The sequence below is a fragment of the Pelecanus crispus genome, chromosome 3, assembly GCF_030463565.1.
Source record: "Pelecanus crispus isolate bPelCri1 chromosome 3, bPelCri1.pri, whole genome shotgun sequence".
NCBI lineage: Eukaryota > Metazoa > Chordata > Aves > Pelecaniformes > Pelecanidae > Pelecanus > Pelecanus crispus.
The window spans coordinates 106,013,441-106,301,798 of record NC_134645.1 but is presented as its reverse complement, the minus strand read 5'-3'; the positions used below and the strand labels follow the sequence as shown (position 1 = coordinate 106,301,798).

The 288,358-nt window shown below is 38.3% G+C and overlaps 3 protein-coding genes across 5 annotated transcripts; 2 read left to right on the top strand and 1 right to left on the bottom strand.

The window, feature by feature from the left end:
• The first annotated feature begins 63,614 nt into the window (after positions 1-63,614).
• Positions 63,615-195,987, top strand: MCPH1 (microcephalin 1). Its single transcript, XM_075708006.1, has 14 exons — positions 63,615-63,633; positions 66,023-66,114; positions 68,515-68,633; positions 74,086-74,170; positions 74,835-74,955; positions 75,244-75,384; positions 76,628-76,723; positions 77,670-77,871; positions 85,018-85,135; positions 99,393-99,430; positions 102,536-102,698; positions 108,353-108,430; positions 193,726-193,963; positions 195,932-195,987. Exons 1-14 carry the CDS (start codon positions 63,615-63,617, stop codon positions 195,985-195,987), a joined length of 1,566 nt encoding a protein of 521 aa, XP_075564121.1.
• Positions 112,876-159,876, bottom strand: ANGPT2 (angiopoietin 2). 3 transcript variants are annotated; one of them, XM_075707497.1, is made up of 9 exons: positions 159,592-159,876; positions 133,991-134,146; positions 131,752-131,873; positions 129,742-129,974; positions 127,073-127,203; positions 119,246-119,347; positions 118,556-118,722; positions 114,467-114,597; positions 112,876-113,036 (listed from the first exon to the last, which is right to left on the bottom strand). In XM_075707497.1, exons 1-9 carry the CDS (start codon positions 159,874-159,876, stop codon positions 112,876-112,878), a joined length of 1,488 nt encoding a protein of 495 aa, XP_075563612.1. The 3 variants fall into 3 exon arrangements, with proteins under 3 accessions (XP_075563612.1, XP_075563613.1, XP_075563614.1); XM_075707498.1 differs by having other exon boundaries at positions 127,073-127,200; XM_075707499.1 differs by lacking the exon at positions 133,991-134,146.
• Positions 195,988-228,237: 32,250 nt separating the features above from the next.
• Positions 228,238-286,568, top strand: AGPAT5 (1-acylglycerol-3-phosphate O-acyltransferase 5). The gene is made up of 8 exons (XM_075707849.1): positions 228,238-228,456; positions 245,527-245,596; positions 245,808-245,923; positions 251,530-251,619; positions 258,848-258,938; positions 268,256-268,417; positions 283,871-283,994; positions 285,659-286,568. Exons 1-8 carry the CDS (start codon positions 228,238-228,240, stop codon positions 285,882-285,884), a joined length of 1,098 nt encoding a protein of 365 aa, XP_075563964.1. The 3' UTR covers positions 285,885-286,568.
• Positions 286,569-288,358: the final 1,790 nt, after the last annotated feature.

The window sequence follows — 288,358 nt, the reverse complement described above, 5'->3', positions numbered from 1 at the left end:
GACAGCAATGAAATCAAAGTACATCTTTAAACATATTTGATCAATTAAGTTTTTTTATGAGAACAGTAGTAACAGTAGTGGTTTTTTTGTTTTTTAATATGTATATAATTTCACAGACCATTGCTCTGTTCTAACAAACAGTAAGTCATAAACTTCTGTAAACTCATAGAAAGGAATTTGCATTTTATCATTGGAGTTGTGAATATTTTCTGTGGGATCTGATTCTGACTTCATACTAGCCACTACTGCTGTACTTAAACTAAGTTCAATGGTATTGCTCTTGATATTTTTCAGTGTGTTAACAAAATCTGCTCCTAAACAGTTGCATTCATGGTGCTCCATTAGTTAAATCTGAGAGCCAGATTCCACTGACCATTTATTTCAAAGGTAAAAATCTTTCTGAGGCAACTGGTTTAACATTTACTCCAGCTTAACCCCTGAAGATAATTTTGATCATTGTGGGTAGAATTCATCCACTTCATTTTAGATGTCTGAGAAGTAATCCAGGTGTCTAAACATGGGTGCCTAGAGCCATTTTAGATCTTCTAGGATACTAAGCTAAGGATACATGGAGTTAGCAGAAATGACATAGAACCTACTGGGGATCTGTATCGTTCTTTACTATCAACTGGAGACGGGAATATCTGGGACCCTTGAGATGACATTCAACACCTAAGTTTTGGCAAAAGAATTCCATTTTGAAAAATATTTATTAGTATCAGTATTAGCATTAGTACTGGTATTATTTAAGTCTGAACTTGTTTCATTAGGGTCCCTTTATAGTCAATGGGAAGAAGTAAACTCTTCAGGATGTAATTCTTATTAATTATTTTGCATATCTACACCTAAGTCAAACAACATACCAGAAGCAGACATTTCGTTGCACTGAGTATAAAGGAAACCCCGGTAATTGCCTGGCCCTCTGTGCTTTCAATCACTTTTACATCTACTGAACATATAACAACTTAAAGCATTATGATATCATATGATTCAAATAACTTGCTCGCTTCTATCTAATCTAAATGGCCTGGCCATTAGTTACTATAGCGCTGCATGGTGAACATAGAGGAAAAGAGTGGAGAGGTAGTTAAGAGGTGTCTGTTTTACACTGATAGCACACTTGAAGAGAAAGAGAGAAGATTCATAACAGCAATGAAGGATGTATTTATTCTTCTTCACCATGTGTTACAGAGACACATAATCACAATGATATTACCAAAATAAAATACATCAACAAATGCACAGTATCTCCCGGTGCAGAGTAAATGTAAGAGTGTGATACATGCGGCAACTGATAGTCTCAAGCGTACATCTCAAAGGGGTTATTTAAGATATTCTGCTCCTCGATGAACCATTTGTGATCACAGGCTGGTTTGTAAATGGTTTACAGTGAAAGATTTGTAGATTAGCATTTTAACACAAGACACTTTTTCCTTCAAAGACCTTCATTCAAATCTTGGTTTAAATAAATTGTGTTTGGTATGTCACCCTAACCCTCTGTGGATACTGACTACATCACATATGCTAGAAAATTGCCACCACTGGCAATCCAAGGGAAGCCAAGCTCTACTGATGAGTCAGGGATGAGGTTTGGTGAGATAAAATGAACAGTACAAGCTCAGCTCAGGACACTGATTCCACTCTACCATCAGATGTGCATTATTGATCTCAGCAGTTTAAAAGAAGAGCAGTATTTGATGTAGCTGGCAGCAGCCTTCCAGTTAAACTGCTCTTCAGCTGATAGACTATTCTGTGAGTTTTGTTACAGAGCAGATCAGTAAATGCACACATTTTTTGTATTTCTCACAGTAGCTAAGACAGTGAGTAATGTGAACAACTATTTAAACATTTTCAGTCACTGCCTTAAACAGGTGTAAATGGAGCCTGCATGTGTGGATCTTGCTGCTTGCCAACGATTGGTCAGGAAGAATTCACTGCATCGAGTGTGGTCTTCCGTTCAGCCCAACCAGATGTGTCGGAGAACATGCTATAGAGAAAATCAGTGAGTCCATCACAGATTTGGGCCTCAAGTGCTTGGGAAAAAAAAGTCTTTGGGGATGGCATATTGTTGATATGTGATATACTTTAGACCAGATGGTTCAGAGATTTCCACTGTTAAAGATGCAGTCTTTTTCCTTTCTTTTTCTTGTCACTCAAGGAAATTAAGGAGAAGAAAAGGGAGAAGACAGAGACAAGAAAGGTTTTCCTAAAAATGTAGAAACATAAAATATTGCCAGAAAAGGATTATGAAAGAGGTATATCTAAAACTTAAAGATACTTCTATGCATCTCTTTGTACCTCCTCCTTACAAAACCACTCCTGCTTCACATGTTCTTAATATAGTATGTGTGAAGAAATTAAAGCATGGGCTTGTATGATATTATCCCATTATTCCCTAAAAGAATTCTCAGCTGAGGTCTGAAGAATGACATCACAAACAGCTAAAATCTGAGGGAAAGCTGAGACAAGAGAAACACAAGGGCTATGCAGAAAAGGTAGTTGTCCAAGGAGAGACAAAGAGGGTGAAGAGGCTCAGAAGAAAAGCAGCAGTTAGGAGTAGCCTCTGAGAAGGAAAAGCCCAAAAGACAGAAATAGCTCTTAGAAAAGGGAATGGGAGCCCAGCCAGCAGGAGGAAGAGCACTTGTACAAACTCTCTAATGAGAGCATACTTCAGGTGTCTGTAAGAGATTTTCTTGCAGGAAGAGCTTAATGGATAGAGAAGGAATGCATTGATGGAGACAAATACAGGTGGTGTCAAATGTATCTCCTGGGCATAACGCTACCACCCTTACAAAGAACTTGCTTTGAAGTTGTAGGTACATTCATTAGCATGGTCTATACAGTTATCTGAGCAGAGATCATGTTTTTACTTTGTGTATGTATGACAGCCCACACAGGGGCCCTGATTACTAGGTAGACCCTCTCGGTGTTACCAGTGATAACTAACAGGATCAAATGCAGTCAACAACTGAATGGCAGGAGAAAAGGGCGGACTAGATGGCTGTGCTGACATTCTCCATCCAAGCACACCATAACAAAGAACGACTAAAGGGGAGGAGTTTTACTGTCTCCCTTTACAGCTCCTTCCTGGTCCAGGAAAGCCACATCTAAATAATAGCAAATGTTATTGCAATAGCAGAAGGGTTTTTCCCACCCACTTCACCCGTTGGGTAGGAATTAGCACAATGATGTGCCACATATTTGTAAGTGCTTATAAGATGATTATAAATATAAGAAAGTAAACAGCATGATTATGTCATAAATCACTGTACTTTGCAGAAAAGGAAGCTGAACTCGGATAACTTAGGAGCCAATTTTCATGTATTCTTATCACTGTAAGTACATTGTGCCAAGTCTTTCAATTGTTCCTCTGCAGAAGGCTGAAACCTTCACAAGCAGGGTCTAAAAGTCTGGGCTATTCTGATTATATCATTTCCAAATCTGTTGTGCAGCCACTGCTGTTAACTGGCTGACATGATGCATGACCCCACCAGAGGATAATAGCTCAGCATGCTGCATGAAGCCCACTTGAACTGTTCTGGCAAGAACAAGTGAGTTGTTAATTATCCCACAGCTGAATCTATTGAAGACTTATTAACACTAATTCACAAGAAAGGGGCTTGTTTGATTCCCAGCAGGGATGGAGAAGCTGATTAGACTGTTATTAAAATGCACCTAATATTAAGGCAGTATCTCCCAAAGTAATGCAATTTTAAAGTGATATTAGTAAGATAATCTGAAATATCCTTGACTTCTCTATAAATATTACTATTGTATTACTATGCAATTACTGTTCATTGCCAAACCAAACTTTCCTTAACTATGACATTTAGAATAACCTTTAGAGCACCAAAAATCATCTGAACGTATTCCAGTTATTCACAGCCAAAAGCTAAGTCTGCCTGTTAGGATTTCTTTAATGCTTTTTTTAGATATTCAGACTGATTACCATATAGAAATCTGTCATGAATTAATTCAGAAGGAATTAAAGAACATTTGCAAAGTAATTCAAGGAATAATCAAATACTTTAAAAAATTACTATCACTGGCAATTTAAAAATTGCTGTCATAGGAAACCAGAAAGTAGAACTGATATTAATTATATTGATGATAGTTAAGAATTTTTCTAGACTATGAAAACTGACAGTAAATACAAGCTCCAGGCTGAAACTGGAAATAGAAGCTAGAAATATATTTTGTATTCCTTCAGGAAGTTTGAAAACCCAACAAAACACTACAAAATTAGGTTTATTTGTATACTTGCATTAAAATAGCAGTTTCCAGTCTAGTTGCACCTGTTTTATCTGTGTACACCTACATGTAGGCATTATTTTGGTACAAAAACACCTTTAAATGGTTTTTTTAATCAATAAAAATGAATCAACAAGAATGATATAGCAACTTGGAAGTCTATAATGAGCTACATTTTCAATTTTTTGAAAATACATTTTTAAATATTTAATAATAAAAATACCTTAATTTTACTTTGAAAATTAGTCATTGCTTAAACAAACTTTACACTTCTAACCTAAATTTTCCCTGCCATGATTCTTTAATACAGTCTGGTGCCTGTTGGCATGTTTTGAGAAAAGCTGAACTGTCTAAAATAGAGTTAGCTGAAAGTTGCAGTCCTGAAAACTGCGTGGATGATACACAATCATAAAATTGCAAAATCCTAAATAAATTGCTAGTGCACCTCACTTTTTAATTAAAAGTTTCCCAAATTAATTTTCTGGTCATAATCTTTAGTATTTCATTCAGTCTTATGAACAGCCTGGTACAAGGCTCATCCCTGACAATGAAGCATTCCTTTGCTTATATTGATTAACAAAGTATTCTCAGGGTGTCCTTAAATGTAGTTTAGGAGTAGAGTATCTATCTATATGCAGTGCAGTTTATTTTTCTTTCTCAAAATCCTGAAGTAAAATGGTCCCCAGAAGACAATGGGATTCAGACACTGAAACCCTTTTGGTTTCTCATACTTCTGCTCCTTCAGACAAGCTGGAAGCATTAGCCGAATAAGCACACCATTTCCTGGAATCCTGTCCTGCGACGTCTAACCCCTGACCTGCTCCACTCAGGGAGCCTTCATGCATGACACACAGCTCTGGGGTCCACTTCAGGGAGCAGGCTAAAAGTCAGGCTCTTCGAAACTCACTGACTCAGTTCTTTTTGTTTTTAAGTGAGATCATTTGCCTGACAAAAGAGAAAATGTTCATTGTAGGGTGAAATAACTTTGTCATGTGAATCACAGTTTTCTTTGTATCTAGATAGAAAAGATTTCATAAAGATTTTTATCATACCAAAAATGTGGACAAACACTGCAATTGGCAGCTGGATTGACATAAAACTGTATTATGGTACATGGAGTCAATACCCTGTAACACTCAAAGCACTATTTATGTAGTGGAAGGCTGTGGTTCTTTAAGAGAGACAGAATGATCACTTTTTAAATGTGAATAAATGGTTAGAGAACAACAAAGCTTTCTCTGAGCTGTTAGGAGAGCCTCACAATAAAGTGATTATGTCTGGTTGTCTATTATAAAATCTTCCTGTTACTGAACCACTTAATATCCCATTCTAAAGCTGCATACTCAGGATCTGCAAGCATTTCCAAAAGTGGTCATGAATTTTCAAACTGATTATAGCAACCTGACAGAAACATTTTTAAGAGCTTGACCCAGAAAAGTGCTGAGCAGTTTTCTAAGGTGTTGGGCAGCATCAAACCCAATTGTTTTTAGGGAGACCTGTGGCTACTCACTGAATTTTAGGAATACTCAGCATTTTGCAAGATTTAACTCTGAAGATCCTAATTGAAAGTCAATGAGAGTTAGTTCCCTAAAACTGAGCGTCTCTAAGATATTTCAGTACTTGAAATCAATGGAGTCAGCTCCCTAAGTGCCTTTGAAGCTCAGAGTTTTCACTTTGCAGAGTGCAGTGCCATGATTCCTGGCTCTGGCATAAGTGTCCATAATATCTGAAAGATATACTGATGGATTTGCATCCATCTTCTGCAACATATTTATAATTGCCAAGGACACAATAAGTTGGGGGGGAGAGGGGGAGAGGCGGGGGGAAGGCCCTTAGTAATAAACCCAGACAATTAATCTTTTATGTGTGCCATTTGTAGAAGAGATATTGCAATTTTGCAGTGTTAAAGGAAAGTAGAACGGAAAAAAGAAAATAAAGTTGACACTGGAAGATGACAAAGGAAACCTGGTTTAGCCATCCAGGTGTGTTTGTGCTCTTTATAAAGGCAATAAAGATGCATTCCAGTTATTTCATGTGGAAATACTATGCTACTGTTAAAAATTTCAGCTTTACTTTGGAAAAAAAAAGCATCACTGCAGTACTTTTTCATAGGTAATACCAGAACTGGGCATTCAGCAGATACAGCTCACTGCCCCAAAAAGAGTAAGCATATGAAATCTGTGTACCATTTGGCAGAAGACAATACTAACCAAAAATACTCCACTGCCATGTTTGAAGAGCCTGATAAGGCATTCACTGATGGGCCCAGCTCTGAGTCTCTCATCTTCCATGACTCCCCTATCTTCCATGACCCCCCTCTTCAGCCCTTTGCAAACCAGTCAGAGGGGAAAAAGAGGAGGCCACCATCTGCACAGCAGCCAACACATGGAGAAATTCGAAGTCACTCCAAGATAGTCTCTAAGGGTCTGCTTGGCAGATGGACCAAGCTGTGTCCAGAAGCTTCCTCAAGAACTGCCTCCTCCACTTACACTCCCAGCAGCATAGGCTCCCCGCTACATCTCTCAAACAGGGGAAAAGGAATGCTCACAATCCCAGTATTGGTAACTGTCGTGGTTTAGCCCCAGCCAGCAACTCAGCACCATGCAGCTGCTCGCTCACTCCCCCTACCCCGATGAGATGGGGGAGAGAATCGGAGGAGTAAGAGTGAGAAACACTCCTGGGCTGAGATAAGAACAGTTTAATAATTGAAATAAAGTAAAATAGTAATGATAATAGTAACAGTATAATAAGGATAATAACAATAATAATATACAAAGCAAGTGATGCACAATGCAATTGCTCACCACCCACCGACCGATACCCAGACAGTTCCCGAGCAGCGATCGCTGCTCCCTGGCCAACCCCCCCCCCCCCCCAGTTTCTATACTGAGCATGACGTCATATGGTATGGAATAGCCCTTTGGTCAGTTTGGATCAACTATTCTGGCTGTGCCCCCTCCCAGTTTCTTGTGCACCTGGCAGAGCATGGGAAGCTGAGAAGTCCTTGACTAGCATAAGCAGTACTCAGCAACAACTAAAAACATCAGTGTGTTATCAGCATTCTTCTCCTACTAAATCCAAACCACAGCACTATGCCTGGTGCTAGGAAGAAAATTAACTCTATCCCAGCCGAAACCAGGACAGTAACTCAAACAGTATTGCCCCCAACAAGGTCATTATTTCTCAGAATATTTTACAAAACCTTTGTTTGGATGTGCTAATAATCCATGTTGTACACGTGCCAAGCCTTAGACAAACAGTTTGGGAGTTAGTCTGATCGTCTCTGATTAACTGGCGTGACCCACGCTGAGGCACCAAGGGCACTAGCCTTGCTGGAGCCCCAGCCTGGCAGGGCTGCCCTCCTCAGCTGTGTCCTTGTAGGGAACCTGTTCAGGAACAAGAAGCACACAGAGAAGCTGGCTGAAGTTATGAGTTTGCAATCATTTTTCCTCTTTACAAAAGCAGAGTTTAGCACTACAGTTTTGGATTCATTTGGGGTAGGCATTTTGTCATGCAATTAAAATGCAATTAGACCACTGTCCTCTTGCAATATTGATCTTATTTATAATCTGCTTCTTAAGTCAAATTGTTTTAATATGATCTCTCTCTTGACTCTTTCTCAAAATACTACTATTTATTACCACATGTATTTTAGGAGACATTTAATCTCATTTTAAATAAAAGGAAAAGAGAAAGTGAGTACAATACATATAAAAGTAGACATTAACCATTTATGCAGTAAAACTAATCAAGGTAAAATCAGGATGACCTCAATAGCTATCTTAGGAGCATATCAAGTGTTGTCCTACATGGCTACATGTGGTTTGTTTCTGTCCCCCAAATCTTAGCATCTGGACGAAAATGAACATAGTCTATGTTCTCAGCAAGTAAAACCCAGAGCACTCAAAACCTGCAGAAATGCTCGGACGCCCCAAGCAAAGGAGTGAAGCTATGGTTCCACGTGCTCTACCTCATCAGCCCGCAGAGCATGGTGCTGGCTGTGAAGGGTTGTGGCAGCTGTCATTGCCCTGTTCTTTCCTTCAGGGACACTGCATTTGATTTTGGGTAATGCTTCCATCAGCTGCCACAAGAGTTTCTCTTCACACAATGCATAGCAACCTGGAAAAGTTGTAAAGTTACAATTTATTGCTAAGTATTTGTGAGCTTAGGTCTCAGCTGAAGATGGTGAGTCAAATGAACCCTAATGGGTGAATCTCATCACTTAATAATCCCAGCCTATGACCAATGATAACTAGGTCTGCTACATATGCCTGGGCTTCACCACACTAACCTCACGCTATACCTCATCTTGCAGCCTCATGTGGTTAGAAATTAGGACAGGAAAGAACTCAAAACTTCAGTCTAATTGTCTGATCTTTGACCTCAGCTAACTCCATTTCCCTTTCACTTTTAAAAGCAGGAACAGATACTATTGAGGATTTCTGTTCTCTAGTATAAACAATTCATGGTGGAGCACATAGTTGTGTACTGAAGTAATATTTTTAATATGTTCACTTCTATTTATCTTTTTTCATATGTACTGTTGAAAATATTTATGTAATACAAAGACAATTAAAAAAAAATCCAACTGCATACATTTCCAGTTTACCTCAGTACAAGATAGTTTTTAAATAAGTGTACATACTTGTGTATATACAACTGAGCAAAGCTAAATCTGAAAAGCTTACTGGTTTGGGAAAAACACAGAGTAATTTTTATTTGAATTTATTTTCTCTTTGAAATTATTTGAACAAAGCAGCTCTCTTGCTGGTATTTATTTATACAGTGCCCAAAAGTGTGCTATCTGCTCTTCAGTTTCTTGTCAATATGTTTGTTTATTTAAAAATCAATCTTTTCACCATTAAATCTCCTGTTGATGACAGATTTTGTATACGTAATAGTGTAGGTTTAGTGTTGCTTATATATTTTTCAGGAAAACAACAGCCATCTTGTATTGTTGTAACCACTTTAGTGTCATCTTCCACACAAAGTATTTTTAATAAAACACATTTTAAGGGTGGTTTGAATCATGTGGGATCTGCAGGCAGTTCATTGTGATGCCTGTGAAGAGATACCTAGTACGCATTGATTTTAACTTCTGCAGTAATAAACACAGTAAAGATCTTGATTGTTAAAAGCCAGGATACTACAGAAAAAAAGAAAATAAAGTTTAAAAACCAGTTATGGATTTTTCAAGGCTAGAGCTCCTTGCTCTGGCATCAAACACATTTCACCATCCAAAGAAGTTTCGCTCCTACTTTACCGGTTAGCAAAAATCATATCTAATGGCTTCTACAGACTCAGGGAACAAATGTAAGGGTCTGCGTTCCTAAACAAGCACGGCACATTACAAGGAGTATTATATTATCACAAAGATATTCTGTTTCATTTGGAATAAGTCACTATCCCATATGCCTTGATCAAGCAGTGACTGAGGCTGAGGCAGCTGCAGAGAAACAGAAAGGAAAAAAGCAGAAACCAAGAAACGGGAGTGAAAATTCAAGGAAATAACATGTTCATCCATCTGAGAGTGGAGGTTGGTGTTAAATGAAAGGAGAATATCTTCAGAAATGCCCTTGATAGGTGGATCACCATGCTTTGAATAAAGCCATAAAACATATTATACAGTGAAAAGTGTTGAGGGGGCAGCTGAAGCAGCAAAATATTCCCAGTGATGCTCATGAGAAATATATTTTCAGCATTGAATACAGAAGGCTCAAAATGTCTTACATGCCTTTTTGTATTAGCAAGTGATATCTGGTGTTAGATTTACCCCTAAACTATGTCAAATGATTTCACAGATTTTTGAAGGATTACTTGATAAAATCCTAACTGATAACAAAGACAAATTTTGCAGGGAGCTAGAATTCACATAGCACAACACTCCGAAAACCGGTCTAATAGCATATATTTATCTCAGGCATAATATGAGCTGTGGAAGCCGATAATCAGGCCATCAAATTAGATGCCAGGGTTAGAGCTGCCGAACCCCAGCCGTCAAAGATTGCAAATATTGGCCTTTGTCTGTAGTACCACCTAGTGTCAAAAACTCTTATCTCTGAGCTGAAAAGAACTGGATTGAACTCCATCTATTCTCCTTTATTTCCTTGGTCCAAAGCAACACCAGAGTATGCAGGAAGGGTGCCCGGAGGGCCTCCGTCATGACGGCAAGCCCAGGGAAGTGTCTTTCATGCTTTTGCTTGCTTTATGGAAACAGAATTTTGGGTCTCAAAGGAATTTGGAGTTTTTGGCAGAACAGATGAAAATTCCCCCAATATTATGCACAGTTTTAAGTACGGTTAATTTTTTCCACAGTATAAAGCGGCAGAAATGCTATAGGGCTTCTCTGCACTGGAAGTGAGGGAAACCCACGGGCGAGCTCGGCTGCGGTGGCACAGTCCACGCACTGCTTTGCATTTGTGGGCAAGCCCCAAAGCAGAATCAGAGAACTTGCAAAGAGAGGCGCTCTGCCTGCACACCAAGCAAGCCCCCGCGCACAACAAAACAGAGCCAGCAACACGCTGAAAATTCATCCTCCTGCTCTCGCCTATGTACATTTTCTTTCAAAAACAAAATGTTCTCCCAGAGATCCCAGGTTCCCAGATTGCCTAGGGAGGTCGCCACGCAGGGAGCCTGCCTCCTCCCTGCCCATCTGGCGGGGGAGCCTGCGCAGCACAGGAGCAGGCGATCTGGGCAGCCCAGGAGCCAAAGCGCCTGCCTGCTTGCCAAGACAGGCAAGTTGCCGGCCTGCCAAGGCTGGGCACCCGGCAATACCTTCAGAGCATGGGAGCTCCCAGGCAGCTGGCAGGCTGTGGGAGCAGGGCAGCCCCACGTCCCTGGAGCCCCGGGGTCGGAGGACTGGGAAGCGGAGGTAGCTGAACCTGGTGGCCACCCACTCTGGGGGCTGCCAAGGAGTTGGGCAGCTCCTGAGCCTGGCAGCTGGGAGCCAGCCAGGCAGGCAAGGTGGCAGGTTGCACCTCACCCCACCTACCCCGGGCTTTTTGGATCTCTCCCCTCAAAACCTTTCTAGCTGAAACCAGTTTTGCCCCAGAATTTCTTACCTGCTCTGTTTGGGGTTTCCCAAAACATGGTATCTAGAAGAAAAGATCATAAAGTGACCGTGGGCACAGAAAGCTCACAACATGAATTCAAATTAAGCTAGAACAGATACAGCAAATGTGAAAGGACACACAGCAGACACATTTACTAAACCAGAACGGAGTGTGTCAACTGTGAACTCCCTGGAGATACAGCCAGCCTATGTACATGGGCCTCTAGTTACAATTCCTGTGACTAATGAGTAACTGCCATGACAGTTCCATGTATAGTTTGTAGATTTACTTATCAATTTAATACAAAAGCAGGCCAGAGAAACAAGATAAAGATTAAATGTATAACCAAAATTTGTAGCAACATCAGCTAATTGCATAGCTGAGGTAGGAGGCGTTAATTACAATTATAGACGAGCCAGCTAGTAATTCACATTAGTGAGCATAGAGCAATTATCAACCTGCTGGTTTTCTTGCTACTCATAATATACATGTTTTCCCATTTTTGATGGAACATAATAGTTGTATTGAACAATGTAACTGAACAGTAATGGATATAATGCCTATTTAGGTAACCTACAGCTGTGATATGCAATATTATCACAAAGATAATTCTGTTTCATTTGGAATAAGTCACTATCCCAAAAGCTAAGTATTTCTACTTCTAGACTGGAGTAGAAAAAATGTCATGGGCATTTCACAGATGGACAGACACACTTTGTTTCTTGCATTAGGATTTACAAATACAAATTAACCTTGACTGGACTTGAGGCAAAGGTACAGTTTAAATTATGCACCAGTAAAAAATTAAGTCTAAGAGTATCAACATCAGTACATCTGTTTCTAAGTGATAAATTGGAAGAATTTCACTGACATTTGATCGAAGAAATATAGTCTCCAAGCCTGGCAAATGTATTATTCCTATGAGCTTCCAACTGACTTGGTCAAACACAGCTCACCCAGAAGAAACCATGTCATCATTGTGTTAGCAGCCTTATCATATAAAACTTCATTGTATGGGGTACTAGAAAGAAGGCATTAAAGACAAGGTGACCTTCTCAGGAATAGGTCACAAGAGGGCTTTGGGCTTGCAAGTCATACCCATATTCTTCACCATGCGTCAATTACAGCTGCAAGGCACTGGAGGCACTGTTAGTGCACAGCTTCCCAGGGGAAGGCAGAATGCTGGAATAGCCCAAAAGTCCTGTGGATAGGGGACTGGCAAAATTATCTGTTCTCCATTTACAGAAAGGCAAGGCACTTTACAGCTAGCATGGCTATTTTACTCTGCCAATGGTTTGTGCTTTGCACTGCGTACACACTACAGTGAAAATCCTTTTCAGGCAAAGGGGAGTTACTCCTCTCCAACTAGACTTCTTTGGGATGAACTCTGCGCGTTCATACAGGATGCTCCACTGGTATGTTTGTGGCATTGCCTTGCCCTCGATCACTCAAGCCTTAAACAAATGTTAAAAAACACTATTTACTTCATACTGAAGCAGAACATGAGTCACATTTTCATAGAATCATAGAATCATAGAATCGTTTAGGTTGGAAAAGACCTTTAAGATCATCCAGTCCAACCATTAACCTAACATTACCAAGTCCACCACTAAACCAATTAGGGGTAGAGTAGCAATTTCGTGTTTCCTGGCTTGGTGGCTGGATTATTTTTAATGAAAGTAAAACTAGGAATCATTAAGATTGGAAAGGACCTCTAAGATCATCGGTCCATGATGATCATGTAACACTCATTTCACATGCTTTCCACATATTTATGCCATTAGTTCAGTCACATTGAAATTCAATACAAGGATATCAAGCAACTATGCAATTTTTGTCTGAAAATTAGTATCTTTCTGGACAGATGTTTATCAATTAACAGGTACAACTGGGATATTATAACTAAGCTACACATTTTCTGCTTGTTTAACAATAACTGAAGCTGAATTCAGTATTGTATGGGTATCGAGAGAAAATTAAATCCTTCCCAGGCTAATGTACAAAACAAAACTTCACAACATTAGCAACATTATTTTCTTACTATTCACGGTTTGAAGTATTTGTAAACTTCAATAGAAGGAATAATGGCTAGAACCAACTAAATATTTTGAACAAATTCCATGACTATTTGCTCAAATTTTAAATGAAATTTGTTTTGAGTTGCATCTGCACCACTTCTGTGTTTCATTTCTGGATTACATTCAGCAAAACCACCTGCCCAGCAGAAGATTTGTGTATTAAATAAGTCAACATAGCTGCTATTTTGAGAGCTTAGCTGAGTTATAAAGGGAGCGTGCCCTTCATACTTTCTATGAAGTAATAAATATACCTAGAAATATGATATATCTATGTGTGCTTCTTCCTCCCAGTATATATAGGTTATTACCCTGTCTTAATCTGGGATTTTTTGATCAGCATGATTGAAAGGAACTGATCAAGTTGTTCTGACATTATGTATTGTCCTGGACTTCCTAGGTCCCTGAAGGTCTGACAGTGGAATGAGGATCACATTAGTGCCAAAAGCTGATAAATACTTATGGACAACTGTTGAATACCCAGCAAGATTTTGATACCCAAATTTCCTGTGAACTTGAAAAATGATTGTTTGTAGATACATTGTGTGTTTTTCTCTAAGAAATTTCCAGATGAGGCCCTAGCATTTTCAAACCTTTGAGTCTGAATGTGTTTCAAAGCACATTTCCATCCTCCCTGTGCTGAAATTCTCAGGATCTCCATGATGGTGCCAGGACTCGTGTGATGCCAGAGCAGAGGGGTACAAATGGATTATGATTTTCAGCTCTACCTCTTCCCTCTCTAACACTCAGAATTAGCAATGTTTTTACTTTCTTTGTGGTTGTTGAAAGATAATTTTCTGGACAATAACTATAACTGCATACATCTCAAGCCTTGTAGATACTACACTCTTAATCCAAGGAATAATTTCAAGTGTAACCTCACTCTATCAACCATCATAAATCAAACCCCTCTACATTACATTTCACCTCAGATGAGTGTTCTGTTAGAGACTGTTGAGTGAAATTTAAGTACTATTGTTGGTAGAGGTGGCAAAGGCATGGAGACCCTGGGCTACGAAAACAAAAATTCATTGCTGCCTGAGTACCACTTTCACTGGAGACAGATGAAGACAGAGGAGTTGCCTTACTCTTAGGTAACCCCAAGTAACTCAAGCTTGCAGTAAAGACAAGTCCGAAGTTTAGAGGAACATGAGAAGGCTCCTGGCTGGCCAGAGGAAAAAAAGAGAAAATTTGCCAAGTCTAACAACTCTCTCAGGATAACTAAATAGGTATTCAACACACTTAAATACTGAAGAAGAGGACTTCACAGAGTTTGTATAAAGTGTTCTCCCTATGTGAGTCACTGGAATATTCTTCACTGACTTCAGTAGAAGCAACAGTTTTATCTTTTGTACTCATGCTTGATATAGATGCACCTACATGTTCTACAGAGACTCACGAACAACTAAAATATAAGGAAACTTTCAAATTTAAAATGTAAGTGATACTTTACAGACTCTGAGTGCCTTTCTTCCTGGGATCATAAGAAATCAGCACCTTCTGGTGGAAAACAATACCACACTTTCTTTCTATAGCTTGTGGTTGGAAAGTAGGATTGTTTTTCACTTGTCTAAGTTTTTGGGGCTTCGTTTTGCTTCATTTTCAAACCTCTTAAAATGTATCAGAAGCTAGTTACTGGAATGTCAGGTGTTAAGGGAGACAGTGGTCATCAGTGTTTTCTGAGCATCCAAACTTCAATTTTTCCAGCACTAGGAAATAGAAATGTCATTTTGTTTTAGCTCCTTGGCACTTATGATCACAGCATGTCCAATTGCTGGCAGAAAGACAGGCAACTGAAAAGCCCTGACACACTGTAGTACAGGCATCCATCATTATGTCACCTTTCACTTTCACCTTTTATTAAAAACTAAATTAGAAGACCAACTTAAATGTGATCAAATTTGGTCAAAAGCTAACATTTAGCCACAGATCTTGCATGCAAATTTGGAATTAGAAAGAACAATTTCTAAAGATTTCTTAGGATAAGACATGGAAGGTAGGCTTATAATGAAATCTAGTACCCCTCTTCAGTAAGTGACAGTGGTGTGAAGCATTGTTAACAGCTCTATTTATACTATGGGGAAAAAATAGACCAAAAAAAGAAGATGCAGGAAATTTCAAATAAAAGCTAACAGGAGTTTTGTACCTAGGATAGCTCTCTATTTCACTCCAAAAGTTTAAAAGTTGAAGTTAAAAGTGGCTCCTAAAATAGGCATTCTTTTGATATAAGACAGGGTGAGAGAAAAGATCTAAAGTAAAACATATATTCAGATTTTCTGGAGCTTACCATGGTATCATTTTCCCTATTAATAACTATTCAGAGATGCACAGCACAGACACTGAAGCCCTAAGCACTTGACTGAGTGTGCAGAAGAGCATAAACACCATGTCTCAAGTTCTCTTTCCTTCTCTCCTAGTTCATGGGAGAAAGAAAATTAGATCTACTCTGGACCATCACTAGTAGCAGACTATTAGCCCTTGAGATACTTGCTCAGCTGTTCCAGGTAGGGCTCTGCAGGCAGAGATAATGCTCTGAGTTGTAGGACAGAGTCCCTGCCCCTATCACTGTGCTTACAATACTGAAGTAAAACTCCATGACCCTTACTGTAAGTCCAATAGTTTGGCCCAGGTAGTTTTACAAAGCAGGTCTGAAAGAAATGAAGTTACATTTTTTTATTTATTTCCTTATAGAAAATTCTGACTGTGACATAAAATACTCAGAGAGTTTCAGAAACGGTTTCCATCAATCATTGTATTTGTTGTGGGGTGTTTTTTTCCAGCTCTTTTTTTAATTATTAATTTTTTTAAAAATATTTTAACTATTTTTAATTATTAATAATAATAATATTTTAAAAATAAATAGAAATTTTGCTTTTTTTAAAAAAAAATACAAGCACTAGAAATCAAAACACTTGTGCTCCTGACTCTTTTCTGATGCTCTGCAAAAGCAGTGAGAGAGGTGATGACAGAATGGACATCATTGCATCTCTCTGGGGTGTGCAACATCTAACCAAAGGAAGAACAGAAAATCTGCAGACTGGTTATTTTCCTTGTACTCGTGGTGTATTTAATTGCTTACATGTGGTTAATTGTCGCATTTGACTAACACACTGGTTAGTTAACCACACTTTTACACGCAAAGTTACCTCTATTTTGAAGCAGACTACTGGATCACAGCCTAAGGTTCTGTGCCTTTAAATTAAAGCAGAGTAGGGATCAGGTGTGCCCTGCAGATGACAGCCATTACCCAGTACCAAGAAATCACCTTGATGTGCTAGCAATAAAAGTTAATAATAAAGAACAGAAAAATTATCTTTTCACTGAGATGATCTCCTAAATAATTAAATCCACTTTTTCGAAACAAAAGGAAAAAATTCTATCTACAAAAACTAAGCCAGCATTTGTAGGTCCTTATTAGTTTTCCTCAGTCCCTAGAAGCATACAAAGTTTAATGACCTGTGAAACATTAGGCAACAGGAAAAGCTGAAAGATGAAATCCATGTTGGTCTTCGTTACCCCCATCTCCTTCAGTATAGTGCACACAGTTTATGTAATGTAATTAATAGTGATTACTTCCTCCAAAAATCCTAATGACAGCAAGAGAAAAGGCTTGCTATTGTCAGATCTTACATTGCTATAAGTAACTCTTCAATCTATAAGCAACTGCTCCTAGCATTTAGTAGTAGGTACTATGCATAGGTCCTACCCCTATCTGGAATGCTCCAAATCAGATATGAGGCTAAGAAATGTGGGGGTTTTCTAAATCGAGCACAGAAAGCAACCAAAGTCACTGAAAGCAATCTATATTGTCCTAGTGCTATCACAGAGAGCACTTTCAAAATGACCTATTCAGAAAGCTAATGTTCCCTGTAGTACAGGGAAGAGAAAATATAATGGATTGGAACCCTATAAAACATTCTGATAAATATCTCATTTATTAGACTACTTCAGCAGGATCAATCTTACCAGAAATCAGACTGCTTTCAGAATTGGCTGGTACTGCCATTACCTGGCCACCAAGCAGTGAGAAACAGACTATATTCATTTAAGCATGAAATGCCCATCGGCTTCTCTGTATTTACTATAAATATGACCTGAGCTTTCCAAGAAGGCTTCAACCACTGTTTCACTAAGAAAAGAGCAAACAGAAGACAGGTTCTCATATGGCTGATGATACTACTGAAGGAGCTGTTAATGTGGCTCGCTGCTTGACCTGTAATGTGTGATAAGCAGCTTCTTGTTACAGCAGCAGTGTCTCCAGATTATGTTTTAGGATAGGTTCTTCTTGCTGAAGGCTGCTCTGTTTTACAGACTCTGTACCATCATAGCTACCATCATAGCTATACTGGCACAACTGCATTGGAAACCAATCCCCTTCCAAAGGAGATACAAAAACTATGTCCACATTAGCAACTCTTTAAGACAAGTAGGAGAAGACTTGCAGAGTAAACCCGTTAGGGACTGGATATCCATGGCTTTTTTACATTGGACTTGCCTTAATCTGGTCCCACTGCCCAAATGCTCATTTGCAGCTGGACCTCATCTTCCCATTTTTATTTCACCTAAAATCCAGTTCATGTGTACTAAGGGCACCCCACAGTGTGAACTGAAGCAAGCACTTGGGGCATGTCAGGAGATTCACTTTCAAAGTTCACTCCTGATCTGAACTAAAACACTATTGTCCATAGACTCAGGATGTAAAAACAGAAGAGGTCTTCCTGCTGGTATAAATTTACTTCCTCTCTAAGTGACATAAAGTCCATTATATCCTTTTCTGCTCATACCAGAGCTGAGATTTTTCATGCCCATATTAAAAGCCAACTTGCTTGTACTGGCACAAGTCTATTTCATAAACCTGGTATACAAGTAACAGCCAAGGCAAATCAGCACAAAGTATTTCTAAACATGAGACAAAGATTCCTGCACGTACATCGCTCTTGTAAAAATGATACATTCATCACGCCATAGACAAGCAGAGCTGCTGACACTTAATGCTATTTCTGTATTTTCTGAATTTATTAACATTATGTAAAATGCAGCATCAACCATTCAGTGCATAAAATTTTTATTCGTTGGACATTCAGGAGAAAAAATTAATAGAGAACACAAAGCCTCTATATGTATGTGTATGTACATAATCTTTTAAACTATGGTTTGCACAGCACCTTTCATTAATTTTAGAAGTCATCCAGTCATATTCTTCCACAAAGCTCTGAGAATGTAAGAGTAAGCTCACATGTACATGAGAATGATAAATGTATTCCTCTGCCTTGCAGATATTATTTATATTCACCAGTGCAGTGCCCATCATTTTTATGTAATGCAATGCATTGTAATGACTTCTAAGTAAATAAATACTTTAAAATAAAATAAATCAGAGAACTTCAGGCAAGAGCTTGTTGGAATTTTTCAGTGGAACTTCTATTGTTTGGGAGAGCCCATTTATCAAAGGATTTTGTGGGATTAGCATGAATGACACTTACTGGGAAAGGCTTCTGATATTGATATCTGATATGGACATGCTAGAAATACAGAAAGAAATGCAGGCAACAGAAGCATTTGCAATTGCAGGAGGTCTTTCTATGTACCAGACTCTTATGAGCCCCTGTTTCTCATGATACTTTTTTTCTGTGGGTGGTACATTTCTTATATCTGCAATTAACTGTTTATTAGTCCAGAGAGAAAGAAAGGCTATCACACATATACTAGAGCAGTGGTCTCCAAACTGTTTTGATTGCACATCCCTATCAGTAAAAAATTTTTGAGCACATATACCCAATATATGTTTATTTATTTATTTATAAATTATATACTCCTGTACTAATATAGTACATAATTATAAAACATACACAAAAATAGAAATTAAAAAGGATGAGAGAAAGATAAAATAAATACTTTTTTAAAAAGTATTTTATTTATTAATGGTACAAAAATATTTTCTTTCTGCACCCCAATGGATTGTCTTGAGCACCCCTGAAGTGTTGTGCACACCCTACTTTGGAGACCACTGAGCTAGAGTACCCACCTCGAAGACATGAGTCCAACTCCCTCATCTGAATCTAAAAAAGCAGGGACTTGATTTCCCACCGAAAATTCTTCCAAGGAGTCTTCACTTTGCTATGACAGTTAAGATGCTGGTACCACATTCCTTTTGTCTAAATTCTTCTCTCACACCACTAGAAGGAACATGCATTGTCATTTCAGCTATCATGAGTCTTGATCATTTGCAAGACAACTCATTAGATTTTCAGTATGAAGTAGTAATGACATGTCTATATTCAGTAAAACAGCTGTTACCCAACAGAATGACTCAAAAAGACTTATCTCTCTGTACTTCTGTAAGAGCACAAGAGTTACTCTCAAGTTATTCTTATTACCCAGCCACCTTTTATACATACTCAAATAACTCTCATAGATAATCGTTCTTAATGTTGCACACAAGAGAGCTTATTCAGTCTTGTTTAAGCTCAGACATAATTGCTTAATACCCATTTCAAAGTCCCAAACAGAAAGTCCCCAGAAGCATACCAGTCTTTCTTTACTGGATGCCAGTCTCTGCTTGCCTGATCTCCTAGATGCTCCATTCAAGTCACTGATACATGTGCAGAGTGCCTTTTCCAGGGAGATATGCACCTCTCTTTTCCCTAATGGGCCATTGCTAACCAACTTTAGCACGCAGGAACCCAATCTCTACCCATGCTATGGGAAGCCTGAAAAATTAGTTGCAGTCAGCAATACAACTAATTTCATCTGCTGTGATGGTAGGCTCTACACCATTTGTATAATGACTAGCTGTTAGGGAACTCACCTAATGTTTAGAAAATAGAGCAGCCTGAGCTCATCCCAGGAGATGTGGGATTAACCATCTGGCTTTCAGTTATTGTGAGGTGGAAGATATGCCATCTGCCTTCAAAACTGATCTGCTGAAAACAGAAAACAGTCAGAAGGTAGGCCAGGCTAGGCCTGCTCTCTAATGGCTAGACAATTCATGGAACAAACGTATTTAAAGCTCTGAAAATGGTCTGGAGCCATGACTCAAAAGTCTTTTAATAACAAGTGTTCTCACTGCTACAACCAGACTTACCCCTGCTGGGTCTTCATCTGGTCCTGTGATACTTTTCACTATGTAAGGGTTCCAGATGCAAGAGAAGGCATGGAAAGTTCATTTATTCATATGGGAAAAGAAAATAGTGCTACTTTTAGTCAGTGAATTTTAAGTTACATAATACATGAATATGAAAAACTACTGATGAGAGCATAACTATAGCTACCTTTATAATACATCGTTCTGAAATCCCAGGTATGATGCAAAGTCATAATTTAATCATGGCAGTAATAACATTACTTTTGGTAATCAAGTAACACAGTGAATTTTACACTGCTGACATAAAATCATTAATATGTCTTGTCATTCCAGTGCATCAGCAAGTAGTTCATTTTGCTACAAAGTAGAGTCATCCTACTGCACCAGCTAAGAGGAAGCTTGCTCCAGGGCTGTATTGTTCATACAAGGTTCTTGCTCCCAATGGAGAGACTGGTTCCAGGCAGGTACTGAGTACTCTGTCTCCCTTTTAGGTTTGTAAAATTGTAGAGTTTCAGCCTCAAATACAGAAAAATTGTGCTCTAGAAATTAAATTCTGCTTCACATAAGTTCACATTGCTTTTACAACTGCCTTTTCTGAACATTTGGGTAAGCAAAACTTCATCTATACAAATGCCCACAGAAAGCCATTTCTGCATCCATAAAATCCATGTATTTTAGTTTGGTGCCAAAACAGTAATTGTCTTCAGTGGAAGTAGAAGTGGATACTGGTTATATGCTTCAGAGTGAATCACAATCAGTAAGATAGGGTTTGGCTGACCAGTCATAGCTTGCATATGATTCTAAGCCTACACAAACTGATATGATCACATGCTCTTTGGCCACTCTGAAATGTGAAGAATTATGTTAAAAACCATTGGCATGTACAATGGATAAGTCATGAACAGGTGAACTGTGCCCTGTTTGCCCTCCCAGCACTCCCAATAATAAATAATCCAGAATTCATTCTCTGCCACAGAATCTTGTCTAGAATATTATCAGGCAGAAAACCCTGGAGAAGTATCTTTAGAATAAGGATGACTTTGGATTACATTTCTCCCATACCTGACTTCCTGAGGCCCCATGAAAGTACGAGAAGAGATGGCCAACGGCCAGTTGTATCACACAGCTCTTCCTATCCAAAAGCACTTAGTAAACATAAATTAATCACTTCAGACACCATCAGAGTGTGGCAGTATACAAGCCAAATTTGGGGAAAATATTTGTTTGTATATTGTCTACCTATAATATTGCAATTAACCTCATTATATTCTTATATTTGGATACTTACATGAATTTGCATATGAATCCTGCTTGCATTCATTCTATGTATTTATTCAATGTAACTCATTCTTCATTCACTGAACACTCGGTTTCAATTCATAAAAGCTTTCTTCCACTGACATAATATATATGTATGTTTTCTTGCCACAACTGCCTCCAACCACTTATCCCATTCACTCCACCTCTCCCATCCACATGCTGCTTGCAGCCAGTCCCTGTCTCTGATTTCTTAAGCAGCTAAAGTTCTGATTCCTTCCTCCCAAGGGCTATGGGGCAGGCAGTGAACATGGGATTTACAAATATTGGAGGCAGGGACGAGCAGCAAGAAGGAAATCAAAAACGTGCAAAGGATTCAGAAGACCACAGAAGGGAAGAGAGTGCATCAGGTGAACTGCAAAGTATCAAGGATAATGAGGAGTTTATTTTCTGAGCATAAAAATAAAAAAGTATTAGTTGCTTTCAGAGTAGATCTCAGGCTGTTGTTCAAAATACATATACATATACATATACATATACATATACATATACACATACACATACACATACACTCCTTTCTTCAGGGCAGGAAGCATGTTTCCTTCACATTCTGTGAAGCTCAAAGAAATCCTCAGTGCTGAGAAAACAAAAGTACCTATTGACACAATCATGTCTGGTTGATCTCTAGGCTTGGTCTCACTGACTGCAATATCAGCCTTTATTGAAGAACTGCTAAGAATTCTAAATGTAAGACAACCCCTGGTTTATCAAAAATGAACACAGAGGGAACAGGGGAAAACAAAGAGAGCAGGCACAAGCAGCAGACCACTGCTTTAGCACTCTCCTGAGCACTCAGAAAGACAGCTAATAACCTTGCCAGTACACCTCCAGCCTAGACTTGAAAACATCCATAGCCCCTGTATTATGTCAGTGTAGATACTGGTGATGGTTTTTTGAACATGTTCAGGGATATGTCTCCTAATATGGCCTCCTCAAACTTTCATGGTTAAAATGTCTCATAATACTAAAGTCAGAATATGTTACATGTTTTTTCCATTTGTAATGTTTTAGTTACACAATAAACCAAAATGACATTTTTCTGTTTTAAAGTATTTCTCCAGTAGCAAGCCACAGATCTGCAACAGTAACTGGCATTGTGATTTATTTTTTTTAGACCCATTTGCAGAAAATTAAATATGTGGTTTATATCCACTTTTATGCTTAACATAACAGCAGCTACATCAAAAAGTATAGCTCTGGTCCAAGCTTTCATACATTATTTTCCAGATGACTGAACCAAGTCCCACAGAAATGTTTTCAAATAAACATAAACACTTATTTAATGTAGTTATTCACCAGACAGGGTTTCTTCCCCAGAAATATTACCTGCAGTCTGCTTCTGGAAGCAACATCTTTGCTTTAAGTGGTTTCTGTAGTGTTTGCAAACTCTTCAGACATACAGTCCATTGAGAATATAACTGAAACTGCATGTTGTCTCACCCTACACCAGTTTGTAGTATTGCCTGTAAACAAAAGTAAAAGCCAGACCAATTATGGCTTGAACACTACCAGTGTCACACAAATAACTGACTACCTTTCCTTGTTCTTGTATTTTTCTAACACCTCAAGCACAGGCTGTGCTTCCCTTTCAAGCTCCAGCCCACTCCTGACCTAACAGCTCTCATTCAGTTTGGAAATGATAATTCTCACCTCCATTTGTTCAACGAGGTCAGCCTCCACCGTCCACCTACTCAATTTTCTAACAACATTTTCACCTTGTCCCATGCCAAATTCATGTAGAAATTTCACTAAGCATTTGCAAAGACTTCCTTTCTCCTCCGTCCAGTCACTTGTTGAAACTTTGATTTACAGCTGACTGTCAGTCATGCTAACCAATATTACATTGTGTCTTTATGCTCGCCTGTTCTAAGCATCCTTTCTCCTGTCCCGTGCATAGACTGTAAGCTGCTTAGGAACTATCTTTTTGTTCTGGGTTTGTATGCTACCTGACACACAGATTATGACTAGCATTCCTATGTGCCAATAGGAAGACAATATATGATAAAAAATAGTAATTTTTGTGAGGAACATCAAGAAGAGAGGCATTCATAGGAGAAGAGCAGTACTTCATAATGCCCCACTGAGGCTTTTGGTCAGTATCTACCCAGAAAGAAAATGCCATCCACTAAGCTGGTAATACAAATGAGTCATTAAAAGCATCCAGGAGTCTTTTTATGGTAATCATTTGACTTAAGCCCGGCAAACCTACATAATATGAGGAAAAAAGTTCAAGATAGCAAGGCAGAAGAAACAAAGGGGTGGAGAGTGTTTTTTAAAAAGTATTCTTCTATCTAACATAGAGCTACACCACAAGAACCTGAATTTTTCCACAATGGTTATTCCACATTCACATCAAATGACTTGGAACATAAAGAGCTCATTTAATACAGTCATTGTTTTTTAAGGGGTTTAAAAATTCATGAACTCACTCTATAAGCCCACTTGCTGAGATTCATGCTAAACATTCTTCCCTGAAAAGTGCCACACCTGCATAAAAGAAAATTGGGTATAAATTGGGGAAAAAAGGTGCAAAAAATTATGTGCAGATCCATTTCTGCACAATATTTACCTGTCTCAACTTGCACTGAAGAAAATACTATAATTAAATAACTATGGAGCTTATTGGAGCAATTTATTTTATAACATTTATGTATATCAGACATATGGTGGTAAATAACGAGAAGCAGGATGTGCCACAATGCTTACTTCCCATGAGTCCAAGTTTGCATGTATGTTATACAGATTGTTCTACAGAAATAATAGATTCATTGTTTTGTTTGTTTTTTTCTAAATGGAACACTCTAAATATCAAGCATTCTTTACAGAAAGCATAAAGTTAAAATGAATATAGAGGAATGATCAATGGGAAGAATAACAGGTTTTCTCTTTTATTTATTATGGTAGCATTTGGGGACCCCACACTTGGACCAGAAAACCGTTGTGCTTGGAACTGTGCAAGAATATTAAAAAAAAGAGAAGAAAACATTGCTGATCCTATAACCCCAACTTCATTGTGACTTGATTTTGGTTTTATAACACATAGGTATCCTGAGCTTTGTACTCCGCTCAGAATGCAAAGCACAGATGCGCTTTGTAGTAAAGTGCAATTTTTTTGCTTTATTCAAGCTATAATAGGAAAGGTCTGCTTATATGTACAAGCACTTCCAAAAGGTTTAGATAAAAGCATCTCTCTTAGGTAATTCATAATACTTTTTACACAACAAGATGAAGATGAAAGAAGTTTGCTCCCTAAAACTGGGACAGAACATCAAGAAAGCATGTAGATTTGGTTCTATATGCAACCTGAACAATTTTTCAATATTAAAAGTCATGAAAATCTTGAAAATCTCTGATACATTCAAAACATCAGGGTACATCAGTATTATTTATTTGGAACACGATATTACAAGAAATTCCAGCTGTGGTGGACCTTTAACTTTGTGATGATACAGCAAAAATATTGAAAAAATAATGGTATGGCACCAGCCTCAATGTATTATTGTCTGCGGACATCAAACTTGTTAAATACAACTAAGCCTGGGGTTTGCATGATGGCAGAAATATTTAAGAAAAGAAGAATGTAAACATATGAGGTAATTAATCATTGTGTTAGACTGAAAAAGTCCTCCAGAAGTTTCATCAGGAATGCTGTTTGCTACAACATCTGCCAAAATGAGAGGTTTCATCTCCTTGGAGCTTTGCTTACTCTATGCCTGAATGACTCCGGGAAAACAAGATTCTCTGCTTAACTATCTCAGAAAGCAGAAAGCATGCAAAAAAGTTATTTTAATTAACACTCAATAAAAATTAATATTCAATTTTGTTGCAGTTTTATTCAGCTTGCAATACTCTGACGGCAAATACTGCTCTATCTTACGTAGCAAATGTCTTCTTTTTCTTGTCTGTATAAATATTATTTTCAGTCTGGCCATAAAAAGGAACTGACATTAACTTCAGTAAATAACTTACCACCAATAAAATACTTACTTTCTAGAATTTGGCAGAGCAAAACATTGAAACCATAATCTCTGCAGTGGTCATAACCTGAATCAGAGAAATCACCATATAGATGTAAACAGCCACACTAAATTTATGGCATGTTTATCATTTTATTCACACATTCAGCATAGTAAACTATGCACAGTTGTTTAGTTCCTGTCTTGTACATGATCAGGCAAAACTATAAACCTGAACTTGTGATATTATACATCATTTTAATGATCATGTTAACAGAGTTACGATTAGGACATTATTTAACTCAATATAATCTGTCCACTTGCCTACTCACTAATTAGGGGGGAAAGATAGAAGTAATTGTGGTGAAAAGTATCACAGATAAAAAGGAGAATGCAAAACTACAAAATCTTGGAAGTTCCAATAGTCATGTTATTCCTTCTGAGATACTGATTTCCAAAAGCAGCGTTTGTGATGCATGATGCTGCAATACTGTCTCCTTAAGGGTTAGGAAAATGGAAACTATTTTTCTGGTCAAATCAACCAATCAAGTCTGCAAACAGCAAATCTTTCTTTTTTTCTTGCTGCTGGTCTCCCTTGTCACCTTATCTTGGCACATTTCCCCTTCCCTTCCTAGCCAGCAGCTATTTGAATAGCATACTATTGCAAATGCCAATGAGGGTTGTTTTAAACTTTTCCAAAGGTGTTTCTCATTTTTCTTTTGCTGGCCAGACAAGTTAATTTGCAAATTTGTAATAAACAATTTAAGCAAGATGGAAGAAAAACTGAAAAAGAAATTGAATGCTAATAGTGTGATTAGTTCTGATACACAGTATTCAAAACAAATCAATCTTTTTCTTCACACTCTGCAAGACCGATTGGACATACAGAGGGTTAAGGTACCAATATGGTTGTTTTGGTCAAGACTCTTCCTTTGGAGCTGGTAATGACACTCACTGATACATTCTGAATATCGGCTGGGATGGCTCCCACGGAATCAGCAAAACGGTTGCAACACACTCTCTGCTGGCTTCATTCCACTAACGAATGGGAGTTTCTGTCACATACCTTTCTCCCTAGTATGAAACCCAAGAGAAGCTGTGGTAGCAGTTCTTCTTAGCAAGGTACTTCTCTGGGGAAAAGGCAATTTTTGCCTTATGAATATGCTATAGCATTTTTCCAAACTGAGATCTTTAGGTTTAGTTGAGAATGCCTCCAATGTCTATCCACTGTGCTCCCTTAGGTGCCATGGTCCAAGACAGGGGGAGAAGGCCAGATGCAGGCACAGCAGAACCCTCTTCTTACCCAGAAAGCCCTCTCCGATGGCTCCCCCTTTGCACATGGATAAAGAGAGGCAGAATGGCTGGATCACTTACAGTTGCATACTCTGACAAAATTATCCAGGCAATGAAGTGGAAAAAAAGCCTCTAAGAACTGTGTGAACAGCAGTGGATAAGTTAACCTTTTGGATGAATCAAAGCTGTGCTTTCTCTACAAGTGCTCAGTGAATGAAAGCTGAATGCAGGCTGAATACAAGCTGAATACTCAGTGAATACACCAGTTAGTTAACTGACGTTTCACTTGAAATGCATGTTCCTCAACTGACCTATCAATATCAAAGAATTTTGTGAATAGTTTTCTTAAACCTCTTGTGAAAGTATTGCTTCCTCTTTTGGATTACTTCCCATCTCTGATTTACATCTTCTGTAGCTACTAACCAAAATAACTCCGTGGAGTTTTAAATATTGCAAAGATATTTTTAATTCAGAATTACCAGTGTCTCTCTCTTGCCCCTTTTCCTGTAAGACCCTTTCACTATCATGTAGCAAATATCTGTTGTGATGATTTACGCAAAAGCTGCCTTAGCTATTGCTTTCATTTGCCCTTCATTTCCCTGTACTTCATGAATTTACAAAGAAAGATGTGTTAGGGAGCAGACAAAGGCATATATCTGGCATATCTATTTCTCTTTGGCTCATATTAGGAGTGGAGAGCCAGGAACTCGGTGATAAGCATTAGAAGTACTGCACCTGAAACATTATTTTTGAAAGCAGAAAATTAAAAACTTTGCTTGGAGTTGTGAAGCCTTTGAATGGGTGTCAGAAATCAGACTGTACGGCCCTCACTAGTACTTTTATTTTGTTCTTTTTAAAGATATGCTACTCGATCCATCCTCCCATGCACAATCACACACACACACACAAAAAAAGGCATTCTAGTCCAATGATGGAGTAAATCCCACAGCGAAAAACCCAATATACAGCTGTGAGCAAGTGATAAAGCTACCTGCCAGCTCAGCTGTAAAGGCATGTAGGAGGTTTTTTTTCCTCCCCCTGGAACAATGTGAATAGGGTTGTGATTGCTACCTGTGGAGTTTTATCACATAAAGCAAAATGCCCGTGTTGTGTTGCAACATTTCATCAGTGTCTCATCACTCTTTATTGGATATGTAATGACAGTTCAAAACTGCATGGCAACCTTTTTTTGAAATATGATGATGTCAGGAAGCCTGACACCATGTTAGTTCCCTCCCTCCTTTTAAACTGAAAGCCCAGTCCTGCAGAAGTTTCATGTGAAAAATTCGAATCCAAAGAAAGGGTTTTGTCAAACAATGCTGATTCACTGAAATAAAAATATTTTGTATAAGCATCTTGGTTTCAGCTGTTTAAAAGGATTCCAAAGGAGAGTCTTGCCAGCACACTGTACAATGGCACTATTACTCACCTTCCTCTGCTGGAAGTACTTTACCAGATACATCCTTGGGTTACCTGCCCTTTTCACAGACTTGCCCTAGTCTCATACTCTTGCTGACCAAGATAATTTGCCTTTGTTGTCATTTCCAACTGATCATCTCCCAGCTTCTGGAAGAAATTCTTGTTATTAGTCCCTAAACGCATGATCTGGCACTTTTCATTATTAAATGTAATACTATTCTATTACTGCAGTCCTTGAGGTCATCCAATTTCTTCTTCATATTGATAATACTTCCCAAATTTTGTCATCAGCAAATTTCATTACCACATTCCTACTATTTCTGCCAAGATCATTAAACTATTATATGAGATCAACCTCCAAAACCAATCCTTGAGGAAGTCCAGAGGCAATCTCTTTCTATCACAATTCTTCTATCAACCAACGTGTTGTCATATTGTCTTTAGGCAGTTCTCCTCTCAGCTCCTGTTTTCACTATTCTTCATTTTAACTAATATCTTCCCAAATAGTGGTGTACTGAATGCTCAGATGAAGATCAGATAGAATGTATTGAATTTCCATTACTTTCCAAATCATCTAAGAGTGATAAAGAGCTTTACATTGGCATGGCTTATAGTCAGGAGTCTTAAACTGGTTAGCTGGCAAACCTAGTATGATTTATGTTCATATAACAAACACTAGGACAGTAGAGAAATTTCAGAAAAATAAATATGTGATCATCTCAGGTAATATGTTTAAAGAAATAAATATTTTAGACATCTGAATAACTAGGTTGTTATCAAAACCAAAAGAAATTGTGGAGAAACCCAGAAATGCTGATAAAGGATTTCTCCAAAAAGTTGAGATAGGAATATAATTAATGTCATGGATTTTGATTTTATGGAAAACAGATCTCATCAAACAAAAGTGATTTCATTCTTTCATAAGACTGATGAATGGAATTATATACACTTAATATATAGACTTGGAAAGCACTTGATGTGCACTGAATTGCACTGTGATTAATAAATGAGCATCATACCATATCAATAAAGCACACGGTAAATAGGTTAAAAGCTACCATGGATAGTATACACACTGAATCTTAGGCTGACCTTGGGGTCACCCAAAAGGATGTGCACTGCCCTCTCTGGTCTCTATTATACATTCTACCCCCAGCAAAGCCACCCAGGTTACGGGGCAGCTTTTTTTTTTTTTTATATTTCATGGAGTGGTATCAGAGAGATAAAGAGAGATGAAGTACGGTGCAAAAATGCCAGAAATCATTGTTACTTGGAAACTTTTCATACTCAAAGCCTGTATATACAAGTGAGCTTGAAATACCTTGCATGAACATACCTTGTACGAACTTATTAAGCAAGCAAAGTCAGATTTATCCTGGAAATTCAAGAGAGTCTCTGAAGTAGGGCTGGACCATCCCTGTGATCAAACTAAGAGACTGACAAACAAGGAAGGCTGAGAACTTGGACCCAAGGGCAATCTGGTTAAGATCCAGCATAAGATTCTACCATTCTACCTTACTGAAATACCTTCAAGAACTGTTGTCACTGATAAGTTTTCCATTGACTGGGAGTTTTTTTCAGGCAGTCCCAATGGAACTGGTTCGGGGCCTGATTCTAGTCAACATTTTCATCAGTGAGCTAGTTAAAAATTATTACACATGACCATACAGTCATAGGGTGACAAATAATGATAAGGAAAAGGAATCATGCAGAACAATCTGTCTCACTTGCTAAGTTTGGCCCCTAAATAGCATATAATTTAGTAATGCAAAATGCAAAGTTATATTTGTATAAACCAAGAATAGAGGTAAAACCTACAAGTATGACAGACTGTATCCTGAAAAGCAGTGACTTAAAAGCATCTGAGAATCATAGCAACTAAACATAAACTCCTGGTGCATTGCTATCACTGTGCTGTATACAGTACTGGTGAGAGTAATCCAAGGAGATTACATCTAGGTCTAGGAGTTATGTCTAGGAAAAGTTCTCAAAAATTCAGCAGTATAGAAAAGAACACAGAATAATTTGAGGGTTGTAGAAAATGTCTTTCAGTGAGGGACAAAATATATCCATCCAGTTTTATCAAAAAGATGAAGCTCTGAGATGATTACAGAATGTAAGTGCATTTGCAGGGAGAAAACATGAGGTGCTAAGGCTATTAAATCTAGCAGGAGAGAGCAAAGCAGGAACCAGTGGCTTGAAGTTGAATCTACAGAAATTCATGTGAAAGTTAAGGTGCAAAATTTCAGTGATGAGAATGTGTAACCATTGAATTTTCCCATTACTGAGAAAAAGCTTCAATTACAGATTTGATTTATTTTCAAAAGATGTGCCTTAGAATAACAGTGTGAAATGCAATGACCTGTTATGAGCAACTAGATGATCTAGCAATTTTGGCCTTAAATTTATGCATGCCAAACAAATGACAACATAATCTCTCTATCATCTGTCAGGCATTCTCTGTATTTTGTACACTTTACCAAAAAAGACTATGCAAATATTTTTTGTATTTAAGAAATATTATTAGTGTTACTTTCATCTTTCTCCAGCAGTAAAATAAATCCTCTAATATCAGGAGTATAACTGTGCAGACATCTAAAGAAGAGTGAAACAATCACTAAAACATTGTAGAAATGTAATAATTAAATATAAATTGCTTTTTCACACATAATATGACAAGTGCAAGGTCTGATATTTCAGCAATGACATGATTGATAGAAAGTACTGCACACATTCCATTTGCTCTCCAATGATCTGCCCTGCCAATGGTATACAGCTCCCATTTCTACACTGATGGATCACAAAATACTGGATCTTAATCCTGTCACTGGTACATTACAGAATATTGCCTGTCCTGGGCTTCAGGCCATATTGAAAGAAATTCAGCATTTGTGGTGAAAGCTGAAAGAATGAAATATTTCTCTAGCAAGATTTTTTTTCCCCTGCTTTTCAAAAGAAAAAGTGCATCTTGAAACTCATCAGTAGCTTAGAATGTTAAAAGAAATCCCAGCAGAACTTTATGGGCAAAGTGGAGTAACAGAAATAGGTATCAGATGGGTATTACAACCACATCATCATCTGTGGTATATGGCAGACTTATGAAAGTATGTGTTTAGACCTTAAAAGAAAGCCAGTGGAAACATCTGAAAGTGCAAATGAAGTACAGAATTACTATTGATAGCAACATTTGGAATAGAACAGAACAGAACAGAACAGAATAGAATATTTCTGTTGGAAGGGACCTACAACAATCATCTAGTCCACCTGTCTGACCACTTCAGGGCTGACCAAAAGTTAAAGCAAATTATTAAGGGCATTGTCCAAATGCCTCTTAAACACTGACAGGCTTGGGGCATCGACCACCTCTCTAGGAAGCCTGTTCCGGTGTCTGACCACACTCTCGGTAAAGAAATGCTTCCTCAAGTCCAGTCTAAACCTCCCCTAGTGCAGCTTTGAACCAATTCTAAGCGTCCTGTCACTGGATACCAGCGAGAAGGGACCAGCACCTCCCTCTCCACTTCCCCTCCTCAGGAAGCTGTAGAGAGCAATGAGGTCGCCCCTCAGCCTCCTTTTCTCCAAACTAGACAAGCCCAAAGTCCTTACCTGCTCTGTCACCAGCTTTGTTGCCCTCCTCTGGACACATGCAAGAACCTTCACATCCTTCTTAAATTGTGGGGCCCAGAACTGCACACAGTACTCAAGATGAGGCTGCACCAATGCTAAGTACAGCAGCATAATCACCTCTTTTGACTGTCTGGTTATACTGTGTTTGATGGACCCCATCGTATTTGTTATATGATGCAAAAAATTACATAGATCGGGAGTCCAGATGTGGGATGGATATTCATACAAGTTATTTAGAAAAAATGCAACAGATGTGATGGGATCCACTCCTGAGCAGGATGGCAGGCAAACTTAACACAAAGGACTGCCTTACTAATCTTCTCTCGAAAATCCTTAGGTCAGTCCTCAACACTGTACTTACAAGGACAGATAACGTTTGGAAGCAAATTACATGAATAGTTATTTAGTGAAGTCACTCTAGGAAGCTAGAACTAGTTGTGGAAAGCACTTGCCACTGGTTAGAGGTCTTCAGGACTCATGTTCAAGAAATACTTTATACCAAATATTAATACTCCACAAAAAAGCATGTGTGCCTCGAGCTTGTTTTGGAATGGATTAAAAGACATTAAGACACTGTAAAAACTTATAGATATATGTTTCTCATGAAAATTCCTCTTCAATTAAATGCTTTATAATGGGTAAATGAAAGACTATTTTTGTTTCTTTTTCTAAAGTTAATGTTTGGGTTTTTTTCTGGCAGGTTCACATGCACAAAGATTAGCAGGGTCTGTCTCAAAGGCATATAGCAAACTTAACAGCAAAAGTTACTTTTGAGGAAAAATGAAAACAAAGGAGGGTGGAGGGAGGCAAATGTCCTCCCCCAGGAGGTGTCCAGCATCTTGGTTGAAAGTTTACAGAGCTGCAAGACAAAAGCAGACAGCAGAAATGGAAAGAGAAGGCTCTTAGAACTACAAAGGCTAAGGGACCTAAGGCACTGTGCAACATCACCAATACATGCCAACATTAAATTAGAGGAAAAAAAAAATCTCAGTAATTGTGAGATGCAACAGAATTTGCACTCAAAGATTAAGATTCTTGGTTTTATCAATTAATTCAACAATTCCTGTCGTTCAGGAAAATGTGTCTTTTCATTTGGCTTCTCAGGTGCTAATCAATTCTTAATTATCTTTAACCATATTGACCTGCTCCCACTGTTTGTGCCATATAGATTAATGAATGACATTCTAAGGAACACAGTATCACACTTGGAGAGCAAGGGATTCATGTATTATTCACTCTACATAAATATATACTGTTACCCCTTTTCGACCTAAGCAGTTAGCCAAACATCAGGGCTAACAGGTTGGTTGTGTGAGGAGACGCTGATAATGCAATCTTGTTTATTTACATCAACATTAAAAAAACACAAAATCCTTTTTCTGTGAACACAGAAAGAAATGAGTCTCTTAGTTTACAGCTCTGCCCTGGAGTTCTCAGTCCCAAAAGCTGCTTTTCTCAGGACCACATTCCCAAGACTAGTTCAGGCTATGCCTGGTACTTCCTTGGTAGCTCCTCTCTTTTGTCCTCTGAGTTTTCTGCCTTAATAACAACCCAGAAAACCTCACCAGCCTTTCATCTGTTTTTCTTTCATACCCAGAAATACGTTCCCAGGTTTGGGACTGAGGCTGCAGTCAGTTCTTTGAAGAACTAACTGCTTTTTTTCCCAGTGGTTGTGCTCCTCTCTCTTGATGCAGAAACACCACATTTGGAGGAGGTCAGGGGCTTAAGAGGTCAAAGCACAAATCGTAAGAGGGAAAATGCTGTTATGTAGGCAGAGTAGGGAAGAGGACAGAAGAAGTCACTGTACATAAACAGAGAAACACATGCCTCAGGAAAACCCAGCAAAGAAAGAAAATAGACTTGAAGAGATGAAACCAAAACTGGAGAATTATTTGAGCACTAACCCATGTCCACAAGCCTTTTCCTCCCATGGTGTCCACAGCCAAGTGCAAAAACCTTGTGGAAGACAATCTCTCCCGATATGCTATATTGAAAAAAAATAATCCTAGTTTTGTTTGTAATGCTGAGAAAAAGGGGAGGGATATTCTGGATTTGTACTTTGTTCAGGTGAAGATGGAAGTGCCTTTCAGTTTTCTGCTGTCCTTTTCCTAAGCTAACCTAATTTCTCCTGATCAGAGATTGAGTGATTTACTCTGGCTTCTGCCAAATGTCATGGCAGCCAACAATCTGTCAGAGCCTACCCTCGCCTCTTCCATGCTCTGATATTCCTATGAGGGCAGTTGGAACAGGTGCTTGGAGAAGGGTATTCTGACTTTATGGAAGGGAAAGGTTGAGGTCCTTAGGTCACATTTTTTTTCTGCAGCTTTAATGGTTTCATACCAAACAGGAATCTGGCTTCAAAATTATGATGGATAAGTCCTTTGTCTGACTCGCTGATCTGGACAGGAGTGAGATAAGTGAGAACTGGTCTAGCATTTTAAACCAACGTCTGTAAAACAAAGAAGCATTTTTTTTTCTGCTGAGGTAAATAAAAAAGGTTACATGGAGACAGACCAGATACACAGAAGACTCAGTGATATACCTATAAAAGTGCACAGAATGAAAACAACCCCTGCACCCAGAAGCCAAAAAAGACCCCGTCTGACCCTTATGCTTATTAAAGCCTGTTTTGATAGATGAGGTGGGGTTTGAGTGGGTACTTAAATTCGGTGCATATCCTCTCCTGAGGTCTACTCTAAAAGCGCAGTTACTCTTGTTCTCCTGCACAGAGTACAAGTGCAATAACAGCTTTCAAAGACTTCCAGGTAATAATATCGTGCCAGGAGACATGTCACAAACAAACACTGAATTGAAAGAGCATGTGTAGCACCTCGGTATATCAAGCATTGATCCAAGTACTTCTCACAATTTAGAAGTTTAATTCTGAACTGTATATATTTTCAGAATTTAATACTTTGAAAGGGATAAATCCCTCATCAACTATTGCCTTATTCAAAACCTTGGGCTTTTCCAAGGATAGATACATATCTTTGTGTATGGCGATATGAACAGTGATAGCACAGTTTACAAACCCCTCTCCAAAGCAAAGATTCTGTTCCTCCCTATGGATTTTCCAATGTTTTAAGTATCTTCAGATATTCTGCACCATACAGTCCAATTCTTTACAGGAATATGTGTGCTTATGTAGATGTTGCTGCATCAGGGTCTATATGCTTGCTTTACTGCATGGGAGCACAAATGTGCTATTTTAATTCTCTCTTTACTGCTTTCATCTAAGGAACAACATTTTCCCCTTCTGGTTCATGGCTAAATACATAACTAGAGTTACTATAACCTGAAGAGAAGCGAAAGCCAGGGGGAAGATGAGGATGTGTCCAGGGGAAAACATGAAAGAGGTTCTTGCACTCTGCCGCTAACTGCAGCATGAGTGGAAGCCTGTATCAAGTGCCTCTACACAAACAGATGCAGTGTGGGAAATGTCACGAGGAATTACAAGTTCTTGCATATCTATAGAGAAGTGATATCAGTGGGACAGAGAAATGTGGTGGGACAGCTCACATAACTAAGTGCTGCAATGGCTTTTTGTCCAATTTTTTTACATCAGAGGACAGACCAACACGGGTGACATTGTGGTATGTATCTGTTACGTATCACCTGATCAAGAATACAAGAAGATGAAAGCTTCTTTAGACACATCACTTTCACATGCCCTGGTATGCATGGGGACTTCAGCCACTCTGATATCTGCTGGGAGGACACACAACTGGGTACAAACAATCTGGGAGATTTCTGGAGTGTGTTGACAAGAAGTTGAGTTCCTCCTGAAGAAGGGGATTAACTGACTAGGGAGATGCTCTGCTGGACCCATTACTTTCACATAACTAAGAACTGGCCAAGGATGTGAAGGCCAAGGGCAGCCTTGGCTGCAGTGACCTTAAGATCATGGAGTTTAAAATTCTGAGAAAAGTGAGCAAGACAAATAGTAGAATCACAACCCTAGACCTAAGGAGAGCAAATTTCAGCTTGTTAGGACTCTGCTTGGCAGGATCCCATGGGAGACATTTTCAAACAAAAACTGAAAACTTGGGGAAGCAGCTACTTACTTTTTGAAATATTTACGCATTTATGCAACTTCTACTATGCAATGTCCATACTTTCACTATAGTAATAATAGTACAGAGATATAATCATTAATCACCATCTACTCAGCTCTTCAGAAATATGAGCTGAAATTAGAAGACTATAGAATCATAGAATCATGAATCATAGAATAATTTAGCTTGGAAAAGACCTTTAAGATGATCGAGTCCAACCTAACACGGCTGAGTCCACCGCTAAACCATGTCCCTAAGCACCACATCTACATGTCTTCTAAATACCTCCAGGGATGGGGACTCAACCACTTCCCTGGGCAGCCTGGTCCAATGCCTGACAACCCTTTCGGTGAAGAAATTTTTCCTAATATCCAATCTAAACCTCCCCTGGCACAACTTGAGGCCATTTCCTTGTCCTATCACTTCTTACTTGGAAAAAGAGACCCACACCCACCTTGCTACAACCCCTTTCAGGTAGTTGTAGACAGTGTTAAGGTCTCCCCTCAGCCTCCTTTTCTCCAGGCTAAACAATCGCAGTTCCCTCAGCCACCCCTCATAAGACTTGTGCTCTAGATCCTTCCACCAGCTTTGTTGCTCTCCTTTGGACACGCTCCAGCATCTCAGTGTCCTTCTTGTAGTGAGGGGCCCAAAACTGAACACAGTATTTGAGGTGCAGCCTCACCAGTGCCAAGTGGTGTCATCTGCAAACTTACTGAGGGTGCACTCGATCCCCTCATCCAGATCGTTGATAAAGATATTAAACAGAACTGGCCCCAATACTGAGCCCTGGGAAACACCATTTGTGACCGGCCACCAATGATTTAACTCCATTCACCACAACTCTTTGGGCCCGGCCATCCAGCCAGTTTTTTACCCAGCGAAGAGCACGCCAGTCTAAGCCATGAGCAGCCAGTTTCTCCAGGAGAATGTTGTGGGAAATGGTGTCAAAGGCTTTACTAAAGTCTAGGTAGACAACATCCACAGCCTTTCCCTCATCCACTAAGAAGGTTGCCTTGTCATAGAAGGAGATCATGTTAGTCAAGTAGGACCTGCTAGAGCCTTAATATGAAGACTAAGTGGTGGTTAACATTTGCATAAGATATGTAATACAGGCAATATAGACAATATGGATTATCTAATGTATATAATTATTATAATGAACATCTAATATATATACAACAACTTAAAAAAATCCATGTGACATAGTTGGGCCCTAAATATATATACAATCATGTATACCAAGGCAGGAAGGCTGCTAAGAAGATGTAACACCTGTAAATGTTCATCAAAGTGAATTTGGGGTTTTGAAGATTTTTGAAAGTCTAGCCCTTGTTAAAGTATAGATTAAGAAACCTAACCTCAAATAAGTAAGTATGGACAGAGGGTGAGCCAGGCTATACAGGAGTCACATGACTTTAAGCAAGGAATGTTAATTCTCTAGACTTGTTGTATACAGTAGAGGGAGAACATTTTCTCTAGAAGGCACCTCAGAGCAAACTAAACTAGGCTGTTACTCTGAAGTATTTCATAAAGGGACCTCTACCAAATACTGAGGAAGCCTAGAGAAATTAGCCTCCTGTGCCTGAAGTTAGTCCTTGTAAATACCCCCCGATGTCCTGCTTTATACTATATTTATATAAAAGTAGATCAAATAATTGGACTGACATAAAACCATGGCAAAGGTACTTGTGCAGATAAGGCAGGCTTCTTTGATGTAAATTTGAATTTGAACTTTAGGAGATGCATGATGATCTTAAACTAAATCAGAAAAAATCCCTGTGGTTGGTAAGACAAAGATAAAAGTAGAGTATGGATTTATTCTGTCTCCATTTCTCTCTCTGTGACCATTAGCTGGAATCCTAAACTAATGAGTAAAGGAAAAAAAATGATGTCAGTATTTAAATATTAACCTTTTCTTACTTTAAAAAAGTAGAGTCTTTTTTTCTTAACTTTACCTACCATGTAATCATTCTATTTGTGTAGGGAACATTTAAACATTCTAGGATACTTATGAAGGTAAGAAATACACATTTAAAATTTGCTTGGGTACAAACAGCAGGATCGGATTCTTTGTAAGTCAGAATTTAAAGCAGAAAAAAAAGTTCTGCTAGGCTGTAAGACAAGTTAGCCAAATGTCTAGTGAAACTTGTTTACACAGCACTATAATAAAAATACAGATGTTACGTATGTGCATCCTAAGCACGTCACATCACCAGTCTAAAATATTTTATATCACCCTGAAGGTCCTTTAGACAACAGTTTGAAGCCAGTTTTTTGCTTACCCTGGTGGGTTTTTTTCTTATTTGCATGCCTTGAATATGTACAAGGTTAACTTTGAAAGAGATGATGCATTCCCTCTGTGCTTTCCATATTGGGAAAGACATTTTGGATGTGTATCTGTTTTATCTTTATTTGGAAGGTTTTCACAAATAGATTGTTTTATACTTCTCTTCATGATCAAAAGAGAAAAAGACCTGGATAAGCCATGATCAAAAGAAATTTAAAAACAATCCCATAATAATTCATTTGAACATTAATAAATAAATAAATAAATGCAAGTCAGAAAAGATGAACAGCCAGATGACAAATAAAAATCATAAATAAATAGCAATAAACTTATGACTGTGCATAAGACCTTTTTTGCAGTACAAAGAATCTACACAGACAAAATCAGTAGCAAATAGTGGTTTTACTCTATGTGAAAAAAAAATCTTCTTAGAATTGAAAAGGTGTTTAGTAAAGATACCTTGTTTCTGCAATTTTGCATGGACTATTACATATCTCTTATAGCTTGATATGCAGAACAGTTTTTACAAAGGAAAGCCAGCAGAATAACCAGTACCCATGTGATAGGAATGTCCTTGGATTCAAAAAAGAAAGGCAAAAAAAGAAATGTTGATATGCCAGTATCCTTAGTGCAACATTTGGTATAAAACCACTGAAATTAAAATATTGGTAAATGTTTAAGCTCAGCAATTGATTCAGTACTGAATACTATTTCAAAGGATGTGCCTTCGTCTTTAGGAAATATGACAGCGCAGTAGATTTCAAAGCCGTAAAGATTTAGGGATACATTTTTAGTGAGTAATTGTACTGAATTCCATGGAATTTTCAGGATAGAAAAGTTTATTTTGCTTATTATCCATGCTCTAAGGCAATTACAATACTCTAAATATTCAGTAGTTTATCACTGGGGTAGACCAATAATTAAGTCAATCAACATGAGGTAACAAACTCGTTGTCTGGTATGTACTTGCTATTTTAAATAATCTCTAATATGCCCTAGACAATCACCATATTATGACATGGAATTCACTCAACATCAAATAGGGGATGGCTTACTCATATAAGAGGTGAATTTAAGACCTTTGTGACAAAAGTCTCTAAGGATTCTTTCTAAAATCAATGGAAAAAAGAAAGTTCTCAAGTGAAAAAACAGAGCAGTTTTATTAGGGTCCAATTCTGAACCATCCATAGAAGGAGCCTTTCAATTAGCTCTAAAGAAAGCCTGGGGAAACTAGGGAAAGATAGGTGTTATGAACACCCTCCTCTGTCAGTACAAAATTGGAACCATGGCTGTTGAATGGTTATTACAGGTTAGGGTGCAAAACCTTAATTTAATTATCAGATCTGAAAAAGAGAGGAAAAAAACTCCCGAAGGTTATATCTAAAATGTAGAATGGACAATAAATGGTTACTCACACCTTCTAGTTCTGAACTTCAAAATAATGACTAGGGAACGCGTCTCCTGGGATGTCCCAAGTGATTTAGAGATTTATCATTCTTCTCCAATATTAATATTACCACTGAACCCTGAGGCCACTGTCAGATTGTTCAACAGATAATGTTCAACATCTTCAACAGTTTAAAGACAAAGAAGACAAGAAACATTAGAGTGGGAGATAGAAGCCTAAAGTCATATACATGTATGCTGAATTACTTATCTACATCTGGCAATTTCTTGCATTTTTATAGGTAAGACTTGTGGGACTCCTTGTTATTCAGGTTGGTTGACATTTCCCACTATAGTATTTTGCACTTAGCTGCATATAATCTTGCAAAATCTTATCAGTTTCAACTGAAACTTTTAAATTCAGAGGCCAAACACTTTGGGAAAACCTTTGTCAAGTTGATTCAGCTCCTCCTGAGGGTAAATATAGGGTAAGTTATACTGTAAACTCAAGGAAAAAGTATTCTGAGGGTTATTTGCCCTGTAAAGATCTGGTACTCAAATGCTTTGACTTAAGGCACATTTCTAAAATGTGCCTTATCTAACTTCATCCAAATATATCTAAAATTGTTCAGGTTGGAAAACTCGGGATGTTGCCATTTACACATGCTCTGCAAAAACTTTTGTACTTAGCAGCTTTGGCTTGGTGTAGATGCTTTCTTTGCTGGGTGAGCCTTCAGCCCATGCAGAGTAATACTTTCTACACAGCTGCCAGTTTGGATGGCTGTGGGCCATGAGGAGTCCAAGAGCAAATTCTGTACATAGAGCAGGAGTGCTCTCATTTGTGTTCCCTGAGCACTGAGGAACTGTGGACATTCAAAACTGGAAAAGAAAGAAGCTGAACCTAAATGGGTATGAGAGAGTGAATTAGGGCCAAAAAAATCCACCTGAAGCAAGGCAGTAGAAAATTGGAGGTAGGGGTGCTGTGGGTAACTACAACCACGCAACGGTAGAAACTAGAAAGTGAAACCACAACTGGGTTGGCAAAGACACAGCAAGAGAGAGAGAAAACCAAGAGCCAGGGGAACCGGATGGAAGTAGGTACAAGGAAAGAACCAGAGGGTTTAGTGAGCAAAATTAGCTGGCAAGGCATTGGGGCTGAGATTGGGAAGGGAACTGGAAAGGGCATGTGTGAGGCAGTGGGACAGATCTCAGGAAGAGCTGGAGTACTGGAGGGAACCAGGGCAAGGCACGTACCGTGCCGTGGCAGTAGGAATGCAGGCACAGCAGGAACAGGACGACTAGTTGAGAAGCAAAGACAGACAGATCTGGGACTAACCAAAGAAACTGGGAAGAAGATAGGGTCTGACTGGACTGGAAGATTAAGAGCGGCGTAGAGAATATGGCAGAAGTCTGGAGTGAGGGGAGCAGCTGGATAATGCCCTGCTGCATCCTGTCACCATGGAAAAGGCGGAAGAGTTCTGGGCAAAGCCTACCTGGTCAGTTGAACAGTCTCCCAGTTATTCAATAAATTACTTAATAAAGAATTCATTCGATCACCAGGTACTGTAGTCAAGTAGCCAGAGAAGGAATGCCTGTTCCTTATGTCCTAATTTCAAAGCTCTAAGCATAGTATCTCAGATTCTCAACTTGTAAAAAAATGCTGGACCCCAGTGCCAAGGTAGGAGTCTATAGGATTGGAATTCACTTTATTCTCCACATCTGGCAGTGACAAATGACCAGGAGGGCTAGAAAAACTTAATGTACTACTTAAACACAAATTACTATAAACCATTACTATGGGGTCGCTAAGGAAAAGGTGATGTAAATTTGAGTTTGATCGGTTTATGAACATGATTACTTGACATGGTCAGTGGTAAAAACAGGAAGCAGCCTTAGTAGCAGCTTGAAAAATTCTCTATTTCTATCTTCTGTTTTTAGTAAAATTATACAGCGCTACACTTTTCCTTTGGAAAATAAGACACTTCTCGAGCACATGCAGCAATATAGTAGCATTTTCTCATTTTCCTGTTTTATACTGGGGATGTATTTATCTTTCAGTATGATAAATAACAAGTTCTATACAACTCTGCACATTAAATGATGCCAGAGAATAAAAGTGGCAATGCTGCTTCATATTACAAGAATATAAATAGATAAAATGTAACATACTTCAAAGTATTTTGAGGCATTTAAAATTTTATTATTGATATGTAAATAAGTGGTAAAACATGACAAAGATAAGGCAGTTTTCAGTACTATAATATTTATACAGACTAAATTATTTTCATATATATGTGAGTGAGAGGAGGAAGAGGCAATGCCTCACAGATCACATTACCATAATTTTCTACATACCCTAAGATACCTACAGTGACACAGTAACTTTCATTCACTTGTTCAAAACATTTCAGCTTTCTGACAAAACAGCTTAGAAATGCATTCCAAATTTCTCTTTAAGATTTCCTTTCTAACCCTCCAAAAGACTTTCTTATCTTTCTACTATGTAAAAAATTGGGGGTTGTGCCTTACTAAGACAATAACATGAACCTCTGGCCCTTTCTACTGCCTTCCATCTGTCTGAATATCCCTGCCTATAGGTTTTCATCTTGGCTGTTAACGTTGCCACTAAATACCATACCTAGCAAAATCTGAGGAAGTAAGTACAACCTCTGAAGTCATAACATGAATTTCATATAATCAGAAGCACATAGTAAATGATCAGAAAACAGAAAAAAAACTGTTCTCTCATCTTAAAACAGCCTAGCATTTCAGGAGATACTTGGAGTTAACACAATCTTAAATTGCAGCTGTGACTGTCCAGTTGATGGCATCGTTTTGAATTTGCTATTTCACTTAAAGATAGTTTAAGTTTTGGGCTTCCTTCAGATATTGTCTCTGTTGCAGGATTTTCCCCCTCCTTGTGGCTGTCATTGCAACAAGGATTGCTTTTAAAAATGTCACATAATTAATTTGCTAAAACCTCTTAGAGTAATTCCTTTTAAAAATGTTTTTAAAGTATTTTTAAAAGGAACGCTACAAAGTATTATAGTTATATGTATAATATGTACTATACATATATGTGGGGATGATTTCCCTGCTAAGCACTCAGTTTACTTTAAGAAAAGGCTGTAATGTTTTGCAAAGCAATTGTTCTGTCTTTGCTAAACTACAACCTTAATTGTAACTCAGCAAATGTTTCTAGACATCTGCAACAAACATTATGAACAGGATGATTCTGATTACACATTTTTTTCTAGAGATTATATCTTCCTTCTCTACTTCACCTTTCTTGCAGCCCTGACAAATTCCAAAGCAGAGGAGCACCCTCTAGTTGTTTCTATACCAAAGCTGCTGCCCTTGTTTTAAAAGTATGTACTATTTTTGATAATATTCTTTTCAGACATTGTTATTAACAATAAGATGTTAAACAATCATAATTGCTTTAGGCATATTTAAGCATTAACTCCCTTTGTACTGTTTAATATTTATTTCTACATGAATGCAAGAAGATATTCAAAGAAGGAAGAACTTAGCGTACTAGATTTGCTTGGCTCTATTGTGTGTGTTTGCAAGTAGGATTTTGTGTCTAGACAGAGGACACCTCAGCATCACACATCAGCACAAATGATCTCAGGAATTCCTTTGTCTTGTTCTCAAGAGATGTGAGCGAGACCTGCTAGCACAGTCAGCCTCTGTCAAAGTCCTCAGCAAAGGGGAAAGTAGCAGATGTATGAGATACAGCTTGCTAATGTGGGATACACCCCCATGGCTCTTCAGCCTTTTCTAAAGCAAACACCTATCACTCAGGTGGGTTTAGCTTTTTCACTTTTAAATTCAACTGTAATATTTTTTACAGAGTTCGGGGCAACACAATCAGGATTTTTAGTCCTAATTTTAAAAGCATTCTCCTTACTGAATACAGGATAGGTATTTTACACAGACTGCAGAAAAGTGCGGAGTCAGGATCTGCGTTGTAATCAGCTCACCCACAGACTAATACTGCAGACTATCCACTAAAAAATTAAAACAGATAATTTTACCTATGAAATCTATAGTTTGTGAGCATGCTTCCATGCAATATATGTATTAGTACCAAAGAAAAGAAGTACTTGGCAAAAACACAATAGCTAAAGAGACCTATATAAGTCTGCCTATAAAAGAGTCTGGCAGGAGAACTAAGAAGGTCATTGTATCATTTTTGCAGTTTCCCAAGCGAAAATTATCTTCATCCTGAAAAAATTCCTAAGGCTGCATATCCAAAGGCACCTGGAGACCTACACTATATTGTAGACATTAATTTAAGAAATCCAAAAAGACTGTATACCCAGAAGAAAAACTATCTTGTCATAGGCATATTTCTTTGCCCTTGACTGTTAAAAAAAAAATCTCCAAGTTACAAACAAAGCAGGCTCAGTCGTTGGACTGGGATGAATAGAATCAGCTATCTATTGACCTATTCTCAGAGACAACAGAATGCAAGTAAACCAAAGGCGGAGAATTGTGCACAGGTCTACAGACTTAATGAGGGAGTTGCTATGGGACAGCAAGGAAAAGCACAAAGCACATTTATATATGTCTTCAGTGTTATGGTAGAGCTTGTAAAGAATTATTAATTGACTGAAGAATAAAAGGGACTAAAGAGCTTGAGAAACAACACTCGAAGTCATTCAAGGTAGCAGTTTGTCTTCACCTGTTATATAATTCACTTTATAAAAGTTGGTACCCCAGGAAACAGATGGATGCTACAAATCCAAGAACTGATAGAAGCAGACTTCCATGACTGCTAATGAGGTCAAGGTTTAATATGAAATGAGCTAAAGCATTCTAATATTGGAAAAGAACATTTAAAGTTAAAATCACCAAAATGTATTTTCATGAACTAGTGCTAATAGTAGGAATGTTGCCCTTCTTCGGCTTTGCTTCTCTAGGAACCACTAAGATAGAGAGACTGCAGAGACTGACAGAAAAAAATCTTTTAAAACAGCAGATGCCATCTCATTTCTATTCGGATCCTGGAACCGTGCTGAACTTTCATAATCTGGATCCTGAAAATTATCCTGACCTGTCAGATAAATACAAATAAAAATAAATAAACATATCCAATAATAATAAACACAAATATAGAAGAACTGGTATTTTCACATTTAGGAAAGTTAAAATACTCAATACATTTTTTAGAACTGCATTAAGACCATCGTGCTAACACCTACTATGCTTCTTAAATCAAAGCCTGAACTAGTTAAAAAGAGTCAGAAAAATAAACAGAGGAAATACTTCAATATCTATATAAGTCAGCTACCCCCACTGGAAGTGGAACAGTGTGTCAGAATATTAAAACAAAGTCACTGGCAAATCTCCAGGATAACAGCTGTACCATACCCAGCAAAGTCATACATCATAACAAACAATCTCTGTAGGAACAGAGACCTTCCAAATAAAATCAAAAATGGTTCCGATTCTCTGCTTCTGTGGAAGATCTAGAATGTTAGCCTACACTTTACTAGGTTGCTCTTGATGATCAGCTCAGCCATGGTGCCCCAGATCACTACGTGCTTTCTGCATCCATGCAGCAAGTCCTTTGAACATCTGACTTAAACCCTAAGGAGTGGGGTGTCCTTGTACAAGCAAACTCTTCCACAGATAATCTGTAAGATGCAGAAAGGACTTCCTATTGCTTTGTCAACCCCTTTTTGTCTATACTACACAAATTAGTTGATTCATCTCACTGTCCCAGACGCTGCTGCCTTTCGCCAACCGCACTAACCACATTGTGTCAGTATGTGAAAAAATGAGGTCATTTGTGAGACTGGGGAAAATCAAGAAAGAGTCAGAGCCCCGAGACAGCTCTATCTATGTAGCAGCAAAATCCAGCATGGTAATGTCCCATTTTGTCCCACTCCCAGTCTTTATTCACAGTGGAAGGTAAGAATTGTCCCATGCATCTTCAACGGTATGCTAATCTCATATCTACTGCTGAGTTGAGGAATGCGTATCAACCTTGTTGCAGGCAATAGAAGACTACAGTACAGACATCTCAAGCACTCAGAAATGCCACAGATACTAGAAAAACATTCAAGCATACTCTGTGGGCAGCAGGTTCACACCATGGGTCCAGGCTTGTATTCGTTTTGAGGAGGAGAGCTGTCACTCCAGAAGAACTATGAGAGAGCAGAAACAGGCTCGTGTTGAGCTGTGCCTAGGGCTCCAATTTTCTACCTAAGCCATACATACACTTACCACAAGTGTCTCACTTTTTGTTCTCATGGCGCAGACTGCTGCAAGCCGCTTGTTACTCTTGGGTCCACAGAAGCAGCCTGGGCAAGGTGAATGAATGCTCTAGAACTGACCTCCTCCCTCCCACACCTTCCTCTTCCAGTGCCCCAGCGAGCTGCTGGCCAAGAACCAAGAGGCAGGAATCTGCAGAGGAACTGGTGTTGCTGCAGCTGCTGTTCCTGGTCCAAAATGAAGTTTCCGGGCTTTTTTTTTTTCATTTGTTTTTCAAGAGGGAAAAGGCACGACAATGGCAAGGTCAAAAGAGCAGCAAGGGAGGTGTTATGACAGTGTGTCAAAGGAAAGTACACTCAGCATTCTGGCAATGGGGGATAGTCAGCTCTGCTCTGTTAGGGAGTAATACTAAAAGTTTTGGTTGATTTCTGGGTTTGGGTGGGGAGGGTTTATGGTCTGTACAAATTCTCTATTAGCTTGGCTTACTGCTACAATGTTTGTTTAAGGAAAGATTCAGTTTAGACATATAGTAGCTGCTACAGTGAGCAGAGACTGATCTCCTTCAGGTGAAAGAGAGAGGTGGTGTTGCCAGTGAGCGGGAACCATCAAGGATGTCATTGGTGGTGCCAGGCAATATTAGCACATGCAATTTAACACTTTTCATTTGCAGTACTGAGGAAAGTCCTTTTTTCTCTCCTTTGTGTCATAGGAATTTAGATGAGAACTCATACAGTCAGTAAGTAACGGTTTTGGTTTGTAAATGCAGTTGGCCAATTTGCAAAGTGTACTACATGGCTGATGATTCTAGTAACGTTTTCTTTTTCCCCTGAAGACTTTTCTTTTTGTGAACAAGTGTAGTAGCCAACAGTCTTTGCCAAAGACTTGCTTCCTTATTAACAATCTTACCTGGACCTCAGCCACGTTCCCTCCCTGCTACTCTCTCATTTTTCTGAAACCATCTTGCTCTTTCTGCTTCTTCTCTCTCTGTTGCAAATACTGTTGATGGGAGAGGAAAGCGCGCTCTCCTTAAAGAATATGTACAACTCCATCCTGTTTACTCCACATTCAGACTGACCTCCTGGTCAAAACAGCAGAGCTGCACCATTTTATCACAATAAATTACAGGCTCTTGAAACAATGAAACTTGAGTTGAAATGTTTCTGCTGAGTATAACAGGACATAAGGGCACCTAGAAAAAAAACAATGAAGAAACATTAACTAATTAATTCTCATAGCATTCCTATGCTACAGGGAAGTAGGAATAATTAAATCAGACCGAGAAAACAGATTCATCTCCTGACATCTTGAAAATATATCATTGCAGGTTTCTCACATTAAAAAGCAAAAATGTTTACATGAATTCCCCCCACACTACCTTGCTGGTACCTGTTTATATTCAGAAATGAAACCCTTTGGTCATTATCTATGAATCACTTTTGTTACCCTTGAATTTACTAAATAATGTCTTTATCTCTGTTGGTCAAATGGCCTACTTTCAGAGCAGGAGAGCAAGAGCAATATTCCTATGATGTCAAATAAAACTATTGCAAAAATTGCTAGCTGTTTCCTTTTTAGTTTCTAGGTGACTCACCTGAGATTGAAAAGTTATGTAAGAATAGTTTTAAAAAATGAAGAAACTGCTTTCCCAGCAACATTTCAGATTAATGATGCTCCTGGTTTTCTCTTTGTAACTAGAAGCATTGATTAGCTTTGATTCATGTAAAAAAAATCTTCTGGTGTGTTTCTTTCTTGTGATATGATGGATATAATCTAACTCAATATGCTTGTTTTACTAGCAGAAGTTTTCTTCTTGATTCTTGCTTTCTACCCTCCAAATTATGTACATTTCCTGTCTTCAGCAATCAAACATAACTTTTGCAGCAATACATGCCATATCCTGTCTTCATAGTCTGGGTGTAGTGATCCTGATGTTATGATCACAGACAGGTCTGGAGCAAGGACATGATTTTCCTTTTTCTCTCTAAGGCCAGATATGAATAAAGTGAATTTTTTTCTCATACAACATCGGATCACAGTCTGGAAAAACCAAGGATCACCACTGAATAATGCAATGAAGAGAGGCCATGTATAAAACAGCTGTCAAAAATGAGGCTGTAGTTCATAATATGCTACCTTTAACAACGAAGCACACTTAAAAAGTTTCTCATCCTCAAGACCTCCTTCTGGCCCCTCCTACTTGCTCTGAATCAGATCACTAAAATGAAGTAACATTGTTAAAAAAAAAATGGGTCTTGGAGGAGAAGATATTACCTTTAACCTGAGTGCATCCAACAATGTATCATGAACATCTAACAGCTTACTGCCACTAAGAGGGGACAGCAAACAACAATGGTATTACTGTGTGTGTATGGAAGGGATAATTTCTTAAGCCTGTTTCACCTTCAAAGATATTTTATCATGGATGTACTGCATGAAAATTGTGTGCCCAGCTACTTAAGATCTCTGCATTTAAAACAACAGGAGACAAATATTATCCCTGGTGTTGTCATGAAGTTCAAAATGCCCCTGACATTTATCATACTGAGAATTATAATAAGCCTAATTTGTAGTAGGCTTCTTAAACTGTTGGAAAGCATACATCATCCCAGTAATATTTTCTCCATGCTTCTAGTAAGACATACACATACTGGATCCAAAGTTCTCCCCTTATAGGGAGAGAAAAAGACACAGATGTCACTCAGAAAGACATAGACCTCACTCATCCTATTGTTTCTCCTGAGCTTTGCTGTTCCTGAAGTTTCTCTCTGTAAGAACACTTTGTCTCTTCCTCAGCCTCAAGAGACATTCAAATCCTTTTTACAACCCAATATATTGCCAGTAAAAACTCCTTGTTCCAACAGGAAGGCAAAGCAGATGAATTCCACATCACTGAGTATATTCCTAGAGCATGAATCCTTTTACAATTGCATTTGAGACTTTATATACTACTTTTTATTCGAGCAAGTATAGTGATGCAACTTTTTTCCTAATAATATATTCAATTCCTTTTTGTCTGACACAATTTCCCTGCTATCTGCAAGTCCTACATGAGAGTGTAATGAACTATTTCTTTGCCCCAGTGTTCTGCTAGTTTTGAGAGTTAGGTTTAGGCCTAATTTTTCCAAACCAATTAACAGTTTTAAATGCTCAACCCAAACTTCTCTACATGTCTTGTTTCAGAGGAAGGCAGATGATATTTTCTAAGACTATCAGCAACTTATCAAGATAAAAGAAGTTAATATAAGCCATGAACAGGCAATGAATTTGTCATTCCACTGTAACAATTCATGTACATACTTTGCCTCTTGTAAACATTTTCCCACTAGTCAGTGAGAAAGGGTAATCAATCATTCACTTGCTACTAGGTAAGAGCAGTTACTTTTTGGCAGTTATTGGACAAGCTGTTGTGCTGTAAATTAACAGATGAATTCCATAGTGACTTCTGTATAGGCCTGCACCTTAACAACAAAAATGTTCTATACAGTAGCTACACTGAAATTTAGGCACTCAAAATTATCATAAAAAGTCTAATTGCGAGTCTGGAGCCTACTACTCATGCCCAGACTGCTTTTACTGCCAGCGATATCCTCATGAGTCTCAGGCCTTAATTTCTAGCCAACAAAAAACAATGTGAAAACTTCAACTAGATGAACAGAAACTAGTTTCAGAAATGTTATGTAGCACTGCTGGGCTGCATGGCAGAATAACTTTCTACAATAGGCATATGGAAATGTAACATATGTGTGGCAAATTAACATGATACAGCAAGAACAAGGTAATCTTTTAGTTGTCATGGTGTCTAGCTTTGTGTTACACAACATATCAGAACTGCATTATGTGAAAGAATACAGAAACTAAGGTAGCTAGATAACCACCTCAAAATAATTTCATACTTGGACTTCACCCAAAACAATCTTTGCTTTAAAACTTTGGGATGCCTTACAAAAGTCAAATAACAGTCCTGTTATCAGTCAGTGGCTTTCAGTATTTTCCAATCTGTGGATCTCTACAGTTTTTCCAATAGATCTCTATGTCACTTTAAATTTTCACATCCATTGGATTATTGCATAACAAATACTGTTCATACGGCAAATCCCTAAGAAGTGATCTATGTATCTGTAGCTCACAGGGTAGAAACACTGTCATAATAAAAAGAATTCATGTAAGTGTTCTGCAAGCATTACATAACAACACTGATCACTCTTAACTGGGGAGTACCCTTTTACCTGGTTTTGTTGTTTTCAACAGTCTGACAAAGTTGCTTACCCTTCTGATAGGTTTTGTTGCATTCTGATGATCCCAATATATTCTATCTTTGCCTAGCTGAAAGAGAAATTTGAATCCAATTTCAAAAAGCTGAAAAGCAAATGGGTTAATCTTTAGCACTCCCAAGTCTCCCATCTGCCATTTACCTTCTTCCTCATAATCCATTTCTGACTCTTATTCCATTTAATATTAGATGGGCCATATTCATTACTGGCTTCACTAGAATTGCCTAAAAGATTAGTTTGATCCCTGATGACTAAAAACATATGATGAGCAATAGAAACAACCCTACTTGCTCTACTTGAACATAAATGGACATTTATCTAACATTTGTCATTTATTCTTTTGCTGCTTGTCTCTAGTCTGCTTGCTCATGTAACAGAACTGAGAGTTATACTTAGTTCTGTTGCACTTCTTCCACCCCATTACTGTGATAACAGATCGACTAAGCAGAGCTAGAGGCATGCCAAAAACTTTTTGCAGCTCTTATTCTAGATACTGTTGAAACATATTTGAAGAGGAGGGGTGAAATTGACAAGCAGAATGAAAAAAACCCCAACTTTCCAGATCAATCGTTTTATTAGAATGTACAGAACAAAAAGGCATTAGATAATGAGAACTCCAGTTGACTCTATCAATAATTTTTAGAAATGCTGCACTAAAAACTAAGTGTTCCGTAACATCCTGGAAGACAGCATTCCCAATGTTGAGCTGTTCATAGAATCATAGAATATCTCGAGTTGGAAGGGACCCATAAGGATCATCAATTCCTAATCCCTGCTCCTCACAGGACTACCTATAAGTAAACCATATGACTAAAAGCATCGTCCAGACACTTCTTGAACTCTGACAGGCTTGGTGCTGTGACCACTTCCCTGGGGAGCTTGTTCCAGTGACCAACCAGCCTCTCAGTGAAGAACATTTTCCTAATGTCCAGCCTGAACTTCCCCTGACACAGCTTCATTCCATTTCCTCATGTCCTATCACTGGTCACCAGAGAGTGGAGATCAGCACCTCCCCCTCCGCTGCCCCCCTTGAGGAAGCTGTAGACTGCGATGAGGTCACCCCTCAGCCTTCTCTTCTCCAAGCTGAACAGACTAAGTGACCTCAGCTGCTCCTCCTAAGTCTTGCCCTCGAGACCTTTCACCATCCTGGTCACCCTCCTCTGGACACGCTCTAATGGTTTGATGTCTTTCTTATATTGAGGCACCCAAAACTGCACACAGTACTCAAGGCAGGGCCCCACCAGTGCAGTGTTGAGTGGGACAATCACCTCTCTCAACTGGCTAGCTATGCTGTGCTTGATGCACCCTAGGACATGGTCAGCCCTTTTGGCTGCCAGGGCACACTGTTGACTCATACTCAACTTGCCATCCACCCAAACCCACAGATCTCTTTCCATGGGGCTGCTCTCCAGCCTCTCGTCCCCAATTTGTACGTATAACCAGGATTACCCTGTCCCAGGTGCAGAATCCAGCACTTGCTCTTGTTACATTTCATATGGCTGGTGACTGTCCAGCTCTTTAGTCTATGCAGATCTCTCTATAAGGCCTCTCTACCCTCGAAGGAGTCCACAGTTCCTCCTAGTTTAGTATCGTCGGCAAACTTAATTAAAGTACATTCAATTCCTGCGTCCACATCATTTAGAAAAACATTAAAGAGCACTCGCCCTAAAATTAAGCCCTGGGTAACCCCACTGGTGACTGGCTGCCAGCCTGATGTAACCCCATTTACTATAACACTTTGAGTCTGACCCGTCAGCCAATTGCTCACCCAAGGTATTATGGACTTGTCTATCTGTGTGCTGGACAGTTTATCCAGAAGGATACTGTGAGAGACAGTATCAAAAGCTTTCCTAAAGTCCCAAACCCCCACATGTACTGGCTTCCCTTGGTCAACTAGATGGGTGGCCTTGTCATAAAAGGAAATTAAGTTGGTTAAGCAGGACTTTCCCCTCATGAATCCGTGCTGGCTGTGACCAATGACTGCATTGTCTCTCACGTGTTTTTCAGTAACGCCCAGAATAACCTCCTCCATAATTTTACCAGGCACTGAAGTGAGGTTGACAGGCCTGTAATTGCCAGGCTCTTCCTTCTTTCCCTTCCTGAAAACTGGGACATTTGCCAGCTTCCAGTCGACTGGGACCTCTCCAGACTCCCAAGACCATTGAAAATAATGGAAAGAGGTCCCACGATGACATCAGCCAGCTCTTTCAGTACCCTGGGATGAATCCCATCAAGCCCCACAGATTTATGTGCATCCAGCTGGAGTAGCAAGTCTCAAACAAGTTCAGGGTCGGCTGGGAGTTTATCATCTCCCCAGTCACAGTCTTTCAACACAGGGCTCTGGGGGTCCCAGGGCCCATCATCGGTGTTGAAGACAGAAGCAAAGAAAGCATTAAACACCTCTGCTTCTTCTACGTCCCTATTTGTGAGGTGACCAACCCCATCAAGCAACGGACCAATGTTACCTCTGATCCTTCTTTTGCTATTAACATATTTAAAAAAGCCCTTTTTGTTGTACTTCACAGTGCTGGCCAGCTTGAACCCTAATCAAGCTTTGGCCGTATGAATTTTCTCCTTATAGTGGCAAACAGCATCTCTGTAGTCCTCCCGTGTCACCTGTCCTATCTTCTAATGTCCATACACTTTCCTTTTCTGCCTAAGCTCTAGAAGAAAATCCCTGCTCAGCCAAGCCAGCCTTCTGCGCTGCTTGCTTGACTTCTGACACTTTGGAATTGCCTGCTCCTGCGCTCTTAAGAGATAGCTCTTAAAAAGTGACCAGCATTCACGGACCCCAATACCTTCAAAAGCAGATTCCCAGGTGACCTTAATAACTAGCCTTCAGCCCAAAGTCTGCTCTCCCCATATCCAGGGTCAAAGTTTTGCTGGCAGATCTTCTCCTATCACCAACGATTTGAAACTCAGCTACTTCATGGTCACTGAGACCAAGACAGCCACCAATCACCAGTCCACCCACAAGTCCCTCTCTGTTTACAAACAAATCTAGGATGGCGCTTTCCTAGTCATCTCCCTTAGTACCTGCACCACGAAGTTATCTTTAACATAATTCAGAAATTTCCTGGATCTGTTTGTGTCTGCTGTATGATATTCCCAGTTGATGTCTGGGAAGTTAAAATCACCCATAAGGACAAGGGCAGTTGATCTAGAGACATCCCTTAATTCCTTGTAGAATAATTCATCGGTGTCATTGTCCTGGCTGGGTGGTCAATAGTAGACTCCCACAACAACATCCACTTTATTTGCTTTCCCCTTCATCCTTACCCAGAGGCTCTCAACCATGTCATTGTAAACTGTAAGTGCCATACAGTCCAACCCCTCCCTTACAGCACCACGCCCCTGCCTCACCTGCCCTGCCTATCCCTCCTGAAGAGCCTGTAACCATCCATCATGGCAACCCAGTCACAGGACTCATCCCACCAGGTTTTGCTTATACCAATGATGTCATAGTTCCAGGACTGGGTCAAAGCTTCTAGCTCTTCTTGCTTATTCCTCATGCTGCATGCATTAGTATAAAGACATTTCAAATGCACTCCAGTGTACTGAGCACATCGTGGACCTCACTAGCACACTGTTCATCAAACATTGGTGTGCTGCCCCCAGGCTTATCTCTAGCAAGCCTGATTTTACCCCTTTCCCCCTTCAAATCTAGTTTAAAGCTCTTTCCAGGAGCCCTGCTAACTCCTGCGCAAAGATCCTTTTGCCCTCTTTGAGACAGGTGTACCCCATCTGTTGCCAGCAGGCCTGGTGTTGTGTAAACTGACCCATGATCAAAAACCCCAAAATCCTGCTGGTGCCACCAGTCTTGGAGCCACGTATTGATCTGCTGACTCTTCCTGCTTCTTCCCTCATCATTCCCTGCAACTGGAAGGACAGAGGAGAACACTACTTGTGCTCCTGATCCCTTAAACCAGTCATCCCAAGGGCCTGAAGTCTCTCTTGATTGCCCTTGGACTTCTCATTGCAACTTCATTGCTGCCTATGTGAAAAATCAATAACGGATAATAATCCAAGGGCCATACCAGGATAGGAAGTTTTCTTGTCACATCTTTAATCTGGGCCCCAGGGAGGCAGCAGACCTGTCCCTCTCTAAAAGATCAGGTTGCAGGTGTTTTTGTTCCAAGTGGTTTTGTTCCACCTTTAGAACACTGGCCTGATCGACAGGACAAGATGAAAGATGTCTTGAACTGCTGTGAGGGTGCAGTTCCACAGCAGCTTACGCTGGTCCAAGTCAGGTGTGCTTCAGCCCCTCCCTCAATCACGTGCCCCTGTCCCCTGCTTTGCACAGGCACTGTTGCTCAGAAGTCATGCAGTTCAGGGAGGTGACCTAGCTGAAAGGTCATAGACTTAAAGAATAAATCCAGTTGGAAGGAATCTTGGGAGTTTGTCTAGTCAGGTGCAACACTGAACTGAGACAATGTTTGTTTGGGTCTTCATGCACTCGGCTCTCGAAAACCTCCAAGAACTGATAGTCCACAATCTCTCTGGGCAACCTGCTCCATTGCTTGGCTGCCCAGCTCCCTCAGTCTCTCCTCAAAGGACACATGCTCCAGCCATCCTGATGGCCCTTCACTGAACTTGCTCCAGTTTATCCATGTCTTTCTTGTACAGGAAGAACCCAAACTAGACTGTATTACTGCCAGAAGTCCTTCCTGCCCAGATGTAGGACTTTGGATATATCCTTGTTGAATTTCATGAGGTTCCCATCAGCCCATTCCAGTCCCTCTGAATGGCAGTCTTACACTGAGGAATACTGACCCCACCCCCCAGTGGGAGTCATTCACAAACTTAATGGATTCCTTTCTTACAGCATCAGGGCTCTCACAAATTGGAACTTAAGAAACATAAAAATATGTATTCTGAGCCAGAGTTTACCTAACCCAGTAACCTGCCTCAGATAGAGTCTCAACCTATTTACGGATTCAGGATTTCCTGAACTAGGCATAGTTGTGATATATTTAGTAGCCCCCAGTATATTTTCCTTCCAGCCTCCCTCTGAATTGTGTGACCACTTTTGTCATCCACAACACCTGGCTGCCAGGAGTTCTACAGTTTAAGTTCCTCTTGTGTGGAAAAAACCCCACTTTTTCTGTTTGTTCTGAATCTGCCTTCTGCTACTTTCTTTTGATGCCCCTACTTCTTTGTTGGGAACAAAGAGTGAACAGCCACTCCCCAATTGCCCTCTCCAGGCCACTCATCATTCCACTGTGTTATATCCCCCCCTCAGTTGACTGTTTCCCAGTCCATTTCGAGGTCCATTTAATCATACAGAATCTATTCAATACCTTTGATCACACCAGTCGCACTTCTCTGAACCTCAACTCTACTATATGTTACTTAACTTGGGAGACAAGATCTGCTGACAGGATGTGGGCAAACTATAGTTGCATGTATAGTAGCATTCCTTGTTTTGCTGTCTATTCCTGAAGAGACAGTACCAGAGGGCTCCTTTCCTGTGTGCACCACTACATCCATAAGACATGTCAGAAGCTCTAGTTGGCAAGTAAAGCACTTCAGATGCCTTCAAAAGGGCTTTGGTCATTCATGTCAGGGAGATACAAGAAGTTCACACTTACCAGTGTTCTCTTTGCTATGCGCACTGCTTCAGGAGCTGTCAGCTGCAGCAAATGTTCATCAGCACCTTTCCTGCCACAGTTCACAGCCTGAACTCCAAACTCACCCTACCATTGCTTTTCCCGAGACTCGCATAAACTGTGGACCTCACAGCAGGAGACGGAAACCTCTTAAATTGCTCTCACATGTTATCACCAAGACCTTAACACATCCAACAGCACAGTGCTTTTAAACAGTATCTTTTGGGCTCCTTTGCCAAGTGAGAATAGGATCATGAAGCATTTTGGATACCCTTCCTTACTGCTGTCTTCCATAGTCTGATCATAGTCTGCATCTCCACAAAGAGTTCTATGAAAAGCAAGCAGCCTGTGGTCAGTAGTCCAGTTCTGCATTGCTTGGGAAAATCACAAACCTTCAGCACAGAATTTTAGTACAGAGGTCAGATAAACGGGCTTTCCCACCCCACAACAGCTGCAGTCTGATCTGCAGGCAGTGAGAACTTGAGAGGGCAGATGCATAAGCCTTCTGCACCAGCATGAACAACACAGACACCTGCTTATTAGCATGTTGTTGAGTCATGCTCTCAATTACATGATGGGCTGTTATTTTTCAGCATGGTGCTGTTTTTCTTCCGTGATAGGCCTTTGGGGTCATAGTATGTCAAAGACATTGTCTTACTGAGTGAGTTAAAACTTATAAGGGTAGGTCTTTATCCTATTATCAGCATTTCACAAACTCAAAATAAAGCTGGTGCTGTGTCAGCACATTAGCTGTGGCTCTAAAATGGGTGATTTCTTAAATTACAGGGTAGAAAGAGAAAATTGGTGTCACTGCCTCAGTTGAAAGAAAAAAAATTAACCGCTTTTTCCTTTCCTGAAGAAGGCCTCATACTTAGTAATGTCATTTTCTTGATCATGAACATCAGCATTAGAAAATGAACAGTCATCTCATTGATGAGAACATTCAACAATTTTGTAAGACTACATGATCCATAGTATTACACTTTCCTTGTGACAAGAAATAAATGTCCCTCAGAATTTTTTCCACATTCCATCAAACACAAATAAGGAGTGAGACTATCAGTAAAGGTTTTTGACAATGATAAATACACATCCATCTGACAAGTTTATGCAACTTTTTCCCAGTATTGCTCACAAAGATCCTTTGGTTATTAAAAAAACTCTAATTGTTTTGTTTGTTTGTTTTACTAATATATACTAATACTCTGCATAATATATACGAAAAGAAACAGGGAAAATATGAGATAAGAACTTCCCCCATCTGTTTAGATTGAATTACCCTGCAAAACAGAAAAGCCTTCACTGTTCTGTGAAACAGAAGTGGAAAGCTAAAACATGCCTTTTTAAGCATCAGTCAAAGGAGGAAAACAGGAAAACAAACAAGCCACTGTTGGCAATCTCAGGAGGCATTCTGCTTTTGGCAAAGCAATGAGACTAGAAATGCCTCTGAGACTACTGAGGCATGACTTCTGTATCTTATTTACAACAGTTCAACACAACTACTGCCAGCATGTGTGTCAGATTACTACGTGATACAAAAAATAGCAGCATCAAAGTTTCCTTTCACTAGTATGGCCCTAATTTTGAGCTCTATTAGCACCACTTTCAGCTTGTTTCCTGGTCTGTAATTCCACTGTGTGTCATCAAAATTCAGTTCTAACCAGCTGGAGGTGGCCATTCCTGGACTCAAAGATGTCTTCCTGGTGCTAACTGGTCAGGAACAATTTTGCTGACTTTTATACCAACTAGGATAGCAGAAAGGAAAAGGCATTTAGGGGCAATGTGTGGCATAGGGAAGGGACAGAAATAGTCAGTTGCATATATTAGGATTCCTGAGATCACACTACCATATACCTCTTTTTCATAAGAAAATTGTTTTCTAGACAAAGGTAACAAAGATCTGTTGCTTTAATAAGCCATTTGATACATGTTATTACTTCATATGAAGAAGTAGCGGGTTTGTTCAGGAAGTCCGAAGTGGGGAAGGTAGATAGGGATAAGATGGGTCACAGCAGAGGGAGAACTAAAGAAGATTCTAATGGAGATCCTGAATGAGCAGTTAAGACCCAGCTGTAGCTCCAGTTAAGTCTTACATCCAGTTAAGATCCCATCTTACTTACTATTTTAATTATGAGCTTGGAAATAAAGTGTGTGCTAATGAAATTTGCAGATGGCCTGAACAGAGGCTTTATTAAAACAGAGGCAGGCAAGAATATAGAAACAATTGGATGAGCTCACATATTGGAATGCAGTGAAATTAGGAACTAATAAACAGGCAGCTACAACATCGGAGCTCATCAGCTGGAAATGTTAGTCTATCACAGAATAATTATGTAGCCCTGAGAAAAGGCACATACACTCCTAGGGTGGATTATGTAAAGTATATCCAGAAGTCCAGTAATAACATCATGGTACACAGCAGCTGAAACACTGTACAATTTTGTATGCTACTTAAGAAAGCGACATTCAAACTGAAACAGGCACAGACAAGAACTGTTAGGGTTACTGAGTGTTGTGGTTTAGCCCCCATTGGCAACCAAGCACCACACAGTGGCTCGCTCACCCTCCCTCCCCCTCCGCCCCTGGTGGGATGGGGGAGAGAATCAGAAGAGCAAAATTGAGAAAACTCATGGGTTGAGATAAGAAAAGTTTAATAATTGAAATAAAATAATAATAATAAAAAAATTGTACTGAAAAGGAGAACAACAAGAGAGAAACAAAACCCACGAAAAACAAGTGATGCAATCGCTCACCACCCACCGACCAATGCCCAGCCAGTCCCTGAGCAGCAATCGCTGCCCCCCAACCAACTCCCCCGTTTATATACTCAGCATGACGTCATATGGTATGGAATATCCCTTTGGCCAGTTTGGATCAACTATCCTGGCTGTGCCCCCTCCCAGCTTCTTGTGCACCTGGAAGCTGAAGAAGTCCTTGACTAGCCTAAGCATTACTTAGCAACAACTAAAACATCAGTGTGTTATCAGCATTATTCTCATACTAAATCCAAAGCACAGCACTATGCCAGCTACTAGGAAGAAAACTAACTCCATCCCAGCCAAAACCAGGACACTGAGAAAATGAGGAGTCTACTTTGTCAGAGAAGACTATGATAGTTGATGTGGACAATCAGAGCTGCTTTCTGGGGCTGCCTCCATGAAGGCAACATGCAAGTTTGCACCTTCTCCAAGCATTTCTTCCCACCTCTGCTTCTGTAATGGTCAAGTAGCATTGTAGAGAAGATAACTCCAAACATGTTTTGGTATACAAGCATTCAGGTGTTAAATACACAGATTGACTGACTGGCATTTATGACTTTAGGGGAAGTAATGCACCCCAGATTTTTAAGTTTATCTGGGACTCCTGACTCACACTTGGAAATTTAAGAATGAAGAAAAAAATAGAGAAGGTTAAAACTGTTGTTTGTCCAAATTGGAAACAGGCCCATAAAGCCAACCAACCAATGAAACAAAAAACCAAACACCTCCCAGTAATAAATACACAAAACTAGACTATATTCAATAATAACAAACCTTCTTAATTGTTCTAGGTATCTTTTACACGCTTCATGTCAAGTCTTAGGGAGTAATTCATAGCCCACCATCTGAACTCTGTTTCTGAGAAATTAACCTTGTCTCTGTGTTACAGTCTTACAAAGTACCATCCCAAAGATCCCTTCAAATTTATATAAATCAATTAAGGACTGGCTGAGAGGGAATCTTTTGAATTATCAAAGAAATACTTGAGAATACAGTTCCTTTTTATATTTTACTTAATTTTGGAAAACTACTGCATTGTAGGGTTTTTTTAGTTTTTCAAGATTGTTTGGATGCCTGGGAACACAGTTGTTCATAGGACTATTACTACTTTGGGACTATTACTTGGTTTTGATTAGATCAAGTGAAATGTAACTTTCACTGGTGCTTCCTTTTTCAACATAATATAACCTGTAAAACCCTTTCTTCCCAGTGCAGCATTCTATAACCTGTACAACCTAGTAAGTACTGACTGTAAAGAAACCATGTCAATCTTACAGTTTATGCTACATTCCTAGCTTTATAGACACCACGAAACTGTGTATCATCAAGCCAAACAAGCCTATTAAGAGAGCACTTAGATTAAGTTTACTTCCACCCCATTTGTTGTCATTTTCAGGAGTTCATTATGTCACGAAAGCTAAAACATCCTGATGTATTCAAACTGGTAAAATAGCAGCTGCAAAAATATATTGGTGCTTTCTGTAAGTACTACAGGACAATAAATGCTAAGGACGAACTGACAACAAAACAATACTGGCACAAGAACAGACAGCTATTAACTACCGCGGAATGTTGAAGTTTTGTCACCACCCAAGAATGAAGTTCTTGTAAAGCTTGAAGTAACTGTGAGGTCAAAACTTCAACAGTTTTAAGACAAAACTGTAAATTCATGAGATACTGTCAGCATTGTATGTATTTGTCTCCGTAAAAAAAAACCAAAGTGGGTATACCAAGTGCAGTGTTCCCATGAGTAGTCCTAGGCTGCTCCAATAATGCGTTGCACCAGCTTCTTGCAGCCACTACTCTTCACTGTCTCTACCCGGGTAGAATCAGGGCATACAGGTATAATTGTATATTTCAGCATATTTCCCTTTAGAGTCCATAAAACCTGCTGCTTCTTTTCAATTAAAAGCCCAAACACAGCCTGTGTTTTTTTACTGAAGGTCTTCAATCTTGTATCTTAGGTTAAGTATTATGCCTGGACACATATGTACAGATTGATGGATTTTAATTATGCTGAAATTTCCCTCTCTCTGGATTTTACTTTTATTAGAACCGCTGGCTGTAGGATCCTGTTGTTTGTGCCAGCTTTGGTCATGTGGATTCAGCTGAATTAGTCCACTGACACAGCTGGAAACTATTCACAAAACCATGTGGTTTTCATGGATATGGTGAAGATAGTACCATTTTCTTATAGTGGTACTGTCTCAGCTGTCTCACATTAGACAGTTTCCTATCCCATACGAATCCAAAGAGATTGTGTGGGTGTGTCCAATTTTGAACTAATGTTACTTGCACATGCTTAACAGAATTCGATCTGCTTGCTAATTTCCTGAACACCCGAATTTTATTACATGTGTTTCTAAACTCCAACTGGAAGCTCACAGTTACTCATTCTACCCATAATCACTAATTTAGAAATGGCTCTGAATCTAAGGAAGCAATAACTCAGTGACAAGACTCCCATTAATTTCAGTGGGGCCAGAGTTTCAGAGATTAAGTGCTGCCTCTTCACTGTTATCACTTCTATATCCCCATACACAACAGAGCTCTCACTGAGCAGAAGGTTATCTCCAACCGCGTTGAGAACTGAATCTCTCTGATAGTGTACATTTAAATGTCCCCTACCTCTGCTTCTGGAATTACCTTCAGACCCAATGGTGTTCATAGACACAGCATTAAGACTAGGTTCCCTTTTCCTTGAGCCACGGTTAAGAACCTTTGTAAAAATATTTCATTATTGCCTAGCAAAGAGCTGTGTAACATACTGACAGAAGTACAAATGCTAACTAAATACATACAAACATATATACATACATTGATTGGTCACTTCATTCACACAGCGAATACGTAGGTGAAAGGAAATCTGTCACAGTTTCAGAAAACGGAGCACCCAAGAGCTTGTGCTCAACACGTGCCATAGATCTAGGGTCATATTAACGCCCTGGAAATTAAACAAACTGTATTGATGCTAAAATATTATATATTAGATTAAGGTATCTTAAATAGCATTGGTACAGCCATCTGCTTGGTAGACTCCTAGGAGTCAAAATTTAAGTTTTGAGCTTCACTGTGAAAGTAAGAATCAGCACAATGGACCACAACAAAGCCTTTTTAGGTCAGCATTGTCTCTCCAGTGGGAGATGACTGAAGAAAGAACAAAAGAAAAGAAAAACCCAAAGTGTTCACTGTAAGTTCTCAAGAGTCCACCAATCTGCAATCCAGGGCTTTGCTGACATAAAGGTGGTTTTGTATGTTTTTGATATTCCTAAGATGGATTTCATGAATTTGCTTCTAGAAACCACGTGGTTTGCCAGCACTCTGCACACACTTCCACAGCCTGATGAGGTACAATGTGGTAACGTCTCTTCCGAGAAGACCCCATCTGCTAGTTTCATTTGATGCCTGCTAGTTCTTGTTGGGAATGCACTGCTCCACATTCACCTTCTCCAAGCAGTCATGATTTTAGAGACCTCTAGCACATCCGCCTTCCACCACTGCTTTTCCAGGATAATGAGTCTTTGCTTAAATAGCTATTTCGCATATGGAAATCATGCAGTATCCTTGTTTTGAAGCTCTATTGTTTTTCCTTTTCTGCCACGTTATTTTTCAGATGAAGAAACAAAGACTGCACATTGAAGATTTCAGAAGAATAGCAATTTATACAACCATATAGCAATGCCTGTGCTTTTGCCCTGTGTGAGTTGCATAATAAAGCTGTGCAGCATCATTTTCCTTAAAAAAAGATGTGTTCCTTCTTTCTCATTGTAAATCTCCTTATACTCACTAATTCCATTATTTTATTACAAATTTTATCAGTTTCTCCTGAGGAAGACATCAGGTTTTCCCTCTCTTACTTCCCTTTGGCATCACATTTGCTACACCCCAGCCTTCTAGCATCAAAGCCCTTTCACGTAAGGGTGAGCTTACTATAGTTAATAGCACAGTTGCCCTCAAGTAATTTTGGATGTTTCAGTAAATACTACCTGGCTGTGCCTGTTTGCTAATCCCCGTTTTGTTGGCTGTTAGCTTTTTCACTTCAAACACTACAGTTTGAGCCACCAGAGAGTTCAGAGGATACTGGTAACGCACCTTCCTATAAAGTAACATTCTTCATAGAATCATACAAAGCTTTGTGTTGGAAGGGACCTTTAGTGACCTGCAGTGAGCAGGGACAGCTTTAACTGGATCAGGTTGCTCAGAGCCCAGTCCAACCTTACCGTTTCTAGGGATGGGGCCTCCACTACCTCTCTGGGCAACCTGTTCCAGTGCTTGACCACCCTCATTGTAAAAAATTTCTTCCTTATGTCTAGTCTAAATCTATTCTTCTTTAGTTTAAATCCATTATTCCTTGTTCTGTCACAACAGGCCTTGCTAAAAAGATTGTCCCCATCCTTCCTGTAGGCCCCCTTTAAGTACTGGAAGGCCGCAATAAGGTCTCCTCGCAGCCTTCTCCAGGCTGAACAACCCCAACTCCCTCAGCCTGGCCTCGTAGGAGAGGTGCTCCAGAGATGCTTCAGAGAAGCCTCCTGAGGACTCCTCACAGTGAACACAGACACAGAAAATTCACTTATTGCTCAGCTTTTCAAAACTGTTTTCAGCAGCATTCGCCTGTCCCGAGACTCCCCCAGCGCTACGCTTGGCTGAGCACACGTTTTTCTAAAAGGGACTTCAGAACTGCTTTGTATCCCGGACTTCTGGCAGCCAGGCTCGAACGCTGCCCCCCACCTCCAGCCCGGCCCTGCCCAGGCTCCCCCTCACCCTCCAGGCCCGCTCGGCCGCCACGGAAGGGCCGCGCCCCCCCGCAGCTCCGCCGGCGCGGCCGGGCGCAACGCGCAGGCGCGGGAGGGGGCGGGCGGAGCTCGGCCCGCGCAGGCCCGGCGGCGGTGCGCGGGGGCGGCTTTGAACGGTGGCGGGTACCGGAGCCTCTCGCCGTTGCGCCGCGCCGCTCATGGAGCCCGTCCTGAAAGGTACCGGCTCGTCCGCTGTGCGGGGGCAGGGCCGGCGGCCGGGCCGCGCTTCTCCCGGCGCGGCTGAGGGGAGCCGCCGGGCTGCAGCGGGTCCGTTTTGAAGCGCTGCCCTGGCACCCCGTCTCTTCGCGGCCATTTCCACGGTGCTTCCCGGCGGCGCTGCCGGCGGAGAGCGGCCGGGCCTGGCGGGGCCGAGGCCGCTGTGGGGGCTCGCCTCCTTCCTCGCCCGGCATCTGTCCCGGGGGCGGCCCGGCGCCGAGTCCGGAGGGGGCCCAGCCCTCGGGGCGGGTCGGTCTTCAGCTCGACCGGGTGGCGTGGCCCCCCCCCGCGGGTGGGCAGCCCTCCCGTGGGGTCGGGACGGAGAGGCCTTCGCTGCGGGGCTGCTGTGGCTAAGCGCGAATCCTCCCGAAACCGGCGGCGGGGCCTGGCGGCTGGGCCGTCCCCGGCCTGTCCCGGTGGGGCGCGGATGGTGCCCGGCCGCAGGCCCGGCGGCGGCGGGCAGGGCTGGAAACGTGGAGGCCCCTCGGGCGGGGGGGAGCGACTGCCCCTTGGGGTGGCTGCCGGTACGGCACTGCTCGGCGCCGCCGCCTCTGCCGCGGCGCGTCGGTGTCTGCCCGCTCTTCCTGTCCTGGTCGGTCGTGGCTTGGTCCTGTCTGGTTTCTACACCCGTCCAAATTTCTGCCTCGCTAGGTTGCCCTCCGGTGTTTATTCTCTCCGCTGTCACGGCCTTGTCTGAGATCTTGTAGTATAAGTTGCCCTTTACAAGAACCGAGCTGTTCTCGGAGCTCTTCCAGTTCAAAAAAGCTCCAAACCCTTCCTCATTTTCCTTTCCATCCACTGTACAAAACTTGCAAAGTGCCTTGGCTTTTGTTGGAGTATATTTGATTAGCTAAAATTGGCTAATTATTGTAAAATACACCTTTGATCCTGCTGCAGATGCGTGCAGCTTTGAAGTAATGTTCCTGTAAGTTCCTAGTTTGATCTTCACTGAAATGCTCTAACCTGTTTTTCTAGGAGAATTATAACTATGAAGGTTCTAAAATATTTGATGTAAGAGGAAGGTACTGTTTTTTTCAAATGCGAGTGCAGTATTTTTCACAATAGAGCAATCAAGAAAAAAAGCATCTCTGACAAAAGCTGCCCTGGTCCAGTAGTAGAATGAACACAATTAAAAGCACATTGGAGTAAGACTTGTCTTAAGTTCCCATGTATATCTGAAGTCATAGTACTAATAATAAGATTTTTCCCTGTGGTTTGGCTAAGGAGGTGTTTTATCTTCCATATTTTTCTTGTACATTAAAAGTATTTCTAGCAATTATAAAAATAGGTTAATCTTTATAAAAGTACTTCTACTGTTGGACCATTATTCTGATTTTCATTTAGAAAGAATACAGTACATAATAATGAATCAGAAGGACATATGTAGTAACTGAGATACTTAAGCAATGTTTGCCAAGGATGACCCTTTTAAATTGACACTTTCAGTTTCATTCATGAGTTCTGAGAGTTGTCTGGCCAGCAGTTTGTGTAAAGTTGGTTTTGGTGAACTGGCATTCCTCCAGTTTTCTGGAACTTTCCTGATTCATCATCCAAAATGGGAAATTGGCATGGCCGATGGAGCTGTAGGTCACTTTAGTGCCTGTTGTAAGTAAAATTAATGAAGGGATTGTTACGAGTTTCATTTGCTTATCCCTCCATGTCAATACATCTATCTGTGTGTGTGTGTGTGTGTGTGTTTGTTTAAAGACCTTCTCAACTGAGGCTGACTTCATTCCTTCAAGAGATTATTAATCTGATTGATAAAGGAAGCTACTTAAATGTGATATACCTAAAGTTACGTGAAGCAGCTGACATGAAATTGTATTAGCCCCTGTGATATGTACTTAATTTGGGCTGATTCAATATAAATAAGGTGGAATTTTAAGTCAATTGCAAATTAAGTAATATTTCTGTAGTTTTCTGGGGGTTTGGGGAAGGAATAATTCTATTATGTTTATTTCACTATGTTCTGTAACTTGTGTTACATCAACTTGTCATAAAATTTTTTATTAACCTGAAGATTAGCAGCCATTAATGATAAGGGTAAGTAGTCATGTAAAGGAACTGCATTGCTTGTTAAGCTGGTAGTGTGTTTTAAATAGACCAACTGAAAAGTTGTGTAACTAGTGTCAAACTTCTAAGTTTGTTCCATTACAACTAATTTAAGGGACAGAAATACTCTAAAAAGAATGTTCTGCTGCTAACATCTGATACTCAGATTATTAAAAGCTATACTTGCTACCGAATGCAATACGTACAAAGGCAAAATTTTGTTGGCAAGGAAGCTTAACCAGTATTACCATAGTATATCCTTCATTAGCTCTTTGTTGTTTTCTCTCTTCTGATCCAGGTGTATCTGCATTTGTAGAAGTTTGGTCATCTAACAGAACAGAAAATTACTCGAAAACCTTTGAACAGCAACTTCTTGATATGGGAGCAAGAGTAAGGAAACTATTTTGTTTTAAGTAGAGTAGGAAAGCCACGTACAAACCAGCTTGCTTGTTCTGCTTGTCATGTATATTTCTTTGTAATATGAGTTTTTAAAGTGCAGGAAGGATGATAATCACAGACCTGAGAATAGATGAACGTGCTGTAAAATTCTTATTTGTGACAAATAGGAAATGCGTTTAAAGTCTCACTATATCTCTATCTATAAACCTCTCTGTATATTAATATGATAGCATGCCTTTGTTGTGAAGTATTGGGCTTGCCACATACTGTGGGCAAACTGAATCTAAGTGTTGAAAACCTGTGGTTTACAAGTTATGTACCTTATGTTGTTTTGTTTTCTTTAACTTGTAGGCAGCTGCTCTGTTGTTACTACAATATTTTCTAACTCAAGTACCATGACATTTTATTCTTCCATTCACTCTCCTACAAATGTGGTTCAGCTCCAAAGTGCTAGTAAAAATACATCTAAGAGTCTTTGTATATGTCTCAGTGTTTTTTTTCCATATCAAGTAGGTGCAAAATATATTTAATTTAATTATGTTTAATATGTTTAATTGCCGGCTGTAAAATTTCAATCAAAGACCAAAGTCAAACTGGCATCTTTCCTTTTTGCACATTATCACTGGTTAATGGAGGTTCTTACAGCCCACATCATGCTCTAAATAACACTTGTGTAAACTCCCGTGCTTTTTAAGTGGGTGTGTAGGTGTATCTTACTGTGATTTAGGAAGTTTTGGTAATCTCCCCAAAGCCTTTTTTTTCTGTATGAATTTAGCTGAGATAGCGTGACAGAACAGTAGAATAACTTTTTATGATAAAAGCAAATACAGTGCTCAATAAATAATTTGAGTAAGAAATATTTCTTGTTCTTTTGTGCTGTACCAGCAGATCTGTGGAATCCTGATGATGTTAGGTTTTTCTCACAGAAAATATGACAAAGCATGAGGCTTCAAAATTCCTCAAGTTGATCAAAAAGTAGCTGGATATGGTGAAAGGTGTAGGCAGATGATGCAGATGAGTCTATTTAGCAGATCTCTGTGAGTGAAAAGGGGTGGTCCTGCCCCTTCACTATTCCAGACACTTTCTTCCCTTTTATTGGGCTGAGCACATGATAGTAAACTGACATGGCTCACTCTGTCAGGAAAGAAAATTCTAAATTAGTATGGCACTAGGTTGTTGGTTCAGACATCTCAAGCTAAGGCCAGGTGAGCAGCAGAGGACGTCCAGGGTAAGGGAGGAGACAGGAGAGGTGAGAGGGAGGTGTAAGGTGGTACTCCTCTATAATTTGGAGACAAAGCTATATTAAGCATCTGTCTCCTTAGGACATAGGCTGTGAGCCAGATACTAGCATAAGCAAGTAAGCAATTGTATCTGGAGTCATAGAGAGAGATTCATTGGTCCTGTATACCTAGATACTTAAATATCATGGTTTTTTGTCTTCCGGGAAGCAATAAATCAGTTTGCCACCAGCAATTTTTGGAAAAGCTGAATGGTTTTCTTAAAGCCAAATATAGATCCAACACGCTGGGAGCCAAGTACAGTGATGCAATTGAGAGCACAACAGAAAGCTACACAGCTATTTCCATTTGGCTGTGCTAAGAAGATGCTGCTGTAAAATATGAATTGTACCCATCTCATCGTGTCAACAATCACAACAACTGATCAAACAGTTTTATGCATAGGATGTTTAGTCTCCACAAAAGGAAACTTTGGTTTTGAAGAATGGAGTATCTAGAACTAAAAAGGTTATCACTTAAATAGAGTCCAATAACTGAAGAGTTGATCAGTTGTAGAACACAATGAAAATGTCAGGTATGACGTTAGCTGTACTGACTTAAGTTTTCTGTATTTCTCACTTTTTAAAGTGTTCCCATTTTTTTTGTTTGTTTCTAGTAGCTTCAGTCTTCCCTCAAAACTAAAAGTGATCTTTATTGATGAGAATTAGTTTAAAGGATGAGGTTAGCTGTACTCTTTAAGCCTGTGAGTTCTTTGCTAAATAAAAAATGTAATTTGTCATTTCTTTGGATAGTGGCAACTACTTTTTGTACTGGCTGCTGCATAAGAAATTATGTTGGGCTACATAAATAAAAATGTTGTAAGATTAGTGATACAGCTGGAGTAGGGAGATGAAAATGGTAACCTAGAGAAAACAAGTTTGAAAACAAAAGGCTTCTCTAGCCCTCTAGCATGCATTGCATTGACTTGACTAATGAGACTTGAATATTGATTGCTTGAGGCTTCTTGAGAAGATGAGAAAGATCAAAGGAGTCCTTGACATATTGTTTAGAATAAGTTTTTATGCTAATGGTTTATGCATTAAAACCAGACTACACTAGCTAGTTTCATTAGCATTTTCTGATTATCAGATGTTCTCTCTGTGTACTTCTGCAGGTTTCAAAAACTTTGAACAAGAATGTGACCCATGTAGTCTTCAAAGATGGACGTTGGGCTACATGGAGAAAAGCACAGAAGAGGGGTGTAAAAATAGTTTCTGTACTCTGGGTGGAGAAGTGAGTACTCGTGAATATAATGAATGCTACCCATTCCTGAGATAATGGATTCTAGTATTGTTTTATTTAAAAATTTAAGTATAGTACCTGTTTTCTTAATGTATTTGAAATAGTGATAAATCTATGAGTAGAAGATAACTTTCCTATGACATTATTCCTATTATTAAGCATGTTACTTGCATAAAAAGGTAGAATGTTAACTCTTGAAAAATGAATGTGTTGGAGTAGTTCCATAGTATATTTGTTAACCATTCACTGTTCCACTCCTTGGCTCTCAAATGGCTTGCATAGGCAGTGAAGACCAGATATTTATGTTGAATAGAATTCTTCCATTTTCATATGAAAAAGCACATTTCATCAGGGACATTGTACTGTTTCTCTGCTTAACTCCTGTTGACAGAATATCTCCTAGCAAGAAAGAAAAAGATCCGTATGTAGTCTGGCTTTTAAGACATTTGGCAGGTTCAGAACAGCACTGCTTGAAGATTCTCGACTACCATATGGAAAAAGTTAAATTTAAAAAAAAAAAAAAAAAAAAAAATCAAATTTCAGCTGTGCAGCCAGTCCATGAGAATTTACTAGTCAACAGCTGCTTCTCTGAGTTTACAAAGTGGTTGTGAGGCCTAACTTAGATTTCAGATGAAGTGTAAAAACACTTACAGTGTTTCAGAATATGCATGTGTTATACTCAAACACTCCAATTGATAAATTTCTGTGATGATGGAAATGAGAATTTAAGTCAAGTAAAGAGGCCCTTTCCTGTACCAATTGTAATATGCATGGAGAGATAGAAGTCTGCTAAGTGCAAAAGTAAAAAATTAAAAAAGGGGGGGAGGGGCAAAACTGAGCTCTGCAGCCACTTAAATGTAGGCCAGTACAACCGCACAACTTATGATACAAGTCTGTTGGCCAAAAAAGAAATCCATGCAGTTCTGCAGAAACAGGATTTTTCTTTTTTTTTTCTTTAAGAATATCAGATATAGAAGTTACAGCTGCACAATGCAGCCAGCTTTAACACTGAGGAAGAAATAGCTTAAGTTCTCAAAACTGAGGGTGATGCAAAATTTTTTTATGTGAATATGTCTTTCCATGACCTGGTGCTATCTGGGTGTGTGAGAATGATGATCATTTCAGTTCGAATCTTTGGTTATAAAATTAAGCATATGCTTCAGATGGCTAAATGTATAAATACAGAATTTGAAGCCTTAGTCACAGGAATTGTAAACTATTTGAGGACTTTGGATGTGCTATAGTAAACAGGATCCCGGAAAAGTCCAGGTGAGTAGCATCTGCAATAGAAGAAGGAGAGCGCCTTGCTTGGGAGAGTGTAGGATGTGTCAGAAATGCTGTCTCTGTAATAGCAGTTCCACCCCAAGAGTCTCTTCTGCGATACTGGAAGGTATTGAGTGGATGAATGGTGTAGAAAGCTCAGAGACAGCTGGATATGTGATAGTGTATGGGACAGCATGGAGCTTTGAGATCCAGGTGTAAAAGGTTCAAGAAGCTTTAACTGTTGCTGGATACCAGCAACAAAGGAAGAGACAGGAGAAAGGATCTGGAGGGAAAACTTAACCTGTTTGGTAGGAAAGAGAAGGCTAGCATCTTCCTGGTATTTTTTGAAGTGTTCCAAGTATCATGCTCTAGATAAGGTGCTCTAGATAAGGCAAGGTCTTGCTGTATGGCTTAGAAGATGAAGTTTGTTGGAACTGGGGAGATCATCTGAAAGAGAGAGATGTATTTTACTGTGGGGGGAGGGGACACCCAAGCTATGAATTGTGATTGAACTTCTCTGTAATCTTTTTCTTCTGCCTTTTAGTTTAAAGTTAATGCCAAAAGGTACGCAAGAGCATACAACTTAGATTAATGTATACCCTAGGCAGAATTTATAGGAATATCGTACCCTTGAGCAAAATATAGGTCAGGAGCAGTAGAAGCTTATGTAAGAGATAGTAATGAATAGTCTCACTAGTCATAGTGTTATTCAAATATGAGGCACAGACAATACAAAAATAAAATGAGTCTGTGCTAGCATACATGCTAAATTTTATTGTAATAAGAACTGGAGTGCCTGACTTTAAATTATATGCCTAGTATATCAATATCTCAGAAATTTGGTAGGCAGAAGACAGTTTGTTGAACCCTGGGACAATGTAAACAGGAAGGACTGAATAGTCTGTGCCAGTAACATAGTGGTCCTGTATGAATGGAAGCTTAGTTTGAAACTGGTAACTGTAAGTAAATAACACAGAGTTCATATGAGTTGAAGTTTTAGCGTTACTAAAAAAAAGATGGCTTGATTAACCAGTCGCTATGTTTATTAGCAAGTGAAATGTTCTCAGAATGGTCAGAAATGCTGTGAAATGTCATTTCGGGAAATGTAATAGTACAGAGCAAGTTTCTCACGTAGACTGGGGATTGGGTGACTCCTGTTGGAGTGCAGTGTGAAGACAAATATTTTAAGTATTTCTTGGTCTTAATTGGTTTGTGGATGGTTGTTCAAATTATTTCAAAGAACCTTCTTGTAAGTATGGCCACAGTATAAAATCATGTTTGTACTGGAATAGCAAAACCCAAAAAGTTCTGTGACAGTGCTGAACTTCAAAAAGGAGTCTACTTAAAATGGAATAAGTTCTGTTAAGAAGCCACTAAGATAGTGAAGGGAATAAAACTCTTGCTGGTGTCAAGGAGCCTATTTAAAGTATAAGTCCTCTTAAGTGTATCAGAAGGAGGATGGTCATCACATTGTGTGAGGGGAAAATTAAGATTTTGGGACTTAGAGTAAATGTTTTCATGGCATTACTACCTCAGCAGTAGTCAAAAATCAAATTAAATAGAACATAAAACCTCATGTAGTGGGATGACAGCATTTTATCGTGGAATATTGCGAGAGGATGGCAACAAGCATAACTGAAGTTGTAAGATATTTTTCTCAAAAGATGTGATTGAAGAGACCAGAGTTCTTCAGCCTGGAAAAGAAGTGGGAGTGGAGGGGGAGAGACTCTTATGAACACAAAGGTTGATACGGAGTGGCTGAATAGGGAATGAAGGTACATTTTCCTTTCCAGTAGAAGAATTGGAAAGGATCACATGAATCTGTCTGTAGGCAGATTCATAGAAAACAGTAAATGATGGTTTTTAGCAAAATACGGTTAGGCTGTAGAACTCCTTGTTGCAGAATTATAGTCAGCAAAGATTTACATGGGTTTAAAAAAATGCTGAAGCAATTAAACATTTAGTTTTATCAAAAACCAAATACAGTATTGCATCTGACCATCTTTAAACCAGAAATCTGTGGAACATAGCAAAGCAAACTGGGAATGTTTGCTGTGTTTTCATGTTTTTAGATGCTCTTGGGAATCTTCATATTGGAAACAGGATGCTGCAAGTATATGGTATTTAATCTGGGCACTACTTTTTGATGTTTGAGCTCTGAAAACACCAGACAAGGAAGCAAATCATAAACAATTAACTCCAGCATTTCCTGATTCTTCTGCGTTGTGCCAAATACTCTCCCGCTTAACAGCTAGTGGACCCCTACTTCCAAAGTGTTATGCGTGTACACTACAGTTACCTTCCCTGGAGCAGTGCTTGAGCCTCTTGGAGGACCATGCCCTATAATTTGAAAAATTGCTATAATATTTTCTCCACAAAAAAACAGCACAAATTTAATTAGACTACAAGTGTTTGTGCAGTATTTAGTGAACATTACCTTGCTCAACTCTTATTGGATTTCCAGTGCTCTTTCCAATGATCTGCCTCAAACTTGTATTGGAAGCTTCTGCTTTATAGTATGAGTGTCTATTTGAATTTAAACTGAATGCAGTTCTACAGTTTAATAAGAAGTAATTTGATTGGGAAGAAGGGTCTTTTAAAATAAGATGACAATTGAAATAAAAAAAAATTTGTAACTACAGAGTAAATGTATATTTAATTAAAAAAATGAAGTGTTTTGTTTCCTTTTGTTTTCTAAGAACGGTAGATATGTTTAACTTTAAAAATAGTGTACAAAATCATGGACTTGCTGTAAGATTAATGCAAATAAATGGTAAGCTTAATGCAAAATGAGTGACAGCTTAGGGATCACTGAAAAAAAAAATTTTAGTCTTTCTTCAACTCGAATACCTCAATGAGCAACCTAAAAAAAAAAATCAAAACCCAACAACAAAGAGAACACTACATAAGATAGAATTGCTACAATCTGCGTCCAAATTAAGAACACTTAATACTTCCAAATCAGACCCATAATTGGGAAACTACCTGTGTATTCTTAGTATGGTAACTGACTCATGTCACAAATAAGATAGATAAATCATTTACATTCAGATTTGTCTGCAAAGTAAAAAATTCTTATAAGATATTGAATGGCCAAATTTTCTTCTGTTTAGTTTCTCTGAATCGATGAAATCTCTGAATTAATGTAGATTTTAATGTAGTCCACATCTATGCTGATTATTATCCAGAATTTAATAATAGGCGCTGAAGTCCAACGTGTTGAATATCATCTCTATTAGATGCTCCAGAGAACTCTAAACTCAGTTAGTGTGACAAATATATGTAGTGGTTTGGCTCATCTTTATTCAACACTGAGAAACTAAGCATTAGATTATAATTCTACAGATACAAACTTTATAGCAGTTAGATCACTAGGTGTCACTAGAATCACAGTTTTGGAAGACTTCTGGGGGAATTCTAGTGAAGTCTATTAGGGTTCCATACTCTTTCCCGTAATGGTTTTATTATTTATTGTTTGAGAATAAAACTGTATTTACCTATTTTGATCAAAAGAACTTTAATTTATGTATTAATAAAAGCTTTTGTCTCAATATCATCCTTAGTGTTCACAAATACAGTAGATTGTATCACATTCCAAGATAATATTAGTCCTGTTCTCAAGTCAGTCTTTGAATATGAAAAGACAGGACAAACTTGGAGTATGGTATCAGTTGGGTTTTTGGTTTTTGTAATTTAAAAAAAAGTTTGCATAAATGTAGATTGCTTCTCAGTAACAGGCTGGTTTTAGCATTGCATACACAAAGAGAAGGCAGAAAATTGAGACTAAGGGGTAAGATGTAAAAGCCAGTATCCAATGAAGCCTCCTTCCTCATTTGCCTGAATGGAAAAATTTCCTGCCCCCCACCATGACATCCTGTAGACTGTAGCTGGGAGTTTACTGTCACTGCAGTGACCAAGTTAAGGTTAAGTATGAGTGGGAATCTTCTGAGTTTCAGAACAGCAATTTAGAGGGCATCATTAGGACAAAAAAATATGGTATCCTGTCCTGTATTTGATGTGTAATAGACTTACTTTTTTTTAGCATTACAGTAGTTATGCTAAAGAGGCACACTTAGGAAGGGTTTGTGTTTCATTATTACAGGGCTCAGACAACTCTCTCTGCAATAAAGGTTCTCATTCTTAAAAAAAAAAAAAAAGCCTGCTCTAATTTATTTTACAGGTGTCGAGAAACTGGAGTACATGTTGATGAGTCCTTATTTCCGGCAGTAGATACTAATGAAGGATTACCACTACTAATCAAAAAAGTGAGTATATGACTTTTTTTCTTTTTTTTTTTTTTTTTTTCCTTTTTTTAAACTAGGCCTAGAGTAGTAAACTTTAAAGTTTGAACTTGACTTCCTGACCTCGGGCATTTGAACTGTTTATTTTCAGAACCTTCTGTAAACTGTACCTATCGATCTGAGCAGGTTTTTAAAGGGAGGCTATGGCTGTGATGATGTGACATCTTATCTGAAGAAAGTATAATAAAAGTAGGGGTTTTATATTGGTGAATAAAGAAATGAAGATTTAGATTAGGATGACATAATGATTAACTAATCAAAAAAACATGACTAATGTGGCTTATGTTTCACTGAGTTGTGACAAACCCCAAAATCCTGGTATTTAAAAAAAAGAAATCTTTGAAGCCTTAGCTTTGCTACAAGCAAAAAAGAAAAGATGGTGACTTAGTCTCTTTTTACTAAAATCTAACCTAAAAAAATCTGTTAGGTTCTTTCTTATTTCATATTAAATTTCACTTCGGAAAACGTTAGCTTCTACAATTATCTGTGACTCTTAAGGAGGTGATAATAAGTAGCATAGAGTTAAACACTGATAATAAATATTGTGTTAAAGCGGTAGGCAAATAGGAAGTGTAGTTACTTCTGGCAGTTTTATACCATAAAATTAATAGTTTTGCGTGTCTTGTAGCACAAATGTATGCAGCCAAAAGACTTTATTGAAAAAACTCCAGAAAATGATAGAAAGATGCAGAGAAGACTGGACCAGATGGCTAAAGAATTAGCTGTACAAAAGACAGCAATTAATGCTGGTAAGAACTACTTTGGACTGAGATTCAAATATCTTAAGTTATTTCTTTAAAGCACTTGGTGGGTTTTTGGTTTGGGGTTTTTTTTAATTTTATGCATCTCACCATGAGAAATAAAGTTGACTTGCTACAGAGTTCTTTGCAAATTTGTGATATTAAGGCATTCATAATAATGTTAGGTATAAGGAACCTAATTTTTTCAAGTTTTTTGAAAAAAAAAAAAAAAGAAACTTCACATGAAGCTATTATTGCATGTAAATATTAATATACAAGTGCAATTTCTTTGTGTAGAAACTGATGTACCAGTTTTACTATTTGGAGACAATGGTTCACTTGTATACAGCCCTGTTAATAAGATAAAAGATCAATGCAGTGCAATGGAAAGAAGAATGAAGGAGATGAAGGAAAAAAGAGAAAATCTTTCTCCTACTGGTAAGAAGTTACATTTTACTTACCCTTGAGCATGGACAAATGGCTACCATCTTTACTGCTGAATTTGTGGTGCACTTGTCTTGCTCTGGCCTTCAGAATTTTTTTTCATATCTTAAATCGATTGCATGTCATCTGTTCTTCCCAGGTTTTGAGTAGATGTGAATGCTTTAGCTTTTAGTTTCTTTCTATCAAAGGACACAAGAAGTCATGGAAGAAAATGATTGCAAAACCAATTTCTTAATCACTAGACTGCTCAAGAGGACTAATGTTTAAGCTAGACTTTCTAAACTTGTAAATTGATATTATCACAATTTGGTTAAACTTTACAGCAAGACTCTAAATTTTATTTCCTGTTAAATTTTAATGTGAATGCTGTACTTCACAAAGATTGTAATGTTATTACTCCCCAGCCAACAGTTTTAAAAAGGAGTCCAAAATTGCTGAGACATCTGTCCAGGTACTGAAGAACAGGATTTTAAAAAAATAAACTAGTTTGAATGACATAATTGAATAAATCTAGTTGACTTCAAAATGCAGATCCTGGTGAATTAAATCTAGATTGCAGTTTTCAAATAATTTTTTAGTGTTTGCATTACCTTACTGTGAAAGTATTGAGGTCTAAGTCATTAGGTTTTGTCAGTTGTTATAAAATCTTGAAATGTGGAACATCTTGGGCGGTTTGGGCAGGAATCTGTAGTACTTGAAGTTTTAAGAAGTCTGTGTCAACTAGACTGTCAGTTTATAATTTCAAAAATAATTGTGGGAGGAGAGTAAAGAACCAGTGATACATGGATGAAAAATTAGATTATTTTAGTGTGGCTTGTATTTGTTTTCTCTTTGAGTTTTAAGGTAATACCTTCAAATGTTTTGTAAAGCATTTCTCCTGTATCAAGGCTTTGCTGCTAATTGCAGAATTTGACAGATTCTTTAGTAAAATGCCTCAGCTGGCTTAGAAATGTCCATAATATTTTCTAAATGGTTTGCGTCATTCTTTAGTTTCAGAAGAATGTGGTGCTGAGTTATCTAGAAAAAATTTGCTTAAAATTGTAGAATATCTAATAGCTTTTTTGTTAGTATGTAAATTTGAGATACTGTTGAGTATAATTATTTATATGGTTATAGTTAGTTGGCAAAGCAATGACTTGTCTCCTGTGATTGAGCTGTTTTGAAATCAGAATAGATGGTGTAGAAATCTGTATATTTGCAAATAGGGCTAACTAGTTTATTATTTACAAATTCCTAGCTTCACAAATGTCTCAGAAACCTCCAAGCAGTTCACCAGGAGACTGCCCGCTGTCTACTTGTGTCTTAACTAATTCAGCAGATGCATTGTTACCAGGTAGCTAACACAACTTTATATATTACACAAATTAAGAATAATACATGGCTTGTATATCTTATTTTGGTATACTGAAATGGGAACTGTATATATTTGCTCTATCATTTTTATTTAAAGTTGAATTATTTTAGTTTTTCTTAACTTGCAAAGTATGTAGAAGTAAAAAGTCAAGGAAAAGGGAGCATGAGGAATCCCATTGGGTAAATGCTCTGCCTTACTGCTGCGTTGCTTCCTCACTTCCTTCTCTTTCCTCACACTATTCCCCATTAATGACTTCTATTGCAATAATCAGATTGTAGAACAAGTGGGTTTTTTAAAAAATGTATTCTGAATAATCAAAGATACTAACCTTTTTCAGAGGAATTTGTTGTGAAAAGTTATGAATAGAATCTGCATATCACCTCCCCCAAAATCATTTCATAAGAATAGCTACATGAAATTATATATTTTTCCACATTCTAATTATTTTTAATACATTGTGTTGATGTATGTGGTATGATACTATGACAATGTATTTAATTTCATCTTAGCAGCGAAAACTACAAGGTGATGGTAATGCTGTGGTAGTAAAAATGATTATTGAGTTTCCAGTATTATTATAGCTAGCTTTGTCAGTGTAAAAGCATGCTGGTTTTCTCCACAAATACAAGAGTGAAAGGGAGTTCCTCTGCTGCTTTGTTTCAAGAAAGCAGAACAGGACTTACGGATACTTGTTACCATATAAGAAGATATGATAGCTAAAGCTATTGTAGCTTCTTGTCAACATAGAATGTGCTTTGTTTCTAATAAATTTTTTGGGTTTTGATGACTTGCCATATAATATCCAGAGAAATGGCTAAATCCTTGTTTTCTTCTTTCAGTAATTTTGTATGTATTTTACTAAGAAATTTGGTACTCTTTCTGTTTTGTTAAATACATTTATACTGCCATTTTTCATATTTTGCAGGAGAACAAATGGAAGACTGCTTGAACTCAAGTTACGATTATCTTTGGGGAACTGATAAATTAAAGAGACATAAAACAGAGGTAGTAAAATATGCCGGTGATACTTGGACTGATACTCATGCATCCATGAGTGCATCAGTGAATTCTCCCTCCCATAGCTATGAGCAGAAGAGCTTAACACCAAAACGACATAGCAGAAGAAGCTTAGGAAAAAAACAGATTGTGCAGCACACTTTGCATGATAAATTGTCTTTAGAAAAGAAAGATCTAAAGAAGTTTCCAAGGAAAAATCAGAAGGATGAAAATAGCGTGACTACTTCAGTTGCAAATGAAAGTTCACTTCTCCAAATCAAGGGCTTGGGTCATATTACTCCTTCCAAAAAAATAGTCAAGTTAAATACTGTTCCTGCTTTGATTGGCAGTCTCTCTAATTCACCTATGAACAGTGAAGACTTAAATACATGTTCATTGGATAGAAGCTTCCCTGTTGACAGAAATGATTTTATGCTTGAAGACAAGAAGAGGAAGAAATCACAAACACTATCTAGTGTGAAACTGGCTACCTCAGAACTAGGTGCATCAGGGCCTAAAGAGTTCTTGCAAGCAGTTACTACATACAGCAAGTCTTTTTGCGCTGAAGACTCTTCTTATGAAGACTTCTTTTCATCATCTAATTTGAATGCAAATGAAGTACAGGTACGAGTACCAAAGGAATCGTGGAATCCTCCTGAAGTTTGTTGCAAAGACTCTTTCACAGGCATGGACTCACTTGATGTGAGTTTCTGTAAGCCCCATACTACTCCCAAGAAAAGTAGGGAAAAGTCCATTCCAGCAAATGATGTTTCAGTAAAGAAAAACTTCAAACCAACTGAACATCCTGGAAGTGTGCCATTAAATTATATGTCAGATGGTGAAAAAGCTGACACTGCAGAAGCTCTAGATTCTGATGATGTGAATAGGCTGCCTCAGCATGCTCATGAAAAATCCTACAGAACCAATGTGAATTACTGTACTCGCACTACTGGTAAGTTGCTACATAGAGCCGGAAAATGAAAAGATATCGTACTGCATTAGATATACCCGTGCAACTAAATTGCAAAATGAACTGCTATTCCCAAGGGCAAAAATATTTCAGAATTGCACCAAAAGAAGAAAATGCTGCAGTACTGACTTTATTTTTGAGTAGAATAAGTGAGTGCATAGGATCCAAAAGAATACCCTTTTTTTTCCCCATACATTACAAACACAAAGAAGTCCCTAAGAGATAAGGGAACTGTGCTCACAGAACGCAACAAAAGTATGTGAGCCTTGTTTTCCCCTAATGCTTGGTATTCTGTAAACTTTCTGCTGCTATTCAAAATCTGTTTAAGAAACCAAGGTCTTTCTGTTTTAAATGTTATGGTGCTCTTGTAAATCGTTTATAAGTAACTCCTCATCATAGGGTCCCTTGTTCAAATTGTTTTTATTTCACAAGTTAAAATTGCTACTTTAGATTAATTGCCATTAAAGGCATAAAATCTCTAGTGGAAAAGAAAATATTTGAGTTAGCAATTTCTAACTTGTGCCATGATGAAGACTGAATAAGACATTTGAGGGCATGTGCAAGAGTTGCAATGTAAACATCTTTTTCAACCATGGCTTTTTTATATGGAACTGATCTTAGTTTTTAGTAATAACTTCAAGAGCATTTTTTATATTTGAGTGTTTTCAAGTTGGCTTAGCCTAAGTTATTTCAATGCAAATATATACCAAATACTGAATCTCAGGAACTTCCCTGAAAAATGCTCCTAACTTGCATTGGGGTAATCGCTTTCAGATTTTGATATTTTGAGTTCTGTTTCTCAAGATTTACCAAGGGTTGAATATTTATAATTATAATTGTATACTTTAGTCATTTGTTTTTCCTAGAAGATTCTGCAGCAGTGCATCAATGAATTATATAAAATTAACTATTAACTTAAAGGGCTCAAGAAACTTGTTATCAGACTTATGAAGTCATCCAGTTGAAATGTTGAATGGTGACTGTGCTTGTATCTGTGGGTAATAAGTTGCTGAACTGTGAGCTGCTATTTTGGGTTCACTACATCTGTATTTTGATGCCTGGAGTGCATCATTATAACACAGTTTAAAAAAAAAAGTTGATCCAGGTATATGTTATACAAGTATAAATGTACACCCATAAATGTATGAACCTACTGTATGGGTTTTTTTGCCATGTGGCAACGTACTAGAAGATGATCCTTAAATTACGTATTTCTTAATGTCAAATAACAGTCTATTTTTCATTAAACAATCATGAAAACAAATGGGGAAGGAGAAAATGTTTACTACTTTTAAACTTAGGTATGTCAGTTAATTTTAGAGGTAATACTAACTTTTAAATTGTAGTGATGAAATTATGATCAATGTTCTAACATGTTATGCTTTTATTTTGTCACTGGACAACTTGTTTAAGATAACAAGTTTTGGAGGAGAGGGAAAAGGAACAGTATTCAGCAAACAAAAGTTATCCGATGTTTATACTTTATCCTGTTTGTTAGGAACTTCTGTAAGTCTCAATTTGTGTTTCTAGTGATTTTAATAATATTTGTGATTTATCAGTAATGGCCCTTTTCCCAATATAATGTATTCAGATTCATGCATCTATTGTGTAGTCAAGTAGAACCTCAAGTTTGACAGCTCAAATGAGCTCACTTAAAAATGGAAGGAATCAATAATGAAAGATGAGTTGTATTTTCCCTAATGCAAGTTCTGTGGAAGAAAATTAAAATCTTGTTTTAAACTTACTACTGTGACACTGTGTGATGGAATAATTCATTTTTATTAAATATAGGTTTAATATTTCCTTTTCTTTGCTTGAGTGTAAGTTATTTCTTGTTGGGGTTCATTAGTAAAATAGTGAATTGCTTTTTTCTTCTCCATCTTGTACATGATTTGAAAACTGGTAAATACAGTATATTATTTTTAAAAGCTAAAGAATTATTTTCACTCACATATATACAGTTAGGAGTAATCAAATATCCATATAAAATGTAATTATATCTGTATATATTTTAAATAGCAAACATTTTTCTTGCCCATTTTTTTGCTTGTGTTTTGAGGTAGGTGGTACTCTTACCCAGTGTCTTTAATGACTAGAAGTAAGATTTGATAAGCTTTCTTTCCATAGACTACATGGGATGTTTGATTTTAAAGTAGAATTGTAATATGCAGGCTAATCTGAAACTAACTTTTCAAGTCCTAACACTTACGTTGCAGCAAACTTCACATTCCTTTGTAGGGTGCACTCAAGGCTGTCCAGTTGTTCTGCTGAACAATACAGGCATAAACATGGCTATTTATTTTCATCTTACTCCAAGTCATAAATCAAGTAGAGAACTGTCACAGATACAAGAGTTGAAATTAATTAGGTGTTATAAGAATATTAAAAGATGCTTTCCTATTCAGATCCACTTTTTCTTTCTCAGCTTTGTTTCTGCAGATGAAATAAATTTTCTATCCTTCTGATTAAACCAGCCATACCTGATAAATTTCAGTGCTCTGTAATCAATAAATGCTGTGTAACTGGGTTTTGTGTGTCAGTGCCTAAATCTTTAGCAGTTAAAAAGTGAAGAAAATAGTGGCTTTTCTCTGTCATGAATATAAGTTTATGGAAATGCAATAATACTGCCTTTTGTGAAAGTTAATGATCTATGTTACTAGGAGAGTGTAAGAACTTGTTTGTCATTCGTGTTGTAAATTGCTTTACTTTGAAATCCAGTCTATCTGCTTATAACTTTTTTAGTAGGGCTGATGGTAAGGTAAATTGGCACGTGAATCACATGGTTTAGAATGCCAATACTTGCTCAGATTTGATGAATTCCTATGACTTTTCTTCTGAAAGCTACAACAATAAAAAATACTGGGCAAGGAATGCAAGAGTATGCTCTCAAGTTTTTATCATCCTAAAATCATTCAGAAATTTGAACTGGGACTTAGTATTATTTCCAGTCTTAAAAATAAACTTAAAGCCTTGCTGAGTGATTTCTAGATATTTATGGTGAAAGTGGGAAGCAAATATTATCTTAGTTGGCCAAAAGACATAAACTAAGACCCATTGTAGTGTAATTAATGTAGTTCAATGTTAAGATGGGGAATCTGGAATATCATTCTGTTATTTGGTGCAAAAATGATGACGTTTAATTTAGATGAATGAGTTTTACCTGAGGTTCTAGGCGCTAGATGCTTAAGGCTGCTAAAATACTGTTTAGATATTTAAAAACACACATGTGAAAACTTCCTTAGATTTGATATGCCTTTTTTTTTTCTTTAGTTTTGGAAGAAGACAAGCTCACTAAAAATATTGTATGAAGTCCTCTCTTGACATTTTATTATGTCCTTTTAAAAAACAAATGAGGGTTGAAGAAGAAAGCTTATTTCTTGCTTTATTCCTTGCTTTGTTTATCTTCACAAAAAGTTTGATGGTAACTTAAAATAAAAAAGGACAAATGTTTCTGAATAGAGGGAACAGGTTGAGGATTATTTTGATGTAGTCAAATTTGCAAAGACTGATGACACTTGTCCTAGAGCACATAACAAACTAGACAAAATTGTTTTAAACCATTAACAGGTTCTCTTTGAGAACCTGGTGGGCACATAAGCTTTCAGAAGACTCGAAGAAATTGTGTTCTGAATAGCAAAAACTTGGTATTTGCCCATGCTGGAATAACAACTACAATAATAATAACTCCAGTTATTAAATATGCTGTGCATATGTACCTGAAGGATTACTAATGATGACAAATTCAGACTTACTTTCTTCATAAATGGGGTAAATAATTCTGTGGATAAGTACAAAATAGTAGATATGATACAGCTTAATTTCAGTGACACTTTGTTATCATGTTCTTAAAGTAGAACACTATAAATAAAATTTTTATTAGATAGACATGGTTGATTTGATTGAACAAAAACTAGCTCATTGTGCCTAATGATTACTTTGCTTTTTAACTCCAAGGAAGTATCAAATGGAATTTTGAAGATAATATTCTGGTTCAAAACTTCTCACTGGTGATAAATGATCATGAATGAGTAGAAGCTTAAATTGCAAATTAAATTCACTCTAATTTGTTATAATACTTCATAGGGCTATCAGAGGTGTTGCTTTTGATACCAGTCATTGAGCAATGGTCTAGAAGAGAATTCAGGGGATCTAATGGACCACAGTGGCATGAGTTAGCTGTGTACTTGACCTAAATTCAGTTAACAGTGGGTGGAATTGCTTCAAAAAGTTCCATTGACCTTATCTAAAATACCCTAGGAAAAGCTACTAAAGATGAAAACTCCTTGTGACTTGAGCAACTGCTTTAAAAAGAAGCAATCGGGGAAAAACAGACAATAGACAGTGAAGCTTGAGATCTACAGGATGGAAAAGCTGGAAAGTAATTGAGAAGTCCTGATAGTCAGGAGAGAAGAAGTAGAATCATAGAATCTGGGTTGCAAAGAATAGTCCTTATTTATGTAATGCATAAGCTGATAATCAGAGGAGGTGATGGATCTCATGCCCTGTTCCTGCTTTCCAGTAAATGTGAAGAACCAATGAGAATGAACCATAACTGGAAAGAGGTCCAAGCATACAGGTCTTGAGACTTGAATCCCAAGTGGGACGAGCTGCAGAGCTTGAGCATTCAGGTGAAGAGTGGCAAAAGGAATATTACACCACTTCTCACTGCCCCCTCCCAACCCACCCCTCCAAAAAACCCAAAAGCAGTGGGTCATCCTTTTACAGTCACTGAAATAACTTACTGGAAATTAACAGAGGCATATCTTGCTTTATCCCCATCTGCTTGGGGTAAAGCAGTGGAGTAGATGATCTCCTGGCATCCTTTGAAGTCCTGTGGTTGTTGTGGGGTTGTTTTTTTTTTTAAGATTCAAAATACGTGTTTAAAAATTCTGTTCTCCCCATAATGAGTTAAACTTTAAATTTCTCAGCTCTTCTACTTGCCATTGGCTTGTTCAGTGATTGAAGATGATGGGCCTCAGTGCAATACTAAATAAAATTAACATAGTTAAGTAATTCATTCTCCCTTTTTTAAATAAACTTTGTATTTAAATATTGAGTTTAAATTAACGATTGTACCTGAAAGCCAGGTTTACTTTTATTACACAAAAATTAGTGTAATACTGTGTAAATTCACATGAAACTTGTAACTTTTGTGTGAAGAAGTGATTAAATTTTGACTAGTTTAAAGGTTATAATTTTAAAATAAGTAATCAGTAATGGAAAATGTTTGTCATCATTTTTGGTGTTGTAATTTTGTTGTTCTGTCACCTCAAGGATTAAGAGTTTAAGTAGCTGACAGAGGAAAAACAAATGATTCTTAGTTATATATGCAGTCAGACTAGTAAATATGGATAGTACTCTTCAGTGTTTTCCAAAAGTAATCTGAAGAAGCTTATTTGGGAGGAGCTGAATTTAGGCCACTTTAATCACTAATTATTGAACTATCTTTAACTGGTCTCATGCATTTCTTTGAAATGAAAAATTAACAAATGTCCTAAAGCAGACTCCATTGAATTAAATTTGGGAAAAACGATCTACTTAAATCTTCAGTAGTTAAAAGTTCATTGATCAAAAGATAGATCAAAGTTTTTCATCTTGTACAATCAAGCTCAAATTTCTCAAACCAAATCATTTCTCAAATGATTCAAAAGTTTATTATTTAGTGCTTTTAAAAGTCATTCTGACAGTGTTGAAAAATTACATATATGTTAATTCACAAAACGTGATGAAAAATACTGCTTTTTGGCAGCCACATTAGAATACACTTTTATGGATGGTGCCTTTTTATAAATAATAGGACTGATAAGTCTGCATGCTCACACAATCCTTGCCTGCTAACAGCTTGCTCGATTTGCTTGCAAAGTGTTTGAAAACATGTTTCAGACCTTCAGGTCATTTCAGAGAAACACAGTGTGTACTGAAAGTGACGTTTCAGTAAGAAAGTAAAAATCTAGCTACTGCTGCTTCAAACTCTCAAATATCTGTATTCAGAGAAAGTGCAAATTTTGTAATAAATAGAAAGCAATTTAGCTGATTCTCTACTTGTAGTTAATATATGGTTTGCAAAATATTAGCAACTGGGAGTTTCACAGCTGGTTTATTTACAAGATCAGGTACTGAAAGATTAAGTCAGATGCTTGAGTGTCGTTCTTTTTTCCAAAAATGAAATACAATGGAAAAATAGCTGGTACAAATTCGTAACTTTGGTATCCTAATTGTACATAGCTCTATGTGCTATGATAAAATAATTGGTGGCAGTTTCCTTTCACAAGATTGCATTTTTCATTTCAAGTTTCTAAATTTGGTTTCTAGGTGATGAAAATGAAGTTTCAGAGTGTCATGTTACTGATGGCTCTTGCAAAGTTTTTAATGAACAAAAGAATAAGCACAATGGGGGGTTAAGAAAAATTAGAAGACTCCAAAAGGTCAGTTTAACTGGACATATTGTTTGTTAAGCTCTTTCTTTTTCTTGGAGAATCACTGAGGGCCTTCTTTATACACTATCAATTTAAAAACTTTTCTGAATCTCACTTACCTTGAAATGTTATGCGAATGGTGTTCAAAGACAGTATGTACAACCACGGAGCTCAGCTTTCTGGTACCTTGCGGTAGCAGAGTCTGCGCCAAGTTGACATATAAAGGAGGTTGGTAAGCCAGCTCAAACTGTTTTAGTTGAAAAGCTGCTGAAGTAACCTGAAAAGCTGCCTGTCCTTTTTGGAGAACTTATTAAATGGGGTAGGGGTTTTTGTCTGTTTTGTAGTAGATCATCTCCAGTGGATGTTTCTGCAGGATAAAGATTTATGCAATATTTTCTCCTAGGTTCAGATAAAGCTAAATTTATTAACTTACTATTTGGGTCAGCACTGAATCTTTTTTAGGTGTTCTTCCCTTGTAAAAGTTTTTTTCTAAGTAAATATAAAACCGATCTGGAAAATAAATGGTAGTTCTTTTTAGCAGTGAGTCCTAAAGCACTAACAGATGTCTGAGGTAATTAATTATACAAATGTTGTAGTCTACTTTTTAGGCTAAAGCATCTACCCAGAACAGTTTCATTTCCTGCCACAGAAATCTGACTAAAGCTGTTAAGTGTATATCCACAAACTACAGTAAATGGCTCTTCCTAAGGTTATCTGTGGAAATGGTGTGGAAATCAGAGATTTATCAGATTTGTTGGTACTGATTCCTTCTCCTGTGTAACTGTGCTACAAGAGCATTATACAGTAGTGCTAGTTTTGATTAATTTCTCTTAAGAAATGATCCCAACATAACTATTACGTACTGAAGAGAAACAAAAAGCAACATGAAGTTCTTTTTTATTGTTCCCCTTTTTCAAACCTGGCCTTGCAGTCAAAGGTGGTATCTTTGAATGGTTCTGCTTGGTGTCTGCTTACAAAGCATGCTCTGTGAGGTGTTTAACAGTAGCAAAAGCTAAGTAGTAACTGGAGGAAATATCTGTTTGGTGTTACGAGATGGCTTCTTTCATCCATCCATTTCAGGCAGTTCATAATACAATTTGACTCAAATATCAGTAAAATAGCAGCACATACTTTCTTTCATGTCGCAAATGCTTCTTTAAATAATTTTAAAAGTTCCCAGTTGCAGTTTGACTGTGCAAATTGATATGGAGACACTGTTGGGGTTTTTTTGATTGAAAAGTAAAAAGAACTTCACAGTTCTTTTGGCAAAAGAACCGTTTGGCAGACAGACTGTTGCACTGAAAACTTTTACTTCATATTTTCCCCAAGCAACTGTCAATATATATTAAAATGTTTATTAATATGTCTGTTTAAGATCTATCTTTCATTGTCTGTATGCATGCATGCATGCATACATGCAAAATTTATAAAGCCAATGTTGGAGATCCCTAGGAAATTCGTAGTGAAGCAATTTTAAGAGGATATTGTTTTGAACAAAATTAGACTGAGTGTCTAAATTTTTTAACAGAATTAAGTTGCAAAGCTTCTCTAGTACCAGTCACAATATGTTCTGGAAGCTTTAAAAACAATCAAACATACAAATTTTTAATGAACACTCTTTTCAATGGCTGCAGCTTAAATGTTGCAACATTATGCTAATGTTTGACAATGTGAAAGAGAAGTTAGGTTAGAAAATTTTAGTTTTCTTTGCCCAAAGCAAAAATGTATGAGAGAAATAGCACAAATATTTTTTAAAATATGATTTCATTGCCTCATAGTATGATGAAGAATTTTCTAATGTTTATTTAAATCTTAAAGTCTATGTTAAAAAAACAGTGGAAAATAAATGCCATTTCCTAGCTATTTTAATTGACTAATGTTTCCAGAAATGTGACTATGTGAATCTCCAGACCTTTTATATCTAAAAAAGAAAAAAAAAACCAAACCACAAAAATGAACCACTGTAAATTATAGTCATTGTAGTGTATATGCAGTTTTGTACTGAATAGTTCCAATATGAGGCTTCAGATTGTATTGGTGGTGTTCCAGGAATCTGTTGTAAGTGTAATGTGTTAAATTCGTTACTTAGCTGTAAATCTCTTAATTTGGGAAGCAATGTAAATTGCAGTTAGGTTTTTTTCATAGAAAAAGAGGCTTGAAATCTAATACCTCTTTAAAAACATTTTAGATGTTTGCTGAATGTAATTCCTAGACAATATCTGACCTGAAACTTTTTAGAGTTCTTTAGCTATAACTCATTCACTACAGTGCATACTACAGTGAAAACTACAATTATAACTCATTCGCTTCAGTGAATGCACGTCAGTAGGCATTTGGAGTTCACTATGTGATAGTAAATATTAAAAAAGCCATACAAAAATATCTTTAGGAAATATGACCAGGTGTAAGAGTTAACATTATTTACTTCCATGGTTATTTCAATTTGTCATTTGTAGTTTCTTTAATTTAATATAAATCAAGCTGTAGATTCTGTATTTCTCTGCTGTGCTATGGTGTTATGCTTTTGTTTTCTTCAAAACCTGATGCAGGTTGAGTTCTTGTAGTTTGTTTTAGCTGAACTTAAAATCAAGAATTACTTTGTTCAGGTGCTTTTATATCACAATTTTAGATTACAAGTACTCATATTTTCTTTATCTATACTATTTATATAGGCATGCTTATTGTACTCTTGACATAGAAGACTTCTAATCAAAGTTATCTAAAATTGTACTGTCAACTAACAAAAGCCATGAAGACAGAGCATTTTATAATGGCAGGTGCAGGCATGTTGGGGGAAGATAATTAAGATTTTCAGGAATCCTTAATGGCTTCAGGAGCAGGCTTTTTTGATTCAAAACACCCCCACCCCCCAAAAAAACCCCAGGAGTTTTGGTGTGTTGTACATATTCAAATGCAGCACATCAAGATAGATTTAGAAGTTCAAATCTATGGAGAGTTTTATTAGTTTTGAGACATGACAACCCATAATTGAGGATAGTTCCAGATTCTTCTCATACAGAGTTGGTAAGGGTAAACACTGTGGATTAATGCCTCTGAATGTCAGCAGGTGGCTTCCCTGGTCTAGAAATCTAAGTTGATGATACTGGACTGCAGGGATAAAATAAACCCTTTATGCATTGTGATGCATTTTTCAATTATTCCATGGAATTGAATACATAGTTCTTTGTTGCTTTGCATAGGGAGGACAAAGTGATATAACTAAAAATCATAAAGCAAAAAATGTATTCAAACAAATTAGTTACAGTGGTGTTAATCTGTTGGTATGAGGGTTGACTGCTCATTTCATTGCTTAATGTTACATTTATCACAACACATGCCACAAAGATAAACATTTTGTACATTAAACAGATCAGAGACTCATTATGAATAACCAGGTAACTGCCATTTTTATTCAAATAAAAATTTGTTTCATATTTTTAGAGTGATATAAGAGGTGATATCTTTTAAAGGATCTAACAGTATCACATCACTAGAAATGCAATGGGAATAAATTTTGCACTCAAAAACCCTTAAAATACTGTCTTCTGAGTGAATAGAAGAAACTCTTCAACCACGTGAAAAAAAACAGTTAAGCATCATGAGGGATAATTAAAACCATGTTTTCACAGAGAAGACAGTATTGACTTAACTGAAATTCCGTCGGTTTTGTTTTTAAACAGATTCATCTTGGCTTGTATTTCTGTAGCTCTTGGATTTGGGTGAAGGTAAAGTTATCAACACTGAACTTAAAAGATTTTTGAGAGAAAATTTTTACAAAGAATCCAAGTTCATGCTGTGGAACAATTAATATGAAGCAGGCCATTGTTAGATCCTGTTATCAAAATCCTTTTTGAAAATATTTTATTAATGGTAAAACAAATGTTAATATTCTGAAAAATCTGTAACTATAAACCATGAAGCATCTTAGCAGATATTCAGGAAAGTAACTTCATGTCTGTATTTGATATGTGCATTTGTAGACTGTCTTAAACAGGTTTATCGGTTTAGGGGACAACATCTTTTTATGTTTTCCTTCCAATTTTGATTTTGTAGTTGCTTTAAACACTGATACTTGAAACATTACTGACTTCAAGCCACAAATTAATATTAAACTAGTGTGAATTAAACAAGGCGGAAGCATGCAAACTCTTTCACGGTCAACAGTGAAGAAACTGGAACTACCTACACATTTATGATCTGGGGCGAGTACTTGATGTAATGAGGGTGGTGGACAAGTGGTCATTGAAAATTATTCAAATTGATTGCTTCTGGGTGTAGCAATGAGACGAGTGACTGAAGCTACAAATTATAAGAGTGCTTGCATGGTACCATTGAGAAACTTCTGTGGTATTGACCAAATGTCTGGTGGTGTGATTTTATGCATACCTGATTTGATCCTAGAATGTTTCTTGTTTAAAAGATGTCTCATCTTACATGAAGTAATCCTGAAAGTGTCTGACCAACTGATGATAGCTGAATAGTTGATTATTGTTTGACTCTAGTTATCTAGCTGACTCAACATGAAGTTGAACAACCAAGTTGTTGGGAAACAAGCTTTTGAGCAGACTACATTGTGGGACAAGTAACTTTGAAACTGTCCATGATAAAAGGATCTAATGTTATACATCACTGCAGAAAATCTGCTTCCTTGGAGTGTCTGAAATGTGCCACTGAATGGGACATTGAATTCCAATAAGAAAGTTTATTTTTACTGGCAAGACAGCTTATGCTATTGCTATATCCAAAATATAGCTGTGGTCATTTATTTGTTCCAAATGTCCAGGTTTTGTAATAGTATTAGCATTTGAGAACAAAATGTCGTAACAATAAGTAGTGTTAGTATTTGTTTCATATAAATGGAACATGCAGATACTCATTTGATAAAATACTTCTTTTCTTTCTTTTGGTATAAAGTTAAGTAATGAAAAAAAATCTAAGAACTTCTTATTGGCCTAATGGATTTTAAAAGTATTGAATGCTGTGAGAGTGATGTATAGGAAAAACTAAAATGAGTATCAGCAAGGTCAATATGAGATGGCTAAAATAACCAAAAAATATTCTTAGTAAATATTTGAAAAGTGACTTAGTACTTACTGGTCATGCTCAAGATTTTCAGAGGATAGCATTGGAAAGAAAGCCTATGTATCCCATGGTCTGAGACAGTTTTATAAGTCCTGCTGTATGTTTAATCTCACAAGTATTTTCACTCAACCTTTGCAAAGCAGTTCTGGTTCTGGACTTCGTCCAGCTAGTGAATTTGTCCCCCACACTTCTCCCACACCTCGTTGAGGGCTTCCATAACAGAAGCCATACTCTTGGGATCTGCTGCTGCACCTTACAGTGCATGCTTTGGGCCATGTCCTAATGGCAACAGCTTCGTTATCACCACTTAGGGATGCTGCCATTCCTGCCAGGAAGATCTCATGTAGATGGACCTAGTGGGCTGATTCATGGCTTTGGGTCCCTAAAAATCATTCTCTTTATGATAGGTTTCATTGTAGCTATTCTGGACTACCTACTGAAGTGCTAGGGTCTATTTCTTAACTAAGTGTCTTTTCAAGTCAGTACCTTTCTATGGCAAAAGGCACAACCTCCTTTCAACTCAAGTTTAGGGTGTTTCCTGTTGTTCCAGGGACATTTGCAGCTGCTGTTCACGCTCTTGTATGGGTTGCTGTTTGGGACACTGGAAACAAGTGCCGTGACAGTGATATAGGAGGTCGTTGACTTTGCAGTTTGTCATCTTAGCAGGCAGGCTAGTTAAGATCCAGGAGTTGAATTTGCCCAAGTTTTTATATAAAATCGTCATTAAATTTCTGTTTGGTCAACAGATTAACATATTGGTTCTTTTTCAGAACCTTATTCAAGAAATAGCGACTTAAGTACATGGACAGTTTTGATTTTTGTCTGCATAGAATTAAGATAAAACTCATCACTTCCTTTTTTTATTTTCCCCCCAGGAGATTGTTAGGTATGGTGATTTTTGATCCAGAGAATATTTATGAGGTCTTATGTAAAGTCAGAACATGTTTTATTATTACCTTTAGGCAAGTAGGAAATTGCTCGAGAGCTATCCATGGTGAACACTAGACAGGGATAAGCACCAAGAATAAAATCCTAGAACCCCAAGTTATTCAAAGTGCATCTATACCATCTCCATCCTTTTATTTAAAAGTCTATGGCATTCTTCGATTTGATGGTGGAAGGGAGGCTGAGGTGCAAGAAACGGATGCAACTCTTTCTGGCTCAGAGCATGAGGGGAACAGTGCATAAACATTGTGTAAGAAGTGAAAGCGTACAGCCTGTGCTTGAGACATACATACCTCACTGCTGAAGATATGTATGTATGCTGTAACTTAACTCTAGTTACTGGTAAATCACAATTCATTTCTAGTTTTGGGGTACACTGTTACATTTAACACTGAGGTTATAACTGTCATGCCAGAAAACCAAACAGTCCAGTGGACTGCAGCTGGTTTGGCAAAGAATCAGTGTAGAACTGAAAATATTTTTCCTCTTGGCATCAGAAACCACCGGGAGGAAAAGCAACTGCTGGTTAGATCCTCTCTTTTTGGGAAATTTAACTCTTGGAAAAATGAATGCCCTACACAAACCTACTGGTATCTGGCATGACTATATAGGCTGGAAATCCTTTAGTTGATGGAACTGCTTTCTAAATTACAGCCTCACAGCTCTCAAAAATTGTTGAAAATCAATCTGAACAAAAGACTTCCTAACCTCCATGTCATCAGCATTTGACATGTCTTCATTAACAATTTTTAAAAATAATTTGACAAATGCCACCATTCTTTTCTATATGGAAATTAAACATTTTATGGATTAGTGGTATGATCTTAGTAGAACTGAATTATGATCTCACAGAGAAGTCTGCATGGAACGGGAATATAAATATGCAATCAGTTGAATAGGAAAAAATCTTGCACCACATTACTCATTAATAGATGTACTACTTCCTACTAGTATGAAGAATCAGAAATGCTGAGAACAGTGGCTGTTGATCATACGTACACACTACAAAAAATCTCTTTTGAAAGAATTGTTTGTATGATTAATTCATAATCCTTCAAGATCCTAAAAATAAAAAAAAAGTTGGGATTTTTTTAATTATTATTCTAACCTTCATAATATTGCTGTTGTACCTCAAAGCCTGAAATAAGTATTGTTCAGTTGTTTACCATATTGTCTACAGGGCAGTAAAGCTTTAACTGAGGTTGTTGACTATGATCAACAAGTGGGTTACAATCTTGTCAGCAGGGTATTTACTGAAGTTTACAGTCTTGTATCTTAGCACAAACCTAAGATAAATCCAGGCTTGACACTTGGGCTGCAGATGTGTTCAGGAGTATCTTCACCTGAAATTCCACTCATTGCTGCATAGTTGGCAATCTCCAGAAGACTTCAACTATCCAAGTTAACCTCATAGTGTTAATAATTGTGCAAACCCAGTGTTTAACAGTTGGGGTGATGCAAAATGGTTCTTTCCCTCTTAAAATGGTTCCATCCCTACAGCTATGCAATGGAAGTGTGTCTCTGTGCTTCAGTTGCTTCTGCCCAATGTAAGACCCATTGTGAGCAGTGGTAACTGAGCCACTGATGCCTGCAATGAAGTAGCTGAGGCAGACATCATTTCTAATGAACCTGCCATGATGGGTGGCAACCACCATTATTAAAAATGGAATGGATGGCTGATGAGGGCTTAAAAATCAAACCATTAATTTCACTGAAGCTACTCTACTGTTGCCCACTACCATTGTGCCTTGTTTTTTATCTCACAGTTAGGGCATAGGGTATCTCAGCTGAAGATTTATGAAGTGCTTTTAGTTGGTTATAAGTCAGCTGTCCAAAGAAATTGTTCACTTTGTTGGATCATTATGAAAGCATAAACAGTTTTTAATGTCTGAACAGATGAAACAGATTCACTCCTATATCATGCTTAATTTTTTGTTGAAATTATTCACAGAAGGGTACAAACTATTTTTTGTTGAAATTATTCACAGAAGGGTACAAACTACTTTTGTTAACCTTGGTGAAGCTGGGGGGTGAGGGGGAGGAGAAGTTCGTGTTGCTTAGAATTTAGCAGAATAAAAATTAAGTGTGCCTGATTTTCTCAGATCATTTGTGAAGGTGGGTATACATTGGCCATTATTGGCTGCTAATGACAGAATTAATTTATGCCTTAGTGTGGTCTTTCAAATGTTTCTGCTTGCATGTTTGCGTTTTCTCTGTAACACAGTGTTGCCCCATGATAGCCCTTGTTCCTCTTTCTCCTGTCTTGTGACTTTTTTGGGGTGAGTGACTGTCCTTCCTTCACCTGAGCTTTCATCTTCTGTTAGAATCTAAAGTAGCTTTCTCCTCCCCTTAGCGTCCCACTTCTTGACATTCACTTCTGTCACATTGGCAGTCTCTTCCTCTCTGTCTCCTCAGGTTTTGCATTATATGGTCTAGAGGTGAAATTTTCCTAGTAAAAGGCAGTTGAGAACTAGGCTGCTTCTTTTGCTGAGCGATGCTGACCAGGAAGCCAACCCTTAATTTGTACCCGTTGGAAGGGCTTGGGCTTCCCATCAGAATGGGAATCACTGCTGCCTGTGCTTGCAGAAATGATAATCATGCTTTAAGGCTTTTTTCATGTCATGTTGATTGACTTGGAAACTTTTGGTTGCAGTCAGAGGGGTGGTAAGGAGCATCTGCTCTCCCCTTAATCTTTGTCCTACCGGAAAAAGTCAGTCTCTAGTTTTGCTAATGATCACAGCCAGAGAAACCTGTCCTCTGAAGTTGTAGAATGCTGTGACAGCTGTCCGTTGCTACAGAGTTTTGTATCCCCCATGGCTGTTTTTTGGTTTGGGGTTGGTTTTTTTTAATATAGTTGTTTGCTATTATGGTTGCATGTGGAAAACTGAAAATGTCAGTAAGTTGTAACCTGTGACACTGCTAGTCTGAGAAGTCTGAAGCTATTAATCATCCTTAATCTTGCTAACAAGTTCTAGGAGTTCCTATGTCTGCGATTACAGGATTTATCTTTTTTTTTTTTCTTTTTCCTCATCTTTGGCAGTGAAGGAAAGCTGATGCCCAGGCACCTGTCATGTCATTTTTCTGTCTTCTTATAGCCTGCTTTGTTTTTTCATCTTTCCCCATGGTATTGTTGATTTAGTTAGGATGGGTGCATTTTTCACATCTTTCTAGGACCAAAGCAGAGGTACTATATTTGAAATTGAGTTTGCAGCCAGAGGAAACTGCAAAAATACCAGTATCAAAGGACTGATAAGAGGAGAAAGGCCAGCCAGAAAGTAAATTACAGCTTTGAATAGTTGCTGTTTAAAACTACTGAATAGTAATAATTCATAACAATTACCAAATATTTTCATCTGTGAGCCACAATTACTTGAGTAGAATAAATTAATGTAGCACAATTTATAGATTGTTTCTAAAACCAGACAAAGTTTTAGATCCTCATTACGACCTTCCTAGATAAAAGCAGAGTGAAATTAACCTGATTCTTGAATATTCACATGCTACACGTGGCTCTGTTCTTTGGCTCATGTACTAGTAGGACTGAAGATTGTTACTTCTGAAATACAGCTCTAAAGATCAAAAGTGAGTATATGAGTTCTGAACCGATTTCAGAACCATCTGATAGACCTACAATACTGAAAGAAAAAAGGGATTGGAAGAGTACAAAACAGATGGCATAATAATCTTGTACTCTCGCTTACACTGTATTTGCACGTGCATACAGCACTGTCCCCTGCCTCCCTCACGCCCCCCAAAAAGTCCTTTATCCCTGCTATATTGGCCAAACCACATAGGGTAAGTGTCTTGTTGAGTCCTGAAGGTGAAGGCCTTTTTTTTTTTATTCCATCACAGCATATACATCTGAGTTTGAGAGTGCACTGAAGCTTATTTCTTTCAGAACTTCAGTCAAATTTAAGGCATAAGATGAGCATTTGGACTAAGTAATACACAGTTCAAAAGTGCTATTTATTGGTTGAAATCCTTTCTTGAAAAATATCTGAGGCCTGGGTTCTTGACCCAAAGGCAAAATGAGATCTAATATACTTAGGCTGGAATTTAACCAGTCACAAATGTAAAACTGTCAAGTCAATTCTTAGCATGAATGCACTTTATTCTTGAGAACTGGCCTGGAAGAACATATTTTTTATGGTCACATTTTAATTCATTTCTCACTTACGAAAAACAAGTCATGATGTTCTTAAGGAAAACAAATTTGAGTTCACTTTCTTGAAAAGAAGGTTGTACAAAACAGGACTTTTCTCTTATTGTCCTTCGCTCCAAGAAACACCTGCTCAGACTTAGAAGAAAGAAAATACATTTTGAGCTTGGATGCCTGTTTTGTGGTGTAGGTCAGTTAGCATACAGGAAGTATCATGTCTTTTAAGTACTGGGAAGATTTACAAATGCTATTTCCTTTGAGCTACTGAAATGCATGTTTTATATTTCAGGTGACTAAGAAAAATCTTCTTGTTGGCAGACTCTAAAGAAATACTTAATGCAACTGTGCTCCTAAGAAATATATAAAGGAAATCTGAAGCATGTCATTTTTAACACAGCCTGTGTTCTAGACCTAAAAAATAATTCAGGAAGAAGTGTGTTCTGATTTAGAGTACAGATATGCAAGTCTTCAGGATTCAGAGATTAATGATAAATAAAAGGACCAATTAACTTAATACCACCTTTCCCAGTGTTTTATTAATAATAAACCTGCTACAAATGTGCATTAGAACTCATAATGATGCTCACCAGATGTCTTTTTGCTGGTCAGAAAAGAAAATGCTAACTCAAAAACTTTTTTTGCAATAAAAGCAACATGTAAAATAAAACAGACACAAAGAGCATAGAAGAAAAATTGCATAGCAAGGGGGGGAAGCAATTAACTTGAAAAATGTACAACTGAAAATTAAAACATAGTTTGGGTAAGTTTTCTGCTTGGTAACTGTAATTAAAGAGGACTGCTTGTCTTACTAAAGCAATAAAACAAAATGTTGTCGGCTTAGCAAATGACCTCTAACTTGCAAAAATATGCAGCTCTGAATGAAAATGAAATAATAGTTTGGAAGAAATTTATTCTAATTTCTATCTTTTGTATGCATCCTTCTGCATTCTTGAGTTTTTGAATCACTTTGAAGCGCACTGACAGAACATTTGCCCAGAATACTCACTGTACCATCTTGTATGCTGTGTTGTAGCATAAAAGCTACAATTGAAAAGCTGACTTTGCAGGGTGATGTCAGGACAGGCTGCAGGTTTCCCAATTTGTGTGGATCCAGTATTTTCACTTGCTGTTAGATAAGGTATGAAGGAACTGTTAACAAACATTTCTGCTCTGAAGCTGAAGAAGCAGCTGTAGAATCTCAAGCTGCTCTGGCCTTAGTTTATAATAATGCTTTTTTTTAACCCAAATTTGGCAAAAGTAGTGGTCTGACTAGTAATACTTCCATGACATTTCATTTATAAAACGTTGTGAGGAAGGGTATTTTTCTGCACGTTCTGAACAGGCACATCAGGATCTGGCTTTGGAGCTAGAGCTATACCAGGGCCCCAAGAACCTAGTGCAAATCTTTTATGTGGATGTAACTCCAGACTTTCAGCCAAAGAGCTTCATTCTAATGGCAGTGAGGCTTGGCTTCAGACACTGAAGGAGGACATCATGACAATGCTGAAGCATGCATATTTGACTTAGATGAGGTTTTCAGCCCAGAAAGATTGGACAGAGAAGAATAAAACCTTGCTTTTAAGCCATGTTTTGTGCCTTCCCAGGCTGTCACATCCCAGGATTCTTTAATGTTCAGGAGTTTATACAAATCCAACAACATATATTAAGACAGTATGAGGTACATCCTCACTATTGTATAATGTGGCCCCATGTCTGACTTTTCTCATCTGACCTAACTTGTACAGTAGAGTGCGATCCTTAGATATTGCAATCCTTCTGCCACGAGAACCCTTACTCAATGTCTTACTAGATGTTTTAAGTGTGTATACTCAAATTTTGAGTTTATATTGCTTAATATTAAATACTAATTATATTAATGTTATGATAGATACATTTAATATATATTGTTGCATTGTTATTATTTTTGCTCAAACTCTTTGCATATAAAACTCAAATGTGGAATTGAAGATGTGAAGTTCTTGGAAATTCCAAGAGCAATTAAATGTGACTGCTTATTTGGAGTTGAAAGTAATGAAGTAGAAAGTCTTTTGGCTAGGAATACAACAAATTTTGATTACAGATAAATGCATATTATCTTCTCTTCAGCTGTAAGGCTAGCAGTAGGCTAAGGCATCATCAGTAAGTATTGCTGGCAATAAGTTAGAATTTGGAAACTTACACTTCCAAAAATAGTGCATAGAATTTCTCTCAAAGAAATGTTTCAATATAAAAGTTTCATCCTTTCCTCATATGAAGTTTTATTCCATTCTATTATTGATTGTTTTTACATTTTCACATTGTATATATTTTCAGTTCTGAAGTATTGTATAGCTTACATAATGTTGTCTGAGGACATGTTTATCATAAATTAAAAAAATTATTGAATATGCTACATTATTTTGCTTCTGAAGACTTAAACAGTATTTGGGTTTTATGGTTTTGAAATTTATCCAACCACAGAATGAAATTACCATGTGTATGTTGAAAAGACTACTTCTTATGTTATCTTTAATATCTAGCTTGTCAATGGTATCTAAATTGTGTTTTATTTATGCAAAGATTGTTCTTATAATGAACAGTCATAGTGCACGCTATTAGTCTACAGTCTATTAGTCTACAGAGATAATTCCAGGGAACTCCATTCTTAAATGTGACAAATTGCTTGAACACTTAAAGGAGAACAGTTCTGTACTGATAAGAGAGGACGGATGGAGTTGCATCAGAGTACATTCTTTCTTCTGTTCTGTGATTCATTACTGGGTAAAATGAGATGCCCTCGAGTCTTTTTTGGCCTGTGCTACCAGCTGTAATCCAATTCAAACTATTTTTGTGGTCTCAGCTCAATACATTACTCAAAGGAAACTGAATTTTAGCAGAGACTTTGGGAGCTTACTGCTTGTGATTTTGGTAATATATTGGGGGGACAGAAATGGGAATGATTATTTCTTATGGACCAGTAATTATCTAGAGAAATAATTTGAAAATCATATATTGATTTTGAAAATTAGGAGGAGTTGTTTGAAATCATTGTATAAAAGTCAGTCGATCTACTTTTTCTACAAAACTAAAATCTTTATATATATGTACTTGTGTGTGTTCATGTAGCTACAAGTAATTCTTAGCTAAGATTTTCAAAACTTCTTACATATATTTTTTTCATGACCATGTTATGTTCAGTTATGTATTTCTCTGATACTGCTGAAATTCATGTTCTGTCCTACCTTTGTGCGTGCTGGAGGCTTTTATGGTCATTGCTGATGACCAAAGGATACTTCTTCCTCTTCTGACTTCAATAATACTAATTCTTAAGAAGCTTCTTTAAAGTCTGTATGAGGCAAACACTCCTACTTTGCACGCTAGCTATTGTAGGGGAAGGGGGGTGCTTTTTAAGGTGTCTGGTTTGATTGCTGTACTCTGAGCATACCTTGTGTGTTATATTACTCAGACAACTTTTATTCACTAGACAAGATTTAAGAGTGAAAGAATGTTTACTTAAAAACCTGGACTTAAAATGCTGAAGTTGTGCAAAAAAAAAAAAAAACAACCCCACAAACAAAAAAACCCGCACAAAATCTACACCATCAAAATAAAAATAAAATTATTAAAATTATACTTTGCAATAAATATACTATTGCTTCTGCAGCATCTCAGCCAGTTTCTGCCTTTCTTCTGGAAGAAACTGGAATAATTTTAAATTACAGGTTTTCTTTGTGAAGGTAAGATGCCTTTTCCTTTTCACCTGATCAGACGAAAAGGCAGAAGACAAATACTATCCTTTTTTCTGTGGCAACCCAGACTGGAAATCCTTTGCTCTTTGTTTTTACTAATGAAAACTTACATTCCTGCCTTCTGCTATATTGGATGCTTTGATACCAAACATGATGAAGGGGTTTCCTTTCTTCCTTGCCCTCAAAGTTTAATATTTATAGTATATGTGTTAATTAGTATAGCCTCCTCCCCAGCTGATACTGTAATTATGAAGTAGTTTAGTCCTTTTAATGGAACAGTTTCTGATTTAAGGTTTTTTCAGAGGGGAAAACTCAGATTTTTGATGTTTTCTTGTCTCTTTCACATCTCTAGCCAACAAGGACACTAGTTATGACGAGTATGTCTTCTGAGTAAGTATTAAACATTTTGACTGTTTAGTTAGCATACCATTTAAACTTGAATGTTGATAATCTTTTTATGCCTATACAAAATGAAATTTATCTTTGGGCTGTATGTTAAAATACTTTATTTCATTGTGTATTCTAGCTAGAAACATGTGTATATGTAGTTGCTACCTACAGTGTGTGCATATGTTTGTGTTGCTATGGTGCAGACTGAAGTAGTTGTTCTGTAGGTGAGCTCAACAGGGCTTCAGAGCAATGAAACTAAAATCTTAAGCAAGTTTTGAATTTTTCTGAAGGAAGCATAAAAAGGAATTTTATGTACTAAATGGTTCAGACTTTCAGCCTAAGACAGCTTTTTCCCCATACATTTTAATTATTTCTATTTAAAAAGTCATAATCTGAAACATCAGTTCAAAATGTTTTCTTTCACATAAATAGTTGCTGAAGAAATATCAGTTGTATGCTTTTCAGCCACTTAGTTTCAAAACATTAGAAGCAGCTGCCACTGCATATTTTGGGAGAGAGTTGTTAATTTTCTGGCATGCTCTTATCGTTCTCTTAAAAGTCTTACAGCATGAAGAACATCCAACAAAAACACAATTCCATATTTTATACTACACTTGCTTACAGTTTTTTGAGTTCTTCTTCAAAGCTCAAGATATTTCTACTATCCACAAATCTGTTTCAGGTTTGAAGGAATTAAATCTTGACAGTTACATAGATATAAGTACTCAGAAACAGCACTTAGTGGCTATCCTTTTAGAAATTTCTTGTAAATGGTTGTCAATAGCTATTAACAAGTATACTAATATATGTCAGAAATATAAAATGGATTTAATACTTCTCTTGTATTTAATGTGACTGGATGCTAGTAACACCAAGACTGTAAAATGCACTTTGCAAGTCATGCAATACAGGATCGGATCGCTGCGGGGGAGGTAGAGATAATAGCTACAGTGCAGATAGGAGTAGTGGAAAACAGAGACCATGATCTGCCTAAAAGAAAAGAACAAATCTTGGCAGAGCTAGGGAAAAAGTTCTTTTGTTGAAAGAGGTCATTTATATATTACTTACTTCTCTTATGTTGCTTGTATGTTGTTTTTTCCCACTAGGCAATTACTATTTCATTAAATAAAAATAATAACAATATTATGATAACAATTGCTTTTTTTCAGAACTTCTTCATCAAGATTGTGCTTTTGGCTGTCTACAGTTGTAGGCATTCATCAACCTGTAAATAGGTGAAGGGAAAGGGACTGCTTCTGAAAGACCTAAAGAACAGAAAACAGTCCTCCAAAGTGTACAACCCAATGGCCAAAAGCCAATTCTGCTACAGCCTCAAAGGTGGTTCATTAGAATTTAAATCTAAAGGTCATGAGTTCAGTGGTTTTATGGCATTGGGTTTGAGATTATATTAAATGCTGCTCGCTGATTCACTGCCAGCAGCTACCTGTTTTTCTGAATCACAAATTCAGTGAAAATTTGCTGGAAATTTGCATCCAGCAGTTTTTGCAGCTGACCAAAGTATAAACTAGTGACTTTTCACTGTAATTTATAAGATATCTTAGATTCAATTCTTGGACAACAGGACTTTTTCCTCTCATTGTAAGGAATTTTGTGTAGACACAAGAAAGAAGAAAAGCTTCAGGTAGAGCATGGAAATGCACCCCCTGAGCATGCAGTCTAGGCAGGGCCAGCCCCTATGGGTTGCAATGTTGCAAAAACATTCCCTTGTAGGCTATGTTGAGTTAAAATTCATCAAATGAAAAGGGAGTAAATATTCCAGTAACATTTAAGGCAATATAGGCAAGGCCAGAATTCACACTAACCAGTGTCTGGAGTGAGGCAGTTAAGTCAGTGGTTTGGGGCTTTTTAATTTTTTTTTTTTTTAAGTGTCTGCACATACCATCTTTTGACTTAACTGTGAAGTTAATTTGCTACACTGTTTGCTGTTACTATTCATTTATTTGTTTGAAACTTCTTTAAAAAATAGATCGTTGCATTCTCTGTAAAGAATTTTTTGCAGGTTTTGTTAAGAGTTCCTCTAAGTAGTGTCTGCTTTAGCTGGGGTATTTGGGGAGCTTTAACTGAGTTACTTTCTGTGGAGTGAAATGTATTGAGAATGAAAGTAACCCCAGAGGCTTCTGGAGATGTTCTGAGTGTGCTCATATTATGTCAGCGATTAACTTAAATGTTTCACCTGAGAGGATCACCATTGTGATAGATGTGACTGTGTTCAAAGTTGTGCTGAATTGTTTTATCTTGTGTAGCATGCCGTGGACATTTCCAAGTCAGCCAAGGGGAGCAGAGAGGGCACTGGAACTGGGCTTTCATTTACAGATCTTTAATGATCTTTTGTAATAATGATTTATAGTAATAATCATTAATAAGAACAGTAAATTGTTCTCATGCAACAGCTTCTCTCTAGTGATACCAAGATCTCACAGTTTTCACAATTACATATTTGTGTGCTTCAGTGTAGCTAGGAAGACAACTCAAATTAGAATTCCAGTTAGAGGTGGCCATTCTGGATTCTGTATTTAATTACAACTGTATTTAAGGATAAGTAAATGTTTAATTCAAACATTGGCTCAGATATATAGGTAGCAAGCCAGAACTTTAGGACTTCTCTCTAAATTCAGACACAGCATTTTTACTCAGATGCTGAAAATCTGGTGCTTCCTAATGAAAACCTCTTAAGAGTGCTGTGTCTAAATGTTTACATTTCCTGGTAATACTTTTTTGATAGTACTACAAAAGCAGACAAGAATGAGGCTCTGTTGTACTAGGCATTGTACACAAACAATATGGTAGATAATTCCTGACTTAAAAGCTTCTATTTAAACAGACAAGATAGATGTGGGGGGCAAAAGACCTTTGATGTGCAAGTAGATATGATTGTGTGATGACAGAAAAAGGTCTGTTTGGACTCTGTGAGAAGGCTAATGAATTTAGGGCTAGCAAGTGGGTAGAGGCTCAGTGAGAAAAGGATAAGAAATTATTAATGAGGAAAGAAATGAGGTGAGTTTGAGTTAATTTGTATTGTGTGTATATGCTTTTATCATTCTGTATGCCCATTCAACATTGAATTGCTTTTTTCCTCCTTTTTAGGAAACAAAATACAGTAATTCAGGTGGTGAATAAACTTGGAGACTTTTTGTTCTCAAATGATGTATGTGAAACAACAAGTCATGTAGTTACAGGGAGTCCTCGTCGTACCTTGAATGTTATGCTGGGAATTGCTCGAGGTTGTTGGATTGTTTCTTATGAATGGGTAAGAAATATTTTAAAATTTTACTACAGAATAAACTAAACTTATTCTGTAGAGCTGAAATAACAACCAAACTAAACTTACTCTGTATAGTTGAAATATCAACCAAACTAAACTTACTTTATATAGCTGAAATATCAACCGTATAACAATGTTTGTGTCCATGTACAGTGGTGCAATGTTCAGATATTCAGGCTTACCTAGAGTTAGCTCAACTAGAGGAAATTTGCCTGTGTGAAGCTCTGTTACCATGGCTTAGTCCTTCAGTATCTAACCAAAGTATTCCTGTATTGTACCTCAGTATGTATTTTAGTCTTATCTCATGGATGAGAAACTCACGTCACATGCGTTATTTTTGGACAGATTAAAGGCTAAACAAAATAATTTCTGCTCAACATTAGCCAAGTCACATTATTCAGATTTAATTTTTTATATGCTGATTTAATATATTTCTACTGTGTTCCAAAACATGTATTGTGTTCAGCATTGGTAAAAATGAAGGGGAATTATTAGATATTTTGCTGCATAGTGGGGAAAACTGTAAAATACAAAAAAACAATAAGGAAAGCTATTTGTAGATGAGTAGTTCGGAGACTTTGTAATTATACAGAAATGGTTCCCAGACATCCAGATCAAATAATAATATATCCACAAAATTTCTTGTGGACTACCACATAAAGTTACCAGACTGTTACTGTAAAGACAAGATAATAATGAATTGCTGTACTGGGTCTGGCTGGGATGGAGTTAATTTTCTTCATCATAGCCTGTATGGTGCTTTGTTTTAGACTGGTGACCAAAACAAACATCAGTGTTTTAGCTATTGTTCAACAGTGCTTATACAGCACAACCTGTTCTCTGGTTTTCAGTCAGCCCTGGCCCAACAAGGAGGTGTGGGGTGCACAAGAAGTTGGGAGGGGACTTGTCTTGGACAGCTGACCCCAGTTGATCAGAGAGATTCTCCATATCATATGACACCATGCTCAGTTATAAAACAGGGAGGGTTTTTTTCCAAAGCAGCCATTGTTCAGAGACTGGCTGGGCATCGATCTGCTGGTGGAAATGATTAGTTTTACATCATTTGGGTGTGTTTTAACTTTTTTTTTCCCTTCACTTATTAACTGTCTTTATCTTAACCCACAAGGTGAGGTTTTTTTCTTGCTTTCACTCTTCCAGTTCTCTTCCTCTTCCTGCTGGGGCAGGGAGTGAGTAGTGACCGGGTGAGGAGCTTACCTGTCAGCCCAGGGTTAAACCACTACAATTGCTCGCTGTGATAATAGAGATTGACCACTCAATGCGACATTGCAGGTGACAGTTTTTCAGCTTTCCCCATGTTTCCAGAGCTATAAAACACAGCTGTTGGAATTTTTATGGAAATAGCTTTTCATCTTGTTCAGAAAAGGGTTGTAGAATAACTTTAAATGTGTCTGTTTCCTTTTTCTTATAAATTCTTAAAAATTTAGTTGTTGGGCTGAAAATAAAGTAAAGTCCTGTTGCCTTTTTGTTTTCAAGATGTCTGGCACTTACCAGTGTGAAGCTTGTCCTACATGATATACATGTAGTTATCTGAAGAAGCTGTTATGGTATACTTCAGAGTTTTCAGAAGTTCTTAGTGATTAATTTCCCTTGGAATAAAGGTGTTTGCCTCTTTGGTCGTCTGAACAATCCAGTAATGTGTCTTTGTGGCAAAAAGGACCAATAGCATCCTTAGCTGCATTAAGAGGAACATTCTATGATCTGTATTTGAGCAGGGGGTTTGGACAAGACAATCTCCACAGGTCCATTCCAGCCTCAACTATTATATGATTCTATGCGTCTATGAATGAAATACACTAAATATCTGTCCCACACTTAGCTTTGTATTGTTTGTAATTAAGTCATTTATTTCACTGAAAGAAAATATTGCTGTGAACTTTTTAAAAAATTATTTCTTAACCTGGTTAAATCTATGCATCTTATCACATAGGAGCATTACTGTCTGTCTTCTAATTATGTCACTGGCATGATTTTGCCATCTTTTTACCCAAATTCATTAACTGAATACTTTAACTAGAGAAGAGAAAGCTGAAGCCTTACTTAACCACTATGAGGAATACTGTAGAAAATTAGTCAGGAGAATTTTGTTTAAGCTAAATAATCTTTTCCTTTTTTTAATGCTGCAATACTGTATCCTTTAAATGACTTTCTGTACTGTAGTCAGTCGTACCCTAAGTACTTTCATTGGTAATATACTTCAGATTGGATAATTAAAATAATCAATCAGCCTGGAGAAATCAGTAGTACCTTTAAAACAAGGTATTAAGTTTGACCAATGATGATTGTCTTTTGGAAGATGTTTCTCAATGTTTTAAGAAGCTGAAATATTATTTACCTCTGCCTTTTGACTTGTACAATGGAGAGATAATTTAGGCTGCAATATTTATTCTTCTTCTGAGAAAAACTTAAAATGATCTTTTTAAAGATGGATGTTGGAGAAATATCAAATTTACCGTTAGACATTTAATCTTCATAGCACTCCATTTACATGTTTCAAGATGAGTTATTCAAGTACAAATACCATATGATCATTCAGTGTGCTAGCTGGATGGGTAAGAGGCCTTAAATAATGACTAGTCAAACTGTGTGTTTTCAGCCCCGTGAGAACTTGATGATTGACATACATTTTCCTATATAATGTGAGTAAAAGAACATAGCTGATATGGATATGCAAAGGAAAACTTTGCACCATGGCCAACCTTATAGCTGTATAACCTGTGGGACACTTGGAGCTCCATGCCATACAGTTTGCCAGCTACTGAATTAGATAAAATAGTCCATACCAGAGGATGGAGTAACAGAAGATTGATCAACTTGATTCTAGAGCCCAAAGCCAAAGGAAAACACTCTTTAAGGTTGTAAGAAGTCCACAGAAAAACCATGCTTTTCCCACTCTCCTCTTCCCTCCCTGTTTCCTCCTTTTTTGAGTCCTCCATGACCAGCAAGACTGCATTCTACTAGAATCTGATACATTCTTAGTATCTCAATGTTATCAGCTATATTTTCCTAATTTCTGATATTTCTGTATCCAGCATTCATGTGCGATCTGTACTGTACTGCTTTATCATTACATTTTAAGCTAAATCATAGAATCATAGAATGGTTTGGCTTGGAAGAAGATTACCTTGTTCCAACCCCCCTGCCATGGGCAGTGACACCTTCCACTAGACCAGGTTGTTCAAAAGCCCCATCCAACCTGGCCCTCCTCTGGACTCACTCCAACAGGTCCATGTCCTTCTTATGTTGGGGGCCCCAGAGCTGAATGCAGTATTCTAGGTGGGGTCTCACAAGATGGAAGAGAGGGGGAGAATCGCCTCCCTTGACCTGCTGGTCATGCTTGTTTTGATGCAGCCCAGGATATAGTTGGCTTTCTGGGCTGCAAGTGCATGTTGCTGGGTCATATTGAGCTTCTCATCAACCAACACCTCCAAGCCCTTCTCCTCAGGGCTGCTCTCAATCCATTCTCCACCCAGCCTGTATTTGTGCTTGGGATTGCCCCGATCCATGTGCAGGACCTTGCACGTGGCCTTGTTGAACTTCCTGAGGTTCACAAGGGCCCACCTCTCAAGCACTTCAAGCATTTTTTTTTAGTGTTGCTATGAAAATATACTGCTTGAAAATTTGTCTCTGCCAAAGTCACAAGCAAACTTTCAGTGACTTAGAAGGGAGAGTTCTTGCCTTTGTGTTCATCAAATCTGAACATTTTAGTGAGTGGTGACCTAATTATTTACGGCAGGACCTGTTCATGAACTATGCATCTAATTTTCTTTTTATCTAGAAAAGTAGATATGATGCCTTTGTACTCAGTTCCAGAACCATGATAGACAAGCATTAATCCATCTTTTGTTAAGATAAACAAAATTCATTTCTAAACAATATTCTGTAAATACTACAAGGATTGACAGAGGTTGTTACTGTAAAATTGGCCTGGAAAATGAAATGGGATTACTTAATCATAACTAATCTTTTGGGTTTATGCTTTAATCTATTTGAGTAGTTTGTCAGTTACTCTTGGTACAAACATCATTTTGGTACCATAAGGACATGATGTACACATTGTGCAGCATGGTGCATCTGTTCCTGCCCAAGATTATTTACAAAGAAAATATTTTCATGCAGCATGTTTTTAACTGAACCAAGAAAGTTGTAATTTCTTAATACAATTCTTAAAGTTGATTTATACTGCATGTATGAATCGTGCTGTCTCTCACTAGTGGGTAACAATGCTTTTTTGACTTGTATTTAAGGCATGCCAAATGGGAACTGCAGGAAGCATATTGAGAAATTCAAATATCTGTAAAAAGGGAGAGTTGTTGAATTGTGTGACAGTGGACAAACCAGGCAAAGAATTTAACAGTCTTGTACCTATGTGAGAAGCTTTATGGCTCAGCTCACAGCGATGAAGCCAATGAGGAAAATGAACTCTTCCATCAAAGCGTGCTTCAGAATGTAGACTATCTAGAAGTTAGTAGGAAAATGCCCTTATACAACTCAAGGGCAGAGCCATGGTAGGAACTTGAGTCTTTTTCCATTTTCCCGAAAAGATGATGCTTTTACCACTTGAGGGATAGTCTCTGAACACTCTTTGTGAAGCCTTTTAATATTATAGTTTATCAGCTGCAACTTATAATGACAAATTATTTTGAAGAATGGTTTAGAAAATCAACCCAGGAAAAATGCTGAATGGAGTGGTTTTCAGATAGATTCACCAAAAAAAAAATATTTAAAAGAGTGTATTTCAGAAACTGAAAATATAACCATTTCAAGTAGGTGTGGGGTTTTTTTTCTATTAACCACTTTGTGATCACCCTGATGGGAACAGAAGTCTGAAAGTAGTCCAAAGTGTTAGGATTGCTAGCCTCCAAGGATCATATTGATCCAGCATTTCAGAGCTCAGTTGAACACAAATGATTGTGTATTTTCCAGACAGTCAGTACTCTGCACTCTTAGCAACCTTTTTTTATGCTCTAGAATGTGACGTTGACAGAGGAGGATACTGAAGAGAATGAAATTGAGCTTTTCTTCTTTGCAGGCTGATTTATATATGTAATGTGGATTATATACAATAGTTGCATAATCCCAGTCAGTAGTAGGGGTTGATACTGGTCCAACATTGTGTAGCATCTTCATTTATGATCTGGATGATGGGGAAGAGTGCACCCCCAGCAAGTCAGCACATGTTACAAAACTGTGAGGAGTTCTGAAATGGGTGTTCCCATCCAGAGGGAAGAAATGGGCTGGAGAAATGGGCCAACAGGAACCTCATGAAGTTCAATGATTAACTGAACCAAGAGAACAGAACTGATATAGTATTACTTCCCTTTTCAAATCTTTACTCTAATTTTATGTATTGTGATGCAGAGAGTTGACTCTTCTAATATCCTCACAAGGTTTTAAAATTTAATGTAGCTAGGCATAGAAATATGACTTTGGTATTGTAATGGTTTGTTTTAGTTGTAAAATTTGTATCTTTCTGATTGCTTGATTTTTCATCAAATCATTTGGGTAAATGAAATGTCAAATCAACTATTGCAACTGCACTGTTACTTCTAATTACACATTCAAAGAGTTTGCTATTTTAGAAATTATAAGAATTGTACTTACTGCTTAATTTATTTTAGGTTTTGTGGTCCTTGGAATTGGGCCATTGGATTTCAGAGGAACCGTATGAGCTTTCATCCAGCTTCCCTGCAGCTCCTGTAAGTTTAATGGCCCTATAAGCTTGTGAACTTTCTTTTGTTTATCTGGAAAATTATTGGCCCTCTAAATAGGTTTTCTGAACAAGAAGGCCTGCTAGAAAAAATGTTTTTTTAAATCAAATACTGTAAGGAGTTATTTTCTCCTTCATCCACTACTTTTTGAAGTGTGTGCAAAAACTTCAGTTATGCATGCAAAATGCAAAAAATTGATTCACCAATTAACATCTGAATAAACTAGCTTCTTTAAGTATAAATGTCCTTGAATTCATTTGTGGCATATTTCATTTCTATCTGTGCTTGTATATAAACTGGAGAGGCATGCTATTGCCTAACAGAAAGGTTATTCAGGCCATGGACTCAATATTTTCAGTCCAGAAATTACTTTGGCAATGGAAAATTACTGTGGGCTTCTAAAACGAATAAGTAGGTAAAGTCAAGCATTTTTCCTGCCTTTAATGATCATTCTCAAGTACTGAATTGTGAACTAGTGCAAAAGTCTGCATGTGGGGGCATGGTGTATCTGTGCAGGCCCAAGTGTATCAGCACTCCATGTGTTGTAATTGGTTAAACAGTAATTTTATTTTGTTTTTAAAACAAGTAGAATTCTAGCAGGCTATTAGACAATTACTCTAATAGTTTTGCCAAAGAAGGTTTCACAACTTCTCTTATATTGTAGCAGCTAGTTAAATATATTATCATCTGCTACTTGTTTCTCAAAGTTTCATATGGGCTTTGAAGAAAGAACATTTAATGGGGTTTGAATTTTATTTTTACTATAATTTTTATTAACTGTTAAGAACTTATTTTTAACATTATTTCTAAATCTATAATGTATGTGAATTTACATGTTTGAGATGAAGACTTTATTTCATAAGTTGTATGTTCTCAGAGTGTAGGGAAACTGTAACAGTTCTTCTGAAATAAACCCAAAGAAATTAATCATCCATTATAATGTAGTATTTTTTTCTAAAAGGAGAAAGTAGATCTTTTCATATAGCAAATACATTAAGAATGGTAAAACTTAATGTGATAAATAAATAAGCAGCAAGTTCTTTCTTCCCCCTTTTCTGTATTTGTATGAAAAAAAGAAAACACAGATTAAGCTCTTCTGAGTTTTCTGTTTCTTCTCAGACTACCTTGTTTAATAACCAAGTATGCTATCAGTAACAACTTACATAGCATTCTTAGGAATTGATTCCTGCTGGGGTTCTTTTTTAGATTCTGTTTACAGTTTTTATTCCTAAAGCAGAAGTAAGGAGGGCTTGAGAGATGGCGAGAAGATAAAATTGAGGGAGGTTATGGTTGTGCTGAGAACCTGAATAGCTTCCATTTGCAGTGTGCTCCTCTTGCAGAGGAACAAAGTCAGTGTCCAAAGGTGATATTTCCATCAACTTTCCAATCATTCCCTTCTTGAGTCATTCTGGTTTCTTACTGTAACAGATGTGTTATTTTTAAAGATATGATTATTATTTGAGCACAAATGGTGTTTATATTCCCTTTCTTTTCATTTCTTTTCTGCTTCCTAAGAAGTATTTAGAGAAAATGGAAGTGCATTCTAGTTTTATATACTGTTTATTTGACTAGAAAGGAATTGAAAGATGGGGTTATCTTGCTGTTATGCTTTAATTGTTTGTACCAAGTCCAAAGCAGTTGTTGCAGCCTTCTTTTTCCTTTTATTGCATTCCTTCCAAAATGTCCTCCCCTCACTTCACTTGGGTGTTTGCAGTTTAAGCCATGCAATCTCATTTAGATCAAATGTCATTTAAAAGCGTATTTGCTGTAAAATTTTACATTCGTGTTGATAAATTACTCCATTTTCCCAAAAAATGAAAAAGTCTCATTAAAAAATTGATCTTTTCAATGTCTACATCAATATCTTCAATCACTTTCCCAGAATAGTCATCAAAAAGCCTTAAGCTTTATAAAGACTTTTTTCCAGCAAATTGAAACTAGCCATGCAATATTTAATTATTCTTGTCATATAGTGTTTTCTTACTAAAACAATGAAGGTTAATGTCAACCAGAAGTGAGCACTATTTTCCTTTGCCAGGTTGAGCATTCATACTGTGCCAGATTCCATCACCATTTTTAAGAACCCTTTCTTTTTCTTTGTAGATTATTGGGCTGGATATGCTTACTATCTCAAATATTGGGAGCATTTTCTTTAGTTGTCTGATTAAATGCAGTGAAGCAGGAAATACCATAATCTAGACTCAGCATTTCTATTAAATTTCATAGAATCATAAAATATTTTAGATTAGAAGGGACCTCTGAAGGCTGTCTAGTTCAACACTCTGCTCCAAGGGACATGTCCAGTCCACCCTCATGGTAATAAATGAATAAATTAAAATAATCCAACTTCCCCAATTCCAACTTGTGTTTGCTGCCTCTTGTCACTGTCTCTTGTCCCATTGTGGTGCACCTCCAAGACGGGTCTGGCTCTGGCTTCTCTGTGTCCTCGATCGGGCAGTTGTAGACAGCAGTAAGGTCTCCCCTTCCCCTTCTCTTCTCCAGGCTGAAAAAAGCCAGCTCTCTCGGCCTCTCTTGGTATGTCGTGTGCTTCTTGGTATGTCTAGCTCCTTTACTACCTTGGTGGCCCTCTGCTAGACTTGTTCTTTAAGACATCTCTTAGAAATTTATGGAAGCAATTTTGTGAAGTGTTTTCTTAGTTTGGCATATGTTTATCCTTACAAGTTTGCTAGGAGAAACAATAAAATACTTAAACAGTAATCTTAAATACATTTGGATTATTTTATGCGACTCTTCAGATGATGACTGTTAATTTACATTCATTAGGTTTATTCAAAATCAGATCATGAAGTAATATTAGAAGTATTTTTGTCTTTGCTACCCTTTAGTAATGCTGACACATTTTCAGTGAAGAATGGTGGTGGTGTGAGTGGTGGGGTACTCTTACAGCAGCTTTAATGACTGTCAGTATGAAACGAAGAGTTTTCTTTCATCTTTCTCAAAATCATTTACTGTTTTTAAGATACAGTACCTTCTGTTAAGTAAGCCTTCAGGAATGTTGTGTCTGGGGTGTTTGTTTCATTTTGGTATGAGATATGTTTTTGTCTTGTAACTAATTCAGTCATCTGCTGACATTAAAAATTTATAAAATTATTACTTTAAGGCAAAGACTAAGCATGAGAATTAAAACCTGAAGTTAATTTGGGAAAAAATCTGCACAAAATTATTTTGTGTGATTTGTGAAGAAATATATTCTCAATCTGAATTGCAGTGTACAGTACACAATTTTAAAGCATACAGTAATAAAAAATATTAAAAAAGCAAAAATCACCCAGTAGAGTAATTTATTCACATTGTGTCATACATTGAGGGCCTACCTACGGAGAATTTCTAGGGAGAAGTCCTAACCTTACTGAAAAAACCCCAACAGTATGACCTTAGATAACTTTCAGATTTTTTTCCCTGTTTTTAAAATGTAGTAATTTGTATCTTAACTCATAAGCATAAATTTAGTTGTATCAAAGAACATGCATATGTTTTTCAGTTAGGTTATTTTTACAAAATGTATAGGTGTACTACAGCACCAGGTGATAACTGATTGTCATAGACAACCGGACATTTGGTGTTAATGCCGTTGTCTCGGTTTATAAAATACTGATCAGTTATTTTACAGGTAAATGACAAGGAAAGGAAAAAAGTGCAATCTTCATAAAAATGTAAAGAAACACATACTAAATTGTAATTTGCAGGGATTTTGTAACAAAGATAGTGACTGTAATAAGTACAAACTGAAAGAAATGGTGATTTTTGTACACAGCATTTCCCAAGAATAAATGCAAAGTATTTAAATGCTATTTTTCCTCTGTTAAATAAAGTAATACAGGCTATTGGAAAAAATCCCTGAATAAGTGTAAGAAGTTGTTTAGGAGACTGTGGGGGGAAATAATGTATTCTTTAGCTACAGTATTGAGCTAATTACAGGACAATATTTTTTTTTATGTACATAAAAGGCAAACACGACACAGAGAGATAAATAGTTCTAGATCTAGTTAAGTGTTTTATATTAGAGTAATGTTTAAAGTTCAGTGATGAGGCAAAATGCATATTTCTAAAACTATTTTAGGTATTCTTCACAGTTCCAGTTATTTACTAACACATACATAACATAAATGATCAGTAAAACAGAGTCCTTAAGTTGTCTGACAGTTTCTTGGATGTTCTTTCTATTCAGTCATTTGGCCAGATCACTGTTATACCAGGTTGATGCTTTAGACTTTGTGTCTGCTTGAATAATATGACCTTTAGCTGATCAAGGCTATTGCAATTCAGGAATTGTACTGAACTGATCCCTTCAAAACACTAGCACGTGTTTTCTGGGCTTGAAAATGAGACAAGTTGCAGATGTGTGTTTATATGCTCAGCAAATGAAGTCTTTGAAGACTATACAATACATAATTCACATAACGCAAAAGCATTTAGAAATCTGCTGGTCGAATCATCATAGTCGTGGCTTTGAGAGAGTATCCCGAGCCCTTCCAGTAGTACCACTTGATGCCATTGAACTTGTTGTTGTTCTGTCGTAATGGATAATACATTCCATTGAGGTTAGAAGGACCACACGCATCAAACCACCATCCTGCAAGACAGAAAACAAAGACAAACATCAGTAGATGAAAATGTCAGCACAGGTAATTTTCATAATAGTATATAAGGACACTTTGTTGTCCTGAAATGAAAAAGAAATCTAAAACCAGGTTTTCATTCTTATGAAGTGTTGGTATAAAATACATCCCTCAAACTCAGCAAGGAAATGTATTTATGTATTCACTACATATTCTTGGAGCTTATATAATACATAGTAGTTTAAAATTGAGAAGGGAAGGCCTTCAATCAAGCTTAATTTATTATCAATTTCAAACATTATTGTTGACAGTCTCAGGGTAGAATCTGAATTTAACTATTACAATACTGAGTCGTCTTTGGGTTTTATCTAGTCTTTGGTAAATTCCTGTTCTTCACAGATTTAAACTCCTTTCTTAATCATTTTTAGAGGATTTATTCAGTTATCTGTTTCAGTTCTCTGTGCAGATTTGCTCAAAACCTCTGTGCTGAAACTTGGTAAGAAGGAAAAGGAGAAAAAAAGCAGCCCAAACTTCTTTTGTATCCTTGTGGTCCTGACCTGTTAGTGGGTCATAAGGAAAATTTATTTTTGTTAATAAGATAGTATTTTTATACTTCTGTTATGATGGCGATAATGTGTGTGTTCTGTTTTGCAGGGCAGTAATCCAGTTATCTTTTTGGATAAACTGAAGCTGTCTTTTGTCTTGCAACTTGTGCTATAGGGAAAGAAACCACTGCTTAAGAGATAACAGAAAGAGAAGTCAAATTTACAAAGCAGTTGTTTACATTTCAGAATGTGGAATTCTAGGTTGACAAATTATAGAATGGCTTGTGTGGTACAAGATAAAAATACCACCTATAACTCCAATAACTAGTGAACAATCATTAGAAAAACGTAGATATCTCATATATGTGGCATATCTTAAATTTATGTATTGCTGTTTCATAATTATATTGAAATACGGAATTAAATATTTGTACCCTTCTGCAGCATGTACAGTATACAGCAGCTTTTGGGGTTTTCTTCTCTGGATAGTTAGGGAACGGGTTTGTGCCTAAAGAATCAGGAGCCATTTCACTGACCAGCTGAATCTCTAAAACAAGTTTATTGAGGGGGTTAAGTGTTTTGATCTCTGGGACTATGTTGTCTCATTCCTTGGAAGAATCTGCTGTCACTCTGGTTAGTTCCACGATTACAGACTTTCTTGTACCCCAGCTTGAGAGATGGGGTATTTTTCTCCAGTTTTAACTTCTCTTGTTTTACTTTAACTAACCTTTGTCCAATGACAAAATATTTCATTTGGAGTCACCATACTAGCATTTCTATCTGTGAGTTTTGGACTTCTTCAATAGTCAAAATTTACTGTCAAAATTATCAGTTTATCTCACAGACAATTTCAGTGCCAATAAAAATAGGAAGACTGAGAAACAAAAAAACATTCCTACCTCCTGTTAGCATTTGTGAACATTTGCAAATACATTTGTCATTGTCTGCATCCTTTGTGCTAAAATCATTTCCTGGTTGGCTTATACTACTTATTTTGCCTGCTGTCCCAGTAAGTCCTTTAAGGTAGATCCTGTAGAAGTGAGGAATGGAAAAACAATTATTACGTGTAAGTTAATGGTAGCTGATCTGCAAAATTATGATGGAATAGTTTGCAATAAATATCCTGTTCAAATAGTTCGGTTCTCTTCTGGCCAATATACTGTTGTAAGGTGTTTTGCAGCATAATGTTTTCATATGAGCAGAAACGGTCAGCACAATATTCTAATGAACAGCCTCCACATTTGTAGAGATGACTGGTTTGTTCATGTCACGTAAGAAGAAAATGAGAATAGGTAGATAGTAATGCCTGGAATTTTTCATACATATCACACATTTCTTAATTGCACACAATGTACTTACAGTATTATTTTCTCTAATTGAGTTCAAAAGTTTAAACCAAAACTTCTTTGATTCCTATTTTGCTCTTAGCACAACATGGCAATATAGCATTACAACTTTGCATCTATGAGAGGTAATAGCATTACCTGGACTACTAATTAGCAACTAGTAACTGATATTTTAGGAGTTTCTCAATATTTCCCTTTCCACTTTCCTAAGTACTCTTCCTCTTCACATCTTTCATAGATTTATTAGTGTTAAGTCATAGAATCATAGAATCATTTAGGTTGGAAAAGACCCTTAAGATCATCAAGTCCACCACTAAACCATGTCCCTAAACACCACATCTACACATCTTTTAAATACCTCCAGGGATGGGGACTCAACCACTTCCCTGGGCAGCCTGTTCCAATGCCTGACAACCCTTTCAGTGAAGAAATTTTTCCTAAACCTCCCCTGGCACAACTTGAGGCCATTTCCTTGTCCTGTCACTTGTTACTTAGCAGAAGAGATCAACACACACCTCACTACAACCTCCTTTCAGGTTGTTGTAGAAAGCGATAAGGTCTCCCCTCAGCCTCCTCTTCTCTAGGCTAAACAACCCCAGTTCCCTCAGCCGCTCCTCTTAAGACCTGTGTTCCAGACCCTTCACCAGCTTCGTTGCCCTTCTCTGAACACGCTCCAGCACCTCAATGTCTTTCTTGTATTGAGGGGCCCAAAACTGGACACAGTATTCGAGATACGGCCTCACCAGCGCCAAGTACAGGGGCACAATCTCCTCCCTGCTCCTGCTGGCCACACTATTCCTGATACAGGCCAGGATGCTGTTGGCCTTCTTGGCCACCTGGGCACACTGCTGGCTCATATTCAGCTGGCTGTCGACCAACACCCCCAGGTCCTTTTCCGCCAGGCAGCTTTCCAGCCACTCTTCCCCAAGCCTGTAGCGTTGCATGGGGTTGTTGTGACCCAAGTGCAGGACCTGGCACTTGGCCTTGTTGAACCTCATACAGTTGGCCTCGGCCCATCGATCCAGCCTGTCCAGATTCCTCTGTAGAGCCTTTCTACCCTCAAGCAGGTCAAGATGCTGGCCCAACTTGGTGTTGCCTGCAAACTTACTGAGGGTGCCCTTGAACCCCTCATCCAGATCACTGATAAAGATATTAAACAAAACAGAGGTATTTAAGTTTGCTTCAGTTCCCTGGCAAGGTAAGCTTTCAGCGAGGCTGCTACTCTTTGGATCTGCTTACACAGGTGCAGATGCAATCTCAGTGGGCAGAGACACAGGGCACTGAACTGGGGAGGCGATTACACAGCTTTTATTGTGTTATGTTGAATTAGAAGGACTTGAACCCTCTGCTCCCACAGTATCTCTTTGGTGATTACATTTCTGTATCAAATAGCTCATCCTTCTCTGAGGTATTCTATTTGTTTAAGGAGGAGATCTGACTCTGAGGAGAACTAACTTGTTCCCAGATCAGTCTTCAATCTTGCATGTAATTCTCTGCTTATGATAGAGGTTATCTTTGGTAGTTTAACAGATTTTTTTTAACCCATTTTATATTCCCTATTTGAAAATATTAAGAATGAATGAATTTGTATTCATTTAGGTTTCAACAGATCAGCTCACTACAGATTTTCCCAAAAATCCCTTTCAAAAAGTTAAATATTCTGTTTTTTTCTTAAGGTGAGTTCAAAATTCCATAAGCCAATTTCTAAAATAAATGGTATTAAAGGTTGCAAGTACGATCTATGAGCCAAGGCTTGATTTTCAAGTATCATTTGAAGTCTAATGTAAGCAGAGTATTATTCATTTATTATTATTATTCAATTTTTAAAAGTATGGCTTAGTATAACAGAAAACGAGAGACAGTGGATGTAAATTGAAATGAAAGGTTCTGACTGGATATCAGGAAAACCTTTTTCACCATGAAGACAGACAAGCAGTGGAACAGGTTGTGCAGTCTCCACCTTTGGACGTTATCAAAACCCAACTGGATAAAGCCTTGAGCAACCTGGCCTGACCTCCTGGCTTTGAGATCAGGAAGTTTGACTCAAATGAAGTCCATTCTGATCTCAATTTTTCTATGAATCTATGAAATTTCAGTTTTATGACCCAACTCATAATCTTTCCAGCATTCAGAATGTATTAATGTTTTTAATGAAACGGAAGTTTCTCTTAATTGAATCCTTTCTTAGTTTTTTTTCCTTTTCATAATGTTAAATATGTTCTGTAATCCACTGCATTCTATGATGCATTCCATGTTTGGTTGCATTTTAAAATAAAGTATCTATTTACAGACAACCATCTTAGTTTTCAGTAATTATTTTTTAATATTGTAAGTGGACAAGGGTAATGACCCATTTTGCAAAGGTTGCCTTTATAAGTATTTTAAAGGAGTACTTTAAAAAAATCTCTGCTGTAGATTCTGACTGTTTCCAGATGAAAAAATATTTGCTTTGGAGTTGAGACAACTGTATACTACTAAGGCATTAAGATCTCATGTTTTGGGGGAGGGAGATGCTGATAGTTTTGGATTGCTTTGCATATAAGACTTGAGTTGAAGTAACAGTATCAGTTCTCTCGAGTGTCAGACTGACTTTGTTTACAACAAATAGTTGCTAGAAATCTTGGAGAAATTAATCTAAATTTAGGCAATTTTTCTGCCCAGTCACCTAAAGCTCCCTGAATCTGTAAGATTCTTATAAAGAAACATTTCTTCGACCATGTAGTAGGAAAGCATCTGTTATACTGTAGAGTCTCTGGTTTCTTCTGTAACCAATCAAACAATATCTACTGCATTTACAGAGAGCCTGGAGAATGAAGTATGAACTGCCCATATTTCAGCTGTGCCTGATACTGTTTCAAAAATGTATAACACTATGATACTATTTAAAATGTGTAATACTATGCTAATATTTATTTATATATACTGTATTTTTAAAAAACGTATGTTATTTCGTATTTTAACCAAATACGTAAGAAGAAATTGTGAAGCTTAACATTTTACAGAATGATGGGAGCATAAGTAATAGGTCCATTAAGATCTGGTGTTTAAATTGACACGTTTGTAGGGGGTGAGACTGGACATTTGCTATTAGCTTCATTTTCACAGGTAGGTGCGTTACTCTTTGAGAATCCAAGCCAGTGTGTCATGGAAGGAGAAGGTAGCATTACCTCAGTAACGACATTACCTTCATGATGACAGAACAGCTCCTACTAGCCACTGACTTAAGTGGAAAATCTCCTTGCAGTACTTTTCATCTTAGTCATCCACCTTCCAGAAATGTACTTATTGCCTGGAATCAGGATTTGATAGCAACTGCAGACAAGGTTCCCATTGCCCAGAATATTGTACGCTGCCATCCGCTATATTGGCAAATGTATACCATACCATACCATACCATCTCTTCATCTTTGTGCATCTTGTGTGTTACACTCACCCAGTGTGCAGTCATGAAATATACATTATCTCCATTGGGGAAAAAAAATTAAGACTGTTTTAAGCAATAGGTGAAAAGTGGAGGAAACATTATTTTCTGAGTGAACTGAAAAGACGTCATAATTTGTGTGAAATAAGGTCATGCATCTATACAGTCTAGAATGATTATTATCAGATCTTTTTTATTCAGATCTGATTTTTTCTGCTTACCTGTATTTTAGTTCTTCACTTGCTAGAGAGAAGTGGTCATACAATGAATACGCCTCATTTCCTTCCCAGTCTTTCAGGTGTATTTTAAGAACGTAACGCTTCTGATTAGTCAGTTGAGAAACAAATTCATTTCCCAGCCAGTACTCCCCAGCAGGATCACCAAATCCCTGTAATTCAAGTTGTGTATTTAAATAGCTTTGTTTTGTTTTTTTCCTTTGAGTTTGAAATGATCACTTTATCAGTTTTCAAGTTTAATAGTTTTCAATCTGTCAACTAAGAATTGTACTGTGTCTGTGAGGGTTATAGATCTGTATTATTTCAAAAAGTTAATTTCAGCAAAGACAAACTCAGGAATCTGAAATAGTGAATCACTATTACTTAGTAGCTTTGGAGCAGTTTCTACTGTTGCCACTAGAAACACAAATATAAATACCTCAAAGAAAATGTGGCCATATTATGGAACAGCTGATTAAAGAAAAGTGAGGTTTCTCTTTAAAAACAAACATCACAGTTGCAAGTCTGCTTAGGCAAACGACTTATACTACTCTTGACATCTCCTAAATGAACAACTAAGGACAAAGACAACTTCTAAAACCTGCTTACATTCTAAGGATGCTATTAATATAACTTTATTATATCAGTTTTCAGATAATAATAACTAATATTAAGGCTTCAGAAAACATTGTTTACCATCTTGTACTCCTTCCACGTCCGGTGAAAGTCCACACTGCCATCCTCACGTCTCTGAATAATGGTCCAACCTCCTCCACCAGTTTCCATGTCACAGTAGGCCTACCAGACCAAGCACGTAACAGCGTAAGTGCATGCAGTGACGGGAAAACAAAAATACAAAGCATGTACTTCGCATAATTCTATATAGTGGCATGTTTTACAGTATTCAACTGCAAAATGTCTATTAACCTAAAATGCTGGCTTTCATAGCTTTCATACAAATCAGTTGTGGTTGTCCGCAAATAAACGTGATTCTTCAGTATATATCACGCTTAACAGAATACAAACGACACCTTAAAAATAGCTGGTAGCTGGTGTTTAAGGAAGAAAAAAATGAATGTAGCTTCTGATTCTATACTTCCCTCTTGCACTAATATTTTTGTGAGTTTCCTGATGAAATGTTTCTCCTGCAAGATATTTTCACTTCTCCAGCTTTTTTTCATGGTTTGTCAGAGTTAAATTCAGGCAGTGAGCAATCTGAAATATGTTTTTATTTCCACTGTTATTGTCCAATACCTTTGGTCTGACCCCAAAATTAAATCTAGGTGTAGAACTATTATTATCTGAAAGTTAAATCTTGAAGCCATGTTGTTATATATATAGACTGCAACAAATATCTTATATTGTGAATATTTAGGACCATTTTTCTTGAGAAAGGATTTAAAATTGTTGCATCTAATTCTACTTTTCTGAAACTAGCAGAACTTAAGTGTACATATGTGAAATCAGTGGAGCTAAGCTGTAAAACAGTAGCCAGTGGAGCTGTGTAAAACAGTATAATGAAAGTCAAACTGAAATCAGTACCTATTTAAATTGCATGTTAATACCGATACTAACTTTAAGAAAAATATTCCTGTTTGGAGAGTTCATAGTTAATGCTCTACACTCTCTAGGCTCTCTCATTTGAAAGTTTAATTTTTTTTTTACCACTTTCTGCCAAGATACTGAAGTTCTGAGTCTTCTTCAGAATTATTTCACATCTTTGTTAAGTTATAGTTTGAGTATTAAACTATTTTAACTTCTAATCTGTATTCTAGATCTTTCATTAATTAAGTAAAGTTGCATCTTCCCATTTACAGTAGTGGAGCCAAGATTTGGCTTCTTACACTCTGACAGGATCTCTCATCTGTACAGATTAATAAAAAAAAAAAAAAAAAACCCAACCAAAACCAACAACAAAAGCCCCCCCACACACAACAAAAAAAGACACCTAGACCTGAGCATTTCATTATGAATTTGGAGGTTTCCTTCTCTGTTTAAAAAAATCTCTTAGTGGTCTTCCTTCTTACCTAACTTATTACTGCTGCTTGTCACAATGTGCCTATAAATGCCCCAAATCATGACTGAATGACACTGAAGTTGTATGTCTTTTTCATCCTTTTCTATAGGAGATTATCTTACCAGTGTTAGCAGATTTGAGTTCTTTGAACTGTTAGACGTACTCAAAATTAATTGAAAAAGTATGACTTCAGGGAAGCGAGAGTTTCCTTCTGTCCTGTGGCAGTCTTTTGTGTCATTTTAGGAAGTAAAGTGAGCTCCTTACTAAGTTTTCAACACAGCTGGCTCTTTTAAGAGTATGCATGTATTTCTGTGTATGTGTATTGTACTTATGTTACAGACACACACATACATGCATTCATACAAATGAAGCAGGTTATTTACAATGCAAGCAGTGGCATGTATACTGTTCAAAGGCATCAGACTTTTGAAGGGAAAGCAAGCCCTCAGAGCTGCAAGTATTAAACACATTAGTGTCTCAACAGGCTGTAACACATTGGAAATACAAAGCAGATACTGTATTTTAAGGTTGCATCTAGAGTCTTTGTTCAACAGCAGAGAACTGTGAGACACTCAACTGGAGATTTTTAGGAAAGATAAAAGAACGAAGAAAAAGAGTTGGATTAGGGATTACTTGTTAAAGTCCGTCATGTGAATGGAATTTAATTGAAAGCAACTTTAATTTGTAGTGCTCTATGCAATTCCTTGCACCTCAAAGCTTGGTTTTTGTTTGTTTTTACTAACCTCTCTATTTAATGACTGGTAAAGATATGGTAACAGTATATAAATTAAATTTAGTAAAAATAAAAATTGTTTATTTTTATAAATAAAAAGGCTGAAGATGTAAGATATTGTAAAAGCTGATCAATCCATTCTAGAAAACTAACTCATGTGATGTGTAATGGATACATGAAAATGAATTTCCACAGGAGGCTATGAAGAGGGATACTAGGGATAGGCTAAAGCAGATGTAGATACCTTTATTAAGCAACTCTGCGAGTTAAAATGCTGGTTTAAGAATGGTCAGGTATCACTGGTTGTAGAGAAAGTTGTTGACTCTGAAGGTTCACCCCACTGAAAGGACAGTATAAGCAGCCAAACTGAGAATAGAACTGTTACACCCTTCTTTGAAACATGTAGTTTTTAACTACTTAGAAAGAGAGGCTGGGTATTAATTTACATGGGCCACTGGTCCAGTCTAATATTGCTATTGTAGACATTAATTGATGGTTTTGAATGTTACATACAATATCCTTGAGGTCTATCATCTACATTTCAATTCAGCTGGAATTACTACTTTGAAGATATAAATGCCTTAAAATAGCACTTTATTTAGTTCTAGTGAGATTAAAACATTCTCAAACAGTGAATGACTGTGAATGTCTTACATAAAATATTCCTATTATAGCCAGTATCCATTTTGTAAGTGAATGGCAAGACATCTAGCTTTTATAGACACTACAGACACTATAGACTCTTTGGGATAAATGCTGAGGTACTGCAAATTTGTTCCCAAAGGGAGAAGCAATTTAGCAGGAACTGAAACACATAATAAGAAATTGGAGAAGTCCATAAAAATCTCACAGAGATTTTTCTTACCAGTAACAATTTTGTAAATTTTATGTAAATCTGGGAGTATAATTTTTCCACGCCAAAAAATTTCATGTCAGTAAGTGCTTCTAAAACATGCCAGTTTATGGCCTTGGAAAGGAAATCCTTTTCTTTCTTGGGTGGAAAGTGTGGCACAGGCAAAGGGCATGTACTGGTTACATCCTCTCCGTCTAGTGTCATAGTAACTGTTTTAAAAGATGAGAAGATTATTGTTGTTTGAGATTTCAGTGTATGGTTTCTAACTTCTGTACTTCGTGGTTGCACACTTGCTCCCTTGAACTAGCTAAAAAGAGAACATTCTTTTTACCATCCATTAGGTAAGCATCGTACAGTGAAATGTTTTGCTTTCAGGCTTGACTGGCAATCCAGAACCCTACCTTTCCAGCCCTCACATATGCAGCTTTGCTCATGAAATCATTCCTTTGCTTTCCAGATCATCTCCCTAGAAATCAGTTCTCTGACTAAACAAGATGAAAATACTTACTGTAAAACTAGAAACTTCAAATTTACATACACACTCGATTTTTAATTTGGGAAAGAATCAAGTCAATGAAGAAAAATTAAAAGAAAGATAATTCATGAAATAAGCTGTTCTATCTGTTTTTACTACTTTTTCTTAAAAATAATTAAGCAAATGATGCATATTCATAAGTAATTTTAAGGATGGAAATAGGCTATTCAGTAAAATGAAGATTAAGGAAAGGATTTGCTTCATTTAAAATAAACACAATAAATTGCTGTGTCAGTCTGCAGAGGGAACAATTTCTTCATGATGTATGTGAAAGATGAGGGGAGAGGAAACATTTATTTGGACTATAACTTCTTTTTTAAAAAAGTCTTCATTCTCCAGTAAAATGATATGCATATGAGGCTTTCTCTAACACTCATTACTAGAACAGAACTCTTCTGACCTTTCAGCCTAGCTTAGGTTTTATATTCAAAAGGAAGAAATGTAACATTTCATAAAACTAGTAAAAATAGATACCAAGATTAGGCAGGCAGCAGGAGTCTTCAAACAGATGCCAAAAAGAATAAAGAGATTAGCCTCTCAAATTACAACAAATTGGCAGTGGGAATATTTGATTTATCTTGTGAACTGCTTCAGTACTTACAGTTCTAGCAGCTGTAGCACTGTGAGAGCTAAGGTCAGCTGTTTATATTTTTCACCTTCAGCTAAAGATCAGTGCTGTATTTTTGAAAATGCTGTAAGGTATTTGTAACCAGAAGTAGCCCCTTTTCCAAAGATTATAAGCACGTAAGCTGTGAGCAGTCAATTTGATGTCTTCACTGTCTAGAAAGTTGAGTTTCAGAGCAAGTAATTTTTTTTCTTTTTTCTTGTACATTAGGATATTTGGGGTATAAGTGTTTTCAGACCTGCTTTCTGAATGATAAGGCTCTGTCTGAATGATCAGGATGAAGATCCACTACAGTTTTTATACCAAAACAAATGCAGTTGCCACATCTGTGCAGTTTCCCTTTGCATCACTTTTGGCTATTGTCTGAACACTTCTAGGTCATGATGCTAAGAACTGTGGTCTTAGTTTCCTTGTTCTGGAAAAAATAACTACACGCGTGATTTATAATGTAATTTAACCTAATATCAGTTACCAGTGAAAAAGACAGATGATGAGACTTCTAAAATTCACAAAAAAAAAACCCTCATCTGACCTCTTACTGTATCGGAGAAGCTACACATATGCTCTTTTTTAATGTTTGGGGTTGGAAACAATTTGCGTATGTGTATTTTAGACGTAAGGTCCATGGCATGGGCTCCTTTTGAAATGACTAGCTAGTTGCCTGGATGGTACTTTTTAGGGAAGTTATGCAAAACCATTTTTGTTGGTAAATTCAAACTTGCCCAAATCCCTTTCTGCAATAAAGTTCTGGTTAAAAAGGCCTTCACTTGGAATGTGTGTCAGTTCTGGGATGCAAATTCAGCTCAACAAGGGTGGAAATGGGGAAGCACTTAGCCACTGCTTCAGCCACTATTTTAAGATTTGGGGTAATCTGTTGGTAATAGCTGTGGTAACAGTTGAGCTAATATATTAGGGTCATCCAGACTCAACTATTCTGCCTGGTTAAGACCAGGAGGTTAATTGGTTCAGGTGACTGCTGTAAACATGAAGCTATTGACTTTTCATGGGTTTGCCTCTGCCATTTTTCCTTGTGTCAGCAGTCTCTTGCTGTTTTTCCTCAGTGTTTTTAAAAGGACTTAGCTTTTGTCCTGGTGCAGAACAGGAAAGCTTGAGAGCTTGAAAATATTAATGGAATGAAATGATTGTTTTCCTCTCAGCTCTCGTATGCAATTCTTTAGTTTTGGATTATGATGGGAGACAAATTAGTAAAGTGGGATCAGTTACAGATTACACAGAAGTTGTTTATAAGCCTGTTGGGAGGTCAGAAGGTGTTACAAGAGGAAAAGACAAAAACATAAACAGCAGTGCAGCACTTCTGGCAAATAAAAAAGGTCATTCTGTTTCCTGGTCCGAGTGGCCATCCACATCATAAACAGTTGAAAATGGTGTAACGTGTTGATTATCCCTAAACCTTCACTTCCCTTGACAATTCCTCTTATGCATTTGTATTTGTATAAAAAAATCTGCATCAGATTAAAACTTTTCAGTCTCTTATTTTTCATGTCATATAATAAGTAAAACCTTTGCTGTCTTTTTAATGTCTTTTTCATGCTATCCGAACGTGGGCAGAATAGGATTATAATTCTTTAATATTATTAAATGTATTACTAATTTAATTCAATTATGACATTTTAACTACTTTTTTTTAACCTAGTCAGTTACCAAAATCGGTATTTTCATTAAGTGTTTTAAGCCTCTATGTTCAAATGTAAAGCATTTAATATTTTATAGTCCAGGAAATTTGCAATTGTACTTTTGTTTCAGGGATCAAATATTTTGGTAGGTTTTAGTTTTGTATAAATGTGCATTGTTCTGGCTTCTCAGAGCATATAAATTACCTAAACATTTATGGCTTTGAAAATGCAGTGCTAAAATTTATGACAGAAATTTTTATTCTGTAATATGGCATGCACTTGTGTCTACTTTTAGAAAATATGCATGCTCGGTGTATTATATTTCATAGTAAAATTAAAACCAAAGGTAAAAGCTCAAGACAAGTAATATTCAAGGAATGTAACCCTTCCTGAGATGTCTAACAGACTGCTGCAGTCTATTACTTTAGAGACGCAGCAGCCTGCATCTCCTTTAGCATTTAGAATCATGATTGTAGATATCTATGCTACTTAAGTACCATTCTGCTTCATGTGTAATAAAACACTTTATTGCATCTCATGTAACTAATTTTCTTGTGAAACAGATGTATTCAATACAGACTAGACGATTCCAAAGCAAAACCAGCCTCTTTTTTTTTTCCCCAAGAGAAAAAAGACTGCAGATATCATCATTTCTCTAGATGATATCTGCAAAAATTACAGGGTTTATATGTTGTATTTTATAGATCTTACCCAAACAAATTCCTTATTTCCTTTAGTTGAGAGCTTTGTAAGGGTAAAGATCACAAAGTCTGGGCTGGGCTAGATGAAGTTCTGGCACTTCAAAGATTAGTCACTGGTGAACTTAATTTCTAAGCCTTTGCTATCAAAATTTGGGGAAAAAATGCTTTCCCTGTCAGAGTTTTACCAATTGCTTTTCCTCATTTTTCTCTGCTTTCATACATTTTCTCTTAGGTTTCTTTTCCCCTAAGTATTTCTGACATAATAAAGTGGAGCCTTAGGATTTCCATAAAATACTTCCTTTTTTGTAAGGAAATGCCTACAATATGAAATTATAAAATAAAAATGTTAGAAAATTATTTAGTGTTTGTATAAGAAATATATTAAGCATTTTTGTTTATATTCACATGTGCCTTAGCCTCCTCATCCTCCTGTGTCTGAAAAGTTGGAAACAAATGTTCATCATTTGAGCCCCACTTCTCAGAATGCCCACTGCAGGTTTTGGTTCTTTATCCTCACAATCGACCTGGGACTTTTCTCCCTTTCAGATTTTATTGATTGTTTCAACTAAATTATACTATCTGAAGCCTCATCATTTTCTTTACTTCAGTAGATGGAGCATCTCTGTCAGGCATCCAGTGTTTCATCCACTGAGTGCCTTTTTTAGCTCAAGGTCTCTTCTAGTAGAGGTACGGTTTATTGCTTTAACATTAATTGACATTGAAGTTCATTTCAGCTAAACACATAGGGGAAAAAAATATCCATAGAGGAATTTAAACTGATCGAGTGAAACCACTGCAAACTCTCACCTTTTATTTAAATCAGAGCAGTATTTTCCAGGAAAGTCCTCTCTGTTACCCAGTGTCAGTTGTGCTGATCTAATTGCTAATATAATTGTTACACAAATGCCCTTAAAACTCTGCAAAACAAAGAACTGGAACCTATACACGAGTCCAGAACTAGCAGATAGCTTGCATGAGTACACATCCATGAGTACGCTTCCATGCCCCTGATTTTCTTCCTTTTGCCACCTGAAGGGACTTGGGCATATGAAGGAACTAAGAAATTAGAGGAGACAGGAGATTGCTGATCACCCAGAGCAACTGTGTTGGAGGTAGAGATTTTATAAAGAAATCACAGTATTATATTGCTTTAATTGCATTAATTATGTGGAAACAAAGAGTGAAATTCTGGCATGCTGAAGTGAACAACGAAACACTCATTCATTTCAACTGAGCCAAGATTTCACCTGAAGGACTTTCTTCTTCCTGTGAGACACTTAGATCTGTAAGTGATAAAAAGCTCATAAAAAAAACATGGTAAGTAATAAACTTCACTGTTAACTAGCCTTTAAAATAGCATCTTTACCAGATCAAATAACTTTTTAACACACTGTATGCCTAGGTAGCACTTTATAGCCATCTTACCTTCTTTTCTTGTGCAGTGTTTGGAACTGTTAAAGTGTAGATTCCACTTGTTGTCAGTCCAGATTTGAAAGCTTCAGCACAGTCTTTGAAGCTGATTTGCTCCTCTTTAGCTATGAAGTTGTTCTTAGCTGCTAAAAATACAATAGAAAATGAAGGCATTAAGAGGAGATTAATAAAAGTTACTAAGAAGCAGTTAATGATGTAATTGGCTTAAAGCTTTGCAGTTCCGAAAAATATGCCTGGTCCTGAAAGAACTGACAGGTCAAGGTATTCATTATGTGTGTTGTTACTTTATATTATTTAGAGACATTATTCTGATATGAGTGTGGTTGCTTAATAGATTGAAAAGTGATGACACATTAATATGTTGAATAAGAAAACTTAGGACATAGCATCTCAATTCAGTTGAACATTTTCTGCTTCCATTCATTGCCTTTGCTGGACTCTTACATGCCTTGCAACCTCTGCACGCATTAACTACTGTTACAAACATATCCAACTAGCAACCGATGATATATTATTAATGACCTTTGGACAGTACTCTAAAATTGTGAAATCTAACATTAGAGTTATGAAATCTTTTATAATACAGCTGACTGGAATAACTACTCTTACAAAGTTTTAGCTAGTTTTCTTGCCCTTGTGCCGAGCAGGAACAACTTTGTATGTACCAAGCTGAAGCTTGGTAGCTCAGCCCAACCCACTAAGGAAACATCCATTCTGGAATTAATTTGTGTAAAAAAATACATTTTAATATGCCTAAACCTTCTTGTTTTACAGAACGATCTAAGGCTCATCTTTTTGTTCAGTTCTTTATTAACTATGGAGGTTGGAATTTCCTGGCATTTCGCCTGCTGACTGATATTTCATATTTGACCCTTTTGGGGTTGGTTCTGTGTATTTTCCCTCTTAATTTAATCTAACAAGCACAGCCAGTTAGTACAAAGTTTTAGGTGCCTTATAAATATATGCTTATGTTACAGTTGCTTATTCTGTTCTTTTCAGCTCACTTATTTGTTATTTACCAGTTTACACGCTTCTCCTTAAATGTAAAAATAACACGTTCAGTGTTTTAATTGCTTTTCCACACTCTATTGTTTGTATACTGTCTTAGAAGCTTTCCCTGCTAATTTTGTCTTTTTGGCAAACATTCATTATTTTTTCCACCCTGGGTTTAACAGTGTTGTAGCCAACATGACTTTGACGTGTTTACTTATTTGTGCACTAGCATAGCAGATAACATCAGCAGGAACATGTACAGCCTTGGAAATGGTATTTAAGGGGATAGTGTCAGTTATTAAGACTAAAAACTTGGGATTTACTTTGTTTAGAAAAACCTACAATGTCATTATTATTTAGGACACTACTGAAAGCGAGGACTCCCGAACACCCTTTTCCTTTTTTGTGATCCAACTTACAGTAATGTAGCATAGTCCATCTATACTGTCTTTTAAGTTGTAATGACAGCTATTTTAAAATTTTCCTAGTACTTAATTTAAAATCTTTTTTTTAGAGGTTCTATATGCTTGTGCATTTCCAGCCCTGAGAACTCTACAGGCAACCATGCCAGATTCTCTACTCTTTTATACAGAACAGCTATACCTTCTTAATTTGTCAGAGTTCTGTATCAGACATGAAATTCAAGGTAAAGAATTTGTTCATTTCTTTAAATCCTGTTCAGCCATACCCTTCAGCTTATGGTTTGTGTGGGTTTTTTATGGCGCATGTGAATCTGCATAAATTTGGAAGCTATGCTCAGTGGCTATGATTTGTTGCAGGGCTGTCAGGCATCTGGGGTGAGGTTATTGCCTATAAAATTTTCTAGGCTGAGGGATTTTTAGGATGAATAGGGAAGCGTCAGTGAAAGACTGGAGGACTTTTGGGAGTACCTGCTGCCCTGGGGTGGTGCTTTCTGTTGTTTGGGGCATACATAGGTGCTAAAAAAATGGGCAGGTGCTGATTCCGTTGCCTTTAATAGCCACTATAATTTGTCCTTTCTTTCATAGAATTATAGAATCATAGAATCGTTTAGGTTGGAAGAGACCTTTAAGATCATGAAGTCCAACCGTTAACCTAACACTACCAAGTCCACCACTAAACCAGTTAAGGGTAGAATAATAATTAATTTCATGTTTCCTGGCTTGGTGGCTGGATTATTCTTTAATGGAAGTAAAACTAGGAATCATTAAGGTTGCAAAGGACCTCTAAGATCATTTGATCAACTCTGTGTGCATAGAGCAATGAGAGGTGGCAGAAGCAACCTTTGTGAGCCAGGAAGAAAAGCTACAGGCCTACATCATGCAGTCTAACCTAGATAAATGGTCAAGGGAGTGTGTATTGCCAGATGAAAAATGCCATGTGAGGTGAATGATATTTGGCATCTCTATATTTTGTTGAACCACTGAAGAAGCGAGTAAGCAAACCAATATAAACCACAGAAGATGAGCAAAATGTCGAAAAGAAGCCACATAAATGTTGTGGTTGTTCCCCCACTCCCCTGCCCCTAAAAAATAGGTTAGTTAACTCAGATGCAGAATTTAAGGAAAAAAAAAATATACTTTTTGAGAAGCAGAAGTGTGGGGAAACTGGTTGTAAGACTTTATAGCTAATAATGTACACAAATTAGGGAATGTCACTCAAATGATATAAACATGTCTGCTTTTACTTACAGTTTGGTGTAGATATCATAGTAAGCAAGTTATGAACAGTCTCCATCAGATCATGTTGCTGTTTTTGCAGAACTGAGTTGTTCACTGTAGCTGTAACTAACTGTTTTTCTAGTTCTTCAATAATAGAATTTTGTCTGGCTACTAGGACTTGAAGCTGATCTTTTTCATCTTTTATTGACTTCAGCTGAAGTGTGTGCTTGTCTTCCATCTCAAGAACTCTTTTTTCTAGAAAGCTAAATAAAAGATTACATTTAGACTCCTCAGAAACAATTTTGAGCTGATGTCAAGAGAATCAAGCCTATTGCAGAAGCTTCTTTCTTCATGAGTACTTAACTTCATTCCTTGATGCCATGCATGCAGTAGAAAGCTAAATGGAAGCTGAGTTTAGTTTGATATATATGCTTTAATTTATTATATAATTAACTAGTACATTAATAGACAACATTATAGAGTATAATCTGTATCGCAGGCTTTTAAAGTGTAACAATAGGGTGTTTGATAATTCAACATCATGCAAGAAAAGATGTTATTTTGATCCTGAAAAACGGATAGTAGTGCTAGAAGTACAAGGAGTATAAAATAGATGTAGACCCAAAGTAACCATTAGTTATGAATATGAAGGATCTCGAATAAGATTCCCTCAGAGCTTAGGCATAATAGTGAAGGATTTCAAGTTTTTATCCTATTAAAAGATGAAACTCATTCAAAGATGATCCTAGGAACTCTTCAAATGTCCTGTATCATAATAAAATACATTCTTAACAGAAATGGATGTTGCAGCATTAAGACAGGGAAACCTGCACATAGTTACTTGAAGACGTGTTACCCATCTCCAATTCTGGAGCTGGTGTGAGTAGGTGACTGGCTGGAAAATTATTTTATTGGTAATTGTTCTGATGCAGACTCTGAGAAAGCTGATGTTAAAAGATGCATGGCCAGAAGGGAGAGGTTCACCTAAAGTCCATTACTGTTATTGAAAAAAATCCTGAACCTTATAATTATGTTTCAAGCAGATTAACTTGATGTCAGACAATCTTTTGTTAGGTGAGAAACAATGCTTTTGTGTTTACATGGGTTTTACAAGGGTAGTCTAAAGTCTGCTGAGTTCAACACAAAAAAGTGACATTTTAAAATTCAGCATTTGCTTTGCTTTCCATTTGATAAGGATGCTTGTTTTTATTAAGCTGGTAGATAAAACCTTTAGGGAGCATATATAAATGTAGTAGAGTAGTGAACAAAAATGTCAAAACATGTCTCCTGTCTTTTTAAAGCTAATTCTTCTAAAATAAAAAGCACTTTGTACATATGGTTCTCATTGGAAAACACAGCTTTGAAGGAGAAAACTTACTGTTATTGCTGCTTTTAGATTTCTCTGTAAAATTTCTCTGCCAAAAGTAAAATAAGACCCTGGTGATATGAAAATGAAACTAGCTGAAAAAAGGTATGAGCCTCTGGACAACAGCTGAGTACAGAAATAGACAGGAGTAATAGTAGGTTATTGGTCTGAATTTCAAAAGATTGACTAGTAGGGAACACTGAATACGAGTAGTATTTGACTTTTCTGACCAGGTTTGAAAAAAATTGCGGCAATGACCTGACTGTGTACTGGGATAGCCGTGTACTACATGAAAATAGAATTTTAGAGATGTGGTTGCACTGAGTTAGTTTGAGTCAGGCTACATAATCCATAACTTCATCTGGATAAGTCTAAAAGAAGAATACGAATTGGCTGCAACTGAAGTACCAAGAAGTATTTCAGTTTTAAGGTTAAGTTCCTTATATAAAGGAGAACTTTAGATATTGAAGAATGATATATAAACAGAACACAAGAAGAATAAACCTGCATGATTCTCTAGGCCTTACATAATATATAACCTTTGTAATGAGCATAGCTGGGTGGGGGGAGCTTCTGTACAGGCCTTATTTTCCTGGTTGAGTACATTTGTTTCTCAAACCATTAGAAGAGTACTTCAGGGAATAGCATTTTATTGGGTTGATAGGCAAACTTACCTGTTTTTTTCTTGTAATTTAGTTATCTCGTTGGTCTGATCTGAAATCTGTCTTTCTAGTTTGTTTGTTGAAAGAGAGTGTTCCAAAAGCTGAAGTTCAAGTCTGGTTGTCTGGTTTAATACCTAAATAAAATTCATAAAAATATTTAAAAATCAAGGTACTTCTTTTAAATAGACTGTAATTTCTTTATGTTGTGAAATCATGCAAATATCTACTTAAGCCTATAATTAAAAAAGTATTTTTGAACACTTAATTTGGGCACAAATGCTCATAGAATTAGAATGAAGAAGAATACACAGAGCTGCACTAATTTTGTTGTTACACTACCATGTATCATTGGGAATATTTCAGTAGTATGCTACATTTCTGATCAACGGCTGAGAGTTACTGTGTACTTTAGTTTTGCTGTCATACCTTCCCCTCTGTTATGGTACTCTTATTTAATTACTGGAACTATTATGGTTGTTGTTCAGAGAATAATTTGAGTTGTTTTCTCAATCTGGTGTAGAAAGAATTTGGCATATCTCTCGCTGGTTGAAATCTTGGCCCAGTCCTGAAATGACTAGGTAGTTCCCTTTTAGCTATTTTCCTTAATCCCAAATTATATTTTAAAGTGTTTATTACATGACCACGCTTCTGTCAACTCATTCCTTGCATTTTAATGATACCTTTTCTATATGTATTGTTTACTGTCTAAATTTATTTGCATCTTTAATTGAAGAAATGCAGATATTGGGAAACATGGAAGATACTTTTTGTATTGGATTGCATTACTTGATGCATGTTTTCTAGAAATATTTTCTCATTGTTTTAGAACAGCTTTTTTTAATTCATCGGAATTTGGCTTTTGTTGGCAGGAAGAATTGATTACTCATGTCCTTCATGTTAAACAGTCATTCAGGACATGATTTCACACTTAAGTGTAATTGAAAACTATTGCCAAAAGTAAGTGTCCTTGAGAGAGCAATTGTTTGGTTAATTTCCTTATGTTGTTAATTAAGCCCTTAACCCAGTCACCAGTAATTTCAAGCAGAGAAGGAAAGTTACAGTGATTATTTTCTTCCTCTGAGCAGAAAATAATTGAATCATTTCCATGAAGAGGTTACTGTGAACGAATAAATACATTCTCTCAACATGTGCAAAATACTGGGCTCCTGAATAATACAATCAGAAAGCTGGATTCAGCACTCCTGTGAGTTATGAACTATCAGGTTATCAAAGAGTTCACGAAGGCTTGTTTTAGGTTAAAGAATGCAACTGAATCATTGGATGAATTATACAGATAGTAAAATGTCTAACAAGGATTTTAGGTTTTGCATGCTATTTACATTATATAAAATGTTATGTGCTACATACTATATTCACTCTTTTCTGGGGGAGTTATGTATCTGAATTTTCCTACCATGTTAGCAAGACTACAAATACACACCTTTCTACATGGATTGGACTTGTCCTTAGAACATATTAAAATTTCCATTCTATTTCATAGAATGTCTTATTGTAGTTAATGCTTTTCAGTTAACACAATAATTAAACTCATTACATTGTTTTTTTTGTTTGAAATCATCTAGAGAATAATATGTACAGTGGGCAAATTTACTTCTGTGTGAATATATTTTTCTAGTAGCCGCCTCCTAATTCCTTTTTTTGTGATTCATCTTTGGTTTATTTATCCCTCTGATAAATAACAATATTATAGTGCATTGTGCTGGAAATGAACTGTTATCCCACTTCTAGTATCTGTGAAAACATTCATTAAAATGATGCATTTTTATTGACAAAACATTTTTTAAAATTAAAAAAAAAGAAGTAAAAAAGCAATTAGCCTGGTAAGTGGAACAAAGGCAAAGTTTGAAGGAACTCTCCTTTAGCTGAGATCTGGCGGTGAGAGGTGAATAATCAAGAGAGATATACAACAAGGGTTGTATAAAAGGAAACTAGTACCCAGTTGATGCTTGGATATACTCTAGTATCTTTAAGTACATTATCTTTAAAGACGAATGTAACAATTGTCTTGCTGGACATACTTCAAATCCTGTTGTAATGGAAGTCTTTCAAGTGACAACAGTGAGCTTGAGATGGAACTATGTATCACCAAATACTAATGTTTCCTTAAGCTGGTTGATTATGATTGACTTCTAATTGTTGAACTGAATAGTGTAACACTAAACTGTGTTAAATGTGTAGTTGTAGGTGCTTGGGACGCAGAAGCATTTTTACGTTGAAATTCATTACTTACTTGTGCTTCAACATCTGTTAATTTGCGGGTCTGTTCAGCTGTTTGATTTAGTAAGTTTGTGCCTATTTCAATCATTACTGCAGTCTGGTTCTGCACTGCAGTTTGCTGGATCTCTACCATTTCTTTCTTCATACTGTCTTGGATGTAATTCTCAAGCTACATGGGAAAGGAAAGAGAGAAGATAGTTGCATTCTTTAAATGTTGGAAGGGGGGGTAGTACAGTAAGTACTGGCTGCCTTGCTAAACAAATTTGTTCCTTGTCCTTGTCTGTTATGCATTTATGTGAAGTTTCCCAATGTTAAGCTCTGTGAGAGGAAGGGCAAATATGACAAGGAATGTGTGGCCACCCGTTTTCTAAAGGCAGGAACAGAGATTTGCAGGAGGTAGATAGAAGGCGCAGCAGTGAGAATGCTTACAGGCACTTGGAAGCTTTTCTGCTTTAGTGCTCCCACATTATAACCATCAGAGGAGCTTCACCAGCTTTGGCAGCGATGGGAAATTTTTAGAAGACAAAAGCTTAGGAGTTTAGTCATCTTGCTGTATCTAGACTTAAATATTTTCAAAAGCATTTTTCATCACATGGCTAGGAGTCAGAGAAGAGGTCAGATGTCATTTAACACTGTTATGTGCACATTTTTATCAGAGAGAATTTCAAATAAAGACATGAAACCATAGGAAAACCTATAAATACTTCAAATACTTAATATTTAGGAATGCAAAAACTGGTTTAAATACTTGATTCCAAAGTAATTTCTATGTCTAAACTAATAAGGCTTTTTTTGGTAGTAATTTTATAAGAGAACACACTGCTTTCAAGGAAAGCACCAAGAAAATTAGTAGCAAGGAGAAAATTCAGTTAACCTTTCATGAAGTCTTTCTTTTCACGTCTGGATTATCCAAAAGCAGTCCAATTTTTCTCCATGCTTCTTTAATATCATTTTCTCAATAACTTTGCAAATATTTTATATTTCTTTAATGAGTCACTGCTGACGTCTGAATTCTCTGTTAAAAACCCCAGCCACGTGATTTCTTTCTTTTTGTTGACTGGGGCAATTTCTAGAAATTTCTAGAATCAAACTTCTACTTTACTCCAACATTGTTCTAGCAAGAGAACCATAATCATTTTTGAGCTTCATGCTGTACCTACAAAGAGTATACTAGCTAGTAACAAATAGCTAGTGTCATTAAGCACAAATTATAAAGCACCACCAATTCCTAATCTAAGGACAGTGGCAAAACAGGTTAGTATCTTGATTTTTTTTAAAGTTTATTTCAAGAATGCTATCTTGATATGAATAATGGCTTGTAGTGAGGAGAACATTATTGTATGGCTATTTTCGATAGCAGTGAGGATGAAGCAGTTTATTATTCCATATTCTACCAAACCACCGTTCAGACATAGCCATTCCAATTCTGACCAGCTAAAAATCAATTGCCAGATCTATCAGCTTGGAATGTTTCCCCCTTAAATATTACTTGAGCAAGGACTGGACTTCACAGTTTTTTTGTACAAGTGACAAATGAAGAAAATAGGGCGTAGTAAGAAGTTATAACCTCTAAAACTGGAAGTATATCCTTAGTTTGAATTCAGCATTATTTCTTTTCATCCAGTGTGACCAAACTTTCTAAGCAGTATTTGTGTGTTCACCCCATTCTCCCCATGCAGCTGGTGAACTGCAATGCACAACAGAGACTTCAGATCTGGCACAAGCTTTGACCCACATCTACTATACTGCTTCATAAGTCTACTTACTTCCCTGATGTACCACAAGGATTTAAAAGTAGCCTTCAGACAGCCTTTAGGTGTTCTTTGCATAATAACCTTTTTGAACACTAAAAGTGAGCATACAATCAACCGGGTTTTGGCATAATAATTTAACACTGGTATCTCCAATTGCTATCACACTCTGGTAATTAGAGTTCTCCCTATTTCACAGGATCAGTTCTTGAGTGTTACCTTTTGCTGCTGGATATTCCTCATTTACAAAAGCTTCCGCACCCAGAGACAAACCTAATTTGACCAAACATGTTGGAAATTTTTAACACTTTTGTGACATCTTTTAGGTCAGCTGCTTCTTTTCTGTTGAAGATCAGTGGCTTTTAACTGTGTAGTAATGGTAAGGCATCTTTGGTCCTTGTTGATTAGGCTATGAGATGTCGGAGTATAGTGATAATTTAAAAAGCAGTGCAAGATGGTATTTAGTGCACAGTAGTCCAAGGAGATGTGCAAAATTCTGAAGGCTTTTATAGAGATAAAAATAAGTAATTTTTCACTAAAGTTAGATGCTGCTCCATGAAGCCTGAGAACAACAATTAATATGTGTCCCTCTGAAAAGGCTAAACATCTGTGGATTAAACAATTTATATGAGTCCAAATTAACTTTAGCAACTGAAGCTGGACAACTGGACATCATCATAGACAACTTGGAAAAGACCTTTTCTCAAATGCACCTCTGTTAAAAGAAAATGAAGGGAGATCTCCAGAATGCATTTTATTTGCCTCAGTACAACATTCAAGTATTGCAATGCCTTTATAAAGATCAAGGATATGGCCTCGCCAGGCAGACTCAATGCACATCTGCAATTAGAAGGGACATCAGGGAAAGAAAAGGACATACAGAGAAAAAAAAAAGGAGTGAGACATCTCAGATATCAGAGAGCTACCATATGAGAAAGCATTGAAAATACTGCATCTTTTTTAATTTAGAAAAAAGGCCCACAAAAAAACAAAGAAGGCAGTAAGTAGATGAACAAAGAAAGACTAATCAAGAGCTTCGATACTTTCATAAAATAATGATAGATCTTAAACCTCATTCTTCAAGGTTGGTTCCTTGTTCACTAGAGAGAGATCAGAATAAGAATCTGAGCAAAGTCATCTCTGCAAATAGGATTACAGAACTGCATCACTTCTTTGAAAATGTTATCACTGAGTTATTCCAAAACACACTACTAGAAAAGGAGTTAATTCTGGGCTTAAAGGTAAGGTAAACATTTTATGGTACGCTTAGGCAATTGCCCAGTTAAAACACGCAGCTGTAAGGTTGCTCTGATTACAGTACGCAAAACCTGTGATTACAATTTAAGGCATCTGGTGGTTCTGGTTACCAGATTTTTATACCCCTTGTCACTGTGCTTGCAACCTTAGAAAGCAGTTTTGTTTGGACACACAGATCTGCGCTTTCATAATTTATCTTATTTGCGTATCTGTAAGTATAAACCTATCTCCAAGTCTCTAACCTCTTTCAAATAATATCTCATTCATGTGATGTATTCTAAATCATCAAAGTATTCTCTTGACTCCAGTTTAACAGTTTGTCTTCACATCTGTTTTTCAACTTAAAAATATTAAATGAGCAACTTAGGGAATATGGTATTTGTACTTACTTGAAAGCATAAAATATGAGCATCAAAATGGATTTATTTTAAGATTTAAAGCCAGTTTCATGATCTAGCTTGCTTATTCTAATTTAGAGCAACAAAATTATATTGACCTATTAAGTGGCTTTGGAGCTTCTTGTGGTTTTTTTTTCCCCCTAAAAATCCTACAGAGCATGATTACATAAACCCCTTCTGTTCTTTCCTTCATATTTACTGATATTCTCCCACTTTTGTGCATTCTCTACATGTACTCACCATAAAATCTCTTTTCCTGACCTGAACCAAGATACACACTCATCCTTCTTTGCTTATATTTCCCTCTCTCTTCATCATACAATGCAAAACTGTAGAAAGTAGGACTTTTTACAACTACATTTCATATTTTTTTTAGCGGCAGGTGCTTACTTTCATCTTTCTTCAAAGATGAATAAAATAATTACTTTCATCCAAAATACCCATCATCTCCCACTGACCTTAGCGAGAGCAGAACATGTTCCCATTGCATGCTCTCGGAAAGCAAGGCTCTTGGGTTTCCCTGAGAATGGGGGTGGAAGATCTTTTTCTATTGGAAGTTAGGGCAGCCAAGGCTGAGCTTCATTGACAACACTGAGGATTAGCAGCTGTTTTGCAAGACTGCAGTTCTTTGTGGCACACTTTTTTGCTGAGTACTATTCATCAGCTCCTGCCAAGGAGCCTCCTTCCTTTATAAGCAGTAGCACACTCAGAATTTCTGAAGAGGGAAGAATGGCTGGGGGCATTTACAAGAGGGAAGGGCACAGGGATGAAATGCTTCAGTCCCCATCCATGAGTTTGGAAGCTTGGCAATTTGGTTTGTACAGCATGTCTGTCTTCTCCAATATTTTGCTCAAATTTGGAAGGTGCAGCAGGGATTATTTGCCAGATTTCTCTTTTGCTACATGGCTAGTTATGAGAAGACAATTTTTAATCTCTTCTTAATTCAATTTATAGCTGGCATATAAGACTTGTGTTGATATATGTTAACCTTGATTGCATGATGGTTATTTTGGACAAAGTAACTGTCAAACCCTAATAACTGACTACTAGTGATGCATCTTCTTTCAGTAATTCTGCTTTTGAGGGAGTAAGTCAGTCAATGAATCTTATCTTCAGAAAACTGCAGGGGAGAGGGAAAGAGGTATTAATACATTCAGATTTGAAAGAAGGAATAGTTAGTTGATAGCATTTCAGTGATTCTTCGTGGGATTTTTTTCATGAAACATTCTAATTTTTGTGTAAGACTGGCTGGCATGTATTCTTGAAGAAAGTAAATATAAAAATGAAAGCACAGATGGGAAAAAGCATGTCTCTTAAAATATGCTTAAATTGCAAAAACAGCTGGGAAAAAAATAATTTCACAATTAAGGTTCGTAATATAGTTATGGTGATGCATTTTTAGAGAGACAAAATTCTCCAAGGTCATCAGTTTGGGGCTGTCATGCTTTATTACTTCAAATCATACAAAATCATAGAATTTGACGAACATACTTTAGCTAAGTTGCCAAAAGGAGGACAGATCAGTCATATTGGAGCACATTCGAAAACATTGCTTTTATAGCCAAGATTGTCTTTTTTTAAGCAAGCTTTAAATTGGCAAGAAAGAAAAGACAACATGGAGAGTATGTGTTAAAAGAAGTTTGTCTTCTAACCATTGGCAGAGATATGAAGGGTTGCCAATACTTATTTAAATGACGAGCCTTCCTGATTGCTATTGTATAGTTTGTGTCCATATTACAGAACAATTTTCAAAAGAATCAATAACTTATTTGTGCATTTTGTAGACACTTTAACTTACCATTTTTTCATTTAAAGTTATAAATGAGGTCTTACTTTTGTTCTTTGTTGCTATATGGTTAGTCTGTACTAATTAAATGGTCATGTTCCTGGCAGCATTTATAGCTATATGAATACATACAACCCTTCTTTGCCAAATGCTACCCCATATAAATGGTACAAATAGTACTGGCTGCTAGTTTGGTAGCATTTGTCAGTTACTGGAGCAGTCTTTCCAAACAAAGTTTGGTGATTTTCTTAATGCTTATAATCTGATTCTGTCAACTGTAGCATTTATTTTCAGAGAGGGGGGTAATGTTAATCATGAGTTTCTACATAGTGCTGTGTCCCCCAGAAGAAGTAGGTAGGCAGCTGGAGCTGCATAATCCTTTGTATCCACCCCAAAGACCATCAGAATCTATCAAGATCTTTTTTCCTTGAATCAAATACAGATTACTAGACTAAGCAATTTACTACTTTGAGGGAATTCATCTATAAGTTTGAGAAAATTTCAAAAGCACTGTTTTTAGGCTTTCTCACAACTTGTCTACTGAAATCTGAAGATAATCTATTCTTACAATAAAGCATCCATTCTAAAACTGTACCTGCTAGGAGAAATAGCAAAGAGGTCAAAGTTTATCTGCAGTCATATCTCTGTAGCCCTGTATTTAGATCACGAGATTCATTGCATGAAAGATGTCATTAGCCCCATAAACTCAGCAACTGCTATGTGTGATATACTGTATGAAGCTCAGCTGCATTTGGGTTGTTCATTCTATCTAGCAGCTGATGCTGGCCAAATAGAGAGGTACACCAGCCATGTGTTCCTGCTCCCTTCCTTGCAGTGGTTCTCGCATTTGTTGTTGGACTTTTGATTAAGCCTGGAGGCACTAACCGAGAAGAAAACAAGGGACAATTTCCAGTCAAGTTTATGGATTGTGGATCTCTCCTAGATCTCAAAACTATTACTAAGATAACTGGCTGTAGATAGTGCAGAAAAGCTATTTTAAAAAGTAAATTGATTTAAAATTATATGCTAGAGTTTAAAATACAGACTTTGCCTAATATTCTCCTAAGGATATCAGTGCATATGATGGTCATTATCTTCTTCTGATTGCAGTGACAACTGATTGTTCTTCTGCCATTAATTTGAAGTTTTATATTCTTGGCAGCAGCAGTCTGATAATATGGAATAATTTAACTAAAACTAGCTTTCTTCATATTTTCAAGGGAGAAAACCAAATAATATGCATAAGTTTTCCATGAGAAAGAGCTATTTCTATTCAGACCTTGATTGTGCTTAGTAATTAATTTACAAAATAGTTCAAAAGAACTTGCAGAAGTATTGAACATGTTGTATTACAACACATATTGCCTGCGTAGTCATCTAATGTAGATACAGAGAAAATTGCAGGGATAATCATAGAATCATAGAATTGTTTAGGTTGGAAAAGACCTTTAAGATCAACATGTCCAACCGTTAACCTAGCACTGCAAAGTCCACCACTAAACCATGTCCCTAAACACCACATCTACACGTCTTTTAAATACCTCCAGGGATGGGGACTCAACCACTTCCCTGGGCAGCCTGTTCCAATGCCTGACAACCCTTTCAGTGAAGAAATTTTTCGTAAACCTCCCCTGGCACAACTTGAGGCCATTTCCTTGTCCTGTCACTTGTTACTTAGCACAAGAGATCAACACCCACCTCACTACAACCTCCTTTCAGGTAGTTGTAGAAAGCGATAAGGTCTCCCCTCAGCCTCCTCTTCTCCAGGATAAACAGTCCCAGTTCCCTCAACCGCTCCTCATAAGACCTGTGCTCTAGACCCTTCACCAGCTTCGTTGCCCTTCTCTGGACATGCTCCAGCACCTCAATGTCCTCCTTGTATTGAGAGGCCCAAAACCGCCTCATCAGTGCCAAGTACAGGGGCACAATCACTTCCCTAGTCCTGCTGGCCACACTATTCCAGGATGCTGTTGGCCTTCTTGGCCACCTGGGCACACTGCTGGCTCATATTCAGCCAGCTGTCAACCCACACCCCCAGGTCCTTTTCAGCCAGGCAGCTTTCCAGCCACTCTTCCCCAAGCCTGTAGCGTTGCATGGGGTTGTTGTGACCCAAGTGCAGGACCTGGCACTTAGCCTTGTTGAATCTCATACAATTGGCCTCAGCCCATTGATCCAGCCCCTCTGTAGAGCCTTCCAACCCTCAAGCAGATCAACACTCCCACCCAGTTTGGTGTTGTCTGTAAACTTACTGAGGGTGCACTCGATCCCCTCATCCAGGTCATTGATAAAGAGATTAAACAGAACTGGCCCCAATACTGAGCCCTGGAGAATACCACTTGTGACCATCCACCAACTGGATTTAACTCCATTCACCACAACTCTTTGGGCCCAGCCATCCATCCAGGTTTTACCCAGTGAAGAGTACGCCAGTCCAAGCCATGAGCAGCCAGTTTCTCCAGAAGAATGCTGTGGGAAATGGTGTCAAAGGCTTTGCTAAAGTCTAGGTAGACAACACCCACAGCCTTCCCCTCATCCACTAAGTGGGTCACCTTGTCATAGAACGACACCCAGTTAGTCAAGCAGGACCTGCCTTTCATAAACCCATGCTGACTCGGCCTGATCGCCTGGTTGACCTGCACATGCCTGTTGAGCACACTCAATATTAACCACTCCATAATCTTTCCCGGCACCAAGGTCAGACTGACAGGCCTGTAGTTCCCCAGATCCTCCTTCCAGCCCTTCTTGTAGATGGGTGCCACATTTGCTAACCTCCAGTCCACTGGGACCTCCCCAGTTAGCCAGAACAGCTGATAAAGGATTGAAAGTGGCTTGGTGAGCACTCCGACAGCTCCCACAGTACCCTTGGGTGGATCCCATCTGGCCCCATAGACTTGTGTGTGTCTAAGTGGAGTAGCAGGTCGCTAACCATTTCCCCTTGGATTATGGGGGCTTCATTCTGCTCCCTATCCCTGTCTTCCAGTTCAGGGGGCTGGGTACCCAGAGAACAATTGGTCTGACTATTAAAGACTGAGGCAAAGAAGGCATTAAGTACCTCAGCCTTTTCCTCATCCTTCATCACTATGTTTCCCCCTGCATGCAATAAAGGATGGAGATTCTCCTTAGCCCTCCTTTTGTTGCTAATGTATTTATTGAAACATTTTTTTATTTTCTTTTACGGCAGTAGCCATATTAAGTTCTAGTTGGGCTTTGGCCCCTCTAACTTTCTCCCTGCATAACCTCACAACACCCTTGTAGTCATCCTGAGTTGCCTGCCCCTTTTTCCAAAGGTCAACTCTCATTTTTTTCCTGAGTTCCAGCCAAAGCTCTCTGTTCAGCCAGGCCAGTCTTCCCTGCCAGCTCGACTTTTGGCACATGGGGACAGCCTGCTCCTCTGCCTTTAAGACTTCCTTCTTGAAGAATGTCCAGCCTTCCTGGACTCCTTTGCCCTTCAGGACTGCCTCCCAAGGGACTCTGTCAACCAGGCTCCTCAACAGGCCAAAGTCTGCCCTCCGGAAGCCCAGGATGGCAGTTCTGCTGCTCCCCCTCCTTACTTCTCCAAGAACCAAAAACTCTCTCATTTCGTGATCACTATGACAGCCTCCAACTGTCACTTCATCCACAAGTCCTTCTCTGCTCACAAGCAACAGGTCCAGCAGGGCACCTTCCCTAGTTGGCTCACTCACCAGCTGTGTCAGGAAGTTATCTTCCACACACTCCAGGAACCTCCTAGACTGTTTCTTCTCCGCTGTATTGTATTTCCAGCAGACATCTGGTAAGCTGAAGTCCCCCACAAGAACAAAGGCTAGCGACCGTGAGACTTCTCCCAGCTGCTTACAGAATATTTCATCTGGTTCATCCTGGTTGGGTGGTCTATAACACACTCCCACCATGATATCTGCTTTGCTGACCTTCTCCCGATTCTTACCCATAAACACTCAAGCCTATCGTTACCACCATTAAGCTCTAGACAGTCCAAACGTTCCCTAGCATACAGGGCAACCCCACTGCCTCTCCTTCCTTGCCTATACCTTCTGAAGAGATTATAGCCATCCATTGCAGCACTCCAGTTGTGCAAGTCATCCCATCATGTTTCTGTGATGGCAACTATATCATAGTTTTCCTGCTGCACAGTGGCTTCCAGCTCCTCCTGTTTGTTGTCCATGCTCTGTGCATTGGTGCAGATGTACTTAGTTGGGCTATTGATCTGCCACCTTTTTGGGGGGAGAAGCCCTAATTCTTATGTGACCATTCTCAGGTGCTTCCACAGTTTCTAACACATCAACAACCTTTGTGTCTTTGCTGCCACATGGATCTCCATCCCTGCCTCCACTGAGAAAGCAGACTGAAAGACCTCGCTAGCACACCATCTATCAAACATTGGTGTGCTGCCCCCAGGCTTATCTCTAGCAAGCCTGGTTTTATCCCTTTCCCCCTTCAAATCTGGTTTAAAGCTCTTTCCATGAGCCCTGCTAACTCCTGCGCAAAGATCCTTTTCCCCCTTTAAGACAGGTGTACCCCATCTGTCGCCAGCAGGTGTGGTGTCATATAAACCGACCCATGATCAAAAAACCCAAAATTCTGCTGGTGCCACCGGGCCCAGAGCCAGGTATTGATCTGCTGGCTCTTCCTGCTTCTTCCCTCATCATTCCCTGCAACTGGAAGGATTGAGGAGAAGGAGAACACTACTTGTGCTGTCTGTAGTGACATATCTGTAGAGTTTTCCCCCTAATTTTTATTTTGAATTTCCAAAAGCAGAGTAGATCCAGGAGAAAACCTAGCAACAGAAAATACAACATTTACAGCTAGGCATTTTTTAAAAATGCACTGGAGCTACAGTATTTGACATATATTAAGCTGCCAAAAGCTTTCTGAGTTACTGTTCTTGCATCTCTACTAAAAATGTCCTGTGCTTTATTCAAAACTTATCTTTGTGAATTTAAACCAAAGGAACATAATCAGCCCTTCCAATACCTGTGGTCATCATCCTGACATTTTCTTCCCTAAGATGTTTAGTTTATACACAAAAGTAAGCAAGATGGAAAATGAACTTAAGCATCCATAATCAATTTTGCTTAGTTCTAGTGACAGGACAAAATAAGAAAGCTTCTGATGAGCCTCATCAGCTCTTTTTCTGAATACTTTTTCAGAGTACAGATGAGACCTTCCTACTTCTCATACTCCAGATATCTTGAGTTATCTTTAACCCAGTAATGCTTGGTCTTAGTTGCCTGCCCTTGTTTCAGAGTGGCAGTGTTCTTTGGATTGTGGCCACGTCTGGTTTCTTCATGAGTCATCTGAAGTAGAATTAGTCCATAATTTGAAACATTTTGTTCAAACTCTGTGTCAATGTGCAACTGTCACATTGCCAAAGGTCATCCATATACACCCCAGAATCTTTCTGATTCACAGATACATTTTTTTATATAAAGACAGGAAATAGTTTTGTCAAAGACTATTTTAACAAATTTCACTTTCAATTAAAATACTAAATATGTAAATTGTTTATCTGTGGTATGATTGAAGTCTGCACACTAGGAAAGTTTTCTTGGGATGAGACTATCTTCTTGGATTCTACTGAACATGGATAACAGTGAAATGAGAGGTGGTCTTTATAAAAAGAAGAAAACAGTGTCATTAAATAGGTGAACACAACAATTTAATCACAGCAGTTCGTATAGGCAATATGAAGAATTTTACCTACGTATATATGCCACACATGCTGCTCAATGTGCACGTATGTAATGAATGGAGCACAATATTGCCAGGCTCTCCGTGTGTGCTTATATTTATATTTCCACATCATTGCAATGTATTGGTGTTATGCAGACAAAATACTGTAAAAAATTCAGTTTTGCAGACAGTTTTGTTCTCTTTAAAATAGCTTTTCATATTTTTTCACAGTCTATCAATGTTGCTGCTGCTTAAAGTTAGAATAAAAATGGAAGAATCACTATCCCTTCCAAGATCCATTTATCCTGACAGACCTAAGGGAACACATTTTTAAGGGCATTGCATCAATCCCCATCAATCAGACCTTAAGCTATCTTAAATTAGCTTTTAATAAAATAATATATTTTTTCTATGTTTTCTGAAAGTCAGTTATCAATTTTAGTAGCTTGCAACTTTTGGAAAAAAATAGCGCACGGCAGAAGAAAAAAGCGATCGTGTCTGAAAAAGAGACTTTTTAAATTGCCTTTTTTTTTCTTTTTTTTTTTTTCCTTTTCCTGGGGCAGGAAGTCCCTGTGGACTATGTGTTGTTTCTCAAGAGAGGGAAAAAAATCTTTTGGGAATGTATATGGGAATGCTTGAGATGTCTCTTCACTATTAGCTTCTTACATGCCCCATCGAGCATGTCTGCCTGTCCAGACCTCCAGCTAAGATTTTTCTCTTATCTCATTTTCCTGTCAGCAAACAAAAGGTGAAAGTAACATCATAAATGAATACTAGCTGAAAGTGAGCTGTGATTTATTGGAAAATATTCAAGCTAAAATTGTGTAATAAAATACTAAAGGTTTAAATGCTAATTCTTAAAATAGTAAATAAAGACTTTAAATTATACGCAGGAGATGGTTCAGTTAATGCTACTTGTGCACTAAATGAAAGCTTACCAACTTATTCTCGTGTCTGACTGTATCTCATTTAGAGGACATTTTGTTATGCTTTTATAATTTATACTTTTTCGCAGAAGGAAAAAATTCTCCCCTTCATTGGGAATAAGCTACTTGAATAAAACCCAAATATCGCATTAATATAACATGAAACTAAATGCATTAAATGCCTTCATTGTCTGTGCAAATATTTATCAAGAATGACTTTCGCTCTGTGTTCTTGACTGGAAGTATTTTGGTCCTAATACTGAAAGGTATTACAGCATACTTTCTAGTGTATGTTTTGAACTAACTGCAAAAGTTACAATCAAACTGATGACCTAGAAAAATCAAAAGAGTGTATAGGAAAAGGAAAGAGCTCTCAAAGGAGCTGAAACTATCCCAAAGACTATCTTAGAGTTGAGCTCCCACGATTCCAGACACTGAGCTTGTTATGTCCATGTCATATCACACTACTGCTTTCCTAACTGCGCATGTATTTTCACGTGGTTTGTCGCTTGGAGGATGACATAGGTTCTTTATACTGTATGTGATGCATCTACTTTATACGGTGCACAGATGTGCATTTGTTTAAGAGATGTAGATAAAACTGCAGATGAAAAATATTCTTGACATTTCAAAAAAAATGTTGTTACTAGAAATTAAATAGTAGCCTTGACAAATCTTTTAATAGTCTAAGTTTCTATGTGGGTAAGGAAATAATTTAAAAGCAAAATTTAACAACAGTATCTTCAGAATTAAAACCAATTATATGGTGATTAACCATTCTCATTAAGAGTTACGGATATTCATTAAGGCAGTAATCTAAGATTCTGAATCACTGTTTTTCAAGATTACAGCAAAGTGGTATTTCTCTTAGAAATCAGGGAAGGAATTCATAAAGTTCCCATTAGTCTAAAAATAAAGAATAAATAAATAAATAGTCTGAGTCATGAATGGCATTTTGCCGAAGTTCAGTAGCACTGAAGCCAGGAAGACAAGAAGCCAATGATGCTTCTGCCATTCACTGAAATGAATATAAATATCCCTCGTTATGTGCAACAAGCCACCAACATTCAAAATTAGGATTTCTTATTTATGAACAGTATAAGAAATACTGCTAATTGATATTTGATTTTTAAATACTAGGTTATAGCATAGGGCTATAATTTCACAAATTGAATATTCAAACTCTTTGGAGAGAAGCCTACATGTTTTCGGTCATATTTTGAACTTGCATGCTACCATCAGTGAATCAGGACTTCACCAGACTGGTATAAAGATGAAATTCTGCCCTAAAAAGCCCACATTTGAATAAACACATGCTAAGATCCCAGTTCTGAAGTAATCCTTTCCCACTGGCATATTTTTTTCCATTGCACTGAGCAACAGGCAGCTGAAAAAAAAGTTGATGGTAGGGGTACTTAAGACATTTTTCGTGAAAGACATTGGCCATGTAGCCTTGTAAACTTCATGAAATTTTTAGCGAATTTGTACCTGGCACAGGTTTTTCTTAATATAAAACTATTTATCTTTTTTCTCTCAACTTCCAATATCAAGTTAATTTCGTTATGAATTCCTCTTTCAACAGGACAGCCTATTTTACAGAATAGCTCATGATGTGGAGGAGCAAATCGTAGTGCAATTTTTTGAGGAAATGTGAAGCAAATTCCTCTTTTCAAAATATGTTATTGGGGAAGTGAAAAAGAGCTAGGCATTCACAGTTCATTCTCAGCATTGCTTTCTAGGGAAGCAGTCATCTTGCATTCCACTTCCAACCAGAAGGAAGAATGATTCGGAGTTCAAGGATCAAACTAGTTAGGAAGCTGTGGAACACAATTAGTCCCTTTTGTAAGCTATAAAACTGGGTGTCTCCTGTTTCAAAGCTGTGTTCACAGAGCATCTTTCAGCATGAAAAATCATTAGATTTTTTTTTTTTTTAACTTCACAGATAAAGGAAACTGAAAGCATTTTGAGTAGTTCTTAAACTTTGCAACATACTGGCTTCTAAATATAGTTTATGGAGCTTTTATAGATTTTTTTTTTTTCCTTGAAGAAGAAGCCTCAATGATGATACTACCAAGAGTGAACCAGTCATTTGAGTTGAAGGCCAGCCAATTTTTGAATGCTCAAGTCTTTGAGACAGTACACGTCAGCTGCTGATTGCAGTTTTGAAGGACTGAAATGCTCTACTAAGAACTCACACACTGATTTTCCTGTACATTTGCAAAAAAAAAAAAAAAAGAAAAAAGAAGTAGTTTACTCTCTTAAGTGCTGTAGTTCTTTTAAGACATGGTTCATCCCTCTCCACTGTTTCCATTGCTAATAAGCTAGATGGACATGGGAGGCGGTGTGTCTGAAAAGCTGATACATTTTCATCACCAGTCTGAAAATACCTCACTTGCCAGACCTGACCTGTCAGAGAACTTCTCTGAGGTTTCCAAACACTGGGCGGGGGAATCAGGACCCCAAAACCAAAATGGACTTGACTGTGACTATAGAAGGCACTAAGTACTGCCTTAAGTAAGGGATGCTCAGGTGGTCACCTCTGCTCAGTTAAAAAACTGAGCATCTTGATACGTTCTTGTCAAATGCCACTTACTTACTTCCCTTTGCTGTTCCATTAGCACAGTTAAGAGCCTTTAAAGCAAAAGCTTCTGAAGAATTCTATGCCTCAAAGATAAAACAGGAAGCTGTTGTGTTAAGAGTGGACAAACACAAATATTTGGAAATAGGATCAGCACATTTAGGCAGCATATTGCAGAAACAAAATGTAGTGTGTGATGCATAAAAAAAATATTTTCAATTATGTAATCCTGATAAAAAATACATTTTTTGCCTCAATAGCTAGGATTATCCACCTAAAAGCAGGCAGTTTAGTTTGTTGGAACAAAACCAAGAAGAAAAGTCTTTCCATCCACTGCTTCCAAAATTTCCTCTTTGTCTCCAGTGCCACACAGAGCACTCTGAGGCAGTGACGGAAAGTCACCTCGAGCTGAGTTCCAGTCAATGCTCCTGAAAGCCTGAAGCCAGGCAGCTGCCAGCTGGTGCCCTTCTATGAAGACTAGAAACTGGAGCCAGATCCTCTCAAAAGAAACTAAGCTATTGCCATTAATTATAATAGAAGAAGAGGAAACCTCAGCAAAAATGGCTGAGAACCAAAGCCATGCACCATAGGATGGGTATTTTATGTGAGGAAACTGTCCCTGTCTGTCAAGATCTGATGGGATGGGCCACTGAAGAGGGAGACTTTTAAATGCAGTTTCAAGAGACTCTCTTGGATGCAAGACTCCACTCTCCGCAAGATGAGTAACTACATCTAGCGATGGAGAAAGTACAATGTCATGGATACTGCATGCAGCTAGCCAGAAAAAGGAGCTGTCTTAATACCCAGGAAAGTATGCATTTAGGTGGGGGTTAAAAAGAAATTTATCAAGAGGACAAAATGATCCAGAACTGAGAAACCGGAATGACAAGGGACATAGAGAAAAGGGAGTTCAGACTGGACAGCCAGGAAGCTGAATGGTCTTAACGAAGGGAAAGGAGAAGGAAAAAAAAAAAAAGGAACTGAATCTGGGTGAGCAGAATTTTAAAAATGGATGTGTCAGGGGAAGGAATTCATAAAGGCAATAAGCTGCAAAAGGGGGGTGGAAGACTGATCTTAAAGCTGGCTGAGGGAAGGAATTGTCTGGTTGGCTTGAAGGTTAAAAAATCGTGAAGTTGGAAGGAAATACACTGAGGAAAATGGTGAGTGTAAAGGACTTGACTGGATGAGACTCTTGGGAAATGTTACTCCCACACGGACTTGAGAGGGACAAGAAAAGGAAAATGGGTATTTCCTTGTGATTAAAATTATCACTTTTTTTTTCTATTCCAGTAGCATCCTTATTAGTTAGACGTAGTCCACATGAAGTAAGCCTTAAAGCACATGTCTGTTTTACTGGTTTACTCCATTATCAACTTCAAATAGTCTAAAAAAAAAGGTTCACCTTTTGAGTTTTTAGATACAAATGAGTTTTTAGATACATCAGATGAAATCTCAGTTTCACTAAGAGGTCAGTGGGAATTTTTCTACTTGCTTAGAGCAGAGCTAGGTTTTTGTATGCTGTCCTCAGAGCCTTTTTAAAATAATGAAGTTTACCATAACAAAGAAGCTGAACTCAAGACATGGATAAGTTTTCTCTAGATGCAAGTCAAATAAACTTACGTGTCAGGGGAAAAAAATAGGGTATTATTAACTATATTTAAACTTTCTTTCATAGCTGGTAAACTGTCAGAATCCTTGCTTGTACATGGTAAGATTTCAGCAGGGTCAGATTGTTTATATTTGTTGCAGTTTATACTCTTTCTAAGGGTTAGGTTATCAGTCTTGGGGTTTACCTTCTAGTTATTTGAACTTTGTTTCATCACGTCAGAGCAGTTTTCAGAAAACATTCCCAGTAAGGCTCCAGTAGCAGTTACAACAGGGTTTTTTAATTTACTATTACTTTATAGGCAATCATTATATCTGACAGAAAATCTGGCATCAGGATGGAAGTTTGACATAAATGAAAAACACAGGGATAGTTAGTATGGTCCAAGTTCAGACCTCACACAAGAAAGTTTAGTTTTATTTAAGTCAATTCCTTAGAAGCAGAAAAATAGAAGATTTTGTCTGGTTTTACTCATTCACTTAAGCTGTCTTTTGCCTACTTTATCAATTTTTTTTAAAGTTGTATTAAGAAACTGGAAGTTGGTGTTCCCTTTGAATAGTTGAATTACCCTATTTATAGAAAACCTTTATGAAAAGAAAAGCAAAAACATGGCAATTGTTTCATTAAGTCTTCACCAGGGAATTTTCTTGAATATTGAACTGTCTGAATGGACAGGATATTTGTTAATGGAATAGGAAAGTATGGCAAGCGTGTTTTCCATTGCTACATATATTTCAGTCTTGATGTGCAGCTTTTTTGATGTTTTAATGTTGACTTTTTGCACAACTGAGATTGTCAGTTGACAGCTGATACCGTGGAAAAGATGAGGCTACTGCTTCTTGACTGATTGGCCCATTCTCCTTAAGGGGACAGTTTATATTGCACTTTCAAACTGTGGGTTTGAACTCCTACTCTGCAGGTGTTTACACCTTGTAAATGGAAATTGGGAAGAAAATTGTTCTACAGAAGCAGTTGTACAGAATATAATGTTGTAGTTCAAAGGAAAGGACCTAAAGGAAGTATATGAAGTGTCTTAGTATGATCTCTGCAAGTTCTCTGGAGGAAGATAAAATGATTTTTAGGTGCCAGCTATAAAAATTAAACCTCTCGGCTTACTGAAATACCTCAGTGTAAGACTGTATATCAGGTCATACGACGAAACGCAGGCCTCCAGTACACTGACGTCATATCATATGTAGGGGAGCTGCTGGTGGGCTAAGGGCTATGGCTATTGCCCAGGAAATGTCCTTTCCACTGAACTGGGTGTCTCCCCATTCCCACACCCTGACAGAATGGAACAAAAGAGGCTTTTTCCTTCCAGGATCACGCACGTCAGGTGCAAGCCTGACCCAAAAAGCAAGCATAGCGATGAAGCTGATATCATGAGTACACGAGGTGAACGACTCTTCATGCTTGCAGAGGGAGAATTAAGCTGTTGTTTGGACAGGGCTTAATACACTGCTCAGTCATTTTTATACTAGAGATTTGAAGAAGTCACTACCATTTTTAAATGGATACAATTTTTCTTTCTCCAAAGATGAGAACTTTTAGCTTTTCTCCCTGTCAAAAAGTTCTGTTAAGCAGAGTGATAATTAAAGAGCAAATGTTTGCCTAGTGTGTTTTCATACGGTTTTTGACAAACACTTTATTCAAAAAGCATACTAAAACATCGCTTCTGAAGTAGCTCAAATGATGACAGTTGTGTGACTCATTACGCTGTACCACACCAGAATGCTCTAATATGCTAGTTTTGACTTTATATTGAATTAGTCTGGTCCTCATGTATGCTTTAGCCCAGCTTTTGAAATGCACGTAGCTATTTTCAATTTCTTCATAATTACATTATTAAAAGGTACTACAGAGTCTAAAAATTGAATGCCTCTTAAAGAATTTCAGTTGCTAACATTGAGAGAGCTGTAACTTATCAAGGAAGGCTTTTCTTTCCCCCTTCTGGGAACGTAAATAATAAAATGTCATAGCTAGCTATTCAGTAAAATAGTCTGTTAAGGTCTCAGCTGTGTTACCGCAACACACTGATTTTAACCCCTGACCAAAATCAGTGATAGAAAGTTGATATGTTGTTCCTCAGAGGATAAAGGTACACTATAGTTTCCTTTTTTTTAAGCTCTGTCATGATGCTTGAGACCTGAATACAAATACAAAACTGATTATTTTTTCCCTACAGTATTAAAGGTAGTTTGAGCAAAGTTAGGACACTATATGCTGCTTGGGTTTAACAGGAATCTCTAGAGGCAGATGAATTGGAAAGAAAGATGCTGTCATCTAAGAATTCTGGAGTATTCGCTCATCTACAGAGGGAAATGTTTCACTCCTTACAGCTTTTGGGAGTAATGTAACTCTGTGAAGAAGAATAGATTTCCATCCATACTTCTCCTAACGGAGAGAGAAGTTAATGGAAGAACAGAGGTTGCATACTCTATCAGCCTTCTCTTTTTAGCACTAAGACCTTGTAATGACCTCAGTAGGCTCCTGGAAGATTATTAGATAAACTGATAAAGCTCTGTATGGGCAGTATAAAGACAGCAGAAAAGTTCCTGTAGCTTCCCTCTCTCTGTCCAGACTAAGCCATAATGTGCTGGAAGTTGGAATGAGAACAGATATCAATCATACAAATTGCAGGATACTTTTGCTGAGCTTTGTAAACAACATCTTAATTTTAGGGTTAACCTGTTCCACAAACAGATAAAAACGAATAGCATTTTCAGTAATTATTTGGAATGTAGTAAGCATTTTTTAAAAAAAAGGCATTTAAGGAGTAGTAATGTATTTTTCTAGGCAGCTTGAAAACTGACACAGTGAGTGTTTGCAGAAGTATTTAGGTGTGGGATTTTTTTATACAAAACGTGGATCTGGATTTTGTAACCTGAAGAATTCTTTAACATTTCCTCTGAGCTTCGTTTACTTGGAATAGACTTTAGGTTCACCAAACAGTATTTCATTTATTCTCACTAGAGAATAAATACAATTCGTTTTTCCTCTGCCCCATTTCCTAGAGATATGTCTGGTAAAGGAAATGAAATGATCACAGTATTTCCAGTTGTAAAGCACTTTTTAACTTTTTTTGTGTGTGTTGTGTGAGGTTATTTAGTTTAATTTGTTCCACTGTGGAATGTGCCATATCTCTAAGGTATTTCTAAGTATTAAATTACTGTGCCATACCTTTCCCTGCCTTCCCCACCCCCCAGATGCTTAGCCCTGTGAAATTATCCGATGCTCCTATTATTTTTTTCACCTGTAATTTATATTTGGCTAGTCTGAGAAAATCAAAGAATAAAAAGGCAGATAAAACTGTGCTTATTTCTGAAACTTCTTATTCAGTGCCATAGAAACTCTCCTTTTCTTGAGGGTTATATTGATACTTATGGTCCACTGACAAATTGTTTTCTCAGTGGTTTAGCTGTTACTACCAGTGAGAGATTTCCTAGTGAGAGCACTTGGACTACCAAAATATTTTCTCTGTGTGACATCCTTGTTTCATATACTAGTACATATGTGAAATATTTTTTTATTCAAGAGGCATCTTCTCCCATTTTCCCTTCTGCAGTCTGTACAGCTCTAAGGCTCCCATCAGTGCCTTACTGCTAACTAGATGCCAGAACCCTTTTTGTCTGAAGTACAACGTGCATCTTCTGTTGCAGGAAGAATTTTTTTATGATAAGGGTGATGGAGACACTGGAACAGGTTGCCCAGAGGAGTTGTGGATGCCCCATCATTGGAAGTGTTCAAGGTCAGGTTGGACAGGGCTTTGAGCAACCTGATCTAGTGGAAGATGTCCCTGCCCATGGCAGGGACGTGATGATCTTTGAAGGTCCCTTCCAAGGCAAACCATTCTGTGATTCTATGATTCTGTCAGGATGTGGGAATGGGGAGACACCAAACTCTATGGAAAGGCCATCAGTCCCGATTTGACCCTTGTATCTAAGCTGTTTTAACAAGTGGGAAGCATAATGTTTATCTACGTATTTGTATCACATTTGCAGCCTAGTCCACATTCCTACTTTCTACCTATTGTCTCTTGATTCTGAGGCTTACAAACTTCAGTGCCAAAGTAGTATCCCAGGATTAGGGCCATGCAGCATGCTAGCTTTTGCAACTTCTTCAGCAATGCTGATAAACCTGCCTCTCCAAGGGCGATTTCTTTTAAGTTTTCCATTCCTCTATTTCTCTCTTCCAGGCTGAAGAGACAGACTGAATTTACTCTAGGGAGCTAATTATGATAGACTGAATCATCTGATGAAACTCCGGGCTTGCTAAGCTCCAGAGAAGGATCCAAGAGTAGCACCTCTCTGTTCTAGACCCTAACCTATGGTCTGAAACTGTCTTCTAAATCAGTTGGCAGCATTTTGCATCTCTAGCCCTGTAATAATGGCAATGGTGGAGGAAGACAGTCTTACTTTGCCCCCCATCCTGGCTTCCAGACAAAGCTATGTAAAATCCCATGAAATAACAGATGAAACAGGAGGTTCTTCAATTAAAGTATGTAAAAGTTTGTTAAATAAACAGTGGTTTACTAAGCTGCCTTGGTTTACTGTAAGAAGTATTATAAAGCAAATAATGTGTAATATGCTGTATTTTCAAAAACACAAATACTGTCATATGAAAAGGACAGTATAATACAGTCACTGAAGATATTAGATGTCATATTTTGAAGGTTAGAAATGGGTATCTGTGTCTTCTGGGGAAAATTACGTTCTAAGCAATACATACGTGATAGCTTCTTTCTTGTGATTAGGAATCAAGCAAATTATAACAGTTGTTGCCCTTCGTAAATTATGGGGAGATGCATGTTATTAATTTGTTCATAATTAACAACAACAAAAAAAAAAGAGTAGTAACAAGATAATTGTCTGTAAAAGAAACACCATTCTGAACCTCAGTCTCTCTGCAAGTCTCTAAGATATTCTAAACGTTATGCTGTTAAGTTTTGTATGTTAAGTGGGTATGCAAACAAAAAGGACCGGGAACTGTAAACTCAAGTATCTCCAGGCTCATTTGCTATATTTCTTGAAGAAAGAGAAAAAAGAAGAAAAATAAAGCACTTGATATCAATAATTAATGGAGAAAGTCTCCCCAATTTGCTGTTTGGACCAGTCAAAGATGATAAGTTTATTAACAGATCATATTAAGAGCAAACAAAATACATGAAAATGTATCTTGAATGCTAGTCAGAGCATTCTTACTAAGTAAGTTCAGTAAAACAAGCCTCTGTTTATCACATTTTTTACTGGTAACATCTTGGAGATGGCGAGCACTCAACTTCAATTTTGTCTTGTAGATCCGTACAAGAAAATCTCTAGTCCTCTTTGTTGATTTTGTACAATTTCATACCTGTATCACCAATTTGGTATTTGTGGAATGACGCAAAAATAGTCTTTACAACACTGTTTTTAAACACATGCAAAAGTGTCATTTCAAATCCTTTCACAGAAATTTACCTACAGGAGATATAACAATAAACTGCACAGTCAGATCATTTAAATTAGCATGGAAACTTTTTCCGATAACATGTACTAATCTGAAAGTAAAAAAGCATTTTCTTTTGGGTCCTGCCAGTACCCTTTTGCTTAGCAAATACATAGCTGATAGACAGAAACAAGCACTTTTCACAGTAAGTGAAAACAGATGCATTACTTAAGAAAGGAATGCAGCTCTTGATTCAGAGTCAGAATCATCTCTTGTGTACTTCAAAATCCAGCACTGTACAATATATTTGTCCTTGCCCATTGTGTGCAGATGGTTTTGGATGATGGCATGTCAGAGTATCTTTTCATATTTGAGATATGAAGTTCAGTACAAGTATGACAATAATTATAACCTTCCATTGGTAATTACTCATCAAAAACTCTAAGCATTCATTCCCGTACATCTTAAAACATCTGATTTTGTTGTGCTTAGAGAAGAAATAAATTCCAAATTGACAAAGGGTTTTTAGCTTCCAGGATAAGACGACAAGGAAAAACAAATCTCAGTTCAGAGTATCCAAAGATAACTGCACCTCTGTCAGCAAAGCGTCCCCCTCCCAGTCTGCTGGGATGGTTCAGGATGAAGTCCTGGTCTTAGGCTTAAATGCTGACTCCTGGCACAGACTTTTATTTTCTAGTCTTTTGATCTGCTGATAAACTACAAATAAATTACCTATATTCCATAGGCTATAATCAATTTGATCATACATTGTTTTCAGATGTTTATAACAGGGAAGACTAAGAAAGTATGACCCGTTTCTTTTACACTATTGCTTTGAAAAGAGTCATATCTCCCGAGTCATAGGATCCAGATTATGTACTAAGAGGTAAATTCAAGTTAGCATTCAGTTATTTCAGTGTCTTAATACCTCAAAAAAATGCAGTTCCTTGAGTAGAAATGCCATGATCCAAATGGTAAAGCTACCATTAATTCAGATAGAAGTTTGTTTAATTGTGGAACTTACAGGAATTGCCTGTCTTCTAGGAATAGCTGAAAACCTGATGTTGTTTTTATATAAAAAAATTTCAAAGTATAATAGCCAACATACATGTCTACATTTAAAATTTCCAGTCTTGTATCTCAGCTGTATGCCAATCTGCTATCCTCTCAAATGAACTAAAAATCTTATTATTGAGAGGTTTGTTCTCCCTGCCCACACGCACATTAAAAAAAAATCTTAAACTTCAATATACAAATTGATCCCAAGGTAGGGAAAGCCAAAGAAGAAAGTTCCTTTCAGGTATATTGCTGCACAGTTGGTCTAGGGGTTTGGACTTTACAGCATCGCTTACTGGCTTCCTGCTAACCACCGGATTAGGTGGAATACTGCTTTGTCCTAGTATGTCATCTGAACGCTTAAACATAATCTACTTCTGAAAAGACATTCCAGTTTTAGATATGGTATGTACAGTAGTGGCATAAGGCATTAATACAGTTCAGACCAAACAAATGTCTTTTCATGAAGCAGCAATCTGTAGCAATTCTAGAACAAAGTCTTCTGCTCCCTATGCAGGAGCAGATCAGAAAAGAACCTGGACCTACGTAACTCATTTTCTTCCCATTGTGTTTGTCCATTACCCAGATGAAGTGCACACTTCCCATGCTGTTCCATTCATAGAGCCCAGTGTTCATTCAGAAACAGAATGCTTCCTTTAGTTGATGGATTAAAGGCAGGAGGGGGGGAGGAGTGTAAAAATGTTTTGGGATGTGCAATACTTCAGGAACAACGTTTAAAGGTTAGTTCACACTAAAAGCTTGTAATGCTTTTTTTTCTTTACACAACTTCAAAACAAAACAGGTGCTGCCTCTTAAACGAGCAGAAATAGCTTTAAAAAGCAAGACCTAAAGCAGATTTTTGTGCAATTGCTGAGAAGTTAATTTCAGGTTATTTTTTAAATCAATCTTATATTACACTTCCAATATGGTATAAAAACTAAGCGAACGCATTTTTTTTGCCCTGCCTTGATTAATCTAGTATTGTATTTTCGTAAGCTGAAATATGAACCTAGGAATGTGTATTAGTGACCTTAAAAAAACAAGTAAACTCTGTAAGCAACTTTAAAGGTTATTGTTTGCTTTTCATCTTCACTTGCAAACCAGGTGTCTCTAGCAAAGCAAATCTGAGGAAAAGCTACTTTTGTTGGAATCTCTTTGTGAACAAAACAGATGACATAAAGAGCAGGTGTTAAAATAGTGAAAAAGGCAAACAGCAGTTATTTTACAGGATGTTTAGCTGTGGAACAGCTAGGAAAAAAATCAGGCTATTCTAAAGCATCTTCTTTGGGAATCTTTGCTCAAATAAAAGAAACATTTCTCTGTCTTGTAAAACAGAAAATCTGCCTTTTGATCCCTCAAAGAATGGGTTAGATATACTTATCCTATTCCTCTTGTAACTGATTTCCCAGGGACTGACAGGAAAAAGCATAGTTTTTACTAAATAAGGATGCTGGAATTTGCTTAGTGGTTTCTGTTTACCTGATGCCACTTATGATAATGTGTTTGCCTACTTAAGTGGCATTTAGCACTGGAGTCCTGTGTGTGATTTTACTATTTATGTTAGGAAATTGCTTAGCAGCTGGGTAGATTAGACTGTTTTACTTTGTGTGTTTTTCATCCTGCATTGCACATCTGTTAATGTTGGTCTTAACATTACAATAGTGAGCATTGTAAATTAATAAATAGAAAGGTAAGTATGTGGAGGGAAGTATGTTTGCCTGTGAGATTAGAAAACCAAAAGCTACTGAACTGACATTATTTGGGTGCCTAAATTAAGCATCCTAAACCCATAAAGACAGATTTAGAGGCCCACACTGCAGCCTTCAAGTGTAAGCATTTTGGATCTAACCTTCAAGGTTCATTTTTAGGTAGGTGAAAACACTGTGCTTTCTGCTTTGAAGTGTGATTTCTGTTTCTTATACATCCCAGTTCTCTAGCAGGTTCCTTTGATATATCATGCTAGTTCTGTAACTTTGTAACTGACGAGAGAAGTGAACCCTAATGCAAAATTATTTTATGGTCATGGAAACTTAGAATAAAGAATTGGCTGCTCACTGTAGACAATTGTGAATTCTCTCCATTTGCGACAAGTATTTGTTTCTTTATGAAAAAAAACCCTTAGGACATCACTGGGACACTTATTTGGAGATCCTATGTCAACTGCTCAGTTAAGTCTCCAAAATATTTATTGCTTAGAAGATAGCATCTTGCCTATGCTATGGGACACAGACACTCATAAATTTACTATGCAATTAAACTATACTATCACACTTTTTCAGGTACCACTGAAGTAAAGGTTTATCAAAATCTATTGAACAGTATAGCAGTTAGAATCGAATGAGTTTCTACAAAAACATGGAATAGTGATCAGGTTTATTCTCCGGTAATATTAAGAACCTATGCAGGACACACTTTTTTCTGTTGTTTCAGGTAGAATTTTACAAATGTTGCCACTTTGGTAATAAACACATCGCCTTCCCTTAGTTACAATGGAGTTGTATTAAAGGAAGCTATGTGGCATCTGCAACACCTTTTCCAGAATATTTTTCCCTTGAATATTGTATACTTGAGTGGAAATGTTACAGGATGCGAAGGACATCTGCTAGTGTACTTTCTTGAATTTCTATCACTTCACTAGGCTAATATCACTGCAAGTCAGACTTGCGGTCCTTGCTTAGAATTATAATTCTTTATCAGTGGGTCTTAATATGTTAAGTTCTGCAGGCAAGTTTTAAAATCACGTTTCAAATAACATTTTTCAGACATGCCTCGGATAAAGGTACATTCCATATTCTTTAAATAGAGCTACAATAGCCCTGGTCAGCTAATCATAAATGACTAGCTGGTTCTTTCATGTCAGAAATTTCAGACATGCCCGCAGCCTGCCTGCACATGTAATTACTGTTTGTCCAGGCAACTCAAATGCAGTGACAAACTTTAAAGCAGGAGCTCTGCACAACAGTGCAGTTCTCTGTTCCCTTCTGGTCAGCAGAATTACGGTCTCAGACTTCCAAAGAGCATTTTGATTGAAAGGTCATTCCAAAATTTGGTTTAGATAACGCACTTTGGGAACTGAGAAGCCGTTAGGAGGAAGTAACGCAATGGAATAGGTAAGAGGGGGCTGGAAGCGGGCTTTTGGGAATAGAAGCCGTGTTCTCCTACCTTCATTAGCCACTGAGTGTTGTTTTCCATGATGTTTTCAAGTAGCTGCAGTCTTTGGACCGAATCGTCGTAATCTAAAGGTGCGTCCCTTTGCACCGCGTTGGACACGTAGGAAGAGGAAGATTGGCAGCTGTCCGTCTCGGGCAAGAGGAAGGTGTAGCTGCAGGAGCCGTGCTGAACCTGGTACTGCTTCTTGCCTATCGCCTCCATGCTCTTACTAAAGGAGTTGTATCCTGAAGCTAAGAGAATGCTGCAGCCCAAAAAGAAGTAACCAGTCAGCTGCATTTTAAATTCCTGCGCGACGCCAGCAAACCTAGAGGGCTTTAGCGCGCCGGCGAGCGCCCAGACCTAGCTACCCCTCGCCGCAGCCGGGCGCTCCGCTGCCATGTGCCCCGGGCCGAGGGCTGGGCGCCGCCGCTGTCCCGGCAGGGCGCTGCAAGCCGCCGCCTTCTTCCCCCCCGCCGCCGCCGCCGCCGCCGCCGCCGCCGCGCCCCGCGCTGCCCGCTGCGGGCGGCGAGAGCAGCGCCCTGCGAGCCGCGGGAGCCGGCGCCGCCCGCCCGCAAGCCGCCAGGCTTCCCTCCGCGTCAGGGCTGCGCGGCCTCGGCACCCGACTCGCTCCCGTCCCTGCCCTTATATGATAAGTTGATAAGAGCAGGCAGACATGCGGAGCGGAGCTGCTCCTCCCTCCCGGCTCCGCCAGCGCCTTCCCGCGGGGCGGGGGGGGGGGATTCGCACGGCGGGCGGGAGGGGAGCGCCCGGCCCGGCCCGGCCCGGCCCGGCCCGGCACGGCATGGAGCGGGAGGAAACCCCGGGGAGGAGCCGGCAGCCCCGAGAATTCCTGCTGCACGGCTCTAATTAAGAATTTCCTAGACAGAGCAATCAGCTCCGATAGCCTCTAGACAGAGCAATCAGCTCCGATAGCCTCCAACTATGTAATTGTAATTGTAAATTATTGGTGGCGGTCATCATTTGTAAACGCTGACCCAAAAAAAAAAAAAAAAAAAAAATCGCCTGGGCTTGTTCGTTCTTCTTCAAGAATTTATTTTTTAATTGTTTTTTTACAATGTGCTGAACCAAGATGTAATTTTATTTGCGTTTAATGCGTTGTGTAATTGCAGAGAAAGACACTGTCCTACGCATGCAAAAGGAGGCTTGGGCTCAGCTTTGCAAAGACAACAAGAGACGAGTTTTAATTAAAAGTTTTCACTTGAACACAGACTTCGTATTTTACAGCATCTCTGAGATGAATACTCATTTTTAGGCATGTCTTTCAAGAGTTAAGCGTTTTCAAGCTTTTTTTTTTTTTTTAAGGCTTTTTTGTCCGTATTAAATGCCTAACTTTGGAAGTGCTAACATTAGCAAGAGTTACAAATCACAAGTCAGCTGGGACTGGTAAGAGGGAATAACTCTCCAGACGCAGTGGCAGTAAGGCATGCCTCAGGAAGGGGCATGGCTGAGTAGCAGTTACCCCATCGGCTCTCGCTAGCCCAATTCCGTGCCCGTGGAAGTGGGAAATACCTGTAAAAGGTGAGGGGAAAATCTAATAAAGTGTTTGAAATGTATATGTAAGAGTAAAAAGGAGCTTCCCTCCACTTCCCACTCCCATGCTCTCTGCAATGATCGGTGATCTTGAAAAAGCGGAAAACTACTAACCAACTTACCGAACCCTGGGAAAGAGTGGATTCCACTGAAGTTTTGGAAAAGTTTTAGAAAATGTCTTCTTGAAACCAGCACGATAGGATACTGATTCCTGAAGACAAACTGCCAGAGAGTTTTGCTAGGTCTGAATCTGGAAGCTATAGATTTTTTGTAATTCAAATAAACAAAGGGAATGCTATGGTAGTCAAACTAACATGAATTACAGACCAAAGTTTCTCTTATACTAGGAAAATCCCAGCTTGCCTAGGGATCTCTTAGGACAGACTTTCTTACACAACTTGCTGTATTTCACATAGTGTATTAATGTGGCTTTTACTTTTTAAATCATGGAAGTTGCGTTCAGGGGTTCTCAAAAATAGTTGTAGCAGCTAAAATGCATGCCTTACATTGTTGGAAGCTGTTGGGATTTCTTTACATACTACATAGTTACCTCCGGAAAGGAAAATCTCTGGAACTCAATTCTGGAGACTTCCAGAAAGGTTCTAACTATACTTGGACTGTGAGCTGTGGAAGCAACTTGTTAGATTTTTTTTCCTGTGGAGTATTCATCTGCCATTGTTCATCCTTCCAGCCAGAGGAAATGGAGGAATATGTTTGGAACTTAGGATACAGTCGAGATTATTTTCTACAAAATGTACATATTTGGAGGGTTTGGCATATAAATTCGGTATTCTCCATCCCTTCAACTTTGTATTGCAATTGCAAAGCAAATGAATGTGACAGCTACCTGCATTGTTAATGAAGCTTCAGAAGCTTTTCGTATACTGATTTCTACTTTTCAATGTATTGAAGTCTTTGAAAGAATAATTCCATGTGAATAACAGTCTTTTGCAAGGTAGTTGAGAAACCTACTATTATCCAATGAAGACAGCATGTAGGATTAGATTTATACACTAGACTCTGTGAAGCATTTCTAGGTATCTAACCAGACATTCAATTTTTTTTCTTGTTTTTGAGTATTTTTAATTAATTTGCTAAGTTAAATGAGAATTTCCTATTACGGCTTCTACTTGTCCTTAAATTGGTCTGTTCCCTGCTTTCTTTTCCTCTCATAGCTAGCCCCAAAAATATAGGCCCCTCAACAGAATAGTGCTGACAATAAGACTGCTCCAGCCCTGAAAGTATTTGCCTCCTAATGAGGAAGAACTGGAGGATAATCTTCATTTTTCTGATTATATTTTCGTGGATTTTTTTAATCCTTTAGTTAGATATTAAAGGTAAAGATGAGACTGACCAGTGTAGTCTTTTAGAAGTTTTCTTTTTCATTATTAGACCTCTACTCAAGGGACTGTACATATATAAAAAACAAGTTTAAGGGATGCTGAGAATTCGTTAGACAGGATCTCCATGAGAGGCTTGATTAAATCAATAGTTTGTGAATTGCTATGAAGCTTGCCATCTGTATGCCACACTAGTGAGTCAGATCACCAACATAATCTGGCAGCTCAGTTTTGCTGGGGAGAGACTGGAGTCTCTCTAAAGGTTTGAACTGGAGTCTGTTTTCCTTTAGGAAAGGCCGATGCATGACCCCAGGAGGCCCTTGAGCTGTAATGGGACCAGGAACAAAACTGAATTTGGAGGCTTCCTAAAAGGCTTGCTGTATCTGGGACCTCCACTAGGGAGAACTGTGGTTGTATGAATGCTGGAAAGAGAAACTAGTTCACCTTTAACTGTTTTTTTGGCTGGGTTTGGTTTTTTTGGGTTGGTTTTTTTTTTTGGTTTTTTTTTTCTTTTTTTGAATGAATGAATGAATGACCAGTTGCTATGGCAGCTGTCAGCAGTTCCGGGAAAAGGTATGGAAAGTGCAGGTACCATTCTGAGAAGTGACAACAAATTACTGATGGAAGACCCTTGCCAGCAGAGCAGGCACCACCAGTTAGCTACTCTGCTGTGCTTCTCATCTAGCTCTTGTAGTAATACCCTGAGGTTCACCATGGTCATGTTGTCCCCAACTTTTCCTTGATGATTCCAGGCTGTAGGGGCAATAACTGGAATACAGCCCCCAGCACACACACATAACTGAGGGAGGATTTTGCTGTTTTCCCATCTGGGTCCAATGGACTCATATTGCTTTAATGAAGTGTTCTTTCCCACTGCCCAGGAAAGCCAGTAAGCATTCACCTTGCCAACAAAATAAATATACATCCCTTTAACCCTTCACTACAGGATAGTGCCGTATTTGGTGCATCTTTTGGAGCATTTCATTGTGATCCTTCACCCTTTCTATCCCTTTGGGAGCAGCTTTCCCAGCTGTGGAGGAGGAAGTGGTCTTCTCTGCCTCCCCAGGGAGTCAAAGACAGTCAGAGTTCAGGGGGAAAGAAAGTAGTAACAGCTAAATTTAGAAAACTGGTGTGAAAAGTAAGGCAAGTTAAATACATTTTTGTCCTTGAAAACGGAGGAGGAGGAAGGAAGATGCCTGAATACAGCCTTTTTACTGAGCCTCAGAGGCATAATAACAAGTCTGCTTGCAGGGCAGGGCTTATTCCAGAAAAGCTGAATGACAGAGAAGATCTGTCTCCCGTCAATTATGAGAAGGAACATCTCATTGTTAGACATGTTGAAGTAGGAAGGAATTTAAATCATTTGGCATGGAATCTTACATATGACAGTATGAAATTAAGTAAAAAGTTATAATTCAGAGCAGTTGCTTCCTCTCAGTGTTTTTTTCATGTTCATTGTTCTCTTCATCTTTTATTTCTGCTGTCGATATGGAGTGGCGTGTTTGCGTTCATGATACATTTCTTCTGCAAACTGAAATATAGCTGCTTAGCCTGTGATTTCCTGCTTGCTTTATAGCTGAGTTTATATAGCATTTGACATAAAATAGCAAATAGTGACTTGGCATATTTAAAGTACAAATTAGATCTTTCCCTTTTTAGAAAGAAGATACCCACTCTACAGAACTTACCTTATAAGAAGAGCTGAAATGTATATTTTGTCAAAACTACACATTTAGAACGTTTTGCCAGATGTGTTGCAGGCAATTTCCTTTCCTGGGAAACAGTAAATTCCCTTACTCAGCCAATCCTGTTTTTATTCCATGCAGCATATGACTAAGCTGCTTTGAGAGAGATGCCTGAATACCACTAACATTATCTTTCCAATTACCATTTTACTTACAGCTGCACAGCTTCTGTTTGACAGGCAAATACAGAGATCTTGTGAGATCGCTGACAGAAAAGGAAGCATAAAAGTTTTTGAAGTAACGTAGGAAAATGTTGACTTGGCTTTAGTCTGCTATCTGCAGACTTTGCCACCTAAAACTTCAAGATGTTGAGTTAGTAGATAAGCAAGTTCCCATTTCAGCAGTTTTCTTGTTTTAGCAAGGGAAAAATACGTCATGAAATTGTGCAAAATAAAGGCAGAACAACATAAACAAGTAGGTTTTGGTGCTGCATTCTTATAGGGATATTTGATCTACATACATAAATGAAAATGCTGTAGTGTGAGAATATGGAACTTCAAAATCAAATGAAAAATCATCTGAAACTTGGAATAAATTAATGAAGTATTTTATACATTCCTCACATTTTGACACTCAATGTTAAGTCCCCACCTTTGGTTCCTGGTACTTTAATATTAGTTTATGGTAGTTCCATTTGCTGGCTTCAAAATATTTTCTTTCACTGGGAGTATTTTCGCCCGTTTCTCAGAAACAAATGTCAACGAGGACAAGACTCATGAACTCTAACTTAAAAAACAGGGAACAGGATCTTGGAGCCTACTAGATTTTTAGTCTGCTGAAAATCTTATCTGTTTTGAGATCTTACACTCGCTTTGAAAGAGAGGAGTGCCAGATTATTATGTTTTCCAATAAACCAAAACAAATTGTTTTCATCAAGACCCACAGTTCAGTTCTTTAGCACTTCTAAAATTAGTGGTAATATCTTACCAATCATTCCTGCTTTCCCCACCATTTGCCTATTATCCTTTTTATTCAGTCCGAACTTCTCCACTGGTCTCTCGTGACCTCTTTAACAAAATCTCAGGATTCCGCTCACTTTCTCAGCTGCTGCTTATTTCTAATCACTCAGCACATATAAGTGTAACACCTTGTGAATTCATAGTCATCTTTATGTTCCATCTCTGACGTTCCCTCATGTCTCCTTTGAGTGCCCTTCCTTTCAAGGGAGGGCATTTACCCAGTAATTCTCATATTGTACTTTTGCTGAAGGGACAAGAGGTCAATAATCTGATCTGCTGAAAATTTCAGTTACCACTCTGTCTTGGTGACTCAGTCTGTTTGTTCCCATCTTGCCTTGTAACATCCAATCCATCATTTCAGTACATGGTATTTTTCCTAGATGTCATGCCATTAGTGGAAGAGTAATGTGGCCAAAACCAGACTTTGGGTCTTCCCTTGGAAATGTTTGCATGCTAGCCCCTTTTTCTCTTTCACAGTTGATACTGCCACCATCCTTCAATGCATTTAAATCTATAATCTGCAAGTTATGTTTGTTTCTTTGGTATTTTATTATCTCCCTTTTTTGATGCTATGCTTTCCTTAATGTCTCTAAAATTCCTATATTGATCCTCATCATCAACACATTGAATTTTGTAACATTTTCTCCTCCATATGTAACATGGCTCCTCCTTAACATTTGAAATGTGACTTGCTTATGAAGCTTACTATATTAGTTCTGCCTCTCTTAGTAAATTACATTCAATTTCATTTTCATAAGAATTGTTAGACAACTGTCAGGGCTTCACGCAAGTAGACTTACCTACTTAATTGCTTCTAATTTGTTTTCATTTTTGGAAGCTCTGAATTCAGCACCTCTCCAACCAAATATGTCAGCTTCATTGCATACTTTGTAGGCACTGACTGGATTGGCTTTCTTGGACTGTCTTTGTTAAACTTGGGATGTAAGCAGACCTTATTGCGAACTTCCAATACTTAAAGAGGGCCTACATGAAAGATGGGGAGAATCTTTTTAGCAAGGCCTGTTGTGATAGGACAAGGAATAACAGATTTAAACTAAAGAAGAATAGATTTAGACTAGACATTAGAAAGAAGTTTTTTACAATGAGGGTGGTCAAGCACTGGAACGGGTTGCCCAGAGAGGTAGTGGAGGCCCCATCCCTGGCAACATTCAAGGTCAGGTTGGATGGGGCTCTGAGCAACCTGATCTGGTTAAAGGTGTCCCTGCTCACTGCAGGGGGGTTGGGCTAGATGGCCTCTAAAGGTCCCTTCCAACCCAAAGCATTCTATGATTCTATGATTCTATGTTGTTTCTCAGTTAATCTGACATTAAACGTGACCATATTTTCCACTTATAGACTTAGTTTGGTATCCCACTTTTGTTACATAACATCTGCTGAAGGCTTTTTGACTGAGATTATATTAACATTAAAATAAATTATATATTTTAATATATACATACTTATATCTGTATATATGTATATGCTTAGTATGTTGTGGATGCCACTGTACCTAAAATATAATTGGTCATGTTGATTCAGATTGGGACTTTATGATATCACATTTTGAGCAATAACAATAACATGAATGAATGTTTTTTGAAATTCCTGTCATCACCACTTCCACATTCCAAGACCTTATTAAATGCAAAATGCTTCTTAGTTTTTGTTTCATTACTTTTATAGCGATTTCCTTTATCAATCCAAATTTTCAAGGGATATCTAAAGTAGAATACGCAAATATCTATAAAACTGTAATCTATACAAATAATGTATGCAGATATCCAAGAAGATTCTCACAGTGCATTAATGAAGCTTCTATTTGTAGGACAGATGGTAGTTTCTTTCACTGTGAGCAGTTTTTAATAATGATTGTTATTTTAATCTTTGAAAGATCAATCATCCAGATACAGAAGTAGGAAGTGAGTCCCAGGATTATGAAGAATAGTTGCTATATGTCCTTCCTCCTTAGCATTTTTCTATTGTTTGGCTATAGGGCCCAAAGGCTGTGCTCATTCTCTTCAGAGTTACGTGGTGACAGCAAACTTTAGCTGGTAACAAGCGTAATTACATCTTAAACTCAAATAGCATGAGTTCAAAATTAACATGGAAATTACAGCCAATGTTAAGGATCTGACAATTGGACCGCTGAATATCTTTGACAGAGTTAAGTGCTCTGCCCCATCTATCTCCCATATTGGGCAAAACATAAGGCAGCACTTGTTTAAACAGTTTACCATCGGTTTGAAACTGAATGAAATAACTTGCATGCTAAGGTGTAGCAACTAGCTCTAGTAAGGCTTTTAGAACCTGTTTTTAAAAATTGTTTTCATAGCTCATGTATATTTACCCTTCATTATTGAATTATATGTGAAAAAATTAACAGGTATTCTTGCTCTATATGCTCATATACTGTTTATATGCGCTTTGAAAAATGTCTTTTGAATTACAGTTTTGTGCATTTGGACGATTTAAACCTAAAATCTTTATGTAAGGTTTTGACTTTCGTTGTATTACGCGAATGTCATATTATGTTGATGTGAAAAGGCAGCAGACTGTGAAAGAATCCAGAAGGCTTTTGGAAAATGAGAAATCTGCCTTACTGACATCTTAAAGAAAAATGCATATGCCGTTTGTTTAAAGGAATGTATTTTGAAAATGTCTAAGCAGTTGACAGTAATCTAGCCATACAAATCACCCCAGTCCCTGTGATTTAAACCCTTCCTCTTGTAAGCAGTCATTCAGGTTAGCGGAAGGTTCTCTCATCTGGTAATAGCACACTTATTTGATAATAACAGCATGTCATACTTCCGAAGAGCATGTTCCAGTTAAGAATCTGAATTCAAAGATAAACTGATGTCAAAGAGAGAATGAAAAGGAAGTGAGAAACTGTGTAAGAGGAATAAACAAAGCTTTCAGAGAGAGAGAGGACATTTATGGCAACAGTAAGGTACCTAGTTCCTGACATCTGTTTCCCTCAAGAAAAAAAATACAGTACATACGCTAACCTTTTTATGGAGAGTGCAAGAAAAATATTTGCAGCATATTTTCATATATTCATATTTGTTGAACTATATTATAGGTTTGTAATTTGAAGGGGACAGAGCAACTGCAAACTATTTTTGCACTCCATAAAGATAAATCTTCACTTGTTTCAATACTAATAAACATAGCTCAGTTACAGTTCTCAAAAACAGTGCCCACCCTCTTGTTTCTGCCACAGAAACTGGGCACTGTTTTTATCGTTGGTCTTACTGCAGTACAAGCAAAGGAAGGAACTAAACTATTTTTTTCCCTGGTTAGTGAGGCATCCGAATCTGTGATGGGACAGGAGAAAGATTACCTGCATACTGATACTAGGATTAGGGCTCCTTTGAGCTTGAGCTCCTTGCCTCCATACGACCATCTAGTGAAACTCCTATTGCTGTGTAAATATTAACATAAGTACCTCACTGGCTGAGTAACAGTCTGTTCTTTATCTCTCCAAATAAATCATTTGCTGGAAAGATAATCCTCCATCTCCAGTGGAATGTGTACAGAAGATCAAATGTCTTATAAGTATCCTATCATTAAAATGGTATATTTTCTTCCCAACACAAACCAATTAGAAAGTCCTCTTACTGGTCTTCCACTTTATCTAAATCTGAATTATTACCTGAGTAGTTTCACTACATGGAAAATCTTTATTTTGTCCCACTAGAAATGTATGTAAATGAAATTTGGAGACTCTCACTGGTGATGTCTGTATCATTTGAACGTGAATGCCCATTCAGGCTAGCCACAGCCAAACTGACTTATATTTACAAATCCCATCAAATAGTTCAATCTTAGCTTACTAGCTTCATTTTAAACTTGATTATAGAAGGTCTTGCTTGTAGTTGTATGTTCTCACTTATTTTTAAGTCAATAGTCAGTCAAATCTGTGATCAAATTCTATTTTAAATAACTAATAAGGCTTCACCTTTAGTATTAAACGATATATTATCAGTTGTTACTGCTTCAGCTGTAGCCTGTGTGATGTTATTAATAGCAGTGTCCAGTAAATAGCATTTTTCTTGAACATAAATAACTTTATATCTAACTTATCAAATTAATGATCAGCTGATGTTATTCTACTAATTTCTGACTTCCTTTGCCTGTTTGCCCACTCAGGTATCATTTTTAATAACAAAAATGCATACATTAAAGTTAAAATATTTACTAGATGATGCCATGACAATTAGAAGACTATTTCCTAACTCAGGCAGCTTAGAATATTGTCCTCTTCTATTAATGAAGATTGTATCCTTGCGTAGGCTGTCAAGGCGTCCTCCTCTGATTAAATAGAAAGATCAGGTCACCCAAGGCTTCCTTGTAGAGTCAGAGAGATTTCTCCCTGTTGATCAGAAGGGGACTCTTGAGTAACAAGCTCAGATGAAAGCACCTGAAGTTAGGTGAAAGGAATGTCATGAAGTTCACTAGACGGTACAAAAGCTGGCTTCATGCTTATTATAAAAATCTCTTTGCTGTAAACTGCATGGGAAGGATGTGAGCCTTTTCCAAACCACTTTACTGCAGAAGGTGATGAGAACTGAGGGTAAACCCACATGGTTTCTTGTCTTTTGCTAAAAGTTCTAGTTTGACTTAAAGAAGTGATGGTTGTTCCAGATTTCAGATGTGTTCCATTTTCTCAACTTAAAGTGCTGTAATTAGTATATTATCAGTATTTTTTCATTTTATTACAATGTTTGGACTATTGTGTCCCAACTTTAATGTTTTGACTCTCATCTATTTCAGTAATGGATTCACTTGGACCATGAATTGATTAAAAACAGTCCACCAAGAAATTGGGTCTAAATAGATTATTCACCCTGGAAAGATAATTCTTTTACGCTGTAGGCACATTTTTCAAGGTTAAGAGCACTAAATAAATGTCAGTTGAAAAGTTTAAGCAGTGCCTGTTCTGGAGCCCCATTGCAGCCCTCCCTTGTAGACGGTGAGGAAGGATGGGCTAGCAAGGGACTGAGTTTTCAGCTAGCTGTGAAGTATTCCAGGCCGAACTACAGCAGGCAGGGAAACCATGAGGAGTCATGGCCTAAACTTTGTTTTAATTTTATACCAAGTATAACGAAATATTTTCTGAGGCTAAGATCTATGAGGCCGCCTCTCATGAGAAGCGGTGGAATCTCTGTTGCATGAGTAATTTAATATAGATGGGCAAAACACTGAAATATGTAAAGGAAAATCCTGTACTGGCAGCAGTAAGAATTAAATGACCTAATAAGCTTTTTCATCTCTTAATTTCTCTCATTAAACCTCATCACTTTGCTGAAAGAAAGAAAAATGTTTATGTTGGACCTCCATGTGAAAAGTGCTTATTGAAACAATATCCCTCTTCAGATGATAAAAATATAATTAATATATTTGAAATAATTCTTGCATTTTCTCACAGCCATGAAATTAAACCTGTCAGCCTCAAGCTAATATTAATGCCTGCAAACTGCTAAACACAATTATTGCAATATAATACATCAGTGGTTTTAATATTGGAAATTATTAGGTTTTTAGATTTCATTGCAATATTGGAACAACATCATTTTATACTATTAATTCTACCGGTGACATGCAAAAGAATATAGTTAATCCTACTACTAAAAGCATCAAAGTGAGACTGTGCTTCAGAGACTATTGCCCACATGCAGACCTGCTTGGCTAACTGAGAAGTTTACAACCAGACAAATTATTCTCAACTATCAATAGCTTAATTGCTACTTTTGTTTTCAATTTAAAAAAAAACCCCAAACTTAAACATGTTTACAATGAATAATTTTTTAAAAATGCACTTCATAGACATCGTCAACATAACAAGCCACAAAGTTTGCATCAAAATCAGGCTACTCTTGGTTTTTATTAACCTGAGACAGATTCATTTCTGACTTTTAAAACCTCTATTTTGGAGCATTTATTCTATGTGAAGCAGGCTCCTTTGTATTCATGTATTTTACGTCACTGGTTCTGCAGTAAGGTGGAGAAAATCTGCACTCACCTACCTCTTACCTAACTCTGCTGGCCACAATTTTAGACTGCAGTACATCCAATAAAGAAAAATAGCACATACTTTTAAGATAGCGATTTCAATAAATGGATAGCCTGGACAACTAAGAAAAAAATGAGGCTTTAAGGGCAAAGTGTGGGCCTCCCATTTAGAAGGCTTTTCTAGTATCAGTCAGAACCTTTTTCTGACGTGCCTTAGCATGCACAATGGTCAGAAGCTGCTGAAGTAAACAAAATGTGGGTCTGTTCTCCATTATTATAATTTGCAGATACCCTGTGTCTGCTCACAGAGGATGGCCCAAGGCTTTTAAAGCTGTTAATGACATGAACAGTAGCCAAGAACTGTCTTTATTTGAAATACAAGTGTATTTTAAAAGTAAACTAGAGCATGTGAATCCTCAGCTAGTTGTCATTTTCATTAACTTCACACAGTGAGGATTTTTTTTAAAGATACAGATTTCTCACCAAACATTCACTGGACTATTTAAACAATTGGAAGTATTTTCAAGAGGTGTCACCACTGGTTAAAATATTGGCTTTCATGGCTGGTCCACATGAGAATCAGGCTTTACAGTAAGTGAAACTTGGTTCTTTCTCATTGATTTCTCAATGTTTGTAAATTCATTAAATGCTCCTTCATCAAATTCCATCTCTTTGCTGTCTCTTCCTTGTCAGAATGAGGCATCTGTTTCCAAAAAACGAAGTGGCAGATGGTTTAGTAAGTATTGCCCTGTATTACAGCAGGGGGAATGAAGTAATTTTAATGAACAGAAGACAAACAGAAATGAAGGTATTCAGGATTAGAAATAAGGGAGAAAGGGTTTCTTACCTTGTCTTCCTCCCCCCCCCCCCCCCCCCCCCCCAGTTAATCTTATTTTATAAAAGTAGAGTTGTGAGTCCTAAATACTAAATGTTGACATTCAGGGCAGTTTGGGACTGTGTAACAACTCTGCATATGGACATCAAATACACTGTAGTTGGTACTGCAGCTGCTGTACATGCAGGTTTTATCCATGTATGTACTGTGTCATTTTTCCAGTTTACTAGGCATCTGAAAAACAGCCTGGTTTCTATGAAATTATGTGGAAAGCCATGCCCCATGTGCTTTTCATATGAGACACAATACTTTACTGAGTAATACAGGACATCCCCTGTTATGTGGGACATCGGCCAAGCCCAGCAGAAAGAAAGGATACAGGCAAGATAACAAAACCAGAGGAATAAATGATTACTAAATCCTTATTCTGTTTTTAATGTTTATATTCTGCTCTAGTCTCAGCTGTTGCAGTCCACTTTTAAGAACAAGCTGGAATAGTCATATATTCTGTACTTTCTAATCTATCGCTTTATGGTATAAAACTTTAAAATGTTTAATGCTCATAAATGAATGATAGATTTTCGAAGGTAATATGTGATATAAGCTTTGTGTCTTCCAAGAATCCTAGTGTCCCTTTGCATCCTTAGGTAACAATGTATCTCTGATCCATAAACACCAATAAGCATAACAGCCTTTTAATACTTACATGGATGGGTACTTTAGGTTACATCTGAAAGCTGAACTGCAGCTATTATAAATTTTCTCAACAGTTTGGGGGTAAAAAACAAATGTTACCTAATTTTGGGGCATACCAGTGTTGCCAGTGCTTATGTTAGCCATTTTGGTCTGTTACAACTTGATTGTGAACTAATTAGATTAAGAAAAAATGATGGTTTAAATTTAGGGCAAATAATTCTTTTCTTCATGGTTACAGAAGCATGAAAATGGCAATAGAAGGTGGCAAATAAATAAAAAACCATTATTTTGTTTTTAGCGTGATTTTGGAAGCCAGAATCCTGATTTCTGTGTAGTTCAGTTAGCAGTCCTGAACACGTAAATCCCACTGAAAGTCTCATTGTAAGACCTTTCTTTCACATTTCCAAAGTTGGTCATGTAAAAACTGATAATATTCTACAGGTCTGACTTTGCTTTTAAGACTTTTTTCTTGTATCTATGTCATACTGTTCAGCTCCTCTTTATTGGCATGTGTGTGTTTATTATACCTAATGAGAAGCAAGCCCTTTCAGTACCTTTGATACTGTTGAAAACTTCAAATTATGTTGGAATTGGGTGTCCTGCCTACAGGAGCACAATACGATCCACAGTTGCGTACAGGTTTCACTTACTAAAACTTACTGTGTTGGCTGCTGGTAGAAGTTTTATAATGTGCAAGCTAGTGCATATGGAGTTTTTTCTAAGCACTTCAACTCCCAGTCACACAGAAGGAATCCTGAGAAATATTCACCTTCATTTATCATGTTTTCAGTGTTAACTATGTTACTAGAGACGGAAGAAACTACCTACCTGGCATCATCTCACTTTGAATACTAGGTCAAAGAAGGTGCTACCAGGCCATTGCTTTCTGCAACTCATATGCTGCTTCTCTGTCTAATATTCTACTGCTGTTAGTTTGTCTGTGTTACATCTGTGAAACTCGGAATAATCCCTATATTCATTTGATACATTGCTACAGACAAGAAAGAAAGGAACTTTTATATATTCAGGATGAGAATGCAGATGACTATTTTTATTTAATAAAGACAGATTGTTGAGCCTGGCACTAATTTTATCCTTTATTACCAGTGAAGACATGAGAACTTGAAGTACATCCTGCTTCCATACCAAGGAAATTGGCTCAAACTGGAAGGAGGAAGACATAGCGTAGTTTTTTGTGGACTGTGTCCTTTAAATATTAGTTTACAAAGGCATTCTGAGTCAAAAGGCCAATTTTATTCAAAAGATGGTTTTAAGATATATGTAGCATATTCAGACAAAGCCAAGATGAAACAGTTTCAGAGACCTGTTGGACTTTATGGATGCACCTGATTATTGCTCAGAGCCCGTTCTGGGAAGGATGCCCCCCTACCTGGGTGACTTCTGGCCGATGTACTCGATTTATGCACTTGAGCACAAGATCATGTCCTGTAAGGGTTTACAAAGAGCACTTGACACCCCAACTAGCTGCTAAGACGACCTCTGTTTTAGCTACATGGCTAATTATCCAGGATAAAAATCAGTGTCTGTAATTCCTTTTTACCACTTTGTAGTCCCTGGTTACAGCACTATGGACTTTTAGATTGCATTAATATAGGATCCCAATGCCTTGTTACACTTTGGTTACAAAAACTTTTCATTGGTTACTTTGCTCGTAATTTTAATATACGCCCCCAGTTTCCTCTCTGCATTCAGCTGGTTTGAACTAACATGGAAGTGAAAAATGAGCAAATGCAAATTTTTTGCTAAATGAAGGTGCTAAGTGTTGACAGGATGGCTGATTCCAGCCCAGAATTTTCTCTGCATATAAACATAGAATACATTTCCTAAACCAAACTGCAGTTTTTGTTTGTTTGATTTTGGGTTTTGTTCCAAGTTTCTTGAGAGGAGATGATCCCTAAATGAGAAGAAACACCAAGATGTGTTTCTTATAAACTTATATTGGAAATACTGTGATAACAAGGCACTGGAAGAGCAAGCAAAACCTGGACTAAGGAAGCTGAAATTAATGTATAGATATTAAAAAGAAAAGTGCTGGGCCCAGTCTTCTTTGCAGCCAATATTCATTGCTAGGATGAAATAGAGGTTTATGTTTATTCTGTTGATATACTTTTGGTAGATTTCTGGCTTGCTGTAATTGCAACACATTGTACTTTTAGATTATTGTCTGAACTGTGACCTCGCACTTCTAGAAAATCAGCATTTGAGGAAGCTGTGTTATCATATAAAACACAATCAAAGTTTTATTTTGGTCTTTTTTCCACGGTAGCAAAAGTCTGGTTAAGTTTATGTGCTTTTTTATTTTTTTTCTCTGCTGGTGGTGTTGCACTGTGATTGTGTTGGCCTGTATGATTCATTACAAGCTTGCTGGCAGATGGTCACGTACACTTTGCAAGACTGCTAGATGCTAACAATAATCAGCTTTTAGCTTTTATATATTTTTTTCCTAGGGCAAGTAATGTATGTTATCCTAATGCCTAGAAAATCATGGTTGTTTTCAGTCACTGCCATCTAAATAATTTTATCCTTCAGTAAAAAAGATTTCTCTGTACATGATCAGCATTTCATGAGTGAAAGTTAAACTGCATGTAGAGATGGTAGCGACAGAAGAATGAGTGTTCTGTCTTTCTTATAGGAACAAGGTGTCAGAATAAGTGTTTCATGGGACCAGTATGTGCTAGAAAACCTCCTGGCTCCTGCATATGAATGATTTTTTGTTGGTTAAGCCATTGGAGCCCCACAGGGGCTATATAGCTAAAGCTTCAGAAATCCCGCTTTGTCTCACTTGATCCCCACACTTGTTATGGTAGAAGGAAATTGTTTATGTATATTTTGTTGCATAACAGTAAATCAGGCTTATATGCAGTGTTTATCTGTAATGGTTAAAATGCTGTCGGTCCAAAATACATTCCATTTATTTAAATGGTGAAATTTTAAAGAACTACTTCTATGTAGCACAGTAAAATGTGTATTTCAAGTAACGTTGTTTTATAAGAGGAAAAATGTGTTGAATTATGTGCTCTTTTCATTATAATATGACACAGGCATATTTCATGTTTTTTTTAATACCAAGACTAACACGTATTTAACAGTAGTTCTAGATGGAATCGCTGAAGAAGCCACAATATGGTGGAACTTCATGGGGACTGTTTATTGCTATCTTTATGTTGGAAAAAGAAAATTTCTAGTCTCATGGTTTTAGTGGAGACAGCTGTTGAGATGTTCTTGTTGGCTTTTGTTTATCATAATTGTAGTACACTATATCCAGGCAATAAAATGAGTTATAAATCTGACTCCCTGGAAACACAATGTCATGCAATGGTTCCAGCAAAAGTGAATCTTAGTCATTTAATTAAAGTTCCCTTATTTTTAACAAATTCCTTGTTGTGTTTCTTCATCGAGTCTTAAGCAAAAAGACGTATTGCAATTCTACTTACGTTCTTGCAAGAGCATGTGACACTGAAGTCCATGACAAGGTCTCTACGGTGTGGGATCATGGCCTACAGACCTGATAAGATATTTTTCTGAATGTAATTCTCATTTACAGAGTATTAGTCATCTCCTGAGAGCATTAGAAAGTCTATTTTAGCTGATACAGCTCTTCTTCTCAGACTCTTTCATAAGTGTGTCTAAGGTATGGTCTTAACTGCTGCATTCTGTCCTCCAAAATTGAGGCTGAAGTAATTCACAGCTAATATGAAAAAATCATGAACCTGTGCCAAATTCTGTCCTGCTAGTCTTAGTTTCACTGATATAAAAGTTGTAATAGGCTCCTTTGATTCCTAACTCCCATACCTTTGTTCCAACCACACGAAAAAAATAATCAATTTTAAAATTTATTCATAAGGTAGTTGCAGAACCAAATTCCAACTTCAGCTGATTTATTTTGCATTGTTTTTGATTTATGGTGCTTGTGAGTATATGTACGTATATATAGACATACTTGTGTTCTTGTTCTTACTACTTTGTGATTTATTATGTGTTGATGAGATTCTGTTGTAGACCTTGGAGGCTTTTTCAAAGACAAGAAGTTCCATTGTCATGTTTTTCTTACAATGATTTATGTCTTCTGTATTGAAGTTATTTATCAGAACTATTTAAAAGATTGTCTAAATTCATAATTTTTAAAAAACACTATTTAATATTTGCCTAAAGTTGGCCCCAGGGGCTGCAATCAAAAAAGGGCCTCACTTTATTAGTCAGTATATTACTTGTATAATGGTAGTATTTCTTCATTATTTTCCACTGAACATAAAACCGTAATTTGCATCTTAACACATGGTACAAATCCAAAACAAAAGATAGTGTCTGCCCCAGGGACCTTTTGATCTACAGAATGTTTCCATCCTTTTTTTCCCCTGATCTGGCTGAAAGGTCACACTTTACACATATTCCATTTTACCAAATTTATTTGTGGCCTGGAGGCTTTATCAACTTCATTTCAAGCAGAAGACTCTAGCAATAGTTGACGTGAGGGACTTTACCTGTGGATCTGATTCCAGGCAGCCTGATTCTGCTGACCTTCAATAGTCTTTGCTGCATGGCATGACTATTTTTAAAGCTATTGTAGAGAGAGAGGTTTAATGGGAGTATGTTTGCCCGAGGGAGGGGAGTTTTATGGGTAGTCTGAACGGGGTGGAATTTTGTTGTCCATTTTAACAGTAACTGTTAATTGGTATCTTTTAAACGAATACATTTGGGACAATCCAGGGAAAAAGTGTAAAAATTCTGTTTAATACTAACTTCCTAGAATAAAAGGAAATAAACTTTTAAGAATCAACTTAAAAGGTTCCTTGGTAGCATGTTAAAACTGAAAAACTTGTCTTGAAGCTTTAGAGGTCTATCAAAAGTTTTTCCTAGCCTGAGATTCCTACCTGAATCGAGGTAAGTTTTAAGTGCCTGAAAGAGCTGCAGTTTCAACACAAAGCGAGGTCAAACTTTACAGGTTTTATTGAGTATTATTATTGAACTTCTGGGTTTAGTCTAACATGAAGGAGGTAAGCAACCATGTGTATGCTGATTAAGAAGTTTTGCACAAAACTTTCATTTGAAATTATGTAGTTGAGTTGATTGTGACTTAGAAGAAAAGCTATAAAATAGGAACAGCATAAACAATGGCAAGCTCTGTTTGTCCCATCCCATTGAGTTTTCAGTGTGGCTCAGCGCATGCTTACAAAACAAAAGATGTGCCTTCTTGAAGCAGTAGCATAGTGTGATCCCGTCGTACTCTCTGTGTGGTGTGGTTTGGGCTGGTTGCTGCTTAATTATGTAGGAGATGCCTGAAAGAGATACATTGGTTCATCTGACATGCAATTAGACAATGTTTTTTCTTGGGTTTTTCTGGTGTTTTTCTGGAGGTTGATGAGTTCGTTTCTCAAATTCAGGATTTTTTCAGGATTAACTAGACTATTTCTATTTTCATGCTGTCTTTGGAGGTTGTTGCAGACATGGTAGTGGCTGCTTCTGTGATCAGAAGTCTTCAGCATCCTCTACCAGCTTCAACTATTTACAGTGCATGTTCCTTCTGCTGCATTCCATATTTGTCTTGAACACAGCCCTGAGCAGCTGACTGGGGTTTTAACTGCATTTGCCTGACAAATTCCCTTTGGTTTATAAGCAAAAGAAGCAGTGCTCTCCACAAAGGTATAATGTGCACATGGACACCTTTTAGTAATAGTGAATCTACTTATCCAAAATGGCATTTGTCTGATCAACTACAACTCCTGTTATAATGTCATTTTAAGTTTGAACTTCTGCCTTGGTGAATCAGCACTTCCAATTCCGCAGCTAAATAAATTTAGGAAAGAAACCACATATGTTGTAATATATAGGCTGTATTGTACTTAACCAGACAATTATGTTATGTTGCTTTTGCAGGTCTGGTGTTTAACTTTTTGTGGGAAGTTGTCTTTCTCATGGTAATTACAAATGAAGTAGACAGAGGTCTTTCATCTGTAAGCTAAACGTTAGCAACAAACCTAAAAATTAAGGAAAGAGGGCATTGTAAAGGGTTCTTATTACTCTGATCTTATAGATCATGCTGAGGAAAACATAGGATAATTTTCATTTAAAAAAAAAGATTTGCAAATTATATGTTAAAGGATTTAGCAAGTTATAATAGTAGGTGAATTTTGCTGCAGAATAGTATATTTCAAGTATTCTGGTGTTCTAAAAATGTTTTTGAATCCCTTCACACAGATGGTATTATGTTTGTATGGCATTTGGGGAATTGATTATTACCTTTAATAGCCTTCATGAGACACTACTAGTGAAAACCCTGTTACCTGTGTTTCATCTCAGAGAACCGCATGCCACAATTAAGTGCACTTCAAAAGCCAAATTAAACTGAATGAACGAAGTAGCCAGTAAGGATGTTCTCTTGAGCATTCATTCTTACCATGATGAATGATGCTTGTTTTTCTCTTCTCTTTAATTAGAATGTTTCTACATTTGCCAAAGAAAATGTTGGAATGCAGACAAAAACTGAAATTATAGGAACAGGGCTTGATGTAATAGCTTATTTGTAAAGGAAACACAACTTGTTTGGTATTTTATTGAAACAGGAAGTTCAGAACCTCAGTACACACAAGCACAACAAATTCTCAGGTGCTAGTTGAGTCATCTGTTGTTGGAAGTAGTCTCATAGAAGGCTTCCCCTTGATTTAGTTTTAATCTTCAATTAACAAAGGGAAGGAAATTACATACAGATTTAGTTTTAGATTATGTGCAAAGCTCTCTGTTGCTTTTTAGCTATCACCCTGATGTGCATGCTTTGTGAGTATATCACGCTGGCGCAACCGGAGTGTGTCTGAGTGAATATATTCAGCTTTTAGTGAGCAAAAGAAACCTGATGTATTACATTTATGAAATAATGTAAGGCTTGCTTAATCAAAATACTCTGATTTTTTCCTCCTTCTAGTCATCTCACCTGATTTCAGCTTTACTGCAAGCCATAGACGTAATCATCTGTAATTGATAAAACTACTGTTTTAAGTTTAGTATAGGTTTATTTATTTTTTAATTGTCGTGTTTGTTTGTGATAATAGGTCTGTTACACAGCAGAGCAGAGCATGACGATACCATGCAGTTTTGTGTAGCTGTGATATCTTTAAAAGGCACTTGGGAGTTTGCGTGTGTATCTTCTCTGTAGAAGACTTAGCTTTTCCCCTCCTTCAAAGGTCTGTATGACACTGGCCTTCTTTGAATAAGAACGATTTTACTGAATTCCCTCCAAATCCCATCATTACTGTTCCTCTGTTTAACCCCAGGAGTACTCCAGTATTGTGCAGTGAGTTCTTCTTTCCTCCACCAACAGTCTGAGCAATGATGGCTTTGTAGCTCTCCCAGTACTGGTCCATAGCACAAGGATAAGTGCATCAGCACTGTAATCAATAATGTCGTTTTAAGAAAAAATTCCATGGCTAGCATTAGAACTATCATGTCAGCTACTAAATCTTAAAGTGAATATAATTTTAAAATAAAAATAGACACATGATCCAGTGAGTGTGCAGGACTTTTTTAAACCTTTGCCCTTACGCAGGGCTAGATAGATCAGATTCTTTTTCCCCATCCTGTGAGTAGTGTATATACTTTAGTATAGTACGTATGCATACAAACAGTACCTTCTGTTACACCATGGTATTGTTGTAGGGCTAAAGCTGTATTCCTGATACACCCACCTTATTTCCACTGGTTTTAGTGGGAATTCTGGACTGGGACAGAGCCAGAGATGGTAAATATTTATTTGCAGGCTTTTACTAGAAAACTAGCGTATAGGAGAGGAGTTATTGAGCATTTGTATCTTATCTAAGCTATCCAGTTGTTTGACTAGAAAATAACTAGTAATTTTGCTTGAAGAGCACAACTGTTTCTGTGCTTCAGAGTATTTATCCTGCATCTAAGCTCACCTAAGGAGTTGCTCATATTTTATATGCAGTACTTGCTGAGTATCCTTTGGTTTTTGAATTGCAACTGCTTGCTTATGCAATGACAACCTCATTAAAAGGCTTTCTGCTTTCACTAAAGCACTTCTGATAAAATCCAGATAGGCTAAAAAGTAGTAGCTTCTCTGTCCTGCATCATTCTTAGATGAAGAGCAGTAGGAATATAAGAAAGGAACTCAGAAAGTAGGACAGGGTTAGCAGTTTGACCCTACAAACTTTGCCCAGCTAGCATGAGAAGTTGCTGAAAGTCCACTACGATAATAAGTCTGCCTAGTTCTCTGTATTTAACCATGTCATAGCTGGTGATCTTAAAACAAAACCAAATTCCATATGGAATTTATAACAATATTTCTTTTTCTAAGAAAAGTTTTTAACAAGATTATCATCATATTTGCAGTAAACAGAAGTTGACTTTTCTGTGAATCAGTGATTCACTTTTCAGTGGATCTTTCTGCCACTTCAGATTTGCACTTTAATAGCTTTACCTATGGAGTCACACGTTTATTTTATCTTCATTAAGATAGTTCCTGCAAGACCAAATGCAAATATCAGATAAGTCAAATGAATATTGCTCCATCATCTTTGCAACTAAAAAAATTAAACTAGAAATAAGTGACAGAAAAAAGTGGAAAAATTATCACATCTCAAAATCCAAAGGCATTTGAAATCCTAATCAGGAGTACGATTATATTCTAAATGAGACTTATGTTCTAAAATGATGACTTCTTACTTGCACCAACAACTGAGACTTTTGTTTTCCTCCAGCATTTGATAAGGTTACTGACATAGTGTCTACTTTGCCTCCTGTAGACTCTTGAGAAGAAAGCAGTGAGGTAATATTCTGTAACTGTGTTTGGTGTATCAGCTCACAAACTGATAAGTGTCAACTCCTCAAAACAGATATTGGAGTCAGTTAGTTTTAGAGGGGCATCAATTGGTACCATGCACAACTTATCATTGTGGTTTGTGAATAATTTTTTCACTTTGTTAAAATAAACCCTTTTCAAAGGCTTGCCATTAACTTGAAAAATTCTCTGGTTAAAAAAAAAAAAAGAGAAAAAGAAAGAAGAGCAGAGAGAATGAAGTTTGTGTCAGCTACTGTGCCTTTACCCTACCAACTCTCATAGCTTTAAAATTACTCTGTATTCACAACATAAATCATTCTCCCTCAGCTGTGCAGAAGACCATCCCAGCTTGCTGTCACAATATAGTCAAAGTTCTTTCTTCTGTAATCTTATATTATTGTCATGCAAGAGTTCATGAAAAAGATCTTCAAATAGAAAATGTTAATAGCATCCTTTGTTTAGCACTTATGAAGAAAGCGGTGCTTTTCTTGAGTAATTGTCATTTAAAAACATGATTGACAAAAAGCACCTGGTATTTAAAACCTTTTTTTTTCCGCTCTGTGTGCTGGCAGCTCCATTTGCTACTCTTAGTGCTGGAGGATTAAATGTCTTTGCTTTCTATACTTCCTATGGGATCTTTTCTTCCAATTTGTGACATAGATTAAGTGAAGAAGAGATGTTACTACACATAAAGAAGTATTGCTGCCAAGGAGTACTAATCAGGGAAATTGTAGACCAGAAGTGATTGTGATAGTAGTTCCATCAGCAGTTTCTGAAAGCAACCTGAACCTGTTCTCGTTTTGCAGTTGGCGGCATTCCACAGCAGTGGCGTCCAGTTGTTTGATGCCAGGTAATCTCTTTCAGTGGGTTTATTTCAGTAGTTCTTGGACAATGTTAAGGATTTTTCTCTGTTGAATATTGATGTCATTTCAACTGATCCTTTAGTTTGCTTTTTAACAACCAAGCATTCCCTGCTACTTATCGTTGTAGTGCATGTGTTTCACTGGAAGTACAGAGGACTACATATAACTTCTGAATGCAACTCTGAGGGTTTCTGCTGTGCTCAGTCATTATGATGCATCTGTTTTAAACAATTTAAGAAGAAAACAGCTTTTAATTATACATCACTTTTTCATTATTATGTGGTCTGTTATGCTGTAATACATTGGGTGCTGAACAGAAGCATTTTATATTTTTGTTGATGAGGGAATACTTTGGGCTGCCCTACTTAGAGGGTACTTTTTTCCTCTGTTGATACTGAAAAAAAAAAAAAATTAAAAGAACAAAGCTACTTTTTAAAAAGTAATTTGCTGATGCCTGTTTTTTTAAAGCCAAGTCCGTTTTATTTGTCTCACTGCAGCATATCAAAAAAAAGATTGAGAAAAGTCAGTCCTAAGAAATTTGAAGGAAAACGGACTCACTGTGTTCAAGCTTTGACATATTTCATAAAGCTGTTGAAAACCAAACCATGAAAGCCAGATTTATGAGCTTTTTTAAAGTTATTTGTAGACTCCCAAGACGATTGTGTTCCCATCACTTACTGTAGCCTTTAAAACTCAAATGACGCTTAAAAATATTCATGTTTGGCACACACTGAGTTACTGCTGGGCGTTGCAATGGCATTCAGCTAAAGCTAAAGACTATGAAGAAGAATGTACTCTGCCTTTGCTTAAATCATTTCAGTCTGTTGAGGTAGAGCAAAAGGACTCACATATTAATATTTTAAAGATAAAACTAGGAATTATTTTTAATGTTAAGATTACTTTTATTGTGGGTTAATACAACTGTTTGGGGAAAGAGCCTTTTGGGAGCATCTGTGTAACCCTTCACATTTGCCAGGCTTTTCCTTTCAACAAGATCACTCATTTTGTTATTACTGGAATAGAAAACCCTTTTATTTATCAAAGCATTATTCATCTGCACTTTGCCAGGTATAGCAAATCTGTTGACAGCACTGGATTTATCATTTACTGTTAAAGGAGAATGGAAGGATTCCCCACGTCCCTAAGCCAGCAAAACAAATGTCATTCTTAAAGCTCGCTGCACAATATCCTGTGTTGATTAAAAAAAAAAGTTGGACTGTCCAAAATGATTCAGTATCTGAAAAGTCTAAAGTAGTTGAAATGAGGTTATAATTTTTAATATATTTTATGCAGATACTGGGCTTCCATGCTTTGTATCTTCATTATAGGTAATATTTAACCATGGGGAATGTCAAGTTATTTTTCATGAACTGCAGCACATTATTAGCAGGAGGAATATCTGCTTCAGTGCAGCCTTTCACCAGTGAAATATACTTAGCTGGGAATGTATTATTTCAGTCTGTGTAAATGCAGATGTGTTTACTCCCATATGATTAAACATTGCAATTTACTTCATTAATACTTCATTCCTTAAGTTACTCTGCCGAAATTAATGACCTAGTCATAGATTAGGTACTGGTCTCATGCAATAGGTACTAGTCTGTTTAAAAAAAAAGCAACAAACAATTGGCCTTATGTGGGTTGGAAGAGTTCAGTAAGCCTAGAGGACACAATATATAAAATATGGGTAAATGGTTGCAATATGAGGGGATAAATGCCAAGATGCAAATAATATTCCTCCTTCCTGTTGCCATGTGAGAATGAACTATGAGATAACAATACCAGCAAGTTGCAACTGCTATCATTAAAAAAATAGGCTAAATTTAGTTGAGGTCATTATTTTTGTGCAGGTAATAATTCCGTTTGAAAGAAGCATCCCATATCTATATAACTACCCCATTATATCTGCCAGAAGTGACTTCGTGTTCACTTGTGCCTGTATCTATAAGCCAGTAGTGCAGACAAATGGAAAGGGATCTGCAGAGTGCATGAGCTAGTGCCAAGAGCACCTTGCGCACAACACATGCTTCAGGGCTCTGGGCTCATTCCAGTCTGCTCCCCTGAACTGAGCACATCTTCTGACTGTATTTCAGCCAAAAGGAGTACAGTCTGTGCCCTTGATTGCTGCTCCACAGTGGGAACCAAAAGTACACTCAATAGGAATGACCAAGAGATTAGTTTCAAAAGTGCACTCCCAGCTTGAACTAAACCAGTAAGAATGTAAGTATCTTTTCTGCCGAAGGTCTTGTGAGGATATATCCAGCAAGAATAGAGCTTTGTCAGATGTGAGGAAAAACATGTCCATGTATGTATTGCATACCTTTTAAAGTCATGGATAGTTGTCTAAAGCAAATTATTTGGAGGCTGAGATTTTCTTGGTTTGTGCGTTGGCTCAACCGCATTTATTCAACTGTCAGCTGAGTTAAGGGAAAAGACTTTCTGATTTTACTTTATTTCCTTTTTGGTTTTGCGACATATGAACTTTAAAAACTGAGTTAGATGGAGCCCCACCAGTAGTGCCAGATACAAGATGGTGGATTCAACATGGCTCACTTAGAGATGATCTGTATATGCTGAGATCAGCTCTTTGTCATACACGTAATGAGGCTATCGCACCAGCACACGTAGTCATTGGCATAAAATGTACAACTATCCCATCCATATACTGCATTTGTTGTCTAGGATTTTGCTAAGCTACCAGGCTGGAAATTATGGTTAATCATGACCTAAAGTAGTAGAACTGTAGATTGACTCTGTCCAGTTTTTAATTACTAAGCTGTCTTCATCTCAACCCATGAGTTTTGCCACTTTCACCCTTCTGATTCTCCCCTCCATCCCACTGAGGTGCGGGAGAGCACGCGGCTGTGTGGTACTTAGCTGCCAACTGGGGTTAAAGCACGACAGACTGGAATTAAAATAACCAAGAGAGATATAAGGAGTGATCACAAATTGGTATGATGGAGTTCAGTAAGGACAAGTGCAAAGTAGGGAGAAATAATCACCTGCAGAAACACATGATTAGATTGACAACGTGATATTTCTGCCAAAAGAGCAACTGCGTATTTTAGAGGATCCGAAGCAATATGTCACCTATGTCATACTCTGATAAAAGAAGCAGGCGTACTAGGATGTGTTAACAGGAATGCTATACGTAAGAGCCATGAATTGTTTGCAGTGCGCAGAGCAGTGGCGGGGCCTGAGCTGGAGCAGCGTGTCTAGCTTTGGGCACTGCACTTCAGGAAAGATGTGGATCCATTGGAGAGAATCCAGGAGAGAATAACAAAACGATCAGAGGTCTACAAAATATGACCCATGAGCAAGGACTGGAAGAGCTGTGTTTGTTTAGTCTAGAGAAGAGAAGACTGAGGGGAGACATGATAACAGTCTTCAAATATTTAAAAGGTTGTTGCAAATAGGAAGAGAATGAATTGTTTTCCATGTCCTTTGGCACTAGGACAAGAAGTAACAGGCTCAAAATGCAGCAGAGGCAATTTAAGTTATATTATTAAGAAAAGCTTTCTAACTGTAGGAGAAGATAAGCATTGGACTGGATTGTGTATGGAGGTGGACAATTTCTGGTTTTCAGTCTTACTGGGATTCCTGGGGGCTTGTCACATGTAGTACATGCAACGTTCATGGTATGCCAGTGATGCAGGGCACAGAGTCATACGTGCCACACTTCGTATACCGCTTCGGAGAGATGCATGGCACAGTGCTGCTTTATTGATATTCGGGTGAGGAAAACACCAGTTGTAATTGGTAATTATTTGCAGAATTTTTACATAAACTTGCAATTGCAATTTGCAGTCTTATCACTGCCTGGTAGTCACTTGAGTTTAATTCTCTTGAAATAAGACAAAAACAAGGATGGACACGTTCTTGAGGTATTTCTGAAGCAAGGTTTAAATTTCTAATCCTGAAGAAAATCCTTCCTTCATTAGCTAATCTGTAATGAAAGATTTTTTAAATTTGAAAAGAATTGGTTTGCATTGAATCCAAATGCAAATATATTTAATTCAGAATCTTTCTGAAGTTATAAACAAATAGTTATAGTAAAGTGACCACATCTTACAATCTTAGCAGAGTGTTTTTAAGTGATATATATTGGAAATACAGCTCCCTGATTTAGGAGTCATAGTTATCCTCACAAGGGAAAAGACATTGTTTTACCCTAATTTGTTTTTTATTAATCTATAGTTGATAATGTTGATATTACATAGTATTTAAAAATAGTTCTACCTCTGGAAAACAAGGAAATTAAACTAAAAATAAGTGAATTTGTTATCTTTTTTCCTGCAAAAATTTGCTCTGCCGGAAAAAATGGTTCAAACATCTTCCAGTATAATTTTGAATATCTGCCAAACAGTAGATTTATTTGCCAAACATTTTCATAAAGTATTCCCACCGGGACTCAGTCTTTCAGAGAATAAATTGGTGAAATTAACTTTTCTTATCAGTCTATGGGATTTGAGAGAAGCAAGGTTGTCTGCCAACAAGCAGTGGAAAGAAACAATATCAGCTAAATTGTCTGAATTCAAGCGTTCTTCCCTTCACCGTCATCTTGGCCAGGAAACACTTACATGAAGGACTATACAGAGGAAGGGAAGAAACTGTGTTTTGAAGAATTTTCCAGATAATATAGTCTTGACTGCATGCCATTTCTCCTTCTTTTACTTTCCTTTTTGGTTTTCAAGACCAGACATTGAAGGTTTCTTTTTTCTGGACCAGATTTTCCACTCTTTCTCCCTCCACTTCTGGCTCCCAGATCATCTTCTACCACACAAATGTATACCAAGTTTGCCTGTACATAATCTCCACTTGTGCACATGTGCTGGGGTGCTGATGTAGCCTTATCAAGCGTTCAAAAAGTTCTCACTTCTGTCTGTCTGAAGGCTTATGCTTCTCTAATTTGACAGAAAGAGAGCTTCTATTTTAGCCAAATGATAGTGCTAACCAATGGGAAAGCGTCGTTTCAATATTCAGAAATAAGGATGCAATATTTGTAAATAATTTACATGAATGATGCAAGTTGAGTTTTGCCCTGAGAATGAAAAACTTTGCTAGCAATAACAAATGCATTTCATGCCAAAGAGTGGAATAAGGTTCTGGGTGCTGTTGAGATAACAGTATGGTAGCACGGCTTGAACCAGTTGGGGTCCTGGATGCGTGTGATGTTCCATTAACTTAGATAAGATTCTTCAAAGCCGAGGATCTATTTCTTTGTGAAACAGCTGGCTGAAGGAAGTTATTTGTAGCTCTTAACATGATCTTTTATACTGGAGAGCACCAATTTATTTATCTAGTACAGCATTTCAGTGTAATTGTTCAAGATTTTAGTGAATACTATTTCAATTTTAGTATTCTGAATGTGTTAAAAAATATCAGCAAACTGCTAAAATAAATTATAAGAAATCAAACTAAAATTATGAGTTTTTAATTTAAGTAGATAATATATGTCACACATTGTTCCTACAAAAATAGAGTTGCTGTTTGTTTAGTTGCTTCTATTCTCCTATTAAACCTGATATTTAGAAAGGTGAAAAAGAGAGCATTTCTTTTTTGTCCTGCAGGAGTACTGCATTGTTAACACAAACTTCCTTGATCCCTGTAGGGTCCTGCAGATTCTGCAAATTCCTCACTGCAGGGTAACTGTACTGCCAGAAGTCTGCACGCTGCAATACTCTCCTCTTTATCAGAAGCAGGCTGATGCTCCACGTGTGTGGATGTGTGTGAGCCCTTGATCTTTACGTGTACGTGGGGTTCCACATATGTGTTTTTCTTTTAAATTTTTACTAAATGACGGACTGTCTGAAAACGCATCTAACCGTGCAAGTGTAACGTTTCCTAACAGTGTTTTAGCTTTGAGTGCGTTCTTCACGAGGTCTTTGTACAGCATTACAGTAACTGAAAATGTAAACATTACTTGGCCAGTATATTTAGTCATACTGAAATCATATGAATATTAAAATCTTAGAGCTTAATATTTCCCCAGCAACATCACCCAAGTCTATTAAATGAATACGCTATTTCATGTGTCTCTTTTTGTTAAATTTATAGGTTATCAAACCATAAAGTCTGGGTTTTTTTGGTTTTATCAATTTCATGGTTTTCTGTCATTTAATAGTTGCAGAGTGGTGAGCTAATCCATAAGACTGCAACAGTCAGACCCTTTTTAGTGAAAATGAGCAATTTCACATCAACTTCAAATGAAATAATACTTGGTCTTTGGATAGGTATGAACCATAAAATATACAATCTTCTCTCTTCAAACTTATGTCGGGAATTTTATCTTCTGCTGTTTGCATTTAGTAAAATGTATTTATTATTTTTGCAAGTAACAGTAACCAATATATAATTACAGCTTTCTATAAGTTCAGTAAATACTTCATTAAAAATAGCCTTTTCAAATAGGTGTTGAAAGGTTTCCAATCCTATATTAAATGCTCAAATAGTAATGATAAAATAAATCATAAGTTTATTTTGGTAGATTTATTTATCTCTGGTGAGTAACTGAACTTAAGAATAATGATTTATCATAATGCATACATTGTGTAATGCATGTACAAATTTTCAGACATGTATAATTATTACAGATGGCTACATTGTATATATTTTTAAGCTAGTACTTCACATTTTCAATTCTAGCCTACAAATACAATTTCTATTAATTGTAATACATCATAACCATATTCTCCATTTAGTTTTTGTGAATTATTATTATTCTAATAGCATTTTAGACTGGAAATTTTTTCATGTGCTATTTTCTGGAAGTACACTGAAAATTGTGTGTGGTATATAGGACATTAGCAGTTTCAGTGCTGAAAAATTTCCAAGTACATCCACAAGAATTATTTTCTTACATTTTCTACTGCATGAATTCAGGTATCTATTCAGAGATAATACCTTTGTGGGACTTGATGGCTATCTTCTGAGCCTCATGAAAAGATCACACCCTTGGACTTTCTGTTTGTTCCCGCACCCCACCCAGCAGGAGCTGTATTCATAACGTTCTAGGCAAAGCTGCAAAGTTTTGGGGTTTTTATAATATATGCTCTTTTGGCTTGTGGGGCTTGAAAATCAGTCACAGGAGGGACAATAGATGGTGAAATGTTTTTTGTGGGTTTTTTCTTTTATAATGAAGAAAGACTCTACTTCTGTATCAAACATTCTCCTTAAGTTTTACTTCTGTCAAGAGTGATTTTTTTTTTTTTCCTTTCAAAACTTAGGTTCAAACAAACATCTAAATTAATGGTACATTTATGAGAAATGCATATAAGCATAAGCATATGCACATAAATGCATAAATATATAGGAGGCATCTTCCTGCCGTTCATCCAGCTAGTGAAAGAATGAGGTTAATACTTAGGATCTTACCAAAAAGAGTAAATAGATGTTTTTATAACTTTTTGTTTTTCTGTCCATCTGCTAACAAATATAATTAGAAAGGAAAATTGGTGCTGTCTGTTGTAATAGGGACTGACACAATTGTAACGGTAACTACCGACTGATACATACACAATTTGTGGAAATAGTCACTTTTGGAGTCTGATATTTTCCCAGGCTTGGTCTCTGCTGAGGAATTACTCATTTATTTGTAAAAGCTTACGCGAAATGTGTATGGTTTCGAAGGACTGGGAGCACCCCTGGAGTGCCGCGAAGGCTTTGATGTTGCAAAGGCAGCTGAGTCAATTCAGGGGTACGAGCTAGATTCTGCCCTCTCATCCCACCGCCAGACCCTGTGTGGTCAGCTAGCTGCCTTTTCAGCAACTGGCTAGTGGCATTTCTTTCAGGTTAGTGGTCCAGAAAGCAAAGTTAACCTTTCAGACTACTCTCTGAGCTCTGAATGTAAATGCTATGATTTTCCCTAGCCCTAACACCTGTGCAGGGACCCAGTGCACTTGAGCAAATCCAAGCACAGCCTGTCAGGAAAGCTGTGGTGGTGGTGATCCAGACTAAGGAAATGTAAAGACGATGTTCCATGTGGAAGCTTTCCTTTGACAATGCCACTGAGATGTACTGTGTTCTTACCATGTCGTCCTCTCAAATGCACTGATAATACACAGCTGGAATTTTAAAGGCAGTTTAAGAAAATCCTCTCTATAGCATGTCAGCATTTCACTTTCCTGGGTTCCTTTAATATGTACTAAACGTATGGAATAAAGCATGCTATTTGTGGACATCAAGCGAGGAGGGTGCTCAAAATTTGGATTTCCTGATTTGATGGTTAGCTGTGTACACGTTTGCTTTTAATATTAATTTAATCCAACAGTTCTTTCTATATGAAGAAGTATCATATGAATGAGCTTTCATTACAGTGGCAGCAAATAAATCCTTTCAGGGGAAATGCTTGAGGAAGTGGGAATACAGTTAGCTCTTTTAAATCATATTCCCTAAAATATGTGAAATAGCAGATTGCAAAATTTATATTTGGTGTCTTCTATCTAACACCAGTCCTGTTGCATTTTTAAGAAAACAGCTTCTCAATCCTAATAATTTTAGTCTTTAAAATCTTAAGAGTTCCAGGTTGACAAAAGCAGTGTAACTTCTGTCTTTTTGAGTTAAATCTGATTTATTTTAGATAAGCTAGCATTTAGGTAAACTAGCATCTTGGTAATTGTCTTCTATCAGTTGCAGCTGATTTGTCGCAATAAACAATTCCAGAGAGCTCTGTGTCAGATCAACTAAGATGGTATTGCATCTGTCGTGAGGCTGTTCTGAGGCTGATGTGGAGGGATTGTTATTTTTCACGATAGTGCATTCTTTAATTTGTTGACCTTGCTTACCCCAAGCACTTTTGTAGTTTCATAATTGTGCAGGTTTTTAATTCATTAAAATGAATAACTGCAGTCCTAGTAATACCAAAATCATGACAATGCTCTGTACATCAGTTTTATGTTCTTGAGCTAGTCCCATTTTAAGACACTGATCGTGGCCTCAAAGCCTCACAAGACCCATCAGCAAGTGATATTCTTAGGAAATTCCAAATCCGATACCATATATTAAAACCATACAATGATTAGTTTTCTGTATTTCATGACATCAAGATGCCCAGCAGACAGATATTCATAGAAGAGCATTCTGCTCAGCTGGAGGTAGGCAGTATCCAACCAAGTACAAAACCAGATCTTCTGCACATGCATAAAGTATCAGGTGCCAACTTATGTACAGGAAGGGCCATCAGATATATTCACTGAGCTTGGGTCCCTCAAAACCTGCAATATAATTCTGCTTTGATACTGTGATCAACAAAATTACTTAGCAGCTGTTTGACTTCCATGAGACAGGATTAAGTGCCATGTCATTCATAAACCTAAGTTCACAGAAGAATAGAAAACAAAGGGTATTTCTTGGATTGTACTTGAGTCCTTTTGGCCTGCTTCATCCATAGCAGTCACTATCTTTATAACTTGCTGAATTCAGAACACAAAGAATCAACTTAATTTTATTCTCAGGAGAGCAGTCAAGGTATTAACAATCACAGAAAGTTGAATTATTTATTGATGGAAGAGATCTCAAAATGCTCATTGTCCAAGAATAGCAGAGGACAGTAGCACAGAACCACTGAGCTATGAAGTCTCGTACATGCACTGCACCCAGGTCAGGAGTGTGGGCTTGCAAGAGGGAGTTCTCTTGGGTGTCAGCATCCTTTAGGGTCAGTGTGGTGCTGAGTCCTTTGGTGGACCTACCTGGAGAGTCAAAGACATCTTTTAAAGCATTGGGGTTTCCAGGCCTAGGTGACCCAATCACACAGGTAAATATAAGTAATACCCAACCGTGAGGTTTCCCGGTCTGTGCTATCCATGGCAACAATGCTGATTTCATGGATGATCCTTCATGGATGAATTCTTCATGGATGATTCTTCATGGATTCTTTCATGGATGAATAGTTGGATTCGATGATCTTAAAGGTCTTTTCCAACCTAAATGATTCTATGATTCTATGTTATCATGGGCTTCATGCTTTGCAGGTGCTTCATCTAGCTTGCTGGTCAGAAGTGCTAGGGGAATTCTCTTTGACATTTATCTAGGGATGTGTGAACAAGCCATGGAACTGTTTGGCTTTATAAACCCCTGTAAACCAGGTGAAGACTCTTACCTTGGCTGCACATCTGCCAAGCACATATATTATTGCATTAAATTCTTAAGTGCCTATGGTTTCACAGCAGGTTTGTGCGAGGACTGGAGGAAGGAATCCACTCAACAAGTAATTTCTTCCACTGTTCCAGTTACATGTCCTCACTGACTACAGTTTCACATTCAGCCATCTCATATAAACCAGATATACACAGAGCGACCTTTCCTCTATGTAATGTGCTCGTTTTGATCATCTGTATGAAAAATTCCAAGCATCACATAATATGAAATATTTATTTTTGTTATCATCTTATTATTAACTCCAGTCTCATTATAAAATTTGCAAACTTTGACAAGAGATACAGAATCAGACGTTACATACATTAATTTGGCAGGTCAATGGCAATCTCACTCTAAGAAATACAAGCTTCTGTTTTTTTTTTTTATTTTAGTATGAAAACTTTATGTTGCTTACCATGGTGTGTATACCTGTTGCATGCATTGCTTTTATGCACATTATAGCTAAAGGAGATAGCTTTAATTGCTGAAGCACCGTCCTGCCTGGTATATAAAGAGAAGAAAATTGGGCTCATATAGATGAAGCAGGTTTTTGTTATAATGATCAAGTGTTAGAGGCTGCACAGCATTCACAAAGGACTTCTTTTTTTGTTTTTGTAGAGACAAAAGAGTTTACATGAAACGGTTTGCTCTGAGTTCTGGTATATTTGTGTCTCTTCACACATCTGAGACAAAATGCAGTTCGTATCTGTGGACCACAGGAGGGAAAAAGAGGTCCTAAAGTAGTTTAAACTCTGAATTAGATATGTTTGTAAAGCTCCCAGATACAAACTGACAAGCACTATATATTGTAAAGGCTTTCATGTTTTGTATTTGTGCTGCAAGACTATAATTATTTATAATATCCTTTAGTATTTCTGTGTAATGGCCAGTGTTATAAATGTAAGAATGTAAGATTATGGTGAAAAATAATACTGTCAAGTGCTTTAAGAAGTTTTATAGGTAAACTGTCTGATCTATAAAGAAATAGTCTCAACTCTGGTTTGGGAACTGTATTTATCTAGTACGGCAAATTCTTTGTATAGTTTGCCCAATTTATAGAGTTTCTGATACACCTGAAAAAAGTAAAGTTCATACTCATATTCTATAATTCTTTTTTTCTGAATTAACGAAGACAAGGATTAGTTTTACTTTGAATGGAAATGCAACGCATTGGTTAATTAATTTCCTTATTTCCTCAAATACAGATCTGCAGACTTCAGCGTCACCTATCAACAGGAAAATACCAGCAGAATCTCTTTTCAAACCAGCCTGTCATGTTTGTATCTCCTAACAGTCAGCCACCCTGTGAAAAGCTAATTGAACTTATACAGCTGTCAGGAGGGAAAATATGTAAAGCCTTACGTCAGGCAAAAATCTGTATAGGGAAAAAACCAGGAAAGAAGTACCAGGAAATAAAAAGTTTATCAGAAAAATGGGTATTAGGTAAGACACTAAATTTCAACTCATATAAAATATGTGGAATATGTATTCAAAAATTGACTGTAAATAGTTCACTAAACTGATGTTATGCAGGGAAGAAAATGGAATAGCCTGCTACAGGTAGGTTTTCAGGAAGGTTGTCTCCATGGTGAGGACTTTGTTTTACAACTACAACTGCTTTTTGATGGTCTTGGTACTCACCATTGTAATTTTACCAACAACAAATTTCACCCAAAGATTTTCAAATTTATCTTTTGTATGATTGTTTCATTTAGAGCAAACTAAATTAGGGGGAAACACCCATAAGATAATTGCTTTTTAAAATGGCATGTACTTCAGTTTTAGACGTAGTAAGAAAGATTTTTAACTGGTATAAACTGGCACAGCACTACTGAAATATGGTAATTGGCACCCTCTGATAATCTGTCCTGAATTATATATAGTACATCTGAAAGACAATTTGCTGCATCTCTATTTCACTTGCAAAAAGTTACTTTTTAAAATCTGCTGTTAAGTTGCTAAGAGTTAGTCCATCACTTTTCCATTAAGGACACCACAGTTCTAACAGTTATCTGTTTGCAGAGAATCAGATGTAAAATTGCAATATCCTCACCCTCAAAGAAAAGCTTTTGATAATCTATGTAAGATTCACAGTTTCTGGCCTGACACTCCTCCTTCTTCAGACAAGATATAGGTATTTTCCAAAAAGGGACCTTTTGCATACTAGCAAAAGTCAGATTAAATTTTCATCATACACTGCGTCAGACTCCTCTATATAGTGCCTCACTCAGACTCTAGCAATAAATGTACTACATGAACTGATGTTACGTGAGACTAGCCAAACAAGTCCTAATCTCTTGACTGTTAATCCTATCACATCATAATGACTTAAAACCTGAAAGAAAATACCACTAAAGAAGAAAGGAAAAGTGAGCCATAAGGGAAAAATACTCATCTAAATGCAAATGTTACTTGATACTTTCTTAAAGTAGAAGATAAAATTCTGAAAATTTGAGAGAGAGGCATAAGAAGAAGGCATTGTGTATTGTGCCTTTCTCTGGCTTCAAAGAGACCAGAGGAGGAAACCAGAGGTTTGTGCAAGACTAAAAATAGGATGTAGTAAATTAAGCACAAGAGTTTCACATAGCAGTACTCCAGTCATAAATTCCAGATGAACAAAGGTAATGATCTAAAGTGGCATGCAACTCATGTGGTACGTCCCCTTCTTTTACTGGTCTCACTGAGTTCTTCCTCGCCCCAGGTCCAGTATCTCATGAGCTTACCGCAGCTGGACAGGTCACGCTCAGCCCATCAGTGGGCTGAATCCGGCTGCTAATGAAAAAGGACTCTGAATTCTTTGTGCCCTTTCCAAATTTCTCAGTTGTCTTTTGCAGTCTGATGGTGCCTTTTCTAATTGTTATGTCCTACTCACAAGGCACAGTTATGTAAGCTCTGGCTAATGGATTTTAAACGTGATGAATCATAAAAACTTGGAAAAAAAGTATTTTTGTATCATAAGGAAGGATACATGCCTTTGAACCTCATCCCGTTTCTCAGCAACTGTTTACATAATAGTATTAACAGTGTCATCTATAAATTGCCATCTTAATCAGATAAATCAAATCAGATCTGAAGTGTTGTCTAATCTTTGACACTTCACTGTTGCAATCCAGTTGTTTTGTGGCTATCTGCTTTCAGCTGTTAAAACTGACTGACAATTAATTCACTCAAGGCTGACCACAATAAAAAGCGTACAGGTCGATAATGCAGCACCTTTTTTGAACTGAAATAAATGTTAAGTTCTTGAAGTATTGTCATTTGACTGCTTTTTTTTTAGGGTGCCTCTCTCTCTAGGTTCTCAGCTCCACCAAACTGTTTTATACTGGAAAATGCTCTGAAGTACATTGTTGCTTTGTAATCTCTTTCTTGTGCATTTTATCTTAAATAATCCTGGGGTTTTATTTCTTTTAGATTCAATCACTCTGCATACAATATGTCCCATGGAAAACTACATTTTTCAGCTGTGAGCTATCTCAAGAGCTTCCATATGGTTGTAAGGAAACAAGCCTAGTTTGGATTCAACAAAAAAAAATAAGCTGTGAATAAAACTTCTAAGAAAATGCAAGTTACATATGTATAAATACAGGGAAATCTTTTCTACATTTTTATGACTTGTGTAAGTGTTCATCTTGTAACATCTTTTATAATTTTTTCATAATAAAGTACTTCCCTAATAAATGTAATCTTGCTTTTATTATTTGTTGAAGGCCTTTGGACCTGAAGGTTGAATGAATCGTTATTAACTGGGAGGAAATGGAGAGATATTTTGTAATCTCTAAGCGAAGTACAATTAAAAGATGCGCATGCAGTGTGGGCGAGCGTGCCTGAGCCAGCTCTGGTGTAGTCAGCAGGCGTGGTGCTAGCAATGCAGATGCGTGGATTCTGTAGGCTCCTCTATTCCGAGTGCTTCTGCGGAGAGCTGAAGGCCCATGTTGCCACATCTTCATGTCCATTGCTAATTACATTTCTTTGGTAAAAGGGTAAGGTTGCCCATCATGCTCAAGTCACACCTGCTGGTATAAACTTGCACTTCTAAATTGAGTTTTCAAAAGTGTCCTGGTTTTGGCTGGGATAGAGTTCATTTTCTTCCTAGTAGCTGGCATAGTGCTGTGTTTTGGATTTAGGATGAGAATAATGCTGATAACACACTGATGGTTTTAGTTGCTGCTAAGTAATGCTGACACTAGTCAAGGACTTTTCAGCTTAGAATCATAGAATTGTTTAGGTTGGAAAAGACCTTTAAAATCATCCAGTCCAACCATTAACCTACACAACCAAGTCCACACTAAACCAATCAAGGGTAGACTAGACTAAACCGTGTCCCGAAGTGCCACATCTACCCGCTTTTTGAACACTTCCAGGGATGGTGACTCCACCACCTCTCTGGGCAGCCTCTTCCAATGCTTGACCACCCTTTCTGTGAAGAAATTTTTCCTAATTTCCAACCTAAACCTCCCCTGGCGCAGCTTGAGCCCATTTCCTCTTGTCCTATCGCTAACTACATGGGAGAAGAGACCAACACCCACCTCACTACAACCTCCTTTCAGGTAGTTGTAGAGAGCGATAAGGTCTCCCCTCAGCCTCCTCTTCTCTAGGCTTGTGCCAGGTGCACAAGAAGCTGGGAGGAGGCACAGCCAAGATAGTTGATCCAAACTGACCAAAGAGGTATCCCATACCATATGACATCATGCTCAGTGTATAAACTGGGGGGAGTAGGTTGAGGGGCAGCGATTGCTGCTCGGGGACTGGCTGGGTGTTGGTTGGTGGGTGGTGAGCAGTTGCATCCCTTGGGTTTTTTTCCACGGGTTTTTTTTCTCTCTCTCATTGTTCTCCTTTTCATTACAATTTTTATCACTACTACTACTATTATTACTATTGTTTTATTTCAATTATTAAACTGCTCTTATCTGAACCCATGAGTGTTCTTACTTTTACCCTTCCAATTCTCTCCCCCATCCTACCGGGGGGAGGGTGAGTGAGCGGCTGGGTGGTGCTTAGTTGCCAACAGGGGCTAAACCACGACAAAAAGTAATTGGAACTCAGTAATTATGCTCAGATGCATAGTTAAGATTAATTAGTTTATTTCAATACATTTAATTGAATTTCAAACTGTGTCTACCTTACACGTAGTCTGAAACCATAAACAGTTACTGATCCTGAGTCAAATTAATTAAGACAACACATCATTCAACTGCTAAAATCTGTTGAAAATGGAACATATGATTAAATCCTTTAGGTATGCTTGAAAAATGTATGCAAATGTCTTAAATGTTAAATTCCTCTTCAGCCTGTGGTTTTGTTTTTAGCAGGTACAAAGTAAGATTTGTATGTAAAGTATGTTGTGTAAAAGTTGTTTATCTATAAATGTACAACCTCCTTCAAATATTTGCAAGGTCCATCAAAAAAATATATTATCATCACAGAGAATAATGTATTATCAAGTAACTTAATGGCAGCTCATAACTCATACCTTCCAAACTCAGTGCTCCCCTCAGAGTACTGTCAGTGTAAGGCAATGGAAACCCTGCACTAAAAATAATTATTTCAAGTTAATATTATGGAACAATCAAGGTACAATGGTTTATAGATGTTGCCATTCTATTACATTTTGCTAACTTCTTGGGCTTTTTAAGGGATTTGGATGTACAATTTCTGTGAACTTGAGGATTATACAAATTTTTTCTTCAAAACAAGTTCAGCAGTATCTGGGTAGCAGGCTGTTTCAGGCCCAAACTGCACTTGTATAGTTGCTCTGTAAAATGTTAAATATACTTCTTAATGGAAAAACTCCAAGTTATGATTATTTTATGGAAAATTAAACTGACTTTATTTTGAGAAATACTGAATATCTGTAACTCAAAATATTAAGATCTCATTTTCAAGTATCTAAGTGCTGGTTTAGTATATAAACTGGAAAATATAATTTATTGAGGTCTTCTCCTTGGTTAGTTTTCTGACATGCACATTTTTAACGGCATCTTAAAATTGGTATGTTTGATACAAAAATTGGTAATCAGGTCTGTCCACAAATTGTACTGTTTATAATCAAAACTATTTACCTATTTACTGCAGAGCACTGGTAACACAGTATCACTCTTCACCCTTGACCTTATCAACCCCTTTATTAAAAAATTAGTTGCCAAGTACAATAGACTAAAATATAAATACTTAAATAGGTTGTGACATGTGAACATATGGTTCCCAGTAAATAAGAATAATTTGTTTGAATTATATTGCTTAACTTTGAACATTACAACCTCCTAGTTTATTTTGTAGTCATTTCCTAAGTGTACTACCCATAAAAATCTGTCACTATTAATTTATATAATGTAACATTCCAAATCAGTTTTCTCATAAATCTTCTTAAGATTAATCTCAGCTATTTAAATTGTAAATTCTTGGATAAACTTGTTGGTCTTTATTAGTCACACGTGTAAGAGACTTGACAATGAAAAGTCTAATATACTGTTTTATAAATTAAAATTTTTCAGATAAAACAATCTGTCAATTTAGATAATTTCATCTTAAATGATATGGTTTGATAGAAATCCCTATCTATAGGCTGTTCTTGCAAAATTTGTAGTACATAGCCAGCACGAAATTAAATGCCTAAATTTGGTCTCACATTATGGGCAATAGGAGTGCTGTCCATCCATACTGTCTATTGCTTTGTAATAGTACACAGCGAATACAGGAGAGGTTAGAATTAATTCCAAAGACTAGCATGTTGCACAGGCAGTAAAAAAGAAATACTATTTCATGTTTATAGCCTGGAGTCTTTCACACACACAGCTTCTCACCTACGTACCCTAGTGTGGGTTCTCAACCACCTCAGCGTTGGAAGGAAGGTGTGTGTGTTTCTAACCAAGACCTCAACAGGAAAAGACACCAACTCTGGTCATCCTCTCAGTAAACCAACACGAGAGGGGGAATGATGAAAACTTGCCAAATGATTCATTTGTCAGAAGAAATCCACCAACTGAAAAAACACTTATACTTGCTACCAAGGTCCTAAGGATGGTAACACACAGAAGAAAAGGCACAAAACCTAGCAATGTGAAGCATCATTGATTCCTGGGTAGTTTTGAGTTGATCAGTGCTACGATCTTTGTGACATACAACGCTTAACTGATATTCTGCTATAGTACAGCACAGCCACGCTCTCTCCTCAACAAAATGGTACCATGCTCACCTTCTTAGGAATCTACTTTTTTTTTTAAATTTCTTTTTTTTGCTCTCAGTCTTTTTTTTGTGGAGGAGAGAGTATCTTAACCTTACCTATTTTATCCTGCATTAATAGTTTTGCCATTCATTTGTGAAAACAACTTAGTTCAGCTGCTGTCTCTCCTTCTCAGAGAGCTCCTGCACCCTTGCTAGAGGCTGTCTCTAACAAAATCACATTAGCATGATTAAAGATCTTGCTAAGTTAGCTTAATTTTATTAAGAATCTGTTTAAACCAAAATAAACTGAAAAGCCAAAATAAGTATTATTTGCTCCCGAGATTCACATTGGCTGAGTTAATTTTTAAAAGTAGTTTAACTCCCAGTACAGGTCCTATTTTAACTCATTTCACTTGCATTGGTGGTATAGGTGATGTCACTCGGATGCACAGACCACCAACGTCCCTTCCCTCCTTCCTCTTCCAGAGATAAGAAGAAGTTTTACCACACTTTGCATAATTTACTGGGGACTCACTTTGGCAAATGCAGAAATACTGAAGACAAACACAGGCATGACCTTGAAGAATGTGTTGCTCAAGTTGTGTCAGAATGGCAGCAGACTCAGTGTCCTCTTCAAACAGTGTATCCTTAAAAAATAAAATAAAAAACAAACAATAAAAAAACAAAAAAACCAATTTCTTTACAGTTACAGTGACTAATAATGTGAGATTGGCTAAGGATGTGTTTGAAAGCAAGACTGCCAGAAACTTGTACGGTGGGTGGATTATACATCTCTTTTTTCCCCCTTTCTCTGTTTTTGTAATCAGTTTTAGATTGCAACTGCATTTGGGGTGAGTACATCTACTGAGTAAAAAAACTGTAAATATTCACAGTGATCCTAGTATATGAGCCATCTGGTAGTGACTTACTAAACTACAGATTTGTTGAGTTGGTTTTATGTTTCTGAATATTTTCCTGACTATAGGCAACTTTTTGGAGATTGTTACTTTTTAAGTAAGAATAACTAGTAAAAACTATTGCATCACTTGATTTTCTGTTTATAGTTCCACTCTAATAAACTTCTGTTATCTTAATTGATCTGAAGAATGTAATTTAGGCATGACTGCATTATGTGGTAAAGTGTTACCAGCACATTCAGCGCTAGGAAGCTGCTAGCACACACACGCAGTTTGTGGTGAAACCTGTAATCAGCTTAGGGACTGTAAGGCAAAGGTGCTTTTAATTAGTATTTCTGAGCAGGAACTGTGGCTTTGTGGAGCTGCGTTTCTAACACTTCTAGAGCATAAAACCGAGGTATCCCAGGAACAACGTCTAGAAAGCTGATTAATTTTTTCCTCAAGAGCAACACACAACCCTGGAAAAAAAAAAAATGGAATATTTGCTCCATTTGCTGAAAACTGGAAAGCATGAAAAAGTCTGTGTCTGTGCCAGCAGTCTGACTTCTTTAATGACAGATGTAATAACAGAAAACCAAATGGCTGTAGTCCTATTGCATTAAGCAGAGTTTTATTTCTGATCTCTTTTTATTGCTTTATTTCAGAATGAGCTCTCTGCATGATATGACCAAATGGTGGGCTCTGGAAGAGCATCACCCTTACTACAGCATCATGCAGCAGCTGACAATAAGGTAGTTTAAAATTGCCAGTAGTAAATAAATAACAGCTGGGGTTTAGGTTATCAGCACAGGTGTCTGCTAAGAGCTGTTGCTGGAAGCTGGCAAAGCAGAGGTTTTTCTTCTGTTGATACAGATGTGAAACAATGCTCCAAGCATGCAGGAGTGGCTCAAACTCCTGCGTGGGGCTGAGGTGTTGATAGGTAGAAGGTAGGTGTAATGTAGGACTGCAAGTTTCTTTGAACAGCTGGAGTCAGCATCCTTCAGAGGGATTGGCAGTGCCTTGTGCCACAGTGCTGGAGGTGCAGCCCTCCCAGCCTGCTGACAGGTCCACACCTCCCTTGCCCCTGGGAATCCCGAGGTTGTGCTAGCTGAACATTCTTATGACTTCTTGCAAGGCAGCTTGTGTTGTTTGCCTAGTAGCTTCTGTTGTCTGGAGAACACCTGAACTATCGCTAGAGGCAGAACCACCCTGTGGTGTTTATTTCCCAAGGAGATTTATCAATGCCCAGAATGTCTTTCATCTTGTTCTTGGATATATATAAAAAAAAAATCTGCAGTTACATGTGAGGTGGCAAAAGGATTGGTACTGCCTGTCCAGACAGGTTTGGGGTTTGCTTTTTCCTTCTTCATGACATGTTTTATGGAACTATATAGTTAGGACTTCTAAGAGAGAGAAAAGCTAGGTCTTTAGGAAGGAGTGTGCAGAGGGAGGTGGCTTCATAATATTATCGCTATGACATGATCTTTTAATAACAGGCAAAGCAGCTGAAGCTGAAACTTGGAAACTCTTCTACAAGTAGCTACTTTCTGCAGTACATAGGTGTCTCTTAAGACCCTGCTTTTTCAGAACTTTGGAAAATTAAAGAGATACACTTTCAACACTGCAGGAGGAAATAGCTTTACAATTAAGAACTGTTACAGAGATGATCTCACATCTAAATTATAGTGCAGGACATTTACACACAAAAATCAAAAGAATGGAGCCTGGAGCACAGTGTAAGTAAGGATGAAATAGCCTTGTCAAAGATGGAAAAAACTTCCTTGATAACGATATCACAGACTTTGCTACTAGGCAGTGAAGTACTCTCTGCAGAGGAACAGAAACAAGCAAATCCTTTCACTCAAATCAAGAAGAGGCACAACTTTTATATTAAACAGTGACTAAGCATCATCATCTTTTCCTCCTTCATATTCTTCCAAAATAACTATTTCCTGTATAGTGCCTACAGATTCCATAGGTAGTGTTAATCGAGTTCACAAAACAGAGTCTGTCTGACTTGACCCTCCTCTCTAAAGCATTTTTCCTCAGCCAGGCACCTTGGTTTTAACAGAAACTTCAAGATGTATCCTTCCCTCTCTGCCAGAACTGCTGTCCAAGCCCGGAATTACAGTTTTCTTCTTGACTGCTGTTATATTTCCCTCAGTCAACCCTTTCAATATCAGTTCCTCTTGTCCACCAAACTCCTGTTCCTAAGACTATTTGTGTAGTTCTTTGCCTATTTTACTCACTACTTGTTTCATTCTTCCAGTTCTTCACACAAAACCTTCCTTTCTTTTCTAAGCTGTCATCACTGTAGCCTCACCATCCCATTCAGATCTGACATCTACCTACTTTTTGATTCTCGCTTTTGTTTCATTACAGGATACCAGTCTTAACCATTAAATCTTCGGGGGGAGAGAAGGGGATGGTGAGAAGGGGGGAGAGAAGGGATGCAAATAACCATTTGCATGCTTCTCTTTTCAGACTTCCCTTTTACAAGTTACTGTAGAAATCCATTGTGCAGTTCTCCATCCTCTCCACGTCCTATCTCAAAGCCCTCCACTTCTTTACCACTTGTAGTATACTGCAACTACCTGGTTAGGGCTAGGCAGGTAGAAAGCTATACTCAGCTTCTGATGGGCCAAGAACTGTGTATTTGCTGTTGTATGTAGATAATGTTACTCTGGTCCACCTGTTGCAGCCTTCTGGTTCATCTGCCTCCTTCACATGTTCCCAAATGAAGCTCTCCAGCACAGTGATGTCTTTGTGAGGGGGAAAGTGCCTGGGACCATCAGACTTAACCTTGCCATAAAAAGGGAAGAAGAGTCATAACAGAAGAGATTCCCATCATATTAAGGTAAGGCACGGGATACGTGCTTTCCACAACCCTGTGCCTGTTTTCAGCAAACAGTAAATACTCTAACAAGTTATCCCAGAAAAGCTGTGTAGACTCAGATTGTATGCAACGCATGTGATATGCTTGAGCCTTAAATTACTTTCCAGGCTTTCTTTCAACTCGGGTAAGGCTGTTTTTTCTTTAGATCATTTTTTGTTGTTTACTTGGTTACAAGTATGGGGAGAGGTAGAGGAAAAGCACTTTCCAGATTTTCTGCTCTGGAGTGAAACATTCCAGCTCATTCACTCACGAACTAGAGTTCAGTCAGGGGCAGTTTTGCTAAGTAGTCCCTGGGATCCAGAGATAAGCCTAAAGCCAAGATGAATTGTATGTATGCAGTACAGAACTAACTAAACCAACATCTGAAATACTGCATTATACTCTTGCAATGTTAAGTTGAGCAAACCCAGGGGTTTTGATTTTAACAGCTCTGGGAAGGCGTAAATGTTTCAGTTCAAGAAATGAACAAATACGGACCTGCTCTGATTATAGCCTAATGTGTCAATTCAGATGAAAATCAAGACACTTGGAAACAGTACTACAAGCTTGTAGATACTTGACCTCTGTGAAGAGCCTGACTGGTCACTCTGCCATTTTTAATGTGCACTTAAAGAAATCTGGTGCTCTTCCTCCCCCCACTCATGACTGAATATTTCTGAATAACTTGAAATTCACACCCACTTGAAATGCTGACTTGGGAATACACTTTTTTGGACACATGCTTCATCATATTTCAGCTGTACACAAAGATAAGCATTTCAGAAGTTTGGAGGCAGAGCATTTCCTCCTACAAGAAGAGAATTTATATTTTCCCTGACATTGCCCAGGCAACACAGGCTTGAATAAAAAATTGACGCTAAAAGCAGAGTTCTTTAGTCTGGGAATCAACACTGTTATTTTATTCCCAGCTACATTCAGTATCCTACTTGACGAAGAGAAGAATGTCCTTCATAAGTGCAGGGATGTTGAACATATTTTGATGACCCATATAAAAGTTATTAGAGGGCACGAAGATGCAAAGAAAAGAATCTGGAGTTATAGAATGATCCAGCTTGAGACTCATTTTTCCTTGACTTTATCCAGCCTTTTCTCCTTCTGTGCTTTCTTGTCTTCTTTTTTCTTCTTTTTCCCTCTGTTATTAGTAGTGGTACTTCACGTCTAGTATATCAAAAAAATGCTGTATGAGAGACTGAATCTGAAACCCATATTGTCTAAACAGTACTCTCCTGAACAGTATCATAGCCACTGACGTACAGAATCAGATCTCCTCTTCTGCCTTCCCATTTGAAATCTTTTGTATAGGTTTAAACGGATACAGTACATGTTGAAAAGGCTCAGAGAGGGGCAGCAAATTCAAACCTACAAAGTGATTTCCATATGAGAAGCGATTACATAGACTGCGATTCTGCTGCCCGGAAAAGGGATGGCCGAGAGGGCAATGTTGCTTTTCACAGAAAATACAATCAAGCTATGGAACTTAGTGGATGTTAAAAGTTTGTATGGATTTAAAAACAACTGGACACATTCAAATCGGAATAATCTGGCTCAGGAAGTTCCTGAGCTAGGAATTGTTGGAGGCTGGACAACTCTGCTGAATGGCATGGTGACTCCCTCGATCTTGATGGGACCAATTCCAGGTGCTTTCAGGGCTTTTTGCTGCCAGGCAGCAGTTATACAAGATATTATGCACCTTGCAGAACTAGTTGGAAGTGATGGGTATGATAATTTACAATGGTTTGCAACACTGCAGAGAGACAACATCCTTCCTGATGATGAACCACCACATCTGGTCAGGGCAGCAAATATAATGTGTGTTGCATCAGTGGCTATGGCACAGTTCAAGGAAGCTAATGACAGCCACGTCTGCTATGGCTCTGTGACTGTCAGCCTGATGTAGTGTGGGCTGAATCTTGTGGTGGTTGACCTTGGCTGGACACCAGGTGCCACCAAGCCACTCTATCACTCCCCTCCTCAGCAGGACAGGTGAGGAGAAGATGAGATGGAAAAAAACCTCATGGGTCAAGATAAAGGCAGTTTAATAAAAAAGCAAAAGCAAAGGCCGTATGTGGAAGCAAAAAAAGAAAACAAAGATTTTATTCTCTACTTGCCATCAGCAGGCGATGTGCAGCCACTTCCTGGGAAGCAGAGCTTCGGTACACGTAGCGGTTGCTCTGGAAGACAAACATAAATAACGAATGCCCCCCCTTCCTCCTCCTTTCTCTTAGCTTTTATTGCTGAGCCAATGTCATATGGTATGGAATACCCCTTTGGTCAGTTTGGGTCAGCTGTTCTGGCTATGTCCCCTCCCAAGGTCTTGCCCACCCCCAGCCCATTCGTGAGGGGGGGAAATGTTGGCAAGACAGCCTTGATGCTGTGCGAGCACCGCTCAGCAGTAGCCAAAACACTGGTGTGTTACCAACACCTTTCTAGCTACCAATACAAAGCACAGCACTATGAGGGCTGCTAAGGGGAAGATGAACTCCGTCTCAGCCAGACCCAATACAGTACCATACTGCCTAACTATCATCTTTGCAACCCTGGAGGTGGAAGTCAGCATCCAAATAATCTCGGCAATCTTATGTTTGCGGCCCCATCACTACTGCACCAAATAAGAGGTGCCTCTCCTTTCTTGAAGTTCTTCCTACACTGCTGAAAGACCATACTTTCCCATAGCAGCAGCACAAACCTGTCACTCTTCATGGATCAGAGACTATGAAATGGGTATAAAACCATAGGAAATGACTAGCAAAGTAGTCAGCTCTGCCTACTCTAACTCTCTCTCTGTGGCACAGATACCATGAGCTGTTCCTTGTGGCACGCAGTGACTAGGAAAGCTTGCTCACTTCACAAGAACTCTCAATACAGTTGCCAACCATGTCTGTAGTCAGAAACGGATCTGTGGTGCTGCTGCTGCAACTAGAGCGGTCCCAGGGAAAGCTGAAAATGGCATATTGCTCTCACCATGCTGAGATGCAAACAGCAGCCTGGCTCAGCAGTGACGTGCCATGGCACCTTCTGCAATGCTGTTCCTTGTGGTGGCTCATTTGAGAAACATCTTTCCAAGGAGCTGCCCAAACTTACCCGTAGTGTAAGCCATTCCACAGCACCCAGGGTCGGGCAGCGGTAGGCTGGGCGCAGTGCAGTCCTGCAATACAACCAAGAAGCATCTGGCTGAGAAATCACTGTTGGGTGCTTTTTTAATTTGTTGCTGTTCACTGGAAATGTGTTCCTTATAGCTGTACCTGTACTGCCAAGTGCTCAGATTCAGTGTTCCAGATCATGAAATCGCACCCCTAATGAATCAGCTTTGGAAAGAATAGTTTTCCTGTCTGCATTGCTTCTTAGTTATTCAGACATACACCTTCCTAGTAATGGCTAGGAATCATTCAGTACCTGAAGTAATTATATTGTACTTCTTTTTTTTCCCTCTGGAGCCATTTTCTTAGTAGCTAACGGTAGCTACTGACTAAGACTATTCCTTTTATCTAAAATAATACCAGAATTCTTTCCAATTAATCAAAGAATAGTGTTCCAGGTATCTTTAGGAAGCAAAAATGTTTGAAACTATCTATAAATGACTGAAGCCACACTTGAGCTCAACTTGATAACTTTTTGCCTTTGTATTTTTGGCAGAATTAGCTTTAGTTACTGAGGTAAGAAAATCTTTGCTTTTTGCAAATCAGGAACAAGTGCTCTGCTCTGTCATAACTAATGCAATTTACTCACATCAGTGGTCTTACCTTTTCTCAAATTCTGTCTTAGTAGCTGGACTCTGTGAGGCCAGCAATTCGTTAAGATGGTTACTTCTTTACTCCATAGCAAGGCAGAATTCTTAAGCCACCTTCCAAATGCAGACTTTCAACTTCTAATGCGGAGAAAAAAATGTGTACAAATGTACAATCCCAAGTTATACAAGGAAAGTACAAATACAGGGGTCTCTCAGGAAAACTGAATGGTGCAAATTGAGTGTGGGAAAATGCTAAGAGCTTCAGGTCATGGCTGACATTTAAACTCAACACCTCTGCTTCTGCATTGCTATTACTGGTAGTCAGTGACGTAAAACACTGCTTTGCTGTTGAGTTTGATATTGAGATAATTTGTACAATGAGCCACTGAATACAGCTACATTTACAGACTTAACAAATTCTTTCTGCAGAATATCAATATGGGTACCTAGAAGCAACGTTACTTTTAACTAGCCGAGTTACGCTTTTCTGTATGACCTGCGCAAGGACAGCACCAATATCTGCCTCTTTACAAGTGTTTTCTATCCCATTATTATCGCTCATGATTGAGGTAATGGAATACCTGAAAACCGATAGCTAAATTTTGCAAGTTAGAAAATGCCAAAAGAAACTAGCGAGGTGATTTCCACACTTTATTTCTGCTGCACCAGAGAGGGTCAGAGGTACTTCATCCTTGGTGATTGCCTGTGGTCTCCTCCTTAATAAGGGGAAAGACCAACATTTGAACTGGACCAGCACAGGCTCCGTCAGTCCACTGCTCCTGCCAAACAGTCTGGTGGTCTGGTTTATGGACAAATGATGCTATTTATTTTCCATACTGTTTCTTAAATATGTTGCTGTAAAACATTTTTCTGTCTTGTAGAGAAAGAAAATGAGCTCAACTCTTGAGGTTTGGAAAAAAGGGGGCTGAGATGCAAACAGAGAGGAAAAATAAGTTTGAAAATACCCTTTAAAAACACCCAGCACTGTCTTGGGGAATACTTGAGAAATATACATATGGCTGCTAATAAGGCTGTAAATGGCTGCATTACTGCCAATAAAAGACGCCATCTGGTAGGTCTGCCTATTAAAACACAGGTTCATCTGCAGCCTTTTAAGTCTGTTTTTTCTTGCTGCAGGAGGCTGCTGAATCATTAAGAGAATCATGGCAGTGTTAATAAAATGATTTATGAAGTTATAAAAATGCCTGTTGTGATAAATTAGATCCTAAACTCAAGCCACTCCTAAATTGGGCTTTGACTTTGTCAAACCAACTTTACCCCAACTTTGGTCATCAGCCCTTCATACCATGAAGGGTAGCAAACGCACAAGTGCATCAAGTCAAGCTCTGATAGCTTTCTTCTTTCAACAGTGAAGGCTAAGGTCCGACCTGGGGGAGTTATTCTGCATGTACATCAGCATGTGATTGCAATGGTATCTGTGAAACCTGTTATACCTGAAGGGGGAGGTGGGGCAAAAAAAGGATACCTTAGTTCAAAGGGTATTTTTTACCCCAGGAAACCTCTTTGTCCACTCCACTGTGGGTCGCTACAGAAAGAGAGCCAAGTTGGGGGAAGTAGGGTAAGCTAATGAAAGGACAGGCAGGTAGCTTGTACGTGCACATACCCACCCCATGTTTCTATTCACAAAGACTGCGGGCACAAGGTAAGACAATCTAGACACCCAATGCAAACATGCTTGTCCCAAGGGCTGGAAGGACCAACAAAAGCACTAGCAAGCAAAAATCCATTTTAAGTAAGAGGTTATTGCCTACCTGATCAGTGGCATCACCACGCAGCAGCTCTTTGCTGACCCTAAAACCATGGCAAACTGCAAATGATAGAAGGTTTAAAGACACTTGCACAAATTTCAGCATTAGGCAGGACCAAGGAGAAGCTTGGCTTAGAGCAAACATAGTAGACAACTCTCATTTGAAATGAGACATTTAAATCCACTATTCAAAGAACAAAAAGTGGGGTTTTCTGAAGATACTAAAAGATGCCTCTTTTAATACTTGAAATAATTCATTTATCAGTGATACGAATTGAAAGATATTCTAGTCAGGCAGAGTAAAAAGTGTTGGAAGATAGGAGAGGTTTTTTTTTAATAATAATACTAATACTTTATGAGGATTGGGTTTGGAGATTTTTAAAGAGACAGAGTTGATTTTGCACACTAACTTCATCAATGAAGTACAGCAATGGAAAAGCATGTATCACTGCAATTCATGTTTGACATTATGCAGGTTACAGTAGGAAGAGCTTCCCCTTAAATGTTTAGTTACATTAACAGTGTTGTTTTGTATGGTAATTTTGTGCTAATGAGCTGCATTTCAATGTCTTTCTCAGGTTGTGCAGGACATTTATGTTTCGATGTCAGTTTGCATCTGCTGATTGTATTCAACTGTCAGTAGATTGGTAAAGAGATATTCCTACAGAGATCTTTAATTACTATGGCAAATTCAGGCTTGCTCCAGACAATTTTGACAAAAGCATGAAAAGCTTCAGAGATGATTTATTTTTGAAATGTAGTCAGTTACCAAAGTGCTGTGAGGATGGGGTGCGCCAGCCGGTCCAAGGAATCATCCCCGCAGCCCAGCCCGCCACCTCCCGCACGCGGGCAATCCCGGCTGCTGGAGCTTCAGAGGGCAGCCCGCCACGAAGCACAGCCGGGAACGTGCAAAATAATGCACCCGGTGATACCCAGCTCCTGCCGATGCCTAGGGGAGCTCACTGAAGAAAGGGCTCATGCACAGACTTCCAAGGATTTAAAGCATAAAGAGATTCGATACACCAAAACAGGTGAAGATATTGGCTGTAACACGGTGGTAGCTGGCATGGGTTTCCTCTGCCAGCCAGCACGAATAAGCCACTGGCAGCGGAAGACGCTAACTTGCTGTCAGCAGCCACAGCTGAAGAGGAAGGGTGCAGGTCCTGACCACCCTTCGGCACTGGGTGAAATCGGCAGGTGCTCAGGGGCGGCCTTGGCCACCACGGGGCCCTGCGCAGGAGCCCTTTCCTGTTTTCACAACATGGCGTCAGCGTTTCGCCGAATTTTTGATTTCTCCTAGTTTGCATCGATCTCCACTAGCCCCATCCTGTGCTCAAAAGTCCCATTTAATGTAACTGGTGGATAAAAAGCATATGCAACTTTTTCAATAAGATTTCTGACTTCACCCTTTTAACCCAAAGAATAACTATAAATAGTTTATAATGTCTGGGATTTCCACAGCCTAAGTGCAGCTATAAATAGTTCTAAACATTTTCCCACTTCATGCTTTTGAAAAGAACATTCTCCACTTCCTTTCTTGGAGAACCCCTGGGAATAACGCTAGATCACAGCTCAGAAAATATGTATATTAGGAGAGTTTAGCAAAACAGAGCTAACAAAGTTGCTAACAGCACTCTCAAACTAATTTTGCGTAAGGAAAGGGTCAGGCGTCCTTTGCAACAAGTTCATATTCATAACTCACCCCGGGACGCTCAAGCCAGCCATTTGTGGTATGCCTCTATCCACTCAGCCCATCAGGGTATTTTTTTTTTTGGGGGGGGGGGTTGTTTTCGCAAGGAATTCGTTGCTCTCCAAGCCTCACAAGCAACGGCAGGATTTATTTGTATTTACTTGACGTTACGTGTGCGGTTCGGCAGTTGGCATTTTAAACGCTAACGCGGGACACGTCCCTGCGACTTATGTTTACGCGTGCCTTCAGCAGCCTCCTGGAGACGCCCGCCTGCGCTCACCGTGGAGCCCGGGCTCCTGCGGGAAGATCCCGGTTCCGCGGATGCCGGCCCGCGGAGTTCCTCTTTTTGCCAAGAGTGAGGCAGTTTTGGAAAGGGGCTAGGAACAGGAAAGCTGGTCAGGCTGCAGCTCGGGAGCGGATGTTTCCGGAGGAGAAGGAAAAAAAGGGGAAAAAAGGCGCCTGAGCTAATGGCAAATTATGCCATTCTGTCCTTCATTTCCTCCATGTTGCCTTTTTTATCTCGCCTTAAGTCCCTACAGCCCTTTCACTTCAAAAGCTCTAAAGCCTCCGATATCTATTTTTACCCCTGATGTGAAGACATTTGAAGTTGATGCTCAGCAAAAGGATGATAAATGATTTTCTCAGTGACAGCAGATCATGTGTCTCCTAATGAGCTGGTTCTTGCAAGATGCAGCTACGGGGAATGGCTTCACAAAAAAATTTAGGAAGCGCAGACCAGTAGAACAGCTCAGGTTAGAGACCCAGACCGGTTATTCTGAGTGGCCCAGAAAAACATTTGTGTGAAAACAGAAAATCATGTGAAAACAGAAAATGCCATTATGCCATTATATCTTTTCAAAATACAGAGCAGTTTGTTGAGACCATTCTATGCATGGCTTACATGTGTACAAAAATCTAGATGAGCAGTAATGAAAGACCAGATTCAAAATAAACATTTTTAAATTGGGCCTAGGAACTGGCAGGGATGTTGAGTTCCTAATATTAGATGGCAATGACTTCTGTAAACAAGGAGCATGAGAAGAGAAAGTCCTAACCCCACAGGACTCCAGCAACTCAGAGAACCTCCATAGTGTAAGGTGTAAAGCATGTGATGACAAATACTAAGAGCTCAGGTTTAGCACAGATAAAATCAAGCTGAGACGCCTCCAGGAATTCAAACTTGCTTTCTTTTGATGCTTGAAATCGAAATAGCTTTAAACGTGTATCTATGCAGTGGCAAAGTTGTATACAAAACGAATGCAAATGGTCTGTGATGTAAGCAAAACCAAGATGCTGATTCCTTAAAAAGAACCAAAGCTTCCACAAGTATTACTACCGCAGCCTCCTTGCTGATTTGTTACATGGCATGCAAACTCTGCACCCACTTAAATGCTCAAGCGCTGAATGAAGTAAGGCTCACTTCAAAAATACCTCCTTTTTTTCATTGACTCAATTTTAGTTGGTCCAGATAAAAAAGTTGTTGAGATAATGGAAAATTCCTCATAACAGAGAGGATCCGACTGTGCACAGAACAGAATGCTCTCTGCACAGCCACCTCTCACAACATTGTTGAAGACTTTGGTAGCTGCATGTTGTGGAGGAGACTGGATATTTTTTTCTTGAATCCATTGCAGACAGAAGGTGGGAACATAACAAACCTTTGTATCACAGCTGATCAAAAAGAAATCATCCAATCAGTGAGTGCTGTGTAGTCCACTTAAAAACACTCTACTCATCACAGATTACTTCTATACTAAGCTAATTGTGAGAAAAGAGAAGCAATGGCTTCATGGCTAATGATAAAAGACAAGCCTGATCTCTTGATCAGGGAGAGTAGGTAGTGGCCAGCACATACTCTCATTCAGGGTATTTTTGAATCAGAATTGAGATGCCTATACCAGCAGACCAGTAAAATGATTCTGCTGTTATGACAGTAAGAACATTAAGCCCCAAAGCTAGAGAAATAACAACACAACACTCCTCCCTCCTTTGAAAGAGCACTGCGAATGCACCAAGCAGTATGTTGCACTTGCAGTTACGTTGGATAATCCCAGAAAATTCTGTTAAGTCAAAAAAAAAAAAGAATTGTTATAGCTTCTGTCTTATTGTCACAAAGTACTCTGTAAGCACTCGTGCTCCTTGGCCCAGTTTCTTTTCCTTCCAGTCTTGTTTTTCAAGTGGAACTCCTTTACTAGTAAGCATTCATTTAAATAGCCATAGTATGAGCCATGGCCTCTGAACTGGCAATTTCATTCAGCTCCCTTCTGTGCAGCGTTTTTCTTTTGCATATCTCTATCTCTGTAGAGTATAATGCAATTCACTCTAATGGATTCAACTCAAAGTGCTGCTCCCATTTGGCATGGAGCAAGTTCTTACAGAACCCAAATGCCAAACCCATGTTTTACAAACCGAAGTAATACACCGAGAGGTTCAAGGTTCAAGCCTTAACACTATTCTAGGTAAGCTCTACTATGCAGCTGGATGTGGAAGTAAGCTGGGCTAGGAAAGAGTTAAATGATCAAGCTGAAATGTTACTTAAATATCATGAATTAAAAGCTCCAGCCTAGCTGCAAAGAATAAAAAAGGGCACAAGCTTGGCAATGTTCCTAAGGCAGTAAAAGCGATGTTTAGAGAGAAAGAAATCTTTGTCTGAATGCAAAAAGGAAACTCAAATTGGCAAAATGGAGCAAGGAAAATGTATCTGGGTGATAGCAAACTGACAGAATACAAATTTCCCTCAATACAAGGAAGAATCTCCATGAATTTCAGCATGGCCACTGTCAAAGATCTCATCTTAACAATATAGTCAAGGTGAAACCCCAGCAATTTCATAGTCTATTTTTAAAACTGCATTTAATTTGTAATTGTTTCTGTCACATCTCACTCTCCTCTGTTTCCCACTCCGAGGGAGGAAGATCAGTCACTTCTTCCTCATTCATCTGTGTTGTAAGAAATGCTGTCTGAGAACTCAAATTCTCTCCCATTGGCACAAATGGAGCTTTTGCTGATGATTTCAGTAAAATGGGAACATAGACACCAGCCTCCCTGGAAAATCTGCAGCAAGTGGAAAGGAACCTAAACCTCTTGCATCTTCAAAGGAAACCATTAGCCAGGGCAGTGAGATTACACTAAGTTGATGTGATTGCTGACTGACACCAAAAAGGGTGGTCCCACTGCTTCCTCTGCAGGGAGCCCAATCCAGCACGGGCACATTGAGATGGATCATCTTGCTGATTTGGGGGAATGATGACCCTTTGTTTCTTCTTTCGATGGGTGAGTTTTCTGTGGAGTCATCTGCTTGATCGGGTTCAACTTGTGGTTGCAGGACATCTAAATCCCACCTCAGGGAAGCAGTGTGTGAGCACAGGGCGGTGGAGAGTGGGCCCACTCCATCAAGTTGGGTATACTGTGAAATTGCCTCATGAGAAAAGTATCATCAGAAGCCTTAGTACTAGACCGTGAGGGACTAGGATGAGAGTTTCTATGGGGTGCAACTAATGAGCATCCCTTTTCCTAAACAGCAAGCCTGCCATTGCAACCTGGGTGGGGAAAATTAATTCAGTTTCTTGGAGGTTTCTACTGGAAATAGGAATGCACTATTCAGAGTGCATTCCTCCTCCCACCTGGCCCGGGCAGTGAGAAAGTGTCCATGCAAGACTCTGGAGGAGGGATGTGTGTTGCCCTGGAGCTGCAAAGTCCTTTAAACATGCTAGACTGGGTAGAGCAGGCAGGGAGGCGAGGTGAGCCCTGTCAGTCAGCGCGGTGGCTGACATGATGGTCTATCCACTCTATCCCATTTTTTCAGTGTGTTTACTCTGCCCGCCACATCCTTACCACCCAACTCAAAGTGTTGCTGGCAGGGGAGACCTAATAATAATTGAGCTGCAGCAAATCTCATCACTTCCCACAGCCCCTTCCCTTCTGAGCCGGGCACTCAGAGCTTCAACCCAATGGGGGGAAAAGCGACATTCCTCACCCAGTGTGAACACAATCAAAACATGTCACAGTACTTCTAATTAAATCCTACTTAAAATTATTGCCTCTGTAGAATTGTCTGTAAGGAAAAACCCCAGAATAACTCAGTGAACATCTAGTTCAATTCACCATTGTTGTTTGTGACCAATGCCAAACACGTCCGAGAAATGGCCATCACTGACATAAATTCCTGCAATCATATGAACAAGTAGAAATGCCTTCCTGACTACACCTGGGATTTGGCCAATGATACATTAATAGCCTTTGTAATTTTCTTGTAGGTAGTGTAACCACAGAGGCTCTCTACACTAAAATAATTAGGACTTTGGAGATTCCCTAAACAAGTTCCCATGAGAAAAGGATTTCTGGGTAAGGTTGCAGGACTCCAGTAAATTGCTCAGGCTGGAATATGATAACATTATTCTTTGCAGTGACAGAAAGTAAGTAATCAAAAGATAAAACCGGAAATTGATCTCTTCAGTTGGAAATGGGGTGTTACATGATCTGCTAATATTTGTTTCTTTCTTACTGTTTTCAAAGTAAAGTTGGATGAATGGTACCTATCTGCTCTGCTGTTACTGACGAAACATTCTGGAAATTATCTGCTCATACACCTATATGCTTATTACAAAAGAAGGATGGAAATGTGACTGTATTCAGCACGTCTATAGCCAGTATTTTTGTTACGAATCTAACTTTAGTCTTACAGGACTGGTTCTGTGAAACTAAGGAGTACACTTGTGCTGCTGCATGGGAAATGTCTTGTTTTTAATGAGTTGCCAACTTAATGACCTGTGGGATTTCAAAGTTCCTTTTTGGTTTTAAAGGAAATGATTAATATATATTCTGTCTTTAATTATGGTGCTATAATTGCGTGAAAGGAATTCCATTCATTCTTTTCTTCATTTAAATGTTTTACATTTGGGAATGTTAGACAATGTATTCTCCAAAAAGGTCTGTTTGTAAAAGAGAAGTAGAATATTATTCACTTTCAAAGTGCAAAGTAATGAGAATAGTGGTATCCTCAGTTTGGGGCAGAATATTTTGATTCTTACTTTAAAAGCATACACAAGTTTTTTGAAAGATTACTTGACTAAAATAAGGTGGATTTATATGGAAATAAATGCCTGGCTTCAAATGTCTATTAATGTAATACTGTCCCTTATTTTTTACAACAAAAAATATTTTATAAAACAGGAAATCTCATGTGTATATTTTTGTTGATACTGTAATTGGCTACTATAGCCCACTAGCAAATGTCCTAGGATAAATCTGGATAAGTGGTAGTTATACTTCAGAAAGTAAATCTTAATCCTACTATTCTGCCTGCATAATCTCAGGATTTTCTAGTTCTGAAAATGATTCGTGACTTCTTTCTCCTGTTTGTGCCCCAAGTAATTGGGAGATTAAGTTTCTGGGTTTTTAAGGGCTTATATATGCACCGCATACAAATCCTATCCCTGTGACTCAGAAATTTTGATCCCTTGGTTATCAGCCAGACATTTTTCAACAACCTGTGAATCTCTGGAAATAAACTCTTTGATCTGACTGTCCCTTATACCTAAAGAGAGCTTGATTTTGCAAAAACTTGATTTAGAAAAACCTTTTAGTGTGCACACCACCACTCCACACAGACGCAGAACACCCTTCTCCCACTACCTACTCTGCTTTCCTGTAGCCAGCACCGCACCAGCTGCTCATCACCAGGGATCCCTAATTTGCTTTCCCAGATAGTTTGGCCTAGGCACCAAGACCCACTCCTTGTCATGGGTCACAAGGACAACATAGACTTAACTTAGGAGACTGGAAACCTTTTCTTTCACGTATGTCTGAAAACTGTGTTTCTTTGGGGTTTTGAGTAGTCTCCAGACTTTCAGAAAAACGTGTGAAACCTGTATTTGCTAGTGTAATTCACAGCTTCTCATATGTACCTCTCCATCCTACTTGAGACAACTGGCTCTTCCCTCAGCAGCAGCAGCAGCATCACCAAAAAAGGAACACAGACTAGGAAAGGACTACCTGGGTCATCAAATCCCTGTCGTCTGCTATCGCAGGACCATGTCATATAATCCATTTATAAAGCTATCAAGCTCAGTCTCAAAACTACTTAGGCTTTGTTGTCTCTCTACACCTGTTGGGAAGCTCTCATTTCCAAGACGTAAGCTTCTAACAGGAATACCTAGTATTAATCCTTCAGTGCATTGACTTGCATTTTGCACAATTACATTTAATAGAGCTTCCATTTCTCCAGTTCTCATCTACCCTGTTAACCTTTGGTGTTTTGCCTTTACAAAGCTGCACCAGGAAGGATGTAAGTTGAAGAAGTTTATTTGATATACCACTGCATTATCGTTCTGCTGATAAACAGAAAATGCTCTACTATCCTAGCAAGGTCACAGTAACCTTGCATGTTAGTTCAGAAAGGAAAATATGCACACTCTTTCCATTAAATGAGTGTGCCAGCATCTTCTGTTAGAAGTGAAGTGCAAAGTTAAATTGCAATAATACATCACCACAGGATTATGAAAGGTCATTGAGGTCATTTTCACAGATGTAATTGCGTAGCCAAAAAGAATTCCACTATATTAACCAATTATAACCTAATATATTAATGTAAGAATCAGTATGGTTATGAAATACTTCAAAAAAGAACTGGCAAAGCAGATAACAGATAAAAACATAAGTGAGGCTAATTTTCTGCAGCTTTCCCTCAGCCATGTTTCTGGAAACTCTAGCTTAACTGTCAGCCATATCAAAATGAACAAGATAAGCAACTTAGAAAAACAGGAATGATAACTTTATTTCTCATTAAGTAGGCCCATAGATTTGATAATAATTTCATTGTGTCCACACGTGAACCAGCACACCCCAGGCGCTAGTCTGATGGGCCATTGGCATTACGGGCAGATGTTCCTACCTCCTCTGCCCTCACCCAGCTACTCAGCTTTGCACCATTGGGAAATAACAATAGGACAGACCTACTTTTTGTGGCAAAGTCATTACAGAAAACATGTAACAGTATCAGGCTCAAGACAAGTCTCTGAGGCACTCTGCTTTCACCCTAGTTCTCTATTCTCTTTAGCCAGTTCCTCACCTTGCCTACAGTTCTAACACTAACCTTCAGGTTCTCCACCTTCATTAATAATTTTCCATTTGGTAGTGTATCAGGTCCTCTACAGAAGCTGACAGCTCTATTGCATTTTTTCAGTTACCTTATCAAAGAAAGATACCAAGTCTGTCTGGCATGAACTACTGCTGCCAAATGCAATTTACATTTTATCCTCTTTTACAGCAACTTTAGTGTCTTTAATAATTTTTTCCATCAAAAATAGATTCTAAAGTCCTGTGAAGTCAGACTGACAAGCTATCCAGAATTTCCTTCCTAAATATAGCAGCATGTATTGACATAATTGAACCCTTGCAAGCTGCAGAATCAATGTTATCTATTTTGTTCATGCACGCAGCACATTCTGCCTACCCTCAGCAGACCATTAAAGTACTGTTGGTAGATGAGCAGTAATTTAAAAAGTCAATACATTCCTCCATCAGGCATTTCAAGTAGGTTAATGAGAAATGAATAAATTTTATATTGCCCAAAGCAGAATTGGATAACTTATTTGCATTTACTCTGGATTATATTACCAGTCATTGCACCAGCGTAGCAGCTCCCTGCAGGCCCCTGTGGAGTGAGAATATAATTTCTGCAGTCTGTGATGATGATTCCCAGCTATCTTTCTAACTGCTTTTCTTCAGAACTTTGAACAGATACTTGAAATGGTTATGCTGGAGAGGAGGAGCTAGGCGTATCTCACAGCGAGTATCTCACAGCGTATTATGTCCTCGATTTTACAGTCCACAGCCTACATGGGAGATTGTCCTTCCTTATTATACTGCAGCCACCTTTGAGAGAACAACACTGTGCTCTCTTTTCTTTTTTTTTACATACTGTTCCTTTCACCTGTCTTCTCAGGTAGAATACCAGTGGTCCTGGGTGTTCACACATAGTTTATCACTTTGATTCCAGTGGTCTTGGGTGTTCACACATGGTTTATCATTTTGATTCTCCGTTTCTGGCTGCTTGGTTCTTACGTCTCCAAGCAAAAGCATTTGTAAAACATGAAATAATTATTCTGTTCTGTTTAGGGAAGATTTTCAAACTCAGGCTTTAAGACGACATTAACAAAAACAGGGAGAGTCAAGAAAAAAAACAAGTAATATGAGAAGAGATTAAGAAATTGTGGCATAGAAATAAAAGATTGAAGAAATTAGATTTGTTTGCTCCAGGATAAAGAAGACTGAAGAGACATCAGGGATGAAGTCTAGTAATAACCTTCATAAAAGATGTAAAAGACTAACTAGGTATGCTTGAGCTTTTCTTAAGGCAAGGGGCATGAAGTTGATAATCTCTTGAGAAGTGTCAGTTTTGCATTTCTATGCTTTTGTCTCAAGACAGAAAGTCATTACCAATGTCATTAACAGACATTTTGGGCCTGGACACGTCACCATCAGTGCCTTTGAGTATCGAGATGGTTGTTTTCATGCATATATCTGTACATAAACCATTTTCTTTTCTTGAGTAGTTCTTTGGAGGATACAGAGATAAAGATAGCCTATAGCCAAAGAGGGGGCAACCCTCTACCCTGTTACATCCATTCATTCACAAATTACAGGTGAACATACACAGAATTGTGACTTTGCATGTGTGCATCTTCTATGAAGTCTTTGGGTGCTGTATGCCTTTATTATTCCTTTGGAGATGAACAGAGATTAGTTTTGCTGACACTGTACATATTATTAGAACATTATGTATATTACCCTTTTTCTTCGATTTTACAATGTCAGGTAAGGACATCACGTTCCCTTTACAGGGTAAGGGTATCACCTGCCCTCTACAGGAAGAGGGAGTAGGTAGAATGAAGATCAGCCAACTACTTCTAGCTCTGTTCTTACACCAGGGTCCCATCCGTAGGGGAACGGCTTGAGCCATGTGTCTAGTGTTCTGAGACTGGAAACTGTGATGAAAGTATTGTGGGAGGCAGTGAAAGGACTAACTGTAGCTTCTTTCTACATGGTTTATTGCTTCTTAATGAGAGGGCTATGCTTCTCCTTGTCTTACGCAACATACCAACATTAAAGCAAAAGACAGTCCTGCTCTGAAAAGCTAAGTAGAGAACGGTAACTTTGTTTTGCAGAAGACTCCATTATTTGAGAATATGGTTTCTTTCTGTTGCGAACAATCCCCTATTTAGAAAAAAAGGCGTGAAACTGTGGCTCCAGGGAACTGGAGGTGGACTGCCCCAGAGCTATGAGCAATGGGAGTCCCCACGCAGCAGGCTGCCCCACAGCTGTGGACACTGAGAGCTCCAGCTATTAAGGAAGAATGAGCCTGGAAGCCCTGAGAGCCACAGCTCCCGGCACTTCCCAGATCTCTGCCAAGGACCCAGGTCAGCAAGCTGTCAGGAAGCTGGGTAGGGTTCTCATTGAAACACTAGGTTTTGATGAGTCAGCAAATGCTCAATTAAAAACATGTCAGAATTTTTCCAACCAGCGCTACTCACAATCTAAACAAATAAAGGGTATGGGGAGGAAATACTGTCCTTATTTTACACCAGAGGGACTGAGGCACAGAGATATGAAGTAACTTATGCCACGTCCTATAGAAAGTCTGCAGTCAGGAGGGAAACTTACATTCCATGCCGTTCCTTAATCACAAGAGTATCCTTCCTCTAAACTTAATTAATTTGCCATTACAATGACCTTGTGAGATAAGTATTACTTTCATTTTATAAACGGAAAACCAAAATAACTTGTACAACAGCAGATAGGAAGCCTGTATCTGAGCCAGGACTTGAACCCAATGTTGCTAAAGCTGCTAAGCTTTAGTAGCAAGCCTACCTTCTTTCATGGACAAGGTACACAGACAATATATAGTCAATCTCAGATGACTTTACTTACCTAACCATACTAATTGCAGCAATGGTATAGATTCCTACAGCAAAATACTTTCTGTGCTACAGTCTTGTTATACTGAAGCCATACTGTCCATACAAAAATGCTGGGTTACTATGAATAAAGCCCTCCTATGTGGTTGTGGGTAATACAGAATTAAAATTTAGCTAGAAGGAGGTAACTAATGCTTCTGTAAACACTCATATATACAGTTCAACTGGCTTTCCTGGTTCTGCTAAACATGAACAGCTATATCTACACCTAGGCACATCACATAAGCTCTTTCCCAACTCTCTTATGGTCCCAGGTTTCTTAGGCTTCTGTATGTAAATATTAACTCGTCCTTCAGATGGATTTCCACTTTGAATGCAGCCCTAACTGTAGGCAAGAACAGGCATCACCTGATATTAAAGTCAGTTAAGTTTTTATCAATAGACTTTAATTTCAAATGTCAGGGCTTTTCTTTGTTGTCTTATCTTTGCCTATTTTAAAATTGGGGATTGAAATTTCATAAACACTGTTCTTTTAGGGAACGTAGCTATGGAAAATATGCTATTTTGCTTAGCATCATTGTAACCTTTTTCTTTTCCACTACTTTTGGCTTTGGAAGAGGAATTTGAAATTTGATAAGGTCCTGAGTAGCATTTAAGCTATGGACATGTCTTCTGCTGCTACTGTGAAAATCTGCTCAATTTTGGCAAAGTCACAGACCTTTGATAAATCTGTTTTGCAAGTGCATAATAGAGACCTCAGAGTTTACCAACTAAAACACTCAAGTCCTGTTCTCATTGAACAGGCTGTATAGATGCTGTCCTTTTGAGAGATGGCATGCTCTGTCTCCTTCGGGCTGTCCAAGGACCAGCTGGTGGGCCACGGTACCTTATTTCTGCCATTCTCTCAGTGCTCTCCCTGCCGGCAACCATGTGCCACAGAAGAGGCCACCCAAGTTACATACAAAGGGAATAAGAGCTTGACCAAAGGAGGGGAAAAAGGCAAAACTAAAACTGCTGGTAGAGGGTGAAGCTGTGGCTGAGAATTGTTGAGGAAAGACTGGACTGCAACCAAGTAGGCAGGAAGTAAAAATTCGAATCGCTCAAACAAGGAGACTTTGACATACAGAAGAGGGGATAACAGGATTAGGAGCTCTCAAGGGAAATTAAGAGCAAACTAGGATTCACTAGGAAAAAGAGACTGACATTGTGTGAGAAATGTGAATGGGATGCATGGGAGTCATGGGAGTAGAATCAGCTAGGTTTGCCTGGGAAGGAGACTGGAAAAAAGCATGTAGAGACAGAGCAGAGCTGAGAACAAAGGATGCATTTTGGAAGGGAGACTAAGAGTTTGATGGGTGAAGGCTGGAAACAGGGTAAAGACTCTAACAAGAGGAAGGAGAAAACCTGGAGGCAGATGAAAGGTGATAGGGATCTAGCTTGATGCAAAAAAAGTCTGTGTTCATTAAAACACTCTTTCCTCCATGATCTGTAAAGAGTCTTGAGAAACACCATTTCTCTAGGGTCATCAAATATGTTTTAGAACCATTGGCAAACAGTGTTCCTCCTCTTTTACTAGTTTGGTTTATTAAATTGTGACTTATTATACCAGACCTGTAGCAGACAATCTGAAAGTTATTTTTACGGATAAATCCTACGAGAGTGAACATAATGTCTCAGATGAAATTTCAGGATTTATTTTTGGGAAAAGAAGAATCACTTGCAAAGTGAAACCTTAAAAGATAGCAAATGCCATAGATAATGCTAACTACGCTTGCACGATAGAAGTTACAGAACTTTCATACGGGGCACAACTGAGTAAAAGTCAGTCTGGAAAACAGACAGCCTAGAGGGGATATTATAGAGATCTGTAAAAATCATGAGTGGCACAAATAAGAGTGTGGAAAGGGATTTTCTGTCTCCTTCAATACAAGCTCCAAGGTATATAAGATGAAACTACAATGAGGCAGGTTCAAAACAAAAGGAGATGATTCTACTGCTTGCCAAAGGTGGTTGTGGAGGCTAAAAGCCAATATGGGTAAAGGGAAGAATGGATAGGTACATATAGGATAAATCTGTTGATTATGGCTGTACATATAGAAGTTGTATGTCTCTACACCTGGAACCATAAATGGGAGGCTTGGAGAAGGCTGGAAGAGCATAAGAGATGTTTGCCTGTCCTTACTTCTTCTGTATCTGCCATTCTTATTGACTTGTAGAGGGGAAAACTATAGCCAGATCCTCAAGAAGAGATTTCATAGGAGGCAGAGAAGGACTGAAACCTGCCTCAATTAACGTACAGCTGAACTTGAGTTTCCTTTTCACTGCGAGGGCATGATGCAGAAGACTGTGTAAATCACACCATGAACACAACCATGCCCACTGCCACCCAGGGACATAAGATGGAAAATCTTCTTGTGGGCCATGGAACTATCTCAGAACACAAGCTGGCCCACTGGGCTTCCTTACCATTTTCTGCTGGTAAAAGACATAGTCTCTGGGTAGAACATGAGGGTGAGGAATGGAACAAGTAGAGCACAGGCATGTAGATGTGTTTCTGAGGTGGACCAGCTAGATGTTGTACAGCCTTATCATCTTCTGTGTGAGGGGCAGCCAAGGAGTCCCCTGCGACAGAGGCACAAGATAGGGCCCTGCAAGGCCAGAGTCAGATACGGAGAGGAACTACTACAAGTCTCAACTGAGATTGGAGAGGATTGCAGGATTCAAGGAAGCCTTCATCTCCTAAAGCAAACACAGAGAGATGCAGAAGGATATGGCCACTGTTAGAGAAAAGACACACATCTAGAGGACCTGTAATCTAAACTAATCTACTTGTCTAAACTAGTCTAACTGTATTCCAAACTAGTCTACCAGTAATCTAATCTAATTATTTTTATATGTTACACTAAGCAATTGCTAAGTAAATGCATCTTCAACATGAGAGATGCTCATTATTCTTACCCTGCAGGTCACCCTCCTCAGTGATGGGAGGTACGAGTTTGATACCCTCAACAAACCGAATCCATGTCTAATCCAGTTCTCCGTCCATGTGGGTGGAAATAGGAGGTGATGTTGGCATCTCCTCTGGCCACATTTTAAAAAATGTGTTACCAAAATCTTTGAGAGAGATCTGTGGGTTATGGATCTCAAGTTGACAGAGGTGTTTCTGAATGAGGTCCTGCGAGGCCATACTTAGGCCACAACGCCGTCCTCAACATGTCCTTCTACCTGACTTTACACAAATACACATTGAGTCTGCTACTTTTAATCAACTTCATGCTTGCACAGATGATTGCTGTGGATCCTGTTCTGCACTGCTTAGCTCTCTGCATGACATGTACTGCATAGAAAGGCTAGGTACCCACTCAGAGGCCTGGACACCAGCAATTCAGGTGCTTAAATCCTTATTTGGATCTAGTCCTTTGGCCCTAATATCTGTGCCTCATTTCTCAATACATATAGACAGAGGTAATACCAATAAATTATCTCCTAGTATACTGTTGAAGATAAGACTATCTGTAAAGATTTAAATTCTAAACCTTGAGGCAGTTTGATTTGTATCTGGCTTTACTTAGTCTAATTGATAATTACACTGAGTGGGTGACAGAATTGTGAAACACCACCATGTGACTAGCACTATCAGAAAATCCCTTAACGTTCAGAGTCGGTGTTTAGCAACACAGTTTATGGTTCCTTCTAGAGGTACAGTCACTGGTATTTTTCACCATAAGATGAAAGTCTGGTATTTTTCCAGAGTTTGGTGAGTTTGGCCACTTTAGAGGTGACAACCACTGGCAGAAGAACCTAACACTAGAATAATCAGGTTCACACCAAATAATTATGCTCACACCAGACTGAGCTCCTTAGGCATCACAGACTGATGTTTTTTTCCAAAATTGCAGGCTTGTTTAGTCTTTAAATTTCAAGGTTGTTGTACAGAGGAAAGTAATGCCTTAACAGGTTTGAAGTCTTAATTTCCTAAATGGAGTCCTAGTCATGCAAAATGGGGTGATTTTGCTTCTTCCAGCTGGAAGTAAAATGTCTAGGAATTAATTCTGCTGATAGACTGGCATTTTGGTTAAAGGAGGTGTAATTAGGGCCTATGCTTTCATAGGACTAGAAACTACAAATTGTAGCAAGGATCAGAACATTTTTCTTATTTTGCCTCTGTAGTCTACAGTGTGAAAGACTAATATTCAAATTCTTGTGGCACAATCCAGAATGATCTAGGATAATAAGGCCTATGAATCAAATGAAGCAAGGACTTGGTGGCAGTGTCCCAGATCTAATCCTTGTGGCATACTCATTTCTTGAATTGAAAAGTTTAGGTTTCACGCAGTTGCAGACATTTCAACACCATACTACCATATCATACTGATATAATTATACTAGGAAATTAAACAAGTCCTAAGCGTTAGTACAAGAGACATTGTACTTTTTGTGTGACTAACAACTAAAACAGTATCTATACATTTGATAACATATACTTGAAAAGAGAGGAAACCATATTAAAAGAGCCTGTTGAAAATATCAAATGATCAAAACCAGAAACAAAGTGTGTGAACATGTGCGCTTGTGTGTGTGGTGTGGGATGGTGACAGATTAAGAATGTGAAAAAGCATCAAATGCAAGAAAACGGGTAGATGTGGCACTTTGGGACATGGTTTAGTGGGCATGGTGGTGTTGGGTTGATGATAGGAATGATGATCTTAGAGGTCCTTTCCAATCTTAATGATTCCTAGTTTTCACTTTTATTATAAATAATCCAGTCACCAAGCCAGGAAAGCCGGGAAACATGAAATTGCTACTACACCCTTAATTGGTTTAGTGGTGGACTTGGTAATGTTAGGTTAATGGTTGGACTGGATGATCTTTTCCAGCCTAAATGATTCTATGAAAAAAAATAAAATTCAAATATTAGTGTAACAAAAAAAGAAAAAGAGGGGGCATGTAAAAACCATGTGAAATAAAAAATACAGCAAAGACAAGAGGGGTAGTCTTATTCACTTATTGGCATTATAGGAGGAAAAAAAAAACATTCAAAGGAATCGAGGGGCAACCATTCTAAAACTGGTAAAGACATGTCTTTATATACAACCCTAATGAGTTGAAGGATCTCAGTGCTCATTTTTACCACTGGGGCAAAGGACTGAGTCAGATTCAAGACAGGAATAGCCATCTATGTAGAACAGCTATGTATATAAACACATAGAGAAAAGGGCCCCACAAATCCGAAACTGAAAGAATATCACTAAGGTTGGAAAGTCAACCATTTACTTAAATATATCAAGAGATGCCAGATTAAGACTGCTTGTCTGAGTTCAACTATGAGATTAGGTACTACTTTTCCACTAGACATGTACTGCATTTGGTGCATAGAATGTGCATTATTTCTTGAAGAGCTTGGTATTTTATTTCCTTTTCATTCAAGGTGGCTTTTCAGTTCTTATTTATCACAATAGCCAAACCATCCTCCAGAGGCAGAATTGTTCATTTCTCCAGATTTCGTAATCATTATAATATCCAAGTTCTTCAAAAGTATGAGTGAACTTCTAGTTCTGTAAGGAAAGATATGATTTTACATATATGGAATCAGAAGTCCCAAGTACATTCCTTGATATGAACATTATTTTTATTCCTTTCACATTTTCACTGCAGCTCACTTCATCAGGCTGTTTACTGAGTCTTTAACCCCATCTCACAAGCACATACTCTGCCTTAAGCCCAGACAGCTGAATTTCCCTGTATTTTCCCAGTCCTCCACCATTTCCCAGTCCCAGTTCACTGTTTATTTTACAGACTGCTAATCTACATTTTCCACCCCTGATTGCAGTCTCATTAGCCAAACACACCTAGTTGCTCCGAATCCTAGTTTCTCTCTGCAGTTGCCTTTGTGAAGGAGCAGGTCTGGATCCACTCTCCAACCCATCCTGCCATTCCAGCCATACCAGAGCGCTCGTTCCTGCACACCTGGCTGTGCTGGCATTAGCTTTACCTTCCCTGTGTTGTGCTGAATTACTTTCTCCTCCCTGTATCCTGGTGAATTACGTTCTCTTCCACGTGGCCATGTCATAGGCATCACAAACCAGAAGCTTCCTCTTCAATTTTCTGTCCAGTCAAGGTTTGCTTGGTTTAAGGCAGAAAAATTCCCTGCCAAAAGAGGCCACGATGGGGAAAGTGCCTCTATTCTGGTAGTGCTGAGCTGAGGGTAGCGTAAGCAGTTACTCTGTGAGGACAGAAATGTACACACTAATCGGGATGGGGGGCCCCGACAGAAAAGCTGTCATGACTGGGCTGCAGGCTCCCCCTTTCCGGAGAGGGGTAAATAAGGGGAAATAAAGACCGTTTTGTCTCATTAGGGACACAGGAGCTATGGTGCATGTCAAATATGAGTTCTCACTGCAGAGCTCAGGACCTCTGAGGCAGTCCGAAGAGAACGTTGCCACAGTACCTCAACCTAGTATCGTTTCCCCAGCCTTACTTTACTGAAGTATTCAGGATACCATTTTCAACACACACTAAAACCCAGCTAGCATGAGGTAAACAGCAAAGGACAAAGCTTGTCCCAGTTAAAGCCTGGCAAAGGAAACAGAATCTTAGCAGAAGGTATTGAGCATCCACTTCTTTTGAAACAATGAGATCTTCACAAGCTTCAGGATGAAATGCCCTTTTTTAAAAACAAGGAATAAATACTTCACTACGCGCTGCGGCTTCTTAAGAAACTTAACCTCTCTGGGGAGGTTATTGCACCGTTGTTTTCCACAAGACTTACTGCATTTTCTTCAGGAGCAGCTGGTGCTTCTGGCGGCTGCTGTCACCAGGCTGCTGGGGGCCAGAGAGGAGAGGGTGCCAGGCGGGCGCCTGCCTGCTTTTGTGACAACCTGGGGGAGTCAAAACGCAAACTGGTAAGCATGAAGCGCGTACAAACCCCTGACCATCCCTGTGGTTGTAGCCGGCAACACTAATAAGCACAATTTTCTTAGTGCTCCACTTTGGACTCACGGCAGAAAGTGGGGAGGGGAAAAAAAAAAAAAAAAAAGTAAATTTTCTTCCAACTTATGCTATGCTAGGTTAAAATTCATGCTAATTACAGCCTATCGGTTATAAGCGCGGTGCCTCATTTCACAGGGTGCCCAAGCAGCCCTCCACCGCACCTCGGGGGAGCAGCCCGGCACCCCCGCCCCGGGGGGCTGCTGCAGCCGCTCACCGGGCGCCGGGGCCCGAGCGGGGAGGGACGGGGACGCTGCCCCGGGTCTGCCCGCGGGGAGCCCCCGGGGCGGCCGGCCCAGCCGCGGCAGCGGGGGTGGGGGCGGGCGCCGTCCCCTCAGGCCGCGGCCGAGGCGGAGCCGCGGCTCCGCCCGCCCATCCCGGAAGTCCCCCCGCAGCCGCCCGGGGGCCGCCTTCCTGCCGGCGCGGCTCCTCCTCCGGCCGGCAATATGGTGGCGGAGGCGGCGCGGGGGGAGCCGTGAGCCGGGGCCGGTGCCCGCTCCCGCGTCTCCCTCCCTCCCTCCCTCCGTGCCGGCGGCGGCCGCCGCTGCTTCCCCGCCCGCCCGGCCGGCGGGTCTGCCCGGCGCGGCGGGCGATGCGGCCGGCGGGGCTGCCGGGCTGTGTGTGAGCGCGCTGCCCATGTGGGTGTCCCGGTGAGGCCGGGGGGGCAGCGGGAAGATGCTGCTGTCGCTGGTGCTGCACACCTACTCCATGCGCTACGTCCTGCCCGCCGCCGTCATGATGGGCACGGCGCCCACCTACGTGCTGGCCTGGGGCGCCTGGCGCCTGCTCTCCGCCGTGCTGCCCGCCCGCTTCTACCGCGAGGTGGACGACCGCCTCTACACCATCTACCAGAGCATGGTGCTCTTCTTCTTCGAGAACTACACGGGCGTGCAGGTGAGCCGGGCGGGGAGGGCAGGGCAGGGCCGGGGGATCCGGCCTGGCGGCCCCCCGGGAGCGGCCGTCGGTGATGTCGGCCGGGGGCCCGCGGCTCTGGGCTCGCCTCCCGGCGGGCGCCTGCCCCGCTTTGCCTCTCCTCAGGCCGCCCCGGCGGGCGGGACGCGGCTCGCCGGGCAGGGCCCGCCCGCCGCCATGCGAGGTCCGCGGGGAGGAAGCGGCGGCCGCCAGCAGGTGCGGGCCGTGGCCTTTCCCCGGGAGCGGCGGCGGCTCCGGATCCGCGGAGGACAGCCTTGCCTCGCAGCCGCAGTTGCTCCTCTGATGATGCTTTTCACGGAGTGTCGGTGTTGTGTTCGTTTTGCAGGTCGGGAAAACGGAAGGGATGCGACAGCGGTCGTGCTCTGTCAGCACTCGAATGGCAGCCGCCTTTGCACGCTTGAACCCTGCGGCCTGTGCTGCACATCTCTAGTATGGCGTTGGTAGTACATTAGGAAACTATAATCAACTATAATTGCACTGAGCACACCTACGAGTCTTTAATAAATAGATTACTTAACCTTTAAATTATTGCAGCATCTCGGTTCTCATGCAGTCTACCTACTGTCAGTCTTGGGCCTTTAAATTTTGGTTCAGCCACGGACTGTGATTATGCGGTATCTCAGAAACTGAAGTCCAAGGTTTCAGGTTAATAAGTCAGAATTGGAGGCCTCTCTTGCGTGACCAGAGCGGTACCTGCGTTCAAATAATAATACTTAACTCATGACGCTTTACGTGTTTGCAAGGTTACATACTTGTCTGCAATTTGAAAGTAAATAAGGAGACTTTTAATTCTACATGTAAAAAAATAATTACATAAAATTACAGGTGCTTGCTGTGCCTAAACCTCACTTCCAAAGTTGCCTGAATATACAGAAGTGTGTTTGAAGTTTGTGTCAGCTGTAGGTGCTCAAGAGCAAAGAATAACAAGTGCTTACGTGTTGATTGGCAGGTGACAGAGCTGGTACAAATAGGCCCTTCTTCATATTTACAACTAAAGCATTTGTCCACTCTCTTATGAAGCATTTATTTCAAAATCAGGCTAGGTCTCACCCTAATTTCCACTCTTGAGCTGCAGTTGTAGGCCTCACTTCATACCAATGTCTCATGGAAACCCCTAAAGCCAGCTAAAGATAGAAGAATTGCACAGTTTGACATCAGATGAACGTGATGTCATGATGAAGGTGAATACAACAGATACAAACCAGAAGTGAGGTCGTCTTTTAGTGGTAACTAGTTTTTGCTTCAGCTTGTAACTCGTGTAACTTCATCCTTGCGTCTCATCCAAATTAGTTAACTTGTGTTGTGATTTACATATCTTTTTTTTTTTTTTTTTTAAAAAAGATTAAAAAGGGAGTGGTAGTTCACAGATTAAGTACTTACTGTTTTATCTGCCTTTCTTTTTATGTAGCATCTTTAATGCAGGTGTCTTGATGTGTAGTAACACAACTCGGTCATTAGCAGCTGAAAGTAGCAGTATAGTAGTTTAATTCAACCCATTCTAAGAATGAGAGCCAAAAATCAAGATACAAATTGTAACAGAAAAACTACTCAAATTTCCTAAAAACAGTGTGCACAGAGTAGCAACCACTTTGAGCTTTTGATAAGAACTTTTATCAAAAAAGATGCCCATTACATAAGGGTACAGAAAGGAAAACACTAACCAGAAGAAACAAAACGGGTAGACGTGGCACTTTGGGACATGGTTTGGTCTAGTCTACCCTTAATTGGTTTAGTGTGGACTCAGTAATGTTAGGTTAATGGTTGGACTGGATGATCTTAAAGGTCTTTTCCAACCTAAACGACTCTATGATTCTATGAAAAAGGCAGCCATTGTCTGTTGACCTCTGTTTTCTTTTATTGCACTGATAAAACTTCATCCACACAAAAAAAAAAAAATGGTGGGAGGCAGTACAGGTGATCACTTAGGACAATATTAAAAGACGTGCTTTGTCTATGATCTGTAAGCAACAGATGATACTAAGAGAGGAAGAGATGGTGTATGCGAAGCTGCAATAAAGGGTAACAGAAACAAAGAAGTGAACCCACAAAACCAATGTGCCATATGTCATAGGATAAGTAAAATGGTAACTGAGAGTGAAAGGTAAATAAAAACTTGGAAAATATGATACATATGTAGAGAGATAAGAGGTAGAATCCTTAAAATACACGTATTGTTTTACTGGAAGATATTGCCCATTTGCTCCAAGGAGGAGAAACAGGGTGTCCCGTCAGACCTAGACTTATGAACACCGAGCATGTTTAAATTGACACTGAGTGGAAAGTTAAGCATGTGTCTGAGTGAGATTAGGATGGTAGCCTGAGAGCTACTGTGAATTGGCTGGTTTAAGGCATGTAATTAGATAGAATGCAGAAGTGTAGCATCATTAGGCTTAATCCCAAAAAACAATGCAAGAATAGTAACTTGTGTGGCTTCATAAAGGCAGTTGTAGGGCTTTACCACCATTAAGGCATTGTATTGGCCATGGGAGGGAGGAATTCAGCATCTTTTTCAGGTCTATTAATTTATTCAATTGATTGAAGTGTGTTGGGATTTTTTTTTTTTGTAACTGGATAAGTGAGAGGCCAACAGCCTCAGCCATCAGAATATTGGAACTTCTTGTGTAGTCTCACTAAAGTCATTAGGATTATACAGGTGCTTAAGTGACTTATTGAATCAAAGCCTTAAGTGACTTTTTCTTAGCACTGCTGCCATCTTACCCTATATAAAAAGTCTTTAACATTATGTACTGTTTAGCATTCTTCAGTTTATTACTCTTAGAGTCTTTGTGGTTTTTCAATATGATAACGCTCCAAGGCAGTTGTGAATATTTGAGATGTCTGATCTTAAAGTAATAATTTTACTGAAATTCCCAGTAATGTGAGTGGGGCCTTAATAGAATAAAGTTGGTTTGGATCATAAACGTAGATTATTTTCTGACTGAACGAAATACTAGTTTATCTTGATATCTATTTTTTATTTATTTATCTGTCAGGAAGTGATGTTTCTGTGTATCATCTGCTGTTAGTCCATCAAGTATCTAAATGGTCTTCCCCTCATCACCATATGCACAAACGTGTTTTTCTTATTTTTTTATTCTCCTGAACCTCGATGTTTTTAGCCAAGTTTATTAAAATGAAAACTCTGGTTCATGCTAGGAAGGCATTTTATCTTTGTAGCAAATGCTTTTCAGTTGTGAAATGTAACTAAATAAGGTGATAACCTGAACTGCATGACAGAAAACCGTGAAAGACTAATAATTCCCTTTCTCATAAGTATTTGACGTGAGATCTAAGATAATTGCAGAGCTATAATTGCTGTGAACCTTTACTGGGTATTTATGTTCTAGAGAGTGGCTCATGAAGTAACTCTAAAAGTTTCTGACTTTCTCATGCTGTAAATACTTCCCCTTTTTAAATTTTGGGTCAGACCTGTGTTTTTCCACCAAAATGATTTGTTTTACAAAGCCTCAGAGAACTTGAGCTAAGGTGGAATCAGTTTAGATTTTCCAATAATATTAGAATTCTGTTAATGAATTGCCAAAAATAGCCCTTTTGCTGACTGTCATGCAAGAGTTGGTTGTAGAAAATTGAAGAACCAGCATTTAGAGTACAAAAAGTAACCCAGGACATACCAGTCCTGTAAATGAGGTAAACTGGACAAAACCAGTATGACTATAAAGTGAAATCCTATAATGCTGCGTAAATTTGTCAGTACAATTGGAGTTAGCCTTGAATTTTATTTAGGAGCTATAATTATATAAAATTAATCTGTACGTGGCATTATGACAGTGCTCTTCAACGATCTCCAGGATTATAAACTCATAGTAATGAAAATCTGTAAATGTGGTCTGTTGGAAAGTGGCATAGAGAGAATGGCCCTGCTTTGGCCCTGTGTTGCTTTAGATGCAAATGCAGTTGTCTTGGTTCCCACCTGTCCTGCTGTAAGCTGCAGAAGTGCTATAGTACTCTTTTCTAGGAAGAACATACACAAGATGCTTGAACTATATGTAAAGTGAGTAGTAAGTCTTAGAGAGCAAAGGATGTTAATTTTATCAGCCACAAGCCAAAGCAGTCACTGACACAAACAGGTGCAGTTCAAGTGCTTTGGAGGACTTGCATTTGCTTGTGCTAATAGTAGACTTGGCCCCAAGCTTCTAAATCATCATGTGGCCTGTGAACTGTGGGTGCGTTACTGCTTTTGTCTTTACTCTGTTAGGGAAGTCTGGTCTCTTACATTTCATACAGACAGTAAACACCTGCATCTTACCATAGAATGTGAAAACCAAAATGACTGCAAATATACCTGTGATTAGGACATTTGAAGGGCTGAAAGGACTGGTAATTCAATATGACGAATGCTGTCATTTCTCTGTGACCCTTAGTATCTTATCCCAGTTGCTGTCAGGGTGATGAAATTAATGCCTATTGTGTTTGTGCACATGTTTTGGATCAGATGAGGACTAAATGTTCTTCAACTTTTTTTGTTGTAATTGCATTTGATATTTTGTATTGAATGATGGTGAAGAAATAATAAAGAAATCATCACTTCCTAAAGGATCATTTTCCTTCTGAAACGTTTTGACAATTGGATAAAATCCATGACTGAATTAATGTGCATGTGTTTTGTTCAGTGCTTGTGTTAGCTCTCTTCCCTACCCCCACTTCCTGCTGAATCGGGAGTTTTTGGAAGTGGTGCTTTCATTAAAGGCGTTATGAAATTCTGGTTTTCATTGCCATTACGAGACTCTGGAAGGGCTGTGAGAATCAGATACTACCTCAGTGTTGTTCAGCAGAGCTGTAGTATTTCTAACAATTATTTTAGAAAATATGGGAGATCTCTGTTAAACAATGCAATGTGCTTTCTGGATTGGTATTGAAGCTTGGACTTGCTGTGTCTCAACAAGGTTGAAAACTACCTAGGATTAGAGCAAGTTAAAACTTTGTGGATACACTGTGCTGCTGAACTCTTGACAGTGCTTTCCAGTGGAGTAGAGCTGGGGCTGTGTTTCATGTCTTGGCTTCGTAGGAAATCTGTGAGGTGAGCTCAGTGTCTGAGCTTGGGATGGATGCTTAGTCTTATAGCTCTTGGCCAATTTGCATCAGAAGTGAGGGTTACGAGGTCTGTGCCCATCTCTATTCCCAGGACAGCAGCCTTCCCAGATGAGGTTATCTTTACTTAACTCCCTGCTTTCCCTTTTGAAGCTGTTCAGCCATCCAACAGGTAATTCAGGAGGCCCCAAGGCGGAGGTGGGAAGCAGAAGAGGCAGCACAAGTCTAATGGCCAGGTTGCAGCATACTCATGTCAGGGAGGTGCTTCCGGTTGCTGCTGGTGAGGTGGGTTGTCATCTCTTAGGAACCTGGTTCTTCCCTCTCCATAGCGGGGGAGGCATCATCAACCAGGCTTCATCAAGGCAGGGTGAAGGTTCGTCTTCTAACTGCTTTCTGGATGTGAGTGACAGGGTCTGACTCCCCTCGAGATGAGGACCCGTTTCCTGAGCAAATGCCATAACCAGAAGGTCAAAAGGAGACACCGCTTTTCGCCCTTCTCCGGTTGTGTTTGGAAGGAAAGTGCTGGCAATTGCATTTTGGCATGAGCCTGGTTTTATGAACCTGCGCTGGAGTTTCCTGAGCTCTCCTCCCAGTCTGGCAGCTCAGGAGTGGGAGAGTACTGGGACAGCATGGGAGCTGAGTGGGAAGGTGTAGAGCTGCAAGCAAGGCAAACCTCCAAGCTCAGGTGGTAGCTGAGCAGCCTCCAGGAGCTTGCGCTTTCCTAGTTCATTCCACATCACTCGCAGCAGCAACTCTTGTTAGCACACATGTTGCTGCTTTGTACAACTATGTTAGCTGTTGAGGCATGTTGAAAGGTTAAGATAATCATAACTTGTCATTTGTTTGCAATGGTAGAAATAATAAAGGTCTTGAGGGAGTGATAGAAATTTGGGGATTGGCGCAGTGCAAAGATTGAAAAGAAACTGGAGAACGTAGTGAAGTCAATCACTTTTGTGTGGAAAACTTTTGAAGGAAGCCCAGGGAAATTTTTCTGCTGTGATACTAGCTTCATGAAGAGGTTTACCCTGGCTCATCTCATTAGAGATTTCAGGGTGCAGCTGTCTCCAGGCATGTATGTCTTTTATAGTATACAACAAAGTCCTGTGTGTTATTGTAGCAGAAATTGTGATACCTGCTAAGCCTGAGGGATGCGGCTTTCAAACTGAGATGGATGCCTAATTTTAGACTCTTACGTTCAACTGTAGTGTGAGACAGCAAAAATAGATATATTAGGTATGTAAGCTTTGTGCTCTTTCTTTTTTAGATATTGCAAAAGATATATTTGCATATATCTTAATTTTTGTTCCGTCTGCCTCTGGCTGTCGTTCTGAAGGTGAAAATGAAGTCCTTCACGACTCCAGTTCATTGGGATATCAACTAGAGTTCTGGTGTGCTGCAGATTTAGCTCTGGGGCAATCTGGAAAGAATTTAGTATGGGCAGATTCCACATTCAGTGCTGGTCCTAATCATCCCTCACCTCCTGCCTGATTTATGAAAAATAAAATAAATAAAAACTGACGTCTGTTAGCATTTTTTAAAATCAAGTATCAGCTACCTGAACCAAAACTGCTGTTTGGCTTCATAAATTACAGGCTTTGTGTGAAGATTTGCCTAGCGTATGTTTTCTAACTGGCAAATCACAACTGAATCTGAATTTTATATCAGCCTTATCTAATACAGTCTGCAATTTAAAACTGATATGTTTGTTTACATTTTTAAAGTTAGCTACATATATTTACAAAAATCCTAAAAAGTCAAGTTATTTGTTGGGTAGGAAAAGCTAAGGAGTCAAAGGGCAGGTTTGAATGCACTTATATATTCTGACGCCAAGTATTTGGCCAGTAAGTTTTACAATCTCATGGTTTGATTTTAAAATTTTCTGTTTAAATATATTTTCTTTTTAATATATTAAGATTTCTTAGTATATTCAGTTCTTAATATAAGTTGTCCTGATTTTGCATAATTTGTTACATTTGAAAATACAAATGGTATCTATCACTTTTTTAAATTCCACTTTTTTTTTTTTTTTTAGACCTGTATGAGCTTTATACACTTTCTTCTTTTTGCGTTTATCTGTGTCTTGGTAGATACTGGGCCATGGAGTTTTACTGAGCTCTTCCATGCCTTTTCCTTCTGCTTACATAATATGTCCAGATACTTTATGTAAGGATGATTGTTAATTGAGAAGTTTTTTCTCCTGGTGCTCTACCATCAGACACTGCTCTTGCTAAGAGAGGATTCTATTCATAGTTAAACATTTGACTCCAATTATTTCAAACTATTTACCTCACGCTTACAGGGTATACTTTTTTCCTCAGTTTTAGTTGTGTTAGATAAAGTAGGCTCAGATGTCAGGGATTTTGACATTACAATTATGAGGAAGTGTATCTTCTCAGGGGAGAAATATTCTTTAATCTTTGTTCTGTCAATCTGAATTTATGCTATGAAGAGATTTGGGATAAAAAACCAGGGAAATTATTTTCTTCTTTTGTTCATTTCATTTCTGTCACATACAACAGGGAAGATGACAAGTAATAACTAGCTCCTCAGTGTGGGACTATGAAATCATACAGTGTATGCTAGTTTGATTTTTAAATGTAAAATTAGCTACCCATGATGTGGTTGAATCTGTATTTGAGCACATAGCTAGACGTGAAGAAAAATAATTATTTTGGATGACTTTGAACTGTATTGTGGTAGCTGAAATAATTTTTCCTCTGGAATTTATGGATTGGCTTGAAGAGTTATCCTGTCCCATTTTCTAATGCCACTTGGGAATCTGAGGCCATGCATGTTTCTTTTTGCGTAAGCAAACGTAGTGCACAGTCTGGGGCAAGCTGCAGGTGAACTGGCTCATTCACATGCTGTGGTGGTGTGCAAATACCAGAGTGATTTTAACAGTGGCTATTTTTTGAGACTAATTCAAGTTTACTGTGTTCAGTCTGGAGCCAGATGAGTTGCAGACAGCTCAGATGCCTCCCTGCATGTTCTCTTTTGCTGTGTAATGGTTCCTTTGCCTCACCTTGAAAGTCCGTAGTGCTTAAATTCTAAATACTTCCTGAAAATGATGTGTGGAGGAGCTTTCAAAAATCTGATTCCTCAGTCAGTCACAAGCAGGGGGCATAGAGGTTCATTAATCATCCCCATTCCCATGCGTGCTGACCCATCATAACTTCACACCAGTTCTGTCTGTACTTGATAGAAACGCTTGTATGGATATTACAAATAAAGATAAAGTCAACTCCTCCTTGGAGTCCTTGGCATTTTAGAAGCAAAGTTCATATTATAAAGAGCTCTAGCTAGAGGAACACTGCAGACTACCACGATATTTCCTGCTTCTGGCTGGTGTGAGGTGCACAAAGCATAACATTTCCAGAATGTGCTTAATGTACCAAGGCACCATAGCTCCTGTTTTGGGGGCGGTGGACAGGATGGGACACGGACATTATGTATTTTCTACTACAGAATAGTAATAAAGTAAACAATAGCTAAATTAAATGGGGGTCACTTTTTCCTTTCTTTTAAGGAAGTTACAAAAATCTGTGGGAAGAAATCTTCAGAAGTGCCAAAGTCTTATAAGGGAGACTGTTTCTCTCCTAGTGAAACAGGCGGAAAACTTCCAGTCTTGTGCTGGAAGGCAGTTCAGGTTTTGTGTAGTACAAAGATGCCAGATATTCAGAAAAACCCTCCTGTTGAAATCTCAGCTTATAAATAATCTTTCACATGTGCTATGTATATTTGAAATATGTGCAGTACTTGTTTAAAAAAAAATTATTACTGGTGATTTATGATAAAAGTTATTTAGATGCTCTAACTTTGACTTTCCCAAGTGGTCACTGATTGTAATGGTGGGCCACTCCATAGTCCATGCCATAGAACTGCACTGTAATCAAAAGCAAGTAATTTGCAGAAAGATGCAGTAAATTATTTAGGCACTGAAAATAGGATTTTTTCAGAATTTAGATGCCAAAATCTTAAAATTATGTTCATGGTAGGTCCTGCTTTTTTTCTGTCGCGAAGATTGAAACAGTTAAGTTAGAGATGCCTGGTTTTTTAAGGTTCCTCAGATAGCTGAGGAGTCCAGGCAGGAATGAAGTAGTTGTGTGTGCTTAAAGCAAAGTTCCCAGCCCATATATAGGCCTGATCAGAATCGAGAAACAAAGGTCCTGAGTCTATAAAGTACTGTCAAATGATATTTAACGTATGCTGGCAGGACTGGGGACCTCAAAAAAAGTTTTAGTGTGGTGGATTGGGGGTTTTTTCCCTATTTAAACAAACAAAACAAAAAACAAAAGGGAATAAATTATGGTACCTCTCTTTAACTTAACAAGTTAGAGCACAAACTCAACTTACAGGATGCATCAGTTCAGTTCTCCCTACATACACTTATCCCCACCACTTCTTTGAAAAAGGGTATTTAGCAGTTTGTTTTCAGAAGAGAGAGTCTCCTCTCCATAGATGTACCTTCTAACAGCAATGAGCAGTGTGTTAGGGCAGGATAGGATTTAAGATCTGCATCTGCTTTCAGTGGGCTAGATTCTGGCAATTCAAGGCTGGCAGGCTCAGTATCACAGATCTTGTGAATCCCCTTCTGCAGCACTGAGCTCCCCTGGAAGCCAAGATCTCCGGCTTCTGGTTGATGTGCCATGAGTAACCACTGGAGTGGTTTTGTTGAATCTAGTCTGTTGAATCTAAACTATTGTTTAAATAAGCGTAAAATAACTGAAATTGCGCCGACATACTTGGTATTGTGGCAACTTATTTTTTCTGAAATTAGCCTTTTGCTCACATTGGATATTCCAGTTATTATGGATGTTTCCCAGAACTTCGTTGCTCTACCATGTGCCAATTCTCTAAGCTATAATCACCACCTGAATCACCCTTTGAATGAGATGTTGCAAAATTATACACATCACTATCTAGGTGATGTTCGACTGGTGTGAATAAACTGGTTTGCAGTGTTCTGCTCTAAGTCACCATCTGAGGCTTTGGGGAGGACTGTAAGGGAAAGCGCATAATGCGCATAGGATTCTTTACATCTCAGTGCTCTCTGCAGCATCTGTGAAAGTTGCAGGCAGGTGGGCATTAAAAACAAAACTAGTCCAGTTAAATGCATGATATTGCTCATCTGCTGGCAAGCATCTCATTCCTTTTACAGGATTGTGGGGATTTATGGGGTTTTTTGGAATTACAGTTACCCTGTTAAAAGAGTATTCAGAATAACAGGGAATGTTGGCATCATTTAGGCTGCTGCTGCAACTGGATGTTCCAAGTATATACTTTTTGGTTAACTTTTCTCTGTATGAAACTCTTTCAGCTTTTGCTCTAAAGTAAGTGTGGTAGTTATTGCTGTTTATTTGATTTCCTTCAGTAAGCTCATGCCAATGAAACTACCAAGAATTTTTCTTCAGACTGACTGCCTGCCTGCAGTGAAAATTATTTAATTTGTTGTAAAACTCTAGAAAATAGGCAACTAATTCCTTATAGCCTAAATACTTGCAAGTCTTTTTTATGCTTGAATGGAGAAAGTAGTCAAATATGCAGAGAATAAGACTCTAAAGCTGTATTTTTACTGACATAGATATTATAAATTTTATTATAAATATGAATATGTTTTCATTAGCTCACAAAGTAACTGCATTTCTTTTAAGATTTTATTGATTCCGATTCTTCCATAAGGAGCTTTCCCTTAATTCAGGGGTCAATTATCTTTAATTCAGCTGAGAAACTGTAAAGCCGTTTACATTCAGCATCAGAATTAGACTTCTATACATGTAGCTAGTTCCATTGAATGAAGCATAACCACTTATGTTTATACCAGTTTGTCAATTTAGACCATAAGACTAAAAGCTAGTGTGAAAGCAAAAATCTACAGCCTTCATACTTAACATCAGGTGGTATGATTCAGTCCTGCATAATCCATATATGTTGCTAATATAGTCTTCTTACAAAAAGTAAATAAAATGGCAGTAACTATTTTTTTAAGTTCTCTGTTTTCTGGTTCAATCGAATGATTTAAAAAAAATTGAATTACATATAGGAATCTTCTCAATATTCCCCAGAGCTCAGTCTCTTGGCAATGGTTTTCTTCATTGAATCCCGGTCAAATACATAGCTGCAGAAACTTTGAGTGAACTCTCTGCTTCAGTAAAATGGATTGCATTGTGATTTTTATGGTTTGATGCTGAGCCTGAGCAGGAGACTTCAGACTTGTGCAATTATATATTGAGCAGATAGTCTCTTTAACTAAAGAGGTTATGAGGTGTAGCAATAATATGACCATTACCTAAAAACTGTATGTGACCTAAAGGTATTTTTAGAAAAATGATACTTAAAGGTAAACTTCTTTTTTTTTTTCACAGCTAGGGAAAAAGTGCCTAAAAACTAAAACATGAAGGTCCTTTCTGCTTCTGTCCTATTCATATTCCTTATGCTGTAGGCAAGTGAAACCCGTATCTGTTAAATGCGAATAAAAGTGCTTCTCTGTCTTCCGTGAAGAAAAACAAACATTTGCAATTCTTATAGTAGGACATCTGAAAACCTGAGAAATTTGTCAGCACCAAGTACAAGTTCCCCATTTGTATCCTGTCTTGAGCCTGCTTCTTGTCAAACAGTGTAAATAGATTCTGTGATCTGAGGTACTTTCTCTAGAAGCTCAAAGGACTGGTTGTGTCATCAGGCAGGTTTTTAGACAAGAGAGAATTTAAACAACTTCCCATAAGATGCCTGCAGCAATGCTGCAGAAGTCAGCTTGCACAGGGTTACGTGTTGACTTCGGAAGCTGTATCTGATAGCTGCTTTTGGTGGTTTGTTGATGCAAGCTCCACCCTTTCACCACAAAATTATATCCAGACTTTTTAACAAACAGATGAGAAATACATCCTAGGATACTATTTATTTTAATAAGCACTCACGTTGTAGTAGTACCCAGCTAACAAAGATGCTCTTGTCCCAAAGAGCATGCAATCCTTGTTATAAAAGTAGTCAGGAAGAAACAGCGAAGTGGAGAGAAGTGCATGTTGTGAGGATAGCACAGCTGAGTATATGAAGTTTGTATAGTTGTTGTGAAGTGTTGATGTCTTTAATGTTCTGTTTCTCCTCTCTTCTTCCAGGAGAGGGAAGGAAAGTTCTCCTGCTATTATCCTACTGCTTTTATCCTTCTTTCCAGTTGCTATTGGCTGTGCTTGAAGCTGACATTTTTCCTGATCAGAATACTCCACCTTCTCTGCAAAGTGCCCCAGTCCACATCAGTTTTCTTGAAGTAGCAGCAAAGAAGAGAGCATCATTCTGCAGCTCACACCTGGTTTCTTTGAATAGAGAAGGGAGGAAAGTTAAGAAGTCTGAGGAACCAAGAATGAGTGTGCCGGTAGACATGTGATAGGACATCAGATGAGGTGGACCGAGTTTTTACCACCAATAACCAGCCATGTTGCCTTACTGCCACTGAAGCAGAAGTGCCAGATCTGCTTGCAGGTCAGCTCCTGAACTGCTCCCATTTTCAGCCACATCCTATTATCACATTAAGGTAATCTCTTTGCTAGGACCTTGATGTGGTCACCAGTTGACCTACAAGCAGATCTTCTGATAATGTGATTACTTTTACCTCTTGAGTTATTTTTTGTCACGGCCCTGTTTACTGAGCTGTTGTATCTAGGATGTGATTAAATGATCTGTTTAATTTTCTTTGGTACATGCAGATTTCATAAGCAAGAATTAACTCTAAATTGGGAGTTTCCACCTTGTTGCAGTGAAACCCTATGCAAATTATGAGTTATTCAGGTGTGGCTGCCGTACAGGACTTTTACATAGCTACGTGACCTACCACATTAGCACAGCCATAGTTGAATATGTTGTACTGGAAGAAGCAGAGGCTGCTAGGGAAGCTGAAAATGGTGTCATCAGATCACCCAGGAGCTCCCATTTGCATGCCTAGATCAGTCTATCACTGAATGAGTAAATTCTTCCATCAGGACAACTTGTAACCTGCCAGTGAATCAGAGCTTCCTCTGGCCATGACACTGAGGTGTCTCTTGTGCCCACTGAGCATGTGAACAGCTTGGTGTATGGCATCCAGGGAAGCTGGGTACCCTCCTTCCCACAGGAGGGAATCTGTTAGCATTTAGCTTCCCTTATTTGAGACCTCACTGAAGTGAGTTTGACAGCACTGCTATGTAAACAAATGTGAAAGACCCATATTAACAGTAACCATATTGGCCATTATTGTGAACTGGGCTGTGAAACAACAAAAACATGGCTAAAAGCACACATTTTAATGTTCTGTACCCAAGTGATGTTTGCAATGTTAGACTGTAAATCTTCATTTCAAATATTTTCCCTCAAATCTCTGCTTACTTTGGCTTGCTGTGTTGCTCTTCCTTTTAACTTGTTTTCTTTGCTTGAGTTCGTTGTGCCTTTTTTAACAAATCAGCACCTATTCAAATGAATAGGCTCCTTGTTTCATTGTGGCAGACAGGACATTTGTCTTCTCACTCTTTCAAGCTGATACATAGGTAGAATGTATGTATACTGTGGCATTTGGAGAGCTGTGCATGAGATAGCTGAAACACCAGGTCCATTAGCTTCTGAAACTGAAAATTGCCTCCCAAGTATGTCCTGCACCGTTTTCGTGGTGCTGGCTAGTGAGTGCCCTGCAGAGGGGAAGACCACCCCTCCAGTGCTCTGCAGACCCTGGGAATGGCACTGTTCTTTTGAGGACTAGGAGTCTCTTTGCTGCTCTGATCTCTTGAGGTTGCTTCAACAGGGGCATGCACATAACCTGGCACTGTGGACACTTGTTTCTGCATTGCTGTGCCTGGTAAATCACTCAAGTGCTTGCCTTCACTGTGGTCCCCAGATCTCTTCTGCACCAGCAGACTGAGAAGGAGCCAGAGACTGCACAGTCTCTGCAGCAAGGAATTCTGCAAAGTTAGCTACAAAAAACAGTAGGGAGTAATTTCTGGAGACCGTGAAGAAGAGTACTGTATCATTTTCTTCTGCAGCTATAATACACATTAGATGCTCTGGTTCACCTGAAAGCATCAGATTGCCAAAATTGAAGGCTTGCCCTGAGGGGTCTCTTCCCCTCCTTATCCACAAGCAGGTGAATTCTTCAGACATCATCTCAAAGGGAAAAGGGCAATGTTTCTGCAGAATTCAAAGCTCTTAAGTGTTAGCGCTCTGTTGTATAAGGTCTATGAAAATTTCCAGAAACAAAGCAAAAATGCTTCATTCTCAGAAGGGGAGCTGTGTGGCTGCCCACAGAGTAGGTATCTCCTGTGAAATCTGAAGAAGCCTCTAGAGAATGCAGGTTGGAAGTTGCCATTCTTACCTGACTCTACTCACAGTTGTATTAAGTTTGTAGCTCTCAGTTCCTAGCTATGAATGTCTAATGCAGGAATAGCTGTTTGCTGGCCTTTCATGAACTGTACAAGCCTTTTCTTGAGATTAGTGAAATGGGCAGTGCTGAAGTGAATGATGCTGCAGTTAAAGCTGTTGTGTCCTCTTAGGCTGAGCCATCTGAGCAAACAAAATAGAGTTTCCAGATTTTTTTCACTCCTTCCTTTGCTTTGAAATAAAATATCCAGGGGTTTTGTGTTTGAGAACTAACTGTAAATAGGAAAAGATAGATTTTTTTAATTTTTTTTTTTTTAGTTCTGTGTAACAGTATGGCTGTGTGTTTTATCATGAGTACATGTAATGGACCAAAATTTTTTAAACACATGTAACTGTTACCATAATGTTGTGCAAAGAAATTGCTTACAGTAACAATGAGCGGGTGTTCCTCTGGGATTAAAAAGTGAATTAGATCCAATCTTATTGAAATAAAAAATAATACAGATTAAATGTTATATTTGGCAGACACAATCATACATGGGGTTTTTTTAAGGGAATGATCCTTTATATTTGTTTTTACTCATGCAATAGTCACAAGTGAATGCTTTGAATTGTGGGTCTGATTACTCTGAGATTTTGACTTTGTACATTAAAGTGGAAATTTCTACAAGTTGAAGTTATAAATTGTATATTTCAAACCCTGTTTATTGTGTGGGACAGCTCTTAACAGTGTCAAGGGCAGATTTTGTTTTCCTCTTGTTCGTATTTTCTTACATTTTAAAGAAGCACAGATAGTATTCGGGACCTTGTGGTTTAGTGATTTGTTGTATTGGGCCTTTTCCCTTCCTCTAAAGCAGTCTTTGCCAGAAACTGCATAGTGGAGTCTTAACTTGAAATTAGAGAAAACAGTATTTATGGACCTAGTGCGTAACACTACTGGAAAAGTGTGCACTTGAAAAATGAAGTTTTAACTCCATGAGAGTAGGAAGATAATTTTTTATTTCAGTGGAATTTTTGCACCTGAACTGTAATATCAGACGTTCTGACTGCTGCCTTGCACTAAATAGTGTGTGGTACCTAGAGTGTCAGCAGTAAGGTTATAAATTCCCCTGGAACTTCAATGACAAAATTACTCCTACCGCAAAATCTTGTTTGAATTTCTTGGATACTGTTCAGAATATACTTGTCGACTGACTTGTTACAAATAATGTTCAGTTAAAATGTATTGTGCATATGGGTTTGGTTTTTTTTGAAAAAAAAATAATTCAAATAAGTAATGTTCTCTTTACTATGTGCTAGATAATTTCTTGTTCATGTATTTACTGACTATCTCAGTTTGCCAATATCTGGTTTCTTGCCTTGAGAACAAAATTTGATCAACAGTGCGGTTGCATTTTCAAAGAAGAAGGAACAGCATGAATGTAAAACGTACAGCTTTATGTGGGGTTTTTGCCGGTGTTACAATACAAGGTGTTACCAATCTGGTATCACAGGCTAACTGAGAGGTGGGCAGGTTTTCCAGAGATGCTTGTAGAGACCTTCTGTATGGATCAATACAAGACTCAGCATACTAAATGACATTAATCAAGATCTGAATATTCGTTAGATCTTCCCAGTAAAATTCCCAGGTGGTCCAGACTAGGAAAATGGTGAAAATAAGTGGGTAAACCTTCCAAATAGCGCTTTGTTTTTTGGTGAATGGAGTCACTCTGAAGAAGTGTGTGTTTAATACAGCTAACTTCTAGAAACAAGGAGTACAACCATTGGTATTGGCAGAGCAAGAGGGGAATGCTACCTAGAATGTACTGGTTGGAAACACTAAGCTTCATTAGGTAATGCAAATATTTATTAAAGGTAATGAAATGGCTGCATGGATTCCTCAATTCAGAATTGAAATGGTTTAATTAATTTCTCACTTTGTATTTGAATTAAAAGTAACTGAATTAATCCATTTTAAAAGGTGACTTGGATTACTGCTTCAGCATCTTGGTTTGTAGTCATGCTCTCAGAAGGTTATTTCACTAGTAGACAATTACCGTTCAGGGAGAAGAAACTACAAGGTTAAAGGGTGTCTTTAATGTAACAGAGAAAAAAACATAACAAAACCTGCTGGCTGGAAGCTGAAGACCAGTTTAAAGACACGTCTCAACCTCATGCTTTTTTCTTTGTTCTTGATGGTTAAAATGACAGCAAATGGTTGAGATTTCATTCTTGATCTAATCCACAAAAACTTACCATTTTAGATTGAATTATAACAAGTGTCTGGCTGAAGCATGTCTTATTCATTAGACGCATAAAGTTAAATGGTAGTTTTGTACATGTCCATGATTCTTCTTTATGTTTAATTATATTAATGTAGGGGTCTTGTGGATATAGGTCAGCTTCCATGGATCCAGTTCTAGGGCTGAGGTACAAGAACAGAATGGCTTTCTTAAGCCCTCATTAATTAGTATTCACTGCTTTGTTGATAAGTCAGTTGTGTGCGTGATGGGTACTGATGCAGTGATGGGGTGTTTTTCTGTGAATGGTGCTAACTTGCTGGCAGTTTTCCTAGTAAATAGCTAATTACTGCTTTGGATCTCATCACTACCTCATGCAATAAAAATAAATAATAAAGTAATACTACCTTTTTTTTTTTTTTTTTTTTAGGTAATACTCTATGGGGATTTGCCAAAAAATAAAGAAAATGTAATATATTTATCAAATCATCAGTGTACAGGTTTGTATTTTTTTTTTGTCTTAGCACTTTTATAGATTTAAAAAATCTGCTTGTCTGTTTACTGTGTCTCTTTTCAGCCTTGCTGTAATGAGCAAGAACTTCTAGTTCAGAAACCTATAATGATATTTATATGTACAACATGCACTTTTTGTTTCATCAGTGGCAATTAAAAAGTAATTTAACTAAACATTTCGGGCCTTTGTCTTTGCAGTTGATTGGATTATTGCGGACATGCTGGCGATTAGGCAGAATGCTCTCGGGCATGTCCGGTATGTCTTGAAAGATGGGCTAAAATGGCTTCCGCTGTACGGGTGGTATTTTTCACAGGTAAGCCCGTTCACTTTTTTCTTGCCATTTGTGCGTCAAATATGTAAGATGTACTTTCCTTCTGTTTATCGTACATGCTGGGAAGATGCAGTTCTGAGATGGCACTTGTTTATTTGAACACTAAAATAGCTGGTTTCACTCAGTGTAGTTCGATGTGTATCCTCATTGAGAGACAGTTACTAAAGAATCAATTTACTTTTCTAAATGAGTACTTCTTATGGATGGTGTTTATTACTAGAATTAAAACTGTAGAGTCTGTTAGAAGCATTTCAGAATATTCTAGAACTTTGTTCTTTTTACAATCCAAAAACCCACTTGGCAGTAGGTGTAAACAGACTTCTATTCCTATGTATGGGGGCTTTTTTATCATGCTACAAATGGGGAGTAAATTGACATTGCTGTGGTGTACTTACTTATTGTTCGGTTTTAGCACAATATAGAAGAGCAAAATTGGACCTTAACGTAGCGTGGAGGAAAAGCAGATCCCAGCCTCTGTGAAAGTGTTGATGGTTTTGCTTTGGATTTCAGTTAAGCAAAAACCTGAGTCTAATAGTATTCCTATTACTACCTTTTACTTTCTCCTCTTCCTGCATAATGCTGCTCTTGTTCCTTTTAGTTTGAGAGCTCAACCTGACATGGCTTAAAATTAAACAACTGCTGAAGAAACAGTGGGCCATGGTCACTGTACAGCTGATGTATGGAGTGGATGTGATCTTTAATCTAAAATGGTGGATAACAGTGTAGATGGCTTTACCTCCCTAAAATCCTCTCTGAATTTGTCATGTCTGTTCTTTGCTTTTTCTGAATGCAGGACTGTTTCTATATACAGAGGAAATAAAATGTAGAGGGGGATGTTTCTGGAAGTATTGGTATGTTTTGCTAGGTGATCAGGAATGACTTCACAGTTTATCTCAGGATTTAGATGGGTGCTTAGTTGTTAGAATAGAAATGGATTAAGTTTTGGGTAACTGGTCCAAAGTGCCTGTTCAATAAGATTTTTCTCCTTTGGCTTCTGTCTTTGATCTTTACTTCTTCCCTGAACGTTAATCTGCTTTCTGCCCCCTCCCTCCACCGCCCAGGCAAAGAAAAGCAAAAAACAAAACACTTAGAAACATACTTCTAATGGAATTAGACAGTTTGATTGAGTTGACTGTCAGCCCTGTCCAAGAGGATGGGAGATATTGAGAGAAACACTATGCTGGGTATGATTTGAACTGTGTATTAGTTTGTAAAGGAATATATGAAGACTGGGCAACTACAGACGTATGTCTGAATAGGAGGCTTTACTCTTTCCTTCATCCGTGGCTGCACGGTCCTCTCTCTCACCACTTGCACTCTTGCATCCATAAGTCAAGTCAGATCAGTTGATTGCTAGAACCAGCAAAAGGGGGAAAGTTTTGAGTATACAGCCATGGGTGGGAAGAGGGAGGGAGGCAGGTTAGCCCTTGTGTGGCCATTGACGCTGAAACTTTGCCTCCAAGAAGCTAATGTAAGTTGGATTTGGTTTAGAGAGTGTTGGGCAAGGGGAGGTACAGGTCCATGAACTGCCTAATATGCTGAAGAATAGGAAGTGCCTTAAACAGCGGCCTTTGCCGGCAATCAGATATAGCCTTCTGGCTTGGGTGTAGGTGCCTAATTTGAACAGAGGTTGAATCTTGGATCATGTCACGTAAGATGTCCATTGCTAGGGTGTGAACTGTCTCACCATTTTATCTTGGAGCACAGGTAGTGGTTGAAGTTCCTACTGTCTGTTCAGTGTGTAAGAAATTAGAGTGTCCCCCAAGATACTGGGAGATCCAGATTCCATGTTTTCAGCTTGATGGTTAAAAATGTTCGTTGTCTTCTGGATGAGTGCCTTAGATGGCAAGTAGGCTATATATCTAGGCTGAAGCATGGGTGGTTGCCTGAATATGCTGCAGAGAAAATAAGACGACTGTTCACAATTTCTTTTTATTGGTGGGTTTGCTGTCCCAGTCCCCTAAATAAGTACAGGGTGTCACACCCTGCCATACCTCACTGAGGGTATCCATTAGGAGAAAATGGACTTCTCTGTTGTCTAATGCTTGTCCCCACTAATGACTCTGGTTCTCTACATTATTCTTCCACAAAAGTGACCAGTCTGCTGCATGGAAATATTTTGCTCCTTGTCCTTGCCTGTAGTCATTACATTGGTGGTGATTTAAGTCTGCTTTAATTAAAGTACAGACAGCATATATATTCCAGCTGCTGTCATTAGATGTCCAGAACTGATTTTTTTCCAAGATTTTGGAAAATTGCTACTGCTATCTGGAATATCCGGCACTCAGTTTCCTGACTGCTGTATTGACTGTTAAAAGAAGGTTCCTGTGGAAATTAATCTGAACGTAGCCTAAACTTTTAATCAAAACATATATATTAAATAAAATCTGTTCAGCTTTGGATTCCTCAAAACATAAAATTTCTACAAGATTTAGTGGGGGATGATTATATATGTTTATATGTCAATTCAGTGACATGAATGAAAGGCAGCTTACTAACAGTGGTGATGCGTGTGTGTTTATATGACAGAGACGGGATGGAGCAGGACTGCAGTGCAAGCTAATAGGTATTTTTATTGTTTTTATCACACCAAACAGTGCAAAAACATAAAACACTTCCTGCCCTTCCTGTTGATGTTCTGTCAGTGATGTCACTTACACTCCACTAAAAGTTTCCAGAGCCACGTAATTACGCCATGCTCACGGAATTCATATTCCCTACCTCAGGTAAACATCCTGTTTGGAAATAAACGTGGTCTGGATGTCCAGGAGAGCAAAATTCAGGCACAAAGGAAGTATATTGGTAAACATAATCCATTGTTGACTGAGAAGGGGCCTTTTAAAGTACAGCGGAAAAAAATTATAACCTTAAAAACAGTACTTCCAGAAACCTGTTTTGAAAAGCATTCGTATATTTGATCTCTTACTGAAAAGGAAATGCAATACAAATTGGGGAATTTGAGTTATATACAATTGCATAACTAGCATTCTTCTTTGGAGGCAGCTATCTTATAGCAAGAAAAGAAAAGAACCACTTAAATTAACCTGTTATGTTCCAGGTTTGATTTATTAGGCAGAGCTATTTCTTTTCATAAAACTGGCTTTATTATTTTTGGGTGGATCTGAAATTTTTTTTCACCCCTATCTTTCTCCACCAAAATGCAGCTAGCTCCTATTCATCTTATACCACGTGGTGAGGCTGGGATGTAATTGTCATAAACATTTTTGATATCGCAGAGTTTGCTTGACTTTCTAACATAGGAAGTATGTCTTTGTCTTTTCTGTTATTCAGCATCAGCTTGTGCACCTTTACGGTTGTTACTGAATTTTAGCCAAATATTTAGCTAGTATGGCATCTTGTCTCTCTTTAGGTTTGTAACCCTGTGCCATAGGGGAGCTGACACATTTATGTAGTTGGGTTGTATGTAGTGAATGGTGATCTTACAATGTGTAATTTGTCTGTTCTTACATTATGTAACTATATACTCATATTTACTTGAGAAGTACAAATCTGTTTCTGAGCACTAAAAAGTCGGAGGTGGGAACACCAAACCTGTCCTTGGTGGTGTGGTGTCCCTAAGCAAACTGTACAATAGTAACTTGATTTCTCCAAGTTCACATATTAAACAAGGAAAAGGTGGTTCAGTATTTTCCCAATTTACTGCAGCTGGTTAGTAATTTGATAAATAAGGGAAGACTTAGATTCCAGCCTTCCCTCATTTATCAAAGCTTGACCTAGCTGAGCTCACACAGAATGATGACTTACCAATTACATTGAAGTCTTGTATAGTAGAAGCATTATTTCTCATACCAAACTGAGTTTGCCCTTCCTGAAAGCAGTTGTGGTGAGTGTCACTGTACAGAATAAGACTTCTACTTCCCTTTAATAGTGTCAGATCTTAAAAAACAGTCTTGTATGTGGAGTGTGTAGGTAACATGTAGCTCTCTCTTTGCTGCACAGCTGATGGAACATTTTTCTGTTCATGCCATTATCTGTCTGGGACTAGTAAACTGTTTGTGGAATGGTACTGATACGATGCTCCAGCCTGCTAAAGGCCAAGCTTGGTGGACTAGGGGATTCTCTCCTTGGTTTTGGTCCCCTGCCAGCCACAGCAGCACAGCTGAGTGTTGCAGTTGGCTACTTCACCTGGGAAGGGAACCACAGACAACAATGCTAAGACAGAATATTTACTATGGAGTTCACGTACCATTGACTTTCTGTTCCTTTTCACTGCAGCTTTTGGAGAACAACTTAAAAGTCACATCAAATACCACTCGCTAAGCAGCTGCACAGCCATCTCTCCATGCCATGAAAAGCAAAGGCTGAAAGCACTTTGCATAACCGCCTCTTCTGCCTTCCTCCTCGTAACCCCTCAAACTTTATTCCTGTCCATGCCATGCAAATAAAATAATAGCTTCCTGCACACATGCCACCATCCCTGGTTCTACAATGTACTATATCTTTTCCTGAGAGAAGACATTTGAATGAGGTTCAACTCTTAGTAGTTTTAATCTTACTGTCACCTTTCTATTAAGAGTGTGTAAAACCGTAAATGGACAGAAATTATCTGACAAATCCTAAAGCCGACAGTCAGGGTGGACAGAAGAGAGTATTACCAAGTTCAGGAATCAGTTAGAAAACCCATGAAAGCAATGTACCTTAAAAATGAAATTCTATTATTTGGAAACTGTGGGGTTTTTTTCCAGAATTCACTGTATCAGTAGTTCATTTTGGAGCATGTTTGTTTACATCCTCTTGTTGCTATGCTGTAGATGAAACAAAGTGATGGAAGAGGGAAATGATGAGGCAAATTTTTTTTCTTTATAACCCTCTTTCTTTGTGTGCACTTTGCCATAGTCCTTTTACTGAAGTTTTTATGATGAATTGTGTGGAACAAGTTATAAAATAAATCTTTTCCAGGAAATGGTCTAACTTTTTATAATGATTTTTAGTAAAAATACTTTAAAATCCTTTGCCTTCTAAAGATTTTGACTTACTCAATTATAATCTCGGTATACAACTTCTTTATTAAAAGTTTGATTCTCAAAGTACATAGAAGTTTTCAAGACCTATGCTAGTTACTTTTGTGCTACTCATAAATTTTGTATGTATAGGTACAATAGTCATAGTTCCAGTAATTGCATTAGTCGCTATTTAAGAGTGGGCACATGAATTGAAAACATTGTCCTATAAGTGCTTGTATGTGAGTAACTTCAGTTGGTTTTCCCTTGATATACAACTTAAGCTGCTAGTCAATGTTGTCAGGAACAGATAGATCCCTGGGGTGGGTTCCAATGCCATCTTCCAGTTAATTATTTAACACCTTTAAACAAGACACTTCAGGTGTCTTATAAATTTTTTTTTTTTTAGATTTGATCTTTATTTAAACAGATTTTGTGAACTTAAGTACATGCAAATGTAAAATTACTTTCAGGTGCTTTCATCCTAGGAGAAAATGTCTTGTCGGTGATTTGCAGCATGAGTCATAAAGGTGACTTGTCACTGTCATCTTGTTTGTTCTTCTATCAACTATTCTACATTAAACCACTTTAAATATTTAATACTTTTCATTTTTTTTTCTCTGTTAGCATGGAGGAGTCTATGTAAAAAGAAGTGCCAAATTCAATGAAAAAGAAATGAGAGAGAAGTTGCGGGCCCAGATGAAAGCTGACACTCCGGTAAGATTATACCTTCCTTCCCCCCTTTCTCATTTCTTTGGCTTTTTTAATGGCAAAGGCTTATTGGAGAAATGAGCCATACTTGATACCTACAAACTTCAAGACGGTAATCAGGGATTTGTTTTCTTTCTGTGTTTTACAGTTCCTTTCTGTGATTAGAGTGATACCTCCAATTAAACTTAGAAAAATTTGACTAGTCCTTTATGAATGATATGAATTTCATGATTCTGTCTGTAGAAGGCAGGGGGGATCTGGACTAAGTCTTAGAACATGAGCTGTAGCACCTTCCTTGAGAACCCACTGTCAGTGTTCCCTGTGTTTCGAAAGACAACATTTTGACTACTATATGCTTGTCAGAGACTGTTTTTTTTGCAGAATACCAGTTGTTTGATCTTCTGAAAGTCAAGAGCCATTCTTACCAAATCTTAATTAGTCATCCCAATGATCAATCATTTTTAATGGCAGTGACATCTTAGAACTGAGTAACCTTGTCTGCTGTGCCTGGAGGAGAAAACAATCAAAAAACCCCGAATTCTTGGTAATTTTCTATTTGAAGAATTATTGTTAGTGGCTTTTCTCATGACTCCCTGTGTGGTTTGTGGCACAGTGGTTAGAATCACTGTGCTTTGCTTCCATTACTCGCTGTGCATTAAAATGTTTTCTGCCTTTTTGGCTAGACTTAAGAAAGCCAACTCAGCAAGCCTTGATACAGAACAGTTAGGCTTTCATTTTATTTAAAATGATGTGATTAGGACTTGCCACTCCAAATACTAAGTGGCAAACCTTTTATAAGCTGAGGCTTGGGTAAAAGGAATGCAACAACCAGCATAGGTTGTTTTGACCTTTGTAATAGTTGGGCTTTTTTTTGTTGTTGTTGTTTTTTGGAGATAGTGTGGTTATGTTTGTGCATGTTTGTGTTGAAAAAGTAAACTGGCCTTATGCTTACTGAGAGGCTTAAATGAGTAAAGTGGCCCTGTTTAAGACAGTGCTCAAACTCATTTTGTCTTGAACTAAGATTTAGCATGAACGGAGTTTGTTTTTTTAATTCAGATAAGAAAATGGATCTACTTCCAGGTTTTAGCCTATAAGTTATGAAGGCCAGAAATACATTATGACAACTAAACTTTTCCCGTCCAATGTCTAATCTAATGATGTCCACATGGGGAAGACGCCCATATTCAATAGTGGTAACTTGTGCCCGCATTACCAGGGAGTGTCCAGGGATGTGAAAAAGCTGCACTGTGTCAAGATATTTTCTGTATGTCAGTGGCAAAGATTCTACTTTCTGTAAAACTTGCAGTGTAATGGAATAAGCAAAGACAAATTGCAGGATGTGTGAACCATATTTGTAGTCATCCCCCTAAGCAATTGCTCCCCCTGCAGAGTGCTGGTTAACTTTGCTTTAGTTAGTCTGGATGAAATACCCTAGGAGGGTGTTTTCCTGCATAGGCCCATGGAATTCTTGCTAGCCAAAGAGGCAGCTTTGGAAGATGCGCCTAGAAGCTCATCTACATCTCTTTGGAAACCTGCAGATGATGTTCAGTGTTGCTCCAGTGCTATGAATGGACTGGACAGGCCAGTGCCTGATTTTAGCCCAGTTGGAATGTAAGGGGAGGTTTAAGCATAAAGCTTTTCTTTAAAGCCACATCCAGTGTGGGTTCTGCTTTCCATGGTGGATATCTACGTGTGATTAATAAATGAAATAAATCCAGAAGGCTTTTTTTCTGGAATCATCTTTCTTCTCCCTCCTCACTTGTGTGTGGATTGAAAACCTATATATAGCCTATCTAAGCTAATGCCAAATGAGTTTGGGACCACCTGGGTACATTGGGTTTTTGGTGTAATTTGGCTGTCTGGAAGTTCAGTGGTGTTGGAAATGGGCACAGAACCTGGACATGTTTACCAGGCAGTTATTGCCATTTTCATCATATTATCTAGGGTAGCAGTATAGAAGAGAAATAAGTGTAATTGCTGCAGAAATGCATTGTGTTTCAAATCTCTTTCAGTCAAACCATATAGGGAGTGACACTTAAGTTTTACAAAACCAAAGCTGTCAAAAGCCTGTTTACTGAGACAAATGTTTACATCTGCTGGGGTAAAAGACACAGACAACTGGGGTGTCATTTGAGGAAAGGCTAAATTTTCTGTAATCCACTTTATCTGAGAATTTAAATGTAGATACTGTAAATGCCCTTTAACTTGCAATTACTACTGGGAGAAGAACGTGATAACCTGTGTCCTTACTGCATTATTCATGAAGAAACTTTGCAGTTCTGCAACTTAGCATGACATTCACAAGCAACCATATTGCTTTTAAAATGAAGACATTCTAATCAGTAAAGCAAGTACGCTCTGAACTCATCAGCTTCATGCGAAAATAATTAATTTGCTACTCTGGAATTTTTATTAAAATTTATGCACTGGATGCTACAGCTCAGGGTGGGCTTTTCCTCACTTCAGTGAGCAGCTATTGTTGCTTGGTCATTGTGCGCAAACACGGTGGAGTTCGTTCTTTAACGTAGCGTTAGAGAAAAGCTTGCCTTTCAGCTGCTAAGGAAAGAATTATATGCCAATAGAGAGGAGGTGGACGGGAATCTGTGTTAAGGGTCACTTTGTTATTTACAGTTTCTCTCCACACACAGTTTAAACAAAAGAATCCACATGATTTATGTTCAGTCTCTGGAGCTGTCCCTGTTCCCATTAAGAAAGCGAAGATATGTAGCAAGGCAGAACCAGTCTTCTGTTTTCGTTAGCGTAGCAAGGCCTTTGGTTGTTTCACTGCCTCATGTCATGTGAGGGTTTTTGTTGTTTGGTTTTTTTTAATGGAAAGTAAATTGGAGGTGGAATGTAGACAGGAAAAATAAGGCTGACTTTCGGCCTCTGCGTTCACAGTGGAACTGGATTAGTGATCTGATACGCTTGATTTTGTGTAGGGATAGTGGACTGCATGATGCTCCTTGCTCACGTTGTCTTAGGACTTGTACCCACCTGCCTCCCTTAGTCCCTTTTTCTGTCGTGCAGTTCTCAGTTGGTCCACCCTTCTTCCCAGATGCAACACAGCAATATTAGACAAGTGCAAAACTGATGCTAGACTGAAATGCTGTTGCACCTGTGTTTTCTTAGTGGAGATCTTGAACTAATAGATTTTCTTACTTCCCTCTGGAAATTAATTTTCTTCTCAAACTCTCATTGAACTGTACACTCAAATGGTTCATTATTGGGCATTTTGTTGGCAAAACTCAGTTGAAATGATGATTTTGTTTAAAATTACATAAAATCCAGCTGATGTTAACAAATTGCTATCTTATGTCTTGTTGTGAGAGCAGGGATTGACCCATAGCTTGAAGGACACTTTGGGTTAATGTTTTAATGTAAGCCATAACAAGATAAACACATTTTTCAATGTAACATGTCCAGCCAACACTTGATATACTCAATCTGCTTCTTTTATAAAGAAAGTTAACTCTTCTGAACAGCAAACTATTCAGTTTGATAACTGAAAATGTCACACCTTTCCTTTTATCGTGCATCAAGAGTAGGAAATCCGCATTCTGAGATGTGGGATTTAACCCAGTACAGCTAATATTTAGCTGGTTACTCTGTGTGTTGTTTTTGCCATTCATTCAGTCACAGAATAAACCTTTGTCATGTGAAGCAGTGCCAATCAAACAGTAAAAACCTGGAGGGGACAGATATATTAATACAACTGCTATAAGGCTTAATGTAATTATTTTGTTGTATAGTTACTAATTTGCAAATCCCTGACAACTTCTTTGTAAATTCTGGATGTCCTTGCCTGCTTTCGTCACATCACCTTTTGTGTTTTGTTCCAGTTATACCAGATATGCTTTCTCATACCATATCTTTTTCAGTTATTGATCTGAGTGTTAATGTTTCTCATCCAATTCACCAGAAGCATATCTTCTAGGCAGTGGTCTAAACTGATTCAGATATGAATCTGTCTAGTTGTCAGGACTAAACAATAAGAATATTAAAACTGAGCAAATGCATTTTTTTAATATAATTCTGAATTTCGTAAATAAATACTTAATTTCCCCTTGCCGCCCACCTGGGAACAGCACAGTAAATGCAAGATATCTTTAGTCAGTAGTTACCACTTTTTGATGCCCTATGTTGTTCTACAGTGGCAGCTACTCTTTCCAGGACACCCTCCAAAGCCCTGTCCTCAGCCAGATCCTCTCTTTATCGCCTCTTCTCGCTGTATGTTTATGGTATCTGGGCTTTGTTCTGTACTCCAAGGACTTGTGTGTTGCTTCATGCCCCTTTCCCTTGCTCCACCTGTGCCAGCTCCTTTTGTGGCACTCTGATCTATCTCAAGGACTTCCTCGGCTGCCCTACTCCCCACTCTGGAAGCACAGCCCCTCTCGGTACCATTTCTATTGCTTTTTGCCTGGGAGACCTTGACAACACTGGAGAAATGAACAGAGTTGTTATTTGGGTGAAAGCAGTTATCATCATCCATTCATTTAATTTGTGGATTGTGGCAAGTTCATGGACATTATGCTGGGGACTCCCTGCCTCTTTTCTGGCTTTCTGGCTCCAACAAGAATTAGCAGGGTTCTACTAAATTAATCCTGACCCACTTCTTGAAGCTTTCAAATTGATGAGAGATGACGAGTGTATTGGAAGCCACCTGTAACACAAACAGGCATGAAAGTACCATGCAACAAACATAGGGACCTACTCTGCTTGAGTTAAAATTGGTGTGTCATTGAATCAGGGACAATGGTAATGCAAAATTTTCTATGCCGTTTTGAACACAAGCACTGTATTTTGCAGTCACTGTGATAAAGTCACTGCGAACAAGTAACTTTTATGTAGGTAATTGCCCTAAATGAAAAATTCTGTATAAAAAATTGTCTTAGCTGCAGCTAGTGTTCCTAGGCAATTAAAATGCTCCTACAGCACAACAGTTCTTAATCCAAGTTCAGGGGAGCTTATTTAGTTATTAAATTCTTAGAGATTTGTAGTTCTTGTAATCTTTGGAAATAGTGCTTAAGGATTTAGCTTCTGCTGCCCACGGTGGGAGAAGAGAAAAGCCAGTCATACAAGTATATTTGGTAGGCTGAATTGCACTGGCAGAGTATCTTTGTCTTGTGCAGGACTGTACATGACTATAAGTAGGACATCTATTTACTTTCATGAATTTTACTCAGGTAAAGTAGTCCTAATGAGCTACACATTAGGTTTATATATGCTGAATTTAAAGCAAAGGCCACTTCTCTGTCTTGTTGGCATGCTTTCAATTCAGAGATATTCAGATTCTGGTCAATAAACCTGTTCGGCTGCTTGTGTTGGAGAGGCTTACAAGAATAATTAAAATATAATTTCAACCCCTGCTTTGTAATACACACATAGGACTGGAGTAAGTAGATACTATTCTCTGTTGTGTAATCAGCTTTTGGTGTCTGCATATTTGCTTTGAAGACCGGTAATGTTGTTGCATGCTTTTAAGTGCTGACATCTGTACCAAGAATGGTATTCCTATCCTGTGTGTTTCACTTTCTTTGCTGTCAATTATTACCTGTTACAGCCACTGTATTACCCTTTGGAGCTGAGCATTCAGTCTTTTAATGCAGCGGGAGAGTAACCGCATCTTGAAGTACCATTTTAAGGATCCAAATTGTGATTTGAATATAAGCATATTTATGAAAAAAAAAAAATCTGGATTTTAATATTATGCCCTTTCCAGCTAACTCTGAAAAGTTTTACTTAGTTACTTAAATATCTCAACAGTGTACTTCATAGACGAAATGTATACATGACTGGGGGAAGTGTGGACTGCAGCTGGGTCTAAGGATTCCTGTACTCATCCCTGTGCTTACGCTACTGTCATGTTATAAAAAAGTAAGCACCTTGGCTCTTAAACCCATTTTGTTTTGTTCTTTCCCCACCAAATCTGTGTACATCTTGGATTTCTGCCAGTCCTTGAACATTCTTGGACTTCGCCTGCCTCTGCAGTCTGCCAGTTCTCCTCCTCCCCAAACATGCCATGATGAGTACAGCCTTTCCTCTAGCTCTCTTCACTCTACTGACACTGGTTTTGCCATTCTTAGTTTGGTTGGGTTTTTTTCTTTTCCCCCTGCGGTGTTCTAGGCTATGTACTCAGTTCTCTTTCTTGATCTCCTGCTGGCCTCACTGGTTGGCACAGTTCCTAGACTTCTTCCCTCCTCTGCATTTTAGCGCATCTTTCAACCTTCTTCACTGTGGGGTGATTGTGGAGAGTTTGCTTGCTGGGTCCTGTCCGTCTGCATTCAGCCTTTTCTCTAGCTGTTCTGCAATCATTAAGTGCAAATACCAGCACACTCTGTTTTGTGGGCCAGAAGCACAAAGTGACATTCCTCTGTGTGTGTGTCTCTGAGTTTTTATTTAACTTTGCATCTTTCCGTGATGTGCACTCCCACTTGTCAGTGTCTTTCTGTACTCACTGGTAATAGTCCTTGGACTGTTTTGTAAATCCACTATCTCCTTTTCTTTCAAATATTTCTTGAGACTCATATCTGCAGAGATTACAAATTAAGTCGTTAGTCTAGGCACAGTAGACATGATTTTACTGTGAATGTGTCATGTTCAACTCAGTTGCCATTTGTGGCTGTAGCCTTTTCTTCTGCAGATGAGCCCCCAATATGAAATTTTCATTGGTTAAGTGATGTATTGCATCAGCTTTGTATGTAGGAGATTATGCAAGACACACACAAAAAAAAGAGAGATGGAAACCTCTGTTCTGTTTCAAAAGCAAATGGAAAATTCACCAAATTTGACTGCTTCTATTAGGGTACAAGATTTTACACTCAGATATGCAGATGCTTAGGCAACATTTACCTCAGTAATGATTTGAGAACCCATAGACAGTTGTGGCTGAATAGGCAACCAAACTAATTTACTTAATAAAACCGATATTATTGTTGATATCAGCTGCTGCTGACTTGCTTGCTTTTGTTGACATGTGCTATCTCCCTTTCTAAATCACCTGGCCAATTTTCTGTGCTGTACATTCAAAGAAAATTATTTTGAACCTCAAACAGTAAGTTTCTTAGCTCTAAGAAATTTTAGCTCAAGTATTCTGATTTTCTTTGGATCCTGATGGTAATTGATGGTGTGAACTAAATACAACATGGACCTATCAAGTGATGATAATTTCTGTAAAAGGAATCAGCTTACATTCATTATAAGAACTTGTCTTGTTTGTTTCTTTTTAATCCCACAGATGTATTTAGTGATTTTTCCAGAGGGGACTCGTTACAATCCAGAAATACCAAAAGTCATTGCAGATAGTCAATCATTTGCTGAAAAGGAAGGTAAGCAAAAAAAGTTCTGAAATAATTCTTTTGTTATGGTGTTAACATATGTTATATAAAATTGTTATATAATATGAAGATGATCTCACCTTAACTGGACTATTAAGCCTGCCTGATACTTAAGGGTTAGAATAGTGTAAGCCAGTGTTTCTCTTACCACAGAGTAAGATGAGAGTAGCTTATATATAGACTTTTCATGCATTTCATATTGTGCAAGTGTATTAATTCTCATGAAAGCTCTCTTTCGTTTCTGTCTATATCTGAGTATTTATGGACACTTCTTTTCTTGCCCCTTCAGGGACAGAAGAATTACCTACAATGGATCAGGGCACTGTTCTAGCTAAGTTGACATTATAACTCAATTACAGTTGTTACTCGATATAAAGAATATTTTGCATAGATTGTTGTGCCTTAAAAGAAAAAGTCTTCCATCACGTCACTTTTTAATTACTGTTAGTACTACTATGCCTTCTTGGTTTTGTTCCTCTCACCTTTCAGTCTCACCCTTCCTTGGTTGAACTTCATTCTGTAGTTACTTGGATTGTTGGCATTGGCTCTATAACCACAGATGAAATTACCTCATGTTTGGAAGGGCTTGCAAAAAACCTAAGGGTCCCAAACCTTTTCATTTTTTCTCACATCATATGCACAATACACGTAAACATTTAAGTCCAGCAGTTCAGTGAACATGTTTCCTGGTTTTGTTTTTTCCTGTTGACCAAAAGTGAAATAATTCACTGTGAAGGTAAACAAAGAATAACAAATAGGTCTGGTAAATTCATTTCTGTGACACACTGAAATGAATTCACAAGTCTGTGAATCAGCCTGTTGATATCATCAAGCTATTAAGTATTGTTAGCGCTTGTCCAAAAGGATATATGCTTTTCTTCTCCTTGAGAAGAATGGAATTTGTTTGCGTGTATAAGCAGGAGAGCTTAAGTCATAACGTATTTACTCATTGCTTCAGTTTCCTGTCGGAAATGAAAGTCAAATGTTTCATTTAGGTTGGCAGTTCTTTGACAGTTCAGAGAGGGTGTTTGATAGGGATTTTTTTCCTCACTCCCCCTTTTTCAGGGAAAAGAAAGGGCTGTCATCATTATTATTCTTTTAGTAAACTTCTTGGTTATATCTCTACAAAACCGCAAAACACTGCTTTTGTGCTTTCAGAGCACCTGTTCATTTCTTCTAGTGCTTTTCTCTACAGTATTGGTTTGCTTTTATGTTGTAAGGGTTACTCCTCTTAAAGACTCTCAAGACAAATATTTATTCAACAAGAAGCATCTCCAATTCTAGTGCAGAATCCTCTTGATCTGCTTTTCCCCACTGCTAAGTTCTTTTGTTGTTGGTCTCTCCTCAACTTTCTATATGGAGAGAATGGGAAGCAGCATGCGTGGGACCCTGCTCCCCTGCACGTTCATGCGAAGATTGATATTCACTTGAATTAGAGCATCCCTCTTACACGCATGCTGAGAAGCAAGGATGGCTGATGCTGAAAGCTGCATACCAAACTACTCTGGCGGCTAAAAGCCACGAGGCACATACCAGTACATGAGGGAGCTGCGAGGACGGGGAGCTCCGCATGGCCGCCGGCGGGAGATGATGACGACTCCCCGGGGTCCCCCCACGCCGCTGCGCAGTGGTGCTGGCCCCGGCTTGCGGCTTCCACCCAGCAGCCCCAGTGCTGCCGCGGTCCTGGCTGCTGGCCATGTGATGGGGCTGCAGCATGGGAGCCGTGACCAAACGCCTCGCCAGTCGGTCGCGTGTAGATGGAGCGCTGGCTGCGCTCCTTGTAAGCGTGCGAGGGCTGTTGCGTGCCGCTGCTGAGCTGAACTAAAAACACACAATTGCATGCTTGTTGAAAAGATTCCGGAGGCTTCTTATTTCCTACAGTTTTGGGAAAGGTAGTAGTGCCCAGTAGTTCTGCCAGTCAGAGGAATGAGGACTTACTGTAACTTACAGTTTCAAATTTGCACTTCATTCCTCATGGGGATATAAAGAAGTCTGATAATTTAGTCTTGTCATCTTAGTATACTTGTTACAGAGCACAGTGCTTCAGTGTTGGCTTTACAGACATGTAGGGGAATTTTTTGTTTTACACTGTGAAATGCAAGCTTTATAATGATTTTTTCCTACATTTTTGCACAGTTTTATGTTGAGAAAATAGTGCGAGTGTAATAATTGGAAAAAGTGGTTTAATTAAGAAGAATTAAACTTCAACTTGATGTTAGGACCAGCAATATTGTACCCAAAGATAACAAAGCTATTCCTAGAGCACAAGCATAATTCATGTTTATCATGCTGTCTGAAATACTGGTTTTGATGTAAGTATGTGTGTATGTTTTAGTAGTTTTGCAGAGAGGAAGTATGAAAAGGTTTTGTGGGGTTTGTGCTTACTTTTATTCTCCATGGGCTGGATTCCCTTCTAGAGAAGGTTCATTGGTTTAAGCAGAATTATTAGGCTGAGCTTAATTACCTGGTCTTTGTGTGTGACCAGCTGATGATCTGCATCTCCTATCTTGATGTTCTTTTTAAGTAAACACCAGTTTTGGACACAGTTACTGCCTCTTTACAATTGGTCCTAGGACCAGTTCAACAAAAATGAATTAAAAAAAAGGCTTAGGTTGACATCCAAAGGAATATTTTGATATTGCTGGTTTCAACTGTTATGTCTTTCCTCATTGATATGGATATATAAATAAATCTTATCTGTCTATGAAATAGGGTGGAAGGATATCAAACAGCAAAAGAATTTAAAGGTGACTGAGGTCACCCTTGAAAGACAGGCAACTTTTTAAAATACTAATAATACATCATGTTAGTTTGTTCTGCTATAGGACTTGGGTTCTACACAAAATTTTGACTCCTAGCAAGAGCAGATAGTTTTCCTCTTTCTGAAACACAGACAAATCAAACACACAGGATCCGATAGATCTGGATATGAGTAAGTTGAGACTGAAGGCTATGAAGCACAGAGAAACTTCTAGGGAAGGAGTAGGACCATGTACTTTCTTACTGTTTTTAGAAAGAAGTAAAGAATATTATACAGCAAAATATTAAGTCCATGGACTGGTCTTTCAACTTTGTCATTAACTACTTTGCAAGTTCAAGTTGAATGTACTGCCAGGTTTTTGTTTATTAAAACCAAAGAATGCCAAAAACATCTAGAGGTAAAATGGATAAAATTAGGGCATTGATATTCATGGTTTTCATGTTGGAGACTGACACATGCATATCAACCTTCAGCACCGATAGATTTGACACAGCAAAATTTTGTTCTAATTGACTTGAACTATAAGTTCTGTCCACAATTGTATTCAATGATACACAGAAAGTTGCTTGCTTCCAGGAATACTGGTTTTATGGTGATGAACTGAGAATGTTGTCATCTAAAGGTAATGCTAGTACTCTCAGAAACTGAAGATTACTCATTCTGTGTGTTTTACAAGTGGCTGAAAATTACAATCAGATCAGATTCTTACCCAGGATAGAATAGGAAGCATTTTAAACTCAAACTACATTTGTTTGATTGCATTGAGAAAGAAAAAATGTGCTTCCCAAAGTTTAAAAACAAAAGCAAAAATTACCTCTCTAAAACTAGGTTGTTTGGTTACTTGTGGTAGGATTAATGCAGGAGTTATTCATTGAACAAGTTAATTGCATGGAGTTGAGAAAATTAATCTGGTATTTATTTTTGTTGGCCAAAATAGCAATATTTGCTGGGATTTCACAGCCATGGTAAACCACGTAAGCAATGTTGCCAGAATATCAGATGAAGACGTGTCAGATTTTCTCATTTCTGCCAGAGGCAAATGAACCCCCCCCCCCACTTCCAAGCTGATGGGGATATGTGCCATATAGTTGGATTTGAACCTGATACACCTAGCGGTCCTCTCCTGATGGAAAGTAGGTGGCTGTGTGAGATGATTCCAGCAACTGCTACCAGGATGGGGGCTCTCTTTTTCCGTCTTTCAGTATGGTTGGTGACTTATGTGTTTCTAATGGGACATCTTACAAGATTCTCATAATCAAATTAAATTTTTCTTATTCTACTCTCTTGAAGATCTAAGAATGTGTGATAGCATGTGTTTTGCCTTTTGTCTCCTGAGCTGCCTTCCAGCTTCCAATATTTAAGTATATAGTCAGTAATCTTAGCTTAGTTTTCCGTTGTATGGGAGTAGTCAGCTAACATGATTCTGTCTTCGAAATCTTATGCATTTATTCAGTTGACTTAAACATTGGTGACCCCTTTTAGGCTCCCATCTATTAGTTTAGGCATCTGAAAAGTGCAGCAATTCTTCCACGCTAGTCAGTGGGCTTGAGTTGCCGAGTCCAGGGAATTGTAACATGTAGGTGGCACTCATATTTTCATAGAGATTTAACTCTAATCTTGTTATAATGTTAGAAGAGGTAATTTTTATTTTATGTATTTATTTCAAACTGTAAATCTTTTAAGCCTGGGTCTTTTTAATGGTACTGGACTACAGAACAACATTTCTATAAAAACCACAAAATACATGCTGCTTATTTTTTGTACCAGCTTGCGATATAAAATTTGTTCCATTTATTTGTTCCCAAAAGACGTATGTGTAGATTTCTGATCATTTTCTAGTAGTTAGACCTCTATAATGTTCCAAACAACCACAAATTTCTCAGGTTTAGTAGAATATTAATGTTATCCAACTATTAAGAAATGGCATTTTAAAAATTTGAAAATAAATAGGAGTAGGAGGGCTTTGAATTATTCCTAATGTTACTAACTCTGAAAAGTCAAAGAGAAGGGGGTAAGAAGCTTGTTAAATTTAACTTGGCTTGGTTTTGCTGAATGAAGACAAAACAATCTTCACTGATGAAAGGCATTTATGGAATTTTCTATTAATGTTTGGTTTCTAACAAAGGTCATTTAATCAAGCAAACATTTCAGGTATTCATTTATTATCTCCCTTGTTTTTATGCAGAAAAGTTGCAAATGTAAATGTTTTCTAATGCTAAGTTTATCTTGACCAGTATCATGCTTTCTGCTAAGATGTTTGTACGTGCAGGATATGCTTATCTCAAAATTGCTTTTACAGGTCATGTAAAAAAGAGGTATTTCAAATGAGCTAATCGAAAATGTTTCCCTTCTAGATCTTGGCATTGGTTTTAGATTGTATTTTAAAGCAATCTGAAGTATTTAATATCCATAGCTGTTATTTGGAACTGTCTCTAAAGAAAATCGCTTTTGGTGATGTTTTTTCCACACACTTTCATGTAAGCAAGCTTGATGTAAAAGTGCACAGTGAGATGTGGAAATGAGAATATAATATAATTATATAATATATATTTTTAAAAAGGGGGGGGATACCTTGAGTAGCATTTGAGAGGCGTACCATTAGGATGAAGAAAGGATTTCTGTTATTAAAGGTCATCCTTAGGAAATTAAGTTTAGGAAAGCAAGAAGCTACTACATAATCTTCTTGATGGGATTACCTGGATTTCTTGTACTTTAGTTCATGGTTAACACTTTTTACAAGAGCATGCAATTTTTTAATACTATCATCAGTTGCATCCTATTTGTGTAAGTTGATGAAATGCTAGCATACAAATGGATGAGCTCTCCCACTATATGTCATTTTATAAGTCTGACTCTGGTTTCAATAAGTAAGGCTTCAAACACTGGGGGCATTCCAGAAGGCTGGTGGGAACTCAGTGTTGGGTGAGTACTTGGGACACCCCAAGTAACTGCAAAGCTTGCAGCCTAATTAATCACTCCTGCACACACACATACATGAAAAAGGAAAAATAAGAAAAGAAAGATCTAATTGGTATTGAAATAAACTAATTGTTTTTCACCCTGCTTTCAGTTTTTGTATTACAGTCAAGTTTTACTGGGGGTGGGGAGCAACCCTCAAACTAACTGACATCCACTTGCAGTGAGCACATAACTTTAGTTGATGAAATGTGGTAATGCAAATGTAACATGCATAGGGTATTCTTAATTTAGAGCTTTTTTTTTTATTGTTTTCATTTAAAAATGTGGTGTGTGCCCATGTCAGGGGTACAAATATGACTAATGGATTCCTAGTCTGAAAATGTAGATGGCCTGCCTGCACTGAATAGCTCTGTGAGTTTTTGGCCTGGATGAAGGGAAGAAGAGAGATCTTCTCCACTGAGTTGTACTCAGCTATTATATATGTAACTTCACCCTGAGAGGTTAGATAAATGGTGTTTTGTTTGGTGTTTTTTGCTCTTTTGTGTTTAGATGAAAAATCCAGTTCTATAGACATTAATGGTTTGGGCCTTCGTACTTCCCAAACTAAAACCTTACTTTATTCCGTTTGGCTTTCTTGCAGACTTTCTAAAGTAATTCTGCATCTTACTATATTTTAGTAAACGGATGATATTTGAAGTACCATTGCTTGCCATATTTCTTCAGATTTTCACGTTATTTTCATACTCTCATTATTTATGTCTGTTTATCATTTAAAAGTTATCTAACATAGAAGAGCAAAACTGTAGCATTTTAAGGTAGAGTATTACATATTAGACATCTAGTTCATTTTCTTTGGCATTTAAAATAAAATCTCATGACCTCAAATACTTTAACAGAGAGTCCTAACTTAATATTGCACAACATTAAAAACAGTTTAAGCACAGTGTGTTTTGTGAATTGGATGCAGGCAGCTTGCCAAGGTAACTGTACTGTAACTACTTGGGTTTAAATTCTGTTATGCTGATTTTAGCAAAGATCATCAAGTAATTGCAAGAATGTATGGTTAATGTTTTTTATAAAACAGATTCTTTAAAAGGATGTGCTGAGCTCCTGTTGTTGCTGCATGTTTATCATGCACTGGAGTGTTTCTGAATAATGGATTATGGACTTTCTTTATTGATTTTAATTATATGCATACTCATTTTGTGCTTAAACCTTCAAGAGTTCACTGGTAGCACATGGCGTAAGAGGGACTTATTCTGCAGTTGCACTTCACAGATTGTTACTGACCATCTTCATCACCAAAACTGGCCATGCATTCAAAAAACTCTGCACTGAATATTCTTAGATACCTAAAGTAATTTGTCTAGATGATTCAGCTCTCACTGAAGCCTGTTGTCCCTTTTTCTTCCCCACAGTAATAGTTTGGTTAAGGGGAAGATGAGTTGGGCAGGAAAGGAATGACAGTGTTTTTAGAGTATGTTTTTTGGAATTTGGATCAAGAAGAGTTGTGTTGAGTGGAATGTCCACACTAACATCATTGCTGACACAACACTAGAATATTCAGTGCTTCATTTACAGAGTAAACATTTGGAAACATAACATAATTAGCTGTTTGATGTAACAGTTCACAAGCTAAGAAAACACTACCACCATGTTATGCTTCAAAATATTTACATGATCCATATAACATTTTGCATAGACAGTTATCGCTATTGACAGTAAAGCTTAGAACAATGACTTCAGAAGGAGTGCTAGTAAATAACCTTTCATCTCTGTGTTCAGACAAGGAAATTCTTAGCAAATATTAAGAAATCAAGATAATTATTTATACTGAAATTTTCAACTATAAGAATGTTAGAGCAGTTTAGAAACTAGCATTACCTTACCATGTTCAGTAGGTATTTTCATAATTTTAGATCAAACTATGCTTTGCCCAACAAGGGACAGAAGTTCAGTACAAAATCATGACAGAATATAGTATCTTTTGAATTGATTTTGCAAGCAGAGAGATAGCAAAAGCAATACCACAATACTTCGGTTTAGAAAAATTTCTGCTTCATCTATCAGGAACCAATAGCATCAATGGATGGTTCTTTAAAAATGGACTGAAGAGTAAGCCAATGAAGAATAAGGCTCAAAAGGAATAATTGCAATTTCATTCTAATACTTCTCTTTGAGAAAGGTACACATAACAAAATAGTGAAAATTTTTGCATAATATGCTTTTTTTTCCCTAGAAGCACTTCCAGTTAAGTGTGGAAGAGTTGTGTTCAGATCATGAAAAGGTTTGGTGGCTTTTTTGCTTGTTCTCATTTTGAAAGTCACCATATATTAAAATTCTGGAAATAGAATAAAGTTTATACTTTTGTATAAGTTTATACATCTCAACGTATTTGTACGTTCTTCAGTATGCTCTAGGTGGAAGTGCTCAGCTGAAGCAAACATGGATATGAAATACCCTTGTCAAGACTTGCGGAGTGCTGTTAAACCTGACATTCTTGTGTCCTTGATGTACCAATCTCTGTGTCTTGGCCTGGATGGTTAAGGACAAAGGACAGCAGTTGATTTCTGTGACTATGGATTTGTTAGTAGCCAAGTCAATTGTAATAGGTTGTTCACAGGGAAACAGAGAAGGTTTTTCTTCCTTGCTGTTGGTTCTTGGTGCTAGATTTTCCCCCTTCCTGCTTAGTTTTCTGCTGGGATGCTGAGTTGAATCAGCTGGTGGGAGGGGCATGCCAGGGCAATACAAGGTTAGCAGCAGGAACAAGCATGCAGAAAAGAGCAGTAAGGGAAACAACTGCAAGGATAAAGTAGAATGTCCCATTTTCTGTAGCAGCAAGTCACTGCAGTGGGCTGAAACTGTCTTGAGTCTTAACTGCTTTCCCCCATCCTTCCCCAAAGTGAGGACCCTCAGAGTAACCATATCTAACATCCCAGAATGTGCCATTAAGAGGAGGAAGCAAAAGCAGGGAAAGCTAGAATCTATAGTAGAAAATAAGAAACCATATTGAAATTTCTGATAGCATGGTAGCTTTGGAGAAATGTAGCATCCTTTTTAAGCATGTGTAGTTTAAGACAACTACTTTTTGTTACCATCGGGCAGTATTAGGATTCAGTAAGTTGACAAAATTGGTTTGTCCTTTGGAAGTAAAATAGCAGATGAGCACTAGGTGTGCTTAAAATTATCTCTGATTATGCCTCACCTACCAAATCTGTTTCTGATACAGAATTTCAGGAGGCGATGTCCTGTGCATTTAGTATTTCTCAGTTAATTTGTTCTTTTTTTTTTTTTACCTCAGTTGGACAAACATAAACAGTAAGGAGAAGTACTGTTTCATCGCTTATGAACCACATTAAAACCATCACTGTAAAAAGGACTCTTTTGTTGAGCAGCCTTTTTGTCATTAATATCCTTTAGGATTTCTGTTTCATCTTCTACATGTGCTCAGTAGACCATATGCAGTGTGCAGGCGCACACACTTACTCTCTCAACTGAGAATTGAGATTAAAAAGAAACCTTTTGTGATTTTGAGTGGGGGTGCTGAAGTTCCTTGACGTGACGTTCCTTTTGTGAATGTAATCCAGTTTACTTTCGAACACTGTAATTACTATTTTTTCACTTCTAGGACTTGCTATATTAAAGCATGTGCTAACGCCACGCGTGAAGGCAACTCATGTAGCCATTGACACAATGAAGGACTATCTGGATGCAGTGTATGATGTGACTGTAGCTTATGAAGGTACTGTGGACCACAAGGGGCAAAGAAAACTGGCACCAGCTATGACAGGTGAGTTGATGTGTATTAGACGTGCTACAGCCATATGCTTGTTAATATACAGAACCAACTTCAGGTGCTGCATAATGCTCTGAAGGTAATTTCCATAGTGCTTCAGCCATCTTACCGTATCTTGGTAGGGCATTGTTCATCAGTGACTAGGCTTTACAATAGTTACCTGTGACATTCCTGCCCTGGAGTTAAAATGAACTTGGGGCCATAGGCAGCAGGTACCATTTACCTTCATGTTTCTTCTAGCACTGGGATTTGGCATCATTGTAAGTTCTCTCTCCTTTCCCTCTGCTGTGCTACATATGTGTACATGTGATCTAATTGCTGAAATGCATGTTTTTTAAAGGGAGAATGTGTAGTAATAGTATTTTACTGGCAATTTTTCAAATTGCTACACATACCTAGTAGCCTTACAAACACTTAACAGCATTTTATGCAAGTGGGCTTCACTTGCTGTAGTATTTTAAACCACCTACAGCACTTTAAGAGAATGGGGTAAATTATTTTTATGTTCCTTGAGTAATCTAACCAGAAAATAAGTTCTGGGGTTTCTTTTGGGGAAAACTCTGGGACAGAAAGCTTCAGGGTCTGCTGGTTTTTCATTGTACTTGGTGGTGGACTGATTTCTCCTCTCCCCCTCGCCCCCCACTTAAAAATTCATTCATTTACCTGCACTGTCACTGGAGGGCCAGATGTCATCTTTCTTTCCAGTTGTAGACTTGGCCATATCTGTGCACAACTCTCTGTTGCTAGTTCGCTCAAAGTGGTACTTCTGAGTCTTGCACTACTGATACCAAGTGGGGGGGGGGGGGGAAAGCCACAGTAGTTCCACAGAGGTGTTCAGACTTTTGGGCAAGGGGTCAGTGTTGGCCGAGGGATCTGCAGGGAGCTTCTTGGCTAACTCCCTACTCCTTGGCTGGCCCAGTGTCACTGGGACTTGTTCCTTTTGCTGCTAAATTAAGTTCGTAGTGCTGCCGTTTCCATGTAACTTCATTATCAGGTGTAACTCCTTCAGGTGGTATAAAGCTCACATGAACTCCTTCCAGGTGCTAGTTGCTTACAAGGTCTGGAATTGTGTATTTTTACATTTTCACCCCGTTTAAAATTCTTCTGGATAGGTGGGCAACAAAACTGTTAACACTGTGTACTAATGCAGCATTTGTGTTGTACTGTAAGGTCATAGGATGGTTTTATTTTATGTACGTTTTGTTCCCAACGGGCATTTTTTATGGCTAAATATCAAAAGTGCTTTTTATGATTTAACATTTTTTATTTATAATTTTCTTTTGAACTTCATTTTACAGATTTTATTATTTAAAGTTTTTAATGTTTTTTTTTAAATACCTTATGACCCTCTCACGGGTCCTTTGACGACTGGGCAGCCTTCATGTTTTCCTGTCACCCAACCCGTTTCAAGACCCCCTTCAAAACAAATAGGATTGTTTCCCCTTCCCTGCAGCGTATATTGTTTCATGACTTAATTATCAGGCAGTTTCAATGATTCTCATGCTGGACTTCTCACTGCCTGATGGTTAATTAAACTATTAAAATGTCATTACCTAATGATAAGATGGCAAATGTTCAAATTCCTTACAAGACCTCTTCACCTATTGAACTTTCCTGTTTGCATGAATCATGATATAATTATGGAAAGGGAACCACTGAATTTCCCTGTTGGCTGTTTCTTGTGTCCAGTGATAATCAGATGGTTTGGGGTGGCTACTCCACATCCAGCCTTTTGGAGACTCCACAGCAGGCAGCCCAGGCGTATCTTTCAGCCACCCTTACTGTAAGGGCTGGGGTAGTTACTGTCTCAGCCTTGGGTAAAAGTAAAGGCAGAAACACAAAATGAAGTGCAGCCAACCAGTTGTTACCCATTACAGAGTAGATAAATGAAATATCCATCCAGGGCATTTCATGCTATTGTGGCAGTCACATGTATTCCATATAATATAAATTATGTACATTAAGGACACTTTATAAATTACAACGTGGAACATAGTTGTCATTCTTTTAGGCCCTCCAGACACAAAGTGGAAGAAAAACAATTTCTGTTCTAAGAGGTCAAGATCATTTCACCATTTGTTACGCAGAAGTCCAACAATTGGTCTGTTCAGGCGTATAATATAACAAGAATTGAATTATGCGTTGTTATGCATTTGAGATTTTTTAGCATTATTGCTCTTTACAGTACTAAAATGAATTATAAAATGTCATTTTCATGTGTGTATTTCATATGAACATTTCGTATTTGTGTCAGAGCCGAATGAGAATTTTGGTTTTCATTCTCATCGGAATAAAATGGCAGTGCAATCCTGGTAATTTTTAAAAGATAAGGTTGACATGTCTTTTTCAATCTAGCAACTCTGATTGAAATTTATTGCATGGAAAACAAATGTCTGATAAACACAACTTTACTTGAGGACTGTGTTTCCCATAGTATGACATTTCCCATGTGAATGAAATCTGAATTCCACACAGCTATAATGTGTTTCTTGAAATGCATTTTACTTTCAGTTCTATAAATCTCAATTCCTCAGAAGAGCCTGTGCCACTTCTGGAAAAACCCATACTTACCCAGGGATATGGTCAGCTCTTGGCTGCTGTCTTCAGTAGTAAACAGAGCAGGTTAAAAGGAACATTTTAGTGACTGTGAGTAGTACTACCACACTTTATCTGAGAAACTGTGTTAGTAAACTGTAAATGGAAAAAAAAATTCTGAAGAAAAAAGAAATTACATTTTAAATTTTGTAATATGGAACTCTTAGTGTAAATAATGTTTATTAGTAAAATTTGTTTTTTTTTTTTCTTTTCAGTCCAGCAAGCTTAAATAGACTGTTGACTTGCTCACCAGGATTAAAACAAAACATAGTATATTAGCAACTGGAAAATAGACGTTCACCATCCTTTCTGCATTAGTGCTTTGAGAAGAACAGTGAATGCTAGGCACACCTAGTAACATGGTACCTTTTTAGAGCAGGGAAATAATTATAGTATATCCTTTCAAAAGTGTTGAACTTTTTGTCACTATTTATGCATTTTAATGTTTTGTTGGCGATTTCCAGCTGGAAGTTGTTTGCTTTAGAAGACACCAAATTTGATTAGTCTTAGACAGGAACTAAGATTAGATTAGCTTTAGACAGGGATATTGCTTCACATCCAGTTGTGACCAATGGATGCAATTTTTTCCCTACCATTTATTTGTTATTCTTTCCTTTCTATTCCAACAAGTTTGGATCTTGGTATATTTCGAGTGGAAGCTTGTCCTGCACATAGCAGCCTTTCAAAGAGTAGTGATTTCCCACAGATTTCTCCCCTCGCTACTGAAGATGGTTTGTCCAGATCATTAATGACAGAATGTGATGGTCCTGGTTAGGAAGGGCCATGCTGCTAGGCAGTATTTATTTGTGGACATTGGAATAAGATGCAAATAATCATATGGGCCCTGTGGCACAGCTGAAGTGCATCTCAGGTACTGAATTCTGGAAGAACTATTTAGAATGGAAAAGGAGGGGGAGAAACTCCTGTGCTGGATTTGTTGATACTCTTTTACTACACTGTCATTAAGTAAAAAGTAGAAATAAGCTTGGGAAGAAAATGAATGAATTTTCTTCTGAATGAATTTCCTAAATGTTCACATCCAGCTTTGCCTGGTGTTAAGGGGCAGGTCTCGTGAGACGTAGGAACTGTTGTCATTCTTGCACCTGAAAGACCATTATGTACACATTTACATCTTTATTATTCTGCCTGAAGGCTTTAACATAACCAGATGGTATTTATCTGGCCATTGTAGATGAAAGACTGTGTGAAATAGCAGCATGTGACAATGATAAACACTGAAGAAAAATAGCAAGTACATGTAGACTCTGTCTTAAAGAAGTCAGAGGAATTCCTGAGAATTATTGACTCTGTGTATATCAATTCCAGAACAAACACTTTGAAAACATGTGTATGTGTGCATTTCTGAAAATCTGTACATCACTTTGATCAGTATAATTGGAGGAGGTCAGACTGGCCTAACTTCCCTAGGGGAAATTACACTTTTCCAAATGCTTGAACTTTTGTTAGGACCCAGTTAGACAGTGAAGTACAGGACAATAGAAAAGAAACTGGAGCAATAGAAACCAGTCTTTGCCTGGACTGTGGCCCAAAGGTCCAAAGAATGATAACAAGCACATGATTATAGATATGTTGAAAAAATTAAAAAAAACCAAAACAACAAAGAACCCCCCCCCCCCAAAAACCCTAAATTATTAAACTGATAAACAGTAACAAGAATGTAAAACAGTCTAAAGTAAGATTTATAGTGATGAAATTCCTAATAATCTGTTCAGATCTCTGCTAGCTGTCATGTTCTCATTGCATGAAAGAATATTGGAAAGTAAATGGCAATTATTCTGGAGCAACTGAAGAAAGGATGTAGATTAGAACTGAGGCTGGACATCAGCATTGGTGAAATTTGCATCAAGCGTGGGATGGCTTTTTAACGTGTAGTAAATCTCACATCAGGAACTTGTCATTCTGCATCTGTTCAAGCAAAATTTAAGTAACTACCTTTCATATTTCAAAATGTAAATTTTCCATTTAAATATTTGGAGGAATTTTATAACAAACCTAGTTGGCAACATAGTTCTGTGGTACTCCATCATATATGTTTTCCTTTAAGGGAAAACCCTGGTTTTATTTTGTGTAAAATATTAAAATACAACTTTTTTAATAACATGATTTCATCAGGTACCATAAAGGTAAGTAAACCATCATTCAGTTTTAAACTGCATTTTCACTTGTCCGCCGTAGTACTACATCCCTCATTTTAGAACCCCTGTAATTCCTGTTAAAAGTAGTTTGAATAACATGAAAGCCTATCTGTTAATTTGTGGATGACTTATTTAAACAGTATTTTGAACACAGATATGGACATATGCATCAATATTCTGCAGATAAGGGTGGTCTGTGTAAACGCAAAGTATTTTCATACTGTAACAATTAAACATTGTACTTCTCGAAAATAATGACATTTCACTGAAGAGCAATATCAGTTTATGGGAATGTGTGCAGGCCTTGCTGTAGTTCTTCATAGGACTCCAAAAATTGGAGAAAATGAAGGTCAGTCTGAGCATGAGTAGCATCTGTTTCTTTACCTATCTCAAAACAAGGACATAAAGGTGACTCTGTTTGGAGTCCATGTAGCCCAGTTTCTTATCTCCAACATCCACCAAACTTGGATGCCTAAAGAGGAGTATAAGAATAAGGCAAGCGTAAATTATTCTTCCTTTTCCCAAACACCTGTCTGTGTGTTAATAACACCCCTTCAATGGGGTAATAAACCCCTTCAGCCTCCCTTCAAACCCAGAGTGTGTGTTCCTCTGATTGTAAACTAGGACCTTGGGTATCTCAGTTATTCTCAACCAGCTCCTACCAAAGGTAGGTATCTGTAGCTTCCCTTTGGAAATTTGTGATCAGAAAGCACATGGTCATCAGAAAACCTCTGCTACACAAAGAGGATTTTGAAAGTATTTACACTGGAGATTCATAAAATCACTCTGCACCCTGGGCCTCATGCACATGTGAGAGGAAGCATTCAGCTCCCCAGGCAGCATTTATGTACAACAGCTCGAGGAACTCCTGATCATTAGACAAAAGTGTATATAAACCCTGAAGATAACAAAAACAACTTTAACTTCTTCACACTGTCAGGTTTGGCTAGAAATATGTTGCTGCTTTGAGAGCCTGTGTTTATTTTTGCTTTTTTTGTGCATCAGAGTCCTTTTCTTCTACTCTGTTTGTGGTACTGTTCCCTGTTTATCAAAACAGACTGTCTGAAGGAAAGGCAGAAACATCAATACTAGCAGTACTGGCATAGTTCCTAACAGATCCTGTTTATTTGCTAGAGAGAGCATTGTTCTGAACTCGTCCAATCCTTGTATCTTTTCTTGCCTTTTTTTTAATTGCATAGTTCAACTTCTTTTTTCCACTTCTGAAACTTTAAAAATGTTCCGAGGAAGACACAGATATCTCCTAAATTTGTTCCTTTTCAGTTGCCAGCAGTGGGAGACTCTTTAGATGTAATCCACAGACCTAACCTGGTTCTGTTGCTGGCAGTCTCTTGATGAAAACTGTTACACATTTGTAGGAAGCCTCCTGCTAACTTGGCCAACATACAATATTCGCAAGTCGTTATAGAGCAGTACAAAGGGCAGAATGCATCTGTTAGAATAACAGATTAAAGCCACTTGAAGATTGTTTCAGTGAACTATGATGTGCAAGTACTGTGGGTCTTCATCAAATACAGTCTTGTTTCAGCAAGACAGCTTACAATGACACTGCTGCTCTCCAGTGTTCATACCAGTATAGAAAATTGTATGTACCATTTTCTAATAATAATTTTAAAAGATTCTTTACATCTGGGCATCTTTAGGAAGGTACAGATATGTGATTATTTACCCTTGAATTTGCAGGATTTGTTGAGCTATAGTTCTTACCTGCCATCTTCAGGATTTTTTTTTTTCAGCTGTCATATCCTTCCCTCTGCTTCCCTTCTCCAAACTGAAAATTCATCCTTTTTAATCTCTCCTTGTCTGTAATGCAGGTGCTTTTTCTCCTTAAATGTTTTAGTTGGCCTTTTCTGTGGCCTTCTTTGAGTCTACCACATCATCCTTGAGATACAGAGACCAGAACTGCACATGGTATTTAAAATGTGGATTCACAATCTTTTTATATATCTGCAAAGTGACTCACTTTGCCCTGTTCTTAGTGTCCTTGTTGATGCTGCCCAGTATTTGGGGGGATTTGGGGCATCTGCTGCACAATTGAGAGAATGGTTTCAGAGAAGGGTCAGCAATTCCCAAATTGTAACCACCAATTCCAAGTTAAGCATCATGTAATCAGGGTTTCCATTATTTTTCCTCGTGTTTGTTTACACTGAAGCTCAGCTGCCACATTTCCACCCTGTTTACTCAGCTTTGAGGTCCTTTTGGAGTTCAGCCAGTGTTTGACTACCCAGAAGAGCTTAGGATCTTCTGAAAAATGTGAAAAACTGGATGGTTCACTGTTTGCTCCCTTCTTCAGCTCATCAGTTATGACACAGAATAAAACCAGTCCTAGCATTGATCCCTGGAAGACCCCAGTTGCTGGGTCTTTTCCATCCTGAAAAGTGACCATTAAGTCCTTCCATTTGCTTCCTCTCCTTTAAGCAGCTTTCAGTCTATAAAACATCATTTCCTCTAATCCCGTGGCAGCTTAATTTCTTTAATAGCCTTCAGTGTGGAACCCTGTCAGAGGCTTTGCGAAAATTCAAATATATCATGTCCAATGAATCCCTTTTATCCACCTGCTCCTCGACACTTGTAGAAATCCAGCAAATTGGTGAGACAGGATTTCCCTTTACAGAATCCACACCAACTCTTTTCCAACAGTCTGTGATTATCTCTGTGCTTAGTGATCTTATTATAGACCCTGCTATCTTACCCAGGGATGTAAGACTCTCTGGTTCGTGTTTCCCAGCATCATCTCTAAAGCCCTTGTTTGTAGAACGGAAACTCCCCATTTTTCTGGCACAATGGCTGTTTGTGATGATAGGTTACACATCTTTGTTTTTAAATTCCATATTTGAGAGCTTTTGGATGAATGCTGTCTGGTTTTGGTGACTTCTGACATCTAACTTGTTTATTTAGTCTAATACTTTCTGTCTGTTTACTTATTGATCTAGTTCCTTTGAGCGATCTGGTACAAAGATTGCAATGGGTGTAGGAATCAAACATTTTCAGCCAGAAAGAATAATGCAAACAAATATTTGTGCTTCTCTTGCATGGTCTTACACTTTACCATGAGTACTGCTCTTCACATCTTTGTCATCCAGCAGTCCCACCAGTACCTTAGATGTTTTACTGCTTCTGATATATTCAAAAAAGTTAAAACTGTTAGAGCATCCTTTGCATTTTTCAAGTTCCTTTTTAGTCCTCTTAATTTTATGTTTACATTTGGCATGAGCGGTTTTGTGGCTTTTCCTTATTTGGACAAGCTTTACATTCCTCAAGAGAGGAGAAGGTTAGGAATATAGTGGTAGCCTCCTTAATTTTCCCTTTAAGACACACAGGTGGCTTTCAGACCCACCCAAACGTTTTCTTTTGTGGTGTTACACATCTTTTACCTGGATTTCTAATACAAGTTTTTCTGGGGTTTGGTATTTAGGGTTTTTTTTTAACAGCCTCTAGGCTGCTTCCTTTTGGACCGTTTCTTTTAGGGTGTTTTGACACTTTGCCTCCCACCCCCCCCCCCCCGTAGTTCCTTTAATTGTGCATTTGTGTGCTGTAGACTCTTTCTGTACAATGCTGAAATTAATTGGACTGTGGTTGCAGAGCTCTTCTCGCTAACGCTGCTCCACTCAAGACCACATCAGGAATGGCATCTTTTCTTGTGGGTTTTGCAACTAGTTGTTCCAGGAAACAGTCTTTATTTCATCTCTTTCCCCCCTGCCCCCTAGACCTCATCCTGACGGAAGCGTTGATGTAGTTCGATAAAGGTAGCTGGAATCTCACACTCCTGCTACCAGTTTCTGATCACTTTTCAGGAAGTCATTTAATATCTCTAACATATATTTTATTAGAGTCTGGGATTTCCATCCACAAGGATTTCATTGTACTTCTGTCGTCTTATTATATAAAGCTATTATACTTTATATAATCCTTCACGGACACTGCCATTCTCTCACCTGAACATCCTATTCTGTTATTCCTATAAGTCCGCTGGCCTGGTAACATTGCATGCTCCTTCAGGGTCACCAGGATACCTGCCTTACAGGGGTAATCTGTTGGTGGTGATAATTCTTGTTCTCCTGTCTTCGTGTTTAGGCTTCTCATGTTGGTACAGAGGCCCTTCTGAATTTTGCCCTCACATTGCATTTTAGCCACATCCACCTCATATGTTATGGCAGTCTGAACAGGTTGTTTTCCCTGACCTTTCACTTTCCCCGACTGCTAGTTGAAATGCTGTGTAAGACCTTTTCAGTTTTCCTTGCCAGCACCTTAATGATTCAGGTGTGTCCTATTTCTCTTGTCTCAAAAGGTCCCCCAGCTCCTAAGGTGCTTACTCCCTGTGCTGTGTCCCTCGTGGATGCATCTCTGCATGCATCTTGGGCCTTGCACGGGGGATTGGCAGTATTTCTGATTGTGCTATTCCTCATGTCCCAGGCTTGTCTCATGGCTGTAAGCTTGAATTTAGCCTGCAGAGCATCGCCTCCGTGCTTCCCTACATCAGCAGTACCAGCAGGTACCGGTGCTGCCCACTCCTCCACTGCTCCCCAGGTTAACCTGTCTAAACAACCTTTGCTGTACCCTGGATGTTTGCGTTCCCATCTAGTGCCATTTTGCTGTACCACTGCTTTATTTTGTTAGAGCAAGCTGTGAAATAGTTCCTGTCAGCTAAACTTGAGGTGATGGAAAGTGTGAAGCTGAGAAATAATGCAGGACTTCAATTTATGTTTGTATTGCCAACTGATTGTTAATTTGGTGTACGAAGTAAATGAAAGTGGAGAGATGGGATTTATTTCTTTGAGAAAGAGATAGTTTACAAACTGCTTTGGTAGCTGAACACTTAAGTCCAGGCTAGTGAAGATGTAAAAAGTGGAGAAAGCATCTGCAATTCAGAGAGGAATGTCTTTGCTGACATGGTTTTACCTGTAAAACTATACACATCGCAACGTGCAGTGTTCTGTTGCTGAAGAGACTTATTCTTACATGTTTGAAGTACTAGTTACTTAGAATAAATATGTTATTCAGATTTCATTTTCCTGTGATATCACTTTCAGTTTATCACAAACTCTACTGAAATCTTTTAAAACAGGAGGCAATTGGGGTCTCTAAGTGGACATGACTATGTCAGGCTTCAGTTTGTCCTGTCTTAGTTTTGAAGCACTTTGGCAATAATTATGTTGCAGTGAAAGAGCCGATGTAGGATGTTGAAATCTGAGCTACTTTATTGGTGTTGTATTTAAAGTGCATATAAAAACAGGCTTAATTAGTAATTGAAAACTGGAATATCTGTTTAAGTGTAACACCACTGTCACAACTTTCTTAAGGGGCAAGGCAAATAATTTGGAGTGGTGGAATGAACTTCTGTGGTAGCCTTAAGGGGAAGGTGGTCTGAGGCCATTTGTATGTCCCTTCTCAGTTATAGCTATGTCTGTGCTTTGGAGCTTCCCTCCTTCCCTCACTTTCCCTGGTAATGCTGATAATTCAAAACAGAATTAATTGGCTTTTGAAGGTGAGGAGTTGAAAACTAGTAGAATTTGTGGAAGCCCCAGCGAGCAAAACACCCTCACAAAACATTTGTTTACAATTAAAAACTCTGTGGATCTGATTCCTTTCCTGGAGGCTGTTACACCCTGTTCATTAATCCTAATTCTGCACTGAATCCTGCAGTCCTGTGTTAGTGTGAATCCTGTCCCGCAGAAGGAGGGCCACAGTGTCACAGTTTAAGAAAAAAAATGCTCAATCCACCTTATTTTAAATTCTTTCCTTCTGCTGTGGTTGGTCACTAGAAGCATTATAAACATTCTGCACTTCTGTTATTTAGCCAGATAGAAAGTTTTATTAGGAAATTATCTCCCACATGACAGTCAGTCACTTGGCTCCTACAAAATATGTTAGTGTTATTTAACCCAAATTATACTCAGTTCTTGATTGACTAATGCTGTCCCCAGTATAATGTTTTATTATAAAGTATGATTTGCACTTACTTTTTGTCTTTTGAAGGGAAGTTCAGGCTTGCTTGTTCCTGCTGTTAATTATCATAGAATCATAGAATACTTTGGGTTGGAAGGGACTTTTAGAGGTCATCTAGCCCAACCTCCCTGCAGTGAGCAGGGACAGCTTTAACTAGATCAGGTTGCTTAGCGCCCCAGCCAACCTGACCTTGGATGTTTCCAGGGATGGGGCATCTACCATCTCTCTGGGCAACCTGTTCCAGTGCTTCACCACCCTCACTGTAAAAAATTTCTTCATTCTATCTAGTCTAAATCTACCCTCTTCTAGTTTAAAACTATTACCCCTTGTCCTATCACAACAGGCCCTGCTAAAAAGTCTATCCCCATCTTTCTTATAAGCTCCCTTTAAGTACTGAAAGGCTGCAATAAGGTCTCTCTCCAGAGCCTTCTCTTCTCCAGGCTGAACAACCCCAACTCTCTCAGCCTTTCTCCACAGGAGAGGTGCTCCAGCCCTCGGATCATTTTGGTGGCCCTCCTCTGGACCTGCTCCAACAGGTCCATGTCCTTCTTGTGCTGAGGGCCCCAGAGCTGGACGCAGTACTCCAGGTGGGGTCTCACCAGAGCAGAGTAGAGGGGCAGAATCACCTCCCTCGACCTGCTGGCCACGCTTCTTTTGATGCAGCCCAGGATTCGGTTGGGCTTCTGGGCTGTGAGCGCACATTGTTGGCTCATGTCCAGCTTTTCATCCACCGGTCCCCCCAAGCCTTCTCTGCAGGGCTGCTCCAAATCCCTTCATCCCCCAGCCTGTATTTGTGCTTGGGATTGCGCTGACCCATGTGCAGGACCCTGCACTTGGCCTTGTTGAACCTCATGAGGTTCACACAGGCCCACTTCTCGAGCTTGTTCAGGTCCCTCTGGATGGCATCGTGTTCCTCAGGCGTGTCAGCTTGGTGTCATCTGCAGACTTGCTGAGGGTGCACTTGATCCCACTGTCTGTGTCACTGATGAATATATTAAACAGTACTGGTGCCAGTACAGACACCTAAGGGACACCACTTGTCACTGATCTCCATCTGGACATTGAGCCATTGGCCACTACCCTCTGGATGTGACCATCCACCCAATTCTTCATCCACCAAACAGTCCACCCATCAAATCCATATCTCTCCAATTTAGAGAGAAGGATGTTGTGGGAGACCATGTTGAAGGCTTTACAGAAGTCCAGATGGACAACATCCATAGGTCTTCCCTTGTCCATTGATGTAGTCACTTCCATCATAGAAGGCCATTAGGTTGGTCAGGCAGGACTTCCCCTTGGTGAAGCCATGCTGGCTGTCTCGAATCACCTCCCTGTCCTCTGTGTGCCTTTTATAACAAATCCTGGCAAGTTTAGGGATCTGAAAAGCCTGTCAGACGTTGACCTTAAGGGCTGGTGTCCCTGAAGTTGGATGTAATTTGCACATAATAAATTGCTTCAATAAAATTTTGTTTCTCAGCTTAATTACAGAAGTCTTTTGGGAGTTAAGCTAATGTGAAATTAAGAGTCATGCGACCACCACAAGCTTTTAGAGGTTGTGGTGATAAAATCCAGCTGTTTCTTCCTAGAACAACCTCTCAATATATTGTTCTTATCCACTGGTGTTCTTATGTGATTGCAGTGACATTGTGCATCTAAAGAAAAAGATTGGATTAGTTGCATTAAACCCTGACATGAATTGGATAATTAAAGACTAGTCAGATGCCCTGACTAGCTTGACTACATACATTATAATGTCATCTGCAGATGTCCTGAATGCCCAGGGTTTGGATAAAATGGCCTTGAATTGATGGGTGGGAATCATGGCCCTCTCTAGGGGAGCACCTGCAGCTGCAGATCACCCAGCCTTCGGCAAGACTGAACTAAGTCTCAAACTGCGAGGGGAGGGTAAGGCTGTGGAGAAGGGCATTGGGATTTACAAAGGTGGGAAATTAAGATGAAGTTTTAGGATCTTCATATATGGGGACTCAATTTAGACTGGTTGAAGATGACCAGTGTAGGAAGTAGTAAGAATCAACTTGCATTGGAATGTGGGCATAAGGTAGAAAACCAGCAGCAAAGGTTAGGTGTTTGTGGAGGGTTTCTTATCCTTTCGAAGCAGATTTGTAGAGTTGCTACTTTTAGCTTTGGTGGGGGAAGGTGTTTCTTTTGAAATACCTGTATCTTATTCCTGTTTCATTAACTAGAGCTTATTATTGAATAATGTACTCTGTTGCTGTCTTTTGAATGTCCAAATACCAATATTTTTTTTAAGCAGCATAACATTAGTTTTAAAAATACCATATAGCTATTAATAATGCTATCTCATCTATCTTAGAATTTTGCTTGGTTTATAATTTTCCTTAATTTATAACTGAGATTATAAATAATATCAGGAAAGAGTTGTTTCTTATACAGAACAACAGATGTGCTATGAAGCAAAAGAAACATACACTATACAATGCACAGAATGTTTCAAATATATTTTAAAGCTAGATCTTCAGCCCTAGCTGAATATGCATAGCATAGATGCTTTTTGTAAGAGTCTAGTACAAAAAAGACCATATCATCTGGCTTTCAGATATTTGTTTTCTAGATACAGTTTTGCATATTTTTAGAATGTTCTACTTAATAGGTAATGCCACTCAAAAAGAGGATTTGTACATCAGTGAACGTTACAAGCATTTAAGACATGGATAATACGTCTGTCAGTTTAAAATATTAATGGTATGTTTTTAAGTGCTGATATAGTGAACAGCCTGGATAGTACCCTCAGAGAAACAGATCTGGAAGATCCTTCCTTACCATTAAAAGCAAGAGGAAAATCCTGCTTTCTTTACATGCTTTTTTTTACATGAGCACTGATTTCTTTATGGTTAGTAAAAATGTTGCACATAAACCTGAAGACAATCTGTATACCTACCATCATTCTGGACCTCCAAGTATTTAACTTGCCTGCCATCTAATAGCTGTAGCTAGGAGACAGTTTTACCAGAAATGTTTTAGTGACAGTTGTGTTTGTTACTCCATGGCTAAGAGGTGGACTTGTTTGTGGTTAGAGCCTTCAGCCGTTTCTTCAGCTGATGGTGCGTGGGCCGTGGTGCTCCTGTTACGCTACAGCACAGTTCAGTGCAGGTCGCTCTCTGCCTGAGATCTAAGTAAAACTGCACACAGCACCTTACAAATTTCTGCATCAAAATGCCGTAAGACTTTACTGGTCTCTTTATCTCTTCTCCTTCCCTTCCCCTCTGCAAGCACACAAACACATTTGCATGAACAGGCTTTTAAATTTCTTTAAGGCAATTTCTAGTATAAGATAAGGATTGCTTTTACAGCACAGTCCTTAAAAATAAATAATCCTGTAAAAAAGAAAAACAAATAGAGGGATATCTGCTTTGGCAGACAATAATAAAGATGTACATGCAGTGACAATTATTTTGCACAGTCATTCCTCAAGATACCCCTAACAGTTATGGGTCAAAGTCTTCTGTACATCTGCACTGCTGTCCAAAAAATGTCAACAACCTAAAGGGACCACCCAGTCTGTGTTACATTTGTTGCCCATCTGTATTGGAGGAAGGCACTTGTGCTCCCTTTTCAAAATATGAAGATTGTCCAAATTTCTAAGGACTTCCATCCTCACATCATGCATCTCTTTATACAGGGATGCTACAATTACAATACCCCTTGCTATTGATAAATCCAAATTATTATTAGTACATAAATACTGGTGGGTTTTTATCCTATGTGCAGTATTTTTACCACTTGTTAGTTGTAAGAAATCCCACAAGGCTATGTGAGTAATGGAGTTCTCTTTGTAATTGGCTTAATGCTTGCTTGCTAAATTTTTCTAGGGACAAATTGAGGAAATGGGGGAGGGGGGTTGCAGTAAGGCTGTCTCGAGCTTTGTAAGACAGAAGAAAAATTAAAGGATGCAAAATGGAAAGCAGCATTTTGTTCTGAGTCTTTTGCCCTATTGTACTTTTTAATTATAGGTTATTACTTAAACTGAAGCCCACTTCCTTCTGGAGATGCTTTGGGAAATCACTGTAATTCTGATCTTGTCGTCCAGGAGCAAACAAAATTTAGATTTCAAAAAGGACAAGCAAAGATGATTGTTAACTTTAATCAAAATTGCAGGCTGGATAACGTTACGACATCAAAGTTACTGCATCCCACACTACAGAATGAGTAGATTGATGCTGAGGTAGAAGTGTAACATTTTCAAGCACAGCATTTTAGAGTTAGCAGGGTGAATTTTAGGACAATTTTTCCATGCTGCACGTGATAATGGGCCACCATTTCAGAACTATGTAGGCCAGATGGCTTCTAAGCTCAGTGAAGTGCTCAGGATCCAAACATAAAAAAAAAAAATTTCTTTACAGAAAGGGTGGTCAAGCATTGGAACAGGCTGCCCAGAGAGGTGGTGGAGTCCCCATCCCTGGAAGTGTTCAAAAAATGGGTAGATGTGGCACTTCGGGATATGGTTTAGTCTAGTCTACCCTTGATTGGTTTAGGTGGGCTTGGTAGTGTAGGTTAATGGTTGGACTGGATGATCTTAAAGGTCTTTTCCAACCTAGACGATTCTATGATAATGAGGGGAGGGTTTTGAAAACTGAAGTTAGGCTTCCAAGGCACTTACAGCTACGAGGTCAGATTTTTGGTGTATTTTAGACAAATAAATGTCCTACAGTGTTTTTTGTAACTCAGTCCTGTTGGTTTGCTCTCTTTGTAGAGTTTCTTTGCAAGGAATGCCCAAGAGTTCATATTTTCATTGATCGAATTGAACTGAAGGACATTCCAGAAGAGCAGATGTATATGAGAAGGTGGCTTCATGAACGTTTTGAAATAAAGGATAAGTAAGTAACAATGTGCAGAACTTTCTGTTTAAAGAAGCTGTCTTCTTTTGTATTAACAGATATACCCGTGATTTCTGTGTTACCTGTAGGGCTGTCTGGTGTTGGTACTCCTGTGCATGTTTTGTATAATACCCTTGTGGTAAAGCTTTTGCTCGGGAGTTTGGGACTCCTGGGTTTTAGACCTTCCTTAGGCTGAAGAGCTGTGAATCCATGTTCCAGGCGAGACTCGTGTTCATCTGAATACTCTCCATTTATTTTCTTGAAGCTGAGTCATGCACAGCCAGGAATGTAAGATGCCCGCAGTAGGCGAGCAAGCAAAACGTAGTTTGATTCTAGCCTTGTAATCAGTGTTAGGTTAGAGTTAGAAAGAGGCAGGTCTTGATCTAATCTCTTCTGCCTGAATTGTTTATGCATCTTCCATCAGACAGCGATTGGATAAAAACATAAGTAACACCGAGATCCCAACCTTCACTGGGGAAATTAGGTGAAGTAGAAGTTTCATCTGCCCATCTTTGAATCATGGCAGACCTGAAGTGCCTGGCTCCCTCCAGCATCTCCAGATAAGGTCACTAGTGAGCATATGCAGATCCCCCGGATCCTGGGGGACCTTGTGCCTAAATGTGGGATTTAAGTATTGTTTGAGAGATGATGATTTAATTTGCCACGTCTGAAGTCCAGCTTAAGGGAGCTGAATCTGTTTACTTTCTAAATCCTTGAGTACATTGTGTGGGAGAGAAATTTCCCTGGCTATTCAGGTATGCTGTGCTTTAAAATTGTTCTGCCAGTCTCACACTCCATGGAAGTGAAAAAGGGATTAATTTGTCCAGTGATTTTTTTTCATCCATGTGAAAGTTAACATGACTATCTGTGAACATGGCACTATTACTAAGGTGTCTTAGAAGTTTAGGATTGCAAAGTAGTTTCTTTTCTTCATTTTTGAGAGCTAAGAAAGTCTGAATTTCATTTTATAGACAAGTAACTGATAGATAAAATGAAATGTGGGCTGTCCAGTGGCCCACAAGTAGTCTTCCAGTGAAGACCAGCAAAACTGAACCCTGATCATCTATGTCTCATTGTAGACTCCTGTTGACTAGAACATCTTTCCTAGGACCAAAGCAGTCTGTCAGGCAAACTTAGAGATACTTAAAACAAAACTCTAAAAGTTTTGAATCCATTTATCACTGGTTTTCAAAAACAGGAGAAAAAAATACTACTAAACCTGTGGTGGAGCATTTTACTCTTGCACGTTTGTTATTAGTTTATTTCATGCAGATAATTCCCCCCAGCCTTCAGAGTTCAGTGATTAACTGTGTGCTATTTTGTTCTACGATATTGCCCAGTACTCTGGGCTTATTTGCTAAATGCTGAATGAAAAGGATTCTTTTCAACTTTTCTAGTCAGTGTTGAAATTGGTCCCTCTGGAAAAATCTGCTTTTATTGCTCACAAGGGTTCAGGCTGAGTACTCTGACGTGCAGCGTTACTTTGAATGCATCATATTCTTAAGGCATACTGATTGCGTAAACTTGTTACAGATGAGCTGCTACATATTGTTAAAATATTTGTTAAATAACGTGATTAGAAGCAGTTACTGGATGAAAGTAAGTTGCTTAAAACTTCTTACGCTAATGCATAACTTTGACCATCTCCTTTTGTCTGCTTGTAGGTTACTAATAGAGTTTTACGATGCGAAGGATTCTAAAAGAAGAAATAAGTTCCCTGGAAAAAGTGTTCATTCCAAACTAAGCCTCAAGAAAACTTTGCCATCTTTGCTGTTTTTAGGTGGCCTGACTGCTAGTATGCTTCTGACAGAATCTGGAAGGAAACTTTATGTAAAAACATGGATATATGGGACTTTAATTGGCTGCCTGTGGGTTAGCATTAAACCATAAGCAGATGTCAGTCTCCAGTCAGTGAAATGTGCAGTCTTTTCTTGCACATTGCACCAAATTTTTTCCTGACTTTATAGTAAAAAAATGTAAATAAAGCCTTATTGATCAAACATTGGAAATAATACAATTTGTGACTTAAGCCTCTGTGTGGTTGGTCTGGGGAAAACAAATGTAGATTTTCAAATTTGCTACTGATTTTTGCTGGAATAATGACAGATAAACAAGTCATATGATAAATTGCTTTCCCCATGAACTAACATCCATCTCTGTCTGCAGATTTGATGAAGTATGAGTTACCCATAAGGGTGTCTTAAGTGGACCTGTGAATGTATTTACAGAGATTAATTTAGGGTATATATTTATTCTTCTGATACTCATGTTGAATTTTTGTTACTCTTTGGTGCATTGCAGCAACTCAGTTGCATCTATCCCAGCTGCATTGCAACTAAAATCAAAACTTTTTTCCTTTTTTTTTTTTTTTTAATTTTGCTTTTCAGTTTTAGCTAAATACTGTGTTCTTTAAAAGGGACTATGTAGGCTGGCAAATCGTGAGATGTTACCTGAAGCAGAATACAATGTTCCTGAGAACTACTGTTCATGGGGAAGAAGCTCTGTTTATCTAGTGCATGATTTTTTATTATATTGCAGTATTAGCTGATTATTTTACGTATGCAAAACATGAAATTTTACTGAGCAAACAGCTTATTTTGCGCACCCTGTATTTGTGCATAAAAGGAATGTATGCATTATAATGAAATGTTAAGTTTTTGTTTCTGGCCTAACCAAACTGTAGCCTACCTTGTGTCTGCGTTATCCCTAGCGCCTCGAGAGTTTCAGCTGAGCTCACAGACCTTTTGTGTGTTCGTGCCATAAGCAGAAGTTTCCTGTTACCTCACAATTTTGTGGAAGCAAACTCTGTCGTTTGGGTAATGCACAGAATTACTGTAACTTCAGGAGCGTAAGGGTATGGTAACGAGGAACCTTCAGATGTTCCCGCTAAATCCAAAGCGTGTGCCTTTTCCTACTAATCTGATTTAACCTGATGTTTCATAGTGTGGCAGGCATCTCCATGCTGTGATACCACATTAGATTCTCAAATCATTCTAGGCAATGCAGACTGCATTTGGATTGAAGTTACAGAGTTGATGTATATGATTTGCACAGTAGACTAATAGTGAAAAAAATGCATATACTACCAGTATTTCACCTGCTTGAAAATATACTTTAAAAAGCAAAATCAACAAACCCTTACTACCAGAAAGTCTGTGATTCCCATGGCTGGTATTTTTGTTGGGCAAGCGCCATTTCCTGATATCAAGGGAATAGTCTATATGTACAGCGATGGGGTAGGAAAGAGGATGTACTTTATTTTCTTTCATTAGGGCATTGGACTCCCTGTATCAAAATGAAAGAACTAGAAAATATTTTTATATCACACTTGCAAGCTTTAAATGTGCATCTCTTTTTAGCTTCAGTGCGATTTGTCTTGCATTAGAGTCCATCGTGTATTAAATGTCTCTTAAAATCATAGCTCAGTTTTTCAGATTCCACCTTTGCCAGTTAATTAAAGATACTGCTTTTACTGTATGGGGTTTTTTTTACAGAATTTTATAGAGTAATTACGGTTCCACCTTAAAATGATTCGGTACAACTCTCAGTTTGCAGTTCTGTGTCCTTCCATAATGGGTTTTGTCACTGGAGTTATTTATATCAGTGATTGATTCAGGATGTGTTGATGAACCATTTTAAAAACAATGAGTGGGAACGATGTTGAAAAACAGTATTGTTACAAGGCTGTGAAACCAGAAAAAAAAAGCCATTTTATGTAACAGCCAAATGTGCTCACATGCAGTTCTTCCTATTCTCAGCTGACAGTTTCCAGTGGGTATAACAAGAAAGCAGTTGTTCCTATGTTAGTGTGATTTTCAGTCATGGAATGAAATTTTACTCTGACATGACTAAATTTCTTTGTAACAGCTAAGAATAACATTTCATTATACATCAACAATAAATGCAAACTGCTTAATTCATTTGTAGAAAAATAACTGCTATTTTGGAGAGCCTAATTACCATGAAATATTGGATCTCTCTTGCTGTTTAAGTACCAGGAATATAATTGACACAGTGCAACAAACAAACAGGATGTTTATTTTGAACCTTATTCTCTATGTTAATCTTAATTATTTTTTTCTTGCCATTAATTTATAAAGTTTTGAAACTGTAATTTGCTGATGTATTTGGCGTTGGGAGTATCACATGCTATTTCTAAATATGCACTGATATTAACTTGAAATATTTCTTCATTAAAATAAGAAGAGCCAATGCTCATTCAACTTTTCTGTCCTGTCTACTTGTTCAATTTTTTCTGCACCTTCATCTTTGTAACTTGGTTGGCAGGGACTGCTTAGGAGTGTGGTTTTAAGTCCTTGATGGAAGGATTTGTGTGAGAAACAGTCAATGAAAAGAAGAAAACT

Excerpts from the sequence above, each read along its gene's own strand:
- MCPH1 (XM_075708006.1), top strand. Across the intron at positions 74,956-75,243 it reads AAAGACAGCAATTAATGCTG|AAACTGATGTACCAGTTTTA; the intron begins GTAAGAACTACT and ends TTCTTTGTGTAG. Across the intron at positions 99,431-102,535 it reads ATGACGAGTATGTCTTCTGA|GAAACAAAATACAGTAATTC; the intron begins GTAAGTATTAAA and ends CCTCCTTTTTAG.
- AGPAT5 (XM_075707849.1), top strand. The coding sequence starts at position 228,238 with ATGCTGCTGTCGCTGGTGCTGCACACCTACTCCATGCGCTACGTCCTG. Across the intron at positions 228,457-245,526 it reads AGAACTACACGGGCGTGCAG|GTAATACTCTATGGGGATTT; the intron begins GTGAGCCGGGCG and ends TTTTTTTTTTAG. Across the intron at positions 258,939-268,255 it reads ATCATTTGCTGAAAAGGAAG|GACTTGCTATATTAAAGCAT; the intron begins GTAAGCAAAAAA and ends TTTCACTTCTAG.
- ANGPT2 (XM_075707497.1), bottom strand. The coding sequence starts at position 159,876 with ATGCAGCTGACTGGTTACTTCTTTTTGGGCTGCAGCATTCTCTTAGCT. Across the intron at positions 114,598-118,555 it reads AGTGAAGAACTAAAATACAG|GATCTACCTTAAAGGACTTA; the intron begins GTAAGCAGAAAA and ends TCACTTCTACAG. Across the intron at positions 113,037-114,466 it reads TTCACAAATGCTAACAGGAG|GATGGTGGTTTGATGCGTGT; the intron begins GTAGGAATGTTT and ends TCTGTCTTGCAG.